Source organism: Hyperoodon ampullatus, assembly GCF_949752795.1.
Source record: "Hyperoodon ampullatus genome assembly, chromosome: 2".
NCBI lineage: Eukaryota > Metazoa > Chordata > Mammalia > Artiodactyla > Ziphiidae > Hyperoodon > Hyperoodon ampullatus.
This window is the reverse complement of record NC_136915.1, coordinates 173,045,586-173,319,400: the sequence shown is the minus strand read 5'-3', so window position 1 is coordinate 173,319,400 and position 273,815 is coordinate 173,045,586. Positions and strand designations below refer to the sequence as shown.

Sequence of the window (273,815 nt, the reverse complement as noted above, 5' to 3'; positions counted from 1 at the left end):
TTGCTGATGGAACTCATCTCCCCTGCACTGGCTGAGGGAGAATGAGGCTTTAAAAAAAACACTGTTCAGGGCTTCCCTGGTGGCGCAGTGGTTGAGAGTCCGCCTGCCAATGCAGGGGACACGGGTTCATGCCCCGGTCCGGGAAGATCCCACATGCCGCGGAGCAGCTGGGCCCATGATCCATGGCCGCTGAGCCCGCGTGTCCGGAGCCTGTGCTCCGCAACGGGAGAGGCCACAACAGTGAGAGGCCCGCGTACCCCCAAAAAAACAAAAAAACAAACAAAAAAAACCCCACTGTTCAGCCTTTGTCCCATTTGCCCCTTTCCTTCTTCCTTTGCTCATTTTACTTTAGTCAGCCTTAGTCCCTAGTTTCCATGCTCAACAAGTCATTCTCATCATTCAAGATGGTGGTATACTCATAGGCCCACTGCAAGAAGGCTGGTTGTGGCCCGTTTTATCTTCTGGGTGAGCTCAAGTCTTCCTCTCTCATTTCACCCCTACAGGGAAGTTTCTGATACAGTCACAGACAATCACTTGAGCATCTATTCTAGAAGGTTGATCTTCTGGAGAGAGGATTGAGAATATCCCTGGGACAACAGCTCTCTTTTTCTTTTCCTGATTTTCTTACCTTGAATTATCTTGCAATTTGATCAATATTTAGAGAGCCAAGTTCAGGGACCGAATTAACTGACAGGACAGCTGAGCAGCTGCCCCCAGTGCCCATACATAAGGATCCAATTAACACAGCTCTCTTCACATGTCTTTTTTTCTAACCTAACTGGAAAATAAATAAATTGATCTCAGTCATGTCAAGAAATTTTAAAAAAATCCTAGTCAATCCTAACTAATAGTCCACTGAATGGAAGTTGAACAAACATGTGAAGCATCTTAGTTTGAAGAGTCACCCTGTCATTCTCCAGATCTGAATTTGAGCCTGGTGGAAACAGACCAAGGAGACCACCTAGTCTGCTTTTACTTGAGCTCATAGGCTAGAAGGGCAACACTGGCCCTCATGGTCCATATGTGGACTAGCTCAAAGAAGGAAACCCAAGAGGGGTCAGGGTCAAGACCTAGAGAAAGGCTTTTGTTTACTGTGTCTCCAAGGATAGCTCCTTCAGGATCATGTGCTCAGGGAGGTGTCTGCCTGAGAGTTCAGGATTTTGAATTCAGCTTATTCCTGGAGTCCAGACTATATCTTGGTAAACCACATCAGTAGAAATTTTATATGAGTTATAATGAGCTTGAAGGGATAGCTGGGATTTGAAGTATTAAGATCCCAACTATGACTTCTGAATTAGACCTAACCTAGGATGATAGGTTGCACTTCAGCCTTCTAGTCTCTGAATGACATTAAAAGGTAAGCATTGTGTCAGTAAAGATCTCAGTAGATGATACCCAAAGTGGTAACTGACAAGAGTTCAATGGAGGAACTATTTACAGAGGCATGGGCAGGGTTAAGGGATCAAAAAGGAATAGCAAAGCACCCAGGTACTAGAATAGTGAGATATTGATATCACTCTAGGGCTGAGGGGGCAAAGTGACGGAGCTATTTGCAGAGCCCAGCAAAAGCCATAACCACGGGAGGAGAGTCACCTGGCAACCTGGCAGGGGAGTGAGGAGAATGAATACGGCGACCTCTGTCTCCTGCTAAATACTGATCTCACGCTAGTAACTTTCATTGGCCAAACCTAACTGGAATCCAGCGGGTGGGAGAGCCCAGGAGTCTGGAGAACAAAAAGTGGATTGGGAGGGGCAAAGAGAGAATTACAAGCACAGAGGTTAATACATTTAAATGGAAAGGCCATCTCAGTAGAGCCTTTCCAATGATGTTTTAAATGACTGGGAACAATGTGCCCTGAACACAAGATCTATCCAGTCTTAAGAATTAATTAACGACTAGAATATGGTTTTAGCTATGCAAAACCAACTAATGGAGTCAGTGATTTTGTTTTACAGGAAAGAAAAAGAGGAGACAGATCTGAATCAATGGGCTTCATCTACCTCTGAGTTACATAAAAAGCTCACTAAGAGACTTCCATGATAGGGGCAGAATAGTGCACAGAAAGGGGCCCCACAAGAGTGGAAATCCTGCACAGGATGTGGAGGTAGGAAGTAAGAGAGAGAGAACACATTTTGTTTAACCTCCAAGGTGAGGCCCTAGAGGGGAAATGAAGTCATGGAGTCTGTGAAAAAAACAAGGTCATGGACATATATACACTACCAAACGTAAAATAGACAGCTAGTGGGAAGCAGCCGCATAGCACAGGGAGATCAGCTCAGTGCTTTGTGTCCACCTAGAGGGGTGGGATAGGGAGGGTGGGAGGGAGACGCAAGAAGGAAGAGATATGGGGACATATGTATATGTATAACTGATTCACTTTGTTATAAAGCAGAAACTAGCACACCATTGTAAAGCAATTATACTCCAATAAAGATGTAAAAAAAAAAAAAAAAAAAAAAAAAAGGTGGATCCGAAGCACCCCAGCAGGAAGCAGGAGACACACCCAAATTAGGTAATTCAAAAAGGAATCTCGTAAAGGAGCCATTTACAGAGGTGTGGACAGGATGGAGAGGTATAGTGTGTACCCCAGGGTTAGGGGTTAGATCCCTGGGTCTAAAGAGGCAAGAGCTGTTACTAGACCCCTAGAGGCAGAGGGGCCTGTGCAGAGGGGTCTGTCTCACAAAAGCTGAGACCTTTGGTCTAGGGAGCCAGGCTGACAGGACCCCATAGGAAAGGAGCCAGAGAACTTCAGCCTCCAGTCTCCTGCCGCCACCCGGCCATCCCCAAAAACAACCCAGAGAGAAGGGAGCGGGTGCCTGCAATCCATGTAGGTCAGCCTCCTGGGGCACAGAGGAGGGTGGGGAAGGATGGACCATGGATCTGGCATGGCAGACAGAAGATACCCAATAACAGGGGCAAAATTTCAAGCCAGTGCACCAGTTATCCTGTGGTATATTGTTGACACTGGGTTACGAAGACTCTGCTTTTAGTGACTGGAATAGTACCAGAAGAGGGCATATGAATTTCTCTGGACTCCCTGAAACCTTTATCCCTGGCGTTATTAACCAATGACAGTGAAATAACTTCTTGCCACAACCTGCCTAAAACACGCCAAACAGAGTTGCCTCTGTGAGAAGAATCTTGAATACACATTTCTACCTACTCTTAGGATCATGTACTCCTATGAGCTTTGGTTCAGGGCTCATGTCTTGTTTTTGGTTTTTTTTTTTTTGCGGTACGCGGGCCTCTCACTGTTGCGGCCTCTCCCGCTGCAGAGCACAGGCTCCGGACGCGCAGGCTCAGCGGCCATGGCTCACGGGTCCAGCCGCTCCGTGGCATGTGGGATCTTCCCGGACCGGGGCACGAACCCGTGTCCCCTGCATCGGCAGGCGGACTCTCAACCACTGTGCCACCAGGGAAGCCCCCAGGGCTCATGTTTTAAAACACTGTCTATTTTCTGTGTCAGCTCCTGCCGCTATGCAGGATGGCTGTCATCTCTTTCAGGTGCCAACCAGAAATCAACTCCCCATCCCCGCCACACACACACTCACGAGGAAATTTCATGTAAAATCTGTATTTTAAGTCATACCATCCTGCACAAATATCTGCCAAATTAGTATAAATACATCCATGTGCATGTGAAGGTAATCAGTTTTATTTTTATAGCTTCCAAACACTACCACTATCATTTCTGGACATCGTGGCCCCAGCTAGCATCTGTGAGCATCTGTGCCCTCAGATCAGCTGCTGCAGCACTGAGCCTCCCCACCGCCAGCCATTCAGTCACCTGGATCCTGGGTGGATATGGCGTCTCAGAGCGGGTGGCAGATCCACTTGGTTTAGCTTCATGTGTCTCTAAGTTCCTGGAGGCAGAATCTGGATTCAGCTTTGGTGGCAAGTCTGACAAGTGGCCACAACCAATAATTCAATTCAATTTAGCTCAGTTTGGTAAACATTTCTTGAATGCCAGTCTTGTACCAACACTGCCCCAGGGCACTATGCTATTGAGAGAATGCTACCTGAAGTAATGGAAGATAGAGACAATCTCAAGTAAGAGACAGTCCTAAGTCCCTCATAAGAAAGGATTTTTAGGGCTTCCCTAGTGGCGCAGTGGTTGAGAGCCCGCCTGCCGATGCAGGGGACACGGGTTCGTGCCCCGGTCCGGGAAGATCCCACATGCCGCGGAGCGGCTGGGCCCGTGAGTCATGGCCGCTGAGCCTGCGCGTCCAGAGCCTGTGCTCTGCAACGGGGGAGGCCACAGCAGTGAGAGGCCCGCGTACCGCAAAAAAAAAAAAGAAAGGATTTTTGAAAAATTGCTCAGGTTAGAGAACTATCAAGGCACCTGGGTCCAAGCTTAATAGCCTGCCAGGTATATCGGAAGAACACCAACCACTGAATCTTGAAAGCTCACAGCCAGCTTTGACACCTCCTTTCCCTCGTCCCTCACCTAAGCCAGGTGATTCCGCTTTTTGTATTTGCTTTCTTCATTCCGTTATCACCACCACCTTTCCAAGCCGGGGCTCTTATTCAACACCTGGCAATTGCAGCCTCATTTCCTCTCCATCTAGTCTAGAACCCAATTAATCTTCAGGTTCACAATTCTGGTTCTTTATATTCTTCTGCTTAAAAATTTTAATGGCTCCCTATTGCCTATGAAATGAAGCTAAAATTTCTTCCCTTGGTATTCAAGGGCTGCCTTCCCCTCCACTTCCAGCCCGATCCATCATTCCCTTCATGTACCGCACCTTCCACCTCTGTGGGAACAGCACTCCCTTTCGTACATTCCTCTGTGCCCTTTCTCAGGCTTTCCCCTCTGCCTCGGGCTCCCCCACTGCCCTCTCCATGCTTAGACAACCCACCCTCCGAGTTTCTCCTCTATCAAACCTCTTTTAGCCACCCTGGCCGCATGAGTTTCTTCCTCCTCTGAAATCACACAGCATTTTGTTTGCAACTGTCTTTGGCGCTTACCACAGTCTGCCTTTTATTATAGGAATTTGGTACATAAGGTTAAGAATGTCTACCTTGGGCTTCCCTGGTGGCGCAGTGGTTGAGAGCCCGCCTGCCGATGCAGGGGACACGGGTTCGTGCCCCGGTCCGGGAAGATCCCACATGCCGCGGAGCAGCTGGGCCCGTGAGCCATGGCCGCTGAGCCTGCGCGTCCGGAGCCTGTGCTCCACAATGGAAGAGGCCGCAACAGTGAGAGGCCCGCGTACCGCAAAAAAAAAAAAAAAAGTCTACCTTTTAGGATTATTGTGGAATTATAATTACATAATATATTATTTTAATATGCCTAGGCAGTTCACGGCATCCAGTAGAATTTAATAAGTAAATTGTAGTTTGATATATGTAAGTTTACAATAACAATAACACGTTATTTTTATTATAGTTATTATTATAATAGACTCAATGTGGTAAACTGCTTAAGAACACAGCTTTGGAATCTAATTGAAAAATGACCAACTTATTAAATTTTTACCATATTCCAGGCACTATGCTAACAGCTTTAGACATAGATTATCTACTTTATTCTCTTCAAATTTTTAACCTTATTTACTTCATTATTTTAAACGTATGATGTGCTAAACACTATGCTAGCCCCTGGGAATTCAGCAGAAGTCAAGACAGATGAGAATTTGCCCTCAAGGAGCTAATAATTTTATTGCAGGAGATAGATGGTAAAAAAAGGAATTTAGAATATTTAGAATATTACTTATATATTTATTTTGCTTATATGTCAGTCTCTCCCTACTACAGTGTAAGCTCCATGGGGTAGTTGTTTCCTGTTGTAACCCCAGCACTAGAAGCCAAGCCTAGGAAAAAGGGGACTCTCAACAAACATTTATTGTGGCTAAAAACAATAGTGCTCTGAAAGATGGAGGTGGAAAGAGGGGTGTTACTTTAGATGGGGTGATTAGGGAAACATCTCTCTGATGTTTCAAAGAAACTGTTAGGGACACCGAGGCTTAGAGAGGTGAAGTAATAAATTAGCCAAGGCCACATGGTTACTCTATGCCAAAGACAAAATTCAAATTAAGACAGTCTGATTTCAGAGCCCACACACCTTGAAGGGTGGGTGACATCTGTAAAGTACTCAGGACGGTGCCTAGTGCACAATAATTGCTCAATAAACATCCTTTATATCTTCTACTGGATTGTTAGTCTTGAAATCAATTTTGTTTTAAAAGCATGGGATTATTGATTGGCTAGTGAATTAATGATTCAGCATGGATAATTTTAGGACCCAAAGAGTCAAATTTTTTCTGTTTACTGATACTTTTCCTTTTTCTTTCCTCTTTTTTTCCCCTCTAATGAGTGGGCAAGATGCTTAGCAGGTGATAGGAGAGAGAATGTCACAGGATACTGAGGGTTGGAGGGAATTCCAGGTGTCTGTGGGAGGCACAGCAGTTCAGCCAGCTGCCTGAGAGAGCAACCCCTCTTCACCAACATTGACTGCTGGACCGGAGTTGCTGGAAGCATTTCTCTCCAAGCCGCAGTAACTCTCCAAGTGCCTCAGCAGAGCCCAGTCTTGACAAATGTCCATGCTTTCCAAGGCAGAGCAGGGACTACTGGGGAAGGGGGGCTGGGAGGGGAAAGGAAAGCCATCAGAGTAATAACTGCTCCTGGCCTCCGCTCTGTGCCAGCTGCCACCAGCCTGCTCTGTCCCCGTTCACATGGGGCTGCTAAGAGCTGTTTGGGGAGAAGCAGGCATTCCTCAAAGGAACACAGAACAAGGAAGGCCCCTGTAACAGGCAAAAGGGCAGACAGCAGGCATGACTCACTGCCATTTGCTGGATGTTGAGACCCTTTGGCTTAAATGGATCATTGCCTTATTAGCATTTCTCAAACTAGAAGACCGTGCAAACAAGCGCTCCAACAGGAAGCAACGCAATGGCTTCCTGCTCCCACTCCAGTGGTCCCGGAGAACACAGACCAAGAGAGTCCCCAGAGTTCTGTTGCTCTTCCTTACGGAATCCCATTTGGAAAGCCTGCTGACCACCTCTCAGCCACATTCCATTTAGCCTGCTGGCAGATGTAACGATTCTGCAAAGCCAGTGTTAATATCCCCATTTTACAGATAGGAAAAGTCAGACTGAGAGGGATTAAGTGATGTGCTCAGAATCACAGTGTAAGTAGGGAAGCAGGGATTTGAACCTAGATATGTCTGATCTTAAAGCTACTTTTTTCTACCCCACCATTTTGCTTTTAAAAAGATCTGTGCCCAGGGAGGGATTAAACCCGCAATTGCAGAGAAATCTGACTGCAGGCTGCTGACAGATTGGCCATCCAGAAGATGCAGTCCCTGAACAAAGCCCATGCTCGGGCTGGCCTTCCTCCATCCCGCGTGTTAGCTGTCTCACTAATAATCAGTCCAGTGCGAAAGAGTGCCGGGAAGATGACAAGCCCGGAACCCCCAGGGACCGCTCTTAAATAGGAGCTTTACTTAAAGGATGGGATGTTGAAAGAGGCTGAGATTTCCACACGCACTCTCTTCTGACTCCTGGGAGAGAAGCTTTCATTCCAGGGAGTCACAATATCTGTGCGTCTTTCAGACAGCGTTCTCTTTTTAAAGCTGCACAGCACAGGCAGTTGTGGAGCTCTCGATTTATTACAAAGGCTGCTGGGGGAGATGGCAGAGAGCTGGAGTGTGTGTGTGTGTGAGGGAGGCAGAGACAGAGGGAAAGAGAGACAGAGGCAGAGAAACGGAGACAGAGATATTAGGCAAATCACTCATCCTCACGGTCCCTCAAACAGAAGAAACATGCTCCCTCTTTGATAGCAGTGGAGTCAAGATGAATGAGGATTTCAGTTATTGAAACTGAGTTCCCCTAAAACCAAGTTCCTCTGCTGAGTTTATGATTCCAACACCTGTTCCCCTCCAGATGGAAGATTACCAAAAAAGGGGGGATTGAAACTGAGCAGGACCCTGAGGGTACAAAAGCCTTTCCGTGTCCCCGGTTTCTTGTTTGTAGGAAAAAGTCTTCAGCCTCCTAGACCTTCTCTGAACTCCAAAGGCAGATTCAGACAGTTACTAATTAGGAAAGGGAGGGAATGCAGAAACAAAGGAGCATTCAGGAAACAACAGTGCAGCACAGAGCAGGGTCCTGGTTCCTCCTGAAGAGGTATATGTAACAATATATCTCTGAGTTCTACTGGAACTAAGGCTGCCAACTCAGGTGGAGGATGGTAACTTCAGGCTGAGCACAAGTACTTGGACCCCCAGACTGGTTGGGGTCATATGGCTGATGATTGAGATTTGACCCTGTTACCTCACCACCAACCAATCAGAGGAAGGTCACACACCCAGCAGTCTTTCTCCCCCAAATGTTGCCTATAAAAACTCTTCCCTGAAAACCATCAGGGATTTTGGGCTTTTTGAGAAAGAGCTGCCCATTCTTCTTGCTTGACCCTTGCAATAAATCTTTCTCTGCTCCAAACTCCGATGTTTCAGTTTGTTTGGCCTCACTGTGAGTGAGGCACCCAAACTTGGGATCAACAATATAACCAAAATTCAGCCAAATAAGTTTAATACTAGACCTATTCAGTAGACAAACATTATATTTATTAATCAACAATAATTGGGACCTGCTATAAAAGATTTCCCTTGTTGGTTTCATTCATTCATTCCTTCTTTCATTCAACAAGCATATATGGAGTTCTTACTAGCGGACAAGAATTGTTCTGGGTGCTGGAAATGCAAAGATGCATGAAACATGATGTCTTTCTCTGAAGAGTTTGAATACAGTCTAGCAGATTCTTTAACAAAAGGCACTTAGAGCCCAGAGGCTACTTTGGCTTGAAATCCCAGCGTTAGACTCTTTCCTTTGAGTTAAAGCACCAGCTACAGTTAAAATGTCTGTGAATTAGGGTAACTCAGTGGCATGGACTAGCTAGTGTCCCTTTGAAATGAGACAGACACTAAGAAAGTTTTGATGGAGGAATATCAAAAGGTCCAGGAGCCTATAAATTGTGTCAGTAGAAAAACAAGGGCAACGTGAGGCCTTTTGCAAATCAAGAAGAGGACCTCCTTTCTGCCTTTCTTCTCTGTTGTTTTATGTCTCTTAAGATACACACATCTCCGCACACGCTGCAGTGAATTACAAGATGGAGCACAGCTCACTTTCGACCTACTTACTGGCACTCCACTACAAAAACATTTTCCTTTTTTTAAAAGTCTGTGTGTGTCAGCAGTTCAGCCAAGCCGATCAAGGCTTTTTATTTGATGATGAAAATTGTGGAATTTTAGGTCATAATGTTTCCTGGACACAAAAATATTTTTTCCGATATGATTGCAAACTGGATGATTTTTTAATTGGGTTTACTATTATAAAATATTTTCACTGCCCCCATATCAGTAAACAATATAAACCAGGAACTGTAAACCTGGCCTTGCAAGCCTGACCCTCAATGAAATCTCAGCTTTTTTTTTTTTTTAAGAGTCTACAGTCTTTTTTTTAATTGGGGTATATTTGATTTACAATGTTGTGTTATTTTCAGGTGTACAGCAAAGTGAATCAGTTATACATATACATATATCCACTCCTTTTTTTTTTTTTAGATTCTTTTCCCATTTAGGCCATTATAGAGTATTGAGTAAAGTTCCCTGTGCTATACAGCAGGTTCTTATTAATTATCTATTTTATATATAGTAGTGTGTATATGTCAGTCCCAATCTCCCAATTTATCCCTCCCCCCCATCCCTTGGTAACCATAGTTTGTTTTTTACATCTGTGACTCCACTTCTGTTTTTTAAACAAGTTCATTTGTACCCTTTTTCTTTTTAGATTCCACATATAAGCGATATCACATGATATTTGTCTTTCTGTGTCTGACTTACTTCACTCAATATGACAATCTCTAGGCCCATCCATGCTGCTTCAAATGGCATTATTTTGTTCTATTTTATGGCTGAGTAATATTCCATAGTATATATGTACCATGTCTTCTTTATCCATTCCTCTGTTGATGGACATTTAGAGTGCTTCCATGTCCTGGCTATTGTAAATAGTGCTGCAGTGAACACTGGAGTACATGTATGTTTTCAAATTATGGTTTTCTCTGGATATATGCCCAGGAGTGGGATTGCTGGGTCATATGGTAGTTCTATTTTTAGTTTTTTAAGGAACCTCCATACTGTTCTCCATAGTGGCTGTACCAATTTACATTCCCACCAATAGTGTAGGAGGGTTTGAAATCTCAGCTTTAAGACTGAGTTCTGTCCAACTTTGCTGCACACTTGAAACCAACACAACATTGTAAATTAAATATACAAGAAAGCTGAGTTCTGTCCAGATGAATGCCATATGACTGTGACTGGGTTGGCCACCAGATTCCCACAATACCCCCAAGTGTGTCCGACATGCCTGGCAAAGCCAGCAGTTCTTACCATGGAAACATGTGAACAGATCAATTTAATTCCATGGAAACATTCAAAATATCCTTCCCTTCAGCCCAGAAAATGCCATTTCATTAACTTGTGCATCTATCTACGTAAGATGACTGTCGTGCTATGTTTATTTCATTATGATGAAGTTAAGAAATGATCAAGAAAATTTTAGAATAAAAATGGCATCAGACATTACACTTTTATCTTTTTTGTTGTTAAATAAAATTATGTTTCCCCAAATCTGAAGTTTTAAGTCAATTTTCAGAAATTTCCTCCTAGACTTCCCCAAGGACTTAGCTGTATTGGTTGTACCCCAAACTCTCCCCCCATATTACCACAGAATCTCCCAACTCATCTTTGAGATGACTCCATCCAGGTTTTCAGGACTCACTGAGAACTTTATGTAAACTACAGCCAGTATATCTCAGCTTTTGTGACTCCACAGAAGCTCAGTGATGAAGCAACAGTCAAAGATAGGCATTTTAATCACCATTTTACAGATGGAAAAACAGCTGTAGGAGTTAAATAAGTCCCTCAAGGTCAGTCAACTAGGAAAGACAGAGTAGGGGACCCATCTTATAACCCTAACCCTGGATCCCATGATTTCTCTCCTGAGCCACCTTGATAGATTTTTGTTCTAGACCCAAAGCAAGATGTGAAGGCATTTCAAATTTTTGATAAAAAGTAATAATAAAATGTATGTATTACAACATCATAGACTTTTTTTAACGTTACGTGTCAGCAATATGACCTTCCACATTTTTTCACTTCCATACCAACTCTCTAGCCACTAGGAACTTTCTAGAAAATTATCAATTTCCTTGGAGTGATTTTTAAAATTTCCTCATTAGATGAAATTCTGGTTTTCCTCGAGTGTACCTTTAAAATTTCTAGACAATACTTTTTTTCCCCAAGCCTTTTTCTGGGGTGGTGATATCTTTTGGCCACATTCTGAGTGTGTACTTTAATATGGAAGAGTGTAACTCAAGATTCCCATAAACATGTAAATGTCCATTTGATTAGATATTGCTACAACACATGGTCACTCAGTGGGCTAGCCCCATGATTAGCCTTAAACTAAAGTGTTCTGTTATTTTCTCCAATAAAGAACTGGATGCCTCTTTAAAGCACTTGATCATTTCTGTTTATCGAAGTCTGTTTTGCTTCTCTATATGGTGTTGTGCATTGGTCTCGGAATGTTACCAGTAATGTTCAGTGCCACCATTGGTGGAGTGTCTACAGGACCTATACCAGACATTTTTTATAAATTCTTTTACTCATATTCACATCAATCCTATGAGGTAGATAGTCTACACCCATTTCACAGATGAAGTAGATTTAGAGAAATTCAGTTACTTGCCTAAGTTCACAATCTAGATTGGCAAAACTGGCCTTAAAACTCATTTCTGCTTGACTCTTAAGCCAACACTGTCTCCCACACTTTACTTGACCTCCCAGTTACAAAATGCTCTAACAGGTATGGCATAGGATTTTGGAAGCCCAAAGGCTGTTCTGATTCTCCTAATTTATTTTATCTATCATTCCCAGACCTCCAAATCAAAGATGGATATCATAACAAACACTGGGCATATAATTTTTAATTGAATGGTCTATATATTGATGTTTCCTCAGTTGGATGTCCTGATCATGTCTGGAGTTATTTTCTATGTTTGTTCCTTTTTCCTCTGGGGAGATATATTTGATCTGAGAGCATCTGTTATTTTCTGGAACAATTTTCTCATTTGGCTTTGAGCTTGCTGTAGGTATCCGATGTGCTTCCTCAGATTTGTTGGTTCACACCGCAAACATTATTAATACCTACTGCTTGAGAATATTCGGGTAAAGTGAGAATGGCCTTTGTTAGTAATGCCACTATCAGCTTTCTTAATTAAGTTGCTGATACGTTATGTTCTAGATACTCTGAAAAAGACAGAAGAGAAATGGAGCCCCTGTTAATGCCGTTCTGAAGCAGAAATACCCTCTTCACAGTGCCAATAAAAGAGATCTGCATCTATTACAGACAATCAGTATTTCCACAATGGAATTATGGGGGGCTATAGGACATTGGTGAGTTTAGTGACTTTGGCAGACTTCTGCTGTCACTAGAGTAGAGGCACTGTTTAAAGGGGGGTTAATTGCTCTGGTCTGAAAGAAACATTGAGAATAATAGGAAACTCCTCCATGTCAAAAGTGTTTTCTGTAAGACATACAGTTTCCAGATTGGAAAAGGCAAAACTATACTCATTGATCGATTAGAAAATAAATTAAAGAATTAAAAGAGTAGATAATGAAGTCTAAACTTGAGTGACACAGACCTTTATACTTTTTTCAACAACATTATTGAGGGTTTTTTCCTCCATAACCAAAAAAGAAAAAAATAGAAAAGAAAATTTCAGTGAAGCAAATCTGTAACACAGAAAAACATACATAAAAAAATCATACCACCTGGAGATAATCACTGTTTTGATGTTTTTCTATACATGTATGAATATGTACTTTATATATTTGAGATCACATTATACAGACTACTTTTAAACTTAATTTTCACTTAATAGTTTTCCCATATAAGACATTTCTAATAACTTTATAGTATTTCTATCTTTGGTCTGGGACTCATTTTACCAATTTCTATCATTGATTAGTTAGTTATGCTTTCTGGCTTTTCCTATCATAAATGACATTGAAATGAATCACCTTATACACACCTGGTTGTGTATCTATCTAGTTGTTTCTTTAGAATAAATTCCTATAAATTTACTACCTCAATGCATACATACCTAAAAAGCAAAACCCAAAACCATTTTGTAATATATTGCCAAGTTGCCTTCTAGAAAATCTGTATTCATTCAGTATCAGCAACAGTACCTAGCTCTCACATTCCCACCTATGCTTGGTATTATCAAATACACACACTTTTGCCAATAAAATAATTTGAATGCTAATTATAGCTAACATTATTAAATGCTTCCTGCTGCCATGTGCTGGACTAATGCCTTACTAAGAGCTCGTGTGAGTCTGCCATGTTTAGGTCCTCCGTCAGCCCAACCAAGTGAGACCAACCTTCTAGTCCCAGGCTATGCTTTATCCACTGCTCTCAAAGAGACTGGAAACTAAAACCCCAACACCTTTGATTCCCTCTTTCATCTGATAATGCTCACGAGTCAGCCACCCTGGCCACCGGTTCTCTGCACATTATCCCCAGGATGCTCTGTACTTCCTGGCTACACCTGCACACCCAGTGTTCCTCATCTCCACACCCTCCTTTTGCAGGAACAGCTTACAGCTTACACGCCCTTACAGATCCACCCTCTTCTCTGGGTGCTCCCATCCTTGCCTAGCCTAGCCTTCATTCAGGATACGGCTTCAGTGGCAGTCCTCTCAAGCAGTGACTATTTATTCCTTTACTCATCACATACCTCAGGGCCACATGTCCTATTTGCTAGAAGAAACAGCTGAGGGTGGTTGCCCAGAGAAGGCAGAAATCCACAGTGAGGAGAGCAGAGGCAGGTGGCTGCTGATTTTTGTTATTATCTTTATAGTTTTATTTAACTTGAAAAATGACATACATGTAAAACAACACACATGCATTAGTTTGATAAAAAATAAAAATTAAATGTCAAAGAATAAAGTATAGAAAGTGTCAGTAACTTACCCAAAATCACATAATAAAATGTTATCTTATTGTTTTGCTTTATTTTTATTATTACTGCTGAATTTGACTTTTTTCTGTATGTTGACTGACTGTTGGTATTTTCATAGTTTATAAATTGCATCACTCATCTTTTTATTTGGGGATGTTTATCTTTTGACTAATTTATATACACTCTTTAGTTATTATGCACTTCGACTCGTATGTCTTGTAAATCATTTCCTTTGTTATAGTTTTATTAATACTATTTTCCAGATATATAGTTTTATGTCTTCATACAAATTTTTCAGTCTTTTTTTTATAGTTTCTGCTTTGAAAAGTCTTTCTTATTCAACAGTTCATACATACCCATTTATATCTATACATATAGTTTTTCATAGTATTGCCTCACAACCCTCTGTACTTTTGGAAGGTTGGTAATGATGTCCCCTTTTTCATTCTTGACTTTAGTAATTTCTGTCTTTTTTCTTTTTTTTTTTTTTTGTCTTGCTCAGTCTAGCTAAAGATTTGTCACTTGTGTTGATTTTTTTTCAAAGAACCAACTTTTTATTGATTTTCTCTATTTCATTTATTTCTTTTTTAAACTTTTTTTATTGGAGTATAGTTGAGTCACAATATTGTGTTAGTTTCAGGTGTACAGCAAAGTGATTTAGTTGTACATATTCATTTATTTCTTCTTTTTTAGATTCTTTTCCCACATAGGCTATTACAGAGCATTGAGTATAGTTCCCTGTGCTGTACAGTAGGCGTTGTTGATCATCTGTTTTACATATACGTCAATCCCAACCTCCCAATTCATCCTTCCCTGCCACCTTTCCACCTTGCCATCTACAAGTCTGCCCTCTAAGCCTACGAGTCAGTTTCTGTTCTGTAAATAAGTTCACTTGCAGCATTTTTTTAGATTACACATAAGTGATATCACACTATATTTGTCTTTCTCTGACTTACTTCACTTAGTATGATAACCTCTATGTCCATCCATGTTGCTGTGAATGGTATTATTTCATTCTTTTTTTATTGCTGAGTAATATTCCATTGTATATATGTACCACGTCTTCTTTATCTGTTCTTCTGTCGATGGACATTTAGGTTGCTTCCATGTCTTGGCTATTGGAAATAGTGCTGCAATGAACACTGAGGTGCATGTATCTTTTCAAATTATGGTTTTCTTCAAATATATGCCCAGGAGTGGGATTGCTGGATCAAATGGTAGCTCTGTTTTTAGTTTTTGAAGGAACCTCCATACTATTCTCCATAATGGCTGTACCAATTTATATTCCAACCAACAGTGTAGGAGGGTTCCCTTTTCTCCACACCCTCTCCAGCATTTATTGTTTGTAGACTTTTTGATGATGGCCATCTGACCGGTGTAAGGTGATACCTCATTGTAGTTTTAATTTACATTTCTCTAATGGTTAGCAATGTTGAAAATCTTTTCATGTGCTTTTTGGCCATCTGTATGTCTCCTTTGGAGAAATGTCTATTTAGATCTTCTGCCCAGTTTTTTTTTTTAATTTATTCATTTTATTTATTTATTTTTTGGCGTTTTTGGTCTTTGCTGCTGTACACAGGCTTTCTTTAGTTGCAGCGAGTGGGGGCTACTCTTTGTTGCAGTGCGTGAGCTTCTCATTGGGGTGGCTTCTCATTGCAGAGCAGGGGCTCTAGGCGCGCGGGCTTCAGTAGTTGTGGCATGCGGGCTCCGTAGTTGTGGCTCACGGGCTCTAGAGCACAGGCTCAGTAGTTGTGTCCCATGGGCTTAGTTACTCCGTGGCATGTGGGATCTTCCAGAACCAGGGATCAAACCAGTGTCCCCTGCACTGGCAGATGGATTCTCAATCACTGCACCACCAGGGAAGCCCCTTCTGCCCAGTTTTTAATTGGGTTTTTTTTTTTTTTTTTTTTTTTTTTTTTTTTTAATTTTTTTTTTTTTTTTTTTTTTTTTTTGCGGTATGTGGGCCTCTCACTGTTGTGGCCTCTCCCGTTGCGGAGCACAGGCTCCGGACGCACAGGCCCAGCGGCCATGGCTCACGGGCCCAGCCGCTCCGCGGCATGTGGGATCCTCCCAGACCGGGGCACGAACCCGTTTCCCCTGCATCGGCAGGCGGACTCTCAACCACTGCGCCATCAGGGAAGCCCCTTTTTTTTTTTTTATTGAGCTGCATGAGCTGTTTGTATATTTTGGAGATTAATCCCTTGTTGGTCACATCATTTGCAAGTATTTTCTCCCATTCTGTGGGTTGTCTTTTGGTTTTGTTTATGGTTTCCTTTGTTGTGCAAAAGCTTTTAAGTTTAATTACGTCTCATTTGTTTATGTATTTCATTTATTTCTACTCTGATATTTATTTTTTCCTTGCTTCAACTTTTTTTATTTTTAGTTTCTTAAAGTGGAAGGTTAGGTTATTGATTTAAAGTTATTCTTTTTTAATATAGGTGTTTACACTTATAAATTTCCCTCTAAGTACTACTTTAGCTGCATCCTATGTTTTGGCATGTTGTGTTTTCATTTTCATCCATCTTAAAGTGTTTTCTAATTTCCCTTGTGATTTCTTCTTTGACCTGTGGATTATTTTCTTAAGAATGTGTCATTTAATTTCTTCCTCTGTCCATCTGTTATTGATTTCCAATTCAATTCCACTTTGGTCAGAGAGCATATTTTGTATGACTTTGATCTTTTTGAATTTACTGAGTCTTGTTTTATGACTTAGCATGTGGTCTATCCAGGAGATATCCTATGTGCCCTTGAAAAGAATGTGTATTCTGCTTTTGTTCAGTATAGTATTCTATAGTTGTCCATTAGGTCTAATGGGCTCATAGTGTTGTTCAAGTTTTCTGTTTCCTTGGTGATCTTCTGCCTATAGATAGTCTGTGTAGTATTGAAACTTCCATGAGTTTTGGCTTGTTACTTTTTACCTTTTTCTGAGGTAATTTTAATTGTTTCTATTTTCTTAGAAAATTATGTAATGCAAATTTCCAAATTTATTGTATGAAGCGTATTTTTGTAAATCTTAACATTTCTTCTGTATTTGTGGCTAGACTTTCTCATTCCTAATGTTTTATATTTGTTTATTCATTTTTGTTTTCAATTGGATCATAGATTATCTACTCTCTTGCATTTTGTCAAAAGTAACAACTGTGTTTTTACCATTTGTTTTCTAATTAATAAATGTCTGCTTTTATCTTTATTAATTCCTTCTTCCTACTTTCCTTGGGTTTGTTCTATTGTTCATTGCTAACATCTTCAGGAGAACACTTAGTACATTTAGTCTATATTTCTATTTATTTCAGGATAAACTTCAAGTCCACAAACTTTACTCTGAGTATGGCTTTGGCTACCTCTCATAGGTTTTTCCATTTACTATTCTTACTACCATGATTTTCTAAATATTTTGCATTTAATTTTGATTTCCTCTTTGACCCAGGAATTACTTAAGAGAGTATTTTAAAATTCCCAATTGTTTGGGTGTCCGTTTTTTTTGTTAATTTTTTGTGGCTGAATATGTTGGCCAGTTTTTGTAAACAGTCAGTCTATAGGTTAGAAGTAGGGATCAGCAAACTAGAGCCAAATCCTACCCACTACCTGTTTTGTAAATAAAATGTTATTGAAACATACCCATACCCAGCCCATTTATTCATTGTTTAGAGCTGCTTTCATGTTACAACTGCAGAGTTGACTAGTTTTGATACAGATTGAATGTCCTGTGAAGCCAAAAATGTTTTCTATTTGGTCCTTCACAGAAAAAGTTTGCCATTCTCTACGGAGGAACTGAGTATGTATAGTATAAACACTAACAAGATAGCTTTTAACTAAAACATTTTTGTTTCTAAGTAAATATAAATTACAGCTATACGAAATAATTTAATAAATAAATAAAACACAATGAAAGCATCAACTAGCACAGAAATGAGTATGTTGCTGCAAGAAATCTTAGGAAACATCTCAATCCAATTCAGGCAACCATTACTCCATACTAAAACATAACCAAAGAAAGCTCAGATTGGATCATGCATACCCTGGAAGTACACAAATAATATGAAAAGTCACACTTGTCAACTTTCTGGAATATCAATATTACACGATGATTATTAAGTTAAAAATATTAAATGTAAATACATGTTAAATGTAATATTAAATGTAAATGTAATAAAATGTAAATGTAATAAAATATTAAATGTAAATACAGAGATGCCGAGGAGTAAAATGTAGAATTTGTATGCATTTCTAAGATAAAACAAATTTCGAGACAACTTTATCCTTGATTGTAGTAGGTTAATTAAGCTGCACCCTAGACCCTTAGGAGGATTCCTTTACTCACACTGCCTTGGCAAGTCCCTGCAGAATTGTGGTACAAAAGCAGGATGTTCTTTGTAATAATTATCAGTGTGTGTTTATGTGGATGTGTGAAGTACTCAATTCCTCTCTGTTCAATACCTAAGAGGTTGGCCCAGAAAGCATGAAACTTAAAACATTCTGCAGTTGAAGCAGAAATTGGCAATCTGGATAGAAGCCAAAGAAAATTCGATCTAATACTAAGTAAAAACTTCATGTCAAGGCAGAGTTCAGAGTACTGAAAGGGCAGGTAGAGAACCTCCACAGGACAGGCAGGAATGATAGGACCCCATCCTGGGTGCAGGGTCAAACTGCTGGGACCTATGGCTGTCAATTATATCACACCCACCTCAAGTGAAGGGACAAAAGCTCTGAGCATCTTCCCAATTTCCATCTCGAAGGACCACAGAGAGTGTTCCTTCTGTTAGCTGATCCCAGGAAGCCAGAATTCTCCAGCACCTTCCCTTCTAATTGGTCTTTTTTTCTTCCATTTTCTTCTTGTTTCTGAGTTAAATGGTGTAGAGAGAAGAGAAGAGAGAATAAAACTTCCTCAGAGAGTCACAAGCCTCTGATTTTTTTTCTCCCCTTTCCTAGAATGAAATGATTAGCTAGAGAGGAAAAATTTCAACATTCTACTCATAATCATCATGAGTACTTCAGTGGAAATGTTTGAGCAGCAATGCCAGTGCAAGCTGAACAGTCCTACTGAGACAGGAAGGGGACAGGGCACAACCTTTAAAAGAATGACAGCCATTGAGGACACGACATAAACTGGTTAGAATCAACTAGGTCTAAGATGGTGGACCATTGACTTCCACTAGATCTTGAGCCTCAGTATATGCTCATTGTAATATATTAGCAAGCTAAATGACACACCCACAGGAGCCATGACAGTTCTGAGGCTGACCACAAAAGACCAAAAAATGGGCAATGGCCCAATCCCTGGAAATCCCACCCCATCCCTAAAATAGTTGGAATAATCCTTGTATTCATTAGCCTATGAAATTACGCACCCTTATAAAAACTGACAACCCCGTACCCTGGTGCCTCTCACCTTCTGAGATGGCCCACATTCTGTCTATGGAGTGTGTTTCTCCCATGGCCTCTCACCTTCTGAGATGGCCCACACTCTTTCTATGGAGTGTGTATCTCCCTAAATAAACCTTCTTTCGCTTTACTACGGCTTGCTCTTGAATTATTTCCTGCACAAAGCCAAGAACCCACACTTGGCAGCCATCCCAGGGACTCACCAAGGCTCAGGCGAGTCCCTGGGACGTGACCATCCTCTTGCACCCCACTTTCTTTCCTGCCATGCTACCGCAGTGTGGTCTGCATGGACAGTATGAGGAGAAGAATGTTATTAAGACTCTATCTGTGTTTATTTAATCCCACAAAAGGGAAATGGACAGTGCATTCCAGAAACATATAACCCTGGGTGGGGCTGGGATGCTCATGCATCTTTTCCATAGCCCAGATGAAATATCGCTCAAAATTACCTAATTGGCTAATCTTTGATTCTGTAGTTGCTGTGATATAGTCCAATCTTGTTTCCTCAATAATGGCAGAGATTGCTAGCTGTCTGCCCAATATTCATTCTCTCCTCTTTTTCTTTATAATATAATTCTGATTTGGGGAGGAGGGGGAGTGATGAAATGGCCAGCCAAAAACCTGAATTTCCCAGCTTCTCTTACAGAGATTAAGTAACTCTATGACTAAGCTCTAGCTTCTAATACATTGGGCCTTTGGGAAAAGCCCCTTAAAAAGGACTGTTGAATCAGTCAGGAGTCCCTGTTGGCCTTCCCCTTCCTTTTCTTCCTGCCTGAATTGTGGATTCAACGGCTGGACGTGCAATGTCCAACTCGTGACCTTAAAGTGAACTGTGAATGGTAACCACACAACAAGTTTGGCTTCTAGGAGTCAGGAGCATTGATGACTAGACAGAGCCAGCAGATCATCCCTGAATTACCCACCTCCAAACTTCATTTACATGAGAGAAAAATAAACTTATATCTTGTTTAAGTCACTGCTATTCCAGAGCTCTGTTGCTAACAGTGGAACAATTCCTAACACCCTATGTGATAGGCGGGATGTCCCTGGTTAGGTGTATTTCCCTTTGCAAAGGAAAATTGGTGATACAGATTTATACACCAATCTCCTGTAAGTTTGGTTAGTAGGAAACAAATTCCCAGAGACCTCTGTGTTTCCGGTGAACTACAAAGTTGAATTTCTGGATCCTGTGGTGCATGGAATAAATATGAGACAATGTTACCTGAAAACCAGGTTCTCCTCTCGGTGGGTGTTGAGCCAAAAGATACAACCAAGCCAAAGAGTGGGAGGAGGAAGGATTTATTACTTGCAGTAAGTAAGGAGAACACTGGGGATCTTTCCCAAAGCAGAGACTCTCCGAATAGCAAAATTGGGGAAGTTTTGAGCTAAGTGTACATGCATATTCATGAAGGGGCTTGGGAGGTCGACAGAGTTCAAGCTTTAGTTGATTGAAGTCATGAGGGTCAGATAAGGTCCACATCATCATCCCTTAGGTTCCATGAATTCATTCATGGTCCTTAGTTTCAGGAGTTGGTAATGCAGCTGTAAGCAGATAAGGTAAGTGGTCCCTGGAGAAAGAGAAACAGGAATGGCTTGCTTGATAAAAGAGAAGCCATTTTGGCCTAAGCCATGTGATCTAAGCCTGGCCACAATGCTTGCCCTTGAATGGGTCTTAGTAATTAATGATCTTAGGGGAAATGAGGGAATGCTGGAACAAAGGAAAAGCAGTCAAGAAATAACAGTTCAGCAATATAACGGAGCCCTAGTTCCCCCTCAAGGAATGTCCATAACAATCTGATACTTTGAGTTCTGCAGGAACTAAGGACCCCCACCCAGGTGGAAGAGGGAATGATGATGTTGACCCTCCAGACTTCAGCCAACTAAAGCTTGGACTCTGTCGACCTTTGTCCCAATTCTATCCTGCATTCTCCTCTGCTCAAGCCCCTTCATGAATATGCATGTACCCTTAGCTTAAAACTTCCCCAATTTTGCTCTTCAGGGGGACACTGCTTTGGGAAAGATTTCCAGTGTTTTCCTTACTTGCTGCAAGTAGTAATAAATCCTTCCTTCTCCTTATCTTTGATTTGGTTGTGTCTTTTGACTTGACACCCACCAAGAGGCAAACCCAGTTTGGGGGTAACACAGCCACCAATGACTTTCCCCATGGGAAGCAAGTTTCCTTTCCTGCCACCCAAAACGAGCCTTTGTTGTGCCTAAAGTAACCCTGAGAGCCCATACTGGTCAGTTCTAGGACTTGACTGTTGTCTAGTAGGCATAACCCATGCTTGGTAAATATTGGTTGATTAACGGAGGACGAAAGAAGAATCACCAAAGTGAAAGTGGCTGGAATTTCCAAGGGTGGTTGAAAAGGTTGAGGAAATGTACTTTAAAATAAATGTAGGCAATTTATAGCTGGAATTTGTGTTGGTAGTTGATGGAAGGTAAGGGAAAATCCCATGTAAAGATATTCTGTGGCTCTGGCCCATGATATCATCACTTTGAAAGAAACAAGGAGGGAGGCCGGGTTGAAAGGGAAGTGAGAGCACACTGACGACCGATTTCCCTGAGCCACAAGTTTGTCCAAGCCATGGTTTGACCACAGTTGTCATTTCTCTCCTGGATACCCCTCTCCAGGCCAGCTTTTATTCTGTCCGGCTTTGCTTCTGCCCCCACCTCCTGGACTCTCTTCGTGCGGGTCTGGTCCCTCTTAATATGTTTATTCAGGGCAGGAGGGGACTTGACCAGGATGTCCATGGCACCAAATGCCTGTGGCTCCCTCACGCGGGAGAGTCAGACCCAAGGTGACCCAGGCAGTGACCATCTCAGAGGCTCTACTCAGGGCTGGTCCAGACCAACCCCAGAGAAACCCACTCTTCCAAAGCATTGGTCACGATAGTTATTTTAGCTACTAACTACCACAGTTCTCTGTGTGTGTTAGCTAATTAATACCCTGACCTACTCTATGAAGTCAGTTCTACCATTGTGCCCATTTTGCATTTGAGGAAACAAACGTATACAGGTTAGTTCATTTGCCCAGATCACAGTTCCTAAGTGGTAGCTCAGGGAGTCACACCCAGTGTGACTGAGGAGCCAAACTCCAGCCAGGGTACTATTATTCACTGTTTTCTATGAAATATAGAAACAGAAAAGGAAGAGACTCAAAATCGCCTGTGACTTTAGCCACAGAGATAACTATTTGTTTTACTTCCTACCTGCTAACCCTTATTGTAAACCTCACCTTTATGTAGCAGTAATGTTGGCTTTCCAGGCATATTCCTGGGAAACGGTCTCTCTTCCTCCCTGTCAGTGGCATATCTTGAGACTAGCCTTTGACAGTCCCTTGGTAGAATCTGTGCCCTTTCCCTCTCCAGGGAACCCCTGTGAAACAGGAGGGAAGGGGGCAGGACACCGCCTCTAAAAGAATGACATAGCTCTTGAGGTTATGACAAAGACTGGTTAGAACCAGTTAGGTCCAAGATGGCAGAAGATTCAACTTCCAGGGGACCTTGAGTCTCATTATGCATTCATTGTAATATATTAGCATATGCTAAATGACACCCACAGGTGCCATGACAGTTCCAAGGCTGACCATAAAAGGCCAAAAAATGGGTGGTGGCCCAAATCCCTGCCTCTTCTCTAAAATAGTTGGAATAATCCTCCACTCGTTAGCCTATGAAATTACCCAGCCTGTAAAAACTAACCACCCATATTTCAGGGCCTCTCACCTTCTGGGACTGCCCACGCTCTGTCTATGGAATGTGTACTTCTCTCAATAAATCTACTTCTTACCTATCACTTTGTCTCTCACTGAATTCTTTCTGTGACAACACATAAAGAACCTGAGCTTCATTAAGTCCTGAGACCAGGTGGGTGATTTCAAATAAAAGACAGTGGGTTCAAGTCCCAATCTGAGTTTTCGCTGGGTTCAACTCCCTACCCATGGGTTCAAGTCCCATCTAAGGTGTGCAGTTTCGCCTGCAGGGCCCATACCAGCTGCTAACCGGACCCGAGACCTGACCCTATCTCCCTTCCCACACCAGGGTCTTGTTTCTGCAGAGACCTGCCCTCTCTTGCATAATATCTGGCTAACCTAATCTCAGGTAATATGCACTGAAGCTACAGTAGGCTACTCCTGGCAGGTGACATGTTTCTAAGTGGACAGGAATTTTTGAGAGATGCTGTAGATTTTAGCCAAAAGTCCAATGTAGAGTTACATTAGCCTCGTGCAGGCTTTTGGTGTTCTCTTAAAGCATACCATTCCTACTTTGCTGTCTTATCAGTGAGAGAGAAGTGTTTTCACAGTGGAACCTCTGGCTGCCAGGTTGTGATGGGGAGGTTTGGGGGGGTGGAGGAAGATGTTTCATGCTGCAACACAGGAAATCTCAGGAAGTTGATGACCTCGGAGCCCCTGAGGACTCTGTGAGGTCAATTCATCTTGGAGGCTGTTCTTTCCTGCCTAAAAGCCAAGGCTGACTACAGAGCGTCTTCCACTCCCAGAGCACAATTAGAGAGCCAGAAGGAAGAGCGCCAGGACCTGAAAATGGAGCAGGGGAGGGAGAAAGAAAGTCTCAGACAGCCCTCTCAGACACAGTACTTCCCTTCTATAAGAAATATTTAGTAATATCCCTTTACTGCCTAGAAATGAAAATTTTAGATACTATAACCAATTTACACATATAATTTTTAAAATCAATATAATGTCCTACCTATAATATAAAGAAAAAATAAAAGAATACATAATAAGGTAAAATAATTTAAATATGGAAATACTAACACACAGCTACACTAGAAGACATAGCAAAGAGCCAGATGCTTGCCCCTTTACTTAAAATCATTGTGAATGCAACAGCTACAAATACAGATGAATATAGTTGGGGTTAAATTGGTGATTCAATAGCATGTGAAGTATTGCTGTCAGAAACATGCATTTCTGAAATTGTGAACAACTTTTGGTAAAAACAAAATACTATCTTCCCTTGATTCACACAGTTACACTCTAGGCTCAGATAATTATCTGTAGGATTTTCAACTACATAAATGTTGAGTGTAATTTTCCAAAGTCACATGAGACCCCCAGACAGCTACTGTTATGGGGAATTACTTTGTGCATTTCAGGAAGTATAGCAACCCTAGTCAGCTGTACCCTCCAATCATTGTGACAAACAAAAATGCCCCTATAAATTTCCAAAATACTTCCAATGGTATTACCCTCATTGAGAATCAATGTCTGGGGATACCCCCAGGAAATGATTTGCAGGACGATCACACACCCTAACTCTGTGTATGGCATGAATATTTCAGTAGCATAATAGAAAGTGAGAGCTAAATACTGATCAAAAACATGGACATAGGTTACTAACATGTTTTCCAAGAAGTTAAAAATATGCTTGCCTTCAGAGTAAACTATAAAATCAACACACTAGGGTTCAACTGGGGATTTACTAAATCATCTTAGTGAGCTGGGAATGCCTACACCTGGAGATTTAATGCTAAGCTAACTGATGGTGGTAATAGAGCCAAAGAACTTTAGGTAAATTTGATGAAAATCAATTGGTCAAAGATGAATTTGCCAAAGGTCAGGTCCCTAACTGACCATTTCACCAAAAGCCAGTGTGTTGAAAATTAATTTGCTGAATGAGTAATTCACCCAAAACTGCCAAGTCTGGTATCTTAAAACAGGTCTAGAACAGTTTACTGTATGGATCCCACCACAAGCTGGTTTGCTATAGTCGTGTTACTGAGGCTGGCTAGTTTCTAGGGTACTTGGCACTTTGGGTCTCAGTGATTAAGGAATGAGAGGATCTTGTGTATTTCAAATTTCACACATTGTGCACAAATCCAGTGTCGAGGGTTTTATAAATAATAAGGTAGGTTTTTCTCTGCAAATACATTTAGCCCACTTCCTTTCCTACTACTCTTAATCACAGCCTTACGAATAAGTTCAATCAAATATTTTGTGCATGTTTCAGACTTCAGACTCCTTTCACTTTAATGTCATATACATGAAAAAATCGTTTGCCCTTTAAACACAATTTTATACCAATTTGCCCTTCCCTATTTTTGCTGATTTTATCAGTCTTTTGAACAAAGATTTTTACCTGTTTGTTAATTTTACATATCCACAACAAATGTGGAATCTGGCAAAATTATTTGCATGAAATGAGGTCTATGTATAAATTCAGGCATGTGGCCTATAAAATCCAAGTTAGGCATAAGGCCTCAAAACTAGAGAAGGCAATAATCTGTTTGAAAGGTGAGCTCACCCATTAACGTATAAAATGTTGTACATTAGAGAAGTACAGGATCTAAAAGGTGAAAAGCATAAAACAGGCATTCAACCGAGCTAGCCTGACAAATTCTCAGTGAAAGAGCTGTGGTGAAGCAGTTCCCATGAGTCGCACCAAACAAAACCAAAAATAAATCTTCAAAGAGTATTGAAGTTTCCACATATAAGCAATATCATATGAATCTGTGGAATCTAAAAAAATGGTGCAGATGAACTTATTTACAAAGTAGAAATAGAGTCACAGATGTAGAAAACAAACTACGGTTACCAGGGGGGAAAGGAGGGAGGGATAAATTGGGAGATTGGGATTGACATATACACACTATGGTATATAAAATAGATAATTAACAAGGACCTACTGTATAGCACAGGGAACTCTACTCAATACTCTGTAATGACCTAAATGGGAAAAGAATCTAAAAAAGAGTGGATAAATGTGTATGTATAACTGATTCACTTTGCTGTACACCTGAAACTAACACAACATTGTAAATCAACTATACTCCAATAAAAAAAATTTTTTAAGACTATTGAAGCAGTATCATACAATAAATCTGTTATAAGTTCCATAAGTAGTTAATAAAAGCAGGGCTTTGATGAAACAAGAATTTGGTCAGTTGGTCATTCGACATATTGATGACCTAGAATGTTTCTTTTGAGCAAACAGAAATATTGCCTTTTGGAAAGTTGGTTTGCTTCCCTCAAAACCTGATGTGATAGGCAGAAGGGGAGTTGGAAACACAAGAGTGACAAAAGCAAGCGTGGGGAGGGCCCACTAATGATCAAGTCCCATTCTCCATTCTGGCCTGCACGTATATCCCCACTGTGGAGACAGACGCCTCAGGCTAGCTCAGCCTGCTGCCAGGATCCGCTGAATCACATAACCAATTCTTCCTGATTCCACACTCACCTGGAATGTTTCTGATTATAAATGAACATCCACAGTAGTTTTTCTTCAGAGAGAGAATCTGTAGGCCAAGGGTCAGGAACACCTAGTCACCTTGGTGGATATAAATCTAAATGTGCATTAATAAATGGGCATCTTTGTTTTTACATTTGTATTTTATGAGCTTTGTAAGTGGGCGTCAACGCCACAGAGTCTGATCACTCCCAGGACCTTGGCAAGATTAATTTTTCACAGTGTCTGTGAGTAATGGCCAGGTCTATTCTGAATTCATCCAGTTGGCTCTGCAGGTTTATTTTATGTTTCTGTAATCTTTAAAACATAGTTCAGAAAGACTCTACATTTTAAGAATAGACTTAAAATCATTGTAGACAGAGAGGATAAAATATTTTCATTATATATTTTATATAAAAACCCTGAAGTGATAGCCTGTGTATCCAAAGTCCCATCTGCCTGGAGTCAAAGACAGGGTCAGGTTAACAGAAATAAACAGCGTTTCTCTGGATCTAGCTTCAACCTACTACTGTGGGCCTTGCATCTCTCCATGCTTCACCCCCTGCACCTCCCACAGCCCCACCAGTTATTTAGGGGGGCTCCCAAGGGGTCCTTGTGTGCTGATGAAGAGGCCCTCTGAGCTATCTCTGCCACTGCCCCGCTCTTCTCTGCTCCTGTCCATTACATCTGTGGCCCGGTACTTTCCTGTGATGCTTAGGGCCACGGCCAGCCCTGAAAGGCAGACTTCTGCTGCTGGGCCTCTTCCTTCTGCTTCCCCATCTGGAGCCAGGGCTGTGGAAATACTCCGGGTCCTCCAGGTGCCGAAGGCTGGCCTTGACTTGCTGCTATCCTCACCTTGACACCTTCTGCACTAAAGGGTGGGCGACGAGTATCTCTCTCTTCTCCTCTGTGTCACAGTGGACACAGGACCCTGCAGTCTTGCCTCATGTTTCCAAAGAGTTGTCACAACAGTCCACAGAGATAAGGCCCACATAAGTCCCATCCTAGGCCCACCTAGAAAAGGGAGTGACCCTTGCTATGCAGAACTGGAATGTAAACAAACTCAGGTGCAGCAGAGAATCAGGAAGCGATGCAGAATCACCCAACCAAAGAAGGTGTGTGTGGGGGGGAATGTTGGCAGCAGGATAGAGATGGGGCCTGTCCTGCCCAACCTGGAGGGAGATGAAAGTAAGAACTACCATCAAAACCACATTGAAGAACATAGGTCAATTTTGTAATCATTTTTTTTTTCTTGGTCGCACTGCACGGCTTGCGGGATCTTAGTACCCAGACCAGGGATTGAGCCCGGGCCACAGCAGTCAAAGTGCAGAGTCCTAACCACTGGACCGCCAGGGAATTCCCTATAATCATTTTTTTAAAAGATAACATTTCAAACCATCATTGCAATAAAATAATCCATTCGTTTCCTTAGTTTGATGATGACAGTCATGGATACAAACTGCCATCAGAGGTCCCAATAACGTGGGTACTGTCACTCTCAATGAATCGTTTTGCTGTCTCCGTAAAGTCACAGGGGAACAAAACCCTTCAGGTGGTATAGAAAGACACCATATATAACTGGACCTACTTAATTGTTGCATCCATTCCATCCAGGCCAGGTAAATAGCTTCCTACACTCCTGTCCCTTTTCCCGCACTTTCAGAATGGGACCTCAGTGGGATTAGTCCTGCCCAGGACTGCCCAGGTTGTATTTCTGGGATCAATGACTTTTCAACCATTCCCTCCCTCATTATGTATCTACAAATGATCAGGTGCACATACACACATGCATACACACGTACACACATTCTGCTCTCCATCCAGGTGATTTCCAAGGCTGCTGGTCAACCCTGGTGCTGATTTCCTGATTAAAAGTTGCTCACTCCAGGCTTCACCTTGTAACTTAAAGAATTTTCCCTGGTTCTACTCTGTTGCAGCCTGGAATCTCAGCTTTCCACCATCATTTCCAGACAGGATTCACGGAGGACATCTGTGTCCTGTGGGAAGTCTGAATTCTCATTCTGCAGGTACCTCTAATCTATTTCAGCATTCTGTTTTCCCTTTCCTGTGAAATCTTTCTTTTATTCCACGTGTCTTTCTCTCAGTCTCACCCTTCCTTCAAACCAAGTTAAGAGAGGGACTCTGCTATTTATGATTGACCTCATCCTGTGCTTTGTAAGGTGATGCTAAGGGATTTTCTCCGCATCCTTGCCACTGGGTTTTAATATTAATTTTAAAAGGGAGCACATTTTCTGAGGCTGTCCTTCCTTGAAGGACATTTTTTATTCCCTCTGCAAAATGTGCACTGGGGATTGTTTGGTCTACAGAAAAAAATTCTTTCAGGGCCTTTGTTTTGTTTTATTCCCTGGGTTGTTTGGGGGATGGGTGACCTGGCAACACAACTAAGCGAAGGGAGTCCTCACTCTCCGAGCTTAATTTACCACATAATCAGGGTGCACAGTGGATATTCTGAAATGCTAAGAACTGTGGCTACAGAAAAAATCCTTCTCCCTCAGGCCAGGCCCGTCTACCTGACTGGTTCCTCTAGCATCTTGCTCTCAACTGCAGTACTTGGTCCCCCAGTGATTAAAAAGAACACACACACACACACACACACACACACACACACTGGGAGAAGTGTGCCTTCTGGAAGTGTTCCTTTTATTGCTGTCCAAACCTGAACCTCTCCCTTGAGAAGAGAAAGACAAACGTAGGGAGGGTATATAGTGATGTGTGAACACATCTCTGAGTGGTACCTGTGTTTCCTCCACCTCTCTGGAGGGGGTCTGGAGTTGGATGGGAGAAGGAAGCAGTCAGAGGAGAGGAGACAGCCATGGAAACACCTGCTGTGGGAGAAGCACTTCACTCTCTCTCTGCTCTGTAGAGAGCAGATGCTAAAATTCCTTAGAGAGGTAGGAGGAGGAAACAGAGAGTTCTGCTATTTCCAGGTTTCTGTTGGGGGCATTTCCATGCTGAAACCAAAACAGAGACTATAAGACCCTATGCTCTGGATTCATTCTAAAGAAATGGTAGGACCGTTTACTCATGTTAATCTGGCAGGGTTAAATGTGAATCATGTTGATGCTAGCTGGAAGTGCACACACTGGAGACGGGTGTGTGCCTGCTCTCTTGCTCTGTTTCCCTCACATCTGTCTCCCATTGTTATCTTCTTAATTTCACATTTGTCAGTCATGGTGGAGGTGGGGGAGAGGTGGGAAAGCAGTCGTTTCCAATCACTACCAACCATAAGCACACAAAACTGAATGCAGACCACATCAGTCACGGAGCACTGGTTCTACCCAACAATCTAGGGCCATTTCAGAATGGGGGTCAGGATACCCATCATTCAAAGTAATCCCCAGAAAGTCGCCACTGTAAATATATGTGAGTATATATGTGAGTGTCAACTATATTCTTTTACCTTTTTTTTTTAATTGAAGTATAGTTGATTTACAATGTTGTGTTAGCTTCTGGGGTACAGCAAAGTGATATATATATATTCCATTACAAGATATTGAATATAGTTCACTGTGCTATACAGTAGGACCTTGTTGTTTAACTATTTTATATATAGTAGTTTATATCTGCTAATCCCAAACTCCTAGTTTATCCTTCCCCCCTTGACTATATTTTTTAAAAACAAATGAACTTAAAAGAAAACACTTCAGTTAGTTGGAATCCAACTAACTAGAACTCTTACTTAGTTAGGATTGTCAACTATAAAGAAAAGAAAGAAGCAAAATGATTTTTTTAAAAGAGTAAAATAGGGCTTCCCTGGTGGCACAGTGGTTGGGAGTCCGCCTTCCGATGCAGGGGACACGGGTTTGTGCCCCGGTCCGGGAAGATCCCACATGCCGCAGAGCAGCTGAGCCTGCGTGTCCGGAGCCTGTGCTCCGCAACGGGAGAGGCTACAGCAGTGAGAGGCCCGCATACCTCAAAAAAAAAAAAAAAAGAGTAAAATAATAGCTATTTATTGTGTCACTTCCATGTGCCAGGAAGTTATTTTCTATAATATGTACACCAACCCTAGGGAAACCCTAAGTGTTAAAGAGGTTAAGTAGCCTAGTCAAGATCACATCACTGTTTTCAAGTGGCAGAATCAAAATTCAACCCCAGGTTCTATGATCTAATCTGCTATGCTGTATTTATCTTGTTTTTTGTTGTTTTTTTATCTTTGGGCTTTTTTTAAGTCCCAAATCATGTTGTAGGTAAGAATTTTACACCTGTTAAGGGAGTCATTAGTGCTGTTCACCAAATATTTTCAGATCCCCACCTTTGGGACACAGAAAAGGAAAATACTTCCTGGGTGCTCTTGGTTGGGTGGGGCGCTGTGACTGACTCAGGCCAGTGAGTTGTGAGAGCGACTAATAGAAGCGATGTGTGTCACCTGTGGACGAGGGCATTTTAATCATTGACGGGAGACCCAACGGCTCTCTTCCCTTCCGTGAATGGCCACGCTTCAGCTCCATTAGCACAGGTCCTGAAGTGAGGACCCAGCTGACCCAAGGTAGATGTGTTGTGTGCCTGAAATTTGGAGGTTATTTGGTGCTACAGCATAATCTAGCCTACCCTGACTCATACAGTCACAACCTAGAGAGTACAAAATACAGCTTTATTTCCCTTTAACTGAACTTATCAAGCCCACACTTCTACCAATGTAAAAAAAGTCATCTTAAAAAAAAAAAAGTCTCGTCTTGCCCATTCAATCCACTTTTCAATTTAATGCTCAGCCATTTTTAAAAAAGATTAATTTTTCGATGTGGACCATTTTAAAAGTCTTTATTGAATTTGTTACAATATTGCTTTTGTTTTATGTTTTGGTTTTTTTTTTTTTTTTTTGGCCGCAAGGCATGTGGGATCTTAGCTCCCCAACCAGGGATTGAACCCGCACCCCCTGCATTGGAAGGCAAAGTCTTAACTACTGGACCACCAGGGAAGTCCCTCAGCCACGTTTTAAGGAAGGAATACTTGGTCAGCTCTAGGTCTGCCCCTTGTCTTCCTTGTCCGGTGGGGGCTGGAAGGAGTACATCTAAGTTTTGCGTAATGGAGAGAGTAAGAGGCGTAGTTAAGGGCCCTACAGCAAGAGGTACAGGATGGGACGTTTGCCCTAAGGCTGTCTTCCTCTGCAGGCGATCACGGCCATGTGACTTTCCTCTTGGCCTTTGCAGTAGATGTGCAGCACTGCCATGACCTCTGAACACCAGATAGACCACTTTGCCCACTCCTCATCCCACCCAAGGCCTCTGCGGTCTACTAGCCATCTCACAATATTTCTTCTCCCTCCACACAGATATTTGGACCTCAAGACCTTTAAGATGCTGTGAAGTAGTCCCCAAGTAATTCATTCATCTACAGTGACCATTGCTGGCACCATGCCACATTTTGGGGGTGGGAGGGTTCTCTTTTTAAGAGTCATGCCATTCCCCTAGGCTATGCCTTGGGGAGCAAGGCACAAGGGCCTGCTTATCTCCGGCCCCATTCCCCCCTCAACTATTTGAGGTTTCTGTCAATCTTGTCCTACACTCAGCTGCTGGAATTAAACCCAAGGAGAGGGGAGTAGGGGTAGTGGTCAGGGCTCTAAACCTTCTCACAAGCAAGCTCAACAGTGTTGCCCTCTCTTGCTCTCTTTTCCCAATTCTCTCTTCCCTCCTCCTTCAGGATAGAAAACTATCTGTTCTGTCAGGGCTATTCAGAGTGCTGGTTTGCAACAAGAGAAGGACATTGTGCCAGCACATAAATCAACATGTTTCTTCCTTCATCAAGAAAGGCTGGCTACCAAAAACAAAAGTGCCAACTGAACTAAACAGTGTTCCAGTAATAAAGTTGATTTACATTCTGTTATGAGCTCCTTATCTCAGTAATAAACGGTTCTCAGGAGGCAGTTTATTTGGGTGCATTCCTCCCTATTCTGTGGTTTGTGGATAAATGTTATGCCCAGCTTCCTTCCGGAGTTGGCTTTTGATGTTCAAAGTCAGCTTCTGTAATTTAAAAAACCTTTCCACTTTCTGGTACCTAGTCTTTCAAGACGATTGTTTCAGCTATGAGTTTAAAACAACCCCATTCAACCATCCAATTGACTTCTTAATTCCATCGTGTATCTGCCCTCATCCTGAGAATAGTTTTTAAAAAATCATTGTTAAAGGCTTCCCTGGTGGCGCAGTGGTTGGGAGTCTGCCCCCTGATGCAGGGGACGCGGGTTTGTGCCCCGGTCCGGGAGGATCCCACGTGCTGCGGGGCGGCTGGGCCCGTGGGCCATGGCCGCTGGGCCAGCGCGTCCGGAGCCTGTGCTACACAACGGGAGAGGCCACAGCGCTGAGAGGCCCGCGTACTGCAAAAAAAAAAAAAATCATTGCTAAGAGACTACTGGGGAAAAGCTAATCTTTCTAACTTGGGCTGTTGAGCTTTTCAACTGTATTTCCTGTTTTCCCCATTAGAACATTGCATGGTTTTTAAGGTAAAGACTTATTCTATAAATGAGAATTCATTCTCTAAGTATTCAGATTAATCAAAATTTGCCTAGCTTTTTGTGTAGGTGATTTTTTGTTAGTCGTTTTTTAAAATTTTTATTGAAATATAGTGGTTTATTCAGTACAACTTTGTGTTAGTTTCAGGTGTACAGCAAAGTGATTCCATTACACACACATACACACATATATTCTTTTTTAGGTTCTTTTCCATTAGGTTATTACAAGATATTGAGTATAGTTCCCTGTGCTATAGGTCGTTGTTGATTACCTATTTTATATATGGTGGTATGTATATTTTGATCCCCAAAACTCCTAAGGTATCCTTCCCCCCACCCGCTTCCCCTTTGGATTGTTAGTCATTTTGAATCTGTTCTAACAACATACATAGGCAGAAAGTTGTCTGACCTACATGATATTTATTAAGAACTTGTAATGATATGAATAAATACTTCTGATGACATGAACTGAAAAAAGTGGGTTACAAAATTGGGTTACGGTGTGAGAATAACTTCAAATATAACCCCCAAAAGGCTAGCTAAAAACAATAGAAATAAATACATCTATTCATATTTTTGATTTATATAATATTCTTTAATGGAGAAGATAATTTTGTTTTATTTTTAAAAGGGAATGAATTTCCCAATTGACTTATAACTTGAGCAACACATTACTCTTTGTTATGTTTTTGCCTTACATTGTTCTTTAGGTGATGTATCTCCCCAGCTTCTTTTATAAGTATCTTTTCTGCAATATTTGAATAACTGCAGAAAGTCATCAAACCCTTCGATTCTGGTACATTATTATCATCATCAACCCATTTAAGACCCATTTAAGACCCATCTCCTTATACCTGATCATCATTCCAGCCCAGATTCCAGGTACCCATATTTGCCACATGTCTGGGAATATGTATGTATGCCCACACACTGCATACACAGTACTAATGGTGTGTAATGTGCTTCCAATTTGCAAAGTGCTGTTCTGTGCCATGCAGTCTCTTACTTTGCTCATCCAATGCAGTGTTTTATTTTTTTTTTATAAAGTATTTTAAAATTTTTTATTTATTATTATTTTTGGCTGCATCGGGTCTTAGTTGTGGCTCACGGGCTCCTCTCTAGCTGTGGTGTGCAGGTTTCTTCTCTCTCTAGTTGTGGCGCATGGGTTTAGTTGCCCCGTGGCATGTGGGATCTTAGTTCCCCAACCAGGGATCAAACCCGTGTCCCTTGCGTTGGAAGGTAGACTCTTTACCACTGGACCACCAGGGAAGTCCTCCCAATGCAGTGTTTTAAAGATTTACCCCATTATTTATCTCATTATTAAACACTTTTTTTTTTTTTTTTTTTGCGGTACGCGGGCCTCTCGCTGCTGTGGCCTCTCCCGTCGCGGAGCACAGGCTCTGGACGCGCAGGCCCAGTGGCCATGGCTCACGGGTCCAGCCGCTCCACGGCATGTGGGATCCTCCCGGACCGGGGCACGAACCCGTGTCCCCTGCATCGGCAGGCGGACTCCCAACCACTGCGCCACCAGGGAAGCCCTATTAAGCACTTTTTTAAAAAAATTTATTTTATTGAAGTATAGCTGATTTACAATGTTGTGTTAGTTTCTGCTGTACAGCAAAGTGATTCAGTTATACATGTATACATTCTTTTTTCATATTCTTTTCCATTGTGGTTTATCACAGAATATTGAATATAATTCCCTGTGCTATACTGTAGGGCCTTGTTGTTTATCCATTCTATACATAATAGTTTGTATCTGCTAATCCCAAACTCCCAATCCTTCCCTCCCCCACCCCCTCTATTAAACACTTCTTGTTTCCTATCTCAGAGGACAGTTAGGCATCTCAAATCACTTACATAGACTGTGAAAGGTCAGGAATTTAATTGTGAGGTGACCCAGACCCTGAGATCACACTCAGTTACCAGGGCTGTAAAAAAAATTTTATAGCTTTATTGAGATATATTTCCCATAGTACAAAATTCACCTATTTAAAATGCATAATTGAGTGGTTTTAGAATATTCACAAGGTTGTGCAACTATCACCTCTATCTAATTCCAGAACACCTTCATCACTCCAAAAAGAAACCCCAGACCTATTGTATAGCACAGGGAACTCAATACTCTGTAATGGCCTATATGGGAAAAGAATCTAAAAAAGAGTAGATATATGTATATGTATAACTGATTCACTTTTCTGTACACCTGAAACTAACACAACATTGTAAATCAACTATATGCCAATAAAAATTTCAAAAAAAAAGAACCCCCACATCCATTAGCAGTTATTCTCTATTCCTCTCTCCCCCTAGACCTTGGCAACCACTAATCTACTCTCTGTCTCTATGAATTTGCTTATTTTGGACATTTCATGTAAGTGAAATCATATAATGTGCCGTCATTTGTGACTGGCTTTTTTCACTTAGCATAATGTTTTCAAGGTTCACCCATAATAAAGCATGTATCAGTATTTTATTCCTTTCACTGGCTGAATAATATTCCATTACATGGATATTCAGTATTTTATTTCTCCATTTGATCTCTAGAATTTAAAGTGCATCACTTCTAGTGCCTAAAATAGTCAATTTGGACCTTGCTTTGTTGTATACGTTCTGTCGAGTAATTAGAATAAATTGTCTGTTTTTTAAACAATTTAAGCATCTCAGCAAGAGGAAGGGGAAAAAGGAGGGAAAAGATTTGGGGGAAAATAGGAAATTTCTGTATTTTTCTACTTTTTCAGAAAAATGGAATTCTCTGTCAACCAGAAATGCTTTCCCCCTTTTTTCCTGTTGCTTACACTTCTCTATATACTTTCCTAAGCCCTGAAAACTCAGAGCACATGGTGCTAAGCCAGCTGGGTGCTGAGTCCCCAGCCAGTGCCAAACAAAAGATGATGAATAAATGAATGCTACCCCCCTGCTCTTTCCCTCTGGTCGCTCGCCCCCCTCCTACCTTAGCCATGCTGGTCTTCCTCTCTGCAGTGCAGGTGGCCAGAGTAGGCAGCAGTGGGGAGAGCTGCGGAAGAGGCCAGCAGTGAAGCTTAATTACAAGTCAACGCCATTTCTCTGGGACTGCTGTGGGAAGGGAGAGCAGATAAGATCAGTGAAAGTGCTTAGAAGGCAGCCCCTCGACAAACATAAGATTGGCTTTTCATTGTCTCTGCTGTTAGTAAAACAGATGTTCTCAAAGCGTTCCTCCAACGAGTGACAGAACTTGGAAAATTGCTCTCGTGTTATTGGTTGCTGAAACCAAATAAAAATCAAATTAAAGTTTAATTCACCTCATAATTTTCTTCATGGCAGCTCTGCTTGGCCAGCCTTGAGACACAGCCAAATTCCTCCTCCTCCATGGCGTATATCACCTGTAGCCTGAAGCCACCAGAGGTCAGCTGATCGTTTTCCCTCTCCCTCAGGCCCAGTGTAGGTGGTGTTTGCAGCTGGAGAAAGGGCCATGGCTCAGGCCAAGAAGAAAGAACATTGGAAGCTGCTGGATGATACTAGAGGGGACCTCCTTCCTCTTCTTCTCTCTGGGGTCTCCATGGCAACTGGGGGAAGCTGCTAGGTATTCCATCTATGACCTGGGCCACGCATTTCCCCAGGCTCCCAAGGGGTGCTAGACCATAAACACAATGAGGCCTACAACCACATATACATGTTCACTCTCATATTTTTTATACCCAGGACTGTGCCTGGAATAATGGGGGCTCAAGTAATAGTTCACACATTTATTCAATAAATTTTCTTATGCAATACATGAATGAGTGAATGAATAAATGAAGTCATTTTCCAGCTGTTTCCTTTCTAAACAGTCTCCATTCTTCTTTCATTTCTTCCTTCGTCCCTGCCTACCTTCCTCTCCACGCCCCTCCCCCCCTTTTTCTATGATATACAAATAATCTAAGACTCTCAGGGCATCATTCCAACTTGGCAGATGATTCTGGCACATGCTGGGAGTTAACAGCTTGCCACTGACTACATACACTCAGAGTTGGGTTTTGCCATTTGAAATGCATCAAGTGCTCTACAAGAGCAAACCAGTGACCTCTTAATCTAAATCAGACAAAACACAAAGATGAGGAGAAGATCATGATGTAACCAGGAGGTGAATGAACATGAGCACCAAGGGTAGTCTTCAAGGTTCAGAAGAGTCTCAAGAAAAGCCGTTGCAATGGCTCCAATATCAATGTCAGAGTAAAACCCAGGCAGGGCTACAAATCCTCTTCAGAAATTAGCCCCCACTCACTCACTTGCTCAGCCATTCATACAATATTCCTGTGCCTCCAAAGTGGCCTGGACCATGCAGAGATGAATGAGACCAGAAGGCTGCCTGAGGGGGGTCTGCAGGCTCATAGGGGAGGCCATGTGGAAATGAATTGTCACCCTACAACGTGGCGAGAACTACAGCAGAGACATAAAGTGCAGATGGTACAGAGGAGGTAGTAGAGAGATTGTAAGCAAGCATGGCATGTGGGGTTTTTTACAATTTATTTTATTGGAGTATAGTTGATTTACAATGTTGTGTTAATTTCTGTTGTACAGCAAAGTGATTCAGTTATACACACACACACACACACACACACACACACAAATATATATATATACATCCTTTTTCATATTCTTTTCCATTACGGTTTATCACAGCATATTGAATACAGTTCCCTGTGCTATACAGTAGGACCTTGTTGTTTATCCACTCTATATGTAATAGTTTGCATCTGTTAATCCCAAACTCCCAATCCACCCTTCCCCTGCCGCCACCCTTGGCAACCACAAGTCTGTTCTCTATGTCAGTGAGTCTGTTTCTGTTTTGTAGATAAGTTCACTTGTGTCATATTTTAGATTCCACATATAAGTGATATCATATGGTATTTGTTTTTCTCTGTCTCACTTACTTCACTTAGTGTGATAATCTCTAGGTCCATCCATGTTGCTGCAAATGGCATTATTTCGTTCTTTTTTATGGTTGAGTAGTATTCCATTGTATATATGTACCACATCTTCTTTAATCCATTCATTTGTTGATGGACATTTAGGTTGCTTTCATGTCTTGGTTATTGTAAATAGAGCTGCAGTGAACATTGGGGTGCATGCGTCTTTTTGAATTACGGTTTTCTCTGGATATAAGCCCACGAGTGGGATTGCAGGATCATATGGCAACTCTATTTTTAGTTTTTTGAGGCACTTCCATACTGTTTTCCATAGTGGCTGCACCAATTTACATGCCTCAGTGTAGGTTTTGTACAGTGGAGACAAGAGAGAGGAGAGGAACTCAGGAATATGAGAACAGAAAAGAGGACACAAATTAGAGAGAGATTGTTTCTCAATCCATCTTGAGTCTCTGTCTGAGGCAGACACTACCTGCACCAGGCAGTTCTCTCCTTAAGAGTCTTGAAAGACATCCTAAACTTCATATATGTGGCAATGTTGATGTTGGCACATATGAATGGAAATTTTCTTCAAAGGTCAAGAGATTTAATCATAGCATATCTTTTGGTATAAGGTTAAAGAGAAGAGTTTGTGGAAATCATGCCATTGTTAAGAGAGATTTTTCACTTTGTTTTAAAAAACATAATGCATGTTCTGAAAATTTATACCAGCTGAACAGCTTCTATTTCCTCTATTGCAGAAGTAGCTAAGCAGAGTTAAGCATTCTGATTTTAATTCATGAAGCAGGACATCTTTCCTGGCAGATCCTGGTGAGTTTTCAGTTTGGCTGCTGACAACTAGAGAAATGTGTTTTCTACAGTCCCTTCCTCTCCATCCCCTGTCCTGCTTCCCATATTCCTCAGAGCTGGCAGTAGATGCTGACAGAACGTCTTCACCCCAGGGTTTGAAGAGCTGAGGTTTGTTCCACAGGTGGCCCAGAACCAGTGAAGGCCTTTCTCAGCAGTGTGCCCTGGTCACATGCCAGCTACATGTAGACTGAATGTCACTCACTGAGACAGACTTTCTCTTTCTACCCTTCTCCCCCACTTTAAAAAAATAATTTAGCATTTTCTGGATAAGATTGGGCTTACTCCAAGGTAGTGCTAGATAAGGCTGTCAAGAGGGAGGAACTCAGGGACGGAAAGGAAGGAGGAAAAGTTGGAGGAGAGATTGGAGAAAGGGGAGGAGTAAGAGGAAATTGGAAAAGCAAAGAGTTAAAAAAAGGGATAACAATAGTACTGACTTTTAGGGTTGTTGTGAGAATTAAAGACTGCTCCTAAAGGTCTTTGTACTTGTTGCCTCTACGGAAAACTCTCTCCTCAGTGTTCTCACTTTCTCATTTCACTTCAAAGGTCACCTTGCAGTGAGGCTGTCCTTGATGTCCTTACGTAAAATCCCCTCCCTTACATCACTCTCTAATTGCTTAACCAGTTCTATTTTTCTTCACAGCAATTATTACCATCTGCCATATTATATATTTATTGGTTTGTTTTCCTTCCCTCAAAAGAACTGTAAACTTCACCACCACAAGGGCTTTTTCTTTTCTTCTTTTTTAAAAAATTGCTATCAATTTTTATTTCAACTTCAAAAAAGGAAGCTTAAGGGCTTCCCTGGTGGCGCAGTGGTTGAGAGTCCGCCTGCCGATGCAGGGGACACGGGTTTGTGCCCCGGTCCGGGAAGATCCCACATGCCGCGGAGCGGCTGGGCCCGTGAGCCATGGCCGCTGACCCTGCGCGTCCGGAGCCTGTGCTCCGCAACGGGAGAGGCCACAACAGTGAGAGGCCCGTGTATCGCAAAAAAAAAAAAAAAAAAAAAAAAAAAGAAGCTTAAGCATTTCCAAAACGAATGACTGCAAAGTAAGAGCAGCCTCTTATGAGAAACAACATTTTTCATAAGATTATTTCACTTAACTGATAGAAACATCTGAAACTCTTTGTCCTATTTTTTGTTAATTTGTCAGTGATTATCTCAGCTCTGTCTAGGGCATTCGTATAACATCTTGGAAATTATTAAAGTATATGGCCTGCTTTTTTTTTTCTTGTGGTATAATTGACATACAACATTATATTAGTTTCACGTGTACAACATAATGATTCAATATTATATACACTGCGAAATGATCACCACAAAGTCTAGTTCACATCCCTTACAACACATAGTTACAAAAAATGTTTTTCTTGTGGTGAAACTTTTACTCTCTTAGTGACTTTCAAATATACTTTCTATAGTATTATTAACTATAGTCACCATGCTGTACATTACATTCTCATGACTTATTTATTTTATAACTGGAAGTTTGTACCTTTGACCCCCTTCATCCATTTTGCCCACCCCATTACAACCTGCCTCTGGCCACCACCAATCTATTCTCTGCAGCTCTGATGAGTTCAGTTTTTTTGTTTTTTTTAAGATTCGACATGTAAGTGAGATCATACAGTATCTGTCTTTCTCTGTCTGACTGATTTCACTTAGCACAATGCCCTCAAGGTCCATCCATGTTGTTGCAAATGGCAAGGTTCTCTTCTTTTCATGGGCTGCCTAACATTCTTTTGTATATATATTCCACATCTTCTTTATCCAGTCATCCACCTATGGACACAGGTTTTTTCCATATCTTGGCTATTGTAAATAATGCTACAATAAACATGAGGATGCAGTTGTGTTTTTTTTGAATTAGTGTTTTTATTTTCTTTGGATAAATATCCAGAAGTAGAATTACTGGATTGTATGGTAGTTCTATTTGTTTTATTTTTTATTTTATTTTTTGTGGTACGCGGACCTCTCACTGTTGTGGCCTCTCCCGTTGCGGAGCACAGGCTCCAGACGCGCAGGCTTAGCGGCCATGGCTCACGGGCCCGGCCGCTCCGCGGCATGTGGGATCCTCCCAGACTGGGGCATGAACCCGTGTCCCCTGCATCGGCAGGTGGACTCTCAACCGCTGTGCCACCAGGGAAGCCCATGGTAGTTCTATTTTTAATTTTTTGAAGAACCTCCATACTGTTTTCCATAGTGGCTACACCAACTTACATTCCCACCGAGAGTGCACAAAGGTTCCCTTTTCTCCACGTCCTTGCCAACAGTTGTTGTTTTTTGTCTTTTTGATAATAGCCATTCTAACAGATGTGAGGTGATATCTCACTGTGGTTTTGATTTGCATTTCCCTGATAATTAGTGATGTTGAACACTTTTCATGTACCTGTTGACCATCCGTATGTCTTCTTTGGAAAAATGTCCATTCAGATCTTCTGCCCATTTTTTAATTGGAATGTTTGGTATTTTTTGCTATTGACTTGTCTAAGTTCTTCTTATATTTTGGATATTAACCCCTTATCTGATTTGCAAATGTTTTCTCCCATTCAGTTGGCTGTCTTTTCATTTTGTTGAGATTTTCTTTGCTGTACAGGAGCCTTTTAGTTAGATGTAGTCCCACTTATTTATTTTTGCTTGTGGTGTCAGATTCAAAAAATCATCACCAAGATTGATGACATAGAGCTTAATGCCTATGTTTTCTTCTAGGCGTTTTATGGTTTCAGGTCTTACATTCAAGTTTTAATCCATTTTGAGTTAATTTTCATGTATAGTGTTAGATAGTGGTCCAGCTGCATTTTTTTCCCTGTGGCTGTCCAGTTTTCTTTTTTTTTTTTTTTTTTTTGTGGTACGCGGGCCTCTCACTGTCGTGGCCTCTCCCGTTGCGGAGCACAGGCTCCGGACGCGCAGGCTCAGCGGCCATGGCTCACGGGCCCAGCCGCTCCGCGGCATATGGGATCCTCCCAGACCGGGGCACGAACCCGCATCCCCTGCATCGGCAGGCGGACTCTCAACCACTGCGCCACCAGGGAGGCCCATGTCCAGTTTTCTTAACACCATTTATTGAAGAGACTATTTGCATAGGGACTTTTTTCAGTTTCACTCCTTGCTATTGATATATTCCAAGCATCTAGAACAGTACCTGACACATAGTTGATGTTCAATAAATATTTGTTGAATGAATGAATGGGGTGGGGGCTATTTAGGGACTCCTTAAGAAAATTAAAAAACCTTTGTCCTTTTTCACCCAATCTCAGTGTCTCTGAGAAGAATGAGAATTCTGATTTAAAATCTTTATCTCCTGGAGAGAAGTTGTTTTATTTGCTTATAGTTTGATCCTTACCGTCCTTTTCATAATTTTTTCCTACCAGCACCCCGACCCCTACAAAGAGAGAGAGAGAGTGTGCCGTCAAGGAATCCTTCTTTCTTTCATGGCCATCCTTTTGGGACAAACCTTAAGTCTGCAAAGCAAGGACAATGATTATTTCCTTCCCACCTCCCCGAAGAGGATGAGGATGAATCCAGTGACAAAGGGAAGAGCATGATGTGCGGCAGAGCTCGCATCACAGAGACCCTAAGGGATGTTATTTCCTCTCTTCTTCCTCTGTAAAAACTCCAGATTTTTGTTTCGGAGTTGTGAGCGCTTTAAAGAATATAAAATCTGAGATAATATGACTTCCACAGGATTTCACCTCTGGCTATTGGTATGAGACACAGCAGTGGGGCTCCCACTGCTCCCTGGGTTTGCATTTGACTCGCAGCCTTGGGGAGTGGGGCAGTTAGAAAGGAGGGCTATCGGAGGTAATGGTGGTTCCAGTGGGCTTTGGGGCTTTGTACCACAACTTTAAGCAATTCAGACAGGAAAGGTTGGAGAAACTGATGAAAAGAAACTGCAGGAAAAAGAAGTGGAGAGAGATGCAAAACTGAGAAAGAGGGAGAAGAGAAATGAAGATAACTCATACTATCAGTACATGCTAAGCTCACCTGCCACCCCATCTACAGGTGCTAAGGGATATCTTCAGCTTAGTTTTTGGTCAGTTTAGGCCAATGATCTTCAAGTCTACACTTGCAGCAACCTTTAATCACTTGATGGAATTTCTCCCCAGCATACCATATGTTGGTATAAAGAATTCATTTTATAAAGGATTTGTCTGACTTTTTTCCCCAGGTTCCTGGCATGCAGCTTCTAACACACTTGGGATTTCCAGAGTGATAGAAGTGTCTTTGTTATTCATGAGCCCCTTGGATCACTGTGCTATCATTATGTTAATGAGGTGACTCATCGTGGCCGTTAGATAGCTTCTGAATGGGAGCTGATCACTGGGAAGACCAACTGTGTGATCATAGGGTTATGTCTTGGAGCCAACTCAACCTCCAGGGAGGCAAGGGGGACAGGAGATTGAGTTTAATCATGGAACCAGTGATTTAACCAACTATGCTTATATAATAGAACTCTGGACACCAAAGCTGAGGGGAGCTTCCTGGTCGGTGAACACTTTGATGTGCAGAAAGGGTGTCGTGCCCTCTTTCCATAAGGAGAGGACACGGGATCTTCCCAGGTCTCAGCCTGTGTGTCTCTTCATTTGGCTCTTCCTGATCTGTATTCTTTACAGTAAAACTGTACTTGTAATACAGCACTTTCCTGAGTTCTGTCAGTTGTTCTAGCAAATTATGGAACCTGAAGGAGTCACAAGAACCGCTGAGTTTACAGCCAATCAGGTAGAAGTGCACATGGCCTGGGGACCCCTTAAATTTGTGACTGGTGTCTGAAGTGCGGGCTGTCTTGTAAGTGACTGTGCCCCTAATTTGTGGGGTCTGTGCTAACTGCAGTGTAACTGCATTGCAGTACACCACTGGGTGTCAGAATACACTATATATTCAACTTAGCAGAAATGTGAACTTTTTGATGAAACCTTCCTTGACTTCCCACCCCCAAGTTAGGTGCTCTGTCGCTGTCCTTTCAGGGCGATCTGCTGAGGCCTCTATCATGGCACACACCCTCCTTTTGTACACAAGTAATTTTTCTGTTAAGGAGTCTGCTTCCCCCTCCCATCCAGGTGCCCGAGAGCAGGCCTGTGTGCTGTCCCTCTCTGTATCCCCACCACCTAGCATCGTGCCTGGCACACAGAAGGCACTCAGTGAATGTTAGCACAGCAAATGGGTCATGAAAATTAATTTTTGAGAGCCCTCAGCCCAGAATGGATAACTAATGACAGAGAGTGAATTTCCTGTAACTTCACTTTAAAACAAAAGTTACCCATACCACGTAAATTTCTCATTTCTGACCACTAGCCTCACAGCAAAAACGTCTCTTCTCAAAAAAAGAGATTGTGCATGGTGGGGCACCCATCGGTGCATGGCATGAATGTAAAGTGGAGGTGTCAGTGCATTTGTTGAAAGAGACAGAAACGCCTCAGGGGCAGGTAGTGGCTATTTCAAATACCTCAGTGTGTATTTGGGTGCCGAGCCAGGTAAGGAGATACAGTGAACAATCCAAGGAAAATTATCCATGCCCTGTCCACAGGACAGTCAGAGCTACTCTGAGAAAATGGCAAATTTGTAGGGAAAATTGACACACCTTTTTGTTAGTTTTTAATCACCAGCGCTGCAGCTCAGTGTGGTTGTACACAGTTTCACATCCAGCCCAAGCTTTCATAAATCCCTTTGCACATTCCATCCCCTCTTAGCCCAGGGCCCTGCCCCATTCTCAGCAGGGCCTCCCACCAGCCGTCTTCTAATTCATCTTCATCCGAGCAGCAGCAGCAGCTAGCTTTCTGTGTCATTAATTGGCTGCAAGGTGGAAGGTGTGACAAGGAGAAAGGTTATATTCTGGAAGTTTTTGCATCTTCAGGTTAAACCAGGATGACTGGTCCCTGGGAAGGGACAAGGTTCCAGAGAGGGTACAGATTGGAAATTTAGGGGCAGAGGTTTTTTACAAATTGTGTTCCAGCCCCATGAAAGAGTAAGGGAGAGAGTGCTCAGGGGGTCGACCCCCCAGGGAGGGCTGGATTTGGGGATGACTAATGCAATTACCCACTTGGAAGTTAGCTTAGGAACTGAAAAGAAATAGACCAGAGGTGACAAGCTTAGACATTCTTTTGTTTGTTTCCAATCCCCCACCGTCCCCCAGCCTGGCCTGTCAAGAGTTGGGAAAGCAGCTGGGTGAGGGGAGAGCAGCGAGAGAAGAAGGAACGAGATCTAGAAAGAGATTCTTTGAAAAAGGGAGTATGGGAGGCGTTGAGTGTGGCTAATGTGGTTAACGCTGACCCAGGGGCAAGATGGGGTATTAATTTTGATCTCCCTAGATTTATGACCGCCATGAAAATACATGATTGTGAGGCAGGGGCTGGATGGCAGGGGAGCACAGGAAGTCAGCTGCTTCTCTCTACTGAGAGTCGGCCAGGTAAGAGCAGGGTAGACCTCACCTGGGAGAATAAGGTCCCTGGTGCAGGGAGGCCTCATGTAAGGACTGGGAGAAGAAACCACCAGAAAACGGGCCTAATTAGACCACCAGCTAATAAGCAACTGCTGTGTGGGGACTCTAAGCTGTGTTGTGTCTCCCTCCTCCCTCACCCTGGCTTCCCCAACTTTCCCCAAGTGGTTGGACATCAGGCTCTTCCACCAACAAATTCTGTGGCTCTCCCTTAGTCCCCCAAGACCTCATCTGAAAATCCCTTCCAGGGAAAGTGCACCCAACAAGAGCCATGGTGGGGAGGATAACCTGAGCTACACAGTCGACTAGGTATTTTCCAGATCTAAAAAGACTGAGAATGGCCATAGCCAAGAGGAGCCTGAGGACACGTGAGGACTGAACGCAGGGTGGAATCCTGGAACAGAAAAAGGACGTTTGAGGAAATCTGAATCAAGCGTGGACTTCAGTTAATAACAATGTATCGATATTGGTTCGTTGATTGAGACAAATGTAGCATACAACAATGTAAGATGTCAATAACAGGGGAAACTGGGTGTGCGGTATGTGGGAAGTCTCTGGACTATCTTTGCAATTTTTCTGTAAATCTAAAACTATTCTAAAATTAAACAGTTAAAAAATGTGTGAATCACTGACAGCATTGACTCAAAGATGAGGACGTTACCTTTGGAAGGATCACATAAAGATACACATTATTCTCTTTCTCTGTGTGTAAACATGAGTTTTCTATAATAAACATATGATGCTTTTGTAATTAAAAAGTAATTTAATACAAATTGCTTTGGAAGAAGAAAGAATGCAGAGTAACTACTTCTATGAACATGTTCATGTGTTCATTTATTTAGCGTCAAGCACATGTATATTTGAACCAGGCATTCTACGGGGGAAACTAGATAAAGCTCCATCTTCACAGGTAAGAAGAAGCTGGTGACCTAGTGGAGCACTGATGCCCAAGCCCACAGCTATGAGACAGTGAGTGGGGTGAGCTGAGCCTGGTGTGAGTACGGTGACAACACAGAGGAGCGAACGCCCAGCTCTGCCAGGGGTTGGTCAAGGCTAACGGTGCGATATGTCTTGACTTAAGGTTTAAGCTCTGGAGTTGGATAAGTCCCTCAAAACCTCATAGAGCTACTCTGAGAAATAAATTAACAAAGTGACAAGCACAGAATAAGCCGGTTCCTGATATATCGAAGGCTTTTTACGTGGCACGGGCTCTTGTAGGTACCTTAGATCTGCTAAGCTCATCTAATCCTCAGATCAACCCATGAGGTAGGTACAATCATGAGCCTCTGTGTTTGAGATGAGGAAGCTGAGGCACTGAGGAGTTAACAATTAATCCCTGGATACCAGCTAGTCAGTGGTGGACCTGAGCAGTCAACTCCAGAGTCTGCACTGAATTGCCCAGCCAGGTGCCTCCTGCTATGACTAATGTAGTGGTTAAGACCAGTAGGCAGGCGAGGTGAGGAAAGCTATTATAGGTCTTACCACTTGATGGCCTAGACCTCAGGAGAGGTTTCACTGTGATGTAGGTTTGAGGTCTTCAGCACATGGTGGAAGGTGACGCCTTAGAGCTGATGAAATGGCCCAGGAAGAGCATCCCCGATTCAGCGCAGGACATCACGGAGTTCTCACGGAGCGCAGTAGGAACTGTTCATGCTGCTATAGCAAATTACCAGAGACTTGGTGGTGTAAGCAACAGACATTTATTTCTCACAGTCTGGAGGCTGGGAAGTCCAGGATCAGGGTGCTGGCAGACTCCATGTCTGGTTTGCAGATGGCTGTCTTCTCTTGTATCCTCAGGTAGCAGAGAGCAGAGAACAAGATCAAGCTTCCTCATAGCTCTTCTTATAGGGGCACTGATCCCATTCATGAGGGCTCCACCCTCCTAATCTAATCACCTCTCAGAGGTCCCGCCTCCTAACACCACATTGGTGAGCAGCAGTCAATCACTGGTCTCCTACTGCTCTCCAGCTCACTGCTCAGGACTTCTCTTTCCCCACGGTTTGTGCTTCCTCCTAGCTTTCACAGCCTTGTGACACATATGCCTTCATGTTAGCTCCTGTGATCATTCCTCTGTGTCTTGTAACTTCTCCTCCCTACTGAATAATGACTTGCTCTCTGAATCTTTAGTTCAAACTTTGAGAGGTAGGTCTCAGCAATTCAGCAATATCCATGTCTCTGAGAGGCGGTGTCCTCCGTGGCTTGGCTGCTGGGGGCCTCTGGTCTAATCAGCTGTGGCCAAGGAGGCCAGGTCACATGATACCAGTGGGGCACCCAGTTTAGAAGAACTGTTTTAGAGAAGGGCTGTGGGCATGGGAGGTTTTTCGAGGCTTAGCCTACACAGAAATTCTCAGTGAGGACTACAAAGTTTCTAGGCTGGGTCACTACACTACAAGAGTGATGTGAGTGAAGAGAAATGAAGAACAAAAGATTAGGAGCAAGTTGGTTTGGTGGATGGAGAAGTTTGAGGGGTGTGTAAGAGAGACATTCACATAGAGGGAGAGATCCAGAGGAAGTTAGAAATTCAGGCCTGGAATTCAGGAGAGGTCAGCCGTGGAGAGGATGATTTAGGGATGAGCACCAAATGGTCATGGAAGTCTCCAGAATGGGGTGCCCTGGATGGGGGGAAGATAAAATGAGTCACCTCTGGGGATAGGAAGGCTAGGGAGGCACTGGCTGATTCTACATCCTTCTTTGTAGGAGGCCAGAGAGCTCATCCCACAATTTCCCAAGAATTTGTTATATCAGTGGGTGAATGGCTTCCTACTTCTCTCTCTCTGACCCTCAGAGCAATATTTTCTGGCCCTTTCTCAAGGTACCAGAACTTTGGGAGCCTGAACCTGGCAATGCCCGTTGCACCTCACAAATCAGCTTAAGGCAAATACTGCAGTAATGCTCACATATTACAGGTTCCCCTCTCCATGTCTGGTATCTCTTAATTAGAAAATTGACACACATATGGTGTTCTAGGCTAGGGTCTCAGGAGAATTCATAAGTAGTAAATCCTAAACTGGGAAAACTCATACAACTTTGCAAATGAGTTTGAACTCTTTTCTCCCCCCTTCCTCTAGCTGGTTCCTTTCCTAAGAGGATATAATTATCAGTGAAGTCAATAAAATCTGGATTTTTTGCAAACTCATCCATAAACCTTTACCCAACAATGTTGAATGGCTACTAGCACCTATTGAGCAATGCACACTCACAGTTAGGCAGGCACCTTCGTTTTCTCATCTCAGCAGCCCAGGAAGGATGACTGTTGGTAGCCAGTTATGGCCCTAGTTTAAAGGCAGAATCACTGGGCACAAGCCACCTACTCTCATGAGACCACTCAGGCAGCCATTCTCAGATACAGGGGCTTTCTGAAAGGGGGAACAGGGCTGGGATGCTCAGTGCTTCTCAGTCAGAGTCTGGAGAGGCTGGGACAGGTGGAGAGAGAGAGAGGACAGGACTACAGAATCTCTCTTTCTCTCTTCCCTGCACTTACTATCCCAAATATACAGCAGATCTCTCTTCTACCTCTAGGAAGCTTCCATTAATCGATATCTTTAAAAAAAAGCAGCTTGAATTTAACTTGGAATATGGACAATTTGTAGCTGTATCCGCCAGGTTAGGCTGGATTTTGCTGTGATAATAAACAACTCTAAAACCTCAAGGGCTTATAACCACAAAGATTTATTTCTGGCTCAAGCATTATCACATCTATCTTGGATCAGCTGTGGTTGAGCTCTATGCTGCCTTTACTCTAGGATCCAAATTGATGAAGCAGCCTTTATCTGGAACACAGTTGGTGTCATGACAGAGAGAAGAGAGAACTTGGCAACCACTAGCTGGCTCTTAATGTTTCCACATTGTGGGAGACAACCCACATTACTTACATTCATTGTATTAGCTACTTATTGCTGCATAACAAATCACTTCAAAACATAGTGACTTAAAACAATAATCATTTATTTTCTCACAGTTTCTGTGGGTCAGGAATTCAGGCTGTATGGTTTTCTCAAGGTTTCTCATGAGACTGTAGCTGACACGGCATCATCTGAAGGCTTGTCTGGGGCTGGAGGATCCACTTCCAAGGTGACTCACTCACAAAGATGGCAAGGTGGTGCTGGCTATTGTCTGGGCCTCAGTCTTCTCCACATGCATCTCTTCATGGACTGCTTTAGTGTCCTCACAGTATAGTGGATGACCTTTCACAGACCTAGTGATCCCATAGAGGAAGGCAGAAGCAACCATGACTTGTATAACCTAGCCTTTGAAATCATACATCATCACTTCTACTTATTGTATTGATCACAAAGGCTGGCCCTGACTCAGTGTAGAAGGGGATTACACAAGGGCATGGATACCAGGAGCAAGGATCACTAGGGGTCATTTGGCTACCTCATTCACATTTCTTTGGCCAAAGTAAGTCTTGTGGCCAAGCCTGATGATGCATAGCCCTCCTACGGGGAGGGAACTGAAATATTTAACAAGCTGAAATACCATCTACCATGGTGACTTATAGACTAAGTCTCTCTCTCTCTCTCTCTCTCTCTCTCTCTAACACATCACTAACCCAATGAGCTTTTTCCTGCTGCTGATTCTCAAAGTTCTTGCCTCTACCAACAACACAGCCAAATCCTGCTCAATTTTCCTCAGTGGGCTTAGGGGCCACTTCCAGGAGAGCCATGGATATGTAAAACAAAAAACTCCTCAGTGGAATGAAGAAGCCTAGAGATCCCTGGCAGGATGATTCTTAGGTCTCTTCCCATAAGCCAAAGCTTTGGGAAGGTGTGCTAATGCTAGCTAGCTCTGTGTAGAACCGTTGGGAAATGATAGTAGAGCCTCGAGTTAGAGCTTGGGGAGCTAGAAGTAGACCAAGTCAGACTCCCATACAATGTCTAGGAGCAGCAAGGCAGAACACTCAGGGTTCAGAGAAGGAAAAAGCAGCAAATCAAACACAAGGTAAACAGAAGAGTGGAACCAGGACTCATGGCCTTGAAGGCCATGGTAAGTGCAATTATCATGTGTCACATCAGGAAGTCAGGGGTCAAGGGGACCAAGGACCAGATTCACAGCACCAAAGAGACCTTGGTTCAAGGTAAATTCCTGTCTCAGATCTTAGAATAGTATTGTCCTTGACCTTATCTTCTAGACATTCACATTCAGTATGGCCTAATCATATTTAACAAAACCAAGGCTGTCATTTCTACAGTTGTGATTACAATATTTATGTAACTGCTGTTACAATACAAAGCTCTGTCTATCATGGATGCTCAATAAATGCTTATGGACTGTTAACTATTGCCATCAATTTTCAAAACAAAATATATTGGAAAATGTAACTGTTCAGCATTATCAGGGGTCTAGGTCCTGAGTTTTGAGTTTCCCTCAGCAACCAATTTTAATGACCTCACCAATGAAAGGAAATTTGGGAGGCAGATTAGAGATGGCTGCAAATTTTTTACACTCTTTCTGTTGAGAAATGGGGTTTATTTACTCTGCCGTTTGAATCAGGGAAGGCCTAGCTGCTTTGATCAACAGGTATGGTGGAAGTGACACTATGTCAGTTTGGGTCTGGCAGAGGACTGACAGCTTCTGCAGTGGTCTTCGAGTGCCCTGAGCTGCCATGTCTGATTACCCTACTGGAGAGACCATGTGGAGAGGCCTGAGAGGACATGGAGAGGAAGAGAGGTCTAGCTGAACCCCCTCTTCCAACAGTCCCCTCCAAGCTGCCAGGGGAGTGACAAAGCTGTCCTGGATCCTATAGAACAGCCTAGCTGATACCTGAATCCTACCAAGTGACCTCTTTTAATCACATGGAACAGAAACCCACCTGAGCCCTCCTAGAATTCTTGACCTACAAAATCATGAGATATAATTAAATGGTGTTACTTATTTTTTTAAATGAAGTGAAATTCACATAACATGAAATCAACCACCTTAAAGTGTATTATTCAGTGGCATTTATTACACTCACAATATTGTGCAACCATCATCTTTATCCAGTTCCAAAACCTTTTCGTCACCCCAAAAGGAAACCCTATGTGTATTAAGCATATAGGCCCCATTCCTCCCTGCTCCCAGCCCCTGTTTATCACTCATCTGCTTTCTCTCTCTATGGATTTACCTATTCTGGATATTTCATATAAATGGAATCATACAATATATGAACTTTTGTGTCTGGCTTCTTTCACTTAACATGTTTTTGAGGTTCCCCCCATGTTGTAGCATGTATCAGTACTTCAATAGATGTGCTTTTAGCTTTAACTTTGGGGGTTATTTTTTACACAGCAGTAGATTCCCAGAACACTTGGTTTGAGACTGAAAGCTACAGATCTTTTACCAAAAGTTTCCTGATTTGAAGCCCCAGAGCTGAGGCTCCTTATGAAACCTCCTACACATGAGTGCACTTAGCTTATATTTCCATTTCACTCTCTCCTTTCAAAAGTAATATAAAGCAGCAAGGAGAAATATGGGGGTGGGAGGTGGTCTTCCCTGCCTACATAATAATAGCTTCAAAGAAATAAACAGATCTGAAGAAGGAACCCTGCCTTGACTGAACTCATAGACTCCAAGTATGCATATGAGAAAACACATGCTTATTTATGTACTGGAAATCTTATTAGCATATCAAGCTCTTACCATTTATGAAGCACTTTGAGTGCTTTAAATGAGAGGCCTGCAATTACTAAGTATCCTTACTATTATTAGCCCCAAGATCTGAGGGTCCTCCCACAGATCTGGCTACTTAGGTCCCCTTATGAAGAAGCTGCACAGAAGGCTGTTTCAGCAGTAATGTTCAACTACTTAGCCCTGTGTAATTGAAGGAAATTAGAGGAGCCAGTTACAGGCTGGGTGAGTGTAATTCCCACATGGGATTTAACCAAGAGGTTCCAGACCGGACGCCTCCGGACGCGCAGGATCAGCGGCCATGGCTCACGGGCCCAGCCGCTCCGCGGCATGTGGCATCTTCCCGGACTGGGGAACGAACCCGTGTCTCCTGCATCGGCAGGCGGACTCTCGACCACTGTGCCACCAGGGAAGCCCAAACCTAGAGGTTTTGAGCAGGAACCTGCCAGCAGAAACAAGCTGGGGAGATGGCAGGGGAGACAGGACTTTCTAAGGGTCAAAAACAGTGACCCAGGACTTCAGGAATTTAACTTACTATCTTCCTCTTTTCTCACATTGTGTGTAAGTATGAGCTGGCTGGAACCTTATACCCAGAATTTGCGTAAAAAAACATCAGCATGTGTATATGTACGTGTTTGCTTCCTATGCACAGAGAATCTCCAGAAACACATACAAGCAGATAATAACAGTAGCTTCTGGGCAAGAAAACTGGGCAGCTGGGAGATTTACTTTCCACTATATCCCAGTGCAACTCTGCCTGTTATATCGCATGATTAGTTTATCTATTCGACACATTTTGTGATAGTTTTGCACTGTACCCATGGGGAGAAGGTCCAGGATGTTGACTGGAACTTAAGGTTGGTGTCAAGCACTGAGGACCCTACGTTCTAAAGAAAGCTCCCAATACTGGGGGGCACACACCTTCCTCAGGCTCCCCAGACTGGCCCTAACCTAATGCCAGCATCCCTCTCCCCCAGGTATGGCAGTGGGGGAGAAGGAACGAGAGTCATTGGGAAGACAGGGCAGAGGTTGTCCTGTCCCTTTGGATGTTGCCAACCTCCTGGGGCCAGCTCTGCAACAGGTAGTCTCATCCCCACCTCGACTCCGTTCCTCTCCTCTGGCTCCGCCCACAGGCCATACACTACGCAGCCTGTGCCACCCCCTCCCCAGAAGGCAGAGACTCTGCCCTGTTCATCATTTGATCCCCAGGCCCCAGCACACTGCTTAGCTCAAAGTGGGCCTAGGCTTAGGCACGATGTTTATTGAATGAATGAACAAGTGAATAAATGAATGGATAAACGACATTAAGCTCTTTACTGTCCAAAGTTCCCAAAAGAGAGTTTTACTCTCTTTTACAGTTTTACAGTGTTTTACTCCACGCTGACAAGTCTCCCAACACTATCCAGCGTTCGTAGACAGGACCTCACAGCTTACCTAGCACCTTTGTGCAAATTAGGGAAACGTACTTCTCTGGGCAGATGCAACCCCACAGGGAACAGCTTGGTGGAGCGGGAGGCTCTGGAGGAAGACAGAGGTGCATCCTCTGGGGAAACACCTGGATTGCTGAGCTCGGATTTGATTTCAAGCCCCACTCACCCCTGGGCTGGCACCTCTGTGCAGCACCCAAATCACATAACCTGTGTGGCTATGGGATTCCTTCCTTTCCCCTACTTCTCTGTCATGTCACCCCAGGCCTCCATTCTCCTTCTCCCTGCTAGCTGTTTACCTCCCCCGTCTCCTCCCATCTGCTTTACCCAAGGGGTCCCTGCCCGGCTCTCTCCACTTCATCTCTCTTTATTCACTTCTCAGTCTCTCTCCAAGATGTCTTCTTCCATATCTCTTGGCTTCTCAGCCTCTCTTTTCTCAACACATACGATGTGCTAGACACACTCTTCTCATTCTGTTCTTGGGCAGCAAATGGAGGAAGTTTGTTTACCCCCGTTTAACAGAAAACACACTGAGGCTCAAGCAGTGACTTGACTGAAGTCACATGAGTCTTAAGGAATGAAGTTGGCAATTTAACCCAGATTTAGGGGACTTCAGACAAGAAGTTCTGTCTCAGCCTCTGGCTGAGATGGAGTAACAGAGACTGGATTTCATCCTCCTGTCCGAAACAACAACAACAAAAAGACCAAATATAAGAAACAAGAAACAAGAGTTTTAAGACACTGGAGATGAGGTAACAAAGGACAGTGATTCTGCAACAGAACTGAGAGTCTGGGGAGACTGAAGCCGTCGGAGTGCAGAGGACAGGATATGAGAGAGGAGAGAGCTGCCCAACAAGAGCATCCCATCTCTGCAGGCAGGGAGGATGTGGCTCAGAATGCTGGTTACAGGGAAGGAGCCATAGGAAAGGCTCAGAGGGAGCAGTGCCTGCTGCTAACCCAAGACCAGGAACTGTGCCTGAATTGTGTTTCTTCAGCCAGACTGCAAACATTTATAATTCATGGCACTTTGGGTAGAGTCCTCCGGGAGGCCTCGTCCCAGGAGTGGGCACTATTTAGCACTAGACTGAGCACGGCTCTGGACCCACCTCACAAATCATAAAAGCAAGACCCAGAAGGATCAAGCTAGTATTTGTAAGTAACTGCAACCCAGAACAAAGCTCAAGAAGATGTACAGTCATACACAAATATCTAACACCCCGCAATATATAATTCATAACGCCTGGCATCCAGAGACTACTAGGCAGGGAAAGAGGCAGGAAAACGTGATCCAGACCGAGGAGAGGAATTAATCCATTGAAGCTGACTGGCCCAATCCAGAACGCATACAGATGTTAGAGTTAGAGGACACAAAAAAACATGCAGTGATAAGTGCTCAGGTGATGTCAGCTATCATTACTATTAATTTCACCCTCAAAAAGATTTACCTCAAGGAGGATATTGCATTTGCATTGATGGAAAGTAAAACTGAGGTTCAGAGAGCTGGAGTGGCATAACTAAGGTCCCAGAGGGAACTACCTGAAAAGCAAGGGCTAGAATGAATTCCTTCATTTACATATTGCCTAAGACCAGCCTCACAAGATGCAGCGCTGCACCCTACTCCACCCCAGCCTCCCTTGTCTGGTAGTCAGAGTCTCTCCTTTCAACTTAGGCTGAACAGGGCAGGGTAAGTGGTGCACCAGCTGCTCCAGTCCCCAGAAAGTCATCAGAGCTACCAGGGCACCTCTGGCTACTCCAGGTCAGGCTGTGCTGTGCTAAGATGGCTTCTGTTACCAGTGGTCTGCATCCACCCAGCCTCTGTAAGGGCTAGACACTGATTTTCCCCAGGGTAGAATGAATTTGACATTTAACTGAAGCTCTTACCCTAAAGCTAGGTAGGCTGGGGGACTCCCCCGGTGATCTACTGGTTAAGACTCCGCCTTCCAATGCAGGGGCCACGGAGAACTAAGATCCCACATTTTGGGTGTGGCCAAAAATTACCCAAAAAAAGGCAGGCTGATAGAGGCCTGCTAGCTTGGGTACCCATTGGCTTAACATAAATTTGTGGTAAAATCTGTAGGCTGGGGCAGTTTGGCAACTCAGCACTGTTTCGGCCTCGCTCACCTATGTGCTTTGGTTAAAGGATCTTCACATATGTTAGCACTGCCAGCCTCCAGGGAGTTAGGGAGAAGCAACATCCAGACCTAGTTGCTATCTTAAGCTGGAGGAGACAAGCCAACCAACCAACCACACAAATAAGCAAAAGAGAGAGAGAGTATTTAGACGAAAATACAGATTTGTATGATTTGTAAGGAGGGGGTGGGTGAGACTCATAGAGAAGTACATACATTAGTTACTTTTAATTTATTTTGACTCTGTGTTTGTTTGGGAGAGTCAGGTATACGGGTAAAAATTCATGCCACTAATTCTTGTTGGGCCACTGGAAATATACTGGATGGATTACACCTTGGCCTTGAAGGTATTACTCCTGTTACTATATCTTGTTACCATGATTATCTAAAAAAGAATATCCCTTTTCCAGCTTATGGCCCACTAAAACCATGAGGCTTTTTTCTTGGGCCATGTCTGCTTTTTATAAGGGGGAGCTTGCTTCTTTGATAAATAGACTTTTCCCTCCTTATTTTTAGAAGATAATATTGCCTTATATTGAAACCTTCACAAACAACCCTATTCAACTTATCCTCTGAAAAAGTAATGAACATACTAAAAATCCATCATCTAAATTTTTTTAAATTAATTTATTTTATTTATTATTTATATTTGGCTGCATTGGGTCTTTGTTGCTGTGCGTGGGCTTTCTCTAGTTGCAGCAAGCAGGGGCTACTCTTCCTTGTGGTGCACAGGCTTCTCATTGCAGTGGCTTCTCTTGTTGCGGAGCATGGGCTCTAGGCATGCAGGCTTCAGTAGTTGCGGCACACGGGCTCAGTAGTTGTGGCTCGCAGGCTCTAGGGTACAGGCTCAGTAGTTGTGGCGCACGGGCTTAGTTGCTCCGTGGCATGTGGAATCTTCCCGGACCAGGGCTCGAACCCATGTCCCCTGCATTGGCAGGTGGATTCTCAACCACTGCGCCACCAGGGAAGCCCCACATCATCTAAATTGTTGATGAAGATCTTAGATGCCTAGAATTAAGTTCTGTGGGACAGTCCTTAATTATATGCTTTCATTGACGGCTTAAAACCAAATGGATACCGTCTAACACAGTCTCCCCAGTAATTCCAAACTAGTGTGCCATGAATTTTTTGTGTGTGGGGAGGGTACCTGGGCAAGGAGTTATACCTAGGTTTCTGTATATCTCTCATTATTTGTAGATTTTTGTATATAATGTTTCATGCATATGTGTATTTCTATTTTTAAAATGTGTCTTAAAGCTATTAGGAGTCATAAATCACAAATTCATCTAAAATTGTTATTAGATTCTTATGGATTTTGGCCATTATGTATTTTCTCAATCAATAGAGAACTTAAATTACATTTGCTATTTTGTAGAAATCCTTGAGCAATAGTGTATATAGCAAAGGTATTCATTACAATTTTGTTCATAATATCCCCAAACTTGGAAATAACCTGGCTATAAGTCAGTTAAGTAAATTATAGTATATAATACAATGGTATAACCTTCAGCTATTAAAATATTTGTACTTATTTACATGAAAAATGTCTAAAACATTTTGGGGTAGTGAAATATTGCTTTTTGTTTTACTTCTTTAATGTTTGTAGATTTTTTTAATATTTATTTTATGTATTTATTTATTTATTTTGGCTGTGCTGGGTCTTAGTTGTGGCACACAGGATCTTCCTTGTGGCACACAGGATCTTTTAGTTGCGGCATGCAGCCTTCGTAGTTGTGGCATGCAGACTCTTAGTTGCAGCATGCAAGCGGGATCTAGTTCCCCCGATCAGGGATTGGACCCAGGCCCCCTGCACTGGGAGCGTAGAGTCTTACCCACTGGACCACCAGGGAAGTCCCTGTAGATGTTTTTTAAATATAAGAATATAATTTTTCAAAAGTAAGAAAACTTTTTACAGGTTTGTACATGTTAAAATATTGAGTATGGGGCTTCCCTGGTGGCGCAGTGGTTGAGAGTCCGCCTGCCGATGCAGGGGACATGGGTTCGTGCCCCGGTCTGGGAGGACCCCACATGCCGCAGAGCAGCTGGGCCCGTGAGCCATGGCCGCTGAGCCTGCGCATCTGGAGCCTGTGCTCCGCAATGGGAGAGGCCACAACAGTGAGAGGCCCGCGTACTGAAAAAAAAAAAAAATATTGAGTATGATTTGGATACACCACATCTTCCTAGTCTGACTATAAGAAAAAAATAAAATTCCCATCGTTATTGTCCTTTGTCTCTATGACCCATCACTCAGTCATGGAAATAACTCAAATTCTTTGGCATAATTTGCTCATTATGACCCTATGTTGGGTGGCTTTCACACAGCTAATATACTATACATTCAGCCTTTCATATGTGGAATTCAAACTCTGTACTCTACTAACAGGAGGATGTTTTGAATTCTCACACAGCTGTGGTGACTGCCAGTTTGTTCAGTTTCAAGAGCAGCATTTTCGGTTCTACAGTTGTTTGGGTTGTGCAATTATTTAACTTTTTTGTTATTAAAAAATAGAATATTAGAGACTTCTTAAACATGAGTGTTTGAACATCCGTTTCATTTCTGTTTCCTCCTACCACCCAACTAAAATAACAGTAAAGAAATTAAAAGTTATAAACAAAGAGAAAGAAAATGGAAGAGAAGGTAGTTTAGCAATATCAACAAACTTTAGGAAGAGGGACAAGGCATGAATGAGTGGTTTCTGATTTAGCAGAGGAAAGAATCTATTAAAAGGGTATACTTATTCGGTGATAGAATTAAGGAATTCAAGACAACAGGTCATTCTAAAGGCTCACATGTGGAATAGAACTCCCGGCTAGAGTATTGGTTAAAAGTTTGTGTTAAGAGCACTTAGATTCCCAGGTCTCTTCCTTCAGCCTAAGTAGCTGTGAGGCATCCCTCCCCAACTCCAACAGCAGAGAAGTGCCTACAGGTAGAAGCAGAGAGGCTCTAACCTTAGGGACACCTGGCACTGATAAAGGTGGGAGGAAGGCACCAAATTGAAAACAAAGGGATTAATTGAAGGTCAGACTACTGAATGGTAAGAGCCCCCATATTCTTTGCTTGAATTCCAGAGTGTTGTCAGCTAAACATACATCTTGGACCTATCCACCACTTCCAGAAGTTTAGAGGAATCTCCTTGGGGGAAATCTCCTGATCATCCCAAAAAAACAAACAAAAAAAACAGACTACATCCCAAAAAACCAGACTACAGATACTAACATTTGGATCTCCTGATGAATAGTAGTTTCCTATGGTTAACTCATTAATTAACAATCTCTGCCCAGGCACATAGAACTTTCAATCAGATTTTTAGTGCCTCATTTTAAATACCAATTGACTAACAGACAGTCAAGGAAATCCTATAACTTGAAAGACAAAAAAAAAATAGGCAGAAAAAAACTAAGAAAGATAATGCAGAGAGCAGAAGTAAATTTCAAAAAATGTGTAAGTAATATGTTCCACCAAAGAAAAAGATATTGCACATATTAAGGAAGAATATGATGTTATGGAAAAAGAACATTTAGAAAATGGGAAAGATCTGTTAATAATAAAACAGCTGATATATCAAAAATCAAAAGTCCAGTAGAAAGGTTGGAAGATCAAGTTGGGAAAATATTCAGGAAATGGAACAAAAGAGAGAAACAAATAGGAAATAGAAGAAAAAAAAGACAAGAATTTAGATTAATCTGCAATGTACAAAAAAATCCAGAAAGAGAAAGAAGAAGGAACAAAGGAGAGGAAATTATCAATAAAATAATAAAATAAAATTTCCTCTACTATAGGGAGAAAGAAAAGATTGAAAGATTTCCAGGGTCGGGGGGGGGGAAGATTCAAAGAATTAGGAATTCTTTGGAATTAGGAATTAGGAATTGGACTTCTCAAAAGCAATGATGAAAGCTTTTATGGCTTTAAAATTCTGAGAGAACATTATTTCCAATTTGGCTTTCTATTCCCAGCTAAATATTTAATTAAGTTAGAGGGTGGAATTAAGACTGGTTGAGATCTCAAAAACATAAAATAAAAGTATTTCAAATGTACTCTTTCTCAGGAAGCTACTTTTTTGTTCCAGAAGATTGAGAGGATAAGCCAAGGAAGAAGAAAATGTGGTCTTAAGGAAGAAGGGGATACAACACAGGAGTGGAGTGAAGGGGATTCTTGGGCTGCAGGCAAAGACAAATTCAAGGATAAGTGGACTTCAAAAGCACCCAGTGCAGGTCAGACAGGATGGTGAAAGCCCCGGAAGGATAGCTTCACAAAACTGATAAATTTACTGATGTTGATCATACTGAGAAGAATACCATATTCCTCTTAGAAAGTTTAGGGATGAATTAGAAATAATTACATGGACAACTAAGTACTATAAACAAAAAACAAGACAATTATTTACTTTAGGGGGAAAAAAAGTAGTGCCTGGTAATAAACACATTCAAAGTAGACTGAGTGGTTCAACTGTGACCTAAGTCTACCTAGCAACAAAAATATCAATTCTGATTTTTATATTTTTTAGTATAATTTTGAATGTTGATTTAATAAAAATAATAGTGACATAGTTCCATTTGTACACAGAAATTGAGGAAGTATGTGTATGGTGATGGTGGGGTGGTATAAGGAAATGAAATCCTCATCTTCTACCATTGGAAGTAAATAAATAATATCCAAAATAGAAAATTTTGAAAAAATTAGCAGTATAACCATATTTAGAAAGAAAAAAAAAACAGAAGAAACAACTAAAAGGGTTTTTATATGGTTGGTACTAGGAACAGGCATTGGAATGGGAAAAGATGGGGCTAATGGTTATACTTTTAAATTCTAAAAGTTATAATACTATTGAGTATATATGCATGCATATTTTACTTTAATATATATTAAAAAGTATTTTAATTACTGGAGAACAGAATCAAAGTGCTATTATTGGTGATAGGAAGCAAAGTTCTCATTAATTTAATAGACTTGAGACAAGGATGAAAATCATTATGCTGAAGTGGTCAGTCTTCGGCCTAAAACAGATGTCAGTTAGATTTATTTAACGTAGTCAAGGTAAACAAAACCAATTCAATATATTGAATTATAAAGGAAAAGAAAAAAACAGCAAAATAAAATGCTTGAAATAGATCACTAAAGATTCTGTCTAAAAGGGAGGGTGAAATTATAGTCTTTAGGATGTTTTTAACACTCTGAAAATGTGTGTATAACTCTCATTATACACATAACTCCATTTATTCTCTAATATATGTCTATTTTCCAGGCAGATTTTTAGGAATACACTGTGTGGGAGTGGGAGAAAACATATATTAAAGTCTAAGAAGTCTGTTTAAAATAACAAGATCATCCTAATTTTCCTCTTCAGTGAGAGACACTTCATTTTTTCTTTTCCAGTTCTCAAAGACTTATTCCATGAAGTCACTATTTTGGTGCATTTTTACTGCAGAGAAGCCCTTATAATTATTAGTGACTTTGGGTTTGTACAGCAGAAGACTCTTCATTTGGTCAGGAGGACTTGTTGCATGCTTCCAGCCTGGAAGAAACTGTCTTTCTCCAAACTTTCAGACTCTCCTTTGCATCTGAGAGCATGGCCAGGTAGTGGACTATTGGGCTATTGCACACTCCAAATTGTGTTCTAATGACTCCCTCTCCCTCTGCCCCCAACACCACCACCATTAACGCTGTGGGCAGATTATTCTTTCCTTTTGAGAAAAAGTTAAGAGCAAACAGCAGGTGCGTTAAGTGTCTTCTAAGAGAAAACATGCTGTGTGATTTTACAAACTAGTGATTTCCAACCAACCAAGCTCTCCCTTTTAGGTTTGTCTTGACCCCACCAGCAGGTAGTTTTCAGCTCAGCTCAGAGGCCACTCATGGCATCCATTGTGTGGCATGAAAACGGACTATGTTTGGCTTGTGTTCAGACTCTAAAAATATCCCAGCTCAGAGGTGCAGTGGAGAGAAGGGCAGCCGGGGGTGAAATGGGCTGAGAGGAGACTTGGGCCTCCAGGAGACGGAAGGGGAGGAAAAGGAAATGCGGCCAATCATTTGGCTATTCTTTCTTGAGTTCCTTGCAGCCAGCATTGCGTTAGGGCAGCTTTTTAGGAGGCTTTCACAGCAAGGCAGGGATTCATCGTCCTCCCTACAGTGTAAATGAGCACCTGCCAGTGCTGGGTCTACCTTTCCCTCTCAATCATGTCAGTGGGAGCAGATCTGAGAGGCTTTTCAAGATCTTCCTGTGATCTCAAAAAAGCTGCCTACAAATGTTTCTCTATTCATCTCGTGAACTCTGAAAGGTCTTCACCCCAAGTGCAGAGATCTAGATCATCTCCCCCAGGGGATCCCCTACTACTTTCTCCTAGATGGGGAGTTCCTCAAGGACAGAAAAAGTCACATACAACGGAGCATTTGACCCAATGCCCAACAAGTGTCTTGTCCATGGTGGGTGCCCAGTGTACGCATGCTACATGAATAACTGAAGATGCCTGAGAGATGTCTTCTCCTTTGAATGGTTAAAAGTGATTATTGTCCAGGACATATGGTTTCTTTTGAGAATAAGAAGATAATGATCCTTCTTGTTCATTGCCAGCAAACATCCAAGAAGTGGTTTTTACATAGTTTTAAAACAAACATAATATACCCAATAATAAATTTTCTTCCCAACCGATGCTAGCTAGAGAACATTTTAAGCCAAAATTAAAATTCCAGAGATATTTCTGAAGTATGGTAACTATCATTAGGCTAATAGCTCTCTTTTAGGCTCTTGGTTCTATTATCACTACAGGATGATCCTAATTTCCTAAACAAGGATACATACAGGCTATTCTTCTGCTTGGAATGCCAGGGCTTAGCCCCTGATATACCAGTGAACTCTTATTTATCCTTCAAAACCCAGCCAAAGAATCACCTCTTCTGGGAAGCCTCCCTGCCACTGTCCCACCTCCAGACTAAATAAGGTTATATGCTTCCTTGTGATTGGAATTTTTTTTTTTTTGCTGTACATGGGCCTCTCACTGTTGTGGCCTCTCCCGTTGCGGAGCACAGGCTCCGGACGCGCAGGCTCAGTGGCCATGGCTCACGGGCCCAGCCGCTCCGCGGCATGTGGGATCCTCCTGGACCGGGGCATGAACCCGTGTCCCCTGCATCGGCAGGCGGACTCTCAACCACTGTGCCAGTGGGGAAGCCCCTGGAATATTTTTTGATTGTTATACACAAATCACCAAATTGTAATTTACTGTTTTCTTTGTAAGATCCTTGAGGGCGAGGATTATGTCTATTTACCTCTAGTTCTCCTTGACCTAACTTAGGGACTGGCATAGCATAGAGTAGTCGGTAAACATTGGTTGAGTTGAATTGAATGGTAATAGAGCGTCTTTTCTTACTTGTGAATTTAACTGTATGAAGTCTTACAATTATATAAAATGTCTTTATATTTAGTTACATATTTAACAAATTGTCTTTATTAAAAAGATTAAAATTACATGAAATCAGTGTGTCCTGGAACATCCTAGACATATGGCCATATGGCTTCAAAGTCGCATAATACCAGCAGCTTGGATTTATCTAATTTGACAAAGTGAGGTGTTCACTAGCGTTTGAAAGAAATGTCAGGCAAAACCACGATGGGGGGTGAATGGCGGGTGGAGGAAGTGGTTTAAATTAATTTCAGTTGCCAAAGGGAAGTGATTCACTTCCGAGTGATTAGTTTTGATTCTGGTATTAATTTCCTAGCACAAATCTGGTAGTTTATCTTCTAATAATTGGTTTAATACCTTTGGGTGTTATTTGGCCCTTTTTCAATGCGATGAACGACTCAGTTTTAAAATATAAGAAAACACTTGTTACAAGTACTTGCTAATTAAAGAACTAGATTCTTCTAGTCTTTAAATTAGGTTCTCAGGGAAATTAGGAGAATGATTAGTACAGAATTACCTCAAAAGCAGTGAAAATTATAGGGGTTATGCCAATTTGGATTATGAAAGAATAGGGGATAGTAGTGGGAACTTAATCTTTCTATGCTGGAGAAATAGCACCTGCAGTATTAAAGCATTTCATTAATTCATTTGTTCATTCAACAAACTCATATTAAGGCTTACCAAAAACATTGCAGTGGCTATGGCATGCAGTAGGACCCCCAAAAAGTACTTGATAGGATGTCCCAGCAGGTTGAAAAATTAATGTTCTTCTTTAAGAACTCAACTGAATGCCATAACTTATTTTGGTGGTTGGCATAAGACAAGTTATAAGAGAGGTCTTAGAAGAATGGTCAACAAAAAAAAATAACTTGATCTCAGGTGAATCAGATTAACACTGATATTCTATCCCTAATTATATATATATATCACAGCAGAGAGAGCTTAATCTACAAAGAGCCTAGGTATTAACAAGATTTGTGTATGCAGCATTCAAACCTGACTTACTGTTTATCTGTTTGTTTGTTAATGAGCTATAACCTTTAGTATGAGAAAAGTAGGAATGTAAGTGTCTAGAATCTGGCTCCTTCCAGGCTTCATCCTTTGTGTTCAAGAACCTCAGAAGGGGATCATTGACAGTGGGAGTTGATATGAACCAACAGGCTATCAGTATAAAACCATTAATTTTGTACCTATTAAGTCTTTAAAGCACTAAGGATGCCAAAAAGTATAAGCTGTGGGGTCTCTGTCTTCACTGGGCCTATAGACTCTCAAAGGATGGAACGTGTATAAGAAGATAAATAACATTGGAGAAACATGCAAAATGCTAACTATGATATAGACTGCAAGTTCAGGGATGGATTGTCTGGTTGGGGAAATGGAGGAAGAACTTGACAAACGCCTTGAAAGAGGGGAATGTAGGAGAGGGGTGAGAGAGCGGTGGGAGAATGGGAGGACACAGCTGGGGTAACAGCAGGGAGGAGGGAATATGGGTGGCATTGAAGAGCAGTGAATAGACCAGTTGTGCCATGGTGCACGGGTAGCTTGGAACGGAATTTATAAACTGGAACCTGATGTCCAGTTTTGCACTATAGTATGTGCATTATTTGGCCTGAATTTAGTTTAAATCAGGAATTGAAAAACTGGTAGAATCACATCAAAATCTAGATTTCTGATATACTCTTTTTTAAAAAATTTTATTGAAGTATAGTTGACTTACAATGTTGTGTTTAATTTCTGCTGTACAGCAAAGTGACTCAGTTATACAGCTGTATATTCTTTTTCATATTCTTTTCCATTATGGTTTATCACGGGATACTGAATATAGTTCCTTGTGCTATATAGTAGGACCTTGTCGTTTATCCAACCTATATATAACAGTTTGCATCTGCTAATCCCAAACTCCCAATCCTTCCCTCCCCCACCCCCGATTCCTGATACACTCTTAAAAATTGGAAAGTCTAATAGGCCTGTGTTCCTGACAAGGCAATAATCACTTGAAGCTGAATCACTGCTATGCCCTTCAGACCCGAGTGAGCATTCCACTTTGATGTCGCCCCTATGTGGCCCATTTGCTCATTTACTTCTTCTATTTCATGCTTACCACTGTGTAATTAGTCAGCTTGTGTTAGGTTACGCTGTAGTAGCAAGCACTCCCCAAAATCTCAGTGGCTCACAAATACAAAATTTTATTTCCCACCCTTATTACACGTTGGCTGTGGTTGGTTGTGGCAGTACTCTGTGTATCTCCTTCATTCTGGGATCTAGGCTGAAGTAGCAGCCCCTACCTGGGTACCTAATTACCATTCTCACAGCAGAGGGGAAAAAAGAGCAGTGGCAGAGCTATGAGATTGGTCTTAAAACTTTACTCAGACACAGCATATGTCACTTCCTCTGAGAGTACATTTGGCCAAAGAATGTCACTGGCCGAGCCTGTGTCAATGGTTTGGGAAAATGTCATCTCACAGGGAGGTTCAGTGACTAATTGGGAACATGTAATACCAATCTTCAATAGTATTTGGATGTATTCTTCCCCTGCTGAGAAATTTGGGAATGAAGTAGGAATGAGAATCAGAGGGCTTTGGATGCCCGCTGCAAGGTTTCATGTCTGACAGAAAAGTTCCACAGGCACATAAAACAAACAAACACAACAACAACAACTGGGAAGGCCTGATTCTGGGAAACAGGGCTTTCACATCCCCCTCATAAGAAGCATGCCGCTGAACTTGACAGAAGCTAATAGAGGAGGAAGAATGGGTTGGATCCCTTTGCCCGTCTTTATTTACAGCAAAGGACAGAACACTTTGTCACCTTGGAAACAGCCAAAAAAGGCAGTGTGTAAAGATATAAGAAATCCCTGTCTGCTCTCTCGGAGCTGGCTGGGGCTAAGTAGTGGGGTGGGGTATTCTGCCACTAGACTGCCCTGGGTCTTGGGTATTGGGTAGTCAGGCAGTTTACTCCAGCTGGAAGGAAAAGCTGTTTGGCCTTTGATGGCCACAGCTAACTACATAATATGTACCTCCTTGTCTTCTGTATTCAGAGATAGCACTGCTGACAGAGGAGAGTGCGGCCACAGTGTCCGAACTTGTGACCTACGCTAGGGACAGTACAGTCTCTCTGTTGTACAGCTGTTCTTTACAAGTCTCATTGCAGTCAATGGTTTCACAGCCTGTGCCACTTTTACTCTGAAAAAGCCACAACAACCTGGGAGATTTTGCTATCATTCCCAAGGGTCACCTATGTGTTCCTGCTTGCATATGTATAATTACTAATCTTCTCTTCCTTTTTTATGCTAAATTGTGTTTAACACTGCATTAGTAAAATTCTTCAAGAAGCTGGATGTGCTTTTGCCATAGGCCAGAGGGAGATGTTAAATTAACTAAAAGATTGGTCACACTTATTGCTGTGTCAGCTTGGAGACTTGGCGTGACGTCCAAGGTCATATTGATGCCACTCTGGCACTATCAAAAGGTCCTTGGCCTTTGAAATAGGGTTTTGAGTTTCTTGGACTTTCCAGGTATTATCAGTTAGGTAACAGCACACAGCTGACAATAGCCCAGCACGTCTTTAGCCTCACCTGTGCAGTATGTACTTGCGAGCATGAGACCGCTCCTACATGACTATTCATAAGTGGCATCAATTTTTTTGTTGTATTCTGCTCGAGAAATCATTGATTTTGTTTTAGATTGAACATTACTGAGCTCAAAACTTTATAATAAATTCCAGTCCATTTGAATACTAAACTCCAGACTATTTACATGTCTTCACATACAATGTGGTATAATTGTAACGACAACAGATTGAAGGAAACCTGAGCTTTGGCTTCAGCTCAGCCACTTATTAAGTGACCGTAAAGAAGTCATTTATTCCTTTGTAAAAAGAGTGGACTAGATCAGACAAGAGACAGCAAACATATGACTAATGTGCCATTAATCTAACAGCTTAGGCATGGCAGACATGGCTAATCAATCGTGACCCTGATTCCTACTGACCCTGGAATGGTCCTCAGGATCTTTTTCAGCACAAAATTTGAGGCAGCTGCTACCAGTCATGGGGATTGACACTTAAGTTGAAATCTGTGTGAAAGTCTAGGTCTAGACAGTCTACAATAAATGGAGATAACGTGTGAAAGTGCTTTGCAAACTCTTCTATGTTGTACAAATTTAAGGTGCTATTATTGTTATTACTGTGCATTACTACTGTTACAGAAAATCTGTGCAGATTTTTTTCAGGATATATGAGGTGTTGACGGTGGTTTGTATCTTGCCAACACTGCCTACAGCTGTTATTCTAATAGCGTACACTAAATGCTCCTGGAATTTTTAAGGTGAGCATAGACAATGAAAGCAGTTTTAAGATGCAGAGCAAGTACCGCCTTAGACTGCCGGGGAAACATACTGACTTGGGTTTGAAGCTTGGCTTCACAATTTGAGCTGTAAATACTGGATTGCCACTGAAACTCTCTGAGCCTCAGTTTCCCCGTCTACAAAGTGGGCTCTATCATTTCCTTTCAGGGTTGTTGGAAAATTTAAATGAGTTAACATGTATAAAATAAAAAGCAAAAACCATGATTCATAAGCTGTGCTCTACAAATGTTAGTTCCTGAGGCTGGAAAGCTGGTTTATAATGAACACTCTAGGACTTTTGACCCACTTTCTATTTTAAAAAGAGTTTGGTAAGCTTTAAGAGTCAGAAAACACTTTCAGTCAGAAACAGTATTATTTTAGGGCAAGAGATAAACACCTGCATTTCCTTAGGTCACCATCTTCCTTCAAAATGAAGGTAAGAGCTGGAGTACAAGCCCTCCCTCTTCAAGATTTGCCTCCTTTACCAATGAGATGTTGCAATTTCTTTTTATATAAAACAATTAGAAAATTTCAAGGGAATGATAACTCAAAAGCTGCTAATGCTGTGTGGATGACATTCAATAAGAGAAAAATGCTATGACTCAAAATAATATACTGCTAACTCTGTGCTAAGATTTGAAACTGTCATATTATGCATGCACAATGCTTGATAGTGTAGATGAGAATAATGCAAATCCCTCTGGGAATGTATATGTGACACTTTTCAGAGTGATCTGAGTCAGAGCTCCAAGCACCTCAAAAAGAAGGCTTCTAATGCTCAAAATCTAGGAACTTCTGCTATTTCCACCCCAAAGATTAGAATTTCTTTTGAAACTGTAACCTCAGCAGCTTTCTTCTGCCTCCACCACTACTCCTCTTCCTTCCACCTCCGCTCTGCCAAGTTCATTGTCAGTACATATTTTTCCTCACATTTGGAATGCAAAGCCATTTAATTATCCTAGAAGGAAATCTTGAGGGTACAGGCTGTATACAGCAGGTTAAAATTAATAATATATAACTTAGTTAAAAATCTGTTTGGAGTAGCTTGATTCACAAATCTTGCTTTTGTGATAGCCCATTTTGGGAGCAAAACTTTTTATCTTCTCCAAAAGCAATGGTCTTCTGTGGATCAAAACTGATGAAGAGTCTTAAGGTCCAGAAGTATCTGTTCAATCTGTGGGGTTTTCTAAGGATTAAGGGGAAATATTCTTGAGCATTTTCTTGAGTAAGTGCATTTTTTAAAATGCAAATGGATATAATTAATCCCTGAGTTCTAAGTCTGTGGTAAGCAATCTTTTTATGGAAGAATCAATATAAAAACATTAAAAGTTCAGCCCCCACTTTCTTATTTCTTTCTACCTGAAAATGTCTTTTTTTCTCTCTCCTCATAAAAATGGCATAAATTCAGAAAAAAATTAGGGCTGTTTTTAGTCAATAAATATGAATATTTAGACCCATTAAAGAAGCAGCAAGCCAAGTGGGGACCTTTTTCAGTCTTTCTATGAAATTAAATAAAAATGAAAGGCATGTAGCCATAAGCCACAAAGTGCTCATCACTTTTCTAAGAGTATATAGTTTTTTCTTCTAATTGTCGTCTCTTCTAAATTATTGTTATGGGCAAATAACATGATTGTATACCTGAAAAACATAGGAGAATCACTTTTAAAATGACCATAACTGAATTCAATATGGAGAATTGTTTAAAAATATATTTAAATGTGTGTGTATATACACATATATACATATATACACGTATACACACCAATATAAACACATTGATCTATACGTATGTGTTGTGTAAATATGTATATAAGAAGCCATCTACCTCTGAGAGTTGGGATAATTCTAAAATAATTTTTATATGTGGGGAATAATTGGCCCCAATTAGTTCCTTCTACTCAGAGAGACTTATGGAAACAGGAGTGGTAAAAGAAAGACAGAAATTTTAAATCCTCACTACTCTTTGTTGCTAAAATGTGAGACAGAATGGATGGCTTTTGTTTTATCAGAGTATCTAAATGTATATTTGGATGTGTAAAGGTGGGCCAGAGATATGCAGAGGGTACAGAGTGAAGTTACTCAAAACATATGATAAAGAAAGTGAATAGGCAAAGGGTTTAACTTCTACCATGGGGCCCATGGATTGTTTAGATTGTTGTGAAGAAGAGAAGAAGAGACCCTGGCAGTGGGGTAAAAGTTAGATCCAGAGGTCAAAGAGAGAAGGGCTCAGTGTCCGAAGTGACCATGAGACCATAAGCTTCCAGGAATCTGCAATACTATACTGAGGGAAGTAGAATGACAGGCATTGCAGTTAGCACCAAATGTGAGTTAGGAGTCTTACAGTAATTATATTTATATCTCAAAGGAATAGATACCCATTTATATTTGTTTAAACATTGAATCAAGTCTGGAGAATACGTGCCAAACTATTCATGGTCATAACCACAACTCATTCCTAGAGATGCTAATTCATTAGGTTTGGAATGGGGGCCCCAAATGTGTTTATTTAAAAACTTATTTAGGAAAGGTACCAAGCATTGATGAGAGAAATAAAGGACCTAAATATATACAGGTATATAATATTTTCACTAACTGAAATACTGAGTTTTGTGAAGATGTCAAATCTCCTAAAAGTAATCTAGAGATTTAATGTAACATCAGTCAAAATCCCAACACATTTTTTTTCCAGGAAATCAACAGTTTGGTGCTCAATGTATATGAAAATGCAAAGGACTAAGAACAGCCAAACCAATCTTAGTGAAAAAGAAGACAGTCAGAAGACCTTTATGTTATCATATACCATGACTTATCACAAAGCTAAATAAATTACTACAATAATGGCACAGAGAGAGAAAACAGATGAATGGAACACAATAAAGGGTCCAGAAACAAAGCCACACACTGATTTATGACATGTGACTTACCACAAGGGTATCACTGCACAACAATGGAGAAAGGTGGGTCTTTTCCATAAATAGTGCTAGGTCGGTTGATATGCATCCATTGGAGAAAGAAATGAATGTTGACTTCTACCTCACACCACACACAAGTCAATTCTAGATTGACATTGGGTTTAAATGTGAAAGATAAAAAAATAAGGCTTCTGGAAGATAACATTAGAAAATATATTTGTGAACTGACAGGATCCTTCCCTCACCCCGCACCCCCCCGCCAAACAACACGAACCACCTAGCCTAGGGTGACCAACCATTCTGGTTTATCCTGGACTGTTCTTGTTCTAATATTGACATACCATGTCCCAGCAAACTCTTTAGTTCCAGCCAAACTGGGATGGTTCATCATCCATAAGGGAAAAGATTGACAAAGTGAACTACCTCAAAACTTAGAATGTCCCTTCATCAAAGACATCACTGAGAGCGTGAAAATGCAAACACCAGGATGGGAAGAGATATTTACAACACATCTAGCCAACAAAAGGTTCGTATACAATGCCTTCCTACAGATCAATAAGACAATACAGCAGTAAAATTAGCAAAAGTCTTGAAAAGGCATTTCACAAAATAGCCAACAAAGATATTAAAAGTTACTCCAACTTGTACATCATGGGTTATGTGGTTACTTTTGATACATGTTTTCCAGGAGATCAAACATGGGTCTGTCAGACTATAAAGAGGATCCAGATAGAATCAGCATAAAGATTCTCCTTTCAGTCACATCATGAGGAGGTCCCAAAGAGTTAACAATAGAGTCATTTTATACTAATTCAACATTATTTTTAATCAGTATAAATAAGTATGCAGAAGTTATTTAGAAAACTAGAGTTTATGCCATGATGAGAGTTTTACTCTCAATTAATCCATCTGGCTGTCTGCTTCAAGTCGTGATAACTTGAAAGAACTCAGTGTAGGGGTTTTTAGAGAGACATCCCTGCATAGGATGAACTCTCTAAATATAGAGACAGGATTTCCATGCCCACTGAGCACCTGGAGTGTGCAGTTCCCCTCACCAAATGACATCCAGGCTCTGCGTTCCTGAGTTGCATGCACTCCTGAAGTAGCACGGAGTCCTGTTGGGTGGAGACAAAATTGGGATTGCCAATGACGGTGGGAAAGGTTGGAGGCCAAAGGCGTGCTCTTTTAAAGAATGTAACATTATTTCTAAATAGTGATTTAAAATATTTCTGTGAAATGATGAATAGTGAAATAGTGAAGAATGAGTTGAGAATCCACTTGGTGAAGGAAATAATAATGGGGGAGGAGGCATGGTCAGATTTTACCAAAGCACGGCCCTCAGCCTGAGTAGGCTACTGTGTGGCTTAAAGAAATATAGCAGCTCCCAGGAAAGGGGGGAAGGGCAGAAGGGAGCTGAGTTTCTGAGTAAGATTTGGTTTCAGGGAAAGTTTCAATGATTCAAAAAAAATCTTACTGTTTCATTTATTGCCTTTTTAAAAAAAGAATTAAAAAATTTCAGACACATTATGGGGCATGAATCCCAAGGCCAGCTTCCAGAGTGTGTCTGTTGAACCCATCAGCTGGCAGCCCCAGGAATCTGTGTTCACTACTATGTGTGTTAGGGAGAAGCATTGGAGGAGGTTTGGGGTCGATACTAGAGAAGAGAGGGGAAAGTGAATTAAGAATGGTGCCTGTTCCCCAGCCAGACCTCAGAAGGGAGAAGGGATGATTCAAAGCCCCAGGAGCAGTTTTCTTAAGTCACTTGGTGTGACCTGGGGCACAAGCCGGGATGCTTCTGGGCTGGTTGACAGATTTCAATACAGCAGTGCAGTAGATGCCCTGTCTCCACATCAGCTGAACTCCCAGCATTCAAGGTCACAGGGGGGTGCAGAAGCTGTTCGGTGTGCCCATGACCTTGGGGTTGTGACAGCCCTGGGAGGCTGCCTGCTCCTGCATGAATGGCAGGGGGACTCTGCACAGAGAGGAACGTGAAAGGCCAACTTCTAATGGCATGTGCTGATGTTTTACAGTGATGGGGATTGGTGCTGTGAATAGGAATTTGGGGATTATTGTGGATAATTTGACCTCGTTTATACCCATAGGCCAGTCAGGTCTTGAGACATCTAGGGTATATGATATCAACGTGGTCTATGTGGTTTATTTTTCTAAAACAAGCAAAAGGGGATTCAATTATAATACATAGTAAGATGCTCACTTATTTCACATTGCTAGGAAACATGATATTCCAAGTAAGTCAATTTTCCAAATGATTGAAACAGCCCTTTAAGATTTATAACCCTTTACTCTTTCGGATGGAAAGCCTGCCAAAATACACTGTATGCTTTGCTACTTTCTTAAGCAGAAGCAAAGATTAGTCTAACCATTCCTTGATGTCTCCGAGTCATGATGAGCACTGATTACTTTTTGTATATAGTATGGTAAGAACCTGACATAGGTAGGGCTATACTCTCCTAAAATAAATTGTGCCTAGACTGCTATGCTTTCTGGAGATTCTTGTATCACTTTTGGTAGTTTGTCTCTCTTCCACTGATATTAGGCTGTCAATAGACATTTCTTGCTTCTCTCAGGGAGACAGTTTCTAGGAATCTTCTTTACCCCCATCATCATTTTAATTTGATATTTAATCTGCTTTGGATCTAGAAGTTACCTGACTCTTGTGAAAATTCTACTTTAAAAAGCAAAAAACAAATTTCGTTCTAACTTCTGACAGAGGGTCAGAAAGGTTTGCCTAGAAATGAAGTGCAAGTCTTTAAGAAGTTAGTTTGTTTATTTGGAGGCATTTTAAATGAACTTTGGGTCTTGGCTGTGTTCCTCCAAATTGAAGTTACTGGATAAGAACTTCCAGAGAAGTGGTTTTTAGTGTACATGTAATTGAGATCCTGAGGAGAGGGGAAAAGATGATTGTAGCCCTCCATCTCACCCCGATCACCACTATTCTATTTATTTTATGGAAATTGTAGTTAATATACTGAATTAATTAGATCGTACAATCAGTTTCAAAAGCATAATGCAGTGGTGTATAAAATTTAATAATGCATAAAACCTGTTATGGAAATTTAAAATTTTAGGGCCTAGATGAAATTCAAACATGAATTTTGTATGAAGAAATGAAACAAAATAGTTTTGTTCGAATAATTTGCTTTACTACAAGGGAGAACATCCACATCATCATTTAAATACTATACCATTCATCACATGCAATGCTTCCCAGCAAACTAATTTTAGATAGACTCCAGATGTGATAAATATCAAAGGGGTATATCATTGTCCCGCCTCTGCCTGTTTTCCTTTTGAAGATCAGCAGGCTTAGTAAAAACAGATTTCCTAAAATAAGCATTATCATATGCAGAGAAGACTGGAAATCATAAATGATGTGAGCAACTTCCCTTGATTATGACAGGAAGCCTACATATGTAATCTTTGTAGCGAATAAACATCTTCAATTTCTAGTATTATATCATCCAATTCCAGGAAAACATTATCATAATATGAAATAGATGAGAAAGTAAATAGCAATCAGAACTATCTGGCAATGAGAAATGCTAGGTTTTCTCTCTCGAGTTGGGGCAGACTGGCTTAGTGAGAAAAGCAAATGTAAGGTGGTCATGGGTTCAACTCTTACTGCCTATGTGACTTTGGGCAAGTTACTAAATTTCTCTGATGAAATGAAAATGTTGCTTCGTTCTCAAGGGTGGCATACTATTTAAATGAGATCATGTATAGTTAGCACTTTCCTCCATCCTACATGCTCCCTATTTGGAAACCGTAGTCCTCACCTCCAGCTCCGGCTCCCCTCTTGTGTGTCTTATCTTTATAGGGCCCTTCCAACCACCCAGCCAGGAAGATAGTGGTTGTCCAAGACTCCTCACTTTCCTTCCTCCCACTGGCTCCTAATTCGTGTCTGAGTTAGGTGTCATATGCGTCAGTTAGGTGTCAGATGCGTCTACTTTGAGATCACCTGATCTATGTGGACTTCATACTGTGCACTTAACCCACACTGGTGAATGCTCAATAACCTAAAATTTTCTTGAGGAAAGGAATTGTACCTTTTATCTCTGGCAATGATACCTATGGACCTGAAGTAAAATAAAAGAGAAGAGCAGTAGCTCAGTAAATCCCAGTTTGCTCTCTCCCTATTCCTGTCTGTGCTCAAGATGCTGACTTGTGCTGCTGGCTCTTGCCCTGTCAACCCATGTAGGACTAGTCCCTGTGGGTATTTCTGGTGGGACTTTGTGGGTGTGTCCCATGATCCTCCCACCACCTGCAACAACAGGGAGCATGGAGAGAGCGCTGTGATCCCCATTTTACAGAGGAGATCCTGAAGACAAGGCATTTAAGTCTCCTACCTGAGGTTAAACAGTGAGTGACAGGCAGAATGGGATTGACCTCAGATCTAGCTGATGCCAGAAGTCACCTAAGCATCATATTCTATTCCCTCCTCAAACACATCTGATCAGTTACCCAAGGCATCCTCTATTTTATACCCTTTTGTTTACTTAAGCTTCCCTCTCCAAGCACTGCTATTGCTTTCGGCTGGTGCTGCTGGTCCCTTTCCCAAAGCACTGCAGTCCTTGATTTGCTGAGTGGGGCAGAGTTCTCTCTCTGTTTTGTGCATTAAACTCTGTCAGAGGAGTATCAAAGCTCCTCATGTCTCAATGTCCTAGAGAAAGTTGCATGAGATGGTCTTTATAGACAGGGCTGAAATTCATCAGGTAAGGCATGGGGCATAGCTGGCATCTACTCGGATGAGTTGGTCGTCTGTTCTAGTTGGTCGATGCTTGTACCGTACTAGGTGTTAAATATTTTGAATATCACCTCTGCTTCCAGAGCTTCCTCTCCACAAGAATCCATAGATTAGTGCTCATGGGAATCTGAGCCAGACATTTAACCTGAGTGATGGATACCATGCTGAAATCATAGTTGCTTATCCCCTTGAAAGACCAAGATGGATTTGGATATATGGTCAAGCTGAAAAGTGCCAGGATCATTTAGGATAGTTTTTCTCCCAGAAGTTTCTTTAGACCTTCAAGCAAACAGACATCTGCTGATCTATGTCACTCTACTAGGTATGTCCAGACACAGTTGAGCATTAATGGTATACACAGTTTGGGCTCAATCTGAGAGGTCTGACTTACTTGATTGTAATGAGAGGGGAATGTATGGGCATCATGGCTAGTTTACATTTCTGGATAAGTAATAATAGGGACAGACTTCTTCTGTATTAAAATTTTCTGTGCTTATGATTTTGCTAATCTTTCTTATAATTAAGTCAGTTTTCATTTTATACATGTCAAGGTATGTTGCTCGTTGCATACAAATTCATAGTTGTTACAGCTTCTTGATGGATTAGTCTTTTATTATCATGTATTTTTATTCCTTTTGCCTTAAATTCCAATTTTTCTGATAATAATATTGCTAAATATCTTTCTTGTAAAGGAATTCATTTATGTTTTCTTCTAGAACTTTTCTTTCTGTTTTTTACATTTAAATCTTTGAACCATTGAGAATTTTTTTTTTTTTCTCAGCTCTCCTATCTAGGTCTCAAAGGAAAGCACTCCTGCTCTCTTTCTTTTGGACCTTGCTATTCAAAAACCTCCCATCCCCATAATCATGGAGTTACATATATTAATATACATGGTGTTTATTTTCCTGTGACTTCTTTTTTTTTCATTCTAGGGCCATGGAATGAGTCCCTGCAGAGGAAAAATAGTATTTGTGACCATACAGCCATTTATTTACCCATGGCCCAGAGAGGGGACCTGGATGGAGAGGTGGAGGCTGTCCTTAAAGGCTGAACAATTGAGAATTGATCCTGGTCTAGGTTTGAGGTATAGACCCAGTTTTAAAAATTGGATAAACTGCTTTAATATAAGTTAAATATATATTTTAAATAAATTAATATAAATTTAATTTCAATTAATATTTATTTTAAAAATTTTAAATATATGTGAAATATATTAATACACACATATGTTTTGTTTGTTTGTTTGTTTTTGCGGTACGCGGGCCTCTCACTGCTGTGGCCTCTTCCGTTGCGGAGCACAGGCTCCGGACGCGCAGGCTCAGCGGCCATGGCTCACGGGCCCAGCCGCTCCGCTGCATGTGGGATCCTCCCGGACCGGGGCACGAACCCGTGTCCCCTGCATCGGCAGGCGGACTCTCAACCACTGCGCCACCAGGGAAGCCCTATGTTTTATTTTTGAAATATATTCAATATATATTTATATGCATACATATATACATATTTGTTTTGAAGTCTCTCTCTCTCTCTCTCTCTCTGTCTCTTTCTTTGGCTGTTCAATAGTTTTGTAGTTACCTCCACACCACCTCCCAAACTTCTAGGCCATAACTAGGTCTTCTGATGGTGCTTAGAGGTTCCTGCAATGGTAGAACAATCTAGGGAGCAATTCTACTCGCTTCCTGGTAGCAAGGCTGTGTCTTGGTCTTCCTACTTGGCTAACTCCTCAACTTCCTATAAAGCCTTAGTTCCAGGCAGCGGTCAAGCAGCAATTTTACTCGGCCTTCCTCTATAAAGGTGTGTGGGAGTGTGAAACGCTACAGGTAGAAGGTTGCTTGTGAGTAACAGGAAATGTTTGTAAATAGCCTGCATTCAGCAAGAGAGAATTGGTTGAGTAAATCACGGTTTGTGCACACAATGAAGTACACACAGCCACGAAAAGATGAGTAAAAACTCCAAATCCTGTTTTTCTGAATATACAGTTAAGTGAAAAAAGCAAGGTACAGAACAGTATATATGGTATCTATATTTTGTGTAAGAAAGGGAGAGAAATAAGAATTTATGTGGTTGCAAGAAGAGATGTTGGAAGCATAAGCAACAAATAAATAAAAATGGCTTCCTAAAGAGGAGGGGAAGTGGGGAATGGAGTAAACATGAGAGTTCCTTGTACCATAAAATGCTGTAGTTTTGATTTTTGATTTATGTCAGATCTATCTATGTAAGATGACTTACGGAAGATAAAATTATAACAAAAACCCACCAGTTACAAAAGGTGTGTGTGTGTGTGTGTGTGTGTGTGTGTGCGCTGGGGGGCAGGGCAAAGATGTTTCAAGTCATGAGCCTAGCTCTGGTTCTTTCTCTTTGTGGCACTAAAATCCTAGGCACCACTGCCTTCTACCTAGCCTGCAGCCCACGAGGCCCCCAGCAGCAGACCCACTTATGTACTCTTCCAGATTCACGGAAATGATAACTGATTTGGGGCCCATTTCTTTTTGGTTTTTTCTCCTTTTAGTTTATCTATCACTGCTGTATATTTAGAGTAGAGAAAATGCTGGGATGTGTGAAACTTCTGTGACCTGGGAAGTCCCTTTCCTTTTGTTTTAACCCTTACTATTGAAAATTCCTTTAAAATACTTCTTTTCCTGCCTTAGAAAGTCTAGTATACTCAGAATAATTAAATATTTCTTGGATGATTAAACATTAGAATGAAGTTTCTAAACCTTAATTTTCTATATAAAGTATCATATTTCATAGATATAATATGTCATTGATTGTAAGATGTACCATTATTTTATATACCATTAAAAATGCTGCCAATTAAACTACGATATAGCGCTTTCTTACCATATCCTTTGTAAGATGCATCTTGATTTCAAAGATATTAAAATGTGAAAAAAAATGTGCATCTCAGAGTAGATAAAACATAGAGTTACAGAGGTAGACTTGGAAGATAAAAAAGTTGAATTAAATGTGTACTCACCCCAAGGTTTCCAAAAAACAAAAGGAAATGTTTTGCCTAGAGTAATGCCAAGTGCATGGTAGGTACTCAATGAATGCTTGTGAGAGAATAAAGGCTTCTTACATGTATTGGATGGCCACTAAAATATAGGGGGAAGTACGCAAAAAAATTGTTTTTTAAAAAATTGCTAAGCATCTACTATATCTAGGCCTGTGCTGTTACATTAAGCATAAAGAGAAAACAAAAAATAATGAGGACGATATAGCACAGCCCTTGTATACTTTATAGTCTAGTGAAAGAGACAAATGTTACAAGCATAGTCTGACTTTGGGGTTGAGGTCAGGACTGAAAGTGTAGATTTGGGGGTTGGCTTCAGAGAGATAACAGAAATTGAAATTGTGGGGATAGATAATGACATCAAACAGGCTTGCAGCAGTGAGGAAGGGACAAGGGCAGATCCTTGGAGAGTACTTATACTAAAAGGGAGGAAGAAGGGGATCCAGTGAAGAAAACCAAGACATGTTTAGAGAGATAAGAGGAAACACTGGCGAGCAATTTGTCATTGAAGCCAGAGTTAGAGAGATGGTTTTAAGAAGGAAGGAACCATCACTGTTGTCTAATTGCTGAGAGACGGGACAGGAGGAGGACTGAAAGTGTTATCAGATTGGGCAGTTGGGTGGTCATCAGTGACTTCTAATAAAGTAATTTCAGGAAAATGGTTGGAGCAGATGTCAGACTATAAGAAGTTGATGAGTAAATGCAGGAAGAGTTTATTTAGAAAAGGCTTATGAGGAAGGATGGGAAGAGGCAGGAAAAAACAGGAAGGGCAGAAATGGAATCGATGAATGCAGGGGAAAAAAATAGACAACACCACATGGAAACAAAGCAAAGGGCTGAATGTCTAGATACAGTAGGAGGCAGGTTGGGGAGGCAGATGGCAGCCAAGGCACAGAGCAGATCTGGGGTCCAGGAGAGGGTATGGGATCAGGCAGTCTTTGGTTCGACTCCCAGCTCTGTTCTTTGCTGTATGAACTTGGACACGTTACTTCACCTCTGCCCTTCAGATACTGAGAAAGTATCCTCAGAAAGGAGACAGACCCTCCAAAAACATTCCTACAGCAAACATGATACATTTCTCAGTTTTTTTCCTCCTTATAAGTTTAATGTAGCCTGATGACATAAGTCCAAAGCATAATTCGAGGAAAGAATCTTACAAGGGGACAAAATGATGTATTTCAAGTGCACGACTCTCTGACAGTTCGGCTTTTAAGAGTATCTAGAGCTGGAATTAGAAGTGGATTTCATCCTGCACACCAACACTGATGAGATGGCAATGACTGCCTGAAGCACTGGTTGGAAAGAATCATGTTTGAGTAACAGTCAAGGGTCAGCATAGCAAAGGGTTATGGATTAAAGAAGTTGGCCAGGGGCTTGGAAGAGACAGCTGTAAGAGTAGTGCCGTGAATTTGCTAACCCTGAGCCAGAGGGAACAATGGGCTATATATCCATCAGGTAGTTCTCCATCAATGATACTGAGCTTTTTGATAAGCATTGAATTGTAAAGATTTCAGTGTACATTCTATGAGAAGTACACATATGGTACATTGTACATTAACAGTAGAAACATAAATTGCAGCCGACAGCTACAGTAAGTAGGGTTGACATCCTTTTATGAAAGTTAAGATGTGACTGGGATATTTTCACTAATTTAATAGAGGTCGTCTCCACATGCTCATGGAGGAGGACCATGGAAATATCTGAGGCAAGGTCAAAATCTTCCTTGGAAAAACTTCTGGGTACGTTGTAAGAAATGGAGAAAAAGGAGATCAAGGTCCTAATGCTTCCTATACAATGGTCATGATCATTTTATCTTGAAAGCTTTTTAGAGTCACTGCTGCCAAGCTTGCTCCGCTTCAATGAAGTATTCATAGCATATGTACCTTTAAGCAATGAAACATATTGGTTGAATCTTCCAGGACAGTAAATTTCTTATATATCTATATATCTATATATCTATATCTATATATATATATATGTATATCTATATACATACATATATATAATTTCTTTTAAAGCAGTGATACCATGTTTTCAAATGAAATCTTATCTTGAATTCCGATATAGATAAAGCAGAGACACCCCAGCTAAAGAGGAGGTAGAGGGGTTGGTCTTCAGCCTACCTTAAGGCCAGCCCTAAGGGCTTCATGAAACATGGCTTGAAAGCCCTGCTATAAGATTAATTAGCTACGAAATACACCCCTAGGTCACTAAAGAAATTAATTTGCTATATTAGAATGATAATCTTTATGAAAAGCTAAAATGTTGGAGATGTTTATAAAAATATGATAATTTTTCATTTATTCACCCAAGGTGATTACAATCATTAAAATACATTTCCCAGAGCCTGGATTCCTCAGTCTTTAACAAAACTATGTAGCAGCACCAAGAGTTAACTTCAGTACAAGGAAGTCTGTACCAGGCCCAGTCCCAGTCCCAGGCTTCCCTTCAGCTGTGGAGAAGATCTGATTTGCTTGTTTCTCCTAACATGGTCTGTTCTCTTGAGAACAATGGTACTCCATGGCCCAAGAAAGCTGCAGGAATTTCAGTCTTCACATCTGCGTTCCAGGCAGCATGAAGGGAAAAAGGAAGAACAAAGGAACTGCTTCTTTTAGGAGCTCTCCCAGAAAGCCCACCCAACAATTCCTTAAAACTCAAAAGCCAAAATTTAGTCGCATGGCCACACCTAGCTGCAAAGGCTTATGTGTTGCCCTTCAGCAGGATAGATTGATATATTCACATCCACACATTACCACAGTTACCTAAGGAACATCTAGTAACAGTAACTTTTAGGCAGGCTAGGTAGACTCATCATAACCTTGTATTACTTCTATACCTTGTGTATGTGTGATTATATATATATATATGAAACCATATGTATACATTTGTGTTACCACCAGCACAGTTAGGGTACAGAACAACTCCACTACCCACAAAAAACCTCCCATATACCCTTATAGTTATACCTTCTCCCACCATTACCTCCTGGCAAATACTGATCTATCACTACAGTTTTGTTATTCCAAGGATGTCATATGAATGGAATCATGCAATATGATTCCTTTTGAGATTTTTCTGCTTTCCCTCAGTGTAATGCCTTTGAGATTCATTGAAGTTGTTGCACCTGTCAATAATTCGATTTTTTTTTTTACAGCTGAATAGTATTACACGTTATGAACGTACCACAGTTTGTTTATCCATTCACTTGTTGAAGGACCTTTGAATTGTTTCTAGTTTTTGGCGATTATAATTGAGTTGCTATTTGTGTATATGTTTTTGTGTGGACATAAGTTTGCCTCCATGTCTATACTTTTATTATGATGAGATTACATACAAGGACATTATGTGTTAATATGTTCTCTTCCCACATGAACTATATGCACCTCCAGGATTTTGCCTGATCCAAAGCAAGCGGCATAGTGTTATGAGAGTACAGCCCCTGACCTGTGTTTTTTTTTTTCTGAATCATGGAATTTTATTTTATTTTTAAATTTGTTTTTAATTAATTAATTAATTTAATTTTGGCTGTGTTGGGTCTTTGTTGCTGCGCACGGGCTTTCTCTAGTTGCGGCGAGCGGGGGGCTACTCTTCGTTGCAGTACACAGGCTTCTCACTGCGGTGGCTTCTCATTGCGGAGCACGGGCTCTAGGCACACAGGCTTCAGTAGTTGTGGTGTGTGGGCTCAGTAGTTGTGGCTCGTGGGCTTAGTTGCTTTGTGGCATGTGGGATCTTCCTGGACCAGGGATCGAACCCATGTCCCCTGCATTGGCAGGCAGATTCTTAACCACTAGCGCCACCAGGGAAGTCCCCCTGACCTGTGTTTGATTCTCAGCTCTACTGTTTAATAGTGGTGTGACACTGGGCAAGTTACTTACCGCCTCTATGCCTCACTTTCCCCCATCCTGGAAAATGAAAGCAGCTGCATAATCTGCACATTGGTTCCTTGACCTGTGGAATGAGGGCTATTACATGGGAGAGGCCAAGTGGAGGCCACTAGACCCACCTCTATCTAGGAAAATAGTAAACCAAAAGGAACACTGCATTACTGGAGAGATTGCAGAGATTAGTGCCACCGTCAAGGATGTGGAAGATGTAGGGGTGGTTATTACCACCACATCCCCATTTAGCTCTCCCATTTGGCCTATACAGAAGACAGATGGATCTTGGAGAATGACAGTGGATTATTGTAAACTTAACTGGGTGGTGACTCCACTTATAGCTGCTGTACCAGATGTGGTTTCAGTGCTTGAGCAAATTAACACATCCCCTGGAAACTGAGATATAGCTGTTAATCTGGCAAATGCCTTTTTCTCCATCCCTGTTAATAAGACCCAGAAGAAGCAGTCTGCTTTCAGCAAATAAACTTCCACTGTCCCACCTCAGAGGTATGTCAACTCTCCAGCTGTGCATTATAATTTAGTTCCCTGGATCTTGCTCTCCTTTCCCTTCCACAAGCTATTACACTAGTCCATTACACTGATGACATCATGCTGATTGGACCTAGCGAGCAAGAAGTAGCAACTACTTCAGACTTACTGGTAAGACATTTGCGTGTCAGAGGGTGGGAAACAAGCCTGGCACAAATTCAGGGGGCTTCTACCTCAGTGAAATTTCTAGGGGTCCACTGGTGTGGGGCATGTCAAGATATCCTACAACTGAAAAAGAGGCACAATGCCTAGTGAGCTTCTTTGGATTTTGGGTGCAACAAAGCCCTCCTAGGGGTGTGTTACTCCAACCTACTTACCAAGGGACTCAAAAAGCTGGTCGTGGGGCTTCCCTGGTGGCGTAGTGGTTGAGAGTCCGCCTGCCGATGCAGGGGACATGGGTTCGTGCCCCGGTCCGGGAGGATCCCACATGCCGCGGAGCGGCTGGGCCCGTGAGCCATGGCCGCTGAGCCTGCGCGTCGGGAGCCTGTGCTCTGCAACGGGAGAGGCCACAACGGTGAGAGGCACGCGTACTGCAAAAAAAAAAAAAAAAAAAAAAAAGCTGGTCGTTTTGAATGAGACCCAGAATAAGAGAAAGCTCTGCAACAGGTCCAGACAGCTGTGCAAGCTGCTCTGCCACTTGGGCCATAGGATCCAGCAGATCCAAAGGTGCTTGAAGTGTCAGTGGTAGGTAGGGATGCTGCTAGGCCCCAACAACTGAACTGCACCTCAGGCCATTAGAATTTTAGAGCAAAGCGCTGCCATCTTCTATAGATAACTACTCTCATTTTGGGAAATAGATCTTGGCCTGCTACTGGACTTCAGTAGAGACTGAATGCTTAACCATGGGCCACCAAATTACTACGAGACCTGAGCTGCCCATCATGAACTGGGTATTATTTGATTTATGAGGGAGTGCACAGCACTTCAAAAGAACTCCTTGAGGGGCTTCCCTGGTGGCGCAGTGGTTGAGAATCTGCCTGCCAATGCAGGGGACACGGGTTTGAGCCCTGGTCTGGGAAGATCCCACATGCCGCGGGGCAACTAGGCCCATGAGCCACAACTACTGAGCTTGCGCACCTGGAGCGCCTGTGCTCCGCAACAAGAGAGTCCATGACAGTGAAAGGCCTGCGCACCGTGATGAAGAGTGGCCCCCGCTCACCACAACTAGAGAAAGCCCTCGCACAGAAACGAAGACCCAACACAGCCAAAAAAAAAAAGAACTCCTTGAGTCTTCTAATTTATACAGAAACAAATCTAGGGAACATGTGTGGAAATGGATATTAGGGGATTAGGATCATAGTAGAAAGAACATAAAGTTGAATCAGGCCTTTGGACTTAGACTGGAACTTACACCACTGGTTCTCAGGCCTTCAGACTGCAGATCTGGGGACTTCTCAGCCTCTGTAATTGTATGAGCCAATTCTTTATTATAGATCTCTTTCATATATATAAAGTTATATATATCTCCTACTGGTTTTGTTTCTCTGGAGAACCCTAATACAAGCAAGTTATATAACATCTATATGTCTTAATTTCCCCATCCTGGAAAATGGGGATAAACAGAGTTCCTACCTCCCAGAGTGTGAGGATTAAAAATAGTTGATACACTGAGTTTGCTGAGGTCAAAGCAGTATCTTACACGTTTTCATATCCTTAGCACCTAGTAAAGTTTATGATGTTCATAAATATTTGTTCAATAAATGACTTGATCAATTTTTAAAATAATCCTAACATATAAAACTGTATTATTCATTATTTTTTATTCAACAAATATTTATGAGTACCTACTATGCTCAGGTATTATGCTAGGCCCTGGGCACACATTTGGAAACATAAATATTATCATCAAGAGGAAAATGAATCATTGATACAGACTATTTAAGCTTTTTTTTTCCTCACAGAGCTATTATTCTTTACATAACAATTCATTCCATAAAAATTTCCTTTTATGGAAATAAAATAATAAAGAATGAATAGCACATGCACTGGCTTCAATTACTTTCTGAAAGTCATATTAATTTACTTTTTTTTTTTTTTTTTTTTTGCATTACGCGGGCCTCTCACTGTTGTGGCCTCTCCCGTTGCGGAGCACAGGCTCCGGACGCGCAGGCTCAGCAGCCATGGCTCACGGGCCCAGCCGCTCTGCGGCATGTGGGATCCTCCCGGACTGGGGCACGAACCCGTGTCCCCTGCATCGGTAGGCAGACTCTCAACCACTGCGCCACCAGGGAAGCCCTTAATTTACTTTTTGAAACAAAGAGCAAAACAAAGATTAAACAGAAGATAAGAATTTAAATAAGGGTATTTGACTTCTTTTTTTTAGTCAAGATGATTTCAAATTTGTTGCCCTCAGACCAGGGTCATGTACTTAACTCTTGTTTCAAATAGGTTGATGATTCTGAGACTTTCCCTATAGTAACGCTGGTGAATATAACTCAGCCCTTTTTTACAGATTAATTGTAACATGATTAAATTTTGCATTTCCTTAACCGTGTGTTGGTTGGTGTAGTTTGAAATAATTAGATTATAGGGTAGCCCAATTATTTGGCTTAAACAGTCATGCATACACCCTAGGGCTTAATTGCCATGAATAAATCAATACCACCCGAAATTCATTGGCTGTCACTGACAATAGCTTTAACTGTACTTGCACAGTGTAAGAAATTCAATTAGCAGGTTAAGACCCATGATTAAAACTTTAGCCATTAAAATAACTGCTGGCTATCTCCTAGAGTTTTTTCTCAGTGTAGAATCTGTAATCCTACCCAATTTAAACTTTACATTTTTCTCAAGACAGACTATCTGGTTTGTTTGTTTGTTTGTTTACTTTGGTAACCATGAAATACAGTACACTTCTCTTTTAAAAAAACTGGGAAAATCATAGGGCTTAAAAATTCGTAAAATATTTAGACCTGGGTCTTGTCCAGGAAAATCTACCATTAAAGATAAAGAAATCGGGCCTCCCTGGTGGCGCAGTGGTTGAGAGTCCGCCTGCCGATGCAGGGGATGCGGGTTCGTGCCCCGGTCTGGGAGGGTCCCGTATGCCGCGGAGCGGCTGGGCCCGTGAGCCGTGGCTGCTGAGCCTGCGCGTCCGGAGCCTGTGCTCCGCGGCGGGAGAGGCCACAGCAGTGAGAGGCCCGCGTACCACAAAAAAAAAAAAAAAAAAAAAAAAAAAAAAAAAAGATAAAGAAATCTTAGAACATTATGACTAGCTACAAAGAAAGATATTTACAACGGAAAACGCCTACTTATCATATTTACTCTGAGAAGCAGCAGAGTAGAATTCATGATGAAGCTACTGCTGATTTCGACATTTTTATTTACTAGGTCGTCGGTTTCCAGTTTACTGCTAGGTTTTAAAAGATGTTCCTAAGCGAAAGGAAAGGGAGAATGCCTATCCATAGACCGGGGGGTGGGCTATTTCTTTCGATCCGGTGAGCGGCGATCGAGGAGCGTGAAACAAGGGTAGGGGCGGGAATTAGCGACTTAATAAAACTCCCAGCTAGCAAGGAAGCCAGCCGGGTGTTGGACACAAATAGAGCAGAACTGATTTGGGGCTAATTAAAACCACCACAGGACACTCCCCCTTGCGTTAGCGGGGCCGGGTCTCCAGCATTCGCAGGGCTGGGGGCGGGGACTAGTTCGGATTCAAATTTAAAGCGGGATGCCCGCGCGTGGCCCAGCAGGTGCCTCCAGCCCGGCTCCCCGCGGGAGGCGTTTCCACCCCTACCTGCCCACAGGGCCGGAAATTACCTAGAGGGGGACGGCCCCTCCTTTGTTGTCAGTGTTTCAACAGCGCGGAAAGCCTTAAAAGTGCGCAGCGTAGAGGGCGCGGGCTCGTTCGCCCACCGATACTCCACGCTTCTCCACCCTCTTGGCCGCTGTGTCCCCTGCGCTTCTTTTAGAATGCCACTGGGGGAAACCGGAGTAAAACTGGGAGGGGAGTGAGGCGGGAGGAGTAGGGATGATAGTAACAAGGCACAAGTGCTCCCTCTACTACCCTTCACAGATTACGCAACGCGAGGCAGCCAAGGGGAAGTAGCGCAAGCGCGGACTGCCTTTCAGGCGCGCGGAGAAAGTCGCGCATGTGCAGAGCTCAGAAGGAAAAAAGAAGCGAAGGGGTGACTGGCAGGTTGAGGGCGCTTTAGCTACTGAAGAGCCACAGCGGCCAGGGGGCGCGTGCGCAGAGCGCCCGAAGAGGTGGGGCTCTTCCAAGGGGACAGCCTCGCGCGCCCCCTGGCGCGCGCCCGGGGAGAGGAGGGAGCGGGAGGGAGCGGAGAGGAGGGAGGAGGCATGGAGGGCGGGAGGGGGGAGGGGAGCCGGAGCGAGGGAGGGTTTATCGACCGGGCGATTTTGGTTAAAATATTCAAAATGGCGGACGGAGGAGCAGCGAGTCAAGATGAGAGTTCAGCCGCGGCGGCAGCAGCAGCAGGTAATCATTACAGCATTTTACATATTCATATTCATACTCAACCCCGGCTCCCGCTGCCCCCCCCCCGCGACTTAGCATAATTTATTAGTACTCAGGATTATTATAATTAACGGCGGGGAGATGGGGGGCCGGGGAGCACGGAACCCCCGCCGGGCGCCGAACGGAGGGGGAAAGAGGCTCGGAGAGGCCAGGCGGAGGGGGAAGACAAGGGGCAAAGGGGGCTGCAATCCACCGCGCTCCTCCTGCCCCAGCCCACCCCGCTGCCGGCTCGCCCGCCCGCCGGCACCGGCCCTCCTCCTCAGCCGGCCGCCGCCGCCGCCGCCGCCGCCTCCTCCTCCTCCTCCTCGCCGCTGAGCCCGAACCCGAGCGGGTCCGCGGCGGGGCCGCGGGGCCGGGGCAGAGGGAGAGGACAATAAAGACATTTTACATATTCATAGCTGCTGGGTCGGCGGGGCGCGGCGGGACGCGGCGGGGCGCGGGCGGGCGACCCGGGCCGGGCCGGGCGGGCGCGGGCTGGGGGGGGCGTGGAGGGGAATGGAGGTGGCGGTGAGCACAATGCCGGGGAGGCGGCGGGGCCGAAGCGGACCCCGGCGGCCGGACAGCCGCACGCGTCCTCCCCCCGGGAGCGGGCCGGGGCGGGGGGGCGCTGCCTACCGCGGGGGGCGGCCCGGAGGGCGGCCGGGGGTGCGCCTGTGGAGAGCGCCCTGCCGGCGCCCGAGCCCCGCCGCCGCACCGGGGTCCGAGCTGGGCTGAGCCCGGGGGTCACGGACTCGGGCACCTCGGCCGCGCCCCACTTATCTCCAGTGTAGCGGCCTGACCCGAGCCAGGCCTGCGCTGTAGGTGGGTAGGGGTGAGCGGTCGCGGGCGCTGCGAGGTGGCCTCGGGGCGGAGGGGGTGGGGAGCCCGCGCAGGGGTCCGCTTCTCCCCCTTGGGGGCGGACTGGGTTGAAAGCGGCCCTTGGGGAAAGTTGCCCTCCGAGGGGCAGGCCCTGCCGGGCCGCCCCATGTGCTCCGGGCCAGCGGTCAGGGGTCTGAGTGGGTCCTGAGAAAGCCCCCTGTCCCCGGGCGGCCGTGGATTCCCGAGGGAGTTGGGCTGAAGGTGCCTGGCGCGGTCTGATCTCTGTCTCCCCTTCCCGCCCCCCCCCCCCCCCCCCCGCTTCTGCGCTTGACCCGGACCGACGGGGCCCGGGGCCCTCGAGGGCCTCTCGCTCCCAGGCCCCAGAAGTGCCCGCAGGCCTCCCAGGAACTCGGATGTAAAACGCTGCCCTCCTGCCCCTGCCCCAGAGCCGGCTGGGCTGACAAGTTGATAATATTCTTCGTTTCCCCTCTCCGGTTGGGAGTTGGGTAGGGGCGGGGATCCCCCTCCCTGGTTCTGTACTCCTGTTTTCTTGCTGGGTGCTGGGTCCTCTCGATTCTCTGGTTAGCTGAACCTCTCTCATTTGAATAATGTCTAATTCGGGGAGGTTTATATTATTGAAATGGCCGCCTGGCTTTCCCCGCCTCTCATGTTTAGTAATTCAGACCTTTAATAACAGCCACTCACAGCCCAACGCCGTGTTTATATTTTACATTCGCCCCATGTGCTTTTGTGGTTCGATATGATTCTTTTTTTTTTTTCCTTGGCAATCCACAGGGCTCTGAGATCAAACCCAGGCTGTGCTGGGAAGAGAAGGGGGAGAGCTAGGCCTTGGCTCCTCTAGCAGTGGCCTAGGCCTCATGTTCTCTGCCGCTTGATTTATTTACTAATAACCAAAATGACTCTCTCCCCCCCACCAACTTCCACACACGTACCCCTACTCCGCGGGCAAAACAAACCCTCTTGGGGCCTTAGCGGCGTTCAGACAGTTCCGAGCTAAGCATCAGCTCTGTCGTGTTTTGTTTTCTCTTAAAAAGACTTTCTTACAGTTTGCCGTAATACTGGGCCTAAGAAAAAAAAAATCCATGACTTCTCATTTTCAGAGGCGAATGAAACCTATTTTGGTTTAATACAAATAAATCACTTTGTGTTGGGGGTAGTTCACCCATGCCCCTTGGCTCCTACCCCCAAGTTAAACACCTTCAGGCTTTGTAAAGGTCTGCAGGATTTGTAGAAACCAGTAGTTTTTTTCTAGGAGTTGTAGAATAGGTAGGTATTTTAGAAATTCCAATTAACAGCACTTTCAAAATTCCTCAGTGCTGCCTTCCCTTTTCAGCCTCTTCATTCTAATTTAAAACGGGCTGATATTAATTTTGTGCTATCACTGTCATAGACTTGCTTATTTTAATTGTAGCACTCCTGAAAACAGAAATGGGGTTTTTTTTTTTTTTTTTTTTTGAGTGTTTGTGTCATGGTTAAATGAGTGAAAATAGAAGAATAAACACAGGCACTGTGTCTACCCTGATCTTGGAACTTACTCCCCTCCCAGCACACGGACCCCTCTTTCTTTAAGTTGCGAGGATTGATTTTATGTTTTATGTAGACTTAGGACATTTGGTCCGTGAAAGGCAGATAAACTTTTTCTATTTAAAGAAATAGTAATTTTGATTTGGGGACTTTCCCTCGGTAAAGCTTTCTTTCTTTTTTATTTTGTATAGTTCTAATGTGTTTTTTAAAAACATGGTGTTGCTTCTCATTGGTGGATTTTTAACCCTGGCTAGTAAAGTATCAGAGAAGTGTTGTTTAACACCGATGTGTTTAGTCTTTGAAATTATGTTAAGGCACTTGATGGTCAGTTGCGAGATACATATTTTGTGAGACATTAGTCTTCAGTTTAATTGGCAACAAAATTCTAGATTTGATGGGCTAAAAGCAAGCCAGTTTCAAATAACCAGTTCTTACTATTCTTTTACCTTCAGTATGCTGGCCCTGAATGCAGCAGGGAAAAAAAAAAATCTGTAGCTTTCATGAGAATGTTCAGGTGAATAACTGCTTCAGAGACCTGAAGCATGAGGTTGGATAGACAAAAAAACAGTAATATGATTTCATGCCTTCAATAGCATATGTTTTTGCACCCAATTCCCAAGATGTGGTCAAACTGATGATGTCATTGAACAGAGGACAAGGTGCAGCTAATTTGATTTATTGTCCCGAGGTGAAGTGTAGCAGTGAAACCTTCTCATAGGGAAACCATTTATCTCAGGACAATTTCCTTTATAGCTGCAATTTAACCACTACCAAGGCTGTAGATATTTTATCCAAGATGATAAAATGTACGTTGCCTCTTACAAACAAAATTTCTTTCTTACAGTTTTTGTGATACAGGAAAGGATGACTGTTGTTAACTGGCCTTATAGTTTGGTTTGCTTTCCATGCTATTGTAAAAATTCATTTCCTCAAATTCTCATTTGGAGACTATGGTTTTAAATAAGTATAATCACAGAAGTGATCCATGAGCATGCTTTAGATAGGTTCTTTGTAATCCCCCAAACCCCGGTAGGAAGCTGTGTTTCTTGATTTAATCAGAGCATAGCCTGGGATAAAGGAGAGATCATATTGGCCTTAGTAGCTATTTCAATGAGTAAAGTGAACTTGACGAGGATGAGGACTATATGTTCTGTTACGTTGAGATTATAGTGTTTAAAATAAGGTAAAATACTTACAGTAAAGCCTGTGCTTTGCAAACAGTTTTTAAAAAAAATAATTCAGAATTCTTTTTGGATTGTCTTAATTTAGTCTAGACAAGTTGTGCATTTTATTTTGATTGATTAGTGATTTTTAAAATTGTTCCACTGTGAGATAGTGATTCCACATATGATTTTTGACCTATTAGGTTTTCCTGTCAGACATTTTCCATCATATTTTTAACTAGTTTATCTTAAAGTGATGATTAAAATGTCCTGGGAATGTGGTAGAATTGCTGTGACTTATTCCTAACTCTAATTTGTGAGCCAAGCTTGATAGAGTATTTTAGGTTACTTTTGAGCCTTCATAAGTTTATAACCTGCCTGTCTCCTTTTGTATCTGTCAGGTGGCTTCCCACAAGTTTTCAGAAAACCCACTGTTACTTCCTTCTTAACTTGCCCCATCTAGTAATTATAATGGTACTTACGAATTCAGGTCTTGAAAATTTATGTGACAGCTGACCAAATATTTTTAATTTCTAAAAGGACCGTTCTTCCAAGCCATTACTGTTCCAAGTAATTTTCAACCTTGGCCCCAAACTAATTTCTAATTCCTTTCATTTTGTCATTGTCAAAAATCCCAGTAGTCAAGGAAAAAACAAATAGCGACTATTATTCAGGTTTAAATGGTGTCGTATTCTGCCATATTTTAAATTCACTCGTCTCTGCTTCGATAGGCAGTATAAAGAAGAAGGAATAAAATGTGTTTCATTGCTGCGTAGGTTGCAGTAATTGTTAATCTGTTATTCATCTGGTCAGTGGATTTTGGAATAAGTTTAGGGCTCAATGTTAAATTGCTCTTATAAAGCCACCAAAGATGTTTAAAGGAGCCTTGAATATCTTAAGCAGGTGGTTCTAAAATGACAGAACTGGAAATTTGAATGTTGCCTCTCATAAGTATTTTCCATTAAAAATGAAACATTTAAAATTTCTTGAATCTGTATTGCTTGATCTTGAGTTTAGGTGTGTGGGTTTGTGTGTTTAAGTTGTGTTTTTAAAATTGGTCTCTCACTTTCATGAATGTGTGTTCCTTTGTACTAGGAGGACTATAATATAATGTAGTAGTGATTGCCTTAATGTTATCAGTTATTTTTGTTTTGTTTTTAATGTTGAAAGCCCACAGCTTTAGTCTTCTTTGAAGCACTATTAAAATTAATTTTCTTTTAAAATACTGGTGTATGACTGTCATTAATTCGCTTTTATACAGGTGTTGGTTCAGTTACAGTTTTTGTGATTAGTAAAGACTTACTATGAAGCCTAATTTTAAGCAGGAATGTGTTTTCCTAATGGAAATGATTGTATTTAGAACTATTCAAATAATTATTGTTTGCAGAACAAGTCACAGACAAAACATGTCTCTTTTTGGCCACTCATGTTCTTGTTTCTTTTGCCTTCTTTAATGTTAAATGCCTGAGCAAACATGTTTATTACTTATTTCTCAAGGAAATCTAATATTAGGTATTAGAGTGTGAATTTGATTGTTATACATCTGCCTTATTTGAGTTTCTGTACCCCTCCTAAATGAATCCTTTTGTCCTTTTCCTCTTTATAGGGAACTCTTTGGGCCAGAATTTTGCTTAATTCTTATCCTGATTGTGTTGCTTAAAAATATCTTTTTGAGTGAAATCAGGGTTGAAAGAGGTAATAATTATGGTTCACAGATTACTTATCCATCTTCTTTTGCTGAACGTTTTTGCACATTGTTGACATTTTGTAAATAAAGATAGTTGAATAACTTAGTAGATTTATATTTCTTCTTAGGAATAAATTGGTTTTATTTTGTACTGAAATATTTCTGACTGTGTTCTAAACTGGCAGTGAGCCCTTATAAACTCTTTCGGCGGTAATAGCAATGGAAATAAAAATAGCATGAGTGGAGCCAGTGCTTGACTTACTGATCCATGTACAGTATATTTAGAATTTGGAATATGAGAATTGTCTTGAGTTTCAGAACCTCTGATGTGAAGAAGCTCTTTACATATAATACATGTTGTTTATAGAGTTCTGTGTTTTTACCGCAGGATATTAATTTATTGAGCACTGATAAGATATTTGTACTCAGTGACTGATAAAACACCTTTGTTTTTGGTTTTTTTTCCCCAGTTAAGCAAATACTCAAGTTTTCAGTGTTGCCTAGATTTTGCAGACAGGCCTAGCAATGAGCAAAAGAAAAATCAGCAAGCCTCTAGATTTTTCAGATTCTTTTTAAAAAAGTACTATCCAGGAAACTAGATATTCATCCAGAAGGGGATACATAATATTAATTTTTAAAATGACAATGTGAAGCACCAAACTTAGCTCAGTGTGAATGTTGGTAGTAGATTTACTCAGCCTGTGATATTGAAAGTCCTTGCAAGTACAGTTTAATTTGTCACATGATTTATTTCATAATGCTCTGTGTAACTTTATTGGTTTTTTATGTTGGAGTCATAGCTCTAGTGTATAAAGTTAAATCATTAAGTTGGTAAAATAATACAAATTATGGGTAGGGCTTTTTTTCTTTGGACTGGTGAGCTTTCTCATTGCAATAGAAGGTATAAACAGGAATGTCTAGGAAGTGAACATTTTGTTGTGTATATTAAACAGCTCAGTTGTTTTTGGGACTTCCCTGGCCGTCCAGTGGTTGAGACTCTGAGCTTCCAAGGCAGGGGGCGAGGGTTTGATCCCTGGTTAGGGAACTAAGATCCCACATGCCAAAAAAAAAAAAACCCCAAAACAGCTCAGTTGTTTTTAACACCTGGTCATCTCCTCAAGAAACGGAGTTGTACTGACTAGCTTCCTAATCTGCAGAGTGAATATATTTTTTAGAGAAAAGTGACTTAGCTATTTTCTCGTTTTAGTATACTTATTTTAATAGTCTGCTTAGTGAAAAAAATGCTTTTTTTTTGCTGATTCATACTGCAGTAGGCAAGTATATTTTAATCAACCTTTTAAAAATAATTATTTAAACATTTCTTAGCTTGCAAAAAACTATCTGCTGCTTTGTACCTGGTCCCTATGCCAGCTGTCTTTGGGGCTAACAAGGGAATATAAGACTTTGCTGTGGAAGACTCTGCTGTGGCATTTACTTAAAAGGGAAAAATTTTGAAGCAATCTATATACAGTTGGCCCTCCATATTGGTGAGTTTGGTATCCGTGAATTCAACCAACTGCAGATTGAAAATATTGGAAAGAAATATTCCAGAAAGCTCCAAAAAGCAAAGCTTGAATTTGTTGTACCTGGCAACTATTTACTTAGCATTTACATTGTATTCAGTATTATAACTAATCTAGAGATGATTTAAAGTAGGTAAGAGGATGGGCATAAGTTATATGCAAATAAAACACCCTCTTATATAAGGAACATGAGCATCCCTGGGTTTTGGTATCCTTGAAGATTCTGGAACCAATCACCTGCGGTTACCAAGGGATAGTTGTAATTACATATTAAAATATATAATAGATAATAATGATCAGAGTAGAAATCAAAGTGTGTCCAAGTGTGTAGGAACCAAAGCATCCTAGAACTGTTGTAGCTGGAAGGTAATTTAGATACAATCTATCCTAAAACCCTTACAGATGAGGAGGCATTGTTCTCAGGCGGTTTAGTGACTTGCCCACAGTCTCTTCACTATTGAGTAATGGATGAGAACACAAGACTTCAGACTTTCTAGTTTCCTCCTCCCCATGCCCCCATCTCTCCCTCTACCACATTGCTGCTAGTCAGAGGAGACTTTTAGTAGAAGGTGAGATTTTTAAGCTGAATTTAAAAGGGTGAAAAGAATTTAGAGGAATGGAAAGACATTGCCGGGGAGGTTCTATTCAAGATTGTGCTGTATACGTAAAAAATGAGGTATTCTATGTGCAGGGAGGCCATTGGAGGCTTTTGAAGTAAGGAATCCTATGACAAAAGCAGTCAGTGTTCCAGGATTAACATGGTGGTGTGCAAGTTGATTTGAAATAGGAAGGGAGAGATTGGATCCATGGAAACCAGTCTATAAAAATTAAGGTATGTGGTTTGTTGACTAATTGCTTTAAGCTATAGAGATACAAACATAATAAGACAATTACCCGACCTGAAGAGGCTTTCACTCTAACAATGATGTAATGAAAATAGATAATCCATAGTAAGGATGTTGAGAATGTTGTCCAGTTACATCACACAGAATAAGGACCTTTGGGAGAAATTCTTGCCTAGTCTTTACAGTAAGAACTCTCTTATTTCTGACCAATGGTTTTGTTTTTAGTCTTCTGGGCACTGAACTAATTAACTTTATTTCCTTTTCAAATCAAACTACAGTGTTCAGACCAAATGATTAATCTGAAAGTTTAGATAGGCAATTATGGTATCCATAATTTTTCTTAGCCTCATTCCCAGTTCCATTTTAGGTCCTTAATGTTTAGTTTTGCATTTGTTTTATTGCTTCCATCTTTAAACTCCTGTTATTTTGTGTTTTATGTGGGCTACGTTATATCCTTTCTGGAGCAAGGCAGGTATAAATACAATAAAATTACTGTAACCATGACATAATGATACTGTCTGTATTTTTATAGTACCTTGAAATTTATAGCAGCACTCTCATTTTCATTAACTCATTTGCTCCTTTCAGGAAATATTATTATGCCCATTTTATTTTTGAGTAAAATGAAGCCCAGATTAAGTGACTTTCCCAAGGTCATGTGCTTAATGAGCACAGAACGTGTTTGGGGAATAGCAAGACTTCCAGGTTAGCTAATTGCTGAGGCTGCATATTGGAGAGTGGTGGAAGGCAGGTTGGGACTCTGTTCTGGAGAGCTCTGAATGCTGTGGGTTGGTGTTGCAGGAGTTTGGATTTCATTTGCTTGGCAGTAAGGAATCATTGAGGTTTTTTGTTCTGGACCGAAGAGCCATAATCAAAGTCCTTAAAGGGTTTAGCAGCTAATTAGAGTCAAAGAGGATAGCAGGGTTTTGAGTTTAGATTATCAAAAGCAGTGCCATGAACAGAAGCAGGGGAGTTGGAAGAGGGAGCCGTTTGGGGGAATAGGCGATGAATTCAATTGTAGACCTGTCGTTTGAGACATGATTGGGTGGCTCTTATGAGGTTGCAAATTTATTGTGAAAATCAAGAAAGTTTTACTGAAATAAATGTGTGATAAACATACAAATAATAGGATTGAGATTTATGCTCATGCCACTTTGAGTGTGGACTGAGCATTGAGTCTGAACATTGTAAATTCTAGGCATCTCACTTTGGCTTTGACACTGGCTTCTATAGTTGTTTCAACAATAAGATGGTGATAACACCATTGTTACAGGGATGCTGTGGGGAATAACAAATTGATAGCAGAAGCATTTTTAAAGTACTGTAATAGTTTTTCTTACATGAGCGCAAGAGTAAAATCAGCAATTTTATTACTTGTGCTGCTGTAGAGAGGGAGAAGCTTTAGCTTTTAGATTGATTCTGTGGGACACCATACTGCAGGTTGTACATTTCCATGTGCAACCAGCACCTGGGGAGAGGGAGGTACACCCCAATACTCTTTGAAAACTACACAGTGGAGGTATTGCATTTTGGCAAACATAAACTTGTCCTTGATTTCAGGGCATTCTGTTATCTCACCCCCATCCCTGCCTATGCATTCTTATCTTTTACTACTTCCTTAAATAGCATGACTCAACAATTCCACCAGGAAGTCCCCTTATAGGCCCACCACAAACAGTTTCTTTTATCAGGTTTTAAGTTTTTTAAAAATCGCCGTAAAACTTTGTGTTGAAGAGCTGTTCTGGGAGGGTGGCTATATTTATTCTGAAGCGTGGGCTCTCCTCTCCTCCCCGCTTCACCGTTCTATCATATGACCTGAAAGTAAGCCCACTGTTTTGGTCAGTCTGGTGTTTGGGATGCTCTGGGAGAACCTTTGCTCACACGCTCACACTGTCCCCTCCCTTGGAATGTCGTGGTATGTGGTGTGGTATAGTGAAAATGGCACTGGGAGTTGGGAGACCTGGGTTCCCCCAGGTGACTGGGACAAATTACTTCACCACTGATTTTTTCTTCTTCTTCTTTTTCTTCTTTTACATTTGTAAATATGAGAGTTTTCAAACAAAAGGCCATTGGAGTTCTTTTCAAAATGAATTTTAGGCAGAAGCTTAATGTTAAAAGGTAAGAGTGGAGCTGTTCTGACTGAGATGGGCACAGGGGCAGTGAAAGCATCCTCCCTCTACTCTCCACAGTGGCCCTTAAGACCCTTCCACAGGATCCTTAGGACTCCTGCTGGGTGCACTGTTTGGAAACAGTTATCCTTATTTATCATACGGGACCTATCTGTCCTTTAGTCTATCTCCACAAATAGCTGGTCTCTCAAGCCTGTGCTTCTGTCCTACTTTGTCTGAATTTAGCACTTAATTTGTGTTCATTTAGCTAATTCAGCACTTCATTATACACAGTCTTATTTTTTTCCTCTAATTGAGTTATATAAGTAAATCCTGTCTCCTTCTAAGAGCCATGAGAGCAGGAACACACTGCCAGGGACAGAGTAGACATTTAGCAAATGATGCTTGATTGATTAAATTAGGGGTTCTCAATCTTTGCTGGGATAAGACTTGTCCATGGAACGTTTTCAGCATGCAGAGGCCCAGACCTTATCACCTGAGTTTCTAATAAAAGTAGAGGTCTGGTCATCCATAGTTTTAAAAAGTTTGTAAAAAATGATTCAGTAGCATTGAATGATTGCTTGTTGCATTTCAAGATTATTGCTTACAGTATCTTCAGCTGGGTTCTCAGTGCACCGTAAAGGCTCCATAGTGGAAAGACAAACAGAGAACTAGGAAACTTGGATCCTTATTCTGTTTGTAGCATTATCTAGCTTTATGATGTTGAACAAATCACTTAACTTTTCTGGCCCATAGGATTCTAAATTGACAAATTATGTTTTATTTTCATACTTTGTTTTTCTTTTTAAGCTGTGGCGTCCTTCAAAACATGTTTTTGGGTGAAAACCAGTAAACACAACAGATACTTTGAGTAGCTTGGCTTCCATCTGAATACCATTTTAATAGACATATTAAGAATACAGAACATGATAGGCTTGATCCTAACTCAGCAGCAGAGCTAAAACATATGGGGAGTCTGAAATGGTAGTATTTAGATTTTAAACTTGAAACATCTTTCTAGAATGTGAATGAACAAGAACAGTAAGCTAATCAGGAACTGTAATATGTGAGCATGAACTGGATTATAATTAACCAACCTGACTGGTCCTTCTGCATTCATTTAATTCAACAAATATAGAGCTTTCTTCTGTTCCTTGCCATGCACCCAGCACTGGAGAAAGAGTAGTGAATAAGACAGATACTGTCTCTGTCCTCTCAAAGCTTACAGCATGTTGGGCAAGTCATACATTAAATAACACTGTTCACAGTTAATTGAGTAAAATATGGGAGATTCAGAATACTCTGAATAAGATAGGGACATAAGCATAAGATAGGGACACCTAATCTGGACAAAAGGATTTAGGAAGGGCTTCTGAGGAAGCAGTGTTTACACTGAGACATGAAGGGTGACTGAAAGTTAACAGTTCAAGTCTGGGAGTAGGAAGTGGGGTTGAAAATGTTGCAAAGGGAGCAACATATACATAATTCTTGAAACAGTGAAAATGCAGCACTTTAAAGGAACTGAAGTTCGGCCTGGCTGGTCCAGGAAGAGTAAGATTTAGCTGAAGAGCTGAAGATGATTTCCAAATTATGAGGCTATTTTCATGATCTTTGTCCTTTTTTAGTGGCCAAATAAATACACAGGCAAAATTTGTGGAAGAGATTCCATAACTTCTAACAAATGTATTAATTTCTAGTGATAACAGTAATAAATAATGTTTACCAAGTCTTTGTGCCAGTTACTAAGCGTTACATGCATTTTCATATTAATCTTCACAGTGACCCCATGAAGTGCGTACAGGTGTCAGCCTCTTCATCTTTCAGGTGAGAAAACTACAGTGTAAAGAGGCTAAGTGGTACACCTAGGTCTCTGACCTATTTGGTATAGCTGTATGCAATTAAGAGCATTACTATGCTCTTAAGCGTTAACTCCTGCTTCCAGTCAAGGTGAATGATGAACTACTTAGCAGCTATTTCTGAGTTTATCCTTAGTGCTCTTATGCAGTTCCCAGTTCCAGACTGTGTGGTCTAGAATCAGTGGTGCACTCATCTCTATCTTGCAGTTTGGGGAGGTGGACAGTTGATTAGCAGATCTAATGTTAACCTAGCTTTCAAGCATATCCAGTTGATTATAAAAATATTTTGAAGCTGTTTGTATATAGATTGCTGATTCTGGTAATCCATAAATCCTGAACTTTTTGGAATTATATTTTAAACTGAAGCTACTTGCCGATGTTAACATCCAGATAGTTTTCATTTGGGGCATCATTTATTTTTTTTGTTGTTGGCTAGATAGGAAATGAAGACGTGTGTAAAATATTTTAATGTTTCTCAGATGCGTTGTGCCTTAAAACTGATACGCTGGCAAGTACTGGGGATTTGTTTACTACTCCCCTTCCCCCCAGCAAGCTGTAATTAAGCCAGCTTTCAGTTGAAGAAACCTGGCAGTCGATTATCGTTTCTGATAAGTTAGTCATTTAATGGTATTGGTATTCCCTATCATATATACCCTGTTTAATCCTTCCCCGTATCACCCTGTTTATTGTGACAGTGTTTGTGTCTGAAACATTTTTCTTTACACCACAGTGCAGAGGTCCTTCCCTCTTGAGTGCTTCTTCATGCAGTCAGCCAAGAAGGCTGTTTTGGCAGACTGTAATATATATTAACTCATAAGCCAATTACTGTTCGTTAGGAAGGAATTGGTGAAAATCCTCCGATGTTATGAGAGACATTGTAAACATCACAAAAGCCTGAGAAGACAAATTAACAATTTTATGAGTATTCCTGGAAGAAATCATGGTGTGATTTCAGAGCATTAGACTGTAGTGTCAGAGCCACTGCCAGTTCCATGATGCTGGAATCACATCTTAATAGTTCCGTCCTGCTATAAGACCCAGTATGGTGCTGGTTCAGTGATTGAACCCCTTCCTGGAATGTTCCTGTGGGTGTGCAGACCCATGTACCCTAATTAGATGCACAGTGCACCCACATCCATGCTCATACCCCAGGTGTGCCTGCCCCTCTCATGTATCTGTACATAATTTAAAAAGGAGGGACTTCCCTGGTGGTGCAGTGGTTTAGAATCCCCCTGCCAATGCAGGGGACAGGGGTTCGAGCCCTGGCCCAGGAAGATCCCACCTGCTGTGGGGCAGCTAAACCCATGCACCAGAACTCTGTGCTCTAGAGCCCACGAACCACAACTACTGAGCCCATGCACCACAGCTACTGAAGCCCGCATGCCTAGAGCCCATGCTCTGCAACAAGAGAAGCCACTGCAATGAGAAGCCTGTGCACCGCAACGAAGAGTAGCCCCCACTCACCGCAACTAGAGAAAGCCTGCGTGCAGCAACGAAGACCCAACACAGCCATAAATAAATAAATAAATAGATAGATTAAAAAAAAAAAAAAGGAGTCAGTGTACATCCTACTTTTTTTTTTTTTTAAACATGGTTCCCTATTCTTTAAGATTTACCCAGGTAAATAAACAATCCTTTTTATTTGCTAGGTATAACCTCTGGGTAATTTCAAGGCTAACCTTTTTTTTTTTTTTTAAGATCTTTGAACTTTATTTAGTTGAGTGACTTCTAGTGGCATAAATAACAAACGATAACATGATCGTTGAATTATTATTCACAGTGGCTGTAGCTGATCAAGGTTGAGTCGTCTTAGGTTAGTCAAAGAGGCCCAGTGAAGTCAGTGGAGGGGCAGTTTTCACCTTGTCTTATAAAACTGGAAAATATTGACATGTCTGCAGGTTTCAGTTCTTCAAAAACTAACCTAACCTGCCTTTTTACCTAATAATTTTTCACAAATATCCTTCCACATCTTACCTTATCCTTTTTAATGGTTACACATTATATATATTGTATTGATGGACCAATCTATTTACTTGTTCTTTTTTGGTGTATGTTAGATTTTTTCCATAGTTGTAGATACAGTGTTTTGTTTTTTTAAAGATAAATCATTAGGAATAGAATTGTAGCATAAAAAAATTACACACTTAAAAATTTTGTACATGTCATATTGCGCTTGAGAGAGGTACCATTCTATATTTTTACCTATACTACATATTTTATGTACAATATTTAATAGTATCAATTTCCCTGCAGTGTCTCTTAAATTTTTGATATGTTGATAGATGAAACATTGTTTTAATTTTCATATTTTTGCTATAAGTCGAACATCTTATTACATTTTTTCTGTATATTTTTCAAATGTAATGTAAAACTGATTTACTTATTTTTTATATTATAGGAAATTTTATTATGCATTATCGCTTTTTTTTAAACATCTTTATTGGAGTATAATTGCTTTACAGTGGTGTGTTAGTTTCTCCTTTATAACAAAGTGAATCGGATATACATATACATATATCCCCATATCTCCTCCCTCTTGCATCTCCCTCCCTCCCACCCTCCCATCCCACCCCTCTAGGTGGTCACAAAGCACTGAGCTGATCTCCCTGTGCTATGCGGCTGCTTCCCACTAGCTATCTGTTTTACATTTGGTAGTGTGTATATGTCTATTCCACTCTCTCACTTCATCCCAGCTTACCCTTCCTCCTCCCCATGTCCTAAAGTCCATTCTCTACATCTGCGTCTTTATTCCTGTCCTGCCCCTAGGTTCTCCATAACCTTTTTTTTTTTTTTTTTTAAGATTCCATATATATGTATTAGCATACGATATTTGTTTTTCTCTTTCTGACTTACTTCACTCTGTATGACAGTCTCTTAAGTCCATCTACCTCACTACAAATAACTCAGTTTCGTTTCTTTTATGGCTAATATTCCATTGTATATGTGTGCCACATATTCTTTATCCATTCATCTGTCGATGGACACTTAGGTTGCTTCCATGTCCTGGCTATTGTAATTAGAGCTGCAGTGAACATTGTGGTACATGACTCTTTTTGAATTATGGTTTTCTCAGGGTATATGCCCAGTAGTGGGATTGCTGGGTCGTATGGTAGTTCGATTTTTAGTTTTTTAAGGAACCTCCATACGGTTCTCCATAATGGCTGTATCAATATACATTCCCACCAACGGGGCAGGAGGGTTCTCTTTTCTCCACACCCTCTCCAGCATCTGTTGTTTGTAGATTTTTTGATGATGGCCATTCTGACTGGTGTGAGGTGATACCTCATTGTAGTTTTGATTTGCATTTCTCTAATGATTAATGATAAAACAGTGATTTCTCTCTCTTGTTGTATTACACTAGTTCTGACTCTTTCATGAAAATGTATAACTTCTTAAATATTCTCTTTCCATGAGTACCCTCCCCCCCAATTAATTCCCATACCTCTTTTGAATAGCAGTTTAGGGATGAGAATAGAGCTGGGGTCTACCTGGGAACACTTAAACATTCCCTCAACCTCCACCATGTCCTCCAAACATGCACAGTCTGAGTTAGATACCTCTCCTCTGTTTCTGTAGATCCTATTCTGGCATCTATGTTACTACTTTTAGTTATGGGTTAACTTGTTTCTCTTTTTTATAATAGCTTAATCTCTGTGCCTCAGGGACTACATTTCATCCCTGACATTTAACACATGCTTGCTATGTATTTGATACTCAACAAATATTTATTGAGTGATTTTTTTGATTCTCAGATTTTTTTCTAGCAATATACCTTTAATAGCAGAGGAGAATGAACTTGTATCCTGAGAGAGCCTGGGAAAAACTGTGGTAGCCCATATAATTTAAAATGATTAGCTATGAATTCTTTTTTTTTTTTTTTTTTTTTGCGATACGCGGGCCTCTCACTGTTGTGGCCTCTCCCGCTGCGGACGCGCAGGCTGCGGGCCCAGCCGCTCCACGGCATGTGGGATCTTCCCGGACCGGGGCACGAACCCGTGTCCCCTGCATCGGCAGGCGGACTCTCAACCACTATGCCACCAGGGAAGCCCAAGACATTTTAATTTTTAATCAGATATTTGGGAGGACAGGGGTGAAGAAGGAATGGAAAGATAATGCAGGTTGGGAAGTCTAGGAATTTATTCACTACCTACGAACTTGGAACTGACAGGACTTAAAATCATTTCAGTGCTGGATTGAACTGGGGTCTAACCTCCCAGCAAGCTTGGAGTTTTCTGGGGTGTGAGGAACAGGGTATTTCAGGAAGCTGGCAATGAGGAGGAAGGTAATTTAATTTCTGAGTGGAGATGGCTCAACATTATGTGTGAACCCCAGTTGACATACAGCAGTGACATCATTGTAGAGTCCCTTGGTTGCTAGGAAAGATGACAGTGACCTTGAAGGAAAGAGGCTATCTAGCAAAAACATGATCTTGGCATGTCGTGGTGTTTAAACACCTGCCTAGATTATGCCAGGTAATTGGAAAGCTAAGAGGTCAGTAGACTCAGATTGTTGCCATGCATAGGGTTTTTCCTAACATTTGGGGGTGGGGAGGAAGAGCTCAGATAAGAAACAGGTTATAATAACAGTCTGTTTGTTTTTCCAGGTGTACCCTTTTGGCCATTATCAAGTAATTTTTATGTTTTCTTTATCAATTTTGACTATTTTGTTTTTACTGTTTTGAGTGATACCTGTGGAATAATAAATATTTCTAAATATTGTATGTAACTTGAACCATATAATAAGTTCAAGTTTACACAAAGTCATTTTTAACTACATTGATCTAATTTCTATAAATAAAAAAATTATTTGGGATGTTCTCTGATCTTCTGTTTCCCTTCTTAAATTCCCTTTCCAGTTTCCCCATGTTAATTGAGAGTTGACTGGTTTTTATTTTTTAAATCTGTGTATCATACTCTCGAAATCCTTCATCTCCCTTGACTTCTCGTGTGATTTTGTTTTCTGATCCATTAAATTTAAAAAGAACATTTTCCTTATGATGCATTAATGCAAACTTTATCCATTTGTTACATTTTGTCCACCCCCAAATTTAATGTGGTTTGTAGATATTCATAAACTATAGCAAGAAATGCAAAATAAAAATATAAAATCAAAATTCTAATATAAAAATCTAAAATTTGCTTTCAGTGGGGCACAAATATTTCTCTAAGCTTCATTGTAGATGGTGCAAAAAAAGAAACCCAGGCAATTTATGTTCATAACATTTGAAAGCAAACAAACCTTTGTTTTAAAAAAGCAGAACTCCTGACAGTAAGATCAGAAGGAAATGGCTCCTCAGAGACCTTATAAACAGGACCCCATGTAATGGAGTGAACAGTGGCCTTACAGTAGTCCTACTATGCATGCACCAACAAACTTCATAAGGCCTCTCTGTAGGCCAGATGCATCATCATTAATAAAGACACTTAACGTGGTGGGGAGATGAGGAGGATTCAAAACAGAGTGTGGCTTAAAAGGGGAAGAGATTTTGGAATAATTAGAAGGATGGAGATGTTGCATATCCTTTAGGCAATCTTCCATAAATATTCTTTCTCTCAACTTTGTATAGATTATAAGCTCTGTGAGGACAGGAAGTTTATCCGTTTTGTTCACATTAGTACAGAGTTAAGGGCACAATGTAGGTTATTAAGAAGTCTTTTCAGAATACATATGCACTGGGTTTGAAATTATATTTGTTGGTGCTTATCATTGAAGTTAGATCTTGTTCAGGGAGATGGCTACTCAGGCAGCACCTCAAAGGGTAATACCACATGGGCACGCTCATTGGCGGCCTGGTTGTCAGTAACTTGATTTCGTTACCATACTTACAGGTAATTGAGTTCAATAGAACTGACTCTTGCTAACCAAATACAGAATAGACAGAAATAGAAACAATGCCTGTTTGTGTTAACCTATAAATCTATTATGAGAAATATAATTGTGAAGTGGAACAGAATTTTTGGCCATTCAGCAGTACATTATCTCACTTTAAGAGAAACCAGGGCTTCCCTGGTGGTGCAGTGGTTGAGAGTCCGCCTGCCGATGCAGGTGACACGGGTTCATGCCCCAGTCCGGGAGGATCCCACGTGCCGCGGAGCGGCTGGGCCCGTGAGCCATGGCCGCTGAGCCTGAGCGTCCGGAGCCTGTGCTCCGCAAAGGGAGAGGCCGCAACAGTGAGAGGCCTGCGTACCGCAAAAAAAAAAAAAAAAAGCCAAATTGTAATCAGAAGAGTTGCTTAATGACTATTTTTTGGTCATGGCCAAAGAAATTAATTAAATATGCTAATGGTTAGGACGTACCTTTTCTGCTGGTTAGGATGTATTTTGCCCTGAACAGTGCTGGGCATGTCCTGAAAATTTTTTGTTATCTAGGCTTCCCATTTCTATTTTTAATTGTTTGCCACTGACAGAAAGAGAACACTAGGTTAAATAGACTACTTAAAAGCTGTTTTTAAATAGGGGGAAAGGTTGAAATTTGATATTTGTATTGTTCGTGGATCTAAACTCCCTGTGGTGTTTTTTTTTTTTTTTTTTTTCCGGTACGCGGGCCTCTCACTGTTGTGGCCTCTCCCGTTGCGGAGCACAGGCTCCGGACGCGCAGGCTCAGGGGCCATGGCTCACGGGCCCAGCCGCTCCGCGGCATGTGGGATCTTCCCGGACCGGGACACGAACCCGCGTCCCCTGCATCGGCAGGTGGACTCTCAACCACTGTGCCACCAGGGAAGCCCTGCACTTTTATAAAGCATTGTGGACATTAATTTTGTATGAATTAAGAAGCATAGTTTTAATGCTTTTTGGTTTTGGAGTTGAGGTATCAATTCTGAGTTGTTCAGCCTATCTAGTGACAGTCAAAATAAATGCCATGAATGAAACTTTCAGCACTCTGAACAGTGATATAAAAGTAAAATAGGACGTGGATACCTTTGGAAAGTGTGTGTGTGTGTGTGTGTGTGTGTGTGTGTGTGTGTGTGTGTACGTACCAGTTTTCTGTTCTGGACCTCATGGAAGAGCTGCTTGCCCTTGTGATGTTGCTGAAAGACTGTTAAAGCTGGTATTTGAAAAATAGATGAAAAGCTGCTGGTGTAAGAACCCAAATCACAGAAGATTCCAAGACGAGCTTTCTCATAGTAAAGGGTAACTTTACTTAGTTACCCTTTGTGTAAAATCAACCCAAATCAGGAGCCACAACTTAATTTATATGGACCCAAGTTTTCATATTTGGAATTGTTACTTGTTTTTACTAGCAAAGTAACAGAAAGTACAAAACCTTTAGGAGTTTATGCTAATTGTAATTGTTTTGTTGTGAAATGATACTTCAGATATAGTAATATATTTATGATGGCTGCTTTTGCATAGGATAAATATTATATCTGTACATTATAGACAAAATTCAGAAAACTATCATACATATTAATATGCAAACATATGGGCATATTCTCTTTCTCTCTCTTAGTCCTTAGTCTCTCAAAATGAATTCTATCTTTATTTGACTCAGTCGAATTTTGAGGAGGTGTCACTTAGTTGAGACCGGATCTCTGTTCTTTTTTTTTTTTTTTTTTTGCGGTACGCGGGCCTCTCACTGTTGTGGCCTCTCCCGTTGGGGAGCACAGGCTCCGGACGCGCAGGCTCAGCGGCCATGGCTCACGGGCCCAGCCGCTCTGTGGGATCTTCCCGGACCAGTGCACGAACCTGTGTCCCCTGCATCGGCAGGCGGACTCTCAACCACTGTGCCACCAGGGAAGCCCCGGATCTCTGTTCTTTAGTGCCACTGTGTAACATGTTCACCTGCATCTATTTCCAGCTCTGTTTTACATTTTAACTGGGGCTCTATCGCATGGTAATTAAGAATAGTAGCCCAGGGCCTCCCTGGTGGCGCAGTGGTTGAGAGTCCACCTGCCGATGCAGGGGATACGGGTTCGTGCCCCGGTCCGGGAGGATCCCATATGCTGCGGAGCGGCTGGGCCCGTGAGCCATGGCTGCTGAGCCTGCGCATCCAGAGCCTGTGCTCCGCAACGGGAGAGGCCACAACAGTGAGAGGCCCGCGTACCGCAAAAAAAAAAAAAAAAAAAAAAGAATAGTAGCCCAGGAATCTGACAAATTGGTTTGAATACATGACCAATAACTTTCTTCCTTCTGCAAATTTCATTGCTTACTATATACTAGGCATTATTTTAGGCACTGAAGAAAACCTGGGCTCTGAGAAATGATCTGTAAATATTCTTCCTCACATAGCTGTGTTTAGAATTAAATGAGATAATGTACATAGATTGCTGAGCACTTTGCCTGGAAAATGGAATCCACAATTTTTTTTTCCTACCCTGGGATCTGTAAAAATTTTATATGTTATTTCTTATTATTTTTAAATCTTTTGATGACTTGGAACCCTCATAGTAGAAAAGCAAGTATGAACAAGGCTAACATTTTTAATGTGTCATACAAATTTACAAACATAGAAAGCAAATGATTATCCACATTTGAAAAGGCTCCTTTGATTTTAAAATATTGTCAGTAGATAAGCAGTAAATTGTGGAAGCCTAAATAATTTATTCATATCAAACAAAACAGCAAAATGAACACGATGTTTAATGTTACCTGTAAGTTTTATTCTTTGCAAAGTAGATTTTGCTTAATTTTTCTCTTAAGTTCTCCATCTCAAGTAATCATTAGACTTTGGGGTCCTTGAGGGTTTTGAAGAAGCCAAGTTTTGTTAATTTTAGTACCTCATTTTAGCACAGTATTTAGCTCATAGAAGATATTGAGTAAATATTTATTAAACTATTTTCTTGAATTAAATTCATTTCAGGATGGGCAGTCTTCATTTTAACATGTCCCATGTATTATGATTAGCATCATGCTCACTACTACGAGCATACTGATAGGCCTAGTAAAAGATACAGATGTTAGCAGCTCTTACATAGAACTGTTTCTTCTTTTGCTCTCTTATCTGTATCTGCCCTTCATAACGGACCCAGGGTAGAGTCTAACTGTGTCTTCCCATGTTCTTCTACTCATCCTGGCTCTGAGAATCCTGAGCACTGGACATCTGACGTAGCAAAAGGTCCTCCCTGTATAAGGCTTGCTGAATTGAAGGCTGGAACAATATGAGAATATAAGCTCTGCAGCTTTGTGATTGGGAATACGTCTTAGGTTAGAGGATAGCATGAAAAGGAAAAGGATGAGTTTTCGTGGGTCAGGAATTTGGGCAGTCTTAGCTGGGTCCTCTGCTTCATTCTCTCAAAAAGCCATAGTCAAGGCGTTGGCCAGAACCATAATCTCATCTGAAGATTCAGCGGGGGGGGGATGACCTGCTTCCCAGATCACTCACATGGCCGTTGGCTAGGTTCAGTTCCTTCTTGGCAGTCGGACTGAGGGCCTTGGCTCCTTCCAGGCAGTTGGCTGGAGGCTACCCTCAGTTCCTTACCATGTGGGCTTCTCCAGCTTGCTTCATCAGAGCAAACACACAAGAAGAGCTAGAGAGTGCTGGCAGGAAAGGAGTGTTAGAAATCACAGCCTTTGTAACCTAATCACAGTAGCAGTCGCATCCTTTTTGTAATCTATTTCTTACAAGCAGATCACTTGGTTCAACCCGCACTCAAGGGGAGAGGACTACACAGGGCATGAATACCAAGAGTTGGGGATTGTTTGGGGTCATCCTAAAACTTTGCCTACCACAGTGCCTTCAATAATTTTTAAGAGTGTAAAGGGGCCCTGATATTAAAAAAAAAAAAAAAAATTAGAGAACTGCTAATCTAGATATACATTAAATTGGTGGAATATGTGTGGGAAGTAATACTGCCCTTAAAAAAGATATTCTTTAGAGTAATATCTTGGGCCTGGGAAGTGAAAATGAAATGAGGAAAAACCTCTCCTTTTCGTGGACCTCACTTTCTGAAGAGAGGGATCTTAATATTATTTATTACCTAGCTGTTTTTTAGCAACATCTTTTAGGAAGTAACACAGACGTGATAGGAAGAAATATCAAATGTTAGAAACACTAAAAAGTCTCTGAAGCATATCATAGCTGTCATGAGAACACAAAGCACAGTTTTGTTCATAGTCATTGAAATTCCATGACATTAGTAGGAAGAAAGAATGCACTGACATCAGATACTTAGGGTACTCGATTGAGAGATGGAAGAGTAGCATCTAACTATATTTGCATTATTCTATATGATATAAGAAGCCAGAATGCTTGATTTCTTGTCCAAATTTTGAAGTTTCCACTACCGTTTTTGCCACTGTGATGTTAATGTGATGTTCTGTGATGTTAATCTCTTTGGGCTAAAATTTCTACATTTGTAAAATGGAGCCATGGATTAGATGAAGAAGGTTCTATCTGTTTTCACAATTTTTTAAGATGGCCTGGGCTGGGGTGGGAAGAAAATGAATGACCAAATCTGTGATAAGTGATGACTTCAGGCAGAATTTCAGAAATAAGTATATGAAGTTTCTTAATGTCATTTCTGCCATCCTTCACCTTTTCCTATTACGTCTCTTTCCTCTCATATAGAACCCACTCATATAAAGATAGTGACGTTATTAATTTTGCTACAATATTTATTTAAGCATTTTATAACATAGGATTATCTGATGTTGATCACAGGTCTTTGTGTCCAGTATTCTTTAGCTTTAATGTCTATAGTTTAGAGAAATATGGGAGAGAAGAATAGGAACATATTCTTTTTTTGTTTTATTGGGGTATAGTTGTTTTACAATGTTGTGTTAATTTCTACTGTACAGCGAAGTGGAGTTCCCTGTGTTATACAGCAGGTTCTTATTAGTTATCTATTTTATACATGTTAATGTATATATGTCAATTTCAGTCTCCCAATTCATCCCCCCCACTCCCCACCCCCCGATTTCCCCCCTTGGTGTCCAAACATATTCTTGCAAAGCAAAACTTTTTTTTGGAGGATCTTTGTATATGTGTTACCCTTTAGGAAGCTCTAGAACTCGACTCTAAAAGTGATGGAGGGCTTCCCTGGTGGCGCAGTGGTTAAGAATCCGCCTGCCAATGCAGGGGACACAGGTTTGAGCCCTGGTCTGGGACGATCCCACATGCTGTGGAGCAACTAAGCCCACGTGCCACAGCTACTGAGCTTGAACTCTAGAGACCGCGAGCCACAATTACTGAGCCTGCGAGCCACAACTACTGAAGCCCGCATGCCTAGAGCCCGTGCTCCGCAACAGGAGAAGCCACTGCACGAGAAGCCCGCACTCTGCAACGAAGGGTAGCCTCCTCTCGCCGCAACCAGAGAAAAGCCTGCGCGCAGCAGCGAAGACCCAATGCAGCCAAAAATAAAATAAATGAATTTAAAAAATAAAAAAATAAAAGTGAAGGAATTTGGGGTAATAATTTTTTTAAATGGTTGTTAAAATGTTTCAGATAAATTCCGGTATGGCTAAAGGCCATTCAGTGACCCAAATATTTTCTAAAAAATGGGATAAGATTTTATTGTAAAATTGTTTATATCAAATCACTCAGTCTGAACTATATTTTTCATACCCATTTATGGCAAGATAAAATAATATTTTTTGAGAGTCTAAATTTATTTCTTCTTGCAAGTACAAAAGCAAGCAAGGTGATTGAGAAGAATGTAGATGTCAGTTAAGCCATATTGTTAATATCCAAGATTCACATATAAAAATAAAGGAATTTAAGAAATTGTAAATAAGCTTGTCTCAGTTTGATCAAGCCTTCAATGCTAGAGATTTGTCAAGATAAAAGTGGAAGATTAGAAGAAGCAGTAATTGCAGATAACAGTATAGTAGTAATTTGGGAGATGACTGTAATACTAAGTTTCATGTGCCAAAATTATGTTTAGTGAATAATTTTCTTGTATTTTTGAAATGTCAGGTAGAAATGCAATTGCAGCAAATGAGCCCTTCTGTCATTTATTGCTGTTGAGATTGCTGTCCTTAAGTCATTTTGTATCCTTTTTATGAAGATCCAGCTAAGAAATATCTTTTAGATCCTCAATACCTGAAAAAAGTTTTGCTTTTCTTGTGGAATTGAATGCTGCTGTCCCCCGACCTTGACCCTCCCAAAGCAGAGTCCAGAACATTTTCTTCTTTGCTTTTAGCTGCTAGGAATTTTAGTGCCAAATTATCCTTCGGTTTAATAACTTGACATGTTTACATTCTAAATGTACACTTTATTCTTCTGTCCCTTCTTAATTGCCTTATTTCTATATGTTTTATAATTTTTTCTTCTTATAAAAAAACTTTTATTGAATGAGATTGTTCTTATAACATTTTTAATAATAAACAGAAAAAATTCTCAGCCTTACAGTTAATCAAAGAAATGCAAATTACAGCAACGTTGAGAAACATTTTAAATCAAATTATAAGAAATGAAAATATGATTTTCGGTGCTGATTGACATGAGTGCAGTGAATTGGGCACTATCATATCTGTTGGTGGAAGTATACATCTATGCAACCTTTCTGTAAAGCCCTAAAACATCCATATCTTTTGATCTAGTGATGTAAGTTCTTGGTACATCCTAAGGAAATTCCATACATTTGGAAAAAGCTTAATGCACAAAGGTGTTTCTATCCCCTTTACTTAAAAAAGGTAAAATTTAGAAACAACCTAAATGGGATTAAGTAAACTATCTATCCACTTAATGGAAGGAGTAATAGCATTTTTTTTAACTGTCTTTTTGGCTGCGGCATGCAGAACTTCTCTGACCAGGGATCAAACCTGTGCCCCCTTGCAGCGGAAGCGCAGAGCCTTAACCACTGGACCACCAGGGAAGTCCAGGAGTAAAACCATTCTTAAAAGCCTTCAAAATAAAACAATAATGTAGCTAGCTTTAATTGGCTCTCTTACTGTGTGCCAGGACTGTTGTAAGCACTTTCTTTTTAATCTTCACAGCAACCTTATGAGGGTAGATATTTGTATTACCCCTGTTTTATAGACGAGGAAACAGGCTTGGGGAACTGAAATAACTTGTTGGAGATCATCCAGCTCCTAACTAAGTGGGGTTTGTACAAACCCTAGAGTGTTACTTCTGTAACCTGCACTTAGAGCCACTTCCTGTGCTATCTCCCTAAGGGGAAAAGGTGTGGGGGGAATGAAAATGTAAAATGTATTTGATGAAGAATGAAAGAATACATAGAAGGTAATTTCTGTGATTGTGAGATCTGGAAGGCATTTAAAATCCTAAAACTCTCCTTCATTTAGAGAGCAGTTGCGTTACTTGACCCAAGGTCTTATAGTTGAAAGGAGATTCCAGATTTTAGATTTCAAGTAAAATGTGTTTGCTTTTGTATAGTGGCTTTTTAAAAATTGTGATTTAGTGATTTCTGTATCTCCTAGCACTATTTGGAAGACAGGAAGACAGTGTCTTTAATTTTTCCTTTGCTTTTATGTTGATAATTTCTTCTGCCAGAGTTTTGTCTGTTTCTCACAGGCTAATAAAAGTGAGGTGTTGTAGATTTAAGTTGATTAGTTTATAACTTTAGTTACCATAAAAATATAAGGAAGTTGATGACTGTGTGATCCAGTCATCAGTTTAATGCTAAATGTAATTTAGCATTAAATGTAATTCTGAATGTAATTTTGTAAGTAAATTAGGTTATAGACATTATTCAATTTTTATTTCCGCAAATTTTAAAATGAGTTTGGATTAGTAAAGGACCCTTAAAAAAACAGTGCATATATTTTCATCTTTACCCAGATTTCCTTTTCTCTCCCCCAACTTTTCTCTCTTCCAGATCTCTCTTCCTCTTTCTTTTTTGTTTTTTGTTTCAAAATTTCTGAAAATTTTATATCCCAATTGAATTTCATTTTGAGCTCTATAGTACTTATTAGGCTTCTATCTTCTTAGCAGTTGGAACATTGAATTATTTACAAGTTCTTTTTTTCTGTCCATAATATAATGATCCATTATACATGCTGTACCACACTGTTAACATTTGGGTAGGAATTCTGTTGTTGGTCAATAATGTAAGTAAAACATATCTTTATGACTTAGAAGAGGAAAAAAATAGCTTGGAATGATACATGTTTTACATGCATATAATTGAAAAAATGTGCTTCAGAAAGTTAGCTTAAACTAAAAGTACATGTAGAATAATCACCAATGAGGGGGAAGTATCAATTTCTGGTAACCCAATGACCTGTGGTTTGTGAAAAGACATGTGTAGTTGGAAGTTATATATTTTGCTTTACAGCATATATAGCAAACAGTTTTACTTCTTTTAACCCATTATCAGGTTTATTTTGGAAAGAGTTGTATGAGTAATGTGCATATATACTGAATTTAGAAAACATTGCGAGAAATTTGTGTGTGGTTATTTCTTTGGTGTGTGGTAATTCCTTTGTGTGCAGTGCTTTTTAAGAACTTAGGGTAGTTACGTGTTTTAACTTAAGTGTTTAACTGCAGCACGTTTATAAATGATAGGCATTAAGTTAGTAGATGAACTTGTATAAAACAATCATCTAAGGCTAGAGTGACTGATTTATTCATTTATTTAACATTTATTGTCTAATACCCATCAGGCACCATGTTATATTGATTTATATATATCACTTATTCTTAACCCCTGAACTTTAATCAGAAAGGATAGCCCCCATCCTGCAAGAACTCACAAATCAGTGGCAGGTTGGGGGGGAGGGGTGGGATGGGAACAGATGAGTCAACTGAAAGCTAATGCTCTGTGATAAATGCTGTGAAGGTTGTAAAGCTGGTATGCTATGGAAGAATAGAAGAGATTCACTTAACCCAGTTGTTTAGGGAGAGGGAAAGAGGAAGAGTCAGGGAAGACTTTTCAAAGAAGACCAGAGCTGAAAGATAGTAGGTATTAGGTTGGGGATATGGGGGCAAGGTGGGGGTGGGCAGGGGGAGTCCAGTACATTCTTTCTGGTACTAAGTGAACACAAGAGCATCTAAGTAGTGTTTTAAGTTTTTAGCCAGAATAATAGCTAACATCTAATATGGTGCTTGTTATATGCTGGTCACTATTCAAAGCACTTTGTATGTTCTGTGTATTCCTTTAATTCTCACAACAACCCTGTTGTGTAGGTATTATGACTATCCCCATTTTACAGATGAGGCACAGAAAGATGAAATAACTTACTTAGGAAATAACATAACTAGGAAGTGGAAGAGCTGGGATTCAAATCCAGGCTATCTAACTTCAGAGTTTGGGTTTTTACTAATGCAAGAAGTTAAACTCTGGGTTGCTTTGGAGATAAACCCTTTTCAGTTGTTATTTGTATTACTGAAGCAAATATATTATTTTCATAAAATTTGAATCAATGGATCTTATCCATTTCTCTGCCTCTGTAGGAATGTTCAACATCCTTCATCTTCGTAACCCCTCCAAACTTTCCCTCCTTACCAGCCCTCCTAAACCTCAGCATGCTCTGACTTCTCCTTTGTTTCTGCTTCCTCTACATACCAGCCTTTTCTTTCCTCTTATCCCCAAGCTGCTTTGAACATAATGTAAAATGCTGAACTCCCTTCCTTTGCTACACACCTTTAATTCCCTCCTCAACCCATTGAAATCTGGGTTCTAAAGAGATATTTATGAGGAAACTTCCTGGGTTGTGGAGGACCAGCCTGTAGGGCTGTGCCTCCTATTGTTTTTATTTTTCCAGTAGAGCTTAGCAGCCCAAGGTATATGAGTGGAGAAGCCAGTCAGATGTATTTCTCCAGGACTGGGGGCTTTGTTGGGATGTACAGCGGAAGGACAAGGAAACAAGGGAGCGGAACGTATTGACAAGAAAGTCATTAATGGACCCTGTGGTCTCAGTGGAATTAAGAAAGAAGTGAAGACAGGAGCAAATAGATGGCCTAGGGGAAGATGGATGGACAGGAGGTCTGGATGAGTCGGAGAATAGGTCTTTAATGAGAGTAAGGGAATGAGCGATCCAGGAGGAGTGGGGTTGTGTTGAGAGAATTTGAAGTATTAGAGGAGGAACAGTTCTGGGTGATGATGGGGTTCCAGATCTGACCATTGGTGTGAGTGATTGAAGTAGCAGTCATTAGTGTTGAGGAAGCTGATTCCCCCAGGGTGAGGATGGACCTGTGTGTGCAGTGGAGCATTGTGATGAGCTGTGGAAGAGTGAAAGCATAATTTGCAAGGTGCTCTTTGTTATCATCTTTGCTCCTCACTTGCTGCTGAATACTCATTTTATTAACAGGGGGTATGTTTACCTTTGTAGTTGACATGTTATTCTTGTTTGCATAGAATAATGCAAAGGCTTCAGGGAAAAGGAGCAGTGTATGATCGGGTTCTTGTATATGTCCTGTTCTCGGTATAATTCCTAGCATAACTACTTATGTTAGCAGTATTTTGACCTTATCTATCATTCTAGGCGATCTGTTCTGACATTTTTTTTTGAGAAAATAAAAAAGAGAAAAGGATATCAGATAAAGAACAAATGGACAGACACTTAATCTTTAGTTAAGGGTGTTTGAATTGTGCTGATAGTTGTGGGAATTGTCCACCATGGGTCAGATAGAAAGAAAGCAATAATCATGGCTTGGGAAATATTGTTTTCTTTTTGTTGTTCCTGTTTGTTTTAATTGTGTATGGTTAGAATGTGTGTAGGTGCTTCTCAGAATTTAAATTATTGTTTAAACGTTAGGTAAGAAGGGAAAAGGATGCTTAATAGTATTTTTATTCTTGAGGATGTAACCGTAGCAACATCAGGGAAAAAATGTAATGTAATATTATTTGAGAGAATTAGTTTTTTGTGAGCATTCCCCCAAGAGGATACTACTTTGGGGCTGAACATTGTTGCATATAAGTAACAAGGGTACAGTCTGTTGGTTTTCTATGAGTTTAGGCATAGCTATTCATTTAGTGGACTCTGGAAGCCTTCTTTGTATCACCAGAGTGGATCAAACTGACAGTAAAAAATGGTTTCCAGTAATCTCATCAACAGGGGAAATCTAAGGGCCTAGAATATATTATAATACATACTTCAATATTCTGGTGTACTAGGGCATTATTTTAAAAATATATCATAGGGCTTCGCTGGTGGCGCAGTGGTTGACAGTCCGCCTGCCGATGCAGGGGACACGGGTTCGTGCCCTGGTCCGGGAAGATCCCACATGCCGCAGAGCAGCTGGGCCCGTGAGCCATGGCCGCTGAGCCTGCGCGTACGGTGCCTGTGCTCTGCAACGGGAGAGGCCACAACAGTGAGAGGCCCGCGTACCGCAAAAAAAAACCCCAAAAAACACCCCAAAAAACAAAACAAAACAAAATATCATAATATCACCTTGTCTTCTTTATTGTAAGTTATTTTATTTCTTCAAATTTTCATGATTATGTTCAGTTTAGGCTAGATTGAAAATGAATACACATATACAAACTTTATTTTGCTAGGGTTCTAAAAGCAAATTAATACATTATTTTAGTAATTTCAGAATTGTGTTCCTCAATAAAATCAGTAAAGATTTAAATAACAGCATTTCGGATAATAATAGTGAGATCTGTGTGTGTGCATGTTTTAGAGGTATTACAAGAAAATCTCATGAGCAGACTATGAGGTTTTTAGCTTTAAAACTAATCATGAGTTCATTTGTACCTAAGTAAATTAGGGCCAGTATGTATCACTGTTTTGCTAAGTATGGAGAGAAGAGTTTGGAGACCTAGTTTTCAATATATTAGTGGGGAGTTTTCATTTTGATTTTCTTTCATGTTTTCTCTATATTGGGTACTAGGAAAATGACATTTTCCCACTAAAAGGTCATACCTCTTGGAAATTCTCCTGATTTGACGGCCAGGGTTTGTTGATCTGATCATAGAGTATGTTTCAGTAGGTTTTTTGCAAGGTGGGTGAAAACACTACATCATTTTTGTCATCAGCAAGTATATCAGTGTTGTAGGCTTCACAGTGGATAATGTAAACTAATTAAATTATCTGTATTTTATTAAGAATTATGAGAAAATAGATATGGTATAAGATAATATTAAAATTTTTCCTATTCTTTATATATTGGTTATTTGAATCAAATGTTTTTCTTTTCTAAAGGTTGGCAGTTTTCTCCGTCTTTTATCTCATAACATGATGCTTCTACAAATGAAGGCCATGCTATTAGGATTATCTGAACAGACCTCTGTAGAGAGTATATTTAGAACCAACAGTCCAGGTTTCATGTCCTGTGTCTTTGCAAATGAAGAGAAGCACAGATGTTTGCAATTTCTTTGTAGAATATACCTACAAAACAGCAGTCCCCACTAATCCCTCCTTGAGAGACTTGTTTGGGGGATTCAGTTGTGCTTTTCCAAAGTGCTGTCCAAACTTATTCCTGCATAGTTTTACATGTTGAAGAAGCCCAGGCAAGAATCGCTAATATGAAGTGTTTAGGGGGACCTAAGATTCCCAAATCTGTTTTCAGTGTTAATTTCTTAATTTCTTCTTGCTCTGAAGGGGAACCAGCACCATAATAAAATCCACTGTTGATGATTTGAGAACACAAACCAGATTATTATCTATATTCTGTATAATTGTGTAATTAAGTTACAGCTTTTATTAGATGTGGATTTTTACTTTTTTGCAAACTCCAAACCAAAGGATGTTCATAACTGAGCCACAAGAGGGAAAATGAATTAAGGTATTTCTGGCTAATAGAAAAGCTTTAAAAAATTCTTTTAAAATGTAACTAAATTTGATAGTTTTTTTGCTCATAGCAGAGTCAAGTTAACGTGGATGACTAGTTTATGGCACTAGAGAAAAAGCGTGTATCCGTCTAGGATGTCATTTCTAATATTTCTTATGCCAAAGACTCTGCTGGCTGGCATTTTACCAGGATCTTTGGGTATTGACTGATTTATGTATACATTTAATTCACATTTACATAATCTAATTGGGCTTTTGGGTTTTTTAAAAATGGCCTTGTTTAATTGCAGTACAGTGTTCTTTGCAATGCATATTTTAAAATGGGATGGCCCAAGGTGCACGTTATGATGAATTTACTCATGAAATACTTCTGAAACTTGGACAGACTTGATTATCAAGGGACAAGTTCAGTTAATGAGGCCAAAAGAGTTTTACTTCAAAGAAAAGCCTACAGTACTTTAAACAGTTTGAATTATTATTTTTCTGTCTCTCGTCAGCCCAAGAGTTTGTACTTGAAGGTCAGAAGCAAAACTTCTAGCCTCTGTAAATTCTGTAATAACTTACTAACTCTCTTGTACAACAAGATGTCATTTTTTCCCCATTATCATGTTTCATCCTTTTTTTTTTTTCTAGTTTTTTTTGGGGAGGGGTGAAACTTGGAACTGTGTTTAGTTAAGGATTTTTTTACTTTAAAGAAATAAAATTCTTCCTCTTAGATTTTTTTTTTTTCCTTTTTAACTTCGTGCTAGGTTTGCCTGTCTCACTGAGGAAAAGAATAGAAAATGTTTGCTGAGGGAAAGTTTTTATGTCTTTGCTGTATTATTTAATTTTTTTCTGTTTGCTCCTTGCTTTTATAATACAACTAGAAAAAAGAAGGCAACTTCAGTAACACTCAGCCTCTAGCTGCATCTAGGAAGTTTTATCAGTTTAAATTTTGACGAGAATGTAGAACAGACTCTCTTCTTGCTTGGTTGGGTCCCTGTGGCAAAATATTTCAGGCTTCTGTATAATATGGTGAATTAAGTTGCTTCAGTGGGACTTTAAGTTTTTTTTAAAGCCTGTTCACACAGGCTTTAAAATTATTATTCAGGTTTTGAAGAGGAAATCTTTTTGATGAAGCTGCTACAAACCAGGAAAACATCTTAGTATTCTTTTTTAAAAGTTTTATAAAAGTATTAATCTGACTTAAAGGTTATGATGGTATACAAATAAAACATTTGGCAGTCTCAATTTTATTTAATGTGAATTTGAGCAACATTGATAATGTACTTTAGGTGAGGGCAGCCACTGTGCCTCTTGCTCACCTTACTAGTACAAATAAACTAGCGTGTGGCCTTGAAGGGAGGCAGAAAATATTTATTAAATGGGATTTAATGTAGGGGTAATTCTGTTTCTTTGTGTTGCCTAACTTTAATTCTTACCAGAGCTATGTTCCACATATATCTTGATTCTTGGTGCATAGAGAGCTATGCAGAAGGCAGTATTAGTTTTATTCATTGTTAAAAAGCAGCAAGTACTATTTAGAGTCTGACTCATAACCATAGAGTACCTTGAAGTTAAAAACAGAAACATTTATCCTTGGCTTCAGCAATTGAATGTATGGTATAATGTTCCATTCTTGATTATCAGGGAAGATGGTGGTTTGGGTAATTTCTTCCTCTGTCCCTTTCCCCATCCCCCCACCCAATGTATAAAAAAATTATTTAATTGGATTTCCCCAAAATGATATATTATGATTCATTTTCTTCCATTGGGTGATTTTTGGTGACTGATTCACAGCAAAGTGTAAGACTTACTTTCATTCCATAACATTTATTGTTTCCCTACTGCCAAGAACAACTTGAAGAACTGGATATATTAATAAGAATTGTTTTCCTTAAGCAGATTGTCATCTGTCAGTGGTTTTTTAACTAGAGAGATAGGGGCAGGTAACATTAATCACCTTGAAGCTTTTTCACAGTATACATGGCTGGGCCCTAATTTTTGGTTTGGTAGGTTCAGGCGTCTGTATTTTTACAGAGCTTTTCAAATGATCCTAAGCCATGTTTGCTTTTAAAAACTATAGGAACGAGACAAGTCTCTAAATAGGTAAGTGCAATGAAGTGTTGTAGGTGCTGTGAGAGAGAACTATATTGGGTATATTGAGGGCACAAACAAAGAAGTCCTAGTGGGTGCCTTAGGAAAGGTTTCATACAGGTAGAAACATCTTAGCTGTATCTTGTTTACCCAGGTGTTTTAGAGTAGCGGAAACCCCTTGAATCCATAAAGTAGCACAGGAAAATTCCAGTCTAGAGAGCAATGTGAACAATAGAACAGATGAAAAACAGCTTACTAAATTTTGGAAATTGCAAATAGTTGGCATGATTATGTGGTGAAGATGGTCAGAAATAAGATGGTTTTTATGCTGCAGGAAACAAGGGGACATTAAAAAGTATGAAGAAAGGAAAATACGATTAGACTTGAACTTTAGAAAGATCACAGGTGATAGTATGGAATATGGATAGGAGCGGTATGAGACTGGAGGCAGGGAGACCAGTTGCACGCAGCTGGGGAGGAAGAGGACTGGAAAAAAGAAACTAAGGAGGTGGAATCTTTGAGAATTGGTGACTGATTGGGTTTAGGAGATGAAGAAGAGAAAGTGATACCTCACTTGTATTAAGAGTTTGAATGATGTACCAAACATCAAGGTGAAGGTTTCAAGGAGATGATTTGCTTTTGGAAGAAGATAACGGGGGCGGAGGACATAGCTGATGGGGGAGGGAAATGGGAATGGGCCTCAGTGGGGGGATTTGGCTTGGGTGAGGAGTAAAGAACATCTTTGTTTTTGCTTGGAGGGACTTACTTCTTACCCACTTACAGTCCATGCCTAATGGGTGATACTAACTGCTCTGGCATTCCCCCAGTCAAGTGATTGGTTCAAGGTGGGCCAATCACAGCTTTTGCCTTTGCATGAGCTATGGGAGGAAGCCTCCTGCCACTTTACCCTAGACCGATGAAAGGCAAGAGTGGCTGCACTTCTCTGGCTAACATGCGAAGCCCAAGAATGAAGTCAGAATAATAATAGAGACAGAGAGAGAGAGAGAAATCAGGTCTTGAAGATTTTGGTTCAGTGTCTGTAATGTGTTCTACTTCTGGCTATTCCAGTTACTCGAGTCGATTAAACACCCCCCCCCCCCCAATTCTTTTAACTTATCTCAATTTGTGTTAGGTTTCTGTCCCTTGGAATTGATAGGGTCCTAACTGACAGAGAAATATTAATGATTTTTTTTTTTTTTTTGCTGAGGCAGGAGAATAGATGGTGGAGGTAACATGAATTTTTAGATGAAGAATTGGTGAGGATATTCACACCAAATAACCTTGAGTTCCTAAGTAAGTTGAAAACAACAGAAGTTAAGTGACTTGTTGAAGGTCAAGCATATGATAAGTGATAGCTGAGATTAAAATTCAGATCGTGGACTTCCAGCTCAGTGCTGTTAATACCATATTATCTCACTTATGCAAACAGAAAAGGTAAGAAATGATGGTCTTTGGTTGAGCTGCCTGTGGATAAAAAGAAAGATGATTTTTTTCAATCTTTCTATATCTATCTGTCTATCTTTTGGTTATGGTATATGAAGAACTCTTTGGGATAGAGCAGTACAATGACTTTCCTGCTCTGAAGAGCCTCAGTGAATATCTACTGATATATTAGGGTCTGGGTACACTGGTTATAGCTACACAAATCGTTATTTTGAGTCAGTCATAATTTTGAGTTGCTTCAGGGAGAGAGATGCTTATAAAGCAGTAAAATCCTGTTTGAATGTGGCAGTTCTTTTCACTGTCTGGATGTGCTTGTGGAAAATGTCTCCCTAGGACCTTTAATTTTGTTCCTAAATTTATAATAGAACTACTTCTCCATGCTGTCTTTTGCTCAAGGTACTTTTGGTGATAAGATTGTTGTTAAGTTGGGTAGGTGATCTGTAGACTGTGTCCTGCAGGGAACCGTTTATTGTTTTGTACAAGAATAGGTGGTGCTGAGGAATCATGTCTCATTTTGGGCATCAAATGGTCTCTTACTTTAAAATCTGACATTGGCACTACTTTTTCTTTGATTTAAACAGAAAACCAGCAAATGCTCATATGAGCATGAGGAAGATAGCTTTAAAACAACTTCTTTTGAGGCCTTGGCTCTGTTTTACTCTTTGGAAAATAAAAACGAGGAAGAACACTATAGTAACATTACATACCTATGTCCAAATGATGAGAAGTGGACGGTGTTTTGGCCTAATGTCAGTTACTGTAATTCTTTCCTCTAGAAAAATATCTTTCTTTTGAGCCCCAGTATTGATTTTCAGTTGAAAATGATGGAAATATACAGGGCTGAAGATATATAGTAGCTTCAAATCTAAAGAAATTTGCTGAGAAGTGAAATAAAAGCTTTATTAAAACACTATTTGAGGCAGAAGAGTCAGAGAAAATGGAAAACATAGACTGTAAGTGATTGGCCTTGTAGGAAACATTAAGGGATCTATTTAGACAAGACTTTGGCAACTCGTGTAATAATAATGGCCAACATTTATTGAGCACTGATGACGTGCCAGGCACTGTGATTAACTGTTATTAATATTCAGGAGTCTTAGGAGGCAGATGGTGTTTTTAACCCCTGTTTTACAAAAGAGGAATCTTGAGACTTAGGTTCTTAACTAGTCCAATGTTTCATAGCTAAGCTGTGAGTGTCAGAGCTGAGATTTGAACATAGGCAAGCTGATTCTCATGCCCTACTTTTAACCAATATACTCTGCTGCCTCTAGTTGTACTGTGACTCCAGAAGTGACCACAGATACAATTTAACCTCATTTTCTGCTGTTTCTCATAGCTGAGTTCATCTCCATCTTTTCTGGAGGTGACTTAAGGGGACAAGAATCAGCAACTTCCCCCTTCATATTTCCTTCATATTTTGCTTTCTTTTCTGAATGTCCACACGGTGTGGGATTCTTGGGCACTTTCTGACAACCTGGTTATTATCTATCTCAATCTTTTATTTCCTTCATAGAACTTAGTATAAATTGCAAAGACTTGTATAATTGTATTAATTTCTTTGTTTACTTTTTCTAATGGCATAGTATTTTTAATGTAACCTATGCACATCTTCCTGTATACTTTATTTTTTAATTTTTATTTCTTTTATTTTTGGCCGTGCCGCGCGGCACGTGGGATCTTAGTTCCCCAATCAGGGATCAAACCCGTGCCCCCTGCAGTGGAAGCACAGTCTTAACCACTGGACTGCCAGGAAGTCCCTCTTTGCTTACTTTTTAGTTTGTTTCTTTTCTTCCTCACTAATAATACTACCCAGTATTTATTGAGCTCTTCTTAATGACCAGGCACATGTGTATATATTACTTCTATTATTTCTAACCCCAGCTCTTTCAGGTAGATGAGGAAACTAAAGCACAGAGAGTTCAAGAACTTGCCTAAATTTACACAGGATTTAACATCTAGAACTGTTGCTCTTAATTAGAGGCTGGCAAACCTTTTCTGTAAAGGACCAGATGGTAAATATTTTAAGCTTCATAGGCCAAGTGGCAAAACCAAGGATATGATGTAGATACTTATGTAACAAGAGAGAAAACAAATTTCTATACATAAAATTGATGAAATTCAAAATGTAATAATAAATGGGCACATTTTTTTTGTAATACAGGTCTAATAATGAGAACAAAATTATTTTTTTGCGGGGGGGGATAGCATTTCGCTTAATTGGGGTTCAAAGTTAAGTGTTCCTATCAAATCGATTGCACGTGTTCTTCGGTAAAAATCTTTCTTGGCTTGTGGACCATACAAAGACAGACAGCCGGCCAGATTTTGCCCTCAGCTTGTAGTTACTGCTACTATGCCACCTTCACTAAAGCAGTGATTATCAATCCAGGGTGTACATTACACTTACCTGGGGAGCTTTAAATCAGAATTTCTGCCAATCACTGTTCTAGAAGCTGGGCAGGCAGTGACAAACACAATACAAATTCCTGCTTTTGTGGAATTAGCTGATGTTAAGTGCTAAGTAGAAGAATAAAGCAGGCAAGGTAATATAGGCAGGGTGTGCTGGGAGGGTGCAATTTTAGAGAGGGTGGCTAGTGAAAGTCTCACATAGGGAGCCCCTGTGTACCTCTCACCAGTGGCATTTTCCTCTCTCCAAACCCTGAGGTAACCACCATTCTCATATGTATGTAGTATATCTTAAACAATGCCATTTTTCTTTAACATCTTTACTGGAGTATTATTGCTTTACACCTGTGTGTTAGTTTCTGCTTTATAACAAAGTAAATCACCTATATATATATATACATATATCCCCATATCTCCTCCCTCTTGCATCTCCCTACCTCCCACCCTCCCTATCCCACCCCTCTAGGTGGTCACAAAGCACCGAGCTGATCTCCCTGTGCTATAAGGCTGCTTCCCACTAGCTATCTGTTTTACATTTGGTAGTATATATTAGTCCATGCCACTCTCTCATGCCACTTCGTCCCAGCTTACCCTTCCCCCTCCCTGTGTCCTCAAGTCCATTCTCTACGTCTGTGTCTTTATTCCTGTCCTGCCCCTAGGTTCTTCATAACTTTTTTTTTTTTTAATTCCATATATATGTGTTGGCATATGGTATTTGTCTTTCTCTTTCTGACTTACTTCACTCTGTATGACAGACTCTAGGCCCATCTACCTCACTACAAATAACTCAGTTTCATTTCTTGTTATGGCTGAGTAATATTCCATTGTATATATGTGCCACATCTTTATCCATTCATCTGTCGATGGACACTTAGATTGCTTCTGTGTACTGGCTATTGTAAATAGAGCTGCAATGAACATTGTGGTACATGACTCATGACTCTTTGAATTATGTAAACAATGCTTTGCTTTTTTTTTTTTTTTTTTTTTGCTGTGCGCGGGCCTCTCACTGTTGGGGCCTCTCCCGTTGCGGAGCACAGGCTCCGGACGCACAGGCTCAGCGGCCATAGCTCACGGGCCTAGCCACCCCACGGCATGTGGGATCTTCCCTGACGGGGGCACGAACCTGTGTCCCCTGCATCGGCAGGCGGACTCTCAACCACTGCGCCACCAGGGAAGCCCCTAAACAATGCTTTTTAAACGTTATATATACAGTACAATAACATTTATATATTTTTGTGCAGCTTACTTTTTACACTCAAAATTATTTGTCAGATTTATTCATATTAATATGTACAGCTTCAATCCATACATGTATCAGTTATCTTTTGCTTTGTAGCAAACCCCAAAACTTACTGACTTAAAATAATCACCTTTTTTAATGCTCATGAGACTGTGGGTCAGCTAGATGATTCCGCTGATCTTGGCTAGACTTGCTCATATATCTATGACCTGCTGCTGGGTTGGCTGAAGTTTGGGTGAGTTTAGATGATTGAGGGGAGAAGCTTGTTTCTGCTTCACATATTTCATCCTGCAGGAGGCTAGCCCAGTCTTGTTCACCAGGCTGCAGAGCAGGGTTATAAGAGCAAGAGGAAGCATGCGAGGCCTCAACACTTAGAACTGGCACAACATTAATTTTCACTGCATTCTATTGTCAAGGCCGTCCCAGATTTGAGGGTTGCAGCTCTTGATGAGAGGAGCAGCAAAGTCACATTGTAAAGTGTCATGGATACAGGGCAAAGAGTGATTGTGGACAGTGTAGCAGATAATCTACCACAGTTCATTTTCACTACAGTATAGTATTTTATTGAATGAATATGCCACGGTTGATTTATTCATTCTTCTATTAATGGACATTTCTACTGTTTCCCATTCTATCCATTTACATTCTTCCTGGTACTGTAGTTCTCACTGTTCCACACCTTTGCCAGGATATTTTGATTTTTGCCACTCCCAGTTGGTGTGAAATGGTATCTCATAAGGGTTTTAATTTGTATTTTCTTTATTGTTAATGAGACAAGCACCTTTTCACATGCTTATTGGCTGTTGTGTTTCTTCTGTGAATTGCCAGTTAATATATCTTGCCCATTTAAAACATTGGATTGTTTTGTCTTTTACTGATTTATCGGAATCTTTTGGATTCTAATCCTTTGTTAGCTATGTGTGTTCTAATATCCTTTCTCAATCTGTGCTTCATCTTTGCATTTTTTACATGGACTCTTGATGGACAAACATTTTTAATTTCAATGCTGTTGGATTTATCAGGCTTTTCTTTTATGGTTTGTACTTTTTATGTCTTACTAAAGAAATCTTTCTCTTTTCCATGTTCACATTCTCTTATATTTCTCAAAGTTTTAAAGTTTATCTTTTCATATTTGTCCATTAAACTACCTGGAATCGATTTTTGTGTATGCTGTTAGGACTTTTTGTGTGTGTGTGTGTGTGTGTGTGTGGATTTCTATCTCTCCCAGCACAGTTTGTTGAATTTTTCCCTTTCTTCTGCTTTCTTGCCATGCCACTTCCATTGTACATTGTTTCCATGTGTATATATGTTCTGCATTTCCTTTAATGTTAATTTCATGTATAGAAATGTCCAGTTTTCACTTTTGAAGCTGGTACCTTTTGTTTACTACTGTATTACTACCTAAGTAGTGCCCTTAGTTCCTTTGGATAATAATAATAGGTAGCAGTATTTTGGTTGCTTACTGTATACTAGATTAGAATACTTAGTAATACATTAATTTATTTGGTCCTCATGACAATACTATGAGTTAGCTATTTTTGTTCTCATTTTAAAGATGAATAAACTGAGGCACAGAGGAAGACTACTCACACTGGGTTATGAACCCAGGCCAGCTGGCTTCAGGGTCTAAACTTTATTTTAAACCATTATGATATACTGTTTCTCATTTAAATGAGTCTATAAGCGACTTTCTTTTTTTTTTTTTAATTGGGGTATAGTTGCTTTACAATGTTGTGTTAGTTTCTGCTGTACAACAAAGTGAATCAGCTCTATGTGTACATATATCCCCTCCCTCTTGGACCTCCCTCCCACCCTTGTCCCCCCATCCCATCCATCTAGGTCACCACAGAGCACTGAGCTGAGCTCCCTGCCTTATACAATAGGTTCCCACTAGCTATCTGTTTTACACATGGCAGTGCACATATGTCAATCCCAATCTCCCAATTCATCTCCCCCTGCCCTCCATGTCCACACGTCCGTTCCCTACGTCTGCGTCTCTTCTGTTCCTGCCCTGCAAATAGGTTCATCTGTACCATTTTTCTAGATTCCACATACATGCATTAATATATGATATTTGTTTTTCTGACTTAGTTCACTCTGTATGACAGACTCTAGGTCCGTCCATGTCTCTACAAATGACCCAATTTTGTTCCATGTTATGGCTGAGTAATATTCCATTGTATGTATGTACCACATCTTCTTTATCCATTCCTCTGTTGATGGGCATTTGGGTTGCTTCCATGTCCTGATGACTTTTCTAATTTGAAACATTTGAACAGGAGCAAGAGCAACTTCCAGTCAACTATTCTAAAACGTATCCAATTGATAGAATGAGTTAGGAAGGGGCCATAAAGATTTATTGCAGTTTGTTTTTAGAATTTAATTTGGCTTTTTAAAATGGTCATCTTTGAGATTCCCCCCAACTTACCCCCAACATTGCATGTGAGGAAAATGTAGAAAATGAGTTTGTGTTTTAGAAAACGATGGGTTTGTTTTTGAATTTCTGGATGTTTCATATGGGCACTTGTGCAGAGAATGGAGCCATTGAGCTTATGCTCACATTTATATGTCAGAGATATGTTTTTTTTTTTTTTAAAGACGAGATATAGGGATGGATATGGCTCTTGGAGCAACCTGGGGGAACACATTGTTTTGGATAATCTTGTCTTTTCATGCCCTCTAGCCAAGCCTCTCAGAAGCATTCTTCATCAAGACTAGCCAACTTTGATCTCCATTCTAGACTTCCCATGGTACTTATTATCCATAGCAGCTTTTCTGAAATTCATAGTTTAGAATTTGATGGTGTCTTATAGCACTTTTATTATTTTTCTAATTTCTTTGGAAATATGTCTTATGTTTCTAACAATACCATGAGCTTCTTAGGATAGGCATAGCATTTTATACTTACTTTTAATCATTCCCATGGTCTCTTAGCACAGTAGCTAACTACAGTACAGGTGCTTAATAAATGCTTCTGTCTTGTAATGTGGCCTCAATGAATAAGACCTGAGCAATAAGGACAAATTTTATATTCAACCTAAAATTTATGAGTATTTTATTCAACAAAATTGTTTAAGCACATACTTTCCTCAGAGAATTACAGGAAACAAAAGATGGATCAGAAACAGTTCCTGCCCTCAAAAGGAATAGGCTCTTAGAACAGTTTACAAATTCTAAATATAGTTGTCTGTTTTTATGTGCAAATATACCTGTCTTAGCTCCACAGAAGGAGGGGGCTGGAAGTTGTTTATAATTTAAATGGGGCGATCAAACATATAAGGGAAAAGTCACTGAAGATAGAACGCAGTGAGTTACAAAGCACTGGGTGTATGGGTGGCTGTAGAAGTGGAGGAAATCATTTTGTACTTGAGGTGGGCTGGAGAAGGAGACTGAGTGGCAGTTACATGTGAGCTGGATCCTGAATAAGGAAGGTAGGGTGTGACAGGCGGATTAGGAGGGGAGGGTAGGATTACATTTCAGAAAGACAGAACAATGTGAACCAAAATCTGGTGGAGGCAGAAAAAGCTAACCGTGTTTGGAGCAAAAGTAGTTCAATTTGCCTCAAATACAGAAGAGTAAAAGTAAGTAAGTTGGGGCCAGTTTGTGTAGGGTCTTAAATATCAGGCTAAGGTGTTTGGACTTAATTCAGTAGACAGTGGGGAGCCACTAAAGTTTTTTGAGTAATATGATCTGGGCCATGCTTTTGGAAGATTAATCTGGTTGCATTGTGAGTAATGAATGAATGGGAAAATGAAAGTATTTTCATTGTTGGATCACTTTTTTTTTTTTTTTGCTTTCTGTATAAACATAACTAAAACAAGCATAAGCTTAATTTAGTTATTAAATAATAATGCTAAGAATCTTCATTAATACATGTATTTGTGTTCTCATATTAAACTACCTTTTAAAACTAGTTGAGGCCCTACTTACCTGTTGGAGTCTAATTAAATTTTTGCATTTAGACTCTTCTTCAGGTAGTTATACACCACAGATAGATTAAACTTCCAAATACATGGTTCTGATTGTAGCATTCTCCACTTGGCTGCTGAAGAAAGTCTGAACTTCATAACCCAATGATCAAGGCCCTCCGTTATTTATCTGTCCCACTCCCACCACCCCCCGACTGTTTCAGAAAAACTGTTCTTAAGACTCCTTGTGATTTCCTATTTCTTTGTCTCATTTACTCTAGTTTCTATGATCTTCTTAGAGTCATAAGATTAAAAAGGGGGAAAGGACGTTGAGGTCCTGAGAACTTAAGTGACTAGATCATATCTGGCAGAGCTGGGATGAAAGCTCTATCATTTGTTCAAAAAGTATTCTTTGTACTTGCCAGGCACCAGGTATTGTGCCATATCCTGAGGATATGATGGTAAGTGGAACAGAAGTGGGTCCCTGCTCTTTATAGCCTGCAGTCTCAAGAGACAAACATTAACCATTAGGTGTAATTAAACCAACGTTATAATTACTAATTGGGGTGGTCCTATCAAGGAAAAGTACTTCGGGGTACTTTGAGAGAGTATAATGAGGAAAGGCAGTGAAGCTAATTCAGTGCGGCATGTCAGGGAAGGTGTCTTTGAGGAAGTGAATTTTAAGCTGAGAACTGAAATGTGAGAGTGAGAGCGTAGAGTCAAGGCAAAGGGTGAGAAGGTCATCCATTCCAAGCAGAGAGAACAGTGTGCACTAAGCCCGCCGCTGCGCCCCTGTCCCCCTGCCCTCCTGAGTGGAGAGGAGTTTGGGGTCATAGAGGAACTGAAAGATCAGTGTGGCCAGGACATTTCGGTTACTGAGTAGTAAAATGAGGCTGGAGAGTCAGGCAGAGACCAGATGATATAGTGCCTTTTGGGCCATATTTAGGATTTTTCATTTTATGTACAGTACAATGGGAAGAAAGTGGTAATTGAAGGGCGTTTGAATTGAGGAATGACATCATCCAACTTACGTTTTAACAAATCACTGTAATTAATAATATATCCTAAATCCAACCTCTTCTTTTCTCCACTTACCTGCTCTGGTCTAAATCTCATATGAATTAGCTGGTCTCTGCTTCCACCCTTGCAGTCCTACAGCCTATTCTTGACATAGTTGCCAGTCTTTTCCTTTAAAATGTTACAGCATGGCTCTCCTCTGCTCCAGATCTTCTAGTGGTTTCCTGTTTCATACAGAGTAAAACGCAGAGGCATGCTCCTACTTCAGGACCTTTATACTTGTTGTTCTCTTTGCTTGGGCTACTTTTCCAGATATAGCCGTGTGGTTCACTTCCTAACCTTCAGGTCTTTGTACAACTGACGAATCCATCCCTGGCCACTGTATTTAATACTAGACCCCACCCTGCTTATCCTTCCCTGCTTTCTTTTTCTCCAAAGCACTTGACCATCTTCTGATGTGTTTTATACTAGAATTTAAGTTTCTCTAGGTAAAGGATTTTGTAAGAGAGTTTTGTGCATGATACTCAATACTCAGTATATAGACTGCCTGGCAGATAGCAGATGTTCAGTAAATATTAGTTGCAGGATGAATGAATGGATGGAGAATGTATTGGAGGAGTCTGGAATAGAAGCTGAGAGAGCAGTTAAAGGCTCTTTGGATGAGGGATGATGTTGGCTAAGACGAAGGTCGTGGAAGATGCAAAGAATGATGTATTCAAGATATATTTTGGAGGTAGAATCAACAGGATAGTACACGTGATTAAAATAAGTCAAGTTGTTACCTTACAAATTTAGTGTTGTTTCCATTAAGTCACCGTGAAACATCATTGTTAGCTAGTAATATGTTAGTAGTTAGATGAGTGGTTTTTTTTTTTTTTTTTAATTCTGTCTCCTGGTGCTGCCATATTCACTGATCGTTGCAGAGTGTCATGAAGAGTAATAAGAATTTGATAAGTATTTTAAGTATTTAAAATATTAGTATTTAATAATATTAGTATTTAATAATTAGTATTTTAAATATTTTTATACTTTAAAATCAAACTGGTGGGACAGTCCATGCAGAAGTGAAATACATGTGATAGTTCGGTACGCGGGCCTCTCACTGTTGTGGCCTCTCCCGTTGCGGAGCACAGGCTCCGGACGCGCAGGCTCAGCGGCCATGGCTCACGGGCTTAGCCACTCCGCGGCATGTGGGATCTTCCCAGACTGGGGCACGAACCCGTGTCCCCTGCATCGGCAGGCGGACTGTCAACCACTGCACCACCAGGGAAGCCCGTGATAGTTCTTTTAGTTAGCCTCGGGTGGTGGTTCTCAACTGGGGATGATTGTGCTCCCCAGGGAACGTTTGGCAGTGTCGAGACACTTTTGGTTGTCACAGCTTGTAGGATGGTGCTAATGGCACTAGTTATTAGAGGCCAGGTTTTGCTGCTAAACACTACAATGCACAGGTCAGCCCTCCTCCTCTAGCAGAATGTGGTTCAGAATGTCAGTTGTGCTGAGGTTGAGAAACCCTGCCTCAGGGATTAAAATTCAGATTTCATCTTATTTTAGTGCTAAATCTACAGTTATTCTGTAACATCCACAGACCTGTACAACTTCTTGTCTATACAAGGTGTGACTAGAATGGTTGTGCTTACTTTTAAACAGACATACTATAAGCGACACATACACACGCTCATGTACATAAATCCAGTTGAAAGCTCTATTTTCAAAGTAGTTCCCTTGAAAAGGTCATTCGTTTGTTTATGTGACCCTACCTTTTTTACAGTTGCCTTTGAGACCTGCAGCAAATTCTTTAAATCTTATTGGTACCACATTTTCTTCTGAGAGTGGATTAGGAAATACCCAGTGTTTTCTGAATGCATTGTGATGAGTAATGAGGTTGGGTTGTAATTCTGTTGTAAGATGAAATTGAGATATGACTTATAAAGTAATAATTGGCTCTGAAGATAGTTTAAAAGTAATGCTTCTTCATATATTTTCATCAGTAAATATTGGGAATAAATGTACTGTTTTCTCAATTTGAAGGAGCCTATTTATGTGTGAAAGTTCTAAAATGACTTAAAGCAAAAACAGTGTTTATCAGAGTGTCGAATATTAAAAAGATGGTTGTTGTCTAGGATCGGGGTCAGGCAGTCTCACATAATTTTGGGAAGATAAATTGGCACAACTTTTGGAGAGCAATTTGGTAATATTAAAATTTTAAATGTTTGAAATTCTGCCTCTGGCCAGTAATTTGCAGAAACATTTATACCAGTAAGCAAAGACACATATAAATTGTCTATTTCATAGTCTGTACGCATACAAGCTGTTTCTTAAAGCTTTGTTTGTAAAGTGGAAAAAACAGAAACAATCCAAATACCTATCAGCAGCATCTTAGTACATCTGTATGGTGGATTATTATATACCACCAAAAAAAATTTGATATGTGGACTGACATAAAAGGAGGTATAAAGTATATTAAATGAGTGAGGAAGTTGTACAAAAAAAGAAAACCCAAACAAGCACGTATGGCATGCTATGGAAAATTATACATGTAAGAGCTGGAAGAAAAAAAATGAAATCTAAGGGGGAGTAGGATAGCTTCCTAAATTTCAGACATGTTTGATTGTTTTATAATGAATGTATGTTTTACAATCAGGAAAAAAAAATAATAAATATTTTAAAGCCATGGGATAGTCATCCTGCTTTATAGCCAGGTCTTTTATTGTTTTGAAGCAGCGTTTTGTTTTAATACATAACTTTTAGCAGTTCTGTATTTATATTCATGAATACCTAAAATTGGCCAAAGGTTCCTACGGTTTTGCTCTTCATCTGAAGTTATTCACTGCTTTTTAAAATTTTTTAAATTCTTGACTTTAAAGTGAAAGTGTCAAAGGTTAGTTGTGGAATGTTTTGTTTTAAAAAATCTTAAGGCTTTGAAATATGTTGTAGAATTCTCATCTGTATATATCCTGCAGGTGGCGCTGGTGGTTTTGTGTTCTTTTGCACTGTTATCACTCAAGTATAATTCCCCTAAACTTCAAAATCATTTAATTACCGGTCCTGCTTGAGGAATGCTGTCTTTCATGTAATCGCTGAAAATCAGATGTTTTTTAAACTATTGTTTCAAGAAATACAGTGTAGCAGAAGAAATTTGTGACGAGTCCTTTGGACATAAGTCATTTTGTTCTTTATCTACTTTATCACTCATTACAATCTCTGGGAAAATTAAATTTATTTCAACACTGAATGATACTCTCTAACTCCTTTAAAGTTCCAAAACTTCCTCAAAACTGGCAGTAGAACTAATTTTTTCAAATGAATTCTCTTTGAAGTCCTCCCTTTCCCCCTCTCTTTGTGTGTCTGACTCCCCCTCTCTTCTCCCTTTCTTTCTCTCAGTCTGTCAAGTTCAAGAGCAGCTCAGATGCCGTGAATTAAGTGAAGCACAAAAGGGGGAAAGGAGACCCTTTTGAAGAACAAAGGCCTCCCATTAGGCTGCCATGTTCTTTTTTGACAAAACGTGCACCCTACATGGTTTCTATTGTTGTCCACATGCCCTGCACATAAGGTAAATACAGTAGATCCTCATTACCTCACGTTTTCCTCCTCTTCCTCCTATGCCACACGCAACCAGTGAAGCTTTAGGTCTTTGATGTCTTTAAGCATTCTTATACAGTTGCTTTATCTCCTTTTAAAAAACTACATGGGTAGAAAAGGAAGTGGAGAGCAATGCACACCAAGTAAAACCCCACAAGGAGAGAAAATTAGCTGTTAGAGAAGCTGCAACTCAAGAATCCAGGGCAGGTGGAAGGAACCAAAGTCTTCACTGTTATTCTTCTTCTACTCTGTGCCTTTTAATATCCTGCATTTTTAAAATAACTTTGATTTACACTCACTACAGATTGGTGAGTTAGTTTCTCCTCTCTTTGTCAAACATAATAAAACAGGCAAATGGGAATAAATTTAATTGCTGAGAACAGTTCTTGTAATAATGAGAAACTCTTACTAATCTGCTGCTACTTCTCCTTGGTTGTTTGCTTTTTGGTGTTGTGTACATGGCTTACCTATAGGTTTGTTGTCTTATATTACTTTTCATTGGGATGGAACTGAGAAACGACAACAACAACAAACAGCTTAAAGTGGCAAATAAAAAAGGGAATTACCTACGTAGAATCAAACTTAATTTTAAGAGAAAAGTTATTGAAATTTCAAATTTTACACACTTGAAATTTAGCCTGCTTATGGTAAAGTTGCTTTACCATTGCTGACAGGTCAGTTGCTTTTGCAAAGGAGTGTGTGATTGATTCAACATATTTGCCTATTGTTAATCATTGAGAAAAACATTATCGGGTTAGCAAGTCTACTGAAATAGCCAGAGACGTCCTTAGTTCACTGCAAAGATGAAATATCTGATGATTGGAGGTTTGGACTATAGTTTTATTTATTTTTATTTTTTCAAAGAAATTGGAAAGTCAGTAAGTGATTTGTGGTAGGGTTTGTGGAGGTGGCAAAAGAGATGGAAGAGGGGAGAGTGATGAAGGGGCGAGAAGGCATATTATTTCTTTTTCTAGTATTTTTAAATGAAAACTTTTAATATAGTGAAGAGTAAGATTTGAACTTCCGACAGTATGTTTTCTTTTTATCTGATGTTGAACTAATGGTGGGCAGTTTGTGACTTAACGTATAGAGAGTGGATCTGCCTTTTTACAGAAGTGATTACGGGATTACAGAAGTGATTCAGTGGGGTTAAAAACATTTGTAAGAATCAAAGAAATAATTCCTTTGTAGGAGCAGTAGTAACATTTTATTTTGAAAATTCCATGAGAGATTTTGGGTATTTCTCTTTTTCTCCCATACAACATTCAAATAAAAATACATTGTATATTCAACTCCCTTTTTTGGTCCTAAGGATTTCTTTTAATATTAAAACCTGGCTAGTGCGCTTGAAGTTAAAAAAAAAATTAAATGCTTAACTACTTGAAGAAATGTTTTGACCTTTAATGGACCCTGGTTGTTGCTTTTTAGGAACCATATTGCTTGGTTTCTTGTTTTTTGGGGGTTCCAGTAGTTTGCAAGAAATCCTTTGGTTTATATACTTGGTAGCGGAATAAAAGGCAAAGAGCTTCTTGCTTTGTATTTTGTGGAAAATTACCATTTCTGTTGTCTGTGCAGGATGTTCTAAAGATGTAGCCAGGGAGTTTCAGCAGGGGGTAGGGGCGAGACTTGCAGTTCTAATCTTTTCTTGCTTTTGCCTCTGGTCATACGTTGGATTGTTTTTCTGCTTTTGTTCCTTGGGGTGGCATCTGTCTTCGGGAGAAATCACTTCACAGTCAAACACAAATTGCTGAACTGTGGCGTTTTTTGCTCTTACTGTTATGCTGAATTCACCGGGGAGAGTTTTAATATAGGTGCATTTAAACACTTGTTATTTATGGATGGGAAGAGATGGAGAGTGAAATCTCATTGTTTATTGAATGCTCCATCTCCCGCCCGTCACCTTTCAAGAACACAATTCTGTCCCCACCACATGGCTTTTCACTAACTCCCGAATGTTTCTCAATGCTAATCTGAAAGATTCCCATACCAGAGATTACAGTTTTACACAGCTCCCACATATAGGGTCACTTTCATGAAATTAATGACTTCTTGACACTTTCCAGGCTTACGATTGTACCTTTCCATGTTAGTATTGATTTTAACATACTTCAGATATTACATTAAGAGTTGAATGTATGCTTATATTGTTTTAATTATTTAAATAATTTAGTGTTTTAGGACTTAGTGGTTTTAAATTTAAAGAGATTTAAGGGTTTTTTTTGTTTTGTTTTGTTTTGTTTTTGCGGTAAGCGGGCCTCTCACTGTTGCGGCCTCTCCCGTTGCGGAGCACAGCCTCCAAATGCGCAGGCCCACCGGCCATGGCTCACGGGGCCCAGCCGCTCCGCAGCATGTGGGATCTTCCCGGACCGGGGCACGAACCCGTGTCCCCTGCATCGGCAGGTGGACTCTCAACCACTGCGCCACAAGGGAAGCCCGAGATTTAAGTTTTTAAAACATTTGAAACAATGTTATGATATTATAACAATAATAATAGTAATTAGAAAAATAATAAAGTAAATGATAAAGCATTTTAAAAAAAATACCTAACTGGGAAAGTGGAGAGAGAAACAATTTAAAGTAATAAAACAGCTCTTTTCCTGAGTTTCCTTAGAAGCCATTTGAACAGTTACTGGCAAAATTTTAAACATTAAATGTACTTGTGACTAAAACCTGCCTTCTCAATAAGGCAACCTAACAACTGTGTGTGACCTCACAGGGACCTCATTGTATAGAATTAGACTTAAATGATGGCTGAAAGAGGAAAGGGTATAATAAGATTGACCAAACCTATATTTATTGAAAGATTGAGCATGAAAAGATTTGGAGCTTTACAGTAGTTCAAGGAAGTAGGATTTATAAAAAATTGTGATGGGTGGCTTTTTTTTTTTTTCTGACATGGATAGATTTTGATTTAAAAACATCCAAGGGACTGGCAGGCTGTACCCTGGGGAGAGCGATGTGGAAGTAGGGAAGGAATCCGATGAAACGGTGACTTCAGAAAGTTTCTGTGGAAGGTTTGGAACTGGGGATGGAGAAAAGAAATGAATGAAATATCAGGAAAGTATTTTATGTACATTTGTCAATTTTTATTTCTACATTGATGTGATGGAAACAATTCAGAGATAGGCATACAGTTGTCCTCTGGCCAAATCCAGCATGCTCTCAGTTTTTGTATGGCCCATGAACTAAGAAGAAATTTTATATTTTTAAATGGAAAAAAATGAAAAGCATAATATTTCATGACACATGAACATTAAATGAAATAGGAATTTCTGTATCCATAAATAAACTTTTATTGGGACACCACCACACCCATTTGTTTATATATTATCTGTGTAGAATCTGTGGCTACACTTGCACTACAACAGTCAGTTGAATAGTTGTGACAGGACTGAATGGCTCATAAAGATGAAAATGTTTACCTTCTGGCCCCTTACAGAACAGTTTGTTAGAATGAACACTGTAAAGTTTTTCTAAGACTAGGAATGTTTGCCATTAATAAGTTTGTTTTCTGTGTTCTTGTATTTGTTCATCAGGAATAAATGCTTTTTCCAGTTAACTGTTTCCTTTTTTTCTTTCCTTCTCCCTTTTCTTTCCTTCCTTCCTTTTCTTTTTGTCTTTCTTCTCCTTCCTTTTTTTTTTTTTTTTCTTTGCTTGTTAATGCTTCTTTTTTTGGGTGGGGGAGGATGCTCATACTCGGGCTGCTTAAGTATATTTCCTACTCATTAAGATTTCAAAAAAAATCCAGCTATATTCAGAACTCAGTCTAACTTCCAAGTCTGCAGAGAGCTTTGTTGCTTTCTCTTCTTTAGATCATGGGAGATTATATTGCTTGAACATCAGGAGAGCTGTATACTCTTGTTTGGGAAAATTTACACACGCAAATTTTGCCCCATTTTAACCAAGCATATTGAAATGGGCAGTTAATCTTTCTTAAAAGCATTAGACCTTCCAAAATTTGTAAGTCAGGTATTTTAAGATGCATTAAGAGGATTGCATTTTAGACTTGTTCTTTAAAACATTGATTTTTCTTTCTCTTGGCCTCAGTGCTGGTAGCTTCTGTCCTTCCCCTGTTACCTAGTAGAAGTGTGGCAGTTGTTGGGAAAGTAATTGGGAGCCCTCATAGGCTTCTGTAGGAAAAGCTAGGTTGACCCATGTTATGATTTACTCATTTGCCTGGGTGGAGGGAGTAGTGTATAGATAAGAATTTGAACTTGTAGTCCATTTTCTCTGATTCTTCCTGCTTTCCTCTCTCCTATCAGTCACATGCTTAGGACAGTAAAATTAGGGATTTAGAAATGTCATCATGAAATAGATTATTGGGTTTGACAAAGGTATAAAAGTCATAGTTAGGGCTTCCCTGGTGGCGCAGTGGTTGAGATTCCTCCTGCCGATGCAGGGGACACGGGTTCGTGCCCTGGTCTGGGAAGATTGCACATGCCGTGGAGTGGCTGGGCCCGTGAGCCATGGCCGCAAAAAAAAGTCATAGTTAAAAATAAGTATTTAATTTGCTTGTCCAACTAAATTCTCTTAAATAACTGAGCCTGGACCAGAAGCACACTGTTCATGACTTATCTCTATATAAAATAACAAAGGTAGTAATCATAAATCAAACTCCTGATTTATTCTGAATGACCACCAGCTGCAAACTAAGAAAGATTTTTTTCCCCACCTAGGTTTTCTTGTTCCTAATCATAGCCAAGCAATGATAAAGTTGATATTTTCCTTTATTTCATTGTGTTCATTGTGGTTCACATGTTACTTTATGCAGGATTTTTTATTTTTTGGGGGGGAGCCACACTGTGCGGCTTGTGGGATCTTAGTTCCCCAACTAGACCAAGGATAGAACCTGGACCCCAGCAGTGAAAGCGCCAAGTCCTAACCACTGGACCACCAAGGAATTCCCTATGCAGGATTTTTAAAATGTGCCTGTGTAGAGATGAAGCTATCGAAAATCCATGTGGCTGTAGAAATAATGGTAATACTCAGTTTGTTTATTTTAGGTAATTTTTTCCCCTAGTTTCTTTCCTTTCCTTCTAGATCTTTGAGTATTGCCTGAAATTTACCTTTTGGGTAAATTTCTATAGGAGATGTGGGAATATTGAAGAAGCAGTTTTGATTTTAAATAAGAAGTTACCTATTTCTATTAGTTATTGGCCTTGCTTTTAGATGAGTTGCTATTTGGTGCTATATACTCTTCCTTAGAAGCCAGATGTCTACCCACTACTTTGAATTTTAACGTAATTTAATATGTTTGCTAATTAGTAGGCTTATTTCTCTGTAGACTCAACTGTGTTACCAAAATGGTTGGGGAATTAAAGTAGTTTGGTTCTTATTTATTTGTTCATAAGTTCAGTTGTCTGTCTAAACCATGAATTTGGTAAAATTATGCTTTCTTATAAATCCTTTTCTTTCAGGAATGCTTGTCACTTTCCATTAATGCGAACATCTTCAATCTAAGAATATTGACAGTTTCGTCATTTTCCTTTACAATCCTTTCTTGTTTTCCATCTTTTTCTTTGTCTTTTAAAAGATACTGTTTTTCTGGAACATGCTGTTTTTAGTCCTGAGATTTGCAACTGATGAATTCCAGGGCTAACTTTAGTCAAATGAATATAATAGCTATTGATGGTGGAAGAATTATATGATGAGATCAATAGTGTTTTCTTCCCTCCCCTTTTCTTTTTTCTTTTCTTTTGAAAGTACTTGCACATATTCTAAAAGGAAAGTAATGTAGGTGGAGGCAAGGAGCATTATCAATCTACCTAACAGAGAAGTGAAAGTATTTTTGTAGAGAGCATAGAAGACTGGTTTAATTTTAATTGCATTTTATTTTGTCATTCTCTCAATGATTGTTTCCCCCCCCCACAAATTAGGGATTACATTTTACTGTTTAGTAACTTTCCTTGATATGTCTGTAATAATTGGACAGATTACATCACACAAGAAATCCAGTCTCATTGTTTAATAGCTTCATTTCCTCTAGTCTAAGTAATTCTCCTTAGCATTTATTTTTATGTGTATTTAAAAACCATTATGGTTTTCCCCACTGGAATGTATGCTCCACAAGGGCACAGGTGTTGGCTTGTTCTCTTTTCAATCCCCAGCACCTGAACAGTGAACAGAGCATATAGCAGGTGCTCAGAAAACTTGGTGAATACATATAGCTGTGTATACACATCAGAAGCCATTGGGGTTAGTTGTGCCTTTGCCTGGGACCTCATTTCAGATAATCACAAAAATCTTCATCCAAAAATAAGTAGAATAGACCCATAAACTCGTTACTCTACTAAAGAATGGGTGTTTTCCGTTGACACACTCCTAACAACAGGTAGACATTATGAAAGAAGCAAAGGGGTAGGATAGGATATCATATAAATTGATTGGGATGAGGAATTATGGTAGAAAACATCATTAAATATTAGCCAGTAAAATCTGAACCTGTAAATGGTGATGCAGAGGAAACTGGCACATAAGGTGCATTAAGCTCAGGAAGGCTGGGATGGGACCCCTGAATGGTGTTTAGGTAGTAAGGAGAGGTCCCTGAAGAAGCTAGCATCACAGAGGGACAGACAGTGGCCTCAGAGTCAGGCCTGTGGGGGAATTCTGGTTTTGGTACTTCCAGCCACATGACCTTAGTGTCCTAAACCCTCCGTTTGCCCCTGTGAGGACTGAATGAGATACTGGGGGGGTGGGGGTATTATTATTGTTTTTACCAGCAGCCCTCAGCAACCTCAGCTGAGGCTGTTCTCCCTGGCAAGCAGGGAGCAGCTTGATGAGGAGAGAGCATGCTCCCAACAGTAGTGTTTTCTTACACCAGACACTTATTTTGCAGCTTATTTTACAACTCTATTATAGCAGTAAATGTACATCATTCTGCAGTAATATTACAGTAGGCCACAGTGGCCATGAAATCTCTCTACTCATCCTTTCTAAAACTGGAAGACGGGGCTAGATACTGTTCTGATTCAGCCGTTCAGGTTTTCCATTCCATTTTTTAAAAGTGTTAGTATTTGCTTGAGCCTAACCATGCAGGCAGAGTTACAGAATCTTTACGTTTGAAGACTGCCTGGAATAGTCTAGGTTAAGAAACAAAGACATTTTAAAATACCAGCTTAGGGACTTCCCTAGTGGTGCAGTGGTTAAGAATCTGCCTACCAATGCAGGGGACACAGGTTCGATCCCTGGTCCAGGAAGATCCCACATGCCGTGGAGCAACTAAGCCCTCATGCACCACGGCTACTGAGCCTGTACTCCAGAGCCCACGTGCCACAACTACTGAAGCCCGCACGCCTAGAGCCCGTGCTTGTGCTCCACAACAAGAGAAGCCACTGCAATGAGAAGCCCGCGCACCACAACGAAGAGTAGCCCCGCTCGCCGCAACTAGAGAAAGGCCGCGTAGCAATGGAAACCCAACACAGCCAAAAATAAATAAATAAATTTAAAAAGTAAAATAAAATACCAGCTTATCAGCACTCAGTCCTAGTAAGGTGAATTTTAAATTCCATTTTTCTTCACCCACCCCACCCCTACCCCCGCAAAAAGGATGGGGTAAGTAATGAGGATTGATAAACCAACAAATGAAAAATGTGAAACCCTAATAACGACTGATTGATGGTTCTTTGAAATAGCACTTATGCCTTAACTACTTTCCATTCAGAGTTTCTGTATAAGAATACCTTTGTGCCCTGGAAATGTTCAGGAGAAACCACTTTAGATGAATCCTACTTAATAATTTACTTATCTTAAAATTTTTAACAGAGATGGTGGTTTGACTACCTTACACCCCAAAATAAGTGATTCAGGAGCAAAATATTTAACTTACACTAGAAGACTATTCTTATATAGGAAGAGTTCTGTTTTTTCAGAAATCCTTTCCTATTGAAACCATTGATGTACTTTGTGAGAGAAATTGTTCTAAAGTTTATAAATAAAAGCAGCTAAGTTTTACCATCAGCCTCCTCACCCCGTGAGTCTGAATTGTGAAATGTTTTTTAAAAAGGACAGAAAGACTAGAAAGTATTCAATTAAAAAATGAAATATTTTCATTTCCATATTGTAATCAAATGCAGCAGGGAACACAGTAAAGTATAGAGAAAAAGAAATCAGTAGATGGAAGAAAAGATGAGAAGGAAAGTTATATTGATGGCAGGGGAGAGAGTGCAAAGCAAGAAAGGATGGTCAAAAATAAGGAAGGGAAAACGAGAGAGGTTTTATTAAAGGGGTGAGCAGAATGTCTCCTTGTTATGTTCTTCTGATATGAGCCATGGAATAATTCACCATTCTTTGAAATATTCTTGTTTGATCATCAGTGATCTTTAGGTCATGAAATCCAGTGGGTATTTTCCCAGACCTTTTCTTAATCGAGCTCTCAGCAGCATTTGACTTTCTTGTCCATTATCTCTCTCTTGAAACCTTACCCCTCCGGAAGCTGTGAAATCATGCTCTTTTGGTTTTCCTCTCATTTCTCTAGTAGCTTCTGCTTTGTTACCTTTGTTGTCCTCAGACATTGGAGTTCCTGAAGGCTCAGTCCTGGATGCCTGTATTCTTTTCATTCTACAACCTACCAAAGGTATCCATCCCTATGTTTTCGGTTACCACTAACTGATGCTACATGTCATTCTCTAGTGTCCTGCGTTTCAGTGAATAGCATCACCTTACTCATCTAGATGCCCAAGCCAGAGACTTAGGAGTCATTTCCAACACCCACCTCGGACTCACATCCCAAATCCTTACTACCAAGGCCTGTTTTATGTCCTTTAATAACTCCCAAGTCTGCCCATTTCTCAGTCCATATTCTTAGCTACCCTCGTCTTAATAGTCATCATCTCTGTCTTGCAGCATAATAGTAGTCTCCCATAACTTTCCTTTAATTTATTCTCTACACTGAAGCTAGGATGATCTTTTGAAAATAGAAATCCAATCATGTCATTCTGCTTAAAATTGTTTCCCACTGCTCTTAGAATAAAGACTAACATCCCACATGCCTACTTCTCCAGCCTCCCCTCTTTCCTCCCTCTCCTCACTTGAGCCACCAGGCACTTTGTTCAGATTCTCACAGGTGCCACGCTCTGACCTTCCACCACTCCCTTTGCCTGGTCAATTCCCACTTCATTCTCCAGACCTCAACACAAAGACAGTTTCCATAGAAAAAATGCTTCCTGATATATGGTCTTATTGTAGTTTGTTCTTTTCCTTTATAGCATTTATCATAATTTGTCATTATATATCTCTGTGATGAGACAGAAAACTCCCAAGAGGGATGGAACCTTGTCTGTTTTACTCACCGCTGAACCCCCAGAATCCCCAGCACCTGGCACATGGCAGGCAATTAATAAATAGTGATTAAATGACTGGAGTCTGTCTTTCCTATAGACTCAAGGTATATACATCACTGGTCCATAAATATTACTTTCAAGAAATCTTAGGACACTACGTAATCTGTTTAAGACTCAAAGATGAGGATAATATTATGTTTATCCTTCAACACCGTATAGAAACTAAAGATAAAAATCAGCCATTTTCTAAGCTGGAATTGAGTCTCTTCAGGTTGTCTGGGAACTCCATTTGTACCTGTCCCCGACATGTTTCCCAAAAGGAGACATGCTGACTTAGGGATTTTGCTTTAATTCAGCAAACATTGGAGGGCATATATTCCAGACACTTTGTAGACTTTAATTGGCTACTCCCCCCACCTTCATTTATCTTTCTGTGATAATGGAATTTAAAATAATTTTAAACCTAGATTTGGTTTTCAAGACCTCTGTTTCACATGGGTACATATTTGTGTCTTTGAGTCTTACTTTAAACAAAGCACTTTATAAATGAAGTGTTCACTTGAAAGATATTTTTTCACTTGACTGTGATTAGTTAGATAAACTCTTTAATTTTTACATAATTATGCATGTTAAGGATATTCAAATGCCATTGGAACAAGATTTGTGTCCCTAAGTTCTTCTGTTTCTTCCTGACAATAACAGCAGAATACTTCCCAGATATTTGGTGGAGGGTTGTGGTATGTAACAAATGTCATTCATGGATGAGACTTAGCAAATATGATTTTAAAAAAGAAATTCAGTCCTTTGTCGTACAAATCTAATACAATTAATCTCTGCCCTAGGATGCAGACCAAGAGCTGTTGTAGTTTTCAAATGTAGGTTTATGCTGAACCATTTTTTTTTCCTTAGAGATGTCCTTCCCACCGTGATAGAATATATAACAGAGTTAAGGGAGTAACTTGTGACCTACCCTTGCAAACCGGATAAATATAGAAATATTGGATTATTTAGTTATAAGAGCTTGAGGAATACTTAAAAGATGAGAAGAGATATGATTTAGAGTAGGGGAGAAATGCAGTTCTTGGTAGAGGTAACTACAGCATAAATGTTCCTAAGGAAACAAATGTTGATGGGAGTTGGATGATGAATGGGACTAAGTGGAAGACTTAGCAAGCAGGTTTACTTGTCTAGAGTGAGGAAAAGGTAGTGATTAGTGGAAACTCTATGTTTGGAAACAGGCTAAGAATTCTGGCTTGATAAAATGATTTGTATTTTAAAATATAGTATAAAAGTTTATAATCTAAGAAAAAATAAAACTTTGTTGGTCTTATGAAAAAAAAGTGGACGCTATAGGTAGCAAAGATGATAGGCGTTTGAGCTTGATTTTTTTAAGTGACTTTATTCTGTTACTTAGGGCTGTTTTTAAGTTTTTATAACTAGTCTCTTCATTCAGAGAATGTGGAAAAATAACTGAACACTTCCCATTTAGCAAACATGTTGTTAGGCTCTCAACAAAACAGTTTCTACTGTCAGTTGTTTTTGTGCCAGTGTCAGCCCAAATTACCTAAAGTTATGGACAGTACTATAACAGTAACCTTTAAAAAGATAGTTGACATTAGGTGGTTTTTTTTTTTTTTTTAAGAAGATGTTGGGGGTAGGAGTTTATTAATTAATTTATTTATTTTTGCTGTGTTGGGTCTTCGTTTCTGTGTGAGGGCTTTCTCTAGTTGTGGCAAGCGGGGACCACTCTTCATCGTGGTGTGCAGGCCTCTCACTGTCGCGGCCTCTCTTGTTGCGGAGCACAGGCTCCAGACGCGCAGGCTCAGTAGTTGTGGCTCACGGGCCTAGTTGCTCCGCGGCATGTGGGATCCTCCCAGACCGGGCTCGAACCCGTGTCCCCTTGCATTAGCAGGCAGATTCTCAACCACTGCACCACCAGGGAAGCCCGACATTAGGTTTTTACATGACCCTTACTGTTTTTTAAAGGTGAGGGTCAAGGTGGGTTAACAATTTTGCTTTTCTTTGAAATTAATTTAAGCTTTTGTGAATGTTTTGACCTCCCTTCCCTTTTCATTGAAATACTTTCCATTGCCTATTCTTTCCAGTCTTAGGCTTTTATTTTTCCCAGTCCTAGCTAAGCATAAAAAGGAAGATCGTCCTTCCTTCTAACCCCTTCCCAGAAATTAATTGTGCTAAATTATCAGCTTCTTAGATTTCAAGCAATCCTCATGCCAGAGGCATTTATTAAGTGTCCATATGCACTTGCTACTATGCTAAGTGTTATAGCAATAAAGTAGGAGCACTTGGGACTGCCGTCTATTAAGTGCTTTTAAAGTGCCAGGTAACACTAATGCAAATCATTTTATCAAAGGTATTCATATAAATAGTGTCCCCACCCCCATCCCACCATCCTAAATGCTTTAAGATTACATCCTCAGAGGAGGAGGGTGGAGTGTTTAGTCTTCATTTGGGTCTGGTTTAGATGAAGAAATATAAGTTCTCTAGAGATCCATTTATAGACTGGTCTTACTCAAAATGTACGTAAAGTATTTGGGAGTGTTGTTCCAGTAGCAAAATGCCTAAGACCGCGATTGTCTGAATAAGGAAAAATGGCAAAAGAGCTATAGTGTACAAGTTTAAAATAATGTATTGATATGTGTGTGGGGGAAAATATTCCAGTTTACACTTGTAGGATGGTGGTTTTCAAGCTATTACTAGGAGAGAAAAATTTTAAATTATTGTTGTTTATTATTTGAAATAGCAGATTGATGTACTGCAGCCGAAAGACTATTTCTGAATTTTAAGAGAAGGTTGTTAGAAACATAGAAAATATATTGTGCCAAAATATCTCCATATATTGTATGTAGATTTGGACGCAGTGCTTCAGGAAAGAAGTTCCAGAGAGGCATAATTAAAGATCAAAAAGACAAAATAATCAAAGCACTTCAATCTGGATTATTATACAAATTTAGGATGTTTTAGGCATCCATTCAACCAGGTAGTTACTGAAGAACCACTATATTCTAGGCCATGTTCTGGCCTCACAGAATGCTCTTTGATGCTTCTGTCAGACAGGATACTACTGGTCAGTGCAAACTGTACATCCCTCTAGTTTGTTTTTCTTAACACTCTAATAGGAAAAACAAAAGAACATGGAATAAAAAACCGAAACTTTGAGATTGTGTATGATCTGAGGTCATAAAATCTTGAATAGGTAGAGTAGATGCAGAGTTCTTGATGAACATTTGGGAGGCAGGGTCGCCTAGGGGTTGACGATGGGGTTGTAGAGCCAGGCTGCCTATGTCTGAGTCCTGGGCTGTTTTGAGGATAATGTAGCAAAGTGCTTAGAACAGTTACTGAGCCACAGTAAGGGCTCAATAAATGGTGGCTATTAAGTTGAAGAATACTAGAACTTTGTAAAGACTTAGAGAACTAAATATTGGACAAATGAAAAATATTAAAGCACCTCTACAATTAACCAGCATGTTGTTAGACAAATTCCTGGCAAACTGAAGATCCGATCCAGTGGAGAATGCCTTCTAGTAGCATGTAAATATTCATGCTTTTTAGAATTCTGGGACATAATTGTGGTGCTTGAGGCTTATAAAAAGGGGGTTTTGAGAGTTCTTTGAATAACAAAAGATTGGCCTGCTGAATGTGGAAGAGCATTCCAGGAATCAGGATTAGTTCCAGAGGAGAGTTCAGAACTGGAGAGGGAAGCACACAAATAAAGGGTGTTAAGTAAATCTATTTGGGTCTAAAGCGGTGTTCTGAAATGAGGGCGATTTTGCCTCTCAGGAGATATTTGACCATGTCTGGGAGAAGGGTGCTACTGGCATCTTGTTAGAGGCCTGGGACACGGCCTCTAACATCCTTTACTTTTCAGGACAGTCTCCACAACAAAGAATTACCCAACCCAAAATGTCAATAGTGCTGAGGTTAAGAAACAATGGTCTAGTACAAGGTATAATAAAGGCCACTGGGTAATAGAAGCCTGCGATTATAATATCTCCACCCCACCCCACAGGAAACAAATATGAATACAAATTTAGCACAAGTTAACTAGCTCACCATGATGCATGCGAACATCTCCTTAAACTGACCGCACTGCTTGTGCAACGTTAACCTTTCACCATGCAATCAGGGACCTAAAATGACGCAATCCTTGCCGTAACCTCCACACTGTATGTCTTCCCTCCCCTATCCTGGAGGGAACAAAGTGTAATGCACATTTGCTTAGATTAGAAATTGCAATGAAAACTATTATCAAGAATCTTCTTTTCTAGGTGTCTTTTTTTTTGTTGTACTCCTGTCCCTGTGGGTGCTCTTTTGTACACCAGGAAAGGTGATAAGTTAACAAAGCAGCGAATAGGGAAGATTTAGTTTGCTGGTTGAATAAAGAAAAGTTGAAGCTTGAAGATCTAGAGATCCTTAGCATTTGTCTGTAGGACAGACAGTTTTTGACATCACTCTGGAGCTTTATAGAATTGTGATATGGTTAGAATGAGGGATAGAGGTGACAGTTTATAAGTGACATGGAGGATTGCCTGGTGTGTGGAATCATTCTGGAGTGAGGCAGTGTGTTGAGGAATAGTTTGATCAGGAAGAAGTTAGGGGGGACTTCCCTGGTGGTAGTGGTTAAGAATCCACCTTCCCATGCAGGGGATGCAACTTTGATCCCTGGTCAGGGAACTAGGATCCCACGTGCAGCGGGGCAACTAAGCCTGTGCACCTCAACGAGGGAGCCCGTGTGCCGCAAACTACAGAACCCACGTGCTCTGGAGCCTGTGCGCCACAACTAGAGAGAGAAAACCCGCACGCCACAACTAGAGAGGAACCCGTGCGCCGCAACAGAAGGGCCCACACGCCTCAAAGAAGACCCCGTGTGCCGCAACTAAGACCCAACACAGCCAAAAATAAATTAAATAAATAATAAAATAAATCTTTTTTTTTAAAAAAAAGGAAGAAGATAGGGACCTTTCCTCTTCATTTCAGATCTATAAATTCAGCTACTTGCTGAACCTCTGAGAACCCATAGGCACATCAAATTAAACATATCCAAACTCATTCTCTTCTCCCTTCACTCCCACATTTTCCCTTCTTGTACTCATGTTTTCCTCCTCCTCAGCACCACCACCTACCTATTCAGTCACTTGAGCCAAAGCTGGCAGTCATTCTACTCATCTCCCTCACCCAACTGAGCATTTAAATTGGTAGCAAGGCTGCCTCCTTAATGCTGTTCATTCTTGTTTCTTCTCCGTTCTCGGACTACTGCCTTAGTTCTAGCCCCCACTCTTGCCTTGGGTTCACGTGATGGTTGTTTTCAGACTTAGGCCCTGTTAACTTATAGTCATACAGCTACCAAGTAAACTACCAAAAAAAGTTTAAAAAACAATTATGTTACTCTTGCTTAAAACCCTTAAAGGTTTAAGGTCAAAACTTAAACTTTTAAGTATTTTAAGGTAAGTCGAAACTTAAATATGAAGGACTTGATGACATTGTCCTTGCTCACCTCTCTAACCTCACCTCCCAACACTTCCTCACCGCCTCACATATACCATTTGCTGCTTCCTGGACTTGTGAATACGTATCACACCTCTTTCCCTTCCCTTGTTTTACTTTTTCTATACTTTTCCATCCCAGTACTCTTTGTTTCACTTGTTTCTGCGTCTCAGCGAACTGTCCTCTGAATTTCTTGTCTGATTTAGATGTTATAGCTCTTCTCAGCCCCTTTAGCATCTTAGCTAAGAGTTTAAATGCAGGGCTTGCTCCAGAGACAGACTAGACAGGTTAAAACTTCAGCTCCACTCTTTGCTGGTTAGGTCTCCTTGGGCAGGTTACTAAATATCTCTGTATCACTCAGTTTTCTCATACGTAAAATGGGAGTAATAGGAGAACTTACCTTATAGGCTTGTTCCTATGAAAGTAGATTAGTTAGTATATGTCAGATACTTAGAATAGTGCTTGGTACATGTTAACATGTGTTGAGCAGTAACCTGTTATTATCTTATGTGTACCTCATTCATAGCACATGTTATCTGGTACGGAATCACTACTTGTCCCCTCTTCCATTGCATCGTGAGCTTTTTGAGGAAAGGAACTAAATCTTATTCAACTTAAATTTTATTCAGAAATATTTATTGGGCATCCACTGAATCATAAATATTTGGCCAAATCTAAACTGCCCTGTTTTTGTGAGACCTCTGAACTATATGAATAGTTTTTATCTTCTTAAAGTGTTGTTTAAAAAAACAGAAGGAAAAAGAAGAGTTTGTGCTGGAAATCATGGGCCCACAGAGCCTAAAATATGTACTACCTCTAATATTTACTTCACAGAAAACATTTGCTGATCCCTCAGCTAGATGTCGGAGATACACAGGATGGCTGGCATTCGGTGTTTGTTAGGATGAACGGATGATTGGATAGATAGATAAATGAGTAAGGTACGAAGATCAGAATTGTGTGTGTTGGTGATTATTTGTAAGAAGAAATGGCAGCAGTATTGTGAAAATGTGAAAGTGGAGAGTCCAGAATAGTTGCTTTTTCTCATTTGGCAATCCGGGGCTAGACTGTTGTTTGTGTGAAGGGACATTTTAAGGTCTTTCATCTTTCTAATGTGTTTGAAAAGTTGGACACAAGAATGCCATTTAAATGCCCAGGTATCAACATGTGGTAGAAGACAAGAATTTGCTAGCTTCTGTAGTTTGTTAGGATGAAAAATTTCAAGTAGTCTTCTGTTTTCCATGAGGAAACATCCTTGGCATCCATGCTAGTTAACAAATAGTATATAATAACTTTTGAGTTTAACTAGCTAGCTTCATATTTTGCTTGCGTAAATTTGTGAAAAGTGAGAGGTAGAAGCCCAGTGCTCTGGCTTCCACAGTGTTTGCTTTCTGTTAGACCACGTTGCATCTCTGGCTTTCTGTTGTTATTTGACAGAATGATAATGATGAGGACTTAAAATCCATTTCTTGTTTATTTTTCAGTTATTTGAAAATACCATACTATACTTACTTTGCCATTCCCACTGTAAATAGTTCAAGAAACTTAAAAAAAAAAACCTTTTTGGTGAAACTAAGATTTTATACATTTCAATGTAGGTGATCCTTACCTCTCCATAGTCTGATCTGGAGGCAAAAGTGGGAGACCCTGCTCCTATAGAACACTGCTTGTGAAGAGGAGCTTATGAAATATTAGGTTATATTTCTCTCTTAAAAGAGGCTTTTTAATAAAAAATGGGGCATAACTTGATGTTTCATCTTTAGTGTTAAGCTATAGAATCTTCTTCCATGCCACCGTGAACTCTAATACATACAATGATAGACTCTCTACTTTAATGTTATTCTTAGCCTATTTCTTTCAGAATTTTCACAATAAATAAATGCTTGTCGAATTGAATTGAACCTGCTGAGTAGGTGAGCTGTTTTGCTTTGCTGAAAAATTTTTTTGTTGCTAGTATCAAAGAATAACTTGTTTTATTTGTTGTCTCTGCTGGATTCATTCATGTCTGTGATATTTTCAATGTATTTTTCTTTATTTAAATATGGAAGTTAAATTCTAAATTGGTTGGCAGCTGTGATATTGGTTTAAGGGCAGTAGGCTTAAAGTTAAAGTTTGTACCTTTATTTTCCACTCTTATAGCATCTGTATTAGGACAATCTGCCTGAATCTGCTTTTTCTTATCTGTAAAATAAAGAATAGGGGACTTCCCTGGTGGCGCAGTGGTTAAGAATCCGCCTGCCAATGCAGGGGACACGGGTTCAAGCCCTGGTCCAGGAGGATCCCACATGCCACGGAGCAGCTAAGCCCGTGCACCACAACTACTGAGCCTGCGCTCTAGAGCCCGCGCGCCACAACTACTGAAGCCCGCGCACCTAGAGCCCCTGCTCCACAAGAAGAGAAGCCACCACAATGAAGAAGCCTGCGCACTGCAACGAAGAGTAGCCCTCGCTTAACGAAGACCCAACGCAGCCAAAATTAAACAAACAAACAAAGAAAAAAAAAACTGCTTAAAAAATTTTTTTTAAGTTAAAAAGAATAATTGCTTCAGAGAATTTTGTTAGGATTAAATGGGACCTCATTGAAGCCTACCTAACACAGTATCTGGTACAAGAAGACTGTTCAATAAATATTTAACATATTAAAAGCAAATAGTTCTTTAGGTACATCTTAAGACTCTTTGAATAGAGGTGTTATAGAATCACAAAATCTTAAAAATTAGAGGGGAAATCAGAATTCAAGCAGCCTCCCTTCAAGGAATTTACTTTTTTCTCTAGCATCCCCATCAAGTATTCATTTCTCAGTGCCTTCAGAAAAGGCATTGTGGTAGATTTTCAGAAAGCTCCAGAGTTGAATAAGGCACAGAAACTCTTTTCAAGAAGTCTGTTTATGGCAGGCTTCATTGAAGAACTCGCATTGGAACTAGATCTTGAAGGATGGGTAGAATCTGAATACTTAGAGGGGTTTCTGACCGCAGGAACAAGTGGAACAAAGGAGAGAAAATACAGGACAGTCACAGGAAATTGTGAGCGTGAGTAACTCCATTTAATTGAAGTTCAGGGAAGGTAAAGGGATAGTGAAAGGTCAGGTTGGAAGAGAAGGTTATGGCCAGATAGTAGAAGTTCTGGATGCATTGCTGCAGTTGACTTCCTGGTGCCCATCAAATGAAATACAATGAAAAAGTTTTAACTGTGAGTGGTATAATCAGAATCATTCCATTTCTTTTTTAGTAAATATGCTAATTTTTAAATAGTTCTCCCTTAATATTAATTTGAAATATGTCCCTTTGTTGTAACTTTCATCTCTTTGTTCTAGTTCATTTTCTGTAGCCTGAGTCAATCCCTTTCTCATCCCTCACATCAAATCAGACACCTGTCAGTTTTACCTCTAAAAAATGTATAGAATATGTCCCTGTAGCTTCTATCTCTGAGTTTAAGCTACCACCATATAGATTGCTGTGACACATGGCCCAGAATCAGCCGATAATTGTCCATTCCTGCTGTCCCGTTAAGAGCATTTTTCAAAACCTTTCTTTGTTAGATCTCCATTCTTAAAAAATTTAGAGAGCATCTTGTAAACTACGTCACTATGCTTGACTCTTATCACCAAAGTTATAATATAGCTAAAGAAACAGTCTGCTGATTCTTATTTTCTTGTTGTAGCCAAGGCAGAAATCACTGAGGTAACGTCATTTTTGACACATTACCTTGGATTACTGAGCACTAGAAATGTCTTAAAATCAGGGCAGGGGAGGAGACCTTAAACCACAGTGACAAGAGTGGAGTAAAGGAAGAGCTGTGATAGAGGATACACTGTGCTATGGCAACACAGAGGAGCAAACAACACTTAGAGCTTGCTTTTGAAGATTGAAATTGTTTATTTTACACCTTATTCTCAGAGACCTCTGGCACTGTAATGGATTATTCAGAGAAATTCTACAAGACTCCTACAAATGCCTGTAACACCCCTTTACATGTTTTTCATGCAAGCTCAAGGATACGAGGGATTTCCACAAGGTCCATGAAGAGGAAAATGTATGGTCACCAAAAATTAACACTGGGGCTGCCCTAAGGACCTTTGTCCAAACCACCCTCCAGAGCCTTGTGTTTTAATGTCTGTTCTAGACAGAAGACTAGACTTTTCAGGGTGGGGAAATGGAGCTGAGATCCCTGCATAAAGCTTGGTATTCTTAAAGACCTACACCCTTAGCTAAAGGGTAGGCCAGGAAAAAAATCCATCTACCATCAGAGTGCTGCGATGAAGGCTTGTCTCTTAACCTTACATCTGTGTACAAGTCTTCCCTGAGAATTTGTAACCTTAGCTCTTTTTAAATACAGATTTGAAGTTAAAATTTATACTATCTGTGTGGTCTGGGAAACCCAAAGCCAAGAAATAAAAGTGATCCCAGGCTAGAAGTGCCTCAGGTTGGGCAGAGGCAAATGTATGGCCTTTCTGAAGGAATGTACTTTCAACCTATGCTTCTCAGACTCCTCCAGATTAGTTTTCTAAATACAAGTCTATAACCCAAAATTACAGAACCTAGGAAGGAAGAAGCCAACATCAGACTTACAGCAAAACAACCAACAATAGAAATAGACTCCCCGCTGCCTCCCACAGACTTTAGATTATTGGAATCAATCAGTTTTACTATTTAATTTTTAAATGTTTTAGTAATAAAAGGGGATTGAAAGCACGAGCAAGAAACAAACTGTGAAAATGACTAAGTAGATTTGGCAAAGAGATAATCTCTAGAAAGGAAAAAAATAGTTATTGAAATTTAGAAACTCAGTGAACAAGTTAAAGAGTAGATTAGATATACTTTTTGAAGAGTGAGTTAATGACAGATGTCAGGAAAATAAGCAGATGAATAGCAATAGTTATAGATGAAAGATATGAAAGAGAAGAGGTACGGAGAATAGAATGAGCAAGTTTAAACTGAATCTAATTGTAGCAGTAGTTCCAGAGATAATAGAGATGGTTCTCAGCTATTACCAATTCAAATACACACTGGCTAAGAATTTTCTAGAACTGATGAAAGGCATGAATTCTCAGTTTTAGGCAGCAGGATAAAAGCCCAGGCAGGGTAGATAAAAATTCTATACCTAGATATATTATAGTGAAACTGCAGAAAATCAGCTTTAAAGAGAATATCTTAATAGAGGACAGGAAGAATAGATAATTGCCCATAAAAGTGCCACATTTTCACAGTACTCAATAGCAACAAATGGAAGCGTGAAGACAATGAAATTGTAAAATGCTGAGGGAAAATGACTACCAACCTTAAAATTTTTACCCAGCTAAACTTTTATTCAAGAATGAAGATGAAATAACTTTTTTTGGACAAATAAAAACTGAATTGGCTACTATCATACCTTCACTAAAGGGACTTTTAAAGGATGTACTTAAGAAGGAGGGACATTGAACTCAGAAGGAAAGACTGAGATGCAAGAGGGAATGGTGAGCAAAGAAATCAGTAACATGGGTAAATCTAAGTAAACTACACACCTCTTTTAACACCTTGGTGCATAGTAAATGCTTGACTAACAGATAAATGATTCATCCGTTTTCCTGTAATAGTGTGCTTTCTTGTTCAGCCATAGCAAATAGAAGCACTGACTTCTTATTCAGAATTTTTCAAAGAGAAGCTGGAATCTCAACAGGACTCCCAACATGATTAGTCTTATTTTGCAAAGTTAAAAGGCACAGTCTGTCTCCAAGATGTGATTTGGAATGGCTGAGTTTCTTGCAAGATTTGTGTCTATTTATAGGCTGCTGAGCAAATTTTAGTTTAGGAATTAACTAGGCTTACCCCTGTTTACTAAGATCCTGAATGTCAGTCTTGATTTATAGTTTGAATCTGGAATTTCTACTCAGAATGTTCCCAGATTTCACGTCCATTAATTAGAAGACAGTTCTAAATTTATTGTTTCTGAGAACCCCTGCTAATCTAGGGGAAACATAGTACATAAAATAAAACGTGTTGCTTTTTAAATGGCCAAGAACACAAACCAGAGGCTAGTCTTTTTCCCCTATGGCCCTGACTTTTTTAAAAAGTATTTGCTAGACAGAATTTTTTTTTTTAACTTTTGAATTTCAGATTTGCTATCAGGAGTATACTTATAGTAGGGTTTTGTTAGGAGGGCTGCTCTTATTAAAGATCAGTAGATGAGTTCTCTGAGCACATAGTCCTGTCTTTTTTGGAAATTTGTGGACTTAAGCTGATATCCCTGATCTAATTCTTACTGACTTTCTAGGCACCATTCATTCAACAGATACTTTTGAACACCTCTCGTGTTCTGTCATGCACTAAGGTTGCCACTGTGAATAAGACTGACTAAAAAGATGCCTGTGCCCAGGAAGCCTGCCGTTTAGTGGAGTGAGTAAATAAGTTTTAAAATTATGAGAACATAGAATAAAATGGGGTGACGTGATAGTGACAGGGCAGTGGGGGTGGGGGGATGTTCTTTAGATTGCATGGTGGAAGCCTTCACTGAGGAGATGACTTTCAGTCAGAGACTGGAATAACAAATAAAAAGAAGCCACCTGGGCAAAAGCATCCTAGACTGAAGGAACAGAAATTGCAACGGCTATAAGGCCCATGAGCTTGGTGTACATCCCTGTGGTGGTGTATGCATTTTATGCATTTTCTTTCTTTCTTTCCTTTTTTTTGGCCACGCCGCCTTGTAGGATCTTAGTTCCCCTACTAGGGATCGAACCTGCGCCCTCGGCAGTGAAAGCGAGGAGTCCTAATCATTCGACCACCAGGGAATTCCTGGTGTATTTATGTTGGTGGCCTAACATGGCCTAATGTTTTGTGGTAATTAATTTTAATTTTATGATGGCGTAAAAATCACACCAGATTGTCATAACTTAAATTCCTATCTTTTACTGACTCGGTTGTTGTAAATTACCTTGATTTTTACCCTATTCTCTATTCAGCCAGTGGAACTAAGTTGAATTATAAATCTAGGTTTTTACATAGGAGACAAGAGATAATGGCAAAGGATCATAGTGTCTTAGATATGAAACTTGAAAGGCAATATCCCAAACCCCAAATTATGTTACAGAATTTAAGTATTTAATCTGCTTTTTAAAAAAATAAACTTTATTCCGTAAATATCTAGTTACTTATAGGTTTTCAACATAAGTAAGGAATCCTTAAAATTTCATGAAAACTACATTTTTCTCTTTTGTATTAAAATATGCATATGTTTGTTCCCTTTTAACAAAAAGTAAAAACATTTCTCAGCTTTTACTTAAATTATAGATTTCTAATGTCTTGTTCTAGCTTTTCAGTCTGATTGCTTTCAGTCTGATAGCTTTTCATGTCTGATTGATCTTTCTGGCCCTGTGGAGCGGAGTACAGAGCCCTATACATAATAATTTCTTAAGGTTATTTGTTGAGTGAATGAATTAATGAATTAATATATCAACACTTATTATAAAGTGACCATTAGAGAATAATGATCAGTAGTCAGTATACTTAAGAAGATAGACATGACATTGATCACTTTTTAAAAAAGTGACTTTATAAAATTGTTGGAAAATATTTTTGCATCTCTCAAAGGGAGGTGGTCAATGTGAAGAGCACTTACATGGACTAAAAGTCAGAAAATGGATCTGAATTTCAGCTGTGCCATCACTCACAGGGTGTTCCAAAGTAAATCATGCAAACTTGCACACAATTTCTTAGTTTGTACAATGAAGGGATTGGATCGATGGTTGTTAACATTTCTCTCTGCTCTAAAACTCTAAGATTTTTGTCCTTTGCTGTTTGTAAGAACCAGGAGAGATAAAGGTTACCTTTTATGTTAGATTTTATTCTAAGTCTAGTGATAGAGGACAATGGTGCTTAAACTATTCTTGTTCAATGATAAGGGAAAACCTTGGAAAATGTCCACTGGTAGTATGCACAAGCTGATTATGTTATGACCAGTTGTGCCACTTTTCTTTTCTTTAATGGCCTGTACTCTGCATCTTCCTGTCTAATTCTTCTCTAAGTATTGAGATTATCGTAGTACAAAGGAATGGTATATTTGTAAGAAGGGGCTCAGCCAGAATGGTGAGTTGTCTGGAAGATGATGGTCTCTCTAAGTATAAGCAGATTGTTAGGGGTGGTCTACAATACAATACTTTTTTTTTAAAAGGTTTTATTGATATTTTTTCAGGGTGGGAGGAGGTGCTAGGTGCTTCCCTCTTTCACACTAAGCATAACATTCTTCTATAGCATGTTAGCTTATTGTTGGGGAATTTTTCTAAAGTGAAAATAAAATCTGTTTAATAGCAAATTCAAGCTTAGAATAGGTAATTTTAATAGCCTCATTTTGTCTCCCAAATGGTCTGGGGTAATAGAAGATTATCTGAGTGACATTACTATAGGGGCTCTCGTCCCTTCGTAGTAGGCAAAATGAAGTCCGACTACCCTGTAGAAATGCTGCTGGCTTGGTTGGAGCTCCTGAGATTTGGCATGCCTGTTTCACTGTCCTACTTGCTTTCTCTCAAATTCACGTTAGAAAATTGTATGTGTGTATACACACGTGCACACACGCACTCCCAAATATTTGGTTTGACTTGGCTCACAAGATTAAGAGATCAGAAGCTTCAAGGATGGTAGAACTGGGCTCTTTGTGTTGCTGTGCCCTCAGGTTCTTTCCCTTATGGTTGCAAAACAACTTCCAGCAGCAGCCAGGAAAATATGCTTCCTTGTTCGCATCCAAAGGAAGGAGAGTCCCCGCCTACTGTCTGTATTCAAAGTGAGAGTAACTACCCCATAAAAGTTCATGAGCTCTTTCCTTGATTTCATCAGCCAGAATTGAGTAAACTTCTGGGATACAGTTCATTCCTGAACGAGTCACTAACTAGGGGGACTTAAGCATTCAGGTCTTTCCCTTGAGCCGATTATCATTGACCTTATCCACGTGGGAGAGTTGGAATGGCAACCAGCATGCACCACTAGTATGTAGCCCACAGTCAAACATCAAAGTCAATGAAATTGGCATTATTGGAGCAGTTCTGGCCCACTAGTGGCACAAAGACAATACTTTGGCAGTCACTGGTGTAGTGAGCAGTGGACCAAGGATGGGCCTGAAGGAACGCCAATATTTAACAAAGAGAAAGAGGAGCCTGTGAATCAGTTTCCTACTTAAATTTATTCTGTATTGCTGCTTTGATGTAGAATTTTTTTAAATTATATGACAATAGTAATGACCTTAGGATTTGTTCTCTTTATATTTCTTTTTCCAAAAGAATAGAGACTGCTGGAAATATGTTAAGCCTAGAAATTGAGATTTGAATTTATCCCTTAAGTAAAAATGTTCCTTGAATATTTGAGTAAAAATGTTCTTATAATTCAAGTGTTTTCTAATTTAAGAAAAGAAAATAACAAGCAGGAGAAAACAAGTCAAATGTATATTCATTTCTGCTTCCTGCCTTGTTCCTAAAGTCAAGAATCTGACCTTTGAGTAAGTTTCATCATATTTCTTATCACAAAACAGATTACAGAATAATCCTGGGAGTAAGTAAATAAACACTCTCCTTTGAATTTCCTGCGTTTTTGTTTTTTTTTTGTAAATTGTGACCACTCTTCAATTTATTTAAAATATGATTTTTAAAGTACATTCTGCAGGTATAATACTGAAGGTATTTAACAATTTAGTTTAAATTATGACCTTCAGAAAACTATTCAACTGGCTTGAATTCATTGATTCTAATGACATATGGAATATTTGATTTACCCAGTGGTTTTTCTCCATTATATAACTCTGATCACTTTAATGCCACTACCTGGGCTGGGTTTTTTTTTTGAAGTGCTGCCCATTGTCTTAAAGGAAATAGGGAAGGAATTATAAATGGTTATACAGAAGTTAATAGAAAAATAAAAAGTATTTTGTAGTACATGAACTATCTAATATGTTAGATACTAAGGAAGAACTGCATCCATGTATGTTTCTTAAAAATTTTTTTTACAAGTACAGTCATCCCTTGGCACTGGGGGGGATTGGTTTCAGGACCCTTGTGGATACCAAAACCCAAGGGTGCTCAAGTCCCTTGTATAAGATGACATAGTATTTGCATATAGCCTACACACATCCTCTGATAATAGTACTTTAAATCATCTTTTGATTAATTATAATACCTAATACAATGTAAATGCTGCATAAATAGTTGTAAATATAATACAAATGCCCTGTCAGTAGTTGCCAGGTTTTGCTTTTTGGAGCTTTCTGAATTTTTTTTTTTTAATATTTTCGATCTACATTGGTTGGTTGAATCCGTGGATGCAGAACCCACAGATATAGAGGGCCAACTGTAGTGAGGAAGGTTAAAATTTATGAATCAAACTTCAGGCTCATCCCTACATACATGTTTGATATCTGAAAAAAAAGACATCTCTCTTTTATTATGAAGTAATAAATGGTTAGGTTTGCTGCCCCGTGTCTGAAGACCTCAGTGATTGGAAACGGGTTGTGATTGGTAATGGGCTGGGAATGGCAGTGGATTGAGTCTTACATGCAAGGATCCTCCTCTCCTTGAGTAATCAGGAACAGACACTTCTGGTTTTCCTTTTGTGCTTGGCATGTGTAGGAAAGACAGACATGATGTACCACTGTTAATTTCTGCATATATTTTAGACAGTGAGATACTAGCAGAGAGACTTAATTCAGGAGGCCAGTGAGTTTTCCTTTACATTTGTTACTATGTGTTACTTAGTTCCAAGGGGTCAGATAAAGCATTGCATTTTCTATTTCATATTTCAGCCTCCTCTGAAATTTGGCACTGTAAACCAGTGGTTCTCAAACTTTAGCATGTATCAGAATCTTCTAGAGGGTTTGTGAAAACACAGATTGCTAGACCTCCCATGCCCAGAGTTTCTGATTCCGTAGGTCTGGGGTAGGGGACCGAGAATTTACATTTCCAATAATTTTCCTGATGATGCTGATCTAGGTACTGCCCTTTGAGAATCACTGCTGTAAAAACATTTATTTTTAGTAAAACCAGTGAAGAGTCATACTGAATTTATTTAAGGAAAAGATACACGGTATTTACTACTGTTTAGATTAGACTTTATATTGTTTCTCTCTGGATGTTGGTTATTACATTAAATGACCTACAGGGAATACTCTCATAAAATATATTTCTTTGGTAAAAATGGTTGCCATTGGTAATTGTAACTTTTCACAGACATATTAATAGCTGCTGCCAGGCTGAAAGCCATTTTTGGACTAGAAGAAAATACTTTCCATTATTTTGCTTAATGTTTCAAGCAAAGAGGGATTTTTGTTGTTGTTGTTGTTGTATTTGTTCTTTACTAAGATACCATAATTGTTATTTCATTCAATGGGTATTGAAACTTTTTAAGCTAGTCTGAGGCCAGTACACAACCTCTTTGCCATTGCCAGCTGTGCATGTTTCTATGGCAGCTCAGTCGGGACTAGCAGGATTACTTTTGTAGGGACCACACCTGGCTTATTTGCATCCAATTTAAGTTGGGGAAATTTCAAAAGAATAAGAGGTCTGTAGATGTGCCAGTGGACGCCAGAAAGAGCTTGTCAGTTTGTAACCATCACATTGGTCTAAAGGAGGAAGGGTAGGTGGGTTTTCCTTATTCATTATAGTTCCTGCTCTGGAGGAGTTTGGTGGATGTGCTGAAGTTTATATTTGTTTTTGTGTATTTAGTTGTCCATGTGTTTCTGTTTTGTTTTGCTTTTGGTTTTAGGTATATCCTCTTACAACTTAACAATTTTAAAATTCTTTTAAAGAAGTTAAAGTACATATAGATCAGATTTTTTTTCAAGAGAGAGAAAAAATTCACTTTCTTTTCAGTTGTATAACATAATAAAATGTCTTAGTAAATTTTTGACCTCTGTTGGAGAATGGTGGCAGAATTTTCATGTTGATCTCTATTTTCAAGTATTATGAGCTACTATAAGCCCCTTCTCTCACAAAAATAACTCCTTTTTAAGAAGATAGTGTCAACTATTTACATATTTGATTTTGTTTGCACCATTGAACTTAACTAAGCTCTTGGTTCAAAGTTTCATGAAGTAGTTAGGAACATCACAGAACGTATAGAAAAAAAATTATATGATCTAGTTAACATGAGTACTGAGTACAGTTATATAAAACTTAGATGGTTTTCATTAATGTTATACTACTCGATCATTTATACTAATTTATACCAATTACTGATTAGTTGTACTAATTCAAACAAAGCTATGTAGTAGAGTTAGTTGGCAACTAAGAGTCAGTGCATGTACCATCTTCTTTTCATCTGTTAAGGCTGGCTGCTTGAACCTACTATTAGGGTTCTGGGGCCTCATGGCAAAGAATGTGATGGTCAACCAGTGATGGTAAATTTACACACCTGTGTGTGCCAAGTATTGATCTTTCTCATTTTTCAAAGACAAAATGTAATCTTGCACCTTTTCCCAGAATACAGTGATAGCAGTCTATATTCATTTATGTCTATCATCTATGTGTATGGGTATAGCCAGTTGAAATAGATACTTGTAAATTTGGAGGGAGGTTAGTGTTGGATTTTGGGGTCTTTTGTTAAGTTAATGAAATATACCCTTTAAAGAAGATACTAAGTAGGCTTTTTTATCTAGCTTCATGAAAGACCACCCCCTTGTAATACATGTTCCAAGAACTTTGTGATTTACCTCCACGTTTCTGAAGTAAGGGCAGGTGCTAGTAACTCCATTTTGTAGATGAGGAAGTAGGCACAAGAGAGCTGCCTGCCTCTAATCACTTTATGCTTAGGCAGCTAACCATACCTTGATGGGTAATCCAGCATTCTCCACTGTTTGTAATTGTTCCCACTTAAAGTGTTAGGTTATTTTATACAACTTACTCAGTCTTGCCTTTTTCTCTTTTTGTATTCATAGACTGGAAAAGTAAGAAGAGCTTTCCTGACTTTTTAATTACCAAACTACTCTCAGTTTTCAATGAATCAATTCAAAGAAAGAATGCAGTCTTTCTATACCTGGTAAATATTTTCTGCTAATAAAAGCTATTAATTTAGTGGCCTCTGATAAATCCAGGTTTTATGATGATTGCCTTTAATTTTGTGGAATGACTATAAAAATGACTTGAATACATATATTTCATTTTTAACTCTGAAATTTGTTTGGTATTTATTGATATAATTGAGTTATGCTTAGAATGCCTGTGCCCTAGCCCTCAATGGAAAATAGTTTAGGATTGCCCTAATACTTAGATTAGGCTCTGGTTTCTTTTGAAAAAGTTGTGAAATTAATGCAAATAGGGTAAATATTAAGTATCATCTTTATCGTGATAATATAACATTAGCAATAATCCCTATGTGGTAGTTTAATAGAAGTTCTTTGTAAATAATATTTTTATAAAATTAATCTATAATCAAAATATTATAACCTACATTTTACCAATGATGAAGTAACTTGTTTAAGGAAGTTCAGTGCTTCCTTAGCCAGTGTAGAGCTGAAATCAGAATCTAGACTCCTAGTCTCATGCCTTTTAAAAATTCTCATTTTTTTAAGTACCTTAAATATAAATTAACATGCCTAAGGGAATAAACAAACCATAGTGACATTTCATATGGATTTTCCTTTTGTGTAACTGAATATGTTACTGTAGCAACAGCAAAGAAGAAATGGTTTTATTTATTCTATGTAAAATATTTTATCTATTAACAGTAATATTAACAACCATTAATTAACTACTAGGGACCATTGAAGCTTTTGGATACATTCTGTTCAAATCTGAGGAGAACCCTTGGGAGTATGGTTGTACCTGTTTTACAGATGAGGAAACTGAGGCTTAGGAAGGGTAATATAGTTTAGAATTTTAGAATTCTAGAACTGGAGTTTAAGCACAGTTTTCTCTGATGTCAAAGCCTATTACTAAACTATGAAGTCTGTTTATTTTTGGAATTAAAATTTAATCGTAAATCCAACCTATCCCTTGTTTACTGATACTAATTATGGAATTATTTCCTCTCTTAATTCACCCATTCAAAATCTGAGCACTTTAGAGACATACTGAGGTAGTGTAGAAAAACCATAAAACTGTGTCTTCCTTTGTAATGATTTTACCTATAGAAATCATATTAGCTATTTTATAATGTAAACCTATAGAAATAATATTAGCTATTTTATAATATAATTTCAAGGTGTAAGTTTTATACCCCCTCAAAAAGTATATAATATTTGTATATTATAAATACATGTTTAAACTAAACTACTTTGAGCAAGTCCAGAGGTATATTTAATGAGACTGAACATTTGTCTCTCCAATGTTTTTACTTATTATAGTTGATCATCAAACAATGATTATTTTCCTAAAATATTTTTAACAGACCTTTCAAAATTAGTTGACACCCTTAATGAAAAAATTTTGATGTTACAGCAAAGAGTATTAGTCAGAAATTAAGACATTTCACGTGTCTGGTTGGCTTTGGGATAAACAAAAGCTGATTATCTTAAATGAAGATGTAATGATGGAAGTATAAAGAAAATTCCTCTTCTTTAGTAAAATACCTTGAGTACCTGAGTTTGCCCAAACCAGGAGAATCTTTACCTTAAAACCTGATTTATCCCTTGAAATTCACCTTTCCCCAGGAATCTTTCATTAAATTACCACCACCATCTGCCTGGCCAAAAGAGGGTGGGGATGCACAGAATGTAGACAGTGAGATATAAAAAAGTACATTTTGTAGTAGCCCATGTCACATAACTTTTATTCCTGGTAATGTGGAGATCTTATACCAAAGAATTGTAATTTATTTGCATTTTAATCTCTACTATTCAAAATGAGAAATAAGATAAAGTAGATTTTCTGGTACCTTTCTGTTCTAGATGGTCATGTGTTAGAGCTTTATAAAAGGTGAGATACATTGACAAATTTTATTATTTTTTAAGTTAAATTCTTTCTAACTAACTGGAGCTTGTGAAGGTGGTATGAAATTTATTGATACAGTGACATTATGATGAGATTACAAAGTTATTAACTACCCTAAGTATTACTTGAAACTACTCATCATCCTCTGAGTAGAAGGGAAAGAGGTGAAGTAGGGCTGGGGCAGCAAACATTAATTGAATTCCTACTCTGTTGGGCATATGCTATACACATCTACATGCATGCTTTCATTTTTAATATATGGAAAAGTACAGCGGTACAGGAAGTAGAGCAAAGAGAAGAAAGCATTATGCACAAATCTATGTCTTGCTTTTTGTTTGGATGGTCAACTTGTTAAACCCTTCATATTCTTTTGTCCTCCACTTTTGGCCATCCCAGTGCTGTTGATTGTTTCCAGTGCTCTGAATCACAACTGCCTGGGATTGCTGTATAGTGCTTATGTGGCCAGAGGGGCATTAGTGGGTTTTTTTTCTTGGGGCGGGGGGCGGGTAGTTAGATTTTAAGTTTTCAGAAGACTATAGTTAACAGTACTGTATTATATATTTTAAAATTTGCTAAGAGGGTAGATCTTAGTTACGTGCTCTTGCCCCACACAAAACAATTTTTAATTAAAAAATGGGGTGGGGGACGCAAAGGAAACTTTTAAAGGTGATGAATAAGTTTATGGCTTTAGTTGTGGTCTCACAGATGTATATTTATCTCCAAACATCTAGTTTGTATACATTAAAGTTGTATACATTAAATATGTATGGCGTTTTGTATGTCATCAATCATATCTCAAAAAAAAAGTTTTTAAAAAAGTTTTCAAAAGAGAAAACTCATACTTCTTAAGAAATGTTATTTAAAGATTAAAACATGAGAAAAAAGAAGAAAAAGGAAACCAAATTCTACTTCAGCCATGTTCAGCTAATTCAAACATTAATACAACTGTTCTTACCATGTACAGTAAAGATAATTTTCTGGCCTATGGATTAAAACTCAGTTAAAAAACATGGAAATATTCAAAAGCATCACTTAAAATTTCTTGTTATAACAGGAGAAAAATCTTGAGTAGTATTTATTGAATATTTATCAAGATATTAGAATAATACAGTTATCATTTTTATAATTCCTGATTATTTTCAAAATAACTAATATTCTCATTTTAATTTTAAGAACAGTCTTGGGAGACAGCATAATCATTCCCATTTTTCAAATGAGAAAATTAAGGTTCAAATGTTGTGTTAAGTTTCCTAGGGATGCTGTAACAAAGTGCCACAAACGAGGTGGCTTAAACAACAGCAATTTATTGTTTCATAGTTCTGGAGGCTAAAAATTCAAGATTAAGGTGTTGGCAATGTTGGTTCCTTCTAAAGGTTGTGAAGGAGAATCTGTACCATGCCTCTCTTCTTGTCTGCCCTCTGTATGTATCTGTCTCTGTGTTCAAATTTTCCTTTTTTGTAAGGACAGCAATAGTATTGGACTGGGGCTCATCCTGATGACCTCATCTTAACTTGATCATCTCCAAAGATCCTATTTCCAAATAAGGTCACATTCACAGATCCTGGGTATTCGCCTTTAACATCTTGGGCGAGACACATTTCAACCCATAACAGATGTGATGTCCTTTGCTCAGGGTCTCCTAAGTAGGAAGTTTAGACATAACACATTGTAGTGCCACTAAAATAGTAGTTTTAAAAGAACATGACAATATATCTATGACACCACATTTAAAATTCATTTTCTAATATTTTCTTATGCCTGGGTAGATTTTATTTAAAATTAACTGAGTTTCTAAAATATTTAATAGAGTTTCTGATTGTAATGGATTTCAAGCTCTTTTTCTTTCTTTGGATAATAAGTGATACGACACCAACTGTGGAAAGTTGTTCAATACTCAGTGCTTAGATCTGAGTATAAATTTTACTGAACTTCCATTAATTCAATGTAGAGCTTTAGAATGTAGACTCCTTCATATTTTGAGATGTCCATCAGAATACTGTTTAATTTGTTTCAGGTGCACTCTCATGCTAGGTTATCTATACATTTCACAATTCTGTAAGAACTATAGTGTTGCCAGTGTTAATACGCATCTTGTGATCAGAGATTTCTGAGGAGTGGGGAGAGCAAGACTCCACTAGGAAAATAAAACAGTGTATGGTAGTTTGTTGATCTCTTTTCGTTTTCCCTTTTTTCTTTGCTAAATCTTTTTCTTTTAAAATTATTTTAGACTTTTAGAAAAGTTGCAAAATAATACAAGTAACTTTTTCCCTGAACCTTTTGAGAGTAGGTCTCAGACTTGATGGTCCATCACTTCCAAATACTTCAGTGTATAATTCCTACAAATAAGGACATTCTTCTACATTGTCATGATACAAACATAAACTCAAGAAATTTACAATAATACATTACTATCAACTAATCCATAGACCATATCCAAATTTTTCTAGTTGTTTCAGAAATGCCCTTCATAGCAAAAGAATACAATCCAGGATCATGCATTGCATTTAGTTGTCATGTTGTCTCTTTAGTATTCTTCTATCTTAGTCTTTTCCTTGATTTTCAGCACTGTGACACTTTGGAAGAATACATTTTGTGGAATGTGTTTGAATTGGGGCTTATGTGATACTTCCTCAGGTTATGTGTCTGTGGCAGGAATATCACAGAAGTGAAGTTGTGTTCTCATTTTTTTGGGGGGGGGTTGCACAATTTTGATTTATCCCCTGACTAGTGATATTAACTTTGATCACTCAATTAAGGTGATGTTTACCAAGCTTCTTTACTGCAAGTAACACTTCTTCCCTTTGTAATTAATATATATTTTGTGGGCAAACTGTAAATTTTTGTCATCAAATTTTTGCCCTCTAGATTTAGTATCGGTTGTTTCTTGACTGAACTTACTGCTATGATGGTTTCCAAATGTTAATTTTCTTGACATTCTACTGTAAGGAAGAACGTTCTCTTTTCCCTGTTTATTTATTTATATCAGCATGGACTCATGAATTCCTATGAGTAATGGTTATAATTCATTATTATTTTTATTTACTTTGTTCAAATTGTCCAAAAGTCTGTCCATGGGAGACATTTCAGGCTGGTTTCTGTTTCTTTTTCACATATTCCCATAATTTTTTAAAGCACTTCCACTAGTAATTTCTTCACCAAAACAGTAAAAGGAAAGAAATAAAAAATAAAATATAAAGTCTCAGTGAAAAAGCAGAAAGCCTCATTAAAGAAACAGAAAATATAAAGAACTAAACGGAGGGACTTCCTTGGTGGCGCAGTGGTTAAGAATCTGCCTGCCAATGCAGGGGACACAGGTTTGATCCCTGGTCTGGGAAGATCCCACATGCCACGGAGCAGCTAAGCCCGTGCACCACAACTACTGAGCCTGCACTCTAGAGCCTGCGAGCCACAACTACTGAAGCCCACGCATCCTAGAGCCCGTGCCCCACAACAAGAGAAGCTGCCCAATGAGAAGCCCATGCACCACAAGAAAGAGTAGCCACTGCTCGCCTCAACCAGAGAAAGCCCGCGCACAGCAATCAAGATCCAACACAGCCAAAAAATAAATAAATAAATTTATATTAAAAAAAAAAAAGAACTAGGGCTTCCCTGGTGGCGCAGTGGTTGAGAGTCCGCCTGCCGATGCAGGGGACACGGGTTCGTGCCCTGGGCCCGGAAGATCCCACATGCCGTGGAGCGGCTGGGCCCGTGAGCCATGGCCGCTGAGCCTGCGCGTCCAGAGCCTGTGCTCCGCAACAGGAGAGGCCACAACAGTGAGAGGCCCGCGTACTGCAAAAAAAAAAAAAAAAAAAAGAACTAAATGGAAATTTTAGAATTGAAAACCATAGTAACTGAAATAAAAAACTCACTGGGTAGGCTTACAGCAGAATGGAGGGGACAGAGTGATCTGTAAGCTAGAACAGTAGAAATTACCCAATCTGAACAAGAAGGAGAAATAGAACAAATAAATGAACAGAGCCTCAGGTACCTATAGGATTATAACCAAAAAAAGACTCCAACAGGAGTAAGAGAAGGAGAGAGGAAAGCAGGCAGGGCCAAGAAGTACTTGAAATAATGGATGAAAACTTGCCAAACTTGGCAGAAGACATAAACCTACACATCCAAGAAGCTGAGCAAATTCCAAACAAGATAAACCTGAAGAAATCTGTAAGACACATCATAAAACTTAGGTAAACTTAAAGACAAAGGAAAAATCTTGAAAATAGTGAGAGAGAAATAACACCTTACGTATGGGGAAAAAACATTCCAATGATAATGGATTTCTTATCAGAAACCATGGAGGCTGGGAGACAGAGGGGTAACATTTTTCAAGTACGGAAAGAGCTTAAAACCTCAAATTCTATATCTGGGAAAAATATTCTTCAGGAATGAAGGAGAAATCAAGACATTCTTAGATAGAGGAAAACAAAGAGAATTTGTTTCTAGCAGCCTTACCCTAAAAGAATGACTAAAAAACAAAATACTTAATTTTAAATCCAGCAGAACATGTTCAGGACTTTTATGCTGAAAACTACAAAATGCTGATGGGAGAAATCAAGGAAGATATAGGGAAATGGAGAGATGTACTGTGTTCATGGATTAGGAGATTCAACATAGGAAAGATAAATTCTTCCCCAATTGATATACAGGTTTAATACAGTTCCTCTCAAAATGCCCCTAAGATTCTTTTATTTTTGTTTTTTTGATTGAAATACTGATTTACAATGTTGTTAGTTTTGGGTGTATAGCAAAGTGAGATACATATATATATATATATATATATATATATATATATGCTGAAAAGCATACATATGTATTCTTTTTTAGATTCTTTTCCATTATAGTTTATTACAAGATATTGTCCTTGTTGCTTATCTGTTTTATATATAGTAGCATCTATCTGTTAATTCTGTTAAGATTTTAATAGATAAGATTATTCTCAAATTAATACAGGAATGCAGGCTAATTAAAATAGCTAACAGAACTTTGAAAAAGAAAAATAAAGTGGGAAGAAGCAGTCTTTAATTTCAAGACTTTTTATATAGCTGTAGGAATCAAACCTCAGGGTTTGATCCATAGAGGCATTGACACATTGATCAATGGAATAGATAGAAAACCCAGAAGTAGCCACACAAGTACAGCCAATAGATTTGTGACTAAAGTACAACAGCAATTCAGTGGAGGAAGAATAGTCTTTTTGACAAATGATTTGGGGAGGGGTGGGGGAAGAACCTTTAACCTAAACCTCAGAGTAGAATAAAAACAGTAGAAAATTTTCAGGATGTAGGGCTTAGTGAAAAGTGCTTAATCACGACACCAGGAGCACAGTCCATAAAAGAAAAAAATTGATAAACTGGACTTTATCAAAATTAAAAAGTTTTTCTGTGTGCAAAACTCTGCTAAAAGGCTGAAGAGTCAAGCTCCACAAGGAGGAAAAACATTTGCAAAGCACATATCTGATAAAAGATTATTATCTACAGTGTATGAAGAACTCTCAAAACTGAACCCGAAAAAAACCAATCCATTAGAAAATAGAGATTTGGGGGGAATTCCCTGGCGTTCCAGTGGTTAGGACTCCATGCTGTCACTGCCGAGGGCCTGGGTTCAATTCCTGGTCGGGGAACTAAAATCCCACAAGCCACGTGGTGCAGCCAAAAAAAAAAAGAGAGAGATTTTTGCATTCTAAAAAAATTCAAGAAAGAATAGACATGTCACTGAAGAGGATATATGAATGGTAAATAAGCATATAAAAAGATGGTCCATAAGCCATTGAGGAAATGCAGATTAAGACCACCATGAGATATCACTGCTTACCTATTAAAACAGCTAAAATAAAAGGTTATGACACTAACAAATGCTGATGTAGATTTAGAAAAACTGGATTTCTCATACATTGTTTTGAGAATGTCAAATGGTACAGCCATTCTGGAAAATATTTGGAATTTTCTTTAAAACTAATTATATACTTGTCATATGACCAAGCAATCTCACTTCTGTGCATTTATCCCAGAGGAAAAAAAATTATGTCCACATAAAAATATGTACGTGAATGTGCTTTGTATATTATAGATGAGAGTCAGATATGTCTTTTGCAAATACTTTCTCCCAGGGTGGAGCTTGTGATCCTATGTACATGCCATGTATGAATGTTTATAGCAGCTTTATTTGTAATGACCCCAAACTGGAAGCAACCAAAAAGTCCCTTACTTGGTGAATGGTTAGACAAACTATGGTACATCCATACCATGCACCACTCTGTTCAGCAATGAAAAGGAATAAACTGTTGATACACAGAATAACTTGGATGGGTCTTAAGGGCATTATGGTGAGTAAAAAATGCCAACCTCAAATGGTCATATACTGTATGATTCCATTTGTATAATCCCAAAATGACAAAATTATGAAAATGGATGGCAGATGAGTGATTGTCAAGGATTAGGAATAGCCAGAGGGAGAGGAGTGGATATGCCTATAGTGGGGTAGCAGCAGGGAATTCTTTGTGAAAAAATAGTTCTGTATTTTGACTGCAGTGGTGGTTACATGAATCTACACACGTGACAGTAAAATAACATAGAACTTTACATATGCTCTATACCAGTTTCCTGGATTTGTACTGTTAGTTGTACTGTACTGTTAGTTATATAAGATGTAACCAGTGGGGGAAACTGGATGAAGAGTACATGAGACCTGTCTCTATAAATTCCTATGAATTTTTAACTATTTCAAAGTAGAAAGTTAAAAACAAAAGAGGGGGATATTATCATTGCTATAGGATTTCAGGGAAACAAATAGTTACTTGACAGTGAGGGGAATGAAGATCTGTGGTCATAACTTTTGAGCCTGTCTTTATAGCATAGATAGACTTTTCACTAGTTGATATAGGGAGGGAACGGTATTTCAGACAGTTTGAGAGTTAGTAAATGTTTATGGAATGACTACCACTGTACTGTTAATAGTAAGAGACATTAATAACATCTGATTAGTCTAAGAACATTTTAATTAGTTTAATGAAGGAGTATATCTTTAGATTTTGTATCTCATGTAGAACTTTGGGATACTTGTTACCTGTATTTTCACACAAATTTATGAAACCTGGGAGTAAGAGAGAGATAAAAAGAGAGAAGACACAAATTACCAATATCAGAAGTGAAGCAAAATAGTTCAAAGGATGAATGACAATAAACAAAGCAGCATGTGGTTTTAAATAAAATAAAGCCTGTTTTTCATGGATTTAGTAAATGGAATCAGAGAAAAAGTCACATTCCATTTCTTGAAGTTAGAGAACTCTAATAGTAGCCAAGGATGTCAAGACAAATTATAGGCCTGTGTTGAAGCCATGTTGTCACCTGATCTTTTCTTCCATGGAATTTTCACACTTTGTAACTGTATTTAGATGATTGCTTGATATTTCTGTCTAATATTGAATTGTAAGCATTCTGTGGCTCAGCGTTGTAGACCCAATTCCTATCCTGGTGTCTGGCAGCCCTTAGTAAAATACTTGTTGAATGTGTTCATACATGAAATAAATGACTTTGCAAAACTCTTTACATTAGAACAAATAAAAGACAGTTATAGAAGTAAAGAAACAGGATGATAAGATAGACTAGACAGAAAAATTTAGTGTAATGGTAAAACTTTAGTAGAGCTACACAAGATTTAAGCTTTTACAGCTAAGCAATTCAGGATTGGATTTTGTAATGTTACTATGTTTACTGAAAAGATGCCAGAGTGTTGGACTGAGCAGTAAATGAGCTATGGCATGGCTGTAGAAAAATAAGATAGCACAGGTTAAGGAAGACACCAGAGCATGAGCCACTTAATACTAGCTGCTTTCTAGTGTGGTAGCTTTCTTAACAAACCACCTCTTAAATGACTGATCCAATTAACTGATGCTCTGAGAATTCTTGCTTGAAACATACTGATGATTCCCCTACAGCATGCTGAATGCTTACTCCTTAGTATGTCTGTGCATATCTGCTGCTGCTGCTGAAGTTGTATGGGTATCAGGAGTCATTTACATGTTTGTGCTCTCAAGCCTTTTCATGCTGGTTTATACTTATTTTAATCACACAATTTAAATAATTATTTAAATCAAGGGAAAGAGAAGTGATGTTTCTGTGAAAACTTAAATTGAATGCTTTGAAAAGATTGATAAAGGGTAATAAGTAAAAAAAAATACTGCTGAATTAGATGAGAACAAGGGAGCTGTAAAATATCAGGGGTAAATTATTCTTTAAAAAAAAAAGTAAGTAAGAAGGAAAAAGATTCTGTACTCAGATTGCTTCACGTGTCTTTTAAAGCAGTTTTTCAGTCCATGGGTCATGAAATCAATTTAGTAGGTTTAAATCAATTTAAAAAAAGAGAAGAAATGTATTAGAACATATCAGAGTGCATTACACCTAGGAAGGAGCATTGTTTCATGAAATTTTTCTTGAGTTTTTAATATTTATTTTATACACATACGTAAAATGTGAAAATGTGATAAGCTTGAAAAACAAAGCTAAAGAAATTGAAACTGGAAATATTAGAGTGTGTATTAAGGGCATGATTTATCCCAGAAAGAAGAGGAAATTCAAATTAGTGGATCCAAACTTAAAACAAAGGCTTTAGTCCAACATCAAAAGGTTGGTGAATGAATGTATATTTTTGTACTTTGTATTAAAATGAAATGTTTAAGGTATGTATAAATGGTTTTATATTTAAGTTGACCTTTTTAATTGACCAGCAACTACAGAACTCTGTGTCATGTGGTAAGAGTTTCAGCATATTTTATTGTACTTATTTTCCTCCCATACTTCCGTATTATATACCCCCCACCCCCACTTTCTCTGCTACTTAATAGCTGTGTCACCTAAGAGTCATTCTCTAGGCCTCAGTTTACTTTTTGTGAAATAAGATTATCCTTCAGATCTCTTGTTATTTGGCAGTGCTTAATAGCCAAATTGATAAAGTAAATTCTTTCTTGGTATTTGCCCATCTAAATTTTTAGTAAATGGTAGACATTCCATTTTGGGTTTTTTGTTGCTGTTGTTGTTTTTTTAAGCACTGAAATCCCAGTATTGCAGCCTTAGGGGGCATCATTCACAAATGCCAGTCAAAATGGCCATCAGTAATAAGTCTACAAATAATAAATGCTGGAAAGGGTATGGAGAAAAAGGAACCCTCCTACACTGTTGGTGGGAGTGTAAATTGGTATAGCCATTATGGGGAAAAGTATGGAGATTCCTTTCAAAACTAAAAATAGGGTTACCATATGATCCTGCAATCCCATTCCTGGGCATATATCCGGAGAAAACTCTTAACTCAGAAAGGTACATGCACCTCAGTGTTCATAGCAGCACTGTTTACAGTAGCCAAGACCTGGAAGCAACCTAAGTGTCCATGAGCAGATGAATAAAGAAGATGTGATATATATACACAGTGGAATATTACTGAGCCATTAAAAAGAATGAAATAATGCCATCTGTAGCAACATGGATCGACCTAGAGATTATCATATTAAGTGAAGTGAATCAGACAGAGAAAGACAAATATATGATATCATTTATATGTGGAAACTTAAAAAATTATATGGATGAACTTATTTACAAACCAAAAATAGACTCACAGACATAGAAAACAAACTTATGGTTACCAAGGGAGATGGGGGAGGGAGATAAATTGGAAATTTGGGGCTGGCATATACCCACTACTATGTATAGAATAGGTAAACAAGGATGTACTGTATAGCACAGGGAACTATAATCAATATCTTGTAATAACCTTTAATGGAAAAGAATCTGAAAAAGATATATATATATATATCTGAATCACTTTGCTGTACATGTGAAACACTGTAAATCAACCATACTTCAAAAAAAAGTAGGGGCTTCCCTGGTGGCGCGGTGGATGAGAGTCCGCCTGCCGATGCAGGGGACACGGGTTCGTGCCCTGGTCCAGGAGGATCCCGCATGCCGTGGAGCGGCTGGGCCCGTGAGCCATGGCCGCTGAGCCTGCGCATCCGGAGCTTGTGCTCCGCAATGGGAGAGGCCACAACAGTGAGAGGCCCACATACCGCAAAAAAAAAAAAAAAAGTAAATTAAAAAAAAAGAGTTTATTGGCCTGTTTTCCAATGGAAACAGCCATTACCTCACTAATCAACTCCTAAACTAGGTCTTAAAGGAAAGCAATTTAATTGGATTAATTCATGCTGAAGTGTGAATAACAATCCTACAAACTTCCCAAAAATGGTTTTCATTTTTAAAAAGGGTATTCTTTTTAGGTTAAGTTTTAATCTGATATTTCAGACAGAGGACCAAATGAGGTGAACATTTGAGACTTTGTGGGAAGAGTTCTTTCCCTCTTTCAGATCAGCTGTTCCACGGTTAAGGGACTGTAGGGGAGAAATAGTGGCCATCCCTCTCCCAGTCCGACTGTAGAAGGCCTGGACAACCTTCTCGTATTTAAGCCTGCCTTCTAGAATGCACAAAGTACCTAGATCAAGAGTGGTAGGAGGGGAGTTTTCTCACCCCCACCATTGTGGCCGAGTCAGCTGCCTGGGTAAGGTGAGGCTTCCTGTCACCCTGGATAGCTGCATCTCAGTGCTGCCTCCTTCTTTTGCCCCCTCTCCTTCTTCCTGCAGTGAAGATGGTGAGTTGTTCAGCAGAGGGGAAGGAGGTCCCACTTTGCATCGTAACCTGTGTCAGTTAGTGAGCTATAGGCCTGCTGTGCAGAGACCCTGTGGGACTCTCTTGGCCTGAGGGGGAGGAGGATTATTATACTACTGAAGTCCTGCCCTGCAAGGTACCTTCCAGCAAATACTCCTTAGTTGGCAGTGATTGTCTGGCTGTCGCTATAAGTCATCCTTAACTAATGTATGAAAGACCTAATTGGCATAAGAAAGGTAGTTTAGAGGTATTACTGCATGTGGTATGAAAAGGTAGATGGTGAGATGCAGAGAGATTCTATGATAAATAAAGGCAATAAATGTAAAATTTTATGAAGGCAGAAGAGGAAGGAAAGAAACATTTATTCACATTCATCATTTCTTCTCATATTTTCCCACCAAGTAGAAGTTGTGTAATCCAATACATTCTACCTTAAAAACTCTTTTGAATTCTGTTCCATAATATATTCTTGATTGTTTTACTAAAAAGTATTATGATTCATTGTTGAATAAAATCAATGTTCTTAAAGGATGCACCATGTTTATCGTGTGTCTTGATGTCTTCCCTGGCACAACTACCTCATGCTCCAGTCCAAGGTCTAGTCTGAGAAGCACAAGCACATTTATCCTCACAGCAGCCTCATGAAAAAGATAGTATCATTTTACAGAAGAGAAAAGGAAGGTTCAAAGAGGGAAAGTTTCATGGGTACTACACGTCATTGTTAAATTTCTCCCCCAAACCCTCTCCTTATATGGATTTTGTGGTTCTGTAAAACAGAAAAACTAGCAGTATAAATAGAGTGCTGATCTAAAAGTTAAGAAAGGTTTTTGGTTCTGTTCCTAGCAAAGTTATTGACTTGCAGGGAAATCTTTTGAAGGTCCCTTATAGAAATGTTGTCTTTCATTTCCTCATATGCATGTTGAATTTAATTTCATCCTTGATGTTGGGAAAAGGTACATATATATTTTAAAAAATCAGACACTTGGCATCCTTGAAGATTAGTTCTAAATAGAAGCAATTGTGAATGGAATAATACCCTTGAGAACTCTCCTCAAGTCTAGTGCACTCTTCTGTGTATCCGTACACACTTGACTTTTAAACACAAAATTGTTGTCACCAATTATTGGCTTCCTTACTACACTGAAAGTAAGCTATTTTAGTCTGCTGCTTGATTCAAGCCCCCCATGCCTACCAGTTCCTTAAATGTATAACTTGTCCATAGGTATAATAGTAGCCAAGAGCTCAAATTTTTATGTCAGCAAAATCTGGTTTTAAATCCTGACTCCAGATTATTAGTGTGACATTAGATAAACGACTTCAGCTCTCTGTGCCTCAGTTTCCTTATTTTAAAAGGGGGGTAATAATGCCTATTTCATGGGTTTTTATCAATCTCCTGAATTGTCTATGATGATAACATTGGCATGTTGTCATATGGTAATGCCTAAAAAATTGGGGGTTGATGTTTTACCTTGTAAATTCACTTTAAATAAATATATTCTTTTGTAAGTATTCTAAGTCTATAGATTCATATCCATTAAGTGAAATTTACTTGGAAATACTAATTCCACAATTTACATGACCCATATTTTGATGATTGATATTGTAAATAACAGACTGTCCTACACTTTAGATTGATTTTGATGGGGGAAGGATATTGTATGATATGTGGCATTCAACTAATCTATTTGGTTAATTTGGTAGTATCAAAGGATTTGTAGATAATGAATTTTCATACTCTGGAAGATAATTTTATAGATCCTACACTGCTTCCGGATTTATACTGGTGCCTCGTTTTAAAGTAGGACTTTCACCTGACAGTGTATGTTAATATTCGGAAAATTCTCTATCAGTAGGCTAGCACCATCTTGACAGCCCTGTGTTCTGCTTCTACCTTGCTAATTGTTTCCTTGGGATTATTTGGATTGTGTAGAAAGCTTTTTGCAAATCCCCTTATTACTGAAGTCATTGTTGCCAGCAGGAATAAGATTAAAGGTGCTTAAGTCTGTAGAGTTGTTTCTAATTTGTACGTGTCATTTCAGTGGCATTTTAACAGAACTCTGTCTCCTGTCCCTCCCTCCTCCCCCGGTACTATCTCAAGTTAGGTCCAAGAAGCCAGGCCATTGGAAGAAATCTCATTTTATCCTCCTAATTATTATGCTGGCACTCAGGAGATAATTTTTCCCTTCATGCACTGCCAATTAATATGCAAATGGACTGATAAATATTTATGCAATGATTTAAATTATGCAGGGAGTGCTTTCAGTGTATTCTGTAAATGAATTGTTCGTGGACTTCAAAGTACTGGCTGCTGTGCTAACGAGGAGAGATTTGCATAAGGCCCTAATCACGCGCATACTGATTAAGCTTCATTATGGAAACTGCCAGCTGCAATCTTTGTTTCTATTTTATTACAAAAAGAGGAACTTTTCATGCTTCAGTTGCCTTGACAATGTCAGTCCTAGCTGGTAGGAGAGACTAAAACTCCTCTGAGCAACTGAAGTTTCCTTATTCAGTTGAAGATTGCTATGGTGTAACTGAAGTTGTATTTCGCTTCTCCCCCAATCCACTTTCCACCTCCCACCCTTGTTCTTTTAAGAATATAGTGTAGATTTGTTAGAAATAATAGTACCTTCTTTCCCCTACCCCAAACCGCTACCTGTTTCTTCCTTGCTTTGGACTGTCCGAACCTCTAGAAGATTTCACAGCAATGCTGGACTGCAGTGACTATGTTCTAGGTGGGTACCAGCACGGTTCTTTCTTATAAGCTTTAATATGGAAATAGCGTGTGTGGAGTTGACTATGCATAAATGCTTAATCGCATATGCAACCAACTCGGGGGAGGGGGGAGAGGGGAGAAGTGGATTGAGCTGGGAAGGAGGAAAGCATTTGCAAAGCACAAGCCTGCTTGAATTTGCAGTAGGTCCCTCCCTACCACTAGCTGTTCTGGTTCAGAGGATATTTTCAGTAAATAGTGTGGATTTAGAGTTCAACTTGAATGGAGGACATTTTTGCTTTTTGGAAATTTCTATTGAGAGCATTTCATGTAGTTCTAAAAACAGTCTAAATCTGAAACAAGGTATAAAGTGTACCTAAATAATATGTACATATTAATAAAAAAATTTTGCATACCGAATGTGAATGTCTTCTATAAAAAATGCCTAGTGAAAAATAAGATGGAGCCATAGTGCATAGTTGTTCCCATAAATGCTAATGCAGAGGGTAATTGGAATGGTTACTGCAATAGGACTGTTGGTCAATTTCCAGATTTTAGAAACTGTTAATTGTTTTCAAATTTTGGCTAATACTAGTCTTTTTTATTTTTAAAACATCAACTTCTGTTCTTCAGGAAACAATTTTTAAGTGCTGGAAAGCCTGTTTTTAGAGTTTTTCCTATAGAACAACAAGATTTGGGGAGGGGATGTGTGGCTTGAATATATAAACTCTCTTTGGTGATTAAGATTTAAAATAGATTGAGGCACTTTGTGTTTTAGACTTACTGTGACCATGGTGGCCAATTTTGCGTTGAGTTTTTTCTGTTTGTATGCAAAATTGTTGAAACCTCTTTGGGTTACTCTGGTCACTTCTCCAGGTGATGATAAGAACTCCAGGTCTCTGATATCTTAGTTTTAAAACCTCTACAAACGATTCTTTTTTCCTGTAGGTAATTTTTCCTGCTTGAAAAATTGAGGCTGCCCCCCATCACCATCACAGTAGCTCAGGATAAAATAAAATGACAGTTCTGAAAATGTTTGAATGTTTAGCTGGAAGGCATGGCCTAAACCCAGGGTAGTACTAATACTTGTACAGCATGATAAACATCACTATTAAAAGGGTGAATGACTAAAATAACAAACTGATGTCAAGAATTCGATCCAAGAGCAACCTGTAGACTGTGTATTAGACTCATACAGTCAGTTCAGTGTGCCCAGAGAGAAAAAACAAACTTCACATATCAAAAACAGAATTTACTTGTATTTACTCTTTTACATCTACTAAGTTGGGAGCTCAAGAAAGGAAAGGAAAGTACCTTTCTGAAATATTTTTAGCATTATATTTTAGAATCAGACATTATATCTGTAATTTTCAGTTCACAGTAAATATCATTTAAACATTCTTCCATTCCATTCCAATGTACAACATTCATAGTTGTACAATTAATCAGGATTTGGTTTTATTTATTTTTGTGTATGTGTATTAAACTCTTGACAGTTTGATAGAAAATGCGTAGAAGATTTACATAGAATACCTGTGACATAATTTTTAATTTTTAGATGTGGGAATCAGGATATGAGTTGTACAGGTCATGACTTGTTGAGAATTATGCCTACAGCTTTGTTTTTATGGTATGTGGAAAACATTGTTACCCTTCTGATGAATGTTAACTGCTTCATCATTTTTTCCCACTTTCTTTTAAAATACATTCTAAAGGAAGCATTGAGCAGCATGTATGCTTAATGGTGTATTCTATTACATTTGTTGTGGTTTTTGTTGACTTTCATAAGATTTTGGTTAAGTCATTCAGAAAGCTGATGTTTACTAAGCTGTACACCTGTTCCTTTCAAACCTTAGTATGCTTTCAGATGATATTTAAATTTTTCTGTAGGGGGAAGGAAGTTATAGAACTACCCTCATTTATGACCACAGACATACAAATTTGAACCCTTTGAACATGTGAAGAACAAAACAAATATATGATAGAACTGCTTAAGCCCATAAGGCAAGCATTTGTTTCAAAAACTGTATTTAAAAAGCTATTACACAGCTTCCAGGTTGGAAATGAAATTTATGAGAGAAGGATTCTTGATCTTTCTCATCAGTTATGCATGTGGGTAAAGTAACCATGGACAACATGGTTGGGACTACTAATGATTGTTTTGATTTTCTAGTTAAACATTTAAGCAGATGACAAAATGGGCTGTTCAGTCAAAAAATTGAATATAATATATAGTTTAAGTATTATTCTCTGCTAATAATTACAGTTAAATGGTTCTTAACCCATTGAGGGAAAAGGTAGAACTTGCTTGATAGTAAATTCCTTTGATTATAAATATGCTAAGTTTGAGTTCACAGGAGAAGTAGAATAAGATACGTATTAAATGTATAGTTTTTACCCTTTAGAAGAGGTAGAAGAAAAGCAAACTTGTTCTTGTCTTTCCTCTTGGATATCTTCTAGGATACTTAATATTGCTTGATGAGAACGTATTACTATGAAAGCATTCATTTAGGATATCAAGGCAGTATAATTTGTAACTGGGTGTGGTTGTGATTTAATTTTGCAGTTATTAGATGTATCTGTTATGCCTTGTAGTCCAACTTCTTGTACTGGTTTATGATTGAGGTATGAATTTGATATATTCTCACTTTGACGCATGTTTAATTTGTTTTGGGGGAGGGGGTGGGGAGTAAATATGGTGATATTTTTCTTAGACATGTTTTCATTTTATTCTGTTAGGTTGAGATATTGTCCAGTCTGTAATCAAGATTACCAGTAGATTATTTAGGTTACAATTAATGAATATCTTTACTTACAAAAAAAGAAACTTTATTTGGGAATAACATATTTTACTTTGTGACGTACTTCTCTCCTCCTCCCTGCCCCAACTTTGTTTATTTAATATACTTTATGCTTCATATTATAAAACATTTTTCCTCTTTTTTATATTATACTCTCTATTATAATTTTTTTTGCAGCTTAGATTTCTCTTATTTCTCTTGGAAGAATCTTAAGTTTCTTTAGAAAGACAATTTATTTGTGTATCACTTCAGAGTTAAGGGAATCCTGAATTTCTTTCAGATAAAATTTTATTATAGTTTGTAATGTTTTAATGTTGATACCATCTCTCCTTGAACTGTAGGACTGTAACAATAGTCAATATTCTTGACCTTTTCCTTTGCCACAATTTTGCCTCCCTAACCACATCCCCAGTATTTTCAAAACCTATTCTCTTCTGATTTATTGCAGACTCAAGAATGAACAATCCGTCAGAAACCAGTAAACCATCTATGGAGAGTGGAGATGGCAACACAGGTACAAGATCATTCTCAGATCCAGCTTTTTATAATTAGATGTAATAGAGCTAAAAGAAGAAACTTCCCATTTAACTGTGACTTGTATTCGGTGAATAAAGACCAATTTGAGTATTGAGTTGTCAAATATTAGTATTTGCAGGAACTGGGATTGTATTGACTTAAGATTATCTAACTTCTTCTGCAGATTGTTTCGTCTTTTGCTGCCATATATCAGAGAAACTACAGAGTAGTTGAGAGACTAGTCCTTTGGGTCAGTTAGTTCTGGGAATGACTTACTAGCCACTTACTAAACTGTGTGACTTCAGGCAGTTTCCCCAGTCTTTTTGAAAAAGACTAAATTTGTTCACCTATAAAATGGGGATAATAAATTTCATAAGTCATTGTGAGTATTAAAGGAAATGTGTTAAGCATGGTGCCAGCTACACAGCCATTCAAAAAAGTTGAATGGCTATAACAAAAAAGTTGCTCTTGTTATAGGTGTTAACCAAAACGGGAAATCTTATCCACATTCAGTATAAATTGTATTGAAGTTATGGTATTGTGAGTAGATAAAAACACACACCTGTTTCTAATACATCCTTTTATTTGGTAATTAAAAAAAATACACTAGATTAAACCCTGTATCAAGAGAAAATTAATACCATAAAAATGAGGAGGGCCTCCCTGGTGGCGCAGTGGTTGAGAGTCCGCCTGCCGATGCAGGGGATACGGGTTCGTGCCCCGGTCTGGGAGGATCCCATATGCCACGGAGCGGCTGGGCCCGTGAGCCATGGCTGCTGAGCCTGCGCATCCGGAGCCTGTGCTCCGCAACGGGAGAGGCCACAACAGTGAGAGGCCCGCGTACCACAAAAAAAAAAAAAAAAAATGAGGAAACTGAGGCCCCCATGGGAGGAAGGTGAGTCCGTAAAGGATAGATTGTCTCCACAGCCCATACTCGACATTTGACTATGTGTCTTTATCAACCATTTAAGAAGGGAATTATGGGCAGGGATTCCCAGAAAGTAATAGTTTCACTAGGTTTTTACTAGCAGAGAGCGTTGCCTCTTTGACTCGTGATTTTTAAAATGCCTAACTATAAGAGATAGTAAAAACGAGAGTCACTGTTGGAAACTGTCTTTGTTTTCCACCCCTACTGGCCACAACACCTTTTAATTTGAAGTAGATGAGTTGAACCAGTACAGCAGCTTCCTGCCTACATATCTTTCGTTTAAAATTTTTGGTACCTGGAGATACTTGTTAATCTTTTAATCTCTAAAGCATACCTGCCTCTTTATGTGAAACTGAACAGTGGGGCTTCCTGCTGTATTTAACATGTCTCTCAAGTTACTCCAGCTGAGGCTAGCCAGGTAGACTGCTGTAAATACATCCCATCCCACAAAGGGGAAGGGCAGCATTCGATTCTGTCTGAAGTGTCAGCCAGTCTCCTTTCTGTCCCCTGTTTGGGCTCCGCCTTGCATTTTTTTTGTAGCAGCAGTCCCTCTGCCAGTATTTTGGCCACCTAGCTTAGGTGTGGGACTTGTTTGCAGAGAGAAATAGGGCAGTTGATCCCATTAAGGCACTAGAAGAGAGTGAGCAGGACACCCATGCCTAAAGAATTCAGATTCAAAGAAGAGGCATGTATTTCTTAGGGAAGAGAAACGGACTCAGAATGATTGGAGAACACTGAAAAAACACTATATTGGATTCCTTGGGAATCCATTACTATAATAGAAGTTTCAGTAGCTACCATTTATTGAGCACCACATTTAATAAAACCCTGATGACATGTTTTTAAAAATCTTTTTTTTTTTTTTTTTTTTTTTTTTTTTTTTTTTTTTTGCGGTATGTGGGCCTCTCACTGCCGTGGCCTCTCCCGTCGCGGAGCACAGGCTCCGGACACGCAGGCCCAATGGCCATGGCTCATGGGCCAAGCCGCTCCGCGGCACGTGGGATCCTCCCAGACCGGGGCACGAACCCGTGTCCCCTGCATCGGCAGGCGGACTCTCAACCACTGCGCCACCAGGGAAGCCCCTGTTTTTAAAAATCTTAAGCACTGTATGCATTACCTGATTTTTGCGTTCTTATGGCAGCCCTACAGGTTAGGTATTATTTCAAGGAATAGGAAATTGAGGCACGAAACCAGCCAGGAAATAAAGGCAGGATTAGGATTTACACACTGCATATGGTTTACACCCTGCCTATGGTTTCTCCCATGAACTGTAATAAAATAAAACTGAAAATTTAAGCAAACCTTTGTATATATATATTTGGGTCTAAAACCATTTATAGAGCTATGTAAGATAAATTCTAGCTGGAACACTTGCTGAAACAGTCCCAGGAATTTCTTGCCCTGTTTTAATATGGATTGCATGGCAGACTCATTCACCATAGAGCTAAGCAGTATGAATTTAGATATTTTACTTTTTAATGTCTCTAAGACTCTGATTTTGTGGCTGAAAACTAGTGCTTTCTTAGACTTTTTTATTTCCACCAGCAGCAATGGTAGTTGATTTTACAAATAGGGAAAATTTTTATTCCTTTTTCACAAGAATTACTGCTAATGAAATAATAAGAGAAATTGGATCAAACATGAGTTGATCAGCCATCCTAACTCTGGAGCGTGGTGACTCACTTTCTATATGTTGACTGAAGCATTTGTTGCCTTTATAAAATTACACATTACTTCCATATTATGGGCTTTTACATTCACTTGAGGATAACCTTGAATGTCTAGTTTCTCAAATGTTAAGGGTCTGTCACTGTGTTCTTAGCATTTCCCACTGATGTCAGTTGGTTAGCTTAGGAACATAAAAATACATTTGAGTTCCAGTTTGCATACTAAATACCATGTCTGATACATTAGATGTAAAATTAAAGTCTACTGGGACTTCCCTGGTGGTCCAGTGGTTAAGACTACGCGCTTCCACTGCAGGGGGCGAGGGTTCAATCCCTGGTTGGAGAACTAAGACCCCGCATGCTGTTCAGCGCAGCCAAAAAATAAAAAATAATAAAACAAAATAAAATTACAGTTTATTCAGATAATTACTTGCTTATAAATTGATTTTTATTTAAAAATATAACTAACCTACAGATTGCTTAACTGTAAAGAATATATGGGTTCTTAGTTTTTGTTGGTTTATGAATAACAAGAAAATTTTTCAATGGAAAGAACCCTTAGCATTATAATAAAACCAAAGTTTTGGGCTTCCCTGGTGGTGCAGTGGTTGGGAGTCCGCCTGCCGATGCAGGGGATGCGGGTTCGTGCCCCAGTCCAGGAGGATCCCACATGCCGCGGAGCGGCTGGGCCCGTGAGCCATGGCCACTGAGCCTGCGCGTCCGGAACTTGTGCTCTGCAACGGGAGAGGCCACAACAGTGAGAGGCCTGCGTACCGCAAAAAAAAAAAAAACCCAAAGTTTCACATTTTCTGGATTCAGAATACTTTTGTGTAGACTACAACAATTTTAAACATTTAAGGAAAAAATAATTTTTGATTTTGTGACTTTTTAAGATAATGGTATTATAAAATTAATATTGTATTTGATACGTTACTTCTTTGCCTTTCTCCAACCAGAGTGATTTATTTAGATTGAGCAGCTAAATCTGACAATGCGCTTTTGTCGAACAGCCCTTATATGTTCACAGAAAATCTGTTGCTTAGGTTTATTAATTTATTTAAGTCTGTGCCTGTCCTATATGTAAAGTACTATACTTGGTGTTATTAAAAGATGTTAATGCAAATAAATGAGATACCCTCAGTCTTTGAAGAGTTAGCAATCCATTAGAGATGAGACAGATACGCAGGTGACGGATTCAGGATAGATTATGGTAATTCAAGAGGAGGTATAGGAAAGTACCATAGTGGTATTTCTTTGAGGAAATTTGAGTATGTTCATAGGCCAGGTGGAAGGAACCACCAGAGAGAAAGGAATTAAAGAAAAACAACTGACGGAACTGAGGTAGGGGAAGGAGTTAGGATCATAAGTACAGAATGGAGGGTTAACTTTGAAAATGGAAAAAGATATACCCTTTTTTTATATTGGGGAGAAGAAGCTAAGATCAAACAATGACAGAAAATTGAGGTGGAAAGGAGAAGGAAAATGAGGAATAATTCATGTTAGATTGTTCCATTTTTCTTACTTCTCTTTTAAGTAGTTGAGACGGTCATCGGAGGGGAAGGCAAAGATAATAGTAATAATAATAGCAGCAGTTACCATTTGTTGAATTCTTACTATATGTGCACGGCTAGCTGCTTTATTATATACACTTTATAATTGTTAAAATACTCTTATAAGGTAAATAGTATTATGCCTATTTTACAGATAAGGGAAATAAATTCAGAACTGTTCAGTAATTTGTGATTGCAAAGACTGTGAGCCTTTCATTACCTTTCTTTCTTTTTTCTTTTTTTTAATTGGAGTATAGTTGCTTTACAATATTGTCTTAGTTTCTGCTGTACGATGAAGCGAATCAGCTATATGTATACATATATCCCCTCCCTCTCATTATCTCATACTACCTCAAAGATTTTGAATGAAATGGATTTGGGGGTATGAGTAGAGTGAATGAGTTTTGACATAGTTACCTTTAAGGAATTTATTAAAATAAATAAAAAGGAGTAATAAACTTCTTGTGGGTCAGCTCAAATTAAAGAAAACAGATGTGTATCTCATGTCTCTGAATTTGCCTATTCTAGATACTTTATATTAAGTGGAATCATACAATATTTGTTCTTTCGTGTCTGACTTAGTTCGCTTAGCATATTTTCAAGTTTATCTTTGTTACACAATCGATAGCTGAATGATACTCCATTGTATGTTTGTACCACATTTTGTTTATCCATTCATCTGTTTATAGACACTTGGGTTGTTTCCACCTTTTAGCCATTGTGAATTAATGCATTGGCACACAGTTCTTTGGGGTATATAACTAATAGTGAAATTGCTAGGTAAAACAACACAGATTTATTACCTTACAGCTCTGGAGTTCAGAAGTCCTAAAATTAGGGTTTGGAAGGTCTGCATTCCTTCTGGAAGCTCTGTGGAGAGAATTCATTTCCCTCCCTTTTCTAGCTTCTATAGGCTACCTACATTCCTTGGTTTATGGCCTCTTCCTCCATCTTCAAAGCCAGAAGTAAAGTGTCTTTAAGTCTGTCTGTCTGTCTTCCCCTCTCTGTCTCTGTCTCTCTCTTTTCTCCCTCTCTCTCCCTCTCTCTCTCTCTCTCTCTCTCTCTGACCCCTGCTTCCATCATCACATCTTCTCTGGCTCTCCTGCCTCCCTCTTTCTCTTATAAAGACCATTTTGTGATTACACTGGGTCCACCCAGATAATCGAGGATAATTCCTCCCCATCTCAGGACCCTTGACTTGATCCGATCTGCAGAATCTTTTTTACCATGTAAGGTAACTATTCACAGCATCTGAGATTAAGATGTGGATGTCTTTGAGTGGCTGTTCTGCCTGCCACAGTACTTTATCCTAAATTAAATCTGACCAACTGTATTATTGGAAAAGTAAAGCAGTTGTATAAAGTTTTATAAACATCGGTAGGAAAAACCAAAGCATTTTCTTCAATGTAAAAAATATTAGACAAATTTTAAAGGCTTGCTCACTTTTTAATCAAAGGGCAGACTTCTTTCATCAGTATTTCTGACAGATGGTCATCTAACCTGTGCTTGGACTCATCCATTGTCAGGGAACAGTTAATTTTTAATGCACTGTATTCTGTTGTTGTACAACTCTGTTATCTATACATTTTTGAATTCTGCCCTTACCAATAACACAGACTAAAATAATCTTCCTCATCTTTTAAAAATGAAAGCTCTTCTGGAAGTCATTGCCCTATTCTACGTCTTCTTCATTTATTTGACATTTATTATAAAGTGACTTATTATAAAGTAATATAAAATATTACAATTCATTATAAAGTAATAATTTAATATAATAGTGCTGTCATTCATTAAGTATTTACTAGATGTGTTAAACACTTACATAGATTGTCTCATTTAATCCTTATAACAACCATATGAGGCATTATTTTTTTCTCTTTATAGATCAGGGATTGAGGCTTAGATGTTTTTAGTCCCTTGACAAATGTCACACATATCTATAAACACATATCTATAAAAGTGAGCAGAGCCATCCTCTTATCCTTTGAGCTATGTTGTTCCTTTTGTTTTGTCTCCACTGTGCAAGACACTGTACTATACTCAGTAGGATCACTAAAGTTGAATAAAATATTGATTTGTTCTCAGGAAATTTATCTTACAGAGAAAACATGTATGGAGATGTAATAGAATATTCATAAGAAGTATTACATGAGTCTATGAGAATTAGTGTAGGGAGAAATCATTTCTAGCTGGGAGGATGGGGGAAGTCTTTGAAGAAGGTGGGACTTAAACTGGACCTTGAAGCTGGGTAGGATCTAAATGTGATGGTAGTAGACAGCGTATGTTTAGGATGAAGAAACAGTAAAAGCTAACATGGGAGGAAGAAAGCTGTACTGAAGGTTTCTAATTCCTTCAGATTTTTCCCATTGTGTCATGTGATTTCTAAATCCTTTATCATTTAGTCATCCTCAGAATTAGTATTACAGACTTTAGCGCAGCCACTGCTGTTACCATTGGCTTATTATTGTTATTTTTTAAAACTTACCACTGGCTTATTATAATTATTTTTTTATAATTAAAAACGTTAAAAATGGTATCAGATTAAATTTTTAAAATCTAAAATGTTATTTTTTCTGATAATATTTAACTGTTTTGAAATACTAAAAGTTGTTTTATTTTAAAGCAACTGACTCATCTTGTAACCAGATAAGGACTCAATTTTCGGAGGACTCAGTTTTAACCTGTTGATTCATTGAGTTTAAGTCTTTTTTGTAACCTGAATTATGGTAGAGCTAAGGCTTCCTATCCTGACCTGGTTCACTAGATTTTTCATTCAAATGATTTTTTTCCCAGGATAATATCAAGATCTTTTTGGCAACTGAAAAAGTCAAAGAAATTTGTTAATGCAACCTAATATACATTTATGAAGTGGCATTCCAAAAATACTGTCAGAAGTTCTTAGCAACCAATGATGCATCTGTTCTGTGGGACTTATTAGTGCCATGGCTAATATTAGGGAGTTATATTCTTAAGAGAGCATGATCAGACATCATTTTCTCCAAGATGAGGACAAAAGATGTTGAAAAGACCAGTGCACCAGTGAATATATCTGCTATTTTTCATAATAATTGAAGAATCTTGATGTCTTGAAACAGCGCTAGTTTTGGAAAATATTTCCAGATGAAATACCAGCATTTTCAGTCAAAGCCTCAGAAATTCACTGAGGAACAGGCCTCACATAAAGTTCTCATTAAAACAGAGTATAGCAATTGTACATTTCAGACCCCACCAGGCCATTTTCTTTTGAACTTACATTTATCCAAGGGTTATTACTAATATTCTTATTACTATTATTATTATTATTTTAAATGTATTACGTATTTTACTGTGTGGGCTTCATTCTGCACTGGCCCAAGTGCTCTTATAAGCCTCAGGGTGGAAATACCAATACCGATACTGATTTTTCTTGGTCTTCCTTCATAGTGATGTTTTAAATAGTGGGTAGTTCCACAGGTCATTGAAATTGGCTGGAGCACCTCTAGAGCCTCAGGAGCATGATGGAGGATATATTACTCTCTTCTTGGTGGTCTAGAAGCAAAAAGTCAAACACTTATAGGAAAGATGGCTGTCCTCTAGTGTTTGGTTTGGTAGATGTCAGTTAAAGTACATGGCTTCTAAGAGATTCTGACCACTACATAATGAGAAACTTGCCCTGGCCCTGCCCTTTGCTGCATGTGGGGAATTTTTTGTTGTTGTTTTGGGGTATACTGCAGAGCTTATGAGAATACTAAGTGACATTTGAATTAAGATTATACTTTTGTTAAGTGAGTGAATGAGCAATTGATCTTTTCACCAAGTGATAACCCAGTAACAAAAATTAAGATTTTAAAGGTAGTATCCATTTCATTTTTATTCATTACCAATAGAATTTGGAATATTAATAAGATTTGTTTCTAAAAGGATGCTTTAGGCACAGATTGTGAGATTGTAATATTCTCCCTTCTTCCTTACAAAGCAGTTTAGCTTCCTATCATGCCACTTTTTTGTGTTCTTTTTTTCTAAGAATAAAAGATTTTTCCAGCCATGTTATACTTTAATCTTGCTTGAAGCAAAAAACTAGACTCCATTACTGTTTCAGTTAGATCCATTATATAGCATTCTGGCTTAGAGCAGTGGCAGTGGAAGCCAGGGGTCAGATTTAATAAGCATTTGCGAGAGGAGGAGAGGAGATTGAGAGGGAGTAAAAAAAAAAGCAAGCAAGAAAGGGAGTAATCTAAAATGAATACCTGTATTTGGCTTGGGACTGGGATAGACGTAGCATCATTACCTGAGTAGGGACTGCCTGAGCTAGGAGTAGACTTGACAATGAGGTGACATTCAGTTTTGAAGATGTTGCATTTGGGTGCCATATGGTACTTGCAGGTGAAGAAGTGAGTAATTGAAGATAGAGATATGTTCCTGAGGAAAGAAATCTGGCTGCTTATATAGATGTGAAAGTATTTAGCAGGGAGATACTGCTGGGAAGAGAGTGGAATAGCTGAGAAGAGGACCAAGGGCAAAACTCTTCTACAACATAGAAAGGGCAGACAGAGGAAGAGAAGCGCATGAAGTAGGATGTCCAGTAGGATGACCACAGGCTGCATGTGGCTGTTTAAATTAAAATTAAATTAAAAATTCAGTCAAGTTAGCCACCCTTCTAGTGCTCAGTAACCACATGTGGTTAGTGGCTACCACATTAGATAGCATATATATAAAACATTTCCATCATCACGTAAATTTCCTTTGGACAATGCTTAAGTGGTCTAAGAAAGAGCAACCGTGGAGATCAGAAGTGAACCCAACATGGAATTCCCTGGTGCCACAGTGGTTAAGACTCCACGCTCCCAATGCAGGGGGCCCGGTTTCCATCCCTGGTCTGGGAACTAGATCCCAGATGCATGCCACAGCTAAGAGTTCACATGCCACAACTAAAAAGCCTGCATGCCACAACTAAGGAGCCTGCCTGCCGCAACTAAGACCCGGCACAACCAAATGAATAAATAAATATTTTTTTTAAAAAAGAAGTGAACCAGACAGCAAAGTTCATGGAGTTAGTATTCAGTGTAATGAAGTCTTGCAAAGAGGTGGAGACATAGAAAGCTTATAATGTGACCTTTGGATTTGACAGTTAGTAGTTACTAGGGACTTTTTAAAAACTTTATCTTACTGAAGTATAGTTGATTTACAATGTTGTGTTAATTTCTGCTGTACAACAAAGTGATTTAGTTATGCATATATTTCTTTTTCATATTCTTTTTCATTATGGTTTATTACAGGATATTGAATATAGTTCCCTGTTCTATACAGTAGTACCTTGTTGTTTATTTGTTCTGTATACTAGGGACTTTTAAAAAGGTTTTAGGTAAGTGGCAGGGAAAAAAGTTGCTGTTGATAGAGAAGTGAATAGTTGAGGCAAGGAAAGATAAATGTAGGCAACTCTTTTAATAGAAGCTCTGTGAGAAGCTGTGTAGCACAGTGATTAAGAGTTTGGCCCTGGAACCAAACCATCTGGATTCAGATCCTGGTTCTTTCACTTACTAGTTATGTTACCTTGGGCACATTATTTCCTTATGTGCCACAGTTTTCTTAGCTATAATATGGAAATAAATAATAATAATACATTGCATAGAATCGATGTTGAAAGCAAGTAGATGTGTAACTCAGTAAGTGCTCAATAATTAGTATTTACTATGAGTATGAGTATGGTGATGATGCTATATTGAACAAAAGGAAGGAAAGAATGGGAGAGGAGGTCAAGTCTGTTTATAAGGTAGGAGAAATCTACTAGGAGGGGAGTGGTAAAGAAAGGATGGATGATTCAGGAATCAAAGTTCCTGAGGAGAAGGGAGGTGTTGGGTTTCAGAGCACTGGTAAACGAAGTAGCTTAGAGTAGAAGAAACCCTCCCGCCCACCACCACTCTTTTTTTTTTTTTTAATTTTTAACATCTTTATTGGAGTATAATTGCTTTACAATGTTGTGTTAGTTTCTGCTCTACAACAAAGTGAATCAGCTATACGTATACATATATCCCCATATCCCCTCCCTCTTGCGTCTCCCTCCCACCCTCCCTATCCCACCCCTCTAGGTGGTCACAAAGCACAGAGCTGATCTCCCTGTGCTATGCGGCTGCTTCCCACTAGCTATCTGTTTTACATTTGGTAGTGTATATATGTCCATGCCACTCTCTCACTTCCTCCCAGCTTACCCTTCCCCCTCCCCGTGTCCTCAAGTCCATTCTCTACGTCCGCGTCTTTATTCCTGTCCTGCCCCTAGGTTTGCAGAACCATTTTTTTGTTTGTTTAGATTCCATATATATATGTGAACATACAGTATTTGTTTTTCTCTTTCTGAGTTACTTCACTCTGTATGACAGACTCTAGGTCCATCCACCTCAATACAGATAACTCAATTTCATTTCTTTTTATGGCTGAGTAATATTCCATTGTATATATGTGCCACATCTTCTTTATCCATTCATCTGTCGACAGACACTTAGGTTGCTTCCATGTCCTGGCTATTGTAAATAGAGCTGCAATGAACATTGTGGTACACGACTCTTTGAATTATGGTTTTCCCAGGGTATATGCCCAGTAATGGAATTGCTGGGTCGTATGGTAGTTCTATTTGTAGTTTTTTAAGGAACCTCCATACGATTCTCCATAGTGGCTCTATCAATTTACATTCCTGCCAACAGTGTAAAAGGGTTCCCTTTACTCCACACCCTCTCCAACATTTACTCTCTGTAGATTTTTTGAAGACGGCCATTCTCACTGGTGTGAGGTGATACCTCATTGTCGTTTTGATTTGCATTTCTCTAATAATTAGTGATGTTGAGCATCCTTTCATCTGTTTGTTGGCAATCTGTATATCTTCTTTGGAGAAATGTCTATTTAGATCTTCTGCCCATTTTTGAATTGGTTTGTTTGGTTTTTTTTTGATATTGTCCCTGCATGAACTGCTTGTGTATTTTGGAGATTAATCCTTTGTCACTTGCTTCGTTTGCAAATATTTTCTCCCATTCTGAGGGTTGTCTTTTCGTCTTGTTTATGGTTTCCTTTGCTGTGTAAAAGCTTTTAAGTTTCATTAGGTCCCATTTGTTTATTTTTGTTTTCATTTCCATTTCTCTAGAAGGTGGGTCAGAAAGGATCTTGCTGTGATTTATGTCAAAGAATGTTCTTCCTATGTTTTCCTCTAAGAGTTTGATAGTGTCTGGCCTTACATTTAGGTCTTTAATCCATTTTGAGCTTATTTTTGTGTATGGTGTTAGGAAGTGTTCTAATTTCATTCTTTTCCATGTGGCTGTCCAGTTTTCCCAGCACCACTTATTGAAGAGACTGTCTTTTCTCCATTGTATATTCTTTCCTCCTTTATCAAAGATAAGGTGACCATATATGTGTTGGTTTATCTCTGGGCTTTCTATCCTGTTCCATTGATCTATATTTTCTGTTTTTGTGCCAGTACCATACTGTCTTGATTACTGTCTCTTTTTTTTTTTTTTTTTTTTTTTTTTTGCGGTATGCGGTCCTCTCACTGTTGTGGCCTCTCCCGTTGAGGAGCACAGGCTCCGGACGCGCAGGCTCAGCGGCCATGGCTCACGGGCCCAGCCGCTCCGCGGCATGTGGGATCTTCCGGGACTGGGGCATGAACCCGTGTCCCCTGCATCGGCAGGCGGACTCTCAACCACTGTGCCACCAGGGAAGCCTGATTACTGTAGCTTTGTAATATAGTCTGAAGTCAGGGAGCCTGATTCCTCCAGCTCCGTTTTTCTTTCTCAAGATTGCTCTGGCTATTTGGGGTCTTTTGTGTTTGCATACAAATTGTGAAATTTTTTGTTCTAGTTCTGTGAAAAATGCCATTGGTAGTTTGATAAGGATTGCACTGAATCTGTAGATTGCTTTGGGTAGTATAGTCATTCTCACAATGTTGATTCTTCCAATCCAAGAATATGGTATATCTCTCCATCAGTTTATATCATCTTTAATTTCTTTCATCAGTGTATTATAATTTTTTGCACACAGGTCTTTTGTCTCCTTAGGTAGGTTTATTCCTAGGTATTTTATTCTTTTTGTTGCAGTGGTAAATGGGAGTGTTTCCTTAATTTCTCTTTCAGACTTTTCATCATTAGTGTATAGGAATGCAAGAGATTTCTGTGCATTAATTTGTATCCAGCTACTTTACCAAATTCTTTGGTTAGCTCTAGTAGTTTTCTGGTGTTATCTTTAAGATTCTCTCTATATAGTATCATGTCATCTGCAAACAGTGACAGCTTTACTTCTTTTCCGATTTGGACTCATTTTATTTCTCTTTCTTCTCTGATTGCTATGGCTAAAAGTTTCAAAACTATGTTGAATAATAGTGGCAAGAGTGGGCTTCCTTGTCTTGTTCCTGATTTTAGAGCAGATGGTTTCAGTTTGTCACCATTGAGAATGATGTTGGCTGTGGGTTTGTCATATATGGCCTTTATTATGTTGAGGTAAGTTCCCTCTATGCCTACTTTCTGGAGAGTTTTTATCATAAATGGGTGTTGAATTTTGTCAAAAGCTTTTTCTGCATCTATTGAGATGATCATAGGGTTTTTATCCTTCAGTTTGTTAATATGGTGTATCACATTGTTTGATTCGCGTATATTGAAGAATCCTTGCATTCCTGGGATAAACCCCACTTACTCATGGTGTATGATCCATTTAATGTGCTGTTGGATTCTGTTTGCTAGTATTTTGTTGAGGATTTTTGCAGCTATGTTCATCAGTGATACTGGCCTGTAGTTTTCTTTCTTTGTGACATCCTTGTCTGGTTTTGGTATCAGGGTGATGGTGGCCTCGTAGAATGTGTTTGGGAGTTTTCCTCCCTCTGCTCTATTTTGGAAGAGTTTGAGAAGGATAGGTGTTAGCTCTTCTCTAAATGTTTGATAGAATTCACCTGTGAAGCCATCTGGTCCTGGGCTTTTGTTTGCTGGAAGATTTTTTTTATCACAGTTTCAATTTCAGTGCTTTTGAGTGCCATGTTTATATTTTCTATTTCTCCCTGGTTCAGTCTTGGAAGATAGTGCTTTTCTAAGAATTTGTCCATTTCTTCCAGGTTGTCCATTTTGTTGGCATATAGTTTCTTGTAGTAATCTCTCATGATCCTTTGTATTTCTGCATTGTCAGTTGTTACTTCTCCTTTTTCACTTCTAACTCTATTCATTTGAGTCTTCATTTTTTTGTTGATTAGTGTGGGTAATGGTTTATTAATTTTGTTTATCTTCTCAAATAACCAGCTTTTATTGATCCTTGCTGTCATTTCCTTCATTTACTTCTGATCTGATTTTATGATTTATTTCCCTCTGCTACCTTTGGGGTTTTTTTGTTCTTCTTTCTCTGATTGCTTTAGGTGTAAGGTTAGGTTGTTTATTGGAGATGTTTCCTGTTTCTTGAGGTAGGATTGTATTGCTATAAACTTCCCTCTTAGAACTGCTTTTGCTGTATCCCATAGGTTTGGGGTCATTGTGCTTTCATTGTCATTGGTTTGCAGGTATTTTTGATTTCCTCTTTGATTTCTTCAGTGATCTCTTGACTATTAAGTAGTGTATTGTTTAGTCTTCATGTGTGTGTATTTTTTACAGATGTTTTCCTGTAATTGATATCTAGTCTCATAGCATTGTGGACAGAAAAGATACTTGATACTATTTCAATTTTCTTAAATCTACCAAGGCTTGATTTGTGACCCAAGATATAATCTATCCTGGAGAATGTTCCATGAACACTTGAAAAGAAAGTGTATTCTGTTGTTTTTGGATGGAATGTCCTATAAATATTAATTAAGTCCATCTTGTTTAATGTATCATTTAAAGCTTATGTTTCCTTATTTATTTTCATTTTGGATGATCTGTCCATTGATGAAAGTGGGGTGTTGAAGTCCCCTACTATGATTGTGTTACTGTCAAGTTCCCCTTTTATGGCTGTTAGCCTTTGCCTTATGTATTGAGGTGCTCCCATGTTGAGTGCATAAATATTTACAATTGTTATATCTTCTTCTTAGATTGATCCCTTGATCATTATGTAGTGTCCTTCTTTGTCTCTTCTATAGTCTTTATTTTAAAGTCTATTTTGTCTGATATGAGAATTGCTACTCCAGCTTTCTTTTGATTTCCATTTGCATGGAATATCTTTTTCCATCCCTTCACTTTCAGTGTGTATATGTCCCTAGGTCTGAAGTGGGTCTCTCGTGGACAGCATATATATGGGTCTTGTTTTTGTATCCATTCAACCAGTCTGTGTCTTTTGGTTGGAGCATTTAATCCATTTACCTTTACAGTAGTTATCAATATGTATGTTCCTATTACCATTTTCTTAACTGTTTTGGGTTTGTTTTTGTAGGTCTTTTCCTTTTCTTGTGTTTCCTGCCTAGAGAATTTCCTTTAGCATTTGTTGTTACGCTGGTTTGGTGGTGCTGAATTCTGTTAGCTTTTGCTTGTCTGTAGAGGTTTTAATTTCTCTGTCAAATCTGAATGAGATCCTTGCTGGATAGAGTAATCTTGGTTGTAGGTTTTTCCCTTTCATCACTTTAAATATGTCCTACCACTCCCTTCTGGCTTGCAGAGTTTCTGCTGAAAGATCAGCTGTTAACCTTATGGGGATTCCCTTGTGTGTTATTTGTTGCTTTTCCCTTGCTGCCTTTAATATTTTTTCTTTGTATTTAATATTTGGTAGTTTGATTAATATGTGTCTTGGAGTATTTCTCCTTGGATTTATCCTGTATGGGACTCTCTGTGCTTCCTGGACTTGATTGACTGTTTCCTTTCCCATATTAGGGAAGTTTTCAACTATAATCTCTTCAAATATTTTCTCAGTTCCTTTCTTTTTCTCTTCTTCTCCTGGGACCCCTATAATTCAAAAGTTGATGTGTTTAATGTTGTCCCAGAGGTCTCTAAGACTGTCCTCAGTTCTTTTCATTCTTTTTTCTTTATTCTGCTCTGCAGTAGTTATTTCCACTATTTTATCTTCCAGGTCACTTATCCGTTCTGCCTCAGTTATTCTGCTATTGATTCCTTCTAGAGAATTTTTAATTTCATTTATTGTGTTGTTCATCATTGTTTGCTCTTTAGTTCTTTTAGGTCCTTGTTAAACGTGTCTTGTATTTTCTCCATTCTATTTCCAAGATTTTGTATCATCTTTACTATCATTACTCTGAATTGTTTTCCAGGTATACTGCCTGTTTTCTCTTCATTTGTTTGGTCTGGTAGGTTTTTACTTCACTCCTTCATCTGCATATGTCTTTGTCTTCTTATTTTGCTTAACTTCCTATGTTTGGGATCTCCTTTTCACAGGCTGCAGGTTCGTAGTTCCAGTTATTTTTGGTGTCTGCCCCCTGTGGGTAGGGTTGGTTCAGTGGCTTGTGTAGGCTTCCTGGTGGAGGGGACTGGTGCCTGTGTTCTGGTGGGTGGGGCTGGATCTTGTCTTTCTGGTGGGCAGGGCCACGTTTGGTGGTATGTTTTGGGGTGTCTGTGAACTTAGTATGATTTTAGGCCACCTCTCTGCTAATGGGTGGGGCTGTGTTCCTATATTGCTAGTTGTTTAGTATGAGACGTCCAGCACTGGAGCTTGCTGACCATTGGGTGGCGCTGGGTCTTAGCGTTGAGACGGAGATCTCTGTAAGAGCTCTTGCTGATTGGTATTACATGGAGCCAGGAGGTCTCTGGTGGTCCAATGTCCTGAACTCAGCTCTCCCACCTCAGAAGCTCAGGCCTGACACCAGGCTGGAGCACCAAGACCCTGTCAGCCACACGGCTCAGAAGAAAAGGGAGAAAAAAAGAAAGAAAAAATAATAATTAAAAAAATAAAGTAATTAAAATTTTAAAAAAGTAATTAAAAAAAAAGAAGAGAGCAAGCAAACCAATAAACAAATCCACAAGTGATAAGAAGCACTAAAAACTATGCTAAGATAAACATAAAAATCAGAAACAAGTCAGTTGCAGACAGGAAACCGGAAGTCTACAGTTGTTCCCAAAGAAGACCACCTCAATTTGGGGATGATTCGTTGTCCCGGTTTTCCACAGATGCAGCATACATCAAGTTGGTTGTGGGAATTTAACCCGCTGCTCCTGAGGCTGCTGGGAGAAATTTCCCTTTCTCTTCCTTGTTTGCACAGCTCCTGGGGTTCAGCTTTGGTTTTTGCCCCACCTCTGTGTGTAGGTTGCCCTCAGGGAACTTTCCCCACCCAGGCAGGACAGGGTTAAAGCAGCGGCTGATTAGGGAGCTCTGGCTCACTCAGGCGGTGGGGGGGAAAGAGGGGTATGGTAGTTATAATTGGAGTGCGGGGTGAGCCTCAGGCGGCAGAGGCCGGCGTGACATTGCAACAGTCTGAGGCACTCTGTGTGTTCTCCCGGGGAAGTTGTCACTAGATCACAGGACCCTGGCAGTGGCAGGCTGCACAGGCTCCTGGGAGGGGAGGTGTGGGTAGTGACCTGTGCTTGCACACAGGCTTCTTGGTGGCTGCAGCATCAGCATTAGCGTTTCATAACCATCTCTGGTGTCCGAGCTGATAGCCGCTGCTCGTGCCCGTCTCTGGAGCTCGTTTAGGCAGTGTTCTGCCTTCTGTGGGCAGACAGAGAAGGAATGCCCTCTCCTCAGGCACCCTGAAACAATGGTCTCTTGCCTCTTAGGCAGGTCCAGAGTTTTCCCCGGACTCCCTCCCGGCTAGCTGTGGCGCACTAGCCCCCTGCAGGCTAGGGTTAAGAACAGAGGCAATTAAGGATGTCCTTGTGATATTGGGAAAATGAAACCAGGGAATAGAATGCAATAAAAAAGTTTGGGAGTAGATGGTTCATCCAGATAAATAAACAATGTAAGAAGGATTGTTAGCAAAGGGTCATAATTCAAACCAGGAACCCTGACATCAGATAAAATCAGGATAATGAGTTTTGCTGCAGCTTTCCAGGGAATTTTTGTGTTTCCAAAGAAGGCAGGAAACTGCCACCATTTACCCGGCTCACATCTTAAAGATGAGTAAGGAACATATGACTAGATTACAAGGCAGGTGAAAGATGGAACAGAGCAAATGTTTACTAGATTTTTGTAAACAACATTGTTACTATGATATTAGAATTTTAGAATAAGGACTTTCCTTCTGGTTTTCTTGGTCCTCAGAGTATTCCTGTTATGTAACATGTTTAAGTTATTTGAAAAAGACTTGATCTCAATAGTTGGTAGATCACAAATCATTTTTCTACAATTAAGAATAAAACTAATAAAAATCTGTTTAAATAGAACCTTTCATCCTGATCAACTTAATTCAACAAACATCAACCATTTATAGAAATCTTATCATGCATCACTGATGTGCAGTCATCTACATAAAAACAACAGAAAAGTAAAACATATACCATTTCTTTCTTTCTTTTCTTTTTTTAAAAAATTTATTTGGCTGCATTGGGTCTTAGTTGTGGCACGTGGGGTCTTTGTTGAGGCATGCGGGATCTTTCGTTGCGATGCGCAGGCTTCTCTCTGGTTGTGGCCTGTGGGTTTTCTCTCTCTAGTTGAGAAGCGCAGGCTCTCTAGTTGAGGCAAGTGAGCTCAGTAATTGTGGCATGCCGGCTTAGTTGCCCCGTGGCCTGGGGGATCTTTGTTCCCCGACCAAGAATCAAACCCGCATCGCCTGCATTGGAAAGTGGATTCTTTACCACTGGACCACCAGGGAAGTCCCAAAACATATACCATTTCTTAGGAGATGAAGAATATACAATAGCAGTGGAAGTTTTTAGCAGATATGTAATAATCATCCATCCCATGGATGATCTGTAGCATCATCAGTTCTGATTATGTGTCTTGTTTTGTAGTAACATAGAATTTTTCTATAGCCATAAGTGATGCTCATTCTGGATTTCCATTATCCCAGGTTCCTCCCATTTTATGGTGACTCACTTCGAAGAAACCACCTACACACACACACACACACACACACACACACACACACACACACACACACACACACACACACGTAGAAGCTACATTTTCCTTGAAGATCTTTTAGCTGTGATTTGTGTTAGTTATGCCCGGTGGTTGCCTGACTTTCTGTGAACTTCATTTGGAATTTGTGCTACTTATCAAGGTAATGTAGTGACAGGCACAGATATTGTCCTTATTTCCTATAGGACATCTGTAATTTAACTGTTGTTGAATTTCACTTTGACTGCCTTAAATTTACTGACAAATAAAAATCTGAAAAATATACTTTTTTCTTTATTGTATGCGTTTAATTGAAGTCGTAGTATATAATGTGATTTTCATTACAGATTAAAATATAGTAGATATTATACAAAATACAGCTGCTTAGTGATGAAAAATAGCTTTCACAAACCCCATGTTCAGAATCTCTCATTCAAGAAATTGTTATTCTTATTTTCATAAACAATTCCATTAGAGGTGGTAACTCTCTTGTTCCTTGGCCTGTAGTGGAGTGTAAGTGACCAATTAGTTAGATGAGACTGGCTGCTATAGGCAAGGGAACTGATACGGCAGTAAGATTTATACTGTCAGATTTGTCCTACAGCTGCAGATTCATTTTTGCTTTTGCTTAATTGAGGTGAAATGCATATAACATAAAATTGACCATTAAAAGTGAACAATTCTGTGACATGCAGTACATTCACAGTGTTGCAACCACCACTTGTATCTAGTTCTAAAATGTTTTCATTACCCCAAAAGGAAACCATTAAGCAGTTGCTCTCCATTTTCCCCTCCCCCCAGCCCCTGGCAACCCTCAATCTGTGTTCTGTCTCTGTGGATTTACCTCTTCTGGAGATTTCATATAAATGGAGTAATACAGTATGTGACTTTCTGTGCCTGGCTTCCGTCACTTAGCAAAATGTTTTCGAGGTTCATCCATGTTGTAGTGTGTATCAGTACTTCATTCCTTTTTGTGGCTGAATAATATTCCATTGTATGGATATAGCATGATTTGTTTATCCAGTCATCTATTGATGGACATTTGGGTTGTTTCCACTTTTTGGTTATTGTGAATAGTGCTGCTGTGAACATTCATGATCAAGGATTAGTTTGAGTACCTGTTTTCAATTCTTTTGGGTATATACCAACAGTGGAATTGATGGATCATATAGTAATTCTATGTTTATCTTTTTGAAGACCCACCAGACTCTTCCACAGCAGCTGAACCATTTTACATTTCCACAATCAATGTACAAGGATTCCAGTTTCTCCACATCCTTGTTACACTTGTTATTTTCCTTTTTTTTTTCTTTTCCTATTAGAGCCTACTAATGAGTTGAATAATATACTTTTAAAGTAGCAACGCTGCATTCATTTTTCCTCAGGAAATAATGTTAGAAACCGAATCCTTCCTTTCCCCCACCCCGCCCAACAGTGTCTTTTTGCATCTCCCTCTATATTATGGTTAGAATGTCTTGTAATAATGAGATGAGTAGAGGGTAGTAATAAGGTATGTTTACATCTGAACCCTTCGAATTTTACTTTCCTCACTTTGGTGGTTCAGGCCTCACTCTGTAACACCAGACCCCCTTTAAAACCTCCTCTCTCCCTCTTAGCCACAATAGAACTCTCAAAGCACGTTGTACCTTTCTTAGAGCAAATACCATATTCTGCCTTACTTTGCTTGAGAGCAGTGACAGTACTTTATTCTTATGTGTTCTACCTCTCAAACCCATGCATTTAGCAAAAAAAAAATCTGAGGTCACTGACATTAGAAAAAAGAGATTTTTATTTCCTTTTTAAAGTATCATGGTTTCCTTCAGATATAACTAGATCCTGAAGAGATAATTAAAGTGTAATATTACTGTAAGTTTTAATTTTGAGGCCTCAAAGGGTTGATCTGTTTGCAAAATATTAAATGTTATCTCTTAAGTCAGGATTAAATGTACTTAAAAACTAGGTTGTACTCTGTAATGACCTATATGGGAATAAGATCTAAAAAAGAGTGGATATATGTATATGTATAACTGATTCACTTTGCTGTACAACAGAAACGAACACAACATTGTAAATCAACTATACTCCAATAAAAATTAATTTTAAAAATAAAAGAAAGTACATATATTTTTAAATTGCTTTAAGCATTAAGGACTCAATAGATATGGGATTCATATATACAAACTACTATACATAAAATAGATACGCAACAAGGATTTACTATACAGCACAAGGAAGGAATCATACCTAATACCTTGTAATAACCTATAATGGAATATAATCTGCAAAAACTCCGAATCATTATGCTGTACACCTGAAACTAACACAATATTGTAAATCAACTATACTTCAATTTAAAGAAAGGACTCGGGCTTCCCTGGTGGCACAGTGGTTGAGAGTCCGCCTGCCGATGAAGGGGACACGGGTTCATGCCCCGGTCCAGGAAGATCCCACATGCCGCAGAGCGGCTGGGCCCGTGAGCCATGGCCGCTGACCCTGCGCGTCCAGAGCCTGTGCTTTGCAACGGGAGAGGCCACAACAGTGAGAGGCCCGCGTACCGCAAAAAATAAATAAATAAAATAAATAAATAAATAAATAAATAAATAAATAAATAAATAAATAAATAAAAACTAAAAAAGGACTCAATTTTATAGTTTGTGATAGTTTAATATTATCTTTAGATAGCCACCCCTTAGTAAACCAGGCCTGGTTTACTAAGCAAATTAAAGCTGTAAACAGTTTAAAAAAAAAAAAAAACTAGGTTGTATAGGAGTTATAATATGGGAAGGATTATAGTTAGGTTGACCCTTAAAGTCCTCCTAAAGAAAGTAGATTCTGGGCTGGATGTTGAATAATAACTTAGACTTTCAGAGATAAAGAGGATGGTGGAGGGGGTCTGCATTTTGATCCTATTGTGAGGATATAACCTTAGTTTTCTCTCTGACACCTCCTCTCTTCCTGTCTTTGTCTTTCCTTCTCTAGTATGTTGTATTTCATCCCTCATTTATACATTTTAAAATAAATGTTCATAAGGCATAGATATCCATTCTCATTCATGGAGAAATGACAACAGGTTTAGGATAATGAGAAGACTGTCTTCCCTCTACCAAAAAAAATAAAGGCACTCCTGGATAGAATTTTGAAAAGCAGAAGTTAGTCTTTTTTTTTTTTTTAAGTGTTTCTTTTTATTTGTTCATTTATTTATTTTGTTTGGTTGCTTTTTACATTCCACATACAAATGAAATCATACAGTATTTGTCTTTCTCTGTCTGACTTATTTCACTTAGCATAGTACCTTCAAGGTCCATCCATGTCACAAATGGCAAGATTTCCTCTTTTTAATGGCTGAGTCATATTCCATTTTTTTTGGTCTGTGTGTGTATATGTGTGTGTGTGTGTGTGTGTGTGTGTGTACATACACACACACACACACCACATCTTCTTTACCCATTCATCCATTTTTTTTCACAACTCACACACACACACACTGTATTTTATTTTTACAAGAGATAAATCAACTGACACCAAGCATTGTAAATGGATGACCTCAACAAAAGCAACAATGATTGCAATTACCAAATACAAAACACACTCATACTATGTCATAATATTGACATTCAGTCCAGGAATCCTCCACTGTAACAACAGCTCCTTTACTTTGCTGTGAACATTGATTTGTATATTTTTTGCCTCTGAGTCCTTGTGGGATTTTTTTTTTTATTCAAACAGAAAATCACAAAAATTATAATCATCCTCATCAGTTCACTCAGTCCCATGTAACTAATTTTTTTTCATCTTGATGTTTTGTTAGCACTTTTATGAATTCATCAGTTTTCCATTAGAGTTCTGAAAATGCTTATTCATTCAGTTCAGCACTATAGTCAGTTACCAGAAACCTGTACTTGTCAGAGTCTTTTCCATGGATTCCTTGAAGATGAAACCCTTTTATAGGAACGTTTTTGCAAAAGCATCAGAGTACACCCAGAACTGTCTGTAAATGACAAAAGACTTAAAAATGACCACGGTTAAAGATTTGATGAAAGTTCATAATAATGCAATTGACAAGGAAATTTAGTTATTTCTGAGATATACATTTTAAAGTAATAACTAGAATTATGACTTATAACATACCAGAACATATAAGATTTTTAGAAATTTCATGTAATGTCTGAAACATTTATATTAACATATTTCCATACAAATAACCCAAAGAAAGTTTAATATTAGTTGTTTTTTGTTTGTTTGTTTGTTTGTTTGTTTTATTAGTTTCTGCTTTATAACAAAGTGAATCAGTCATACACATATATCTGTTCCCACATCCCCTCCCTCATGCATCTCCCTCCCTCCCACCCTCCCCATCCCACCCCTCCAGGCGGTCACAAAGCACCGAGCTGATCTCCCTGTGCTCTGCGGCTGCTTCCCACTATCTATCTACCTTACGTTTGGTAGTGTATATATGTCCATGCCTCTCTTTCGCTTTGTCACAGCTTACCCTTCCCCCTCCCCATATCCTCAAGTCCATTCTCAAGTAGGTCTGTGTCTTTATTCCCGTTTTACCCCTAGGTTCTTCATGACATTTTTTTTTAATTCCATATATATGTGTTAGCATACGGTATTTATCTTTCTCTTTCTGACTTACTTCACTCTGTATGACAGACTCTAGTGTCTATCCACCTCATTACAAATAGCTCAGTTTCGTTTCTTTTTATGGCTGAGTAATATTCCATTGTATATATGTGCCACATCTTCTTTATCCATTCGTTTGTTTGTTTGTTTGTTTGTTTGTTTGTTTATACTGCAGGTTCTTATTAGCCATCAGTTTTATACACATCAGTGTATACACGTCAATCCCAATCGCCCAATTCAGCACACCACCATTCCCACCCCACCGTGGTTTTCCCCCCTTCGTGTCCATACATTTGTTCTCTACATCTGTGTCTCAACTTCTGCCCTGCAAACCGGTTCATCTATACCATTTTTCTAGGTTCCACATACATGCGTTAATATAAGATATTTGTTTTTCTCTTTCTGACTTACTTCACTCTGTATGAGAGTGTCTAGATCCATCCATGTCTCAACAAATGACTCAGTTTCATTCCTTTTTATGGCTGAGTAATATTCCATTGTATATATGTGCCACAACTTCCTTATCCATTCGTCTGTCGATGGGCATTTAGGTTGCTTCCATGACCTGGCTATTGTAAATAGTGCTGCAATGAACATTGGGGTGCATGTGTCTTTTTGAATTATGGTTTTCTCTGGGTATATGCCCAGTAGTAGGATTGCTGGATCATATGGTAATTCTATTTTTAGTTATTTAAGGAACCTCCATACTGTTCTCCATAGTGGCTGTATCAATTTACATTCCCACCAACAGTGCAAGAGGGTTCCCTTTTCTCTACACCCTCTCCAGCGTTTGTTGTTTGTAGATTTTCTGATGATGCCCATTCTAACTGGTGTGAAGTGATACCTCATTGTAATTTTGATTTCCATTTCTCTAATAATTAGTGATGTTGAGTAGCTTTTCATGTGCTTCTTGGCCATCTGTATGTCTTCTTTGGAGAAATGTCTGTTTAGGTCTCCTGCCCATTTTTGGATTGGGTTGTTTGTTTCTTTAATATTGATCTGCATGAGCAGTTTATATATTTTGGAGATTAATCCTTTGTCCATTGATTCGTTGGCAGATATTTTCTCCCATTCTGAGGGTTGTCTTTTCGTCTTGTTTATGGTTTCCTTTGCTGTGCAAAAGCTTTTAAGTTTCATTAGGTCCCATTTGTTTATTTTTGTTTTTATTTCCATTACTCTAGGAGGTGGGTCAAAAAAAATCTTGCTGTGATTTATGTCAAAGAGTGTTCTTCCTATGTTTTTCTCTAAGAGTTTTATAGTGTCCGGTCTTACATTTAGGTCTCAAATCCATTTTGACTTTATTTTTGTGTATGGTGTTAGGGAGTGTTCTGATTTCATTCTTTTACATGTAGCTGTCCAATTTTCCCAGCACCACTTATTGAAGAGGCTGTCTTTTCTCCACTGTATATCTTTGCCTCTTTTGTCATAGATTAGTTGACCATAGGTGCATGGGTTTATCTCTGGGCTTTCTATGTTGTTCCATTGATCTATATTTCTGTTTTTGTGCCAGTACCATATTGTCTTGATTACTGTAGCTTTGTAGTATAGTCTGAAGTTAGGGAGTCTGATTTCTCCAGCTTCGTTTTTTTCCCTCCAGACTGCTTTGGCTATTCTGGGTCTTTTGTGTCTCCATACAAATTTTAAGATGATCTAGTTCCGTAAAAAATGCCATTGGTAATTTGATAGGGATTCCATTGAACCTGTAGATTGCTTTGGGAGTATAGTCATTTTCACATTATTGATTCTTCCAATCCAAGAACATGGTATATCTCTCCATCTGTTGGTATCATCTTTAATTTCTTTCATCACTGTCTTATAGTTTTCTGCATACAGGTCTTTTGTCTCCCTAGGTAGGTTTATTCCTAGGTATTTTATTCTTTTTGTTGCAGTGGTAAATGGGAGTGTTTCCATAATTTCTCCTTCAGATTTTTCAGTGCATTAATTTTGTATCCTGCAGCTTTACCAAATTCATTGATTAGCTCTAGTTTTCTGATGGCATTTTTAGGATTCTCTATGTATAGTATCATGTCATCTGCAAACAGTGACAGTTTTAAGAAGTCAGTCTTTTTTAAGAGACAGATCACATTAGAGACTGATTGCTTTGGAGACAACATTGAAGGATAAATTGAAAGGAAGCTATTTTAGGAAAAGTGAAATTGAACAAAAATTTGTTATCACTAATTGTAATACTCATGATAGCGAATTTGAAAAATACAGATTCATGTATCTGTTAACATTTGATGTGTTTGATGTGTTTTGGAGACATATTTTGCCAAAAGTTGTCTTTATTCAATATGGTATTATTTCTCATGAACTGTAAAGTTTGATTTGGTACATTAAAAATTTTTTTTATTGTAAAGTTAAATAGCTGGAGTAACAAACTGTGAGGTGGAAACCAAAGGTTCAAAATTCTTACACCTCATCATCTCCTATCTCTTTATGATCCTGACCTTGGTGCAATTACTGGTTAGTCACTTAGTTAATATTCTTCACTAGTCAGTGTTGAGTTGGACTCCTTGGTCATACAATGGTATAGTAGAAAGAGCAATGGGAAGAGAGGCAAGGAGGTCTATATTTCAGTCTGGGCTCAATTACTGTCCAACTCAGTTATTTCAGTGGAAGTGATTCTGTGTATTTTTTATTTTTCTCATTTGTAAACCAGGGAGGTTTATTCATTCCTTTTGATGGTCCCTTTCAGTTTCGCCTTTTCTAAAATGTTGTATAAATTAAATCATACAGATGTACCCTTTGAGTCTGGTTTCTTTCCCTTAGCATGGTATGTTTGTGTGTATTGTAGCTCAGTTATATCTGTCTCTTCCTTCCTACAAAATGTTGAAGAAGTATCAAATGTGTTGCAGTAGTAAATAGAAGTTATAGATTATTGCTTTTGTGCTTGAGAGGTGGGAAACATAAAGAAAGGTAGCATATGATCTGGGCACTGAAAGGAGTTGAAAAGCCTGAAACCTCTGCAAATCTGGGAAGTATGAACTATTTGTCAAGAGAGGAAACCTTTGCATATTTCATCCTTCACTGTTGACTACGAAGAAAGAAACAGAACTTCCTGGGAGATAGGACTTGCCAATTCTTAAACTCCATGTAGATTTCACCTATCTCTCGGCTGGGCCTTCACTGTAACTGGAGTCCTTGGATTCACTTCTAATGATTCTCTGTCACATTCCTCATTACATATTCCCAAATCTTTTCTCTTGTCCAGAACTTTCCTATCTTATTTCTGTTTTGCTGTTTTTGTTTGCTGAAAATGACTACCTTTTGATTACTTAGAAAGTTGTAGCTATCTGATTTAGCCCCACCACCATCCTCCTCATCATTTTACATTTTTTCTGTTTTCACCACCTCCTCCTTTTCTTTTGCATCTAAGAAAGAAATAACAGGAATTCCCTGGCTTTACAGTGGTTAGGACCCCACGCTTCCACTGCCGGGGGCCCGGGTTCAATCCCTCGTTGAGGAACTAAGATCCCACAAGCCACGTGGTGTGGCCAAAAAAAAAAAAAAAAGAAAGAAAGAAATATCCTTCTTCTTCTTCTCCATGATTATAATCCTCTACATTTTCCTCTTAATTCTGTCTCTTCTTATATCCTTCAGGTTCCTGCCCCTTTTTGTTCTTAACATCTTCAGTGTATCTCTTCCTATAGAATCTTTCCTCTCAATCTTTCAATAGACTCAGGTTTCATCAGCCTATAAACCTTTCCTTCCACCCTGTCTACCCCTTTGAACTACCATCCTCTCTCGCTCCCACCACTGCTAGACTTACTGGAATAAATAAGCCCGACTTAGCACCTTGACTTCATTACCACCTGCCTTTTTCTTTGCTTCTTGCTATCTGGATGTGTCCCCAAAACTTCTTGCAACTCTTTGGTCATTGTTGATGTTTTTCTTTTACTGTTTTAATATAAAAGCAGTAATTGTAAAAACCTGTATGTAAACATGTATGTATGGTTTAAGCACTCATGTGTCTACCACTGTGGCCACAAAACAGTTACCATGTCCCAGAAGGCCACTGTAGGTCCACTCTGATCATATGCTTCTACCACAGAGGTTACCATCATCCTGAATTTAGTGTTAATGATCACATTGCTTTTCTTTCCATTTTTTATCTATGTATTTATTATCCTCAAATAATATATTACTTAGATTTACCTGTTTCCATTTTGTAAGTTGAATCATACTATATATATTCTGTGACTGGTTTCTTTTGTTCAACATTATGTTTTGGGGATTCATCCAAGTTGGTACATATATCTGTAATTCATTTTCACTGGATATATAATCCCATTATATGAATGTACCACAATTTTTCTATCCATTCTATTACTGATGGACATTTTCATTGTTTTTAGGCTTTTGCTATTATAAACATTACTGCTATAAATAATTTTGTACTTATCTCTTGATGCATATGTGTGAAAAAGTCTCTAGAGTATTTACTTAATAGTATAATTGCCGAACTTTTTCCAGTGTTACTCAGTACTGCCAGCCACAACCAATTTTCCAAAGCGTTAGTACTGATTTACACTGGTACCAACAACAGACAAGAATTTCACAGTCTCGCCAAAACTTGCTATTAACCAACTTTGTAGTTTTAGCCAATCTAGTGGGTGTAAAATTCTATCTCATTGGGATTTTATTGTATTTCCCTAGTTTCCAAGGATGTTGAATATCCTTTCTTGCGTTTGTGGGCCATTTATGTTTCTTCTTTTGTGAAATTCTTATTCATTTCTTTTCCCTGTTTTATTTTTCTATTGGGTTTTTTTAAATTGATTCATAGGAGTTCTTTGTGTGTTCTGATACTAATCCTTTGTTGTTTGTATGTATTGCAAATATTTTCTCTTTTTCATTAATTTTACATAGTCCTTTAATGAACAAAGCTTGTAAGTAGTTAAATTTATATCTTTTCAAGTTTGGGGTCATGTAAAGAAATCCTTCCCTTTAACAAGGTTATAATGATATTCTCTTACATCGTCTTCTAAAAATGTAATAGTTTTGCACTTCACACTTAGGTCTTTAATCCTCCTGAAATGTTCTTTTTCTTTTACTTTTTCTTTCTTTCTTTATTTTGATATGGTATGAATTGATCTATAATAATTTCATTTTTTCCCCGAATTGATACCTAGTTATCCATTTATTGAAAACTGCATCCTTTCCTCACTGAGTTGCAGTACCACCTCTGTCACGTTTCAAGTGTCCAAAGATATGTGCTTTGTTTCCAGACTCTCTTTTCTGGTCTGTTTGTTTATCCCTGCACTGATATCACACTGTCCTAATTATTTTAGCCTTGTGATGAGTCTTGATATCTTGATAGTGCAAGTCCCTCTACTTTTTGTTTTAAAGAACATGTTGGCTCTTGCCTCTCTATTTAAATTTTAGATTCAGCCTGTCAATTATACACATGCCGCCCCAAGAAAGAGAATGAAAGAAAAGAAGAAAGAAAATAACTTGTTGAGATTTTGATATGAAATTGCTTTGAATCCATAGATGAATCTGGGAAGAACTGATTTCTTTACAATGTTGTCTTTCAATAAGTGAGCCTTTATTTATCTCTTCTTTATTATTTTAAAATAAAGTTTTATAATTTTCTGCTTATAGGACTTGCTGTAGTTTGAGAGATTTATTCCCAGGACTTTATATTTTCAAAGTGCTATAAATAAAATTGTTCAAATTTTTTTTCATTTGGTGTATAACAAAGGCAATTTTTAAATAGATTTTGTGTGTTGCAACCTTATTAAACTGTCTTATTCTGATAATAAATTGTTATATTCCTTAGGATAGTCTATATTCATAATCAGTTTATCTAAGAAGAAAGTTTTATTTCTTTTTCCCAACTTACCTGTTTTCTTGCCTGATTTTGCTGGCTAAGCCTTCCAATAGCTAACACCCTTATCTTGTTCTTAATCTTAAAGGGAGTGCATTTAATGTTACTCTTTGTCAAGTTAGAGAAGCTTCTTTCTGTTCCTACACCTAGAAGTTTTATCATAAGTGGATATTGAATTTTATGTAAGCATTTTTCTGTATCCTTTGAGATGATTGTATGATTTTCCCCCTTCAATGAATGTAGGTAATCATATTATGTGAATTTCTTTTAACCCCAAACCAATCTTGCATTCTTGGAATAAATGCATTTTAGTCACAATATTTTATCTTACTAGATTATTTTTGTTATTATTATTTAGGATATTTCCATATATTTAATGAGTAAAGCTGGCTTGTTTTTTGCTTTTTCTTTTTTCTTTTTCATACTTATCTTTATCAGGGTTTGGTATCAAGGTTATGCTGGCCTCATAAAACGTTTGGAAGTGCTTCCTTTTTTTTAACCCCATTCTGGAAAAGGTGTATAGGATTGGAATTATTTTTTCCTTGAATTTTTGGAAGCAAGCAGAGTAAAATTGTCTGGGCTTTTCATTTTCTTTTTGGGGTGATTTTTATCTACTAATTCAGTTTCTTCAAATGCTGTGGGACTCTTTGGCTTTTTTTTTTTTTTTTTCCCCTTCTTGAGTCAATCTTGATAAGTTATAGTTTCTAGAGAGTTATCTGTTTCTAAGTTTTAATTTTATTGGTTCACAATATCTTTTTTGGTTTCTGTGACATTTTTTGATTGTGCCTTTTCTGTTATCCTTAAATTATTTGCTCCTTCTCTTTTATTTTATTTTAACATACCAGATGTTTGTAAGTTATATGATTCTTTTGAAAGAACCGAGGTGATGTTTCTGTTATGTGTTTTTCCCCCTATTTCATTAATTTTTAGTCTTACCTTTATTAATGCCTTTCTTCTGTTCTCTTTAGATTAATTTCTTTCTTCTTTCTCAGTACTTAATCCTTATATTTTCTGTACCATTTGATTATAGTACTAAACTACCCTGTCCTTGCAGCTCTGTCTTCTCTGGCTCCTGAGGCACACTGCTCTTGAGGGAGTTGTTTCCTACTTTTCTAACTGCTTCCTCTGACTCTTTGTCTTTACAAAGGTGCCCTCTTACCTTCAACCTTCTTTTCTCTATATGTGGTCTCCAGCCTACCATGATTCGAACTTGGGATTTTTCAACTTTATGATGGTGCAAAAACCATATGCACTCAGTAGAAACCATACTTCGAATCCTGAATTTTGATCTTTTCCTGGGCTAGATGCTGGGCGGCAGCCACAGCTCACAGTCAGCCACATGATCGGGAGGGGAAACAGCTGCACCTATGCAGCCATTCGTTTTTCACTTTCAGTACATTATTCAGTAAATTACATGAGATAGTCAACATTAAGTGTTCTGAGCACATTTAAGGTGGGTCAGGCTAAGCTGTGATGTTCTGTAGATTAGGTGTGTTAAATGCATTTTTGACTCATGATATTTTCAATTTAGGAAGGGTTTATCATCAGAACGTAACCCCATCGTTAGTTAAGGAAGATCTATACATATATCCATTCTTAATTAATAGACATTTTTACTCTCCTAATATCAACTACCACTTCTCTGTGAGTGAATTTAGGTAGAATCAGGGACCCATTCCTTGTCTTACCTCTTCCACTAACTAGCTATGACATCTTGAGCCATTGATTTAATATCCCTTAATCTCTGTTTCTTCACCAAGGAGGTGTTGTATACAAAATCTGTGAAGTTTACCTCAGTAATACTGTTCTAGTGACAACCTTATAAACTCCTCAGCTGTGGCCTCTGTCATTTCTAAATTCCTCTGGATCACCTTTCTTAGATGTTTTATTAGGGTTTCTCAAACTCTATACTATATCTTATGTTAAACTTCTTATATAATTCACCCTCTCCCCCAGCCTTTTAATTTCCCTGGTTGCTCCTTTGGATGTTGCTGTTTTCTCAGGCACGCGTTTGGTTTTGGCTCCCAGCATCCCCGTCTCTCCATACCGTCTTCATCCTCAAGTCTGATTAGGGTGCATGTGTGTGTGTATCTGTTCCCCTCTCCTTTCTTTAGCCCAGATTATGTCATTATGTTCTACAAGAATGATTTCTATGTAATGTCTACTTTCTTCTACCTCTCACCTCCCAATGGAGCCTCAGCACCTTAATTTTTTAAAAAATACCTGCCTTAGACCTCTGCTTATCTGAGTTGTTGTCTAAGTATTTTTTTTCACCAAACCATGCTTTCGATGTCATACCTTTATGCCACCCCTCCCCACCCCCAAGAGGCTGAGCCAGGGCACTTAAATAGTATTACCTGTAGGACATTGGAGTAGGCTTTGTAGCAGGGATACCAGAAATGTGTCAGTCTTGCATTATATAGTTCTTTGTGATTTCCAAGAAGCTTGTTATCATTTTTATGAGAACTTGAAAATGGAACCAGTGTGTGGAATTTTTATGGTCTCCATGAGAGTGAAATATTTGGTTCTGGAAGACATCTTCATTTGGTGATATGTTAATCTCTAAGTGCTTGTCTCTGTTTTTCAAAATCTTATATTCTTTTAGCGTTGTTGATTTATTTAATATATCTTGAGCATGTTTCTCTAATGGTACACAATCTTAAAATCTTGATGTTTAAGTAATGATTTCCTGCATCAAGATAGAGACAGCAGCTAATGACAAAATGTGCAACTTTAAAATAGTGAAACTTCTCTATGTGGCTTATGGAAGTGACCCTAGTTACCTTAAATTTTATTTCATAGTAGTTTCTCACTACTTGACACAAGCATGTACTCTTTTAATTTCATTAGCTGTATATGTCTAAGTAGTTCTATATTTCCTATCTATGAGAAATTTTAGGAAAAACCGTAAGAGAACGATCACTATGGGCTTTTTCAAGGAGGTGAAATATATGTACACTTTTTAAATAATTATCTCAAAGAAACCTTAAAGAGCTCTTGTGAGTCATGTGATCTACCTAATTATTCTATTAAAGTGATACATTTGCTAGCAGTTAGCTAGGATATATAATGGCAGAAGTTAGCATCCTTTTAGAAATACTGCCTGAGGTTTCTAACTTGTACTTTTTTAACTGTTCTGCTCTATGTGCACACACACAGGGGTGAGGATGAGAAGATGAGGTGTTCCAGTGGTAGGAAATGGAAGCTCAGTACCATGTTCACATGACTCAATGATTCTTGCAGGTTCCCATAGTCTGTTATATTTTATTCAGTACAAAGTATTCTGGTTATTTCTAAGTAAGAGCTGGATATAGTAATTTAAAAACAATGTATTATATCACTTAGAAAATACTTCTGGGTATTAGGGTGGTATGTCTTTCCATAGATTGCCTATTCTAACATTAGATTGCAGCACATGTGGTTAAAGGCACTGGCATAACATTTAGAAAAATTATAATGATAGCAGAGCCCTTGCTAATTAGATGCACGCCACAGTCTATACTTTGGGATTGAAGAAATCAGTAAAACCATTTTGTTTATCTTGTAAATGATTGCTTTTACTGTCAGATTGTCATTTATTAAGGCATTTTAAGTTAAGAGTAAATTCATCTCGGTCTTGGCAAAGTCACCTGTGAATTTCTTCTGTCCAAGCCAAGTACTGAGAAGGGAGAGACTAGAAGAGAGCCTTGGTACCCCCCTTAGAACTCTGTCTCTACCAGTCTTCACGACAGTATAATAATGATAATCTCTTCTTCAAGCCACCTTAGGTTTCATGCTTGTTCTGACCCCACTTGCTCCAATCACTGCTTTCCCTTCTGAACTAACACAATCTTATGATTGTAATTCATTATTTATAGTTTTGTTTCTGTTTCTTAAGCTTTATCTGTGTTCATGTACTTGTCCTACAGTACTACCTTTAGAAGAAAAATCATTTTACTGTATTTCCTTGTTCTTTTGAATCTCTTCTCCTCCTTGGAGGTACTCAGAAAAATGCTTATACAAAATAGGTGCTTGATAAATGCACCTGTTTCAGAAAACTCTGGTGCTCATTTCAGTTTTTGTGTTTTTCATAGTTATATTATTTTGCTTGCTTTCTAGGCACACAAACCAATGGTCTGGACTTTCAGAAGCAGCCTGTACCTGTTGGAGGAGCAATCTCAACAGCCCAGGCCCAGGCTTTCCTTGGACATCTCCATCAGGTAGAGTGTTCTGCCCAACCATATGTGAGAGTAACAAATGGAGGCATGGAACGCTAGGGCCTGGGGAAGTGATTTCAGAATGCGGGACTGTTTAAGTTGATTAAAGCCTGGTGCTATCAGCATCTAATCACATCATTCTGAATGGTTAGTATGGAATCCGATAGCTTAGTTGACTGTATAGCTATTGACCCCACAGCTGTGTGAACAAAAGAGTTCCTTGTTACAAACAGAATATATTTATAACAAATGGGTTACTGTTTTTGTGAGTGTGGTCTGTGGTGGCTGACTGAAGGTAGTAAATGACCAAGTCATCCAAACTGATGTAGCTGCCATTGCCTGAGACCTGCTATGTAAGGCTCTGAGCTCACAGCTCATAGCCCTTCTTTAAAACAGTTTCAAACCATTTTGATTTGGGCTACTCAGAGCCTTTGCTTGACTGTGAACCCCCTGGTTTGGGGTTCAACTTTATTACCCTTATGTTACATGAATTTCTCCCAAGTCTAACACAGGCTGTGGATTCTGTTCATCCACATTTTAGCTTTAAGGTATACGGAAAGGGAATATAAAAACAAACATTGACTCCCCAAGAGTTTTGGGATGTGGGAACTGGTTGAAAATGGAAAGTAAATAAAACAATGAAAACATTTGGGATATAGATGATCAGACTGTCTCAACCCCTTGATTTATGTTAACATAAATGAAGATTTATTTATGATAAATTTATTTATGACTTATCAGAGCAATACTTTGTGTAACTTGGTGATCTTTACCTCACATAAACCCTAGAACCAATTTAGTGTTCAAATTGTGTTTGTCAGCAGTGTTGGTGGTAGTGACTTTAGTGATGATAGTGCCTGATGGTATTAGTGGTAGAGGTTCAATGAAAAGCACATATGGACATAAAATAATAGATATTCAATAATTATTTGTTGAACAAATGAATGAATGGCAAAATATACAGGAATACAGAGGAAGAAATGATTAACTCATCCTGTATAGTCTAAGACATTTATCATAAAGAGGATGATTTTTGAGCCAAGTTTTAAAGGTTGTTGGGAGCTAGCTAAATGGAGTTGTAAAGGGATGCTCTCACTTTTTATTTTCAACTTTTATTTTGAAAACTTTCAAATCTATAGAAAAGTTATAATCGTAGAACAATTTTCAACCAAAAGCTCTTCATCTGGCATCACTAGTTGTTACTTTATTACCATATATGCTTAATCTGTGTGTGTTTGTACACATACATTTTGTGTGTTTATATATATGTCAACTTGTCCCATTATTGTGATACTGAATTTGATCATTTGATTAAGGTAGAGTCTCAGATTTGTCTACTGTAAAGGTAACTTTCTTCTTCATAATTAGTAAATAATGAGGAGATAAAGTTAAGACTTGTAAATATCTTGTTCCTCAACAAACTTTTACCCAGAAACATCATGATTTAAATAAAATTACAAAGAAACTTTATCTCCTTTAAATCTTTGTACCTGAAACTCTTTCCTCTGGCTCTTTGACTGACTTCTTAGCCTTTGGTCTTAAACATACTATCTTTTCATATAGTTCTCCCTTTTACACTATGTCTAAAATGTGTTCTCTAGAAATCTCTGGATTTTGTTCTGTTTTAGGTGCTTTTCTTCTCTTTTCTCTCTCTTTTTTGTTTTTTTTTTGGGGGGGGGAGGGTTCTTATTTCAATTCACAGGACTTTCAGTTTAAATAAAGGACACAGCACTCAGTTAATTTTAGTTAGCTCTTAACTCTATACTGATCTCCATACCAACACTTATATTTAAGTTCAGGAAATCTTGATGCTATGTGATAAATCCAAAATGGAATTCTTATCTTCATGTTAATGACACTATCATTTTCTGAGTCTTCCAAATTTGAACCTGGAATAATACATGACTTTTTTTTTCTTCATCTATATCCAGTCAGTTGCCACGATCCTATGTAGGACCTTGAAATACTTTTCATGTTTCCTACTTCTAATTCCCACTGCTGCCATTCTAGGGTTGGTTTCCATTTATTCTATCCTAGTTTATATAACAATCCAGTTATTTTGTACAATGTTGCTCAATTTGGATTTGTCTGATGTTTCACCACAATTAGATCAGGTTATATACTTTGGGAAGGAATACACTATAAATAACGCTTGGTTCTAACTCAGTAAAACATACATTTGTAGAGGCTTGTTGATGACAACCTCTAATGATGGATGTCAACAGTATTAGACTAGAACTTCCCCGATTTCTTTACTTAATAGGTCCAGCTCGCTGGAACAAGTTTACAGGCTGCTGCTCAGTCTTTAAATGTACAGGTAAGCTGGGACATGGGATTATGGATCAATTTTTCTATTCATTTTTACCATATTTTTCTAATTTTCTGTAATGAGTATGCAATAATTTTATAATGAAAATACTTAGAATTATTACTTTTTTTCTTACTGAATCTCATAAAGATTTAAATAATGATAATCGTTGCTATTAATGAAAAGCCATTTTATATTATGCCACTGTGAATGTCCAAAGGTGAACAAGAAAAGTCTACTTTCAAAGTTTTATATGTAAGTTCGGTAAAAATGTTTCTCAGTTGTACAGCCATAACACATGCCTAAACACAAAGCCAAAGAATACCTTAAATGTCCTTTTGTTTCCAAATGTCTTTTTATTTATCATTTTTCGTATCTTAGGAAAACACTATAGTATAGGAAAGAGCACTGGAATGAAAGACGGAGGTCCTAGGTTTGAATTCTCATTCTGCCACTAACTAGCTGTTTGAACTTCGGCAAGTCACTTAACCTCCTGGGGCGCATTTTTTTCTTATATAGTTGGCCCTCCCTATCCCCGGGGTCCACATCTGCTGGTACAGAGGGCTGGCTGACTGTCAGGGACTTGAGCATCCACAGATTTTGGTGTCCATGGGGCGTCCTGGGACTAATCCTCTGTGGATACCAAGGGGCAACTGCATGTATATAAGTGGGGAAGTTTAGAAGATCGCCAGGGGTTCTTTCTGCTCTAAAATGTTGTGAGTTTGAGGATTGCAATCAAACATATTTATAAACATTAATGGGCTTCATACAGTCAAAATTTTGAAGACAACACTTAAATCTGGGTGCTTTGTTTCTATGAACCATATGGTGAAACTTGCAAAGTTCAAGTATAATGCATGACTCCATAATATTTCAATCAACCTGCTCCGTCCTTTCATTATAGTGTTTAGGTAACTAACAGTCAAGAGGAAAAAACAGTATTCTGGAAGGTTGATTTCAGTGTTGCTAATGACTAAAGACCTTGGGTTGAGCATTCCATGAAACCGAGTGGAGTATGGACCTAGTAACACATGGAGACAAGAAGAGAAAAGAAAAGGAGATAATGTGACCTTACTTTCTGAGAGAGGAGGCGGAAAATTGCCTTGGTTGCCATGGTAAACTTTCATCCCTTAGAGAGATGTTGGCAAACAGGCTGAATCTCCAGTGCGGAATGTTTACAGTCTTGCACTGTAATTATCTCTCAATGACTGGCAGAATTAATCAGAGCCTTTATGTTAATTAGCCTTGCTGCAGTCCCCAAAACAGGTGGTGGGAAATATGCAAATCTATGCAGAATTTTCATGCTCTGCATAACCAGTTTTAATTACCATAAAATTTTCTCTCAGTGCCCCTTTCCAGGAGTATGTTCTCTTTCCCTCTTGACTGCAGCATTTTCCCTCTAAGTTTGTGTGTTACTTGATGGGGGATGCTAAATTTATAGTTCTTCAAAATATTAGACGAAAAGTTCTGTGGGTCAAGTAATCAATTTATAAGATGGTCTATAAGGAAGTTTTAGACTGACCACCAAAGACATGTCAAAATGTTGGAATGGAGGGTCTGTCTAATGTAAACAAAGGTTGAAATTGTATTCTTCACTTACTCCTTACTTCCAGAGTTGAGGATTTGGGTTTGTGAAAAATTCTGTTGACTTGTGGAGGACCAAATTATTTTTTCTTCTTAAAAATTATAATTGCAGCTTTGCTGATATTGGAACAAAAAGTCTGAAAACTTAATACGTAAAATTAGGAAAATACAAAGGTTTAGAAGAAAGGAAAAGAAAACTCATGATTAGATAAGTCTGTATTGTAAATAATTCTTAAAACATGGAATTGTGAGTACTTTTTTTAAAATCAACTATTTTAAATCTTTTATTCCCCCCCCCACTTCAGTCTAAATCTAATGAAGAATCGGGGGATTCACAGCAGCCAAGCCAGCCTTCCCAGCAGCCTTCAGTGCAGGCAGCCATTCCCCAGACCCAGCTCATGCTGGCTGGAGGACAGATAACTGGGGTAAGTTTTCACTGAGAGATTTGTAACAAACTTTCTCTGTGTCAGAACTGCCATTGGGGGACTTCCCTGACAGTCCAGTGGTTTAGACTTTGCCTTCCAGTGCAGGGGGTGTGGATTTGATCCCTGGTCAGGGAGCTAAGGTCCCACATGCCTCACTGTCAAAAAACCAAAACATAAAACAGAAGCAATATTGTAACAAATTAAATAAAGACTTTTAAAAAATGGTCCACATCCAAAAAAATCTTTCAAAAAATAAAAAACTGCCATTGGCCAGTATCTGATTAGAACTGTTGGCTGTAGCAGACAGTAACACGGCTATGCCTGGCACTATTATGTCTTTAAACGAACTTCCTGCACTGTAAGCAGCTCTGAGAAAGGAACTATCTTTGTCATGAGTTTTCAGGGTATTTTTTCTTACTATTGCAGATATGCTCTGGGTAAACTAAGGACTTTTTAAAATTCACGTTTCAACCGTTGCTTCGTCATGCAGTGGCATCACGATCCCATGGTTGAGACAGTTACAGTGATGAAACTGTAGTTGTCAGTTTGGAGTTATAACATCACTGCAGAGTAATGGATTAGTACCTACAAAAGAAAAACATTTTAAGTTACCGTATAGTGTTCTAAAATGAAACTTCTGATCTCGTATCCTGGCTCTGTAGTTTACTGTATTGGCTAATTACTTCATCTCTCTGTGCCTCAGTTTTCCTTCAGTTAAATGAAGATGTTAATAATACTTATCTAACAGTATTGTTTTAAAGATTAAGAGTAATAACATATAAAACTCACAGAACAGTGCTTGGCATGTAGTAGCATTCAATAAATGTCATCTGTTTTTATCGACAGTAAATTGGCCTGTGCAAATATATTAAGCTTTAAACTTTTGAGCTGTCTTCACTCTGAGACATCATTAAAAATATTTTTCCAATGTTGAAAATTTGTCTATTAAGTTATCTTTTGGGGGGGTCGAGAGGAGTGGTAAGGAAGTCATTTGTTACTCAATTCACATCACATCAACCCACAAAATTTTTTATTTCCTTCATTTCAGTTAAGTTTGTTTTGGCAGTGGTGGAAGGCTCTTTTAAGAACTGTTGCAAACTTGTTTATGAAATCCCATCAGTAGAGACTAATATATGTTTACATATTATATAAAATATTTATAAACATGTATCTCGAAGCGTATTGGGTTTTTGAATGATTTGATTTTGATTCTTATATCTCTAACGCACAAACTATATCGGACCCTTTTTGAAAGAGGATTGTGCCATTAAGTGACTGTACATGCGCTTCAGAATATTCCTTCTTGGTTTGATCAGAACATGTCACCAAAAAGAAGGTAGAACATATTTATGCGCAAGAGGGAAGAGATATGGGAACATATGTGTATGTATAACTGATTCACTTTGTTATAAAGCAGAAGCTAACACACCATTGTGGAGCAATTATACTCCAATAAAGATGTAAAAAAAAAAAAACATACTTATCACTTTAAGTGTGTTTGAAATAAGTTGCATTATGAAAGCAAGTTTAAATCTTCAAACACATTTCCTGTTTTCTTTGGGTTTTGTTTTGAGTGACTAGTGTTTACAATAGTTAGAGACACTTGGGATTCCAGGTTCAGAATGGCTGGAGCTTCTATTAAACTTGGGCATTAGGATTCATTTGCATGTAAAGAGAGCGGCTGTCACCACCTGTTTCACAGAGATAATGTGTTGGGAAGAGGATGTAAAGTTGCAGAGACCCAATGCTTTCAATAACAGAAAAGGCTGTTGGGGAGGAGGCTGTAGGGACTTGGAAAAGAAACAAATGGACCTCATATTCTTTAGTCATATCTTAGGACATAATGAAAATGATGGAATATGGCAGGGATTCATGCTAATGGGAAGCAGCTGGGCCTTATCAGTTCTTTCCTGGTCAGATCCAGCATCCTTGTTCTTCATTCATCTGACTAATCACTTGCTGTTCTGTTGGGTGTAAATTTCTTTTCATATCCTGTCAGCATTGATTCTTTTTTTTCTTGCTTACTAGTTAATTACTTTTTTGCCTGAACCCTAGGGCCTTGGACAAGCTTGAGTGATTAAGTCCAGAGTGAGGACCACCATTTTAATTTAAATGGTCTGCTAGTACTGGTAGCTTGATGGCTAATGAACATTTTATTTTAGCCTCATGCTAACCATGTGAAGTTGGGTAGCTAAGGTTTAATACCACTTGAGTTGCTTACTTCAAAGCAGTGGCCTTGCATTAGAGGCCAGTCTCCTTCAACCCTTTCCGACTGTTTGTCCTGATTTTGTTTAGCTGACTTTGACGCCAGCCCAGCAACAGTTATTACTACAGCAGGCACAGGCACAGGCACAGCTGCTGGCTGCTGCAGTGCAACAGCATTCCGCCAGCCAACAGCACAGTGCTGCTGGGGCCACCATCTCAGCCTCCGCCGCCACGCCCATGACTCAGATCCCCCTGTCTCAGCCCATCCAGATCGCACAGGTGAGTGAGTAACTCTCATAGCTGGGGCAGGAAGGGAGGAATAAAATGGCAGGTCTTCTTTGGTATTAAGCTTACTTTCTGATTGTAAGTGTGAGGTAAGTGGTGTAGCCTTCTTTACCACTGAACTAGAAATAATACATTTGTTTGCTTATTTGAGTTGATATTATAAACACATAACTGATTATTTGAATAACTGACTGTTTATATTAAGTGACAATTCTTGAATAATTGGCTGGCGTATTTCTGAAGCAGGGGATTACTGTATTTATTTTAATTAGCTAATTACAGCAGGCATGGGTTCTTTCATGTGCTCTGCAGTGAATGTTGCCACCCATGTGTGAGAGAAACTGCGCGTCATCTTTCCGCTAGAGTGATTAGCTCTGTGCAGAATTGCATTAGAGTGTTGTTTGGCTTTAATTTTCGCATTTTAAGTCAAAGTATCCAGAGATAATAAAAATTTATTTAAGAGGCATAGACAGTTCTACCAAGGAGGGAAAAAGGTAAATGAAATCCTTTATCTCAAGGAGAGGAAAGAAGTATAAGTAGTCATATCAGTGAAATGTATGAAGAGTTATTATGAGTCTAGTGCAGATAATTATCTTTATCCCCCCAGAGAAGGCTCAGAAATAGACTTAAATTGTAGCTAGAGTTTGACTAAACATTAAAAAAGAACCAATTAACTAAAAGTGTACAGAATAGATGTCAGGCTAATCTTTATGACTATTATATACAATCTTTATCGGATCATGTTTTTATTTTGGCCATTTTTTTCATCACCAAATAAATGTTTTTAGTGCCTAAGCTGTGAGACTCTATGTTGACATTATTCTAATAAGATAATATACATGAAAGCATGTTGAAAATTATAAAGTACTAGGCCAATATAAGCAAGTTTAATATGTTGTAGATCAGATTTTTATATGGATAGCTATTTTTTTTTAATTTTTACACTGATTTCTCAGTTGAGTTAGATAGGCTGGTGCCATATTTCATGAATCATTATAAATCTTTTAATTTATTGATGTAAGTTCAGACGTAGCACTCTCAATTTTTGCTTAACAAGAGAAAACTCTAATCAAACACTTAAAGACTCAACATATTCTTTTCTCACTTGAGAGAAAAACCCATATTGGTCTCTACATGTTAAAAACACAACCATAAGCATTTGTTCTGAGGGAATTTTAAATAACTATTGAAAATTAGATATAGCACAAGTCACGACACAATATATGCCCACAGAAATAACAAGTCCTTGTAGCAGCTCCAGGTTTCTTCACATGCTTTGTGAATGCACCCAGAGCACATCCTTGTTGGGAGTTTATAAGAATGTCAGATATTGGGGCCTCCCTGGTGGCGCAGTGGTTGAGAGTCCGCCTGCCGATGCAGGGGATACGGGTTCGTGCCCCGGTCTGGGAGGATCCCATATGCCGCGGAGCGGCTGGGCCCGTGAGCCATGGCTGCTGAGCCTGCGCATCCGGAGCCTGTGCTCCGCAACGGGAGAGGCCACAACAGTGAGAGGCCCGCATACCACAAAAAAAAAAAAAAAAAAAAAAAAAAGAATGTCAGATATTGACTCTTCTTTATTTGGTTGGCAGAATTCATCATCTGGGAACCTTAAGATTAAGCAAGCTTTTATTTCAGAGTCTCCAATCCATGTGTTAATCCTAATTTTTTAGGATCTGCAACAACTGCAACAACTTCAGCAGCAGAATCTCAACCTGCAACAGTTTGTATTGGTACATCCAACCACCAACCTGCAACCAGCGCAGTTTATCATCTCACAGACGCCCCAGGGCCAGCAGGGTGAGCGCCTCCTTAGAGCTTATTAGTGGTATGGTACACCAAGGCTGTCCACTTGTGTGACATACATGCTGACTACTGTCATTTTGGCCCAGAAGCTGTCCATTAGAACAGTGTTTTTATTAAATTTTATTTAACTTTAAGCTCAGTATTTCACGTTGAGAAAAATACTTTTTTTGTCATGCATACCTAATTATTGAAGGTCATCCTTCACTGCCTTTCATCTGTTTAATCAGTAAGGAGGATCATGAGTTTGGCCAAAATTCTAAATTAAATCCTTCAACATGCTGAACATACATTGGATAAGTTGCTTTTATGTTTTGATAGTTTTTCATGGGAATGTGTTCAAAGAATGGGCTGAGCATTTTAAGTATACACTTCTAACAATCATTTGTTTTCTTTTAAAGTTTAAGAAGGAGAGGGTGTCATGTTAGAAATTGTGCAAATTTTGCGAATTATAAAAAACATCTTCAAGACCTTTTAGTGCTGAATATTGTTGTGTTACTGCTGTATAAAGTTCAATCATGTTTGTAATGGAATCAGTATAGACAGTATCAGAGTATCAAGGCTTCAACTCAAGGAACATTAGTGCATCTCTATTGATTCCTCATTATTTCTGTTTTTTTTGTTTTGTTTTTTTTTTTGTGGTACGCGGGCTTCTCACTGCTGTGGCCTCTCCCGTTGCGGAGCACAGGCTCTGGATGCGCAGGCTCAGCGGCCATGGCTCACGGGCCCAGCCGCTCCGCAGCATGTGGGGTCTTCCCAGACTGGGGCACGAGCCTGCATCCCCTGCATTGGCAGGCGGACTCGCAACCACTGCGCCACCAGGGAAGCCCCATTATTTCTGTTTTTTAGCCTTTTTTCTTCTTGATCATTCATTCCAAAATCTTTTGTTGTATAAATAACCTATTCCACTTTTAATGGATAGAATATCCTGCCCCTTTAATGACCTAGATAGTTCTCTGTCCCAGCATATACTAGCTGTTTCTAATGGCTTCTGGGTTAAGAAGTTGAGCTTTTTTTTTTTTTTTTTTTTTTTGGAGTTTCAAGCTGCTTCCATTTACAATTCTTCTTCACTTTCATCCATTCCTTGGGAAAATAAAGAATTGGCCAATCAGAGGTTATTTCAGGTTACGCTAAAGACATCTACCAGTTTTAGTTTGTTCCATATCTTCTTGACCAAATTGTATTTAACAAGACTGAATTTTAGGCAAATAAGACGTTAAGAGTTTTAAGGCTAGTAAGACTATCAGGGGATCAGTTGGAACTTTTCACTTCACTTTCTCATTTTTTCTTTTGCCATTTGTTCAAGGTAATCTTTAATGTTTGACATAAAATGTTTGTGTTTTACAGGTCTCCTGCAAGCGCAAAATCTTTTAACGCAACTACCTCAGCAAAGCCAAGCCAACCTCCTACAGTCGCAGCCAAGCATCACCCTCACCTCCCAGGTCGGTTTTCTTCCATGAGGGTTGCTTTCTTTTATCCTGTTGTCTTGAGACTCTTCGGGGATTTGTTTAACTTAAAACCACAACCCCTTAATAAAAATAATTCAAATAGTTTTCAAAAACTCACGAAAATTTCAAAGCTAGGCTTATCAGCTTGATAAAGCAGTGCTACTAAATTGATGTAGTCTTTGAAAATCTTCAAGGAGTCCCTATTTTCTTATATTTTCATAAAGAATAACTGTGTTAGCACCAAATGAATAATGAGTTCTGGCTGTTTGACCACCCTCCCCACCCTGATATTTGGCAGTAGAGATTACCACTTGAGCTAGACCTAGAGCCTGAGTTAAAACCCATCATTGCCCTTTGCTCTTTCTCAGAAACTGCAAAGAAGCTCTTATCTCTGTGTTTTATTCCATCTCAACTTTCAGATGTTGCTTTAGCTAATTTTTACCAGAGTTTAAGGCATCTGGAGGGTCTAGGCAGGTCTAGGCATCTAGAAGTTTAAGCTTTAGATCTAGTTCTGTTTCTTTCCTAGCTGTGACTCTGAGCATGTCCTTTCACCTCTCTGCACCTCTGTTTCCTCATAGGTAAATTAGGTGATTGAACTAGCTGATCCTGAATTCCCCTTCCATCTCTGATTCTCTTTGTCCATAATCGTGGAAGTTATCAGTTAATACTAACAAATTACTAGATTTGACAAAATTCAACAACTGTTTATGATAACAACTCTTCTAGGAATTAGGAGGTAACTTTCCCAACCTGCTAAAAGGCATCTACAAAAAAAACGTCATAAAGACCGAATACTTTCTCCCTAAGATCAGGAACAAGGATGTCCACTGTTACCACTTTTATTCAGCATTGCACTGAAGGGCCTAGCAAGGCAATAAGACAAGACAAATAAATAAAGGACATATAGATTAGAGAGGAAGAAGCAAAGTGTCTTAATTGGTAGATGACATGATTGTCTATGTAGAAAATCTAAATCCAAGGACTCCAAATCCAAGGAGTCTACAAAAAAGTTGCTGGAATTAATAATTGAGTTTAGCAAGTATGTAGGATACAAAGTCAATATACAAAAATCTATATACTAACAACAATCATTTGGAAATTGAAATTAAGGAGAAAAATACAGTAATTAGGGATAAATTTAACAGAACATTTGTAAAACCTATATATTGAAAACTACAAAATCTTGCTGAGTGAAATTGAAGAAGACCTAAATAAATGGAGAGATACAATGTGTTCATGAAGACTTTGGTTGTTAAAATGTGAGTTCTCTCCAAACTGATCTATAAATTCAACACAGTCCCAATTAATATCTACAGGCTTTCTGTGTAGCAATTTGCATGGTGTTTCTAACATTTGTACAGGATTGTAGAGGACATAGAATAGCCGAACAATTTTGAAAAGTAAGAAAGTTGATGTCAAGAATTATAAAAATACAGAATTATAAAATACAGTAATAAAGACAGTGTGGTAATGGCATATGACTAGAAATGGAACAGAAGTCCAGTACACTCACACATATAGAGCCAACTGATTTCCCACAAAGGTGCCTAAGGATTTCAGTGGGAAAAGGAAAGTCTTGTTTCAGGTGCTGAAACAATTTGCTAGCCATAGGCAAAAAAGAAAAAAGAAAAAAAAAAAAGAACCTTACTCCTTATTTCACAATGATATACAAAGGTTAATTTGAAAAGGGTTGCAGACCTAAACTTCTAGAAGAAAACTTAGGGGAAAATCTTTGTATCCTTGTGTAAGATAGTGATTTCTTAAGTGGGACACAAAAAGCACTAACTGTAAAAGGAAACAAATGATAAATTTAATTTCATAAAAATTAAAAGCTTCTGTTGAAAAAATAAAAAGAAAAGCCACAGACTGGAAGAAAATATTCTTAAAACTTATATCTAATAAAAGACTTGTATCCAGAATATATAAAGAACTCATACAACTCAATAAGAAAACGTGGTTTTTTTTTAAAGGGAGTGTATGCAAAATATTTGAATATACTTCACCAAAGAAGGCACGTAAATACCCAATAAGCATATGAAAAGATGCTCAAAATTATTAGTCATCAGGAAAATGCAAAAGAAATATCATTACACACCCATTAGAATGGGCAAAATTAAAAAGACTATAATAATACCAAGTGTTGATGAGAATATAAAGCAACTACAGCTCTTATATATTGCCTGTGGGGTTGCAAATTGGTACAGACACTTTGGAAAACATCTTGGCAGTTTTTTATAAAGTTAAATATACATGTACCTTATGACGCAGCAGTTCTACTCTTAGAAATGAATGCATTTGTCCACACAAAGACCTGTGTGTGACTGACTGTTCATAGCAGTTTTATTCGTAATCACCCCAAAGTGGAAACAGCCTAAACATTCATCAGCTGGTGAATAGATAACATGAATTTTGGCATATCTATATGATGGAATGTTACTCAGCCATAGAAGGAAATGTACTTCTGATACATTCAACGTCATGTATGAATTTCAGAAGCATTATGCTAAGTGAAAGAAGCCAAAAGCCTTATACATAAAAGACTGTATACTCTATGATTCAATTTATATGGCATTTTACAGCAGACAAAACTATAGGGACAGAAATCATATCAGTGGTTGCCAGGGGATGGGGGCTAGGGGTGGGGATTGACAGCAAAGGACACAAGGAAACTTTTGGGGTGATGGAAATTTTCTGCATCTTAATTGTGGTAGCAGTTATATGACTATATAGTTGTCAAAACACATCAAACTGTACACTTTTAAATGGTGCACTTAACTGTGAATAAGCTGAATTATAAAAATGAGGTTGGAAAAAAGCCTATACCAGCAATTCCTTCCTGGCCTACGAGCTTTGTAAACAGTGGCAGGGCTCCTGTAGCTTCATCCTGACTCCTGCTCACTGAATTTTACTCTACTATTTCTAGCTCTGGCCCAGTCCAGCCTGAGGTTTCTGGAGTTGGGGTAACTTATGGTAACCACCCCACCAAATGGTACCAAAGCTATTTTTAGTCCTATATTATTTGATAATGGGGCTACTTCAAGCCTAGAAATGAAGCAACCATCTGATAGTTGAGACTCACCTCTACTTATCAACCAGTTTCAGTGGGAAGTTACAACCACATAGGACTCTAATATGGTTGGTACAGTTTTGGGCTCCTCCAGATGGTCATATTAAAATTTTCTCAGAGTCAACATGCCAAAGAGATGAATTTTGTTGTCTTCATTGAAGCAGGATGATAGAGAGGAACTTACCCCAGTTGTAGGCCTGTGTAATTCCTCTTGTGCAGTTTTCAGGGCCAGTTAGTTCAGTTGGAGAAAGCATATTACTAATGAGGTCAAAGTTAGGGGTATATGACCCATTTAAATTACAAGAAAAAAGCACATAGCCATGGACTTCATCTGTAATCTTGTCCTATAATCTCTCACCTGGGCTTCTGTTCACAGGAAGGGTTAACTGAGCAGGTTCTGATGCAGAGTCAGGGCAGCACGTCCCAGTAGTGAATACTCAGAAGGGTGGGTTCTACTCAGGGGTTGTGAGTAAAACAGTGTAGCCTTGTGTTTGTGTAATAAGGAGATTTAATATTTTCTTAAAAAAAATAGATTATACCCTCATGTCCCCAAATAAACTTTAGATGGATTTCAATAATTAAATATTTTAAAAGACATAGAAGAAGCTAGCAGAATATTTAAAAGGAATTTTATCCAAGTTAGAAATAAGTCAAAGCTTTCTCAGATTTGAAGCAACAGAAGATACTAGAAAGGAAAAAAACAAAAGTTCACCCAAATGATAATTTAAGACTTATGTACACTGAAAAATAAAAGGAAAAAAGCAGATTGGGAAAGTTACTTGTATTAATACAACAGACAAAGGCTTTATCTATAACATTTGATTGAGCTCTTTAAGGATAAGGATGAGAATAAGGATATCATTAATATACAAATGGGTTACAGGTGTAAGTTCAATTCACATGAAATGAAATACAGATAATAATTAACACGTGGGGAAAATTTGGCTTTAAGTAATAAGAGAAATATGAATTAAGGAAACAGCAAAGTACAATTTACTCCCTGAGTTAGCAAAACATTTTTTTAAATTGCTAAAACAAATCATGTGGAGAACATGGTATAGTGAGAACCAGCATTATGTATGATGTGTACCAAAAGCCATGAAATTGTTTATGGTGTACTCTTTATCCAGTTATAGAAAATCCTTTGTAAATTTATCTCAAAGAACTAATTACAAAGGTGGAAAAAAGAACTGTATGCACAGAGTTTTTCATTGTGGTGTTACCTGTTAGTGAAAACAAATGAAAAATTTGTTGCCTAGCAATGAAGAAATTGTTAAATAAATTATGATAATATTGCCTTTCAGTCAGCCTTTGAAAATGATAATTATGATGATTGAAACAACATAGGGGAAAAAATTAAAACATAATGTTAAGTGAGAAAATCAGAGTATAAAATTATGTTACCATAATTACAGTTAAGGTTAAGAATGTAGATCTGAGGGAGGATGACAACTTCTAGGGGTAATGGATAAATTTAGGGCATTGTATATGGTGATGGTATATATTCATGGGTGTTTACTTATCTTCAAACTCATCAAGATGTATACATTATATGTGCACAACTTTTTTGTATGTCGGTCATACCTCAATTAAATAAAAAAAGTTTACTCTTCCATTTTATGCCCTATGGTCCATTCCAATGTATTAATCATATTTTAAAAATTACTCTGATCTGTGGGATGTATGCCTTGTTAGTAGAGATTTGAACATTGTAATTTGTGAGAAACATTTACAGATTAAATTTAGTGCAACAAATTAAAAACAGCATAAAAAATGTAGCTCTATGGACAAAAACTTGAAAAAGTAGACAGAAGTGAAGCTATTGTTATTTAAACTGTAGGTGATTTACTTTTCCCCCTTAAAATAGTTTTAGTAATCTTATATGTTTTTTATAATATTGTGTTACAAGCTGGAGATATGATAGTGATAAGACAGGTATGGTCTCTGCTGTTTTGAAACTTATAGTTTAAGTGGCATGTTTATGACATAGATTCTTAAAAATAAAGACTGATTTATTAAATGGCATGAGATGCATGTATTCAAGCCATTTGAAAACCCAAAGACAATGGATTTCATTTTTGTGTATTCAGGTCTTTTCCATAGACTTACATGTTTAACCTTAACTGTAATTGTACTGTATATAGCATCACACTCTGCTTTTTTCACTGGGTATTATGTTGTACCTTCTACAGTGACACATGGTCTTCATAGTTCTTGAATACAGCCGTTTCCTTAAATTGTTTACTTGCAACCATTCCAGATATAAACTTAAATATCTTGGTGTATGTTTGTTCTTATTCTTTTGTTCCTTCTCTAGCAGCCAGCCACCCCAACACGCACAATAGCAGCAACCCCAATTCAGACACTTCCACAGAGCCAGTCAACACCAAAGCGAATTGATACTCCCAGCTTGGAGGAGCCCAGTGACCTTGAGGAGCTTGAGCAATTTGCCAAGACCTTCAAACAAAGACGAATCAAACTTGGATTCACTCAGGTAAGATGAACCCACCTTTAACTTAGGTTTCCCTCCTTGGCTGGGTCCAAATATTTGCTTTCCGTGTCCAAAGAGACTTATAAGGAACAGTATATTTCCCAGCCTTCTTTTTCAGTTTTACACTGTAACTTGTTGTTAGCCATTTTCTGCATTTATAAGTTTAGACTTTCATCGTATGTATTCATTTATAAATTTATAATTTAATGTTAGGTTAAAATCGTTAAGATTTCTCTCAGAACACAGGCCTCTGAAATTAGAATAATACCAATACATGGTGAGAATTTAAAAGATTATGTTGGAGGACGATATGACTATACTGAGGGCTTTGTTATTTGAAAAACATCGGGTTCTAGACCTTCGTGCTACATATGTGTAAGATTGAGAGGAGTAAAGATTACAAGGTCTTTTATAGTAGCTGAAAGGGGAAATGTTTGAAAGACTTGTTTAAAACCATTTTTTGGAAGAGAGAAAAGGGGTGGTGGAGACACACACACACACAAACACAAAATAAGCCTGAACTGAGACTGATTAATCAAATGGGAATCTGTTGAAGATGAAAATTCCAAATTAATTTTTTAAAATGTCACCTAGCAGAGAGCTTTTAAAGTATAATAAGCTTAATGGTTTAAACAGGTGTTGGGGTATATGGGTTTTTTCCCAAGCACTCCTACTGACTCACTCTTTAATTAACCTGTCACAAGTAATACTTTTTAAAGCAGGAAAAGAATTAAACTGAATGACATTTATGTAAAATGATATAGGATCATTAGGTGAAATAAAATTACTGAAGTACAGATTGGATTGGGCATTTTAATGGAATCAGGAGAAACATGATGGTTTTTTCCCAGAGAATATAATTACTGTTTGAAATTTAAGCCACCACTTAAATACTATCCAAATTATTTTATGTTGAAAGTACAGTAGTGTGCCACCTACTCACTAGTGAGCCTAGTGCGGTCACTGGGCTCCTCCAAAATGACATCTCTGTGTTTTTAAGAACAGGCTTTTATTCCTTATATTTCTTTGGTAATTTATTTTTGCTCAAAGAAACTATTTATTGAGAACATAAAATGTTTTTTTTAATAGATGTAATTTTAGAGAAAATGTACTTATATTTGTAAGGAGTCTCAGTTGTGAAGAAACAAATTACAATTCAGAAAGATTTTAGTACTTTTGAAACATCTAAACCATGTAGCTTGTTTTCAAAAAAGAAAGCTAAAAGATACAACTAGATCGATAGGGGTAAATTAATAAGCTTAAATAAGTATAAGGTTGGCATGTTTAGCAATGCTTCAGCTCTTAGGCTATTAGCACAGCATACTCTTACGTTTCCTAGGAGATTGTTGCCTGAGTGATATGCCAGGGATGTTAAGGCCTTTAAAAATCTTTAACTTTTACCCAGATAGTGGTTTGCCTTTTTGTGGCATTTGACCCAACATACTGCCAGGGTTCTTGCTCTTTCTCTCTCTCTCTCTCTCGTTTTTCTGTAAAAGAGCTCCCCTATGGTCTGGTGTTCTGCTATATGGTTTTATTCTATTATTTGGCACAGCTCTTCCTTATTTTTCAAAATGACTTTGACTTTAGCAGTGGCAACATTTCACAAACCTTGACTGTGTGGACTAAGGCACATAATTACTGGTGCAGAATGGGAAGATCAGTCTTTGTTTTTAAGTCAGATACCTCAACTATAGTTTTTTAAACATTGCTTTGTATCTAATTTATTTATACACACACACAGAGGGTAAGTTAGACATTCCAGTTATTAGTTGAAACAAACAAACAAATGAATCTCTATTCTCTGAGTAAATATACATGTTATTAGGTGTTTTAAACAGTAATTGTTTTCTAACTTTATAATTGGTTATTAAGGATTACTGTAGATGTCATTACATAATTAGAAGGCATGCCATAGTCTAACACCATCCATCATATGTGATACCTTAATTATATCCTAATCCCAGTCTTTGTTCCTTTTTTCCTTTGCTTTTTAAAATATATACATGTAATATAGTTCAGATACAGTATAGTTCAGATTAGGGATATAATATAGTTCAGATTAGGTATGAGTCAGCTGCTTCAAACATTTACTTTTGTGAGGGGGAGAACCTAAGATGGTTGTGAGTTACAAAAGCACTAAACCAAGCTTATATCAAATTAGTGAAAATTAGTATATTAACTGAGGTACCTGTTGCTTTTTAGTCAATGAAATCCTTTAAATGTGAAGTACAATTGTATTATAAATCTCAGTTAAGTGGATTTGTCATTTATTGCTGTAGTTTTAGTTAGTTGATGGCATAGCTTTATTTCCAGCCACCAACTGAAGGCATTGTTTCTTATTTTGATGTGATTTTTGAATAGGTATTTCATTTTTTTTAAATTGTCATTATTGTTACTTTTCATAGAAAGGTATTACAGAAGTTTGTGAACAATTTTTAGTGAATTATGCAATTATAATGGCAGAAAACATTTATTACCATCTGACTTCTACAGCAGGTCTTACATTCAAAGAGTTACAGGGTTTAGTTGGCCTTAGTTTTCTAGGAAGCTATAATCTAAACAAATAAAGTGACTAAGACATGAATATATGTGACACACAAAGCATAGTTTAATGCCTGACATGTGGTAGGCACCTGGTGAATATTTGTTCACTAAATGAAGTAAGCTTTAATAAATGTATAGAGATAACGCTGTAGATAAAATCTATAAATATATTTATAGATATATTTGTATATAGAGATAACGGATAACACTTATGCTCTACTCACACTGTCCTGGTTCTTTGGGTTTTACTACAATTGGAAGGAAATCAATCAGCAGTCTACTTTTGCTCTTCTTCTGTGAGATAGTGTATTTAGAGCTGTCAGTAAAACTTTCTGTGATGATGGAAATGTTCTGTATTTGTGCCATCCAGTACAATAGCCACTATCCACATGTGGCTATTGAGTGCTTGAAAGGTGGCTAGTAGTGCTAAAGAACTAAATTTTTAATTTATCTGATTTTGAATTAATTTAAATTTAAATAACCACATGTGGCTGGTGGTTATTTAAATGCCCATCTATCCTATGGGAAAGATTAGAATATAGATCAGTTGGAGTTCAGGTATTCTCAATGTCTCATTTTATCTTATAGTTCTAACATTTCTCCTATGTTAAACTTTTTATCAGAAGTTGCTCACCAGTAAGGAATCGGAGTTTAAAAAGAAATGTTTTCTTTTCCCTGACTAACCCCTAATGCAGGTGCTAATAAAAAATGTACTATCCAAAAGATGGATTGTAGGGGAGAGAAATCAAAGGACTGGCAGAATCCTAATTCAAAATGAGTGTTGTCAGGGTAGTTGGGAGTTGGCTGTCTCTAGTGGAATTAGCTATGTCGTATTTTGGACCAGAAATGTTGCTTTTCTGCCCTGTCACTGAACTAACTGAAACGAGAGCGTGAATTATTTCCACCCCATGAGCTTCTATTATCTATATATACAATAACTATTCAGATATGCCTTTTTCAGCTTTAACAAGAGAGGTTCAGCTGGAGGAAAAGCACTCTATACATTTCAAAGGTTACAGGCTTATAGAGAAAGATATTTTTTGTAATATATTCAGGGGATCATTGTTCTATTGCTGTAAGGTTACCAAGTTTCCAGTGCCCATAAAGGTTTGACTAAATGGGTCAAACCTCTCTACTGTGAATTTCTATCTCTATAATGGTTACAAAAGTAGTCTTTTTAGAATACCTGGTTTTTGTAACAAACTTTGAAATCCAAACTAAGGGTGGAAAGGAGATTTTTTTCCACTGCTTCCAGAAATGCTTTACAGAAAAAAAATAAAAGAATGAGGCATTATTTCTAAATTTTAAAGTGATTTATGGGAAGTTTGGTTAGTTCAGAAATACCTAAGGTTATCCAGACAGTTACATCTATTAACCCTGTAGGTGATACAGGTTAACTGATTTTTAAAGATTACTTAGATCACATTGGTTGCATCAATTAAGGGACTTGGTAGAATATCAGCACTACCTTTTGAGAGTTAGTAGAAACACTTGATATCTCAATTATTACACAAGGTAGCAAGAAGAGATTCAAGATGGAGAGAATATGGAACAGTTTTGAATGTTGTCACAGTCAAGACCTAACAGAGTCCTCACTGGAATACTGTGCTCAGCTTAGGAATGGATGTTTTCGTAGGACCCAGTAAATGGAATGATTGTTGATTCTTTGTCTAGAACAGTTATTGGAGCAGCACCCTCGAGTGAAGACCATAACATTAGATGAATCTTTTCTCCCTCTCTTTCTCTCCCCTCTCCTGTTCTGTATTACTCTGCAGGGCGATGTTGGGCTCGCTATGGGTAAACTGTATGGAAATGACTTCAGCCAAACTACCATCTCTCGTTTTGAAGCCTTGAACCTCAGCTTTAAGAACATGTGCAAGTTAAAGCCACTTTTGGAGAAGTGGCTAAATGATGCAGGTGGGTGAATGTATAAAACATTTCCTCATTGTTCATTGAAATTGTATAGGAGGGATTGTTGTATTAATTGGGGTTTATATTTCTTATTACATTATTGGTACTACAGAACCTTGAAGCTCACAGTCTTTGGAGGATCAATATAAATTATGACTACATAAATCAGAGAGCTAATTCATTTAAGTAGGCTAGTAATTACAAGGTACATAATCAGCAATAATTTTTAGCTTTGGAATATTTCTTGTATTTGAGCCCAGGGTGAGAGACAGTTGAAGGAAGTTGAAGAGGGGACCTAGAGAAGATTAAATTTAATGAATAAGTCAAAGACAAATACTATATGATATCACTTATATGTGGAATCTAAAAGATAATACAAATGAGTCTGTATACATTTAGAAACAGACTCAGACGTTGAAAGCAGACTTATGGTTACCAAAATGGGAGAGGGAGGGAGGGACATATTAGGAGTATGAGTTTAATAAATGCAAACTACTAGTGTACATAAAATAGACAAGCAACAAGGGTCTGCTGTATGCCCAGGGAGTTATATTCAATATCTTATAATAGCCTATAATGGAATATAATCTGAAAAAATATATGGAACTGGATCACTTTGCTGTATACCTGAAACTAACACAATATTGTAGATCAACTATACTTCAATGTTTAAAAAATGACCACCAATTTTATACATAAATTGAGCTGTTAGTTTTAACTCACATGTTTTGTGCTGACGTGTCCCTTTGGAAATTTTGAATTTTGAGTCATGGAATCATAGACTATGAGAGCTGTAAGAAACCCTAGAGATCCCCTAGACTATGGTTCTCACTGTAGATGTGAACAAAATTCAGGTCTTTGGAAAAGACAGACCTGTAACTCCCAACCTTGGACAGTCTGATTTCGTAGTTCTGGGTATTGCCTCAGCATCTGGAATCTTTCTGAGTTCCACAGGTGAGAACCACGGGTCTGCCCCCTCCATCTCATTTTATAGAGAGAGTGGAAAGAAACTCAGAGATGTCTGTGACATGCTCAGGGTCATTAAACTGTTAAATGACAGAACCTTGTTTAAACTTTAAATAGTTTAGAAATGTTTCATTATTTGTTTGGTTTGGGGGGAGGGAGAGGAATACCAGTGAAATAAAATGAGAGGTCATTTGCAAGATAAATGTTAAACATTTGATAATTTCCAAAAAGCTTTCTTCCTTTTATCCCTAGAGGTAATAGATAAATAAGCAAACAAAACCAAAACATAAGAGCAGAACTCAGAAGAGGTAGAGCTGAGAGTAAGGATAGGAATAGTAAACTTCTGCTTTCTCAGAAACAAATCAAAGAATAGCAATGACAGTATAGTCAGCCATCCTGAGACAAAGAGTGCCAATAAGAACAGCAGAAAGATCCATGGTAGTGAACAGTATTTTAATGTAGGTTATGAAAACCTTTCATACTTGCTTTTAGCCTAAAATACTTTGGTCAGTTTTATTGTTGTTGTTAATACATGTATTGTGTGCATGAATCATGCTCAGCTGATTTGATTTACGTGTTTTCTTCTTTCTTACAGAGAACCTCTCATCTGATTCGGCTCTCTCCAGCCCAAGTGCCCTGAATTCTCCAGGGATGGGAATTGAGGGCTTGAACCGTAGGAGGAAGAAACGCACCAGCATAGAGACCAACATCCGTGTGGCCTTAGAGAAGAGTTTCTTGGAGGTTAGTGAGGTTTTTACTTTTCATATACATGGGATTGTCTGTATAATACTGTTGTTAAGTGCCGTAGACCAGGGGTCCCCAGAGGTCCCTGGCTCCCTGTTAGGAACCAGGCCGCACAGCAGGAGGTGAGTGGCGGGTGAGTGAGCGAAGCTTCACCTGCCGCTCCCCATCGTTTGCATCACCACCTGAGCCATACACACACACACACACACACACACACACACACACACACACACACACACACACACACACACACACACACACACACACACACACACACACACACACACACACACACACACACACACACACACACACACACACACACACACACACACACACACACACCCTCCCTCCACCCCCGTCCGTGGAGAGATTGTCTCCCATGAAACCGGTCCCTGGTGCCATAAAGGTTGGGGACCGCTGCCATAGACCATAAAATATGGACTTATAAGCTTCAGCCCTAATGGAGGCTTCTAAACATATTGGAGACAATGAGATGAAGTAAGTTACTGAACATAAGGAAACAAAACCAGAGTGCTTCAGGGTTCAGGAGAGACCAGGCTTAGAGATCCATGTGAGCACTCAAAGTGAGAGAGGCAGGCAGCAGCTGTAGGATACATAGGAATTCCACAGGTAGGGAGAGGTGGGGGGAAAGCGCTTCAAGCAGAGGCATCCAGAGAGAAAAGCCATGACATGTATCAGGGGAAACACAAGTAGTTTGGTTTGGCTAAACTGTAGTGTTTGGAACCAGAACACTGAAGGCCTTGATGAGCTATAGATTTCAAGTTATTTCAACAGGTTTTTGGCGTGGTTTTTTTTGTTTGTTTGTTTGTTTTTCTGGTACCAGGGAATATCACAATCAAAGCTTCCAACAAAATTTTGACTTCTCTAATTCAGAAAAGCCTTGAGCACCATGGAAGGAGCACTGAAACAGGAGTCTTTATCTGCTCTGCCACTTATGAACTGTGTGATTGGTCAAGATACGTGGTTTCCTAAGCTAAAGTCCCTTTATCTGTAAAATAACTGCCTTTCCTGCCCCACACACAGGCTTATGGCCTGCCTCACATTGTCCAAGTGAGATTATGTGCATGAAGCACTGGGGAAGTTCTTAAATTCCCACTAATAAATAAGGTATTGGTTTCATTCACGATTAATTGCCTTTAAAATAAAAAATATATAAATATTCAAGAATAACTTATTCTAAATTAATATGACTACATTTAATAAATACATGTTCATTAGAATGTCTGTCTATAGAAGTTCTTTGTTAAAAGTGGAATAATATGGCCTTATATATCCCAATTTTATTCTCTTATTGTTCCTCCTCCCCATTTGTTTATTCATTTAATGACATGGTTATGTCAGTAATTCAAAAAGTTTTTCCAAAAGGTGATTTTTTTTTTTCCCTCTTCAGAATCAAAAGCCTACCTCGGAAGAGATCACCATGATTGCTGATCAACTTAATATGGAAAAGGAGGTGATACGTGTTTGGTTTTGTAACCGCCGCCAGAAAGAAAAAAGAATCAACCCACCGAGCAGTGGTGGGACCAGCAGCTCACCTATCAAAGCAATTTTCCCCAGCCCGACCTCACTGGTAAGGATGAAAAATAGGGAGGCATGCTCAAGGGTTAATTTTTACAATTTTACAAATACCCTATCAAATGAATTTATTTCATTATAGGAATTTATTGTATATATTCATGTCAAATAAAGATATATACATTTATATTTTAAATGTTACAAAAGTAATTAAATGTCTTGTCGTTATTAACCCAAGAACTTACTGATCTTTCTTTTTTAAAGCAAACAGTTTTAATCCTTTCCTGTTTCTCTGCAGTTCCATTATTCTCTTCTCTGCTGTAGTTTATTAGGTTACTCTGTAACTGGGAGTAAATTTGCGGCTAATTCCAGTTATCTAAAAAAATCTTTAGTTGCACTTTATTCATGTTGGGTTCTAAAGCTCAATTTATTAAACTTACACATACATGATTAAGTGACAATAAATTCCCAGATAACCTTTAGCTCTGAACTTGTATTAAAACAATTGTCTCAGATTTTCACAAACATGTGGGCCTTTTATTTATAACCTCACTGAGTAACCTCTGCTGTTAACATTAGAATAGTATTCCTAGACTGAAGGGACATATAGAGGTCATGTGACTCCCTTGATCTTTAGGACAACTGTAAATATGATGCCACATTTCCAACCAGGATTCCAAAGATGGGAATGTTGTTGAGCTTGCATTTCTGATACTTTCTTGTCAATTTATTTTTAATTTATTTGAATATTATTCTATACCGGCAGGCTTTTCAAACGAAGGTCATCATTAATAGCACTTACTAGTTTATTAAGTGAAGGCTATGGTTGTTAAATGGTGAGGCTTTAATCATAAAGTTCATGAGGTAGTAGTTATGAAAAAGATAGTCATTAGGTACAGTTTTGTTTTATGTAGGTGACTATTTTGTGTTTTGGATTTATTTGTTCTAGAAGAAGGAGGGAAGGATAGAAGGAAGGCAGTGTTTCTTACAAAAATGTAGAATATTTATCTTATTTCAAAAAGAAACTGTCAGTTTTTAAAAATTTGTTTTACATTCTTTCCTTAATATCATTTCATTGAAAACAAAACCAAGACAGTCTTGTCCCCACATAGTTGAAAATAGAAGCAATACAAGAACCCCAGATCCCATGATTTCCTTGAATAGTTTTCTTGTTTAGATTAAGTTTATAATTGGTATAATATTTCTGTCTTGCTCAACACTACTGAAATATGGAAATTTGTTTTTATTAATTTCTTTTTAAAATTTGGGCAGAGCCATTAGTAACATCAGTGAAAACCATCTATTCAAAAGGAACCTTTCAACATAAGCCAGTTTTCTCAATTCCAAGATCAAAGAGTAATTAATAAAATCCCTTCCTTTTAGGCCCTTTTATTTTATTCTATTGTATCTGGAATTTTAAAAATTTTATAGGAAAAATAAACCTACAATATGGACTTAAATTTAAAAATTTTGATTTTTAAATGCTTCTGCATATTTTCACTTCTGACCTCTAGGTGGCAACCACACCAAGCCTTGTGACAAGCAGCGCAGCAACTACCCTCACAGTCAATCCAGTCCTTCCTTTAACCAGCGCTGCGGTAACTAATCTCTCTGTTACAGGTAAGCAGCAGCCAGGCCGTGCAGCTGTTAGGCAAATGATAGGCCCATGCTAAGTTTCTGTGAGAATCTGCCATTAACTTGTAAATTAAGGTTTTAACTAAAAATATGTATTGCTTTTTTAAAAAAAGTTATATATGAAAACCTGAACTCTAAAAAAAAAAAAATCAGGCATAATACATTTTTCCAGAAAGAATACTTTCACATAAAGATTTTCTTATCTTTTTTCTTTCCCACATTAGTCTGTCTTCTGTGTTGCTTCCTGAGTTACTTTTTTTTTGGCCACACTGCATGGCATGCAGGATCTTAGTTCCCCATCCGGGGATTGAACTCACACCCCCTGCAGTAGAAGCATGGAGTCTTAACCACTGGACCACCAGGGAAGTCCCAGAGTTACTTTTTTTCAATTAACTCCTCCTCTCCTTAAAAACATTTAATAGCTGCAGCTTTTTGCAATCAGGAAAACGTCCAAATTTATCATGAATTCATAGACTGTATCCAGCCTGGACCTTATCTTTCACTAGTCTTTTCTCCATCCTATCCTCAACACACAAGAGGATTCCTCCTACCTTTGTAAACATGCCCATAGCGTAAAATGTTGTCCATCCCAGCCTCCACTTCTTTCTGTTAGTGATGAAACTACTCCAGCTTAGATATCAATTCTTCTTGGATATACTCTTTAGCTTCTTCAGGAAACTATTTGTTTCCACCTGCCTATATTATAAACAATTGTATTTTATACTTCTCTCTTTTCCAATAGACCTTGTACTTCTCAAAAGATCTGAATATTCCTTTTGAAATAGCAGTGCTTGGCACATTCACAATAAAATGAATAAATAAATGTTTTCCTTTTACGTGGCACATTTTCCAAATACATGTAAAATAAATTAGTGTTGTCATCAGAAGTTTTCTAGTGATACATAAAGCAGAAGACATTCTGTAATTATCCACCAGGTTGATATATGCTAGTAAATCATTGGATAGATTTGTGATCTTTCATAATCAAGCTTAAATTTAACCTAGAGTTGGGGAATTTGGTTTTTTTCACTCATATTTTAAGTGACCTAACCATGATATAAAAAGTGAATAAATGGCTTTATATAGTTACTAAATTTCTAAGTTATTAGAAAATTTCATAATATTGTTTGTTTATTCAGAACAGTACTTTTGACCTCTTTTGGGTCTTTGACCTCTTTGAAACTTTGGTGAAAGCTATAAACTTTTCCCCTCACAAAGTAGGCATACCCACAATTTTTAGTAAGATTACAAGGAGGTTTATAAATCACAAACCTCATCAGTCCCCACCTTACCAAGCCTTGCCATTTCTGGATGCCTTAGAGGCAAATTAAAAACCTCTGTTCAAGAGTGTATAGTGTTCAGCACCTCAGCTTAAAAAGCAAACTGTTGGTGATTGGTTGCCGCTGTGTTGGGCACCAGGAACATGAAATTCCTGTCTTTGAGGAACTTACTGTCTACCCTGACTGCCACTGGCTGGTAAATTGTGTACTTTACCTTCCAAACAAATTATAAGTCATATTACATTAGGTTTAAAGATACCCATCTTTTGCCAAAAAGAAAATTCCTAATGGTTCAGGCATTAAGAACAGTAGCTTTGCAGATTTCTTAGAAAATGGCACAAATCTGAGGCAGAAGGGAATTTTAAGATATACATGCTCAAAACTAGCTAAAATTTTTTTTATTTTTTGGTGATCTTAACTGCCTAATCAGATTTTCTTAAACTCAATTACGTGGCCCATTTATTTAGATTTAATTATGACAGTTTTCTGAAATGTTAGTAACTTTTGGAATGAAATTTTTCTTTAATCATTAAAATATTTAACATAGGAAATTCAAATAGGGAAGACACAATCACCGTGAGTACTATTTTTATTTTGTCTTTGTATCTGTTTTTATATGTACATAGATGTACAATTCTAATAGTATTTATAGTGTGTCCTTTGTTTTTAGCTTAACATCTAATAATAAGTATCTTCCTCTGTTATTATAGTTTTTACTTTTCTACTCTTGCCCTTATATCAAATGGTTGTACTGTAATTTCATAACCATTTCCATATGTTACCACCATGGTTAAGTTCAACCGAGGGTGACCAACTCTTCCAGTTTGAGCCCCGCAAATATTACATCCCAGGAAACCTCTCAGTCTCTAAGCCACGGAACTGGTCTTGCTTGTTCGCTATTGTATTCTTCGTGTCCAGCACACTACCTAGAGTGTAAGATACCCAGTAATTATTAAATGAATGAAGTTTTCACTGTTATAAATAATGCTATAATGAACACCTTCGTACATATAGCTTTTTCTTAATTTTTTTATTTTCACATAATTTCAGACTTACAGAAAAGTTGTAAGAATAGTTCAGAGAAATCCTAAATCTCTTCCTCACATTCTCCAAATATTAAAATCTTACTATGTTTGCTTTCTCCTTTTTCTCTTTGTGTTTCTGTATGTGATTTTTTTCTGAACTGTTATAAGAGCAAGTCACAGATAAGCCCTTTTCCCCTGAATACTTTACTGTCTATTTTTTAATAAACAAGAAATACAGGGGAAAAGGAAAAGTTCATCCTTACAGTTGAAAGCCAACTAATAAATGTGGAAGAAATGATGGAATTATATGAGTAATAAAAGATCCAGGCTATCTGTATCAATATGGACTCAGAAATCATTCTGTATTCAGTAGGTTAGAATCCTACTATCACTTTTTATTGTAATATTCAGATTGTCCCAGATTTAGCCAATGGGAACTACTTCAAGGTGGCTCCTGTGCCCTTTTGACATGTCCTTAGCATTCTTTGAGTGCTTCCTTATTTTTTAGCACACAAGATGTTCAGCTTCATCTTAAAGTTTCTCTGCCTCTGGCCTAGAATCAGCCTCCTTAAAATCCATGAGTTCATACTGATATCTCCAATTCCAATCCAGTATCCTATAGTTTGTTCTTTTCTATCCTAACCTCTTTCCATATTTTAACTCCCTTCTCAGTGAGTAACCTGGCTCCCATTATCAACAATAACAAGTTACTTAATTGTTCAATCCTGTAGTGAAAAGAAAGTGGTTTCAAAATTGCTAACCCATGCCTCTGAAAAGAAAAGACCTACTAATTCAGTTCAGTTTAGAGTTCTTGTCTTAAGCCTAAAGGCATAAAGCCCAAATACTGTGTTCAAAAGTTATTTTGGTTAGTTCTTTTTATATCTTCTTCAGTGTAGTAACATTATTCATTTGAAATTCAGGTCAGTTTATTTGTTTTGTTTGTATTCAATGTTAGTGTTTCTCCTCGCATCCTTGTGATTTTTTTAAGAATATGAGATATTAACATGGTTTTAAAAGGTAAGACTATACAAAAAGTTCTCCTTGGGCTTCCCTGGTGGCACAGTGGTTGAGAGTCCGCCTGCCAATGCAGGGGACGTGGGTTCGTGTCCCGGTCTGGGAGGATCCCACATGCCGCGGAGTGGCTGGGCCTGTGAGCCATGGCCACTGGGCCTGCGCGTCCGGAGCCGGTACTCCACAACGGGAGAGGCCACAGTGGTCAGAGGCCCGCGTACCACAAAAAGAAAAAAAAAAAAGTTCTCCTCAAAAAAATGTCGTTCCCTTCTATCATAATTCTCTGTATCCTTTCCATCCCATTCCTATCTGTGCCCTTCCTGTGTTTCTTTTGAACTGTTGAGTAGAGATTTTTTTCTTTTTTAATTTACCCCTGTTTGTTACTTTAAAGGTATCATACTTAGGTGATCTTCTGCACTTCAGTTTTTTCACTAAACAAAATATCCTGACAATCACTCCACATTAGTTCATAGAAATCTTAATTATTCTGTTTCATTGTTGTAGACTACTCTATTATCTGGATGTTACAGTTTATTTAACCCCATTCCTGTTGTACGGACATTGAGTTTGTTTCCAGTATTTTGTAATTATAGACTATGCTTCAGGAATAACCTTGTGGATATGTATTTTTGTACTGTTGGAAATGTGTCTTGAGGGTAAATTTCGAGAAGTAGAATTGCTGGGTCAAAAGGTACACACCTATGTGTTGTTGGATACTGTTGTTTTGTTGGATACTATCAAATTGCCTTCCAAAAGGATTGTACTTATTTTCATTCCCACTAACAATACATGAGAGGGCCAGTTTCCCCATAGCCTCCGCAACAGAATGTTACACTTTTTAATTTTTACCAACATGATATGTTAGAAATTGTATCTCAGTGTACTTTAAATTTCAGTTTTCTAATCATGTGAAGTTGAACATCATTTCATATACTTAAGGGCTATTTTTCATCTTTTGTAACGGTGAAATAGATTTTGTTTCACCTTGATTGATAAATATTGCATAGACTAGAAATTCCAGCTGAGGGAAGTGGTAAGAGCAGACATTGTTGTCTTCTTTCCAAGCATATTAGTTTTCTGTTGGTGTGTAACAAATTACCACAAACTTAGTGGCCTAAACCAATACTCATTTACTATCCCATAGTTCTGTAGGTTGGAAGTTTAGGCATGGGTTAGAGCTGGGTCCTCTGCTCAGGGACTTACCAGGCTGAAATCAAGATGTTGGCTGGGGCTGTGACCTCCTATGACACCCAAGATCTTCCAGGTTCATTAGTTGGCAGAATTCTGCTCCTTGTGGTTGTAGGACTGAAGTCCCCATTTTTTTTGCTGGCTGTCAGCTAGATCACTCTCAGCTCCTACAGGCTAACCCCAAGTCCTAGCCTCATGACCTTCTCATGACATGGCAGTTTCTTCAAAGGCAACATGAGAATCTCTCTCCAGTCAGCTGCTATGGAGGGTCTTATGCAATATAAGGTAGTCAGTCCTCTCACCTTTGTCATATGATATAACCCAATTAAAGGAGTGGCTACCACATCTCCCGTCATATTCACAGATCTGCCTATACTCAAGAGAAGGGGATTATACATCTGGATTTTGATGTCTTCCTTTAAAGAGTTTTTGAGTTTGCTTTGGCGGGCAGATAGGTTACTACAGATCAGCTTGATCCTTTCAAGGCTTATTTTTTAAGCTTTATTAGATTGGCCCTAGAGTAGCCTTCACTAGTTTAAGGTGTGACCCTTCTGGGGTCTCTAATGAATGCCCAGATATTCAATAGTCTCTACTCTCTGTGTAGTTGGAACTGGACTATCTCCCTGTCCTGCATGAATTCCAAGGATCATTCAGTTTACAGCCTCCCTGCCTGGACTCATGGGGTTTCCCTGTGCATGTGCAATTTAGTATTCAACCAAAGATTCTAGGAAACCCCTATGCACATTTCTAGAGTTCTTTCTCTATTAGTTTCTTCCTTTCCAGTACTCTCTCCTGCAAATTCCAGCCATTTCAGCATCCAGCGATGGTCTTTGTCTCCTGAAATCATTGAAATTGCTGTATTCTACTTAGTTTCCTCTTCTGGTGCAGCAATTTAGAAAGTGCTTCCAAATAAAGTCCAGGCGATTATAGGGCTCACATCATTTGTTTCCTTTTCTTCAGAGATCACAGCCCTGTGCTGCCTATTTTCTCATATCTAAAACATTTTCTCATATATTTCTCTATTCTTGTTATAGTGTAAGGGTAAGTTTGCTATCATTTACTCTTATGGTCAAAGGCAGAAGTCTCTAAAAATGTTAAATTAATGATCAGCACTTATAGGTATAGATGATCTTATTTGCAAAGCAGAACTAGAGACACAGACGTAGAGAACAAATGTATGGATACCAAGGGGGAAGGAAGGGGGTGATATGAATTGGGAGAGTGGGATTGACATATATACACTATTGATACTATGTATAAAATAGGTAACTAATGAGAACCTACTGTATAGCACAGAGAACTCTCCTCGATGCTCTATGGTGACCTAAATGAGAAGGAAATCCAAAGAGGAGGGGATATGTGTATACGTATAGCTGATTCACTTTGTTGTACAGTGGAAACTAACACAACATTGTAAAGCAACTATACGCCAATAAAATTTTTTTAATAAATTTAAAAAAATAAAATAAAATTATATACACACAAAAAGTAAGTTACAAAGTGAAAAATGTTTAGATCAGAAGCAAATAAGTTTCAATGCTTGATAAATCTAAATTAAGAGAAAAAAATAATCAGCATTTATAATTGTAACAGACAAAGTCTAAGCTGACCCTCCCCCACCATGGTGTCTACCTGCTAGTGTTCATGCCTTTGTGTAATCCTTTCCCCTTGAGTGTGGGCTGAGCCTTTGGTTTGCTTCTCATCAATAAAATGTGGCAAAGGTGATAGGTTGTCACTCCATGATTATACTACATTTTGTAAGACTCCATCTTGTTCCCAGACTTACTCTAGAGACCCTCCTCACCAGTTTGATGAAGTAAGAAATAAACAACCATGTTAGGAAGCTCACAAATCAGGGTACTGAGGATGACCTCTAGGCGCTGAGGGTGGCCTTCAGCCAACAGCCAAAAAGAAGCTGGGCACTTAGTCTAGAGCAGCAAGCAAATTCTGCCAAATGATTTCTGCCAGCAACCCAAGTGAGCCTGGCAACATATTCTTCCCCAGTCATGCTTCCAGGATGGAACTGTGTGGCTGACCCCTTGATTGTGGCCTTGCGGAGGACCAGCTAGACTGTGCCTGCACACCTGACCCACAGAAACTGTGAGATAGTAAATGTGTGGGGGTTATTTTTCCTTTTTATTTATTTTTTAAATAAATCTTTATTGGAGTGTAATTGCTTCACAATACTGTATTAGTTTCTGTTGTACAACAAAGTTGAATCAATTGTTTCATGCTGCTAAGTTTGTAGTACTTTGTTAAATAGCGATAGAAAATGAATACCATAACGTTACATTTGTATAAATATCGTTCAGGGACAGTTCATATGATTAGGGTGAAAAATGTAATCTTATGACACTTAAACCTTGCTCCTTGAAAGAGAAGTTTACAATAGTCAGTGTCAAATGGATTTTCTTTTCTTCCTCTTGTCAGCAGTTGCTGAAAATCATACCTTGTTTTAATTTTTTTCCTATTTGGACCATAACTTTCTTATTATAGCCTCTTTTCCTCTGACATTTCTGTATTGCTTTTTTCTTTTTTCAGTTGACAGAAGTAGCATATTCTTTCACTCATATTATTTATGAAAGACATCCAGTATCTTAATCATACAGCTTATCTAATGCAATCTACTTTCTTCCTGAAGACTTTCTCCTTGGAATCCCTATAATTGCTTATTTTAACTTCTTTTCACTGTGTTCCTGAGTTAGATCCAATATTTCTGAGAGCCCATGTCTCCCTCTACCTTTGATTTCTTTTTGTTTTGCCTGGTGCACACTCTCAAGTAATTTTTTTCTGTATTTGAAAAGATTATGTGGGAGGGAAAATTTCCAATACATGCGTAACTGAAAAGTATTTTGCCCTCACAGTATTTGTAGTTTGTATAGTAATAGAATTTTAGGTACAAAATTACTTTTCCTTTGAACTTAGAAGGTATTGCTCTGTTGTATTTTAGTATTCAGTGTTGCCAATGAAAAGTCTGATTTCAGTCTAACTCCGATTTGTTCATCATTTGTCTTTCCCTCTGTAAACTTTAAGGATCTTTTTATCCTTTATCCTCTAGTGAAATTTCACTAGAAGGTGTCAAGGCATATGGGCCTTTTAAATTTGTCCTCCTTGGCCTTCAGTGGGCATTTTCAATTTGAATTAATGTCTTTCTTTAACTCTGGTAATTTGTCTTTCTTCCTTATTTCTGGAACGTATTTTAAAGACTTTAAACTCTCTAAATTGATCCTATATATCTCTAACTTTTCTCTTGTGTTTTTCATTTTTTAACTTTTTGTACTTCATTCTTGGAAATATATCCTGAATTTTATCTAACTGTTCCTGTGTTCTCATTTTTTATTGTTGTCATTTGTATGTTTTTCCAAAATCATATTTTTAATTTCTAAGAATGTTTCTTTGTTCTGATTCCACCTTTTTATAGCAATCTATTTTTAATTTGCAGATACAGTACAAATTAGAATTGTATTTAAGTTGCTTCTTCTGGCCTCAATTCTGCTTATTTATTTGGTTCCATTTCTTTTGTTCTGTGGATTTTTTCATTGTCTGTTAATTTTTGATTATTTAGTCATACCGATGAATGCAAGGCCTTAGTACTTAATATCAGTAGCTTGTAAGGCTTTTTCTGCCCTTGTGTAGCTTCTGTTACTCAGCATCCTTTCCCCTGATTGGAAGGGAGCTGTGAGCTGTGACTGTGGGGAGGGAACTGCCAGACTTGGCTCAGGGCCTGTGGGTGGAAAGCAGACAGGCGGACCAGGCTCTGCCCTCACACCTTCCTCAAATGAGAGGGATACCAGTGCTTACACTAAAGTTCTTAACCTTCCATGCTCAGATTTTTATTTTCTTTGAAGAGTAGTAGGTGACATTAGTTAATGCTTAGATGATAAGTCTGGTGGCGGGGGGGAAAGTCCCACTGACAGAGCTGGTGTGTGAACAGTCTGGTCACCCTGTTCTCTGCCCTTGTTTCCTACTCCTGCCTTGGTATTGACAACACGGAGCTTGAAATCCCCTCAGGGCTCCATTGGGGTAAATAATTCCCACCTCTATCGTAGTCTTCTACTGTGCCCTTCTGGACTATGGTTGGTTTCTCTACCACCCAATTTTAACCTCTTTCTCATTTCTGCAAATATATCAAATTCTCAAGTTCTCTGAAATCTCACTCCCAGAGCTCTCACTCCCCTTTTTATTACTTTACCATCTTTTGGGACAGCATTTTAGAAATGAAGGAATAAACATACCCTTAGTCTGCCCTCTTCTGAGAGAAATGTTGTGTGATTGCCATGGTCATTTTTATTTTCCCAGTATCTGACATAGTGCTTGGTACATAATAGGTCCTTGGTAAAACTTTTCTATTTTTAAATTTTTTTTAATCTTTTTTTATTATAGTATAGTTTATTTACAATGTTGTCCCAATCTGCTGTACAGCAAAATGACTCAGTTATACACATAGAGACATGCTTTTTTATATTCTTTTTCATTATGGTTTATCACAGGATATTCAATATAGTTCCCTGTGCTCTACATTAGGACCTTGTTGTTTATCCATCCTAAATGTAATAGTTTGCATCTACCAATCCCAAACTCCCAGTCCATCCCTCTCCCTCCCCCCTCCCCCTCAGCAACCACAAATCTGTTCTCTGTGTCTATGAGTCAGTTTCTGTTTTGTAGATAGGTTCATTTGTGCCAAATTTTAGATTCCACATGTAAGTGATATCATATGGTATTTGTATTTCTCTTTCTGACTTACTTCACTTAGTATGGTAATTTCTAGTTACATCCATGTTGCTGCAAATTGCGTTATTTCATTCTTTTTTATGGCTAAGTAGTATTCTATTGTATATATGTACCACGTCTTTATCCAGTCATCTGTCAATGGACATTTAGGTTGTTTCCATGTTTTAGCTATTGTGAACAGTGCTGCTATCTATGAACATAGGGGTGCATGCATGTATCTTTTTTTTTTTTTTTGCCTGCATTGGGTCCTTGTTGCTGCACGCGGGCTCTCTAGTTGGAGTGAGCAGGGGCCACTCCTCATTGCGGTGCGCAGGCTTCTCATTGCGGTGGCCTCTCTTGTGGAGCATGGGCTCTAGGTGTGCGGGCCTCAGCAGTTGTGGAACGTGGGCTCAGTAGTTGTGGCTCATGGGCTCTAGAGCGCAGGCTCAGCAGCCGTGGTGCACAGGCTTAGTTGCTTCGCAGCATGCGGGATCCTCCCTGACCTGGGCTTGAACCCGAGTCCCTGCATTGGCAGGCGGACTCCCACCCACTGCGCCACCAGGGAAGCCTATGTATCTTTTTGAATTACAGTTTTCTCTAGGTATATTCCCAGGAGTGGATTGCTGGATCATATGGTATTTTAGTTTTCTGAGGAACCTCCATACTGTTTTCCATAGTGGCTGTACCTGGTAAACTTTTCTACAATAGAAAATGAATGATCATGACTGTACTGCTCCAGAAAGATATGTATTCTTCTGTGTCTTAAGAACTTGTAAAAATTCCACAGCCCTTAATAATCTCAACTAGGGCTTTCCTGGTGGCGCAGTGGTTGAGAGTCCACCTGTCAATGCAGGGGACACGGGTTCGTGCCCCGGTCCAGGAGGATCCCACATGCCGCGGAGTGGCTGGGCCCGTGAGCCATGGCCGCTGAGCCTGCGCGTCCGGAGCCTGTGCTCCACAACGGGAGAGGCCACAACAGTGAGAGGCCTGCGTACCGCAAAAAAAAAAAAAAAAAACTCAACTAAGCAAGCTCTGCCTCCAATTCTTTTTCCAAAGTAGTGTTTCATAATGAACTGTATGCAATCCCATAACCATTATCAGTCTCTCCCCATTCACTTCTCCCCTTACTTACTCTGTCTCTATGAATTTACCTGTCTCAGACATTTCATATAAATGGAATCATGTAATATATGACCCTCTGGGTCTGGCTTCTTCCATTTAGCATATTTCCAAGGTTTATCCATGTTGCAGAATATATTGGAACTTCATTCCTTTTCATAGTTGAGTGATATTTCATTCCATGGATATACCATACTTTGTTTATTATTCCGGAGTTGATGGACATTTGAGTTGCTTCCAGTTTGGGTCCATTTTGTTTTTTTTTTTTTTTTTTTTGCGGTACGCGGGCCTCTCACTGTTGTGGCCTCTCCCGTTGCGGAGCACAGGCTCCGGACGCGCAGGCTCAGCAGCCATGGCTCACGGGCCCAGCCGCTCCGCGGCATGTGGGATCTTCCCGGATCGGGGCACGAACCCGTGTCCCCTGCATCGGCAGGCGGACTCTCAACCACTGCGCCACCAGGGAAGCCCTGGGTCCATTTTGAATGCTGTTGCTATGAGTATGCATGTATCAATACAAGTATTTTTTTTTTGTATCTTTATTGGAGTATAATTGCTTTACAATGTTGTGTTAGTTTCTGCTGTACAACAAAGTGAATCAGCTATACATATACATATATCCCCATATCCCCTCCCTCTGGAGCCTCCCTCCCACCCTCCCTATCCCGCCCCTCTAGGTCATCACAAAGCTCAATACAAGTTTTTATGTGGTTATGTGTTTTCAGTTCTCTTGGGTATATATTTAGGAATGGAATTGCTACCTCATGCAGCATTCTGGAATATTATGAACAAGTTTTTGCCCCCCAAAATTAGGCAACTTAGGTGAAATGGACAAATTTTGAGACTCAAATTACCAAAACTGACTCAAAAAGAAATAGAAAACCTTTAAAAGACCTAAAACAAGTAAAGTAAGTGAATCAAAAAGAAATGCCTGGACTCGGAGGGCTTTAGCAGTGAACTCTTATCAGATATTTCACAAAGAAATAAGAATTAACCTTTAGCAGTCTCTTCCAGAAGATAGAGGAGGAGGAACAACTCATTGTATGAAGTCAATATTACCTTGATTCTAAAGCCAGACAGAGTTATCACAAGAAAAAGATTATGAACCCATATCCCTCATGAAAATGCACACAAAAATCCTCAACAAAATCTTAGCAAATCAAATCCAGCAACATATAAAAAAGATTATACATTATGACCAAGGGGTTATCCCAGGAATGAAAGTTGATTTAATAACTGAACATAAATTAATGTAGTACACCATAGTAATAGAAGAAAGGACCAAAACCTCATGATCATCTCACTAGATATAGAAAAAGCATTTGACAAAATCTAACACCCATTCATGATAAAAACCTAGAATAGAAGGGGACTTCCTAACCTGATAAAGAGCATCTACTAAAAAACCTACAGGTAACAGCATACTAAACGGAGAAAGACTGAATGCTTTCCCCCGCTAAGACTGGGAATAAAGCAAGAATGTTTGCTCTAGCAGACTTCTAATTAGCATTTTAGTAGAGGTTATAGTCAGCTTAATAATGGAAAAAAATTTTAAACATCCAATTTGGAAGGGGAGAAGTTAAAACTGTCTTTGTTTTCATTATCCTATATGTATAAGATTCTCAAGGAATTCACACACCAAAAAGCCTACTAGAACTAGTAATGAATTCAGTGTTGTTGCAAGGTACAAAATAAATATACTCTCTCAATGAACTCACCAGAAAAATGAATGGAGAGATATTCCATTTGTAAATCATATATCTGATAAAGGAATTATATCTAGAACATATAAAGAATTCTTAAAATTCAATAGTAAGAATACAGGTGACTTAGTATTGTAAAGGGGCAAAAGATTTTAAATATACATTATACCAAAGAAGATATAGGAATGACTAATAAGCACATGAAAAGATGTTCAACATTATTGCTCAGCAGAATGCTATTACTGTTTAGCTACAGAGATGACTACTGCAGAATCTTGTTTTAATCCTAAAGAACAATCATTACATTGTTCAAACAGACAGAAGCTTATACTATAAAATGTAGTACATTCATAGTAATTTTAAATTACCTTTACGATCTAAGAAGCTGTCCTGCATAGGAGCTTTGTATGTTTTTCATGTGTAACATATTATAAATTTACCTTTTGAATATAATAAATGTTTTCATATAAAAAAATAAAAATAAAATCATAATGAGATACTACTTCATACTCAATAGAATGGCTATAATCAAGAAGACCAAAAATAATAAGTTTTGGCAAGGATGTGGAGAAACTAAAACCTTCATGCATCGCTGGTGGGAATGTAAAATGATACAGCCACTTTGGAAGACACTTCGGCATTGTCTTTAAACTTTAAACATAAAATTACCATCCTATCCGACATTTCCCCCAAGAGAAATGAAAACATTTCCACAAAAACTTTGACACAAATTATCATAACAGCATTATTCATAATAATAAAAAGCTGGAGAGACTTCCGTGGTGGTGCAGTGGTTAAGAATCTGCCTGCCAATGCAGGGGACATGGGTTCGAGCCCTGGTCCAGGAAGATCCCACATGCCGCGGAGCAACTAAGCCCGTGCACCACAACTACTGAGCCTGTGCTCTAGAGCCCGCAAGCCACAGCTACTGAGCCCGTGTACCGCAACTACTGAGGCCCGCGCACCTAGAGCCTGTGCTCCAGAACAAGAGAGGCCACTGCAGTAAGAAGCCCATGCCCGCAACGAAGAGTAGCCCCCACTCGCCGCAACTAGAGAAAGCCTGAGCAATGAAGACCCAATACAGGCAAAAATTAATTAATTAATTAACTAACTAATTTTTTTTAAAAAACAAAAAACTGGAAACAAACCATTGCCCATCAATTGATGAATGAATTAAAGACCATGTGGTCTATCCGTGTAGTGTAACACTCTTCAGCCAGAAGGGAGTATTGGTTCATGCTACAACATGGATAAACCTTGAAAGCAGTATGCTAACTGAAGAAAGCTAGATGCAAAAGAGTACAAATTGTATGATTCCATTTATGTGTCATGTCTGGGAAAGGTAAATCTACAGATGCAAAAAGCAGGTGACTGGAGGCTGTAGGTGGGAACAGGTGTGACTGCAAATAGGCACAAGGGATCTTTTTTAGTCATAAACTAGATTGAGGTGGTGGCTGTACCACTCTGTCAATATATTAAAAATCATTGAATTTTACACTTAAATTGGGTGAATTTTATGGCATACAGATTGTACCTCACTAAATCTATTTTTTAAAAAGGATGAGGTGGGTGCTCACTTTGGCAGCACATACACTAAAATTTGAACGATATAGAGAAAGGGATTAGCAGATACAAGCTACTATATGTAAGATAGATAAACAACAAGGATTTACTGTCTAGCCCAGGGAACTATGTTCAATATCTTGTAATAAACTATAATGGAAAAGAATCTGGAAAAGAATATATATATATACACACACATACAACTAAATCACTTTGCTGTACACCTGAAACTAACACAGTACTGTAAATCAACTATACTTCAATAATTAAAAAAAATTTTTTTCAATTAAAAAGGATGAGGTGGGAAACAAGATGTGCCACACACTGTATTCTTGCACGTAACTTCCTACTAACCTTGTGAGGTGGTGATGGCGTCTAATTCTGTTGTTGAGGACGCTAAAGCTCAGCCCGCATCACTTCCCTGATCAAAGTTGCCCAAGTAATTAAGTTGCCAAGAATATAGATAAAAGATATATATTGATTAAGAGGTGATTCACTGGGAGAATTCATTTGAAGACCCCATTATTATACTCTAGTGCTCGTATGACATTCATATTGAAGACACCTGGAATGTGGTTGGAGGATAACAACCAGAAAGAGCTACTTTGAATGGTTTCTGGAGTCATCATCTCCTAGCCCAGGTTAAATTCACTGATGAAATTATTGGGATTTTCTTTGTATATATGCGGGATTTTAAGAAAGTGATACCGAATGGTCTGAAAATGGCAGTGGAGAGTGAAGAAAAGGCTACTTTAAGCCTTTGACCTCAAGTTCATTTCAGAAGTTTGAAAAGAAAGTAGTGCCTGTAAGTGAAATCAGGTTAGATAAGCTGAAAAATTGGTGAAGAAAAGATTGAAATTATATTGAAATTTACTAGCAGTAGAAGAGAAGTGAGAGAAGATATATACCTTTCTGTAGAACAGGGGGCAGGTCTTAGGAAAAGAGTATCAAAGTGAAAAAGTATGTATGAATCTGCCAAACACAGGACCCAACACAGCATCAATAGCTCAGTGATGTAAACTGGTCTGATAGATTTAGAACTGAATAATGAAACTGTAATTAATAATATCCACAAAGATGTAATTGTACTTTGGAACAGCAGCATTAAAGAGGGAATCATCTTATTTATATTTTTGAGAGGGACAGACAAAGGAGTAAATCCTCCCTTTTCACTTAACAGTAAGAAAGATATGTTTACCTGATTAATTCAGAGCCCACATAGCCCTTTTGTGTAGCATGATAGGAGATGGGAAAAGTAGAGTCAGTACTGAAATAGATGGTGTCTAATTTTCTCCCAGCTCTGCAATATGTGGAAGAAACATTTCCTTAACAGTTAAAATGAGAGATGAATTCTAGGTGTTCTTAGTATAGACCAGAAGAAGGCATCAAAATAGATTTTAAAAGAACAAAACTGCCTGAATTTTTAATGCGGCTATTATGAGAGAAGAGAATCTTCTACAGCTTAGCGTTAGATTTTATCACAAAGAAAGTTCTTTTATATAGATCTTTTTTCCAATATGTTTATAGGTTTGAAATACTTATTTTGATTGGTCTGTTCTTCTTTCATCTCTGAAGTCTTTTATACCTCATAGAAGTATTATATTGAAATTTTATAGATGTTTTTGGTCTTTTTCAGTTCTCTATCTTGAGAAAATACCACTTAGGTTCTGCTATACACATATATGTGGTTGATTATATCCTAAAACATAGTGACTTTCTCTAAATGAAGTTCCAACTAGTTTAGGCAGCTGATTTTTTTGTATGTAGCATTTACTGATTACTGAAGTAAGAGGGCCTGTTCTATACTTTGATGATGTTAGATAGCATCAAAATTACAGCTCATTGGGAATAGTTGGCATCTTCTTTATTTATCCTATGCCTTATCAGTTATTTCTGCTTTAGGCAAAGGGATTTGATATTCTTTTTTTTTTTTTTTTGCGGTACGCGGGCCTCTCACTGTTGTGGCCTCTCCTGTTGTGGAGCACAGGCTCCGGACGCGCAGGCTCAGCGGCCATGGCTCACGGGCCCAGCTGCTCCGCGGCATGTGGGGTCTTCCCGGACCGGGGCACGAACCCGTGTCCCCTGCATCGTCAGGCGGACTCTCAACCACTGCACCACCAGGGAAGCCTGACTTGATATTCTTTAAGTAATACTAGGCCTAACTTCTAGAGATATTTTAGACCTGTGCCATACAATATGGTAAGCAGTAGCCTCATGGCTTATGCATGCAAGATGTGGCTAGTTCAAATTGAGATTTGCTTTTCAAAGCTTAGTATGAAAAAACTCATTAAATTTTTAAAATATTGATTTTATGTTGAAATATATTTGGGATATACTGGGTTAAATAGAGCATAATATTAAAACTAATTTCACCTGTTTCTTTTTACTATTTTCAATGGGACTACTAGAAAATTTAATTACATATGTACTGTATTTCTGTTGGACAATATTGATCTATAATAGTAAACCATTTCAGTGAACGTGTTTTAGCTGTCAGTGATATTTTTAATGTCAGTTAGTTATTTGTATTTAAATGTTTGTTCTCCTTACAACAAAAAGAAATTTTGGCATTTTGATTTTTTTTTAGGCCTCTCAAAGAACAATTTTCTAGATCTTCATTTTTCATACTAAATTTTATGAGAATCATAATATCATTGTATGTTGTTGTTTCCTCAAATAAGAAAATGTTGGGAATTCTCTGGTGGTCCAGTGGTTAGGACTTGGTGCTTTCACTGCTGGGGCCCCGGGTTCGATCCCTGATTGGGGAACTAAGATCCCACAAGGTGTGTGGCACAGCCAAAAAAAAAAGAAGAAAATGTTTACCATAATAGACTTTTTGAGAGCTGATTTTCACTACCCAATAGCCACTTAAATTTTTTAATGCAAAGAAGGCATCTGACCCTCAGAATGGGAGAAAATATTTGCAAACGAATCAACGGACAAAGGATTAATCTCCAAAATATATAAACAACTCATGCAGCTCAATATTTAAAAAACAAACAACCCAATCCAAAAATGGGCAGAAGACCTAAACAGACATTTCTCCAAAGAAGACATACAGATGGCCAAGAAGCACATGAAAAGCTGTTCAACATCACTAATTATTAGAGAAATGTAAATCAAAACTACAATGAGGTATCACCTCACACCAGTTAGAATAGGCAGCATCAGAAAATCTACAAAGAACAAATGCTGGAGAGGATGTGGAGAAAAGGGACCCCTCTTGCACTGTTGGTGGGAATGTAAATTGATACAGCCACTATGGAAAACAGTATGGAGGTTCCTTAAAAAACTAAAAATAGAATTACCATATGATCCAGCAATCCCACTACTGGGCATATACCCAGAGAAAACCATAATTCAAAAAGACACATGCACCCTGATGTTCAATTGCAGCACTATTTACAATAGCCGGGTCATGGAAGCAACCTAAATGCCCATTGACAGATGAATGGATAAAGAATATGTGGTCGGGCTTCCCTGGTGGCGCAGTGGTTGAGAGACCGCCTGCCAATGCAGGGGATACAGGTTCGTGCCCCGGTCCGGGGAGATCCCACATGCCGTGGAGCGGCTGGGCCCGTGAGCCATGGCTGCTGAGCCTGCGCGTCTGGAGCCTGTGCTCCGCAACGGGAGAGGCCACAACAGTGAGAGGCCCACGTACCGCAAAAAAAAAAAAAAAAGAATATGTGGTACATATATATAATGGAATATTACTCAGCCATAAAAAGGAACAAAATTGGGTCATTTGTTGAGACGTGGATGGATCTAGAGACTATCATACAGAGTGAAGTAAGTCAAAAAGAGAAAAACAAATATCATATATTAACGCATATATGTGGAACCTAGAAAAATGGTACAGATGAACCGGTTTGCAGGGCAGAAGTTGAGACACAGATGTAGAGAACAAACGTCTGGACACCAAGGGGGGAAAGCGGCAGGGGGGTGGGGGTGATGGTGTGATGAATTGGGCGATTGGGATTGACATGTACACACTGATGTGTATAAAATTGATGACTAATGAGAACCTGCTGTGTAAAAAAAAATAGAGAAAACCTATTTATTAGGTTTATAGACATGTGTGCAATTAAAAAAAGAAACACTGCTGTTACCTTGGGGCAGGGGGAAGACTATACATTTTCCTGTAAGCACAGGTTTAGTCACATCCAAGTTTTGGTATGTAATATTTTTATTATCATTCAGTTCAAATTATTTTCTAACTCCAACTGTGATTTGTTTTTTGGGGGGTTACTTAGAAGTAGTGTATTTCATAACTTCTAGTTACTTTTTTGTTACTGATTTGTAGCTTAACTACAATTCAAGAAACACACTTTGTATAATTTTAATACTTCGAAATTTGTTAAAATTTGCCTTATAGCACAATATGGTCAGTTTTTAAAATGTTCCAAGCATGCTTGAAATTAATTTGTAATTTAAAGTTTTGGAGTATAGTGACTATATATCTGCGTGTTGAATCAAATTTGCTGCTCACATTATTTAAGTTTTTTATATCCTTACTAATTTTTTTGGGTGGGTGTCTACTGGTTCTGAAAGAGGTATCCTCTATCAATGAATGACAGCAGTATGTTAAATCTCCTATTATGATAGTGAATTTGTCTATTTTTTCCTTGTAGCTCTGTTGCTCTGTGTAATTTGAAGTTAAGTGCATACAAATTTAAAACTTCCTGGTAAATTTGTCTTGTTGATATGAAGTGCCCTTGTTTATTTCTAGTAATGCTTTTGCTTTCAAGTCTACTGTATCTGTTATTATATAATTTCCTTTTGGTTTATATTTGCACTCTTTTCCAATTCTTTTACTTTCAACCTTTTTATACCATTATGTTTTGTTTTTTTAATTTTTAAAAATTAAAAAAAAAGAAGGCATCTGGACATGTGCCTTTAGTTATTTTCATACTGTTTCTGTGCATGTTATTGATACTTATTTGAGAAAAATGTGTAACTTTTAGTTTTTCTTGATTTCATTGCTTTGTTTTGATTTTCCTATAGAGACTACTAAGGAGATTTCTTAATGAAAATGCTTTTCAGAAGCTTGGATTTTTTTGCTTGTACATTTCTTCCCCAGAGCAGTTGTGTTCTGTAGTTAGAGCTTCTGTGATTTTTTTTTTTTTAATAGGAAATTGGAAATGGAAAGCTGTGTTCCGTTTGTTTTATGGTTACTTTATTGCTCTTGCCTCTTAAAGTAGGGTTCATGGCTTTGGTTCTTAAAATGTTTGTTTTTGTGGGTAATTTCCCTAGAAACACTAAACTCGGTTAATAAAAAAGGACATGTTTAGAGGTTACTGGATGGTAAATTAATTATTCAGTTGATTATAGATTATGGTTGAGTAAAGCAGCCATTCTTCCAAAAACATTTACAGAAGGTCACTTTCTAATATGATTCCCTTTTCAGGCACTACAGACACCACCTCCAACAACACCGCAGCCGTGATTTCCACAGCGCCTCCGGCTTCCTCAGCAGTCACTTCCCCTTCTCTGAGTCCCTCCCCCTCTGCCTCAGCCTCCACCTCCGAGGCATCCAGTGCCAGTGAGACCAGCACAACACACACCACCTCCACTCCTTTGTCCTCTCCTCTTGGGACCAGCCAGGTGATGGTGACAGCATCAGGGTTGCAGACAGCAGCAGCTGCTGCCCTCCAAGGAGCTGCACAGTTGCCAGCAAATGCCAGTCTTGCTGCCATGGCTGCAGCTGCAGGACTAAACCCAGGCCTGATGGCACCCTCACAGTTTGCAGCTGGGTAAGGTGCTTTCTCATCTTGTTTACATCTGAGAAACAGCTAGGAGGTCATCCCTGGAGTTACTTGTAGGGAATACTTTTTCATCACTATCTTAAATGCAAAAAAAGACAAAAAACAAAAACAAAAAGTGCTTTAAAGCCATAATCTCTTTGAAATGGGTGGCGCTATAGTAGTAGCACAAGGATTTTGATTATGGTTGGAATTAAGTTTCCTAACACTTTGGAAGGACAGTAGTCATACCTTTATTTCTAGATGAAGACACAGAACACCAGGCCACTGATTATACCTGAGTGATGGGACCAGGAAGGAAGCCCAGGATTCCTGACTCTTATTCTTATGCTTTCTCCATTAAGCTCTGAACTGTCTGCTTTCTAATTCTCAAACATAAATAAGAGATACAGTAATAGGATTCCCAATTTTATATTACCATCAAACAAATAAGAATTACTTTGTAAATATATTCCTTTCTCGGGCATTTTTTTCCTTTTGTTTTGGAAAAAAGGAGAATGAAGTAATTCAAAGAGTCAAAATGACTGCAAGTTTTACATTTTGTGTGGACCATAACCTTGTTTTGCTTTGTACAAGTGAGCATCAAGGAAAGCAGTAACTTGGAAGTACTAACCAAACCATGTAAGAGTGTAAAGAGAATAACATATTTCCATATACTTCCCCAGCTGTATTTTCCTTTTTCTTATCCATTTGGGTATGTTGTCAAACTGACACAGGATCTACATTGTAATAAAGTGACTGCTCTTTTGCACTTTCAGAGGTGCCTTACTCAGTCTCAATCCAGGGACCCTGGGTGGTGCTCTCAGCCCAGCTCTGATGAGCAACAGTACACTGGCAACTATTCAAGGTCAGTAGAATTTTTTTCCTTACTTAGCCTTTTTTTTTTTTTTTTTAAATGGAGGAAGTCTGCTTTGCTAGAGGTGAAAGTGATGGGAAGAGATAGTTGAATTGATAGTGCTCACTAACCTGAGGACCAAGAATGTGTCCTTGTAAACAGCTCTGTAAGAGAAATATAGGGGTCGGTCTGCAAGAACAGGAAATATACGTAGTTTGGTGTATTAAAAAACCAGGACTGGGACTTCCCTGGCAGGCCAGTGGTTAAGACTCCGAGCTTCCACTATAGGGGGCGCGGGGAGGCCCTGTCCCTGGTCAGGGAACTAAGATCCCACATGCGGCATGGTGTGGCCAAAAAAAAAGAAAGAAAGAAACAGTGACTTCAATGCTGATATTTATCTTCTTATGTAAATAGACCTGGAGGCAGAATTTCCTCCGACATTTATCTAAATAGTCATCCAAGACCCATCCCCAGGCAAACTTGACCAAGAAAAATTCTGCAGTCCCCACCCCTGCCCCTAAGAGAGCCATATACAAGAAGGCCCTATAACGAATTAACCTTGGAGCACATCATGCAGACTTCAAGAGTACTTTTAATTCTTGTTAGGTTCTTCCCTTTGTATATCCCCATCATTATAGAGCATATATTCTCTTGGATTTTAATGTCTCTTTTCCAAGCCCAGATGGGTCCCTTTTGGCCTTAGCATGCTATCCAGTCTAAAATGAGGCTAAACCCACTCATTCTATATATTGAAGGGTTTGATTTGTTTAACGTCTGAGCTTTGTGTTTGAAGATGCTTGCTGTTACGTGATTCAGGGAAACACTTTGAGATATCACTATATTAATCTGAGAAATTTTTCTTAAAATAATTTGGGCTTAGAGTTCTTGGGGCCAAAAATAAGCTGTTAGCGAACTTCAATTAAGATTAGTGTTTCGGGCTTCCCTGGTGGCGCAGTGGTTGAGAGTCTGCCTGCTGATGCAGGGGACAGGGGTTCGTGCCCCGGTCTGGGAAGATCCCTCATGCCGCGGAGCGGTTAGGCCCGTGAGCCATGGCCACTGAGTCTGCGCGTCCGGAGACTGTGCTCCACAACAGGAGAGGCCACAACAGTGAGAGGCCCGCGTACCGCAAAAAAAAAAAAAAAAAAGGATTAGTGTTTCATGGATGATATCTCTACAGCATACTGTAGACAATATTAGTTCCAGACAAATCTAAAACATGACCTAGATTACCTGACATTATATTGACTTTCTCATTGACTAAATCATATGTGAAATTGATGGTTAGATCTGTAAAGCTTTTATTATAAAAGGATTTCTTTTTGGAGTAAGATTTGTGATAAATCACTTTTTCTCTTGCATTTTGGTGTACCTCTGGGCTGTAGTGATACTAAAAAGGCAAGATGCCTTCCAGGGCTTCCCTGGTGGCTCAGTGGTTGAGAGTCCGCCTGCCGATGCAGGGGACATGAGTTCGTGCCCCGGTCCGGGATGATCCCACATGCCGTGGAGTGGCTGGGCCCATGAGCCATGGCCGCTGAGCCTGCACGTCCGGAGCCTGTGCTAGCGCAATGGGAGAGGCTACAACAGTGAGAGGCCCGCGTACCGCAAAAAAAAAAAAAAAAAAAATGCCTTCCATAGGGCATAACTGAGTACAGAACAGGTACTCTCTGGGAAGATCTAGAACTGGACTATGACCCTAAGCCTGGAATCTCAGAAAATGTCAAGCTGCACCAAGACTCACTTTTCTGTACTCTTTGTGTGATCATGTCCAAAGTCAAGGACATTCCCTCTTTCTTTATATATTATGTAAGAAATCAATCATTTTTAATGCCACTAGGAAATACATGTGCCTCAAATATACATGTGAGGATGTGGTTATATGAGTGAGGGGATTGTGGGGGGTTGTCAGATACAGGAAAAGATATTAGAGTGCCCAGTTGTTTTAATGAAAACTTTGATGATGAAGGAGAAACAACAGCATCACAGAAAAATTCTTACGTATTAAAGCAAGTCCTAAGCTTAGAACCCACCTGCATCAGTATAGCTGTGCTTTCCTCCTGCAGAGACTCATCATTCTCCTTTGTGCAGGTCATAGAAAGTAAATGTTCTGAAGTGAGAAATGAATCACACCTTATACTTTATTTGTTAATATATAACTTATTTTAGAACTAAAGTCTTTTCGAAAGACAGTTTTTATCTTGTATATCACACTATAAAGTGCTCAAATATATCAGTAATGCCAGTTGGTTTGATAAAAGCTAACTATATTTTAACGCCTTAATCACTGTAGCTAGTTTGTTTTTTGAATGGAGGTAATCTAAAGGCAGTAACCTTCATTAAAAGAAAAATTATTGGATTTAAGAAATATTTCTAGGTAGATGGAATAAAGTTGAGATTTCAAGATAGAAACATGACTCTTTGATTCTCCTCTCACCTATCCTGATCATGCTCATTAAATTAGAGTTTTCAGCCCTTTAGGCTCTTTCAAAATTATAAATAAACTTTAGTTGGTGACAATATAGTGCTGTAATTAAGGGTAAAAAATTCAGTTAAGGGATGCGCTTTTTCCATCTGGGTTGTAGGAAAACCCAGTACATTTGATGTGTTGTTTGGCTTCTCTGGGATGATGCTAACATTCTCCTTCCTGCCTGTTTTGCGGGGGGTTTGTCTGTAGCTCTTGCTTCTGGTGGCTCTCTTCCAATAACGTCACTGGATGCAACTGGGAACCTGGTATTTGCCAATGCGGGAGGAGCCCCCAACATCGTGACTGCCCCTCTGTTCCTGAACCCTCAGAACCTGTCTCTGCTCACCAGCAACCCAGTTAGCTTGGTCTCTGCCGCTGCAGCCTCTGCAGGGAATACTGGACCTGTAGCCAGCCTCCATGCCACCTCCACCTCAGCTGAGCCCCTCCAGACCTCTCTCTTCACAGCGGCCTCTGCCAGCGGGGCTGCCTCCACCACCACCGCCTCCAAGGCACAGTGAGCTGGGCTGAGCGACACTGCCAGCCCCCTTCTTCACTCTGAGTGCAACTGGCTGCCAGCCTGGCTGAGACTGAAACACGTGATGGGCTTCCTCTTGCCGTGTTGCAAGGGCAGGGGAGAGGAGGGAGAGAAGAAAACACACATGCCGGAAAAAAAGGATGGAAACGGGACAACATTTGCCTAATTTTGTAATAAAACACTGTCTTTTCAGGATTGCTTCATGGATTGGAGAACTTTCTAACCAAAAATTAAAAAAAAAAACCAAAAAAAAAAGGCAGAAACAAAAAATCAAAAACAAACAAACAAAAAAAAATAAGTGAAAGGACTACTTATCATTTCCAGCAGTCATGATGACGAGTTAAGGTGGGTTACCAATTCCAATATAGGAAGGGGATTTCTTGTTTGTCTAAATTTCTTTTTTTCTTAAAAAAAAAATCATTTTTATGGGTCTGTTGTACAGGCCATTAAGTCATAACAAGGTGTTTATAATCGTATCAATTGTGTTGGGGGTTCCTTTCTTAACTGGTACAATTTAGGCAGGCCTGTATTACTGTATCTCTATTGTTATTGTTGTTGTTATTGTTTTTTATATATATATATATAGTTTGGACATGTTTATCTCTTGCTCCTGGATCCTATTTCAGTGAGCTCCCACACTGTGGGGCGGGAGGGTTTTAGGGTAAAGGGGGACTTAACGCTCTTAATTGCGGGGAAATGTTCTTGCTGGTTTCCTTATCCTTGATGACTCTTACAGAGGTGCTAGAAAATTATTTTCTTTTGCCACTTATGCAAGAGGCTTGGTGCAGAAGCTGAAGGCAGTGTGTGCAAACACTCCCACTCCACACACGCCCCCTCCCCCCCATCAGGTGGTGCCTTTGGAGCACTTTTGCGTAGGAAGGAATTCCTGCTGAACTGTAGCTCTCACTCACCCCAAATCATTGAATGACCTGAGGCCCAGATCCTGTGGTGCAACAGTGCTGCTTTCTGCTACTTTCAACAGGAATGGCTGTACATGTTGCAGGGCAGGATTTGGTTCCGAAGAGCAAAGACTACTGCAGACACCTAACTTGGTGGTTCTGATTTCTTATCTCCTGAAATGCTCTACTGTTGGTGTGTTTGTTTGTTTGTTCCATTTTGTGGAAGTTTTTCATCCAAACTTCCTTTAACTTACTTGGCAAAGAACAAAATAACTTACTGAAATTGGGAAACGTTTCCCTTCTTTTGTTTTCTGAAGGAACTCTACTAGACTGTTTTCCATTGGTTATAGCTCACTGAAAGAGGTGTGATGAGAAGAGTCTGAGGTTAGCTACAGACTTTCACCAGATGGCTTATCAATTCCTCTAACCCTGACGCTCTCCTTGGTTCTCTGACTAGAGAAGACACTCATTAGCCGGGCATGGGATCTGTAGAACCTTTGAAAGACTTTGAGCAGGAACTTTGCACACACCTCAAGTGTCTCCTTGGCTTGTTAGTGATGCTCCTGCTAGGTAGGTCTAAATGGCAATACACATCTCTGTTCATTGTAGAAGGCGATTAGCTTCCGTAATTGTTTTCAGGGTATTTCTAGATGATGTAAATGAGCCCATGAAAAGGAAGTGTTTATGGAAGTAGATGAAGAGGAATGAGGGTAAGTTGGAAATTAGATTCCCCTTTTTGTCAGTGTTCTATTATTATAGTATCTGTATCCAAAAAGTTCCCAAAAGACTGGATCACTGCAGTGCAGCTCATCTGAGCTCCCTTCTTATTGGAGTGAAAGGTTCCCATCTGGTGTTTGTGGGTGCTTGCTTACATCTCCGGTGGTCCTGTGACTGCACTTTTTCCCCGTTTCGAGCTGGGGGCTGAGAGAGAGCTTACAGGTAATTTTTCTTCGGCATGCTCTGCTTATATCCACAAGGGAGCTTGGATTCTGTGTATTTGTCTCTTCACAATGTTGGGAAAGGCAGTGATTCAGACACGGTGTGCATTTTTGTTTGTGATCATCCAAGTGGGAGACAGGCATATTAATATTAAAAGTTCAGAAATGTTTTAGTTCCCTTGTTAATTTTTCTTCTAATCCTTCTGTCTTCCCATTTTATTTCACAAAGTATTTAATTAACTACCCTTCACCTTCCTAAAATCCCTCCAAAATCAATGAACTGCAAGCAGGGAAACTAACAAATGTCCATCCACCGTTTTTGTGTGTGGTATGTTTTTTTTATGTTGTTTTTTTGACTAAGCTTGAACCAAAGTCAATTTTTAGCAAGCTGCTGTACTAATGGACTAGTTTATATCGTGCAGTTCAGACACATTGAGGAGATAGATGCTACTGACAATTTCTTTTTTCATTTGTCTTTATTAATTTTATATAAAAGTTGCTGCTTGTTTTAACCTTTTATGTTGGTAAGTTGTAATATCCTCTGGGCAGACATTAACTTGATTTTTTAAGTAGTTTATTTAGTTTGGTGTGTAAATAGAATGGCAGTGTCAGTTACTAATTTTTCTCCTCTTCATCCCACTATTTCTCTGATGTAGTTGAATTTAATCTTTTATCCTAATTTGACATCTCTAATTTTAGCCTGTGCAAATGATTTTAGGGCTGTCGGTAATACTGTAGCTGCCCGTAATGATGAGTCCCTCCCTCGGGGAGTGGTAAGTTAGGAGGAAGGGTTCAGGGAGGGAAGTGCTGATACCCACCATACTGGATTAGAGGTTGTAGCATTAATTTCCCAGAATTGCTACCAAAGGAAGTAGGGACTTCCCTACTTGAATCCCAAGGGACTCAAGCCCGATGGATTAAGAGGAAGAGCAAGGAAAGGCTGTGTTTGTTTGTTTTCCTGTGTGGTTCAAAAATGCTCCCTCTCCCAAATAAGATTCACCAACAGACTTCAATATTAAAAAAAAAGATACTAAGCTTTAAATGTCAGTACGATGGTCTTCTCTGCCCTGCCCTGTCTATATTCTCTAGTTAATTCGGGATAGGGGGATTCTGCCTTTGTGTATGTGGGGTTATGGATCACTTTATGAAGATAAAATTTAAACCAGCATAAAAACCTGTGTTTAAAAGAAGAAATAAATCCTTAGACAAAGGTAACTTTTAGAATTTTTCTCTTTTTTTCTCTTATTTAAAAACAAGTTGTGAAATGAAAGGTACATTTACACATGTACACATGAAACACTAAAACAGCTTGTTGATGGGTGTTTAACTTAAAATCGACTCCCCATCATCATCATCCCTAGTCTACTGATCATATTGTGTCATGACTCAGCCTTTAGTCCTTTTTTACTTTATATCATCTTTTTTATCATCTCAAGAAATGCTTTTTGAATTGAATGAATCTCCTAAGCTAAGGTACTCAGACTTAACTTTTAGCCACCTTATATGGGAGAGTCTGGAAATTAAGAGGGACCATTTGACCAAAAAGAGATGTTAGAGATGTTTGGTAGCATTTCTGCATTTCTAAGAGGAAGGGCCAGATAGGTCATCACAGTTCATTGTGTCATTCTTCTTTTTTTCCCCTTAATGTTTATGCAAGTTTTATTTTATCCCTGAATTTGGTTAACACATATTAAGCCAAAGACTAATTCTAAATGCATTTATAGTGATACTATATTTGCCCATGGTAATGGGCCCTCCCTAGGGAGTGGTGAATGTAATTGTTTGAATCCTGCTTATCACAAGCAGGGCAATTTGGTTGTGAACTTTATTTGTACCCTGTATAAATCTAAAGGACAGCAGAAAGACCTGGAAAAGGGCTTCTCAGGAACAATATTATTGTTCCTGATTTAAGAAATATGTTGAGTGCTATGTTAGTTTAAATGTTTCTGAAGTTACATAGGCAGCTTTTTAGAATTAAAAAAACTGTTCCTATCCATTCATTACCTGATATAAAACACACTTGCTTTTATTTATTTGGCAAGAAAGATCAATACCATCCTAATTTACTCAACTTATTATTGAGGAATGGAACCAAAGGAATCCAACTTTCGTTTTGTGTAGGACCATACTGATTTGTACTTCATGGTAGCATTACTAGAAATTAATGTTTTTTTACAAGGGAAAAATAATATTAATTAAAAGATTTTTAGTGAGATTATCTTGCCAATTTGTTCTACACAGTTCATTCATTGTTGGGGAGAAAAGCACAATTGTACCTCTTTCTTACATTATTTTGTTCTATTATCCCTCATTTATTTGGGAAGGTGGGAGGAAACCTTGTCTATATTCAGAAGCACAGATACTTGCTTGACACAATATTTAAATTCAGCCCAATCTTTGTCATTAAATTTTCTATTTAAATTGCTGGGAAAGCTGGATACATTTGAAAATGTAGGAAATTAATGTAGATTTTTAAAGTTGTAAATCCTGATAGTAAACATTGCAGTTAGTGTATAATAAACACTTGGCTTACAAAAGAAACTCTTTGTTGTTCATAGTCTAAAGTTGTTCCCAAACCATGTCATCCTCCCAAAACTTTCTTTACCAAGAAAAAAGTAAAATCGTTACAATAGGAAGAAAAGAGAGAGAGTGGACAGGGGGCAGTCGGCAAGCCCTGAGCGTCAGGGCTGCCTGCGAGCAGACGAGGCCGGGCAGCACCCGGTTCAGACTTCCTGCTGGCAGTCTGCTGTGGCCTTGGACTCTCAGGGGCCCCCCAAAAATCAGTCTGCGATCTGAGAACCCTCCGTTAAAGAGCCTCAACAATTAATTATGAGAGTTGGTCAAATACTTTCTCCTTAATCGGTATCTAAAATTGATGAATTTAAAGTTGATTGTTTCAGACCGTGTTTATTGGAGCTGAAAATGTTTTTAAAAGACCATCAATACTAATGGAGAAAAAGCCCAAAAACTTGAAATTTAAAATTACTCAAATGGGCAAGAATTGATGGATTCATTTGATCATAACCATTATGAGTTCATTTTTGTATGTGTGTGTGAAAAGCAGTTAGTGAAAAGCATTTAGTTTAATCACAGCCCTGGCCATCTCTTTGCATAGATGGTGCACACAGTACAAATGTGAACTTGGACAGAAATAGGATAAGTAAACTGCTTTCATCATTAAAGGCTGATCCTAATCCTGTTCTGCCTCATTCTTTTCTTCATCTAAAGAGATTCATTGGGACACGCCTGAAATTTTCAGTAAGATATTTGAAAGGATTCCATCCAAAGGGCAGGGAATATGTCTTTTCTCAGAGTTGTCAGGTTTACATCCAGGTTTCCACATGATTTGTGAAGTTGCTTTCTTCTGACCATCCTCACTCATGAAGCAGTTCCATGTGTGGGCTCTTCTCCTCTCAGCCTTTGCTCAGAGCAGTAAACTTTAGCAGATCTTAGGTTGATTCTGTCACCTGGATCTCCTTTCCTCTCTTCCTTCTCTTCCTTTTCTCTTTGAATGGTGATACCTTAATCTGGGAGGGTAATGCTCGTGGGTAACAGCTAGCTTCTGGCCCCTTCATAAAATACCTCAGCATAGTTTAGCATTGTTACAGAACTGGTTTTAAACTAAAAACCAAATAAATAAGTAAAAAGAAAAAACTTTATATAGTGGAAATAATTCTAGCTGTAGCATTTAGTCGAACTGATGTTTCTTATGATTGATGCTGTATGTATTGGGGATCCTGTTTATAGGTTACAGTTTATAGGGTTAGGGAGGGTGGGTGGGGAGAGAAGGAGGTGATTACGTTAGAAGGAAAATGTTGCATTGCTCCTGTGCGCGTTCGCTTTTCCTTATCTCTGTCTTGCCAAAGGAAACTTGATCATCCCTGTGTTTGGGTTTGGGATTCGTTAGCCTCTCTACGGTCTGGCCTGCAGTGCAGTGTGTGGTGGCATGTGGGTTACACATGGGTTGTCCAGTTCAGGGTCCTCGAAGGCATTTACATCCCTTCCTGTGGCTGCCCAGGCCCCGCCAACCTCTCCTGACGATTCGTTACCTCTGTACGTAGCAAGAGCTTAGGAGAAGGATGCATGTGTGAGTGTCGGGGTGTGTGGTGGAGAAATAGAGGCAGAGGTAGAGAAGCACCATTTAATTTGGAGAGGAAAGGAGAAATGAATGATCGATGCATCTTAGTCTAAGAAAAGTAAGCAGGTGTTCTGTTCTTTGTTTTTTTTGTCGCCCTCTGTCGTGTTACTGAATGTTGTGCTAGTAGCACAGCAGTTTAAAACCTCACTTCCTTTTCTCACACCAAGGCTAATTTTGTCTCGACCAAAAATGCGAACAGAAGAAAACCAGATCAAGAAGTTGAAAGCCAACCTGCTCGCCTCTTACCTGTGATCCGGTGTGACCTTTAGGGACGGGTTAGTTAGTGAGATTGAGAAGAGTATTGTTCTCAGTGGGGGTGTGAATGGGAAATGACGCTGGTTTAGGAACAGTTCAGAGTCCTTTCTGGCCAGACTCTGGGACAGACTTTCCTGGCTCCCTGAGTTCAGATATAGACTCTATGTCCAGAAAGGCTATTTTTTAATAAGTGATCCATCTCACAGAACCTAAGTGGGGTTCGGTTTAGATACCAAAGACACTGCATTGTTTATCCTTACGTTTTCAACACAGGCAGAGGGAATAGGAACAAAACGCTGAAATTTGGAAAAGCTTTACCTTTGTCTCTTTCCTTTTCCCCTCCCCATCCCCACTTTTTGAAGGAAGTCTTATTGGTCATCCTGGCTTTGGAAAAGAGATTTATTTAGTTTCACTCTGCTGGCTCTGTAAAGATGGATAGAGTTGCTAAGTGTGGCAGTGATATTCTTGGAACTGCTGGGAAATTTAGGGGGGGTGGCAAAGATGGGGGTAGAATTCTTTTCTTATTTCCCTTTATCTAACCCTTATAAAGAGAACCAGGACAGCCTGTTTGAGTTCAGACGATAGTTAGTTGTTCTGTCACTTGTGAAGGATAAGCATTTTCAAGAGCAAGGTTACATGGAAATCCAAAAGGCCTTCCTTTATTCTTCCATAGCGCTGTATTGTTCCAGACTGTTTTTACATATGGGCTCTGGGGAATTGAGTAGTTCACTGTTCTGGTGTACTGTTGACGAGACACGGAAAAGAGGGGAGGGATAAGAAATTTATTGCTCCCGACAGAAACTGATCAGGTTGCAGAACTTTGTGACAGCTTTACTAATAATCTTATTGTTCTGACGTTATATAAAAGTGGTATTAATATTGTGTGACTTTTCAAAGCGCTAGATAGGTCAGGAAGCAGGTATCAAGGCTATTGAAGATAAGAGCACTTGAAACAACAGTTGAGGGAAGAGAAGGCATACATGACGGGCCGCCACTGCACCCGGAAGTGAAGCTCCCACGGTGGGCAGGGCAGGGCCAGTGCCCTTTATGATTCTTTCTGCGTCCCTGAATCAGCCCACTCCTCACAGGGCCGCGCCACCCAGTGCCACCTTCCGGTTCAAACCCAGGACACTGTCAGAAAGTTCAGACCCCAAAACTAATTTACTGTAAAAAAAAAAAGAAAGAAAGAAAAAGAAAAATTATTGAGGTCTGCTGCAAAGTTCCCCCGAATTTTCTGTTTACTTGTTCATCATTGTTTTTCATGGAGTCAGCCACAACCTCACAAAAGCAGCTTAAGGCTTCTTTCGTAACTTGGCAGTGGCATTGAGCTCTCTCACGTGATATCCCAAAGTCTGCAGGCAGACAGTTGGGTACAGTGCTGTTTCCAAAATGAGACGTCCAAACACTTCTTTAAAATTGGGATCTCCTTCGAATGAAAAAGGACAGAGACAAGGAGAGAGAAGACTCTGTACTCCTACCTAGTCCCGCAGCGTCTCTAAGCCTGAACAATAGAGCAGGAAAGGGAAAGCACTTTCAGAAGCTGGAAAGACAGTCCTGTTAGGAAAGGCTGTAGTTGTAGGCAGGTGGGGTGCCACGTCTTTGGTTCTGATCCTGCGTGGGTCTGCGGAAGGCACGTACTGTATGAGAGTAGAGTGGACTAGCCTGGTTGTGTGTAAAACTGCAAACAGTTGGGAGGGGGGAAAGGTGAGAACCAAAGACGTTGCAACTGTATTATAACATTGGCTTTTGACAGCGTAAATGGTGTGTCTCCCCTGAGTGTGGGCAAAGTGGAGACGCAGACTTCTTCCCGCTTCTTACCTCTGCTCGCGGGGCCTGTGTGCATTACTCAGTCCACAGGAGGTGTCACTCCAAGGAAATGCCCTCCCCCACGTTAGACCGTAGTTCAGTCCCCGCAGCTGTGGTGGTGGTGGCAGAGGCGAGGTGAATAAGTGTGGGGTTTTCCGCCCACCACGAGTCCAGGAGCTGTTGTATACCTCATTTCTAACTCGTGACTGAGTAACTTGCTTTAAAACTTTCTCTAAACCCTACAGAGTTGCCAAGTCTGCCCTCCCTCCTCTAAGTAATGTTGAACTCTGGCCTATAGCATCACGGGACCTGTAGCCTAGGGTGGGACCTCCCAAAGCCTCTGAATGTCGCTGCTTTAAAAGCTACTGCAAACTGAGGGCAAATTGCAATCTTCTCCTTCTTTTTGTTGCAGGGGGTCTTCCCAGGTCTCTTAACATCTGTTCCCTGCCACCCTGCCCTTAGGGGCTGGCCAGCCGGCCACACCCCGACCCCACCCCCATCTCTGACTGCTGGCCACACCTCCCCTCCAGTACTTGCCTTCTCCCTGGTGCGGGGAGGCCATCCCCTTCCCCTGTGAGGCCTCAGGGTTCTGCTTACTTTCAGGACTTTGGGTGGAAGGGAAGACACCAAAGGCTCCTTTAAGCTGACTGCTGCATACACATTTCACTTTTTTTCCTTTGACATGACCAAAAAAAAATCCAAATATTTAAGTTTTTATTGTTATTAATATTATTATGATTTGACAATCTTCTATCCAACGGGCTGTCTAGAAGCTGCATCCCCAGCCCTTCACCTTTTCTTTGAATGTAGTTCCCAACCTTCAATTCCCACCCCCAATGTTGAAAAAAAGAGCTTTGCCAGGTCTTACTACTGCTGCTATAAGCCAGGGGAGGGTGGTTTCTTTGTTTTGTTTTGTTTTGTTTTTTAAATTTCCAGCCAAAACCAAAGATTTTTTAATGATTGTATAAACTCAAAACAAACAAAAAAACCAAAGAAAAGGGAAGTCTTCAGCGTCAATCCAGTCTGTGGCGTCCTGGTGTTTAGAGGAGCGAGGCCCCGGGGCAGGGAGTGGGTGGTGGAGGGCCCTGACTGCACTGAAAGGGCAGGGAGTCTGTTTCCGGTGTTCCAGGGTGTGCAGAGGCACAGGCTTGGTAGCTTTGGCTCCTGCCAACCTGTGAACATGCCATGGAACGAACTGGCATTTCAGATTTTCCAAAACGGTAGGCAGAAGCCCATCACCACGATAGTCCTCCCTACGACAGCCTATGGTCACTGCAGGGGCTTAGCGCAGGGACGGGGAGCCCGGGGCTGCTGCTGGGCGCCTGGGACTCCACAGAGTGGGGGAAGTTGAAGACACTGGTGCAGGATTGGCTGCTCTGCCGGGTGCTTTAACCTCTGGGGCCGTGCCCGTGAATACTCGCCAAGGTGCCCTTCTGAGCCTTTTCTCTCTTTTCCTTTACTGGAACCGCTTGGAAGTGGCTGTCCTGTTTGTGAGAAAACACGCAGAACGATTATCAAGCTTTTTCATTTCTCCTTACGGTAGTTTGTTTCCTTTTTGCAGCACCACTGTGCAACTATGCATTGTATTTCACAACCTTTTGTGCTAGGTAGATGCCTGTGACTTTTTAACTTGGGGGGTGGTGGGTGCAAATGAAGGAACTTTTTACATGGATCTTTTTAATCTCAGTTGATTAGGGGAGGGGGGGATTTGGTTCTAGGGTCATACAAGCTCTATCCCAAAGCAAAATCCAAATGTTAATAATATTAGCCTGATGCAGATACCAAAGATAATTTCTTTCCTGCAGAACCTTAGACTTGTGTATTAAGTACGATTACCCAGCACTTGCATTAGTCTAACCTCAGTAATTCCAAAGCTTAGATGTATATTTTGGTATATTTCTGGGATATTAAAAAAAAAATGTCGTTTAACTTCTTGTTTGTTTCAGTGTAATGCTCTTAAAGTCATAGCATGAAGATAACTGAACTGTCCTATTCTTAGTAGTTTGAAACAATAGTATTTTTGTATGTTTTGGGTGTGTCTATGTATGTAGTAACATAACAGTTTTCACTGCCTAGGTGTTCATAATAAAAAAGAAAACAAAAAAGTTCTGAGTGTACATAATATTCAGTAATAAACTTCCACCGGGGTCAATTTGGATTGAATATTTGCTGATCATGGGTCCCAACTGGGATTTTGTTTTGTTTTAAAGAGACAGTGGTTGTTGTTTTTTTTTTTTAAAGCTGTTTTCTTTCTCTCTGTCTTTAAATATCTTAACTCCCCCCACCTTTTTCTTTTCTTCCTTTTTTTTTTTTTTTTAAAATATTGATTCAGGGGTGTTTTTCCACTGTTGTCAAGGGAGGGACACAAGGGGGAATTGACCCCTTGGCCTCCCAAAACTTTTTGTTTTATGTACTTAACTTTAAAATGTGAGTTTGAGTTCTCTTTTGTGGAAACTTAAGATGTGGTGTAAATGATTCTTTCCAAAATTGTCCAGCAGCTTTAATGAGGCAGTGACAATTCCTAAGTAGTTTATTGGGAGTCCTTTTACATTTCTCCTTAGATAACTCTGCAATCTGGGTGGCTATTGTATAGCCTCACTGTCCCAGACGCCTGGTTAGCCATTTCCCCTCGGATAGGAACATGCTACAAGAATCAACCCATAACTTGGGAGTCTGGGGCCTCGTTATCTGGGCCCCCGGGAGACACACGTTTCCTTGGTTTTGAAAACCTGAAACACAAGCAATTTACATTTGGGGGAATTAGCTGATACCTCCTGAGGCCTGAGGAGGTGGCGGGGAATATGAGCGGTGCTGTCTCTTTAAAAGTGCCCTTTATATGATTCCCCCTCCTGGGGCTGCCTGCAGGGGGCTGTAGGCTTGGGAGAGGTTGTGTAGGTGACAGTGAATCAGAATGAAAATGGTAGATTTTGTGTAGATGCATTTGTCTGCTGTAATTTTTTATATATATTAAACTTACTGTAACTGTACAGTTCATTTCTGTTGTAAAACATCATTAAACCATTTTCCAAGTGTTTTCACATTGTTTGAGTTTCTCTGAAGTTGTTGTGTTGGTATTCTGGATGCTTCACACATTCCCATACAGACTTTTCAACTAAGCCTTCCAACTTATTTTTTCCAGCAGGTGCTCTCAGGCATCCCAGGATCACCGTAAGCACACTGGTTCCTCCGCCACCCGTACCCTGGCTTCGGCACGCTTCCCACTGTGCTCCATGGGGCGCTGCGGTCACCACACTGCTCTCTCCCCAGGCCCCAGTGGCTTCCTGGGACCCCGAGTCTGGTAGCAGTGGTCTCCTTCAGACCCTGAGGGCTTTGTGTGATCAGTTGCTTCATCTGTGAGAGAACTCTTCAGAGGTCCCCTCTCACTGTCATTGAAATTGACTTTTCCAAATTTATTGTTTAAACCACCGTGCCCCTCTAGCATTTCCTGCCAGGTCCTGAACAGTCATTCTCTGGGGTCCTCTGAAGGAAGCTAATCCTGAACTTGGCCCTCTGGTTCTCCTGTCTGAGGGTACACAACTTAGCTCCCTCTATCTAGCTTCTTGTAGCCAACATTTAGTGTCTTAATGCAATTAGTTGACTGCATAAAAGGGAAAATTTGAATCTTAAAATGAATTTCCCACAGAGAGAAAACTTCAGCTTGTTGAAGAGCTTTGGGAGGCATCCTGTTTAGTGTGGATGAACTGAGTCTGTGCGTCCCCCTTGAATTGGGAGACAGAGACTGAAAGAGAAAGCTTGCGCTATGGTCTCAAGGTATGGCTGCTGTCTTGAAAGGGGCCCAAAATGGGAAGACAAATGCTGGGTCCTTTTCTCTGCTCCTACGTCAAAGAACACCTCGCTCTTTTCCATTCCACCCTGTCTTGTATTTATAACTTGCTTTTCAGTTAGTAAAGTTACTCTTAAAACAATTTCAAGTTTTAACAGGAATTGGCTATTTGGTAGAGACGGCAGCGGGCTCACAAGCATGAGGACTTCAGAAGGCAAAACCCATCTGTCATGGGGTAAGGCATGAGGATAAAAGCACTGATTCCATTGTTACCCTGTAGTCCTTTGTAAAAAGGTTGTTGTTACGTTCTAACCCACTCCAGTGGTGTCTACCAAGAAGAACTACCCATGAGAGGGAATGAATTCTCCAACTGCAGCCTTTTCTCTCTGCGAAGACTAGAGCCGTTCTCAGCTTGATCCGGGGCTTCGTTGTGCCAGCACGTCCACTGCGTCCTCTCCCAGCGGCCTTCTCTGTGTACTTGTCTTGCACGGAGTCCAGTAAGTCCTCTGGCCCACCCACCCTGGGCAAGCTCCCACACCCATAGCTTACAGGCAGCTTTCCTCCTACCTCTTGAGTCAAAATCTTGATAGAATTGGGTCAAACTCTTGATGGAATTGGGTCAAACTCTTATCTTCAGGCCAGCCATGTGGGTCACACAGCCTGTGTGAAACTCTGCTGACCTTAAAACTAGGTATGAGTTTGAGGCTTAACGTTGACTCACAGAGGAAGCCAACTTTATTTTTTATAAAATGCCCGGTGAACAGAAGCTAAAGCAGCAGCGGCCAGAAGGAGGCCCTCACCTGTCATTGTGAACTTCAGTCAGTGGAAAGGCAGCTACAACAACATAGTGTAACTTTCCCGTGCCTTTGCCCCAGGACCAGGTTACATAACCAGGGCTGGTAGTTTTCTGCCCTCCTCTCCCTCCTCAGAGCCCTGCTCCTTCCATGGAACCTCCCACAGCTGCCCCCATACCTTGCCGAGCTCTGTCTGCACCCCTTCGCTGGCAGCTACTCATCCCTGCCTCACTCCGCTTCCACCTGCCTGTCCTGTGTGTGTCACGACAGTGCACTGTGATGCTGAGTTCTTCACACGGTGTGGATGAAATACAATGACAAAATTTTAAGTCCCTAACTAACTCTGATGACACTTCTCTGGCTTCCCTGGTAGCTTGCCAAGTGCTGGGCACAGAATAGGAAGGTGCTAGGTCAATACTTGGTGAATGGAATTGAATTCCCCTCTGAGGCCAGGGTATGAATCGAATGCCTTCTCTCCTGGCAGAGATGCACATCACTCCTGTTGGAATCCCAAATGCTCAGGGGCTTTTGATAGCCATGGCCTTCGATTTCAAAGTCTTTTCTGATTTCAAAGTCTTTACCCAGTATTAATTGGTGGCCTGATGAGTTAGGGCCTTATAAACAGCCACTGCAGTTAGAGGAAATACTGCTGGGGACAGGGTCACTTTTTGTGGGAGAACCTGACCTAAAAGACCTGTTGTCCCCTCTCCTTCCCCAAACCCTACGGACTGAGGTTCCTGTTTTTGTTTTTGTTTTCTTGGCCACGTGCGTGTCTTGCAGCTTGTGGGGGTCTTACTTCCCTGACCAGGGATCGAACCCAGGCCCCCTGCAGGGAAAGCACAGAGCCCTAACCACTAGACCGCCAGGGAATTCCCCAGACTGAGGTTTTGTGCTGTGGCATCAGCAGCTGTTCATAACCCCCAGACACCCTCTGACAACGATGCTCCCTCTTTCTGATGCCCTGATGCTCAGCTGGCCTCTCTCCTGCTCTTTCCGGCACGCCACAAGCCAGCTCAGTGCTGTGAGCCCTGCACCCAGGGAGCTCCCCATCACCTCCTCCTGGTTCCTGCGTAAGGACTCCTGGCGTATCCGGACACCATGTTGCCCCAAGCACAGCCCCTGTTTGGGCCACTGTATGCACCCGGCTCGCCTGCATTTTCCAAGGAGCCACCCTGTTCTCTCCCACAGCAGGCTGATCGCCTGATGATTAAATGACCATTACAGGCTTGACTGCCGAAATAAAGCTTACGGTAAAGCAGCATTTCACTGAAGCATTTATTATGCAAAAAAGTAAGGCTCTAGCAAACCAGTATAAATTAAGACCGAGCAGAGCAAAGAGGGTTTTCTATCCATAGCCGCGTGCCCTTTTATCACACGGCCCTGTTCCAGTTAAGTCAGCTGGGGCTTTTCCCACCGTGCCATTGTGCTTTGGGATCTTTCTAGGTCTGAGTGGTGCGGAGTCTTCTGAGGCCTTTCCCAGTACGGCTGTGTCTTTCACTCAGCGTGAGGTGCCCAAGTGCCTGCAAAGAATGTGGTCTCGCTGCCCCCTC

At 39.2% G+C, this 273,815-nt stretch overlaps 1 protein-coding gene across 5 annotated transcripts; it reads left to right on the top strand.

The window, feature by feature from the left end:
• Window positions 1-86,606: 86,606 nt before the first annotated feature.
• On the top strand, window positions 86,607-260,071 carry POU2F1 (POU class 2 homeobox 1; the record flags this gene model as incomplete). 5 transcript variants are annotated; one of them, XM_079726335.1, is made up of 17 exons in its annotated part: window positions 86,607-86,667; window positions 178,744-178,809; window positions 211,413-211,513; window positions 213,774-213,827; window positions 215,708-215,827; window positions 218,123-218,311; window positions 219,988-220,114; window positions 221,465-221,559; window positions 226,953-227,126; window positions 231,443-231,584; window positions 233,140-233,285; window positions 234,703-234,882; window positions 236,342-236,465; window positions 249,873-249,891; window positions 255,434-255,811; window positions 256,579-256,667; window positions 259,327-260,071. In XM_079726335.1, 17 exons carry the CDS (start codon window positions 86,607-86,609, stop codon window positions 259,632-259,634), a joined length of 2,373 nt encoding a protein of 790 aa, XP_079582461.1. In that variant the 3' UTR covers window positions 259,635-260,071. The 5 variants fall into 5 exon arrangements, with proteins under 5 accessions (XP_079582461.1, XP_079582462.1, XP_079582465.1 ...); XM_079726337.1 differs by lacking the exon at window positions 86,607-86,667 and adding an exon at window positions 175,489-175,516; XM_079726336.1 differs by lacking the exon at window positions 249,873-249,891 and having other exon boundaries at window positions 236,342-236,447; window positions 255,466-255,811.
• Window positions 260,072-273,815: the final 13,744 nt, after the last annotated feature.